Below are 261359 nucleotides of genomic sequence, written 5' to 3' on the forward strand. Positions count from 1 at the left end.
ACAGGGATTCTGCTGGGTAACAACAGTTAATTAACAAAGGTATGATATTAAACAAGTTAAAGGGACTGTTTGTAACTTTTTAAGCGTATAAATGTATACGGAGTCTCCTCTCCTCCGCTGCCTGCTTGCCTTCACTCACAGTGCGCGCGTTCTCGCTCCACCTCTAGACATGAACGCGCGCACACTCCACACTGCAGAAGAGTTAGTTTAGCTCTGAGAATATCTAGTGAATGTACAGTGGACGTTTGTGCAGAAATAACTGCTGCAGCTCCTCCAGACCAACAGAGGTTTCCCGTGTCTTGTGAAGTGACGGGGCTCTGCAGCGAGTTACGTTATCGTCTCCGACCGGGTGCCGGTGTCTCCCTGCGGGCGCGGGGGCACGCTCGGAGACGATAACATTTCTCTTCCTGCTTCAGCCTCAAAGCAGATGAAATATAGAGTGATATTGTGGTTTTAGCTGACGTGTGTCGCCTCACTGTTTTGAGCTATGATTTAGAAGCAATTGAAAGCTCACATCTATTTTTTTTTTTTTTACTTAAATTGGTAGTTAACTACTAAAAACTCTATTTCCAACAGAAAGAACTCACTTTTCTTGAACGTGCACCCTGGACTGCTGCACACCAACAACATCTGGCAACTGAAGTCCCAAAGCCAAACTATCTGAGGATTCTCCTCTCTACCTGCTGCTAACACTCTTTTAATTGACAATAATTAGAGCAGTGCCATGTGTGGCATCACCTTAGCTGCACATGATTGATGGAACAACCAATCAGAGACATAGAACATAAAACACTCCGGCCTTCTCATCCAGTGGCCTTTTATACATCTGAGTAATGTCCTATGGGTTTAATCTGGTGGTGCAGCCAGGTCTAGTATAAATCCTGTCCTTGACCTGCACATCTGCTGACCAAAATCTGTTGTGAGCACCTGGGAAGACCTGGGTCACCTCTCCTACAGGCCAATGTTGCCCACGGCAACTGATGGTACGTGTCCACAGGATGCGTCCTCTCCACGCTTCCCATTCATTGTCTATGTAAGCAGCCGTGCAATGCATTCTGGTAGCGTGGCGGCGCGATTCGAGAGACGGAGCGTCGCGACTGCCGCTCCTCATTTGCATAAAGTTGAGGACTAGTCTACTTTATGTAAATCACGGGCGTCCGACGCGACTCACCGCCTCTCGAAAACTCCCGAGAATCTTTTAGAATAAACGTTGATCCAAAATAAAGACAGATTCAGCGAACTGCATGGATTATTTCTCGCCTCAAATGTTTCAGAAACACATTTCTGTGAACTGTTTTCATGAAATAAGAGAAGAAAAAATTTCCAAACGAGCCTCCATGTTGTTTCCGGTTTGAAAGCTGGGAGCAGCAGCCCACGAGGGAAAGCGTTCGTCCAATCAGCAGCCGAGTGTGTTGTGTCTAGTGGTGGCCCACCAAGCGTCCAATGCTGGGAAGTGACGCATCCCCTCGCGATAAAAAAAACGCCCCGGTGGACATGTATCATGAGTGTCTTTGGCTTCAGTCCTCCATTTCTGCCTGGCTCCACATGTGCTTCTTGAACTAGGGTTACAATATTGTAACTTTTGTTTACAACAAACAGTTAAAAGATTTGACTGTTCCCCTTTGTTTTCTTTTCTAACCTGTTGGTTTGTTTCTAACCGCTGTGATCATCTGACTGAATGTGTACTAGTGATGTTCCAGATCTCAACCATGAACCCGGGGAGGTTAACAATATTAGAAATGATGGAGAAAATTATAAAAATAAGACCCACGTTGTAATAAACTGTAATTATCCTTAAACATATTTTTGAGGGTTGTAATTGTTGTGTACATGAACTCTTTTTATTATTATTTATATACTGATTTTTTTTTGTTCCTTAATATGTGTTTTGCTTCTTTTAATGTCAACTTTAAATGTCAACTCTTTGGTTTTATCCTCCTACTGTTTGCTTATTGTTCATCATTAGTATGCACTTTATTCCATCATCCCCCCAGGACACCGTGTTCTTACCTCCTTGGAAAAGCTCCTTCTGAATTCCTGTACATGCCTCACCACCATCCCATTATCCCTCAGGAGCCATGAGGGACGACAAGTCATGCTAAAAGACAAACCTATCTCTTCTATCTGATCCTGTTCCAGCTTTGATTATTATGGAAACAACATGCAGTCGTGTTTCAACAGGTGAATATCCCACCTCTAGCTTGCCTTACAACCTGCGTACCAACGCACCAAACAAACCTAGTCCACATTCCTGGGCAAGCTGAGGCACTATGCACCAACCCAGCCTGAGAAAGTGGAAATTCACTGCTGACATAGTTCGGTTTGGTGCTGCAGTATTTCACCCTACACCGTGTGTTTTTGACAGAATGTTGTACAGATTGCCAGTCAGTAAACCCGAGCTATTGTTTCTGAGGTATGTACCCAACGCTCAAATGGTTCTGAGCGAAAGAACAAATGCTGTGCTGGCCTTTGACCTCAGCACACAACACAGTACTGTACATAATGTAATCACCTCGAGGTGACGACTCTTCCAGTAATTCGTTAGTAGCATTTACTGAGTACAATTCATTTGGCAGGAGAATGGGACAGGATGGTTTCTCATGTATGTTTTTAGTACAGGGTGTTAGTACAGGGTGTTATTACAGGGTGTTATTACAGGAAGGGCTGTCAGCTTCAAACTCATTACTGGCTCTGGATTAGTGGTACCAGTAGTATCAGTGGTAGAAGAAAAATCCTCACATCTTTTACGTCAGTAAAATTACCACGGTGAGAAATTCCAAGTATAAATCCTGCATTTACAACTTTACTTCAGTAAAAGTACAAAAGTATTAGCATTAAAATATACTTAAGTACCAAAAGTAAAAGTACTATTATGCAGAATGGCCCATTTCAGAATAATATATATTATATTTTTGAATTATAATTATTAATGTGTAAGCATCACTAATGTTGCAGCTGGTAAAGGATCATTTTAACTACAAAAAACATAACAATACATCGGAACTTATTCATTGATTATATTTTGTATTTTGTAAAATAATATAAAATGCTCAAATAAAGTACAAGTACCTCAAATTTGTACATAAAGTGCAGTACTTGATGAAATATACTTTGTTACATCCCACCACTGAGTAGTGTACAACACACATGCTGAAGAGTAATAAAGACAGTAACACTGGAAATAGAAATAGTACCAGCAGTGGCTGTCCTTTGAGCCCTTTAACTCATGCGTTTCGGTCTGCTGTACTTACGTTTGTTGTTGTTACTTTTAAATTTGGAAGGATAAACATGAGTATGGAAGTTCTTCCTTGATTTTGGAAACAAGATTTTGACAAAAAAAAATCCTAACTACTTCAATGGTCAAAGGTCATAGGCAGGGTCTGAAATTAACTTTCTTCACTTCCTGCCACTGTGATGGACAAGTTTTTTTTTGTCTGCCACTCAGAAATTTTATCTGCCACTTTTTAAATCTCTGCGCTAAATGAAGGAATAACATTTTAGATCTGATGTCATTCAATGTTCGATATATTTTACATAATAAACATTATATACATGGTAAATTACAGTGTTGGAATTACACCGTAGCTTCTGGGGGAGCCCTGTTTTTGGGGGGAGGGAGGGTACTGTACACAGTACTGTACTGTACTTTGTTATTGTCATCTATAGTGGTTATTTGCATAAAAACACACAATTCAAATGATTATGAATATTTAAATATTTTCTTTGATTAAATAAAATCTTGGTAAGTTGTTATGAAGTTAAACAGGTAAAATTTCTTCTCTAATATCTATTTTATATTGATGCGAAAACATCTCCTTCAAACAACTGGATTTATTCAAGTTTCTTGCCAAAAACTTAATTTTACGAGATTACATTTGAACGCATCATGATAATGTTGTAGTCATTTTACTGAGCAGAACGTCTCATAATAATAACTGAATGGCACCTCCATTAGCGTTAGTAGCTCCGTTATTTATCCAGTCAGGACTGTGCTGCTAACGGCTGCTAACAGCTAACGTTACTAACTCTCCTCCTGCTGATTTAAACACAGATTTGTTGTTCACAGTGTCGCTTTATCGGGGAAAAAAAGGCTGCGTCCTTCAGGTTTAGTAGCGTCATGCTTTTGAGCACTTTTTTTTTCTCCCCGCCTTGTCTTTGGTCCAAAACAATCTGAAACATGATACAGCGTGCGTATACGTCATTGTGTCGGAAAGCCTCAATAAGAGGAATCGATGGTCACGGAGGCATGAGATGCCAAGAAAGCGGACAACTACGGTTCTCTTATCCTATCTCTAGTGTTTTCCCTGCCTACCAAAGTGGCGGATGTCCTGATGATTTCATGGTGCTAATTTCAGACCCTGGTCATAGGTCATAGGTCATAGGTCATTTCAAGTGTTTGGACAAACAACCTGCTGCTGTTTTTTCATTCTGGTAAAAAAAATAAACTTTTATGAACTAGTCTGTTATTGTGAAGCAAGTTCATTTTCCCTTGAATCATTGTGTTTTATTATGTACCATGTTCTTTTCTACATTATCAGTTGTCACCAAAATATTGAAAACCTTTCAACCTTGCACCTTCCCGCATGTTGGGGGTACTGGCGGGACGACGGTCGACACACCTGTACACCCAGTCGACACTGCACGCACAAGTTAGACGTTATTTCCTGCGTGGATTGAGTGGTACAGGAAATGACGTATTGCAATTTTTTCACCACTTCTAGTGTCCACTCTGTGGCGTTAAAGAACATGCACTAAACATGCATTATGTTACTCATTATCAAGTATAGACCACACAATGTAAATTTCATGTGAATCGGATTATGTTTATCACATAATGCTGACTTCCTGTTGCCAGTAGGTGGCGCTATGACTATGAGTCAATATTGCCATTTAGATGTCCTCAGGCCTGAACTCTTATGAAGTAGGTCAAGTTTGGACCAGATTGGACCTAGTACAGTCAAGTAACAACAGTTTGTCTTTCAATGGCGAATCATGTAAATTCTCCACTACGTCACGTCAACGCTGTTTAAAAAAAACTCACGATTTGAACAACTTTACATCACAAATGTCTTTAGAATGTAGTGACCAAATCTGAAGTTGATCGGGTTAAATCTGTAGTTGGAGTTTGTTAATGTACAGAGCCTGGAAATAGCCAAAAATACAATAAAAACAAATCACACAAAATTCTAAATGGCTGACTTCCCGTTGGGTTAAGAGACCCAATAGACTTTTTTTTAAGTCCATATGTGACACATGTGCCTAACAAATGTTGTACATCTAGGTGAAATGTACTGCAAGGGCTGCTTCGTTGAAATGTTGTAGGGGGCGCTATTTAGCTCCCTTGCCACACCAAAGCACAAAAAACATATCCGTTATCACATTTTAGCACTTTTAATGAGTGTGCTAAGTTTCGTTTGTTTGCAAGCATATCTAGCCCTTCAAAAACAACTTCCTGTTTCATGGCGAATGATGCATTGCCACGGCAAGTACGTTCAACGAAAGCTAAAAAGCTTTGCAGTCTGGCATCAGGAACTTCTTAACACCACGCTGACCAAATTTGAAGTGGATATGGTTAACCTGCTAAGAATAGTACGCCAAAATATTGTGACTCTAACTTCCTAATGTCAATAGGTGGCGCTATGGGTATGGTTCAAAATGGGCCTGGAGATGTCTTCAGGCCTGGACGCTCATCAAACGTTAGAAATTTGGAAAAGATCTGACCATCTGGAGTCGAGTTACAACAGTTTCTTTTGTAATGGCAAGTCATTAAAATTCGCCATTCCCATTCGACGAAACTTCACAATCTTGACTAGGAAGCTTCATCAAGATCTTAAAGCTTTCCAGACCTAATTTGAGGTGGATCTGATTAGTTTGTGAGGCAGAGTACATCAACATGCAAAACACGACATTTCCTGTTGCCAGTAGGTGATGCTATGACTGCGAGCCAAAATTTGTGGATGTCGTCAGGCAGGGACTCTTATAAGGCATGAGAAATTAGGAGCAGATTGGTTAATGTACGACAAAGTTACAGCAACTTTCTGTTTTTTGGTGAAAGCTGGAAAGCTGCCGGGACCCTTAAGTGTACCCTTAAGTGGTTTGGGGGTTTGAAAATATGGTCACCCTAACATAACCTAAAGGTTAACTGCTTAGCTTAGCAACTAAACTGATTAGCTGGCCACTTGAATTATAACACAACATGAGCATTAGCCTGAGACATCGTCATTGTAGGCTCTTCAATACTAATCACAGAAGAGAGTCATTCAGAGCAGCCTACACATCTGAGAGTATTAGTCTACTGTTAGCAACCGTTAGTGCATTATCATGTAACCATACCAATGAAGAAGGAACCTTCTGCTGAGTACAATGACACCTGCTGAGTGATATGACATCTCCCACATGAGTCTAGGACAAATGGTTCATGAGTTATGAAGGGCGTGGCTAACATCTTGGGGCGGGGCTATGAGTCTATATTGACATGAAAATGACCTCAGGCCTGGACCGCCATCATGGCTGAGAAATTTGGATTAGATTTGACGAAGTATGCAGAACAACTTCCTGTTTCATGGCGAATCACGCCAAATGGCCGCCATGCCACGGCAACGCCGTTCAACAAAAACTCACATTATTCACAATAATGCATCATCAAGGTCTTAAGACTTTTCTGACCACATTTGAGGAGGATCTGATCAACCTGCTAGGAGGAGTACATTAAAGTAGAAAACATGTCATTTCCTGTTTCCAGTACGAGGCGCTATGAGTGTGACTCACTATGGACATGTAAATGTTTTCAGGTCTTGACCCTTATTATGACTGAGAAATTTGGGGCAGATCGGATTACGTGCGGTGGAGTTACAACAACCTCCTGTTTCATGACGAATCGCTAGTTCAGAGGAAAGTTCTGGTGGTGATGAGGTCTCCCCATCTTGGTTTGAACTTCCTGAGAGCTAAACACCACAGACAGACACATTTATTAGCATTTCTGCAGAACATGAGGTTCACAAGAAGAGCACTACACTCCTACACACTTTAAAAGCTAAAACATAATGTGGAATAGGCCCCAGACAGGGCAGAGTATTTGTATAAAATCATTTATGGGTAGTGGATTACAGGTAAGAAGAGCGGCAGGATGAAAACAGAAATCATTACACGGAGCAATGCGTCCTCACATTTCAAATAACTGCAACCAAAGTCTGACTGAAACTTAAACTAACACAAAGCAGCCTGAATAACTCTTTTTCCAGCGCTGAACATTTAACTGTTTGTTACAATCAGCCACCATCCCCCCGCCCCCACATCTCAAGCATCGATCAGGCTCATAGGGAGTCAGCAAATCACAGATATATATATATATATATGTATGTATATATATATATATATATATATACATACATATATAGTAAGCATCCTCAGGTAGAGGTAGAGGCAGAGGTGTTGTATTGAACTGCTCTACACTGTACAGGTGCAAAGTGGTCACTTGTGTGACATTGTATGTATTAAATAATCAATCAGGTTGAGGTTCATAGTCATAGTTTTTTTTTCAAACCTGGGAAGAATAAATTGAGGAAAGGACAACACTGAATGAGCTGACACTGCTCTCAGAGCGCAGACTGAACAGAGGAAAACATGTGTGACTAAAACACGGCTGAACTGCCTCAGAACTGGATAAATTGGGAGAATTGCGTGGGGAAACATCAATACATGAGGCCTCCAACACGGTTCCTCTTGTTGGTGACCTCTCTGCCGACGGCGGCTACTCTTCATTCAGTCATTGTCTCTCTGCGGGGAATCTAACACCTCAGCAGTTCCAGCTTCACAGGAACCAGGCTGGATTTTGTCGAGCATTGCTGTCTGCAGCCACTCCCTGTGTGTTGGAGGTCCTGCTCTCTGTTGCACCACCAGACCTCCCTGTTGGAATTTAATAATGATACGAGCGCCAGGAAGGCGCTTTATTGGTCAGAACTCTGCCAACCTGTCAACACAAGTTCCAGTCTGTGTTACTGCACAGTAAGACACGCCATGGCCTCGGTGGCACCATTTAATAATGCCTATGCAGTGGTGCTTTTAAGCGGTAATAATACAATTTTACAGTTTGACATTAGGCCATAATTTCTCACACAGTTTAAAGGTCCCATATTATAAAAAAAGTGAGATTTTCATGTGTTTTTATTATAAAGCAGGCTTAAGTCCTATATAAATACTGTGAAAGTATCGGAACGCTCAGTCCACAGGGAAATACATACAGCCCGTATTCAGAAACTCTGCATTTGAAACAAACCGTCAGGATTTCTGTCCATTTGTGATGTCACAAATATACAATATTTAGACCCATTACACAGATTTAAACATAAACATTCTAAATGTGTCCCAGTTTATTCCTGGTTGCAGTGTATGTGAATGTCATCAGCTGACAGGAAGTACACATGGACCGAAGCTGTTGCCTAGCAGCGCAACTCTGTAGCAATTTCGTCGAAATGAGCTAAAACGGAGCGTTTCAGACAGAGGGTGAATACAGGTATATTCAGGCCGACAGTATGAGGAAAATAAAGTTTTTTTTTAACATTACAGCATGTAAACATGTTCTAGTAGAAACACAAAATACAAGTATGAACCTGAAAATGAGCATGATATGGGACCTTTAACACAGGTGATAATTTGACTGAGCACAAGTTCTCCTCAACTTGTTATTAAACTGCTCAAATCCCCGTTTGTATGTGATGTCAATATGTTTGCTATTCTATGTTTTACCCCGTTGTCCTGCTGCTTTCATGCTTGGTAATCTTCTCAATAAAATGCTTGAGATCCTGAAAGACTGATCTTGACTAACACACAAAAAAAATAACACCAGCGGTTCGGGGCTGGTGGGCACCGAGGTGTTTAATCTCAAGTTTTTATTTAGAAGGCAGACTTTAAAATTTGTAGGCGATAATCCACAGTGTTCATGGTGACATTTAAAAGAAATACTAACTTCTGCCAACAACAAGCAATACTTGGCAAATAGCCAATCAAATTGCAGCGGGGGTAACTTGATATGGTGGACGAGTCAGATGTTGCCAGATGTACAATGATTATCATATTTGTACGATCATTTTGCCCTTTGTGTGATGTACCAATAGTGCCATAATGTAGGATCATTTGACCATTTTGTGACGCTTACAGTTTGTAGTTTTCATTTTAATTCATTTCCAGAAAGCAAAACGCGGATCCTTTGTCTGTCTTTAGGCATCTCTTCTCTCGTGAACTTTCTCCAGCCCGTCATGCTCAGTGTAGGCTACGGTGTTAATGAACGTGACTTGCGTGCTTTCGTTTGCATGAGAGATAGCTAAACCGCTGCATCCACGTGTTCAGGTCGAGTTGTTTTGAAGCAAGATGGCAGCAGGCAAAGTTCAGTTATTTTAATAAAAAAATAAAACTTTCGACGAGGTAGAAAGGTGGCTAATCCAGGGAGGTAGGAACAAAAACAATCCACAAAGTAAAGTGACCAGCAGTAAACTATAGGAATACAAACTTACATGGAGGAAACAACAGGAGAAGCACATCACACCAGGAGCGCCGACGAACTGACAAAGACGTGTAACGTAAATGTAACGCGAATTTGTGAGCCTGGTCGATAGCTCAGGGTGTTTGCCCTTTTCTATCCATAAGCAGTCATCATTGGAGGGAGGAGAGAGGAGATGGAGGAGGAGCCCATGGCCTGTGCACGGCCGGTTGACAAGGTTTTTTTTTTTTTTCTTATAACAAATAGAATACGTGTGAATAAAAAAAAATGAAATAAAAACGGATAGAATAAATAAATAAATATATAAGGTAAAAAAAACAAAGAAAACTTTTTAAAAAAGCCAACAGAACTGGGCAAAGACTGAACTGTGTCATGGCAGGGTTATGGATGGCTCTCTGTATATATCTCTGGGTGAGGATGGTGTTTCTCTCGTGGATGGTTTTGAGTCCGGACATACTATGGATGTAGTGGGTACTGATGTATTGTGGGAGTCTGTATGCCAGTTTTATTGCCTTGTTCTAGATGATTTGTAGTCTGGTGAATTGATGTTGTGAGGCTGTGGTCCAGGCTGGTGCTGCATATTCAAAGATTGATCAGATGTGTGTTCGGTAAACCTCGAGGATGATTTCTAACAGAGACGCAGGAGAACACTCCGGCTTAAATACACGAGGACTGCAGGATGATTACACACAGGTAGTACTAACGCCTAGGAAACGCTAGAATGAATGAATATAAATGAAAATCCAAGAAACCAAAATCACAAATAACAGAACTAATAAACCACTAAAAAGAATAAACACAAGATCTTAACGAAAAGGAAAGAAGTCATATGTCCTCTGGCACAGTGCCAGACCGTGACAGTAAGCCCAGTTTTAATTAGCTTCATTTATGGCCTTCACTGTTTTCATGCGTAATATGAAAATGCTTCCAGTCGTGCTGTCTTGTAATTTCATTTTGCAATAGTAGGCTATAACAAAAATTACCACTTTATGGACACATAAAAAAAAATGTGTTGGTAGATTTGTTGATTCGGCATGTAAAAAAATAGTTTGCGTGTTTTGTAAAATTACACATTTACCTATTTGTTCTCGTGGTTATGACTCACAGACAATAATTTGAAGGCTCTGGGACGATAGTTTAACATTTCCCATCTGCAACGTGCTCGGCCTCTCGAGCCCAGCGCGTTTACAACACCAAGTTAAAACTATTCTATCGAGCCACTGACCTTAATCTGTAGAATAATGAGAATTAACAGCAGAAACAAAGATTTTTTTTATATCATTTTCTAAGTCACTCAGGCCCTGTTCAGACCTGGCATTAACATGTCTTCAGTGATCTGATCACAAGTGGAGACGTGAACACCACCTTTGCAAAGACCTAATATGTTGTTCTTTTTAACCGGCGGGAGAGAGCAGTAGTTATATCCATAATCCTGCAAATTTGTAAATTACATTACATTACCTCTGTACCACTGGCACAGAGCTTTAAAGAGGCGAGCAGGCGGGCAGGTGTCAGATCTGTGCAGAGCAATGGAACAAAAACACAGACACACCACCCACAAGCTATTTTGTTGAGTTGTCCCTTGATGCAGTGTATATGTCTAGGGCTTTTATCGTGAAGGGTAAAAGCAGAATGAAAGAATGAAGCTGTTATGCACCGCTGTTGGGAGTAATGTGGGAGTAATAAAGTGTAACCCTTGTCTGCACAAGCTATTGTGGATCACCTCACACAAACACACACACACATCAGTTGAGTAGGCGGTCCTTCAATGTGGCCCAGAACACATTCGTGTACACACTGTCTAAAGAATGTGGCCCTATACGGCCCAGACCACCTCTGAACACCCAACGCGTCCTCAATGTGTCTTGGGTCCATTCACACCTGTACTTAGAGCTGTCTACTTGTGATCCAATCACCCAGGACTCATGTTAATACCAGGTCTGAACAGGGCCTTTTCTCTTCTATCACAGGAATGCAAAGCCAGTATTTAGCTCTTATCAGCCGTTGAGGTGGCTGATAAGCAGGCTGACTGTAGACACTCTTTGTGGCTCAGCTCACACATGATCTCCTTCCACAGCTGACTAATCTCATGGCTGATCATTCAGTGATGCTTTTTAGCAGACATTTGAGGAGAGAAATAGCTTGGCAATTTAAAATTGGCATGTTTGTGCAGGATGTTTCGTGTCACGTTAGTGATCTGCAGTGTGACCGAGGTGGTGCTAAAAAAAGAGTACCAGGTACCAGGCACTATACACAGCTTTTGCAGATGGAAAACCGAAAAAATTAGTTGAATCGAGTTGAGTAGAGTCACAGTAGAGAAGCTAAAGACGCTCTTACTTCTGTTTCAGTCAGAACCAGCGCAGTAACTGACGGATTCATCTGCAGTGTTCGGATGTAGAGGTCAAGGATGCAGGCTCAGGCTCTCAGTAAATACTGTATACCATAACTATAACAAGCTAGCAAAACAGGAAGTGTTGGATGACGCCCAGTCTCACAGGCCTTTGTCTTTTGAAACGTTTCCCACGAATCCCAAGAATCAAGGAAGAATTTCCTTTTCCTTGGAATCTGTAAACAAACATGAGAAGTGAAGATGGTACACAGTTAGGAAAAACTCGAAATCTCAAGAGAACAACAATTCCTCACAGCTGTGTGTGGCAGACTTACAGCAACAGATGACATGTTATCATTGAGTAATGACATATTGTTTTCTGACGAATGTGCGTACCTCAATGACTGTTGACTTCTGTCGAGGACTGAGCTGTGGGGAAAGCCCTGATCTCTACTTCCCTTTTACAGTAATATGCTCAATTTATTTCATCTTCCATTTTCCATTTTACTGTGACCTGAATTGTTTTATTACATTTTTGGTTACCATATCAACAAATCTAGGATTCATGCACAATTACTGTCATTTCCTTAATTGTGTGGAGGTGATTTTCTTGGACACTTTAATTGGACAGTAGACTCTTTTTCTATTGTGAGTGACGGACTTAATTAAAACTTTGATACCTCGCTTCAGAGATGGGAAGACCAGACCATATGAGTGGTTTTAATCCCATGAACAAAAAGCTACAATCTGGTGATGATCTTACCTCCAACAAACAGTCTGCCAGATGAGAGGTGCATGTATGAATGGAAAATGTATTTGCTGAAGGCTGGGCTCACTCATGTCATAACTAGCAAAGAATCCGGAGACCAGTCACGACCTGAGTTTGGAGATTAGATACCTGAGCTCCAAACAGAATCATTGACAGACTTAGAAGTTGTTATTAAATACACAAGACGGTCATTTGGGAATGGGAATTCTAAAAGATATTAAGAAGAATGAGCTCCTATAATTTCCCTCTCCGTGAGTGCCAGGGAGATGTGAATTGGTGTAAGGACCAAAACTTTACTCAGTTAACACATTCTTATACATCTGCTGCCACAGCTTAAAGTCTTGTTATCCCTACACCTATCTGCTAAACCAAAGAAAGAAAGAAAAAATACCAAAACATCCTCTTTCAGTTTCATATGTCACTCTTCCACTGACTCATATTGTCGTACACTTCTTGTATTGTTCTCTCTCTTCCCTTTTACTAGGTGTAAAGGCAGTTTCATTCTTATTTTAAAGTAGAATAAATTTATATTGTCACGGCATCCGTCTTTCTGAAGGACATGTACAAACTCTGGCCTCGGTTCTGACAGTATTCCTGTAAAAAGAACACGGCCGGTGTAGTTCCTTTTGAAAGAGCCCTGTGACTGTGAGATTCAGAAACACTAATAAACCCAGAACTCAGAGACCAGCACGTACAGTTCAGCTTTAATCTGGGTCAGAAACACGCAAAGGTCGATACCAGACAGGCAAACTTATCCAGTCATGGATCAGGCAAAGGGGCAGAAGTCCAACAAGCAGGTCGAGATGATGACTGGAACACTAAGTTGGAGGACCGAGGAGGGCTGGAGCTCAAAGATCAGGAAGCATTCTCCGGAGTAGCAGGAACACTGTTGGCGGAGCTGCCAGAGCCGGAGGCTGGACCGGAGAGCTGTCGGACATATACTCATCGATGGATTCCAGTATGTGTTTGTGGTAGGCGGAGATTTTCTTGTCAGCTGGGTCCATACAGGCCAGATGGTACTGTGATGACTCAGTATTACCAGATTTTGGACCCAAAAGAACAACTCAGAGACCAGGCAGGTAAAGTTAAAAGCTCAAGTTTTTACTCATGGTCAGAAAAAGACAAAAATTAACAGTCACAGTGAGGCCTGTGTCCCAAATCACTCCCTATAGTGCACTACATTTACCGACTCTACCTGCTGAATCCTGAGTGGATCCACAGTAACAGTGCCCTCAAAAATGACTCAATTGGACAAAAAAAGTAGTGGTGTCAGAGCCTGATCCGTGTATAAGATCCTATCCAGTATGCCTAGCAGGAAGACCCGGCCCAACTCTTTAAATAATAATAATATAATAATAATTATAATAATCTTGTGACAAGACAATTAGTAGCATTGAATAAAAAAACAATAATAATTATTAGGGATGCACCGATTCAACTTTTTCAACTGGCCATCAATTTTCATAAAACTGCCAATATTCAAAATCTACTCAGTCGATTTATCGCCTCAAAAATTCTTAGAAATGAATTTAAAGATGAAATAGCATACAAAGTCCTTTGGACACTTCGGAGCTACCGTGGTCGCTCTCCTCCCGGACCTGTCTAGTTCGAAGCTCCGTGTCTTCCCGCAAGGCATACTGGGTAGGTGCGCCCGCACATGGGCAGAACGGATGGAGCAGCCGGGACGGAGCTGTCAGTAATCTGATGATGGTCAGTAAGTGTCCGAAATCTCAATTTACTGCTCAACAGTAACAGGGACTCTGATTCCAACAAGGACTCTGATTCTACAGCGAAATGTTGCGGTTGAGTTTGAATATCAATACTATGAGAACCACATCTATCGTCCTGAGGTAGGAGGGAGGACGGAGTGAGACAAGACAGTTTCTGTATAACTTAAATAACCACAGTGCAATGTAATGGGCCGCTGATGAGCCATGAGTTCACGGTATTAAAAGCTCAGATGGATTTGGGATCGAACCGTGACTAATAAAGAAGCCTTTGTGTTGTCTGAACTAGAGCCCGCGTCATGCCTGTCATCGGCCACTGATGTGTTGAATAACACAGTAAAGTAACGCTGCTCCTATTCTTCCTTCCAGGAATCGGCCTGGGAAAGTAATTGAGGCAGAAATGCAGCATGCAGAGCCAGTTAACCCTGATATAATAGACTGAGGGGCCCGATGATCTCACGCCATTGTATAGGAAGCACTGGACCACGGAGCCAATGAATGCAGCCTAATATTGTAGATCACTTTGTTGGGATTAGGCCTCCATCGCTTTAGGAAACACCCCAGATATGACGAGACAGAGAATTTATTGTGAGAGGTAAACATTCATATAGGGACACATATATCCCATGGGGGGGGGGACGTATTTGCATGTATTTACACAACTTCTTTTGATGTCTCCATTAGAATTTTACAACTAATCTACAAATACTTGCCTACTAAGAAAATGCATCCAACAATGTGACTTCTGTAGATTCTGTGAGGAGGAGGAAGACCAGTCAGACATTCATTTATTTTGGTATTGTAAGGAAGTTGCATTATTTCAGATTAAAGTTGAACAGTGGATCTCAGTTTACAAATCAAAATTCTATAGTTGTCCTTTATCCATTATGTTTAGTGATTTAAGGGATGATGAAGATGGAAAAGACCTGAACATCATCATCATCATTATGATGATGGGGAAAGCATGTATATATTTAAAACTACAAAAAGATTAAACACTGAAGGTTTCAAAATGTTTTTGAAACATCAGTGGGTTCTTGAGAAAGATGTTAATAGGAATAAAGAAGAGAATATAATTTTTGAGAGGGGGTGGGATACTTTGAGTCAGGGTGAAGATTTGAGTTAAACAAAACTTAATAAATAAATAATGTGGATAAAGGTCAACTAAAGGGATGTAAATAGGTCCTATTTTTTGGCTGTATAATAGAATAGATAATTGTGTAAGCGAATGTGCCTAGGTGGATATGAATGTGTGTGTAGATATAGATATATGTATCTATATATGAGGTTGGTTGTATGTATATGAATATGAACTTACCTCTTCACACTGCACTATTACCGCGGGGAGCACCTTTCTTTTCTTTTCTTTATTTATATGTTGTTGCTGCTGTCTTCATATCCCTTTACAAGTATGTTTATGTATTCCTTTAACCTTAAATAAAATAAAATATTAATAAAAACATTCATTGATTGAAAGAGCCAGCCATTATAAATGTTAGAGGAGTCATTCTTGTTATTAAAAATCTTATCAAATTAAAAAAATGAGCTCAAAGAAAAGCTCAAAGAGTTGTGTTAGATTTCATTGTGTCATCTGTTGACTAGTTGTTGCCTGGACTCAGAGACGGCTGTGTGTGTGTGTGTGTGTACTCAGAGGGCTCTGACTGTGTCTTTAGAAAGTGGAAAGAACTGCATTAGCATTCAGTCCGACCAGTCAGAGGTTCCTCAGTAGGCCGAGCTACAGCTGGGCCCCTCACTGCAGGGAGAGGGGGGTCAAGGTCTGGCTCAGTGCCACACAGATATTCCCAGGCACTTCCACATGAAGAAAAACAAGAACCACATTAAAGGACTGCGTCACATTCCTGTAAACAACCAGTGCTTTAGCTTGTCTCACCCCACTTACTACCAATAAATGATTCCTTTCTTATGTGTTTTTAATACCTCCTGGGGTTTCACTTAATCTAATCTCCATGTGAAAATCAACTTGCAGAGACTTTTGTTGTTGTTGCGTTCATGTACGGATTATTTCATATATCATGGTGATGCAGCTGTGACTGCAGACTCATTTACAAACTCTGCACTGCGTTGTCATACTACAATAACTCTGGCAATAATACAAAAAAAATTTTTTTTCAGTCATGTTGGATTTTCCTGTGGTTAATACAGTGGCAGCCTTCTATAAACACCGCATACCACAGTAGAGTTAGCATGCCTCTAAACAACTGAGAGTATAAATAGACCTCCAGTTCACCCACTGGAGAGGTCTGATGAGTGGACGTCCTGACTCACGCACAAAGCTGCAGCGTCTGTCAGATCCATTATGATGATGTCACAGTGGTCGGAGAGAGTATATATGGTGCTGTGATCAGCATACCACTGGAAAGCATGTCATCCATTCTTTAAACTATGACTACACCACTAGGTAGGTAGATAGATAGATAGATAGATTTTGTTATTTAACCTTTATTTAACCAGGTTAAGAACCTCACCACTAACATTTGCATTAAAAGAGAACTATCTAAAGACAAATGGGGGGACAAAAAGGAACTTTTCTGGGAGTCAGCTGTACAACAAGGGAAGCTAAAAACATTGGCATGCTTCTTAAGCCTTCATTTAAGATTTAAAAATGTTTAATGATACCAGCTCCTTGATTTTCAGGTCATTTTGGAGCAAATTCCAGGCTGAGGGTGCAGAATATGAAAAAGCCCTTTCCCAAGTTTTTGTCCGAGCTTTTGGGACAGAGAGCATAAATAAGTTCTGTGAACGCACTGAATACTGTCCACAATTTTTGCGTAGTAAAAACTCTTCAGTATTGTGGGAGCAGACTCAGAATCACCTTATATATAAGGATGTACCAATGGGAGAGCCTACAGGTCACCAGTGCAGGCCATCCCACCCGAGAGTACAACTCACAGTGGTGAGTCAGAGCTTAACAATTTTTGATGAACCTTAATGATGCACGGTGAGCTACATCAACCATATGAAGGCACTGAGCAGGGGCGTGCACGTACAAAACATCTCCATAATCTAAAACCGGTACAAAATGTTTTAGAAACAAGACGCTTTTTTACATTAAAAGAAAAACACAACTTGTTTCGAAAATAAAAACCCAGTTGTAGCCTCAGGTTTTTTTTTAACAAGGTACAGCAAATGTGGTTTAAAAGTAAAGGAGTCATCAATCAAGATGCCAAGGTATTTGTAGGACTTGACAGCCTCAATCTCCTTTCCATCCACAGTAAGCACAGGAACATTTTGTGACCTACACTTTGCGTTGGGAAACAACAGAAGTTTGGTCTTATCTGCATTTAAAACAAGTTTCAGCTCATGCAGTATTCTTTGCACAACAACAAAATCATTTTGCAGATATTCAACAGGCTCTATAAGAGATGCCGCCCAGCAGTATACAATGGTGTCGTCAGCATAAAAATGGAGAGAGGCATTGGACACATTTTGACCCAGATAGATAGATAGATAGATAGGTGGCATGTGTTGGTGCACAGTAGCTGAGAAATGTTGTAAGTGAACCAGTGAGGCTCAGGTGAGCTGTTGGCTCATAAACCTGAGCCTCACCTTCAGCGTTATCTCAGGTCTATTGTGTAGACGTAATAAAAGCTTTTATAGTTTGCAGAATGAATTGTAATATGAGTAACTGCTTCGCTGTAAAAGGTGTTACTTCAGAGGGCAAGGTGCATCAGAGGGACAGCAGAGAGAAACACTCAGTATAAACCCAGAGAATCATGACCTAAGGAGAAGTACTCATACCCTACATGTATATACTGTTCAGCATTAGTTTTTGCTCATGATTGCATAAATAAAGTGTTCTGAATATCTGGCTAGAGGCTTGTGTTGGTTGTTCTACATACCAAATTCCTTTGTTGGCCTTATTTGTAAGGAGGGAAAGTGAAAACATTCCAGTTTTCACTATTTAAATCTCCCGTTGTTTTTACAGGTTTTGTCGTTCACTTTGGCTCAGTTCTCCAATGAGAATTTATTTTGATTTTTTTTCAAAAGAATGAGCTCAAATCTCTGAACAATTAGTTTGTTGTTCTCGACAGATTAGAATTCCTCGTTCACTCAAGCAGATTACACGTCTTATTGATCAGAACTGATGAGTTGATTCTCAGTGAAACTGTCGTCTTCTTCACGACTTCTAGACATTATTTCATCGTCTGAGCCGTCACATGAAAAATGATCCATTCAATTATCAACATTTGTCTGACTTAACATGTATATTCTATAAATATCTATGACGAGGAGGAACAATTTGTTGTTTTTGAACTGGACTACAGCAGGTTTGTTCTTTGTTGCAGGGTTGTTGTTTTTTGGCAGAGATGTCATGTTGTGGTAACATTTCTGTTCACTGTGTGTGACTTCAAAAGTGAATTTTCTGTTTGTAATACATGTAACACGTTGCTACACAAATAAATGTAATGCATTCGTACGACTGTGCATATCCTTTTTCTGTGTAACTATTACAGTATTGTGGAATATTTGACCTGCTGTTAAAATGTGACTCAGTGATACACATTTCCACATTTGACTGTCATGCTGGAAAAAACAGCTATTGACACCATGACAAAACTACTTCTCATTGTGGTGGTCAGTTTACTGACACAATAACTGGTTATGAAGCCTGAATGAAGAGTTTCAGGTGAGTTATATTTGAATACTGAAAACTGGAATGTATGCGCTGTTTCATAAATCATTTATTGAGTCAGTTTACACGTTTGCTTTGATTTGCTGGAATGCATCCCTCAACCTCAAACAGAAAAACTCATTAACAAGGGTCAAAGAAGATCAGCAGCAAAATCATCGGCACTCAGCAGAAATGCCTGATCTTAACTGTACAACAAACAGCTGATAAAGAAAGCAGAATAACCCCCCCGCTGCATTCTGCCCTGTGGTTCCTGCCTCAGACAACCATCAGTCACAACTAACTGATATAAATTCTCTTTCATACCCTCGGCACATACCCATTTCACTGCTCAACTCTGTAAAGTACTTGTAGTATCAGCCCTTCCACCCATGCCTGTTCTTTCTTCTTTTCACTATCTTATATGATAATATTATAACTCTTTTAACATCTTTGTACTTCAAAGTTTCACCTTTTTTCTATGTGTGTTTTAGCATGTGGGGATGTATGAGTATATTGTCTTATTGTAATGAGATGCTGTTGTTGTTGCTACTGCGGCAAAACCAACTGCCCCTCGGGGACAAATAAAGGTCTTGAACTTGAACTTACTACCTTTAGCAGACATGCAGTAGAGTAGTTATGTCCCATCAAACAGTTATGACAACTGTACTTACAGTTCCCAGGTCCCATATTATGCTCATTTTCAGGTTCATACTTGTATTTTGTGTTTCTACTAGAACATGTGTTCATGCTGTAATGTTCAAAAAAACCTTTATTTTCCTCATACTGTCTGCTGAATATGCCTGTATTTACCCTCTGTCTGAAACGCTCCGTTTTAGCGCATTTCGACGGAATTGCGACGAAATTGCAGCAGTATTGAGTTGCTAGTCAACAGCTTGGGTCCATGTGTACTTCCTGTCAGCTGAAGTCATTCACATTACACTGCAACCAAGAATAAACTGGGACACATTTAGAATGTCTATGTTTAAATCTGTGTAAAGGGTCTAAATATTGTATATTTGTGACATCACAAATGGACAGAAATCCTGACGGCTTGTTTCAAACGCACAATTTCTGAATGCGGTCTGTGTGTATTTCTCCTTTGATACTTTCACAGTATTTATATAGGACTTAAGCCTGCTTTATAATAAAAAACATGAGAATCTCACTTTTCTAAATATGGGACCTTTAAGACTGTTTCTAAAAATGAGCCAAAGTCATTGAGAAAACCTGTAATCTTGCTAAAAGCATTGGTCCATATGAGTAACTGGATGGTCTGATAGGTACTACTGGTACATTGACTGTAAAGCGTCCAGCTTCTTGCTGCAGGTTCAATTCTACATGTGGTGGAAATTGTTGTAATTCAGGAGAATACCCGCAGCATCCGCTGGATGACCTCAGAGGGACAGACACATGCAGCCAGCCAATAGCAGCTGTCCCTGTCCGATGACGGCACAGCCGGACGTTCCTTATATGGTCATGTCTCTTTCTATAACAAGTGATCGTATTCTGTGAGACTGCAGCGAAACGAACGGACTGATCCTGTAGAGGACTAACAGTGATCACATTCACACACTGATACTAACTAACCCGGTACCTGGACTACATCAGCCCGGCTGACAGGATTTAACGCGACATGGTAACAGTAACACCACCAGCAGCCCTATGTGTCCTCCTCTTTGTCTTCACTGTCTCTGCCTCAGGTGAGTCCAGCTCCTCCTATTAGGGGGAATTAATAACATCTTTTTTGTTTTCACATTATTTTCAGCATCAATAGTAAATAATATTATTATCATTATTATTATTATTATTATTATTATTAGTAATAATAATAATAATATAAAGTATGTTGATTAGTCTACATTATGAGATGCTAGAATTAGAAATTTAAAACATGAAAACAGTAGAAGAAAATATAATAGAACATAAATAGGTATGTATGTATATACAGTATATGTATGTATGGATGTATATACAGTATATGAATGTATGGATGTATATACAGTATATGTATGTATGTATGTATTGATGTATGTATATTCAGTATATGTATGTATGTATGTATGTATGGAGTAGTTGTATTTTGTTGCAGTGAGAATAAGAATGTTTTATAGCACATTAAGGTCGTATTCACATGAACACATGTACAGGATAAAGGTCATCCTGTAGAGTCACTCTGACTGCTGATCACTTATTTTTTATATTTACATTTTTTTTTTCTTTACCACAAATGCTCGTATTTATTTATATTTAGTACTTCTCACCATCTAGAGTTTTAATGTAGAGTTATAGGTGATTGTTGAAGTGGTACAATGGATATGCTTCCAAGCCTCTGTTTTTAAGAAGAGACACGATAAATATATATATATATATATATATATATATATATATAATTATTTAAGAATGTATTAAAGTATTTGTTTGTAATATTGGCTCACTCATGTGTGATCCTACCATTTTAAAATCAAGATGACCTGAAACACTTTAATGTCCAGACTCCCTGTTAAAACCTTAAACAGGATCAAACAACGTGCACATACTTTACTGTGTTCGTTATCACATTTGCAACTAGAAAAATCAAGTTTTATATCTGCTGTCTGTGAGACTGTTGAGGTTCTGATTCATCACATGCCTTTTAGACGTTGATTACTAAACCTGCCCCGGGATTCGCCCTGAATGTGCTGAATATTTGCCTAACGGAAGAAATGATTTACAACTTGTTAAGTCAAAAAAAATTACAATGATTCAGACAAATTTGAGCCTTTTAAATCCTGCAGGGAACACTTGGAAACTGGACTTAGCCGCTGACTGTTGTTATCTAAACAGCTTCTCTCTTGCGTGTTCTTTGGGTGGAACACTAACACTAAAGGCTTAGAGGAGACATGGTGGTAAACTTTGGCCAGATCGTGATACACAGTCAGTGTTAGATAGTCCGTAAAACTATATGACCACGGATCTCTTGTTAACACGGATAGTTTTATTATCTCTGGTTCTTCAGTGTGTTTTCTCTCTATGACCACAGATTTTATTCCACAAAAAGTGTAGTTTAGTGTTTATAAAGTTAAGACTCAAGAATGTCTTATGGATCTAGTATAGTACTTATAGTATCTATAGTGATTCACACGACCTCTCTCATCTCCAGGCTCCTTTCCCCGGGCACAGAATGTCACTTGGAAATCCACCAACTTTAAAACCATCTTGACCTGGGAGCCCAAACCATCAGCTGATTACTCTTACACGGTGGAGTTCTCCTCGTAAGTAGCTGCGTCCGAACCCTCAGCTGTTAGCACGCTCGGGAAATAACATTTCTTGAAACAAAGACACATTCAGGTTGTCAGTGTGTCGACTGAAGGACACTCCCTTCCGACATGCTCACAGAGCGACCTTGAAGGAGAGATGAATGGAGGGCAGGGCCGATAAGAGCTCATTACTGATCCAGTCACAGATTGTACTGGAATGTTGATTTTAGACCAGAGATCTTAAAACAGAGCGATAAAGGAAGAGGCACTCAGGCATTGATTTCTCAGACTGTTTGCATCCATCAGTCATGTGTGTGTCAAACTGTTGCAGGGTTGGTGGAAACAAGCAGAGGAGTCCTCACTGTATCCAGTCCACAGGGACAGTCTGTGATCTGTCCAGCCAACTAACGGACCTGAACGCCTACTACACAGCTGACGTCATGTCTCAACCCCCGCTGGGGGTCAACTCGGACCTCATCGAGTTCCCTCACACCAGCTCACCGCGGTTCTGCCCCTACAAAGACAGTAAGTCCTTCTGCTGCTATCACTTGTTTTTAATGTGTTGGGAAATAACGTTTCACTTGTGCAGCACAGTCACAATATCAGACAGGATGTTCAGACCCATGTTCAGACTCATGTTCAGGCAGGTCAGCAGGAGGAAATAGCACGGAGATTGTGTGTGATTGGTCAGCTGGTTCTGCTTGTGTTTTCTCCTGCGTGTTTCTGATGCAAATTAAAGAAAGACTCGGTAATCTGTTCACATCTAACAAAGACATCTCTGGAAACCTGCTCACCAAAACGCTCTCAGTCACAGTGAATCGATGATCAGTAATGAGACATGGAGAAACAGAGAGTTACCTGGATAGAAATAACTCCTGTTCCATCATTTTAATTTAGTTTAGTTACATAATTCAATCATGATAATAATAACTTTATTTATATAGCATTTCTCCAAAACAATGTTTACAAGGTGCTTTACTTGGTGTTACGTTCCCCCATTTCGGGTCCAGGGGATGGAGGGAGTAACAAATAAATGTTTACCCAGGAAAGAGAGAGACTGTCCACGGATGGGTGTGAACAATAATTATACAATGTATTAACAATAATGAAAAGTGTACAAAGACCAACTTAAATCTACTTTCTCTAACATATATCACAACTTAAAGCACTACAGCTCAACACTGCAACAATAAACACACTTGATTCACTTAAAACATCGACGCCAACCACAAAACACACGCAGAGTATCTCAGACTCTGCCGTGTGGCCCACTGGCAACGTCTGCTCCTCTCTCCCGGCCTCTTATCCTCCCCGGCCCCGATTGGTGATTAGGCACAACACACTACGGCACGTAACACAGGGTAAAAACAACAGCAACAGAAACATGCAGATGTTAATCATAAAACAATAAGAAATAGCCCTATGCAAAACAATAATTGAAACAAGCTGTACGACATAAAACACGATAATTAACATTAAAACTTCAAAAGAAATGTAAAACAGAGGGATCACAGGAAGGCTAGACTATAGAAGTGTGTTCTAAGAAAAGTCTTAAATGAAGTGATAGAGTTATCCGTCCTAATCTCCTCTGGAAGGTTGTTCCACAGTCTAGGGGGCCCTGACGGCAAAGGTACCGCCAGGAGAGCAGCATTTGAGGACCTCAGGGTCTGTGATGGTACATGAGGAGTTAAAAGGTCAGAAATAGAGCTTTGGGCTAAAACTAACAGGCAGCCAGTGCACAGATGACAGGATCCAGAAGGTGTAATCTGTAGTAGGAGGAATCTGTAGTGTCAGTAGTGTAGGGAGTGGATGTGTGAAAATGTCAGCCACAGACTGCTGCGTGCTCTGGCTTTAAAGCAGGAAGCACACGGGGCCCAGGTGTGTCCCATGTTGCTGATTAGCCTCCTCATCAGGTCTGCAGCCCTGAAGAGAGACAGCATACCAGCAGAGGATCCAAACACAGACTGGCCGGCACAAATGTGTTCTCGTTTTCTGGTACCTGGTGGCTGCATTTTGGATTAATTGTAGCGATCAGAGAAACTTTTTGCTGCAGACGGAGAAAAAGGGAGCTGCAATAATCTAGCCGTGGTTGACAGAAATGGCTTTATTTTGGAAATTATGAAAAAAGCATGACTGGTCAAAGTGAGGCTGCTTGTCAAATAAATCACAAAGGTCTCTCCACTGCGGAGTAATAACATGGGAGTATGAACCCAGCATGTTTGTAATTTGAGTGTTGAAGGAGTCAGTGCGAAAAAAAAAATGTCAGTCTTTTTTTTAATTTACTTGAAGGACATTTGGAGCCACAAATTTATTTATGTCCTTAAAACAGATTAAAAGATCTCATTTAGGTTATTGGGGTCACTGCTGAGGTACAGCTGGGTATCGTCTGCGTAAAGTTGGAAACTGGTGCGTGAGATGAGGAATCCCACAATGCACCTTAGAGGTGGAAGACCCAGTCCCGTCTGAAGGATATGACAAGAGGAAGGTGTGATCAACGACGCACTGAGATCTAGGAGTACTAGAGCAGAGGAATGTCCAGCGTCAGCAGCTAAAAAGCAGCTCGATCATGACCATAAGAAGGACAGTTTCTGTATGTTTGTATGTTAAAAACTATCAAACATTGAGTTGTCATTCATAAAGGCTGAAAGTTAATTTGCCACAATCTTCTCCAGGATTTAGAGATCGGTCTGAAATTATTCAGATCATTAGAACTGAGTCTGGGTTTCTTTAACAGGGGTTGAACAAGAGCATTTTTAAAATAGAGGGGGACACTACCAGAGGAAAGGGAGCTATTTCAAATATTCAATATAAAATAATAATAACTAGAAGTGCACTCGGAGAGCGCAGACCTCCGCCAAGGCAGGTTTCATGTACGTTGCTGCCCCCCTGTGGTGACCTGTGGTGCTAATGCACAGGCTGAGTGGAGTTATTAAAAACAATTCCCGAAGCCGGATTATGATCCGGATCGCCACCAAAATCGAATGGATTGTTCATTGTGCCACACCCCACCCCTCCAAAAAATGTCATTCAAATCCATTGTGGACTTTTGGAGTTATCGTCCAAACGGACAAACCAACAAACAAACAATCAAACAAACCAACAAACAAACAATCAAACAAACCAACAAACAAACAAACAAACCAATAAACAAAGAAACAAACCAACACGGGTGAAAACATAACCTCCTTCCTAGCCCTTTGGCCTTGGCAGAGGTAATAAAAATATGAACCCAGCTTTCCTGTGTGTGTGAAGTGTTATAAAGTGATTTAGATAAGAGGCTACAACTAATGATTGAGTTCATAATGTATACATCTGCAAATGATTTTCTCAATTATTGATTTCTCAATTAAACTGAAAATTAGGCCCACGTTGTAAGAAAAATAAAATGATATTTTGAGTTAGTTGAAGGTGTAGAGAGGCTGGTCTGACTGGTCAGTTAGACCTCTGATCAGAGCTTTATAATCAGATCAACAGTCTCTGAACCCCTCGTTCTTCCTCCACAGCTGATATAGGCAGACCTGACTTCAAGCTGATGGTAAGCGAGGACAAAAAGAAGACCACCCTGTTTGTGACCGACCCAATCACCGCCCTGTTTAAAGATGACCGCCAGCTGAACATCAGGGACGTCTTTTCCAATCAGCTGCGGTATAAAGTCACCTATCGGAAAAATAAGAGCACCGGCAAGGTGAGTGACGGCAGACATCCCGATGTCCTCCTCAGACACACACGCAAATAAGACGATACAGACTACATGCTCTCCTTCTGTGTTTTCTGCAGAAAGAGCACATCTCTGAGACCAACGTGATAGAGCTGACCGGTCTGGACCGAGGGGAGAGCTACTGCTTCATGGTCCAGGCCTTCATTCCCAGCCGCACCGACAAGAAGCTGGGAGAGCTGAGCCACACCCAGTGCTCCAACGATGACAACCCGTCCATCCTTGAGGGTGAGGTGTCCTGATTCTTATGGAGTCATTCAGTTACGTACTCAAGTAAAAACCTGTGTAATGATCACAGTACTGACACACCAGCTGTCTGCCAACTACTTCAATGGCAAGACACCTACAAGACACAGTAATAACCAAGTGCTGAAAGTCCATAGTTTGGGTGGTGCTTATTTTTTGTTGATTTATTTGTAGACTAAAGGACCACTGTTAAAGCACCACACCAGTATTTATATTCTTTATGTTGAGTTATTTTATTTGGCTTTTGGACACAAAGCCTGATCTGAGTATCATGATTTTCAGCCCTGATTAACCATCCATCCTGATCTTCTCAGTTTTAGCATAACAACTTCCGGGTATCATACAATGCTACACATGTGTTGGACATGAAGGGATGACTCTAAATGGCAGCATGCTGTTGTAGTGCTCCACCTTGATGCATATGTCAGGCTGACTGAGGTCATGTAATGGATGGAAAAAACGCTGGTCGAGCATCAGATGAGATTAGATCTCCTCTCAGCACCCAGGAGGTGAAAGAGTTCCTCATCAGCTCCACTCTATCTATCTACTCTGTGTTCATAATGAACAGTTGTTGTGATTAGAAATCCACCAGCTCCCTCTTGTGGAAGCAATATGCCATTATATCTTTGTGGAAGGCAGATTCCTGAGAGTGGCTTCTGGGTGGTTATCACTGATCATTGATTCAGTAAAAGACAAGACTGGACACACACTTGTTAAGCTCCCAATCACCCCAACTTTTACCTCCCAATCACCCCAACCTTTACACACACACATACACACACACACACACACGAACACACACACACGCACACACACAAACACACAGTGACCATGATGGTTGCGATGAGAGCTATGACTCATGTCTCTTTGTTGGATTATAAGAAATGCAACTCAGCAACCCTCCCTCTGAGTGGGGAGTGTGTGTGTGTGTGTGTGTGTGTGTGTGTGTGTGCGTGTGCGTGTGCATCTCAAATAGGTTCAGATCAACACATCTCAGCAGCTACAGGACAGATTGCCTTGACATTGGATGTGGTTATTCATTGTCATTGATATTGTGACTATTATATATTACTATGTTATAAATCCTACACGAGAGAAATATGACAATCTAATGACATTTTCTGAGCGTAATCATTTTCCCAAAGAAGGAACTTGTTTGATTCTTTTGATAGGGACATTTAAAGGGTTGAATTTTGATATATATATATTTTTTTATAACCACCAAATCCCAAACCAACAATGAATGCATCTATTCTAAGTACTGTCTGTGTATCAAAGCCTGATGTCTCTCTTATCTGATATATCTCTTCCTCCATCAAAACACATCAGTGACTATGAACACACTGTAATTTAATTAATGCACTATTTTCTTCCGTTTGACTAATGTTAGATGAAAACTACACTTATGGGTTTCTTTTACTTTTATTTTTTATTACTTAGCTTTTTTGGAAAATGAAACTATACATTTGTGAGCTGTTATGATTTTGCATCTTCAGTGAGAAGCAATAGGTTTGGGGATGAGATGGGAGTTCAAGTTCAAGTTTCTTTATCCGTCATTGAGAGGTGGACTAATATATGTTGGTTTTGGTCTTTTCATGGGATTTTTGACGAAAAATAGAGAATGAAGAATTGACCCTTTCCTTTATCGCCACCCTCAGGACATACTGTATATTTATCCCCACTGGGGTCAAACTCAAGTGTTTCAAACTCTGTGAAAGACTTTAATATTGTGAGATGTATGTAGGAATATTGCAGCCTTTAGGGCTTGATAGTGGGGGATTTAGGCTTTCATTCTCTGCTGTCTTTTAATGTCAAGTTATCTGGTTTTGTCTTCCACAGTGTATTCAGTGGGTGTGATCGCTTCTGCCATCTTCCTCATCCTGCTGCTGATAGGCCTCATCATCACACTCACAGTGGTCTGCTGCAAGCGCAGGAAGAAAGCTCTGAAAGCAGAAAAGGAAGGAGTGCCTGTATAGAGAGTGTGTTCTTCCATCAAACACACACACTGAGGGGAAGATGCGGTACAGCTGAACTGGAGGAGAGCAGGAGGACAGATCTGGTCCACATTTCCACTGTCAAACACTGGAATCATTCCTTCCTTTAGTTTCTGTGAAACTGCCTCTGAATATGTCAGACATATTTGATTCTTTCTTTATCACTTCATGCTGCTGTTCGACCACTCTTACTGTACACACTAGTCATATTGCTGAAGCTGTAATATTTCATTCCTTGTCTTTAATATTTGGTGCGTGGTACCTCTGATGACTGTAGATAAACACTACCAACTGATCTTATTTATTTCTTTTACGGTGTATTTTCTAACTTGAAATGACATGGTGTCATGGTGATGATTTTTTTGGGAGACTGCTGAATGCAACACGTTATAGGAAATCTAGAATATATTATTTTTGTATCCGATGCTTAATTTATTGTGTTTAATTGAAATTAACATATTTGTATATAATGCAGTTTTTTAGCTTTTTTTATATTTCAGATTTTTGCAGATAATTTTATTATGTGGTGAAATGTTGTAATAAATGTTTTATTGAACACAAACAAGCTGTACATTTTTTTTTTAAATGTGTATTTCTATTTCACTATCAATACTGTTAAATTATGATGTTATAGAGGAAAGAAATCATATTAATGTTATAAACTACTCTTCTATCAGTAAAAACAGCACATTAAGGGCTGGGATGACGAAAGCAATCTTACCAAAGATATTACTTTAATATAACCTGAGTTGAAAATACTTGTATCATCGTGTAGTCTTCATTTGTGTAAACAGGAAGCAGTCATCACACGCAGTGGGTTGAAATTCCCTAAAATGGTATTCTCTATAGATAAAGTATGTGATACACATGAGGGAAACAGGGGAAAGACAGAGGTTACAGTTCAGGTGAAGAAGTTAATAATAATATATTAATGGCTGAATCCCCATGTTCAGAGTGTAATAATATGTAATACTGTACATGTCAGTGACAGAATAAATCCATCAGGGCAATCGTATCACATATATACATATGTAGGAGGATACTGCAAAATGATTCAAGTATGAAGGCAGAAGGGGTTGTACTATATATTATATATATAAATATGATATATAAAAATATATATTATATATACTGTATATTATAAAATATATATGCTGTATATATTACATATATTATATAAAATATATATTATATATACACTGTATATTATATAAATATATATAATAAAAAATACTGTATATAATATTATATATAGTTATTACATATATATAATATACATATATAAAATATATATATTCAAAATTTGGAACTGAGCCATGTTTGTTTTGAAAATATATATATAATATATATATATATATATATATATATTATATATATATTTTCTCATAGACAATTGGACTTCTTTTAGCAACCAGAGGAGTCGCCCCCTGCTGGCTATTTGAAAGAATGCAGGTTTAAGACACTTCCTCATTGGCTTCACTTCTCAGACTCGGAGGTAGCCCACTGCACACAGCACATAGCTCCATTCTCCAATTGACATCATGCTGTTATAGCTTCAAAGTTGTATTTATCATCTGAATTTGGTGATAAGAGTTTAATATTTCGAAAGCCAATAATTTGTTTAGTTTAAATCAAACAAAACGACCAAAAACGAGATGTTGACATAAATCATCGAAGGCTTTAGACCGAGTAAAATAACCAAAAGTTGTTTCTGAAATTGAACTGACAGCATTATCAGAATCATATCAGTATGCCATCCAGATTATGAAGGTCGGACGGGACAATAATGTTAACCTAGATATTTTGAATCATCTGCAACTCCCTGATTTGCGTGTATATTTTATTACATCACAACCAGGGGCGTGATCTTATTCAGCTTTATTCTTTAAGTTGGACATTTGACTCAGGAGTGATATAATCCTTCTTGTTTCTCAACTTGAACAATATGAGTTGATTAAATACAGTAACTACAGTCAGCTGGATATTCATTTAACAAGTGCAATAATTGTTTTATTCTACACGATGAATAAACAGCAGAATAGGAGACAAACTGTAAAATGTAAAACACCAAAACACTGATGAAGTGAAGTCAAACTGGAAGACTGAATATGAATTTGTTATTTCTTTACACCTCGGGTCACTTTTTTGTTTTAGCTCAGCAACAGTAACCATGGGAACCACTGGCGGAACACATCCACACAGGTAGTTCCAGGTTTAGGTTGTTATTTACTCAATAACACTGTAACCCGATGAAGCTCTAGGACAGGGGTCAGCAACCTGCGGCTCTGGAGCCAAATGTGGCTCTTTAGCCCCTCTCCAGGGGCTCCCCATAGATTTTTAAAAATGGAAATGAATAACTGTTTTTGTTTACATTTTCATTTTTATTCATCATTGTTGTAGGTCTATGGTACGACGGTACGACGGAGTATTAGGGTTCCACGTTGAGGAAAAAAAATAAATCTGAGATTTCGAGAAAAAAAGTCGTAATATTACGAGAATAAAGTCAGAAGTTTACGAGAAAAAAGTCGTAGTATTATAAAGTAGTAATTTTATGTGTTATTTTCTTTTTTTCTCGTAAAGTTATGACTTTATTCTCGTAATATTAAAACATTTTTTTCTTGTTAACTTATGACTTTATTCTCGTAATATTACGACTTTTTTTCCCATAAAGTTGTGAGTTTATTCTCGTAATATTACAACTATAAAAAGTCGTAATATGACTTTATTCTGGAAATCTCAAATTTGTTTTCCCTCAATGTGGCCCTGATAATCCATCGTACATTTGCACTTTGGCCCTCACTGCATTAGACTTATATACTATATACTTAGACTATAAACTGTTTCCTTCATCACAATGATCAAATGTTTTGCGGCTCCAGACAGATTTTATGTATTTATTTTTTGCCTAAAATGGCTCTTTTGATAGTAAAGGTTGCCGACCCCTGCTCTAGGAACAGCAACATCAGTTGTGTTTATTCTGTCCTACACTTCCATATTGTGGCTGCAATGAACATTAACTATTATAGGAATATAGTGGCTGCCAGCAGGGATTTAGACTGTTAGACTTGTGACAGAATAGTTATCCTTTAATCACTTTTGAAATCAGAGATAACGAGCGTTAAACTCTGAATCCCAGCTTGTGGTTAATGACATGCAGGTGGTAACATCATTTTAATATAATATCATATACACCCAACTAAATGTTAAAGGTCTAGTTCTAGCGGTGTTTGTGTGAAGTCACAGGAGAGTAAACCTTTGACATACTACGTTAGGAAAGCCTCATCTGGATTACAACACTTCCATGGATCATTGACACACTTGTTACCTCACACTCACTCAGACAAGTAAGAAAGAAATGTCTCTTTTGTTTTATTCCTCCTACGGCAAATTATTTTAATGCAGAGTGAGATCATAACAGCATTATTACACATTAAAACCAGCTGAGGCTGCTTCTTTACAGTTTCACATTTTCTAAATGCAGTTACAGTACAGACCGACAGAGAACAGAGGTGTTGAGTAACGGCAGAGGGGCTGGGGGGGGGGGGTCCTGTCTGCATATTCATGTACCAGTGATCAACTGACCGAAGCATCAGTGCACTTTAGACCCAGTCCCCAGCTTCATAGAGCTCACGTTAAATCAACAGAATTATCCAAAACAAAAAAACAAAAACTTTAATCCAACTTCCCAAGAAATATATATTACATTTGAACTGAATTACATAAATGAAAAGGTTAATAACGAGATTATAAGAAGAAGAAAATGTTTAATAATTAGAATTATTTATTCCGTTTGATCAATAATTTCAGGTAACAACCTACAATCCAGATGAAAAGAAGTCCAACAGTAGCTCAGCAACCAGGGAATATCATACATGGATGGACGTTTGAGTCAGTTTCATCAACTACGACTAAATGTCGACTTGGCAACAGCATAATGGAGTACATCCCAACTATTACACTCTTTCACAACTTTTATCTAATAGAACCTAGAGGGGCAAAAGGCAAAAACGGATGTTTGCTGATCCATTTCTTTAATTATTGGAATTGAAAGTGTTCTCTCTTTATTAAGACCTTTCTAGCCATGAGTATTGAATCATTAGTCATGCCAGGACTTCGTACCTTCACCAGTACTGTGAACAGAAAAGGTCACATTGTTTTTTCTTATGGGTCTCTTGTAGGGAAGTCACGAGAACCGATACTTCGGTACCAAGTCGATGCTAAAATTAAAAAAAAAGTGCCGGTACTCTTTTTCTACAGTACTGAAGGTACCGTACGATGCCTGTAATGATCGTTGGTAGTGATGTGACAGTGAGGAAAATTTTCCCACCGGTTAATAAACTTGTGACAACACCGGTGTTACCGATTACACCGGACGTTTTACAAGAAAAAATGACGGTCAACATGTGCAGAGCGCTGACTGTGATCTTTACCATCGGGTGCCGGTGTGTCTGGCCTCTCCGGTAGATCTTTTGCTGCGGGGCTCCGCTGCGGGGGTCTACCCGGCGCCGCTGCTCCGTGCACACTGTGCACGGCTGTGACAGCTCCATCCACCTCGTGGTGATTACCTCATTAACGTTATGGTTCCCTTATAGCGTTGGGATTAAACGTGAAATATTGCCAAATAGGTGCGTTTGCTTTTTGCTTCGACAATAAATCATCTGCCTTCTGCTTCTGCTACTCTGAGCTGACAGACCAGATGCGTTCACGGTCAGTATGTAGCGTCCGTCGTCTGACTATCGATTGATAACATGCAGCTGATTCACCAAAATGAACTAAATGGGTCAATTCGTTTTATTTATTACTTAAAGGCTACATGCCTCTGTTTTTTGTAATGTTCAAATGTTTTTAATAAAAGAGTGTGTGTTGAATTACATGGGATTTATTGTTGTTTTGGTTTTTTACCGTGGTATCAAATTTGATATCGAGAATCGTGGAAATTCACTGGTATTGGTATCGACTGCTAGATTTCTGGTACCGTGACATGCCTTGTCTCTTGGGAGACGGCCTTCCCTCTGGTCACTTCAAACTTCACACGGCTGAGTGCCCGATATCTTCCTGTCCTTCCACATCGCTCACACTTTACTCAAGAGGCTTTTTGTCATGTTAGGCACTTCAAAACCCTCGAGACCAGTTGGGTCTGGAGTTGCCTCAGTTTGTCCTGGAGCTCCTCCTTCATCATGTGGTCACAGCTTAATTATGACATTATCTCCAGATAACGAATGGTGCTCATATTTAGTGTTTTTTAGTTTTAATGTAAAGCCTGTTTTTAAGTAAAGACACTGATTTCGTTTTTTAATGGTTTTTATAATTGAACTGAACAAATGAATGATTAGACAGGACTAACGTGTTGATTTAAATAACAGGAAACAAATGATTATTAAAAACATTATTTTCTATAACTTTTATCTCGAGTGCAAAGAATTAGTGGACTGGTTTTATCAGAGCAGTGCATGTTGTGGCTGATATCAGCAACCGGTTACGAGCCAAACTCCACAGTTTCCTCTGTGATGGGCTTGAACTCGTAGTGCCCTCTCCCGTCCATGTGGAGATAATACTTCATGACAGAATAGAAAATACAAAGTCAGTAAAAAAAAAGACAGGAGACATCTGAAGGCAGCAGTACAAACTAGCTGAAACAGAAATCTGTTGATGCACATACACATCTGTTGGGTTGTCTCTGAAATTTGGGAACACTAGTCATAAGGAGATGGTTGACATTCAGTCCTTACCTCGTGGTGCTTCCACAGAGACTTTCTATGGGACACTGTGAACAAGGTGATGCCAACCTGTGGATCGAAGGACACACAGTTAGTACTAGGCTCCATACCAGTTCACCAGTTATACTGCACTAATCCTGAGACATTTGAATAATCATTAACAAAGACTTACAAACAGTGGCCGCCTTAACTGACCTCTAACATGACATTGTTGGTGTACTTAACACTTTATGGAACTTTATAGCACCAAACCCAAAAGCAAAGTCTGACAATTACAAATGGTGAAGAGCTGAAAGACTGGAAAGAGATACATGTTCTCCAGTGAGCACCACAAAGTAGAAGAGCCCACTAGGCTCATCCTTGACTTAGTGTGGTAGGCTACTCCCGACTGACCGGGATGATCCACGCTGCTACCGGGATGCCTCACACCACTGCTCCGCACTGCTAACGGGATGCTCCGCGCTGCTACCGGGATGCTCCACGCTACTGCTCCACACTACTACCGGGATGCACCGCACTGCTACCAGGATGCTCCACACTACTACTGGGATGCTCCGCACTGCTACCGGGATGCTCCACTCTACTGCTCCACATTGTTACCGGGATGCTCCGCGCTACTACTGGGATGCACCGCACTGCTACCGGGATGCTCCACGCTACTGCTTCGCAATGCTACCAGGATGCTCCGCACTGCTACCAGGATGCTCCACGCTACTGCTCCACACACAAGGCGCACCGCCTCGTATGCGGGACTCCTCAGCCCGTCGTGTGTCGCTCACACCCTCCAGCTGGCTGTTAACGAGGGTCTTTTGGCACAGAGAAGTACTCGTATCGGTACTCGGTATCGGCGAGTACCCAAATGTAAGTACTTGTACAAGTACTCGGTCTGAAAAAAAGTGGTATCGGTGCATCCCTAGTATGATTCATATTTAAAGGAATACAAAGACAGCCAAATGGTGTTGAACTCCTGGCAATCTTTATAGTGCGTAACCGTCACCAACTGGAATGGAGTTGATCAGGATGGTGCACGCATTGAACGCCAGAACGCTGCGGACCCTCAATTGTAGTATGAATGGAACCGTGTGCAAGTGACCGGTACAAGTCTGCAGCTAGTATGTTGGAGGCTTAAGGGTTTAAGAAGGGCAACAGCGTTTAAGAAAAACAGCCTTTTAATGAAGAGCATGTTAGCATCCCGTCATGTGTTACAACTCTGTAGAGTTATTCTCGTGCTTCCAACACAGTGTGGACTATCTACTAGTTCTACCACTAGAAGAGCTGGTTGTTTCACTGCATGAACTGTATCTGCCGGAAGCATTTGCCTTTGGTTTGTGTGACGGACTGAGCTGCTTTAGCCCGGACTAAGATGAGCTGAAAATGTACTGTATTGATGTGTATGTACGTGTTGTCGGGTCTTACCGTCCTGCAGTGGCTGTAGATGTAATCCTCCACATCTACACTCACTGCACTGGTGCACTCATCCAGAATGGCAAACTGGGGCTTGTGGTAGAACAGTCTGGCCATCTACATGCATGAAGAAAAACAGACACACTCGTCATTTGATAACATCAGAGTCCTTACCAAATAGAAAGTGAAAAAAAATGTCATGTATACAGCCTAAACCTAAAGTCCAGTATTTCTCTCTGCTGACAGATCAAAAGGATTTATTCTTCCTAATCGGATTTTAATAATTAACTTTATAAATCGGACAATAGGTCATAAGTATTGTGACTTTTGACCGTCAGATTAAACGAAAGCCCACAGTGTTCTTTCTATGTTCACAAGCTGCCCAACCACATACAGTACATGATGAACAGAACAAGAAGCAGTGGTCTCATAATGACTAATCCCTACAACCCATTCATTTAAGGTAGAGTATGGAACCGCTGTCGGCTGCTCTTTGTAAACACACCACATTCAAAGTTGGCCACTCCTCCCTCAGCTCGACTAGCCGAGAGAGACAGAGAGCAGCGATAGTGGAGCGAGCTATAGAGTGACTGAAGAGAGGGAGTGGCGTTAGTGACAACAAAGCAGCGAATCAGAGAAATAAAACATTATTTTCTGATTGTTACCCGGCCGTTACGTTCTAAAACACAAAAAAAACACAGAACTAACTCTGCATAACTCTGCATAACTCTACAGAAAGAATTTTGAATGAATGCAGGCTTCCTGTCTGCTGGCTGTGGCTCAGCGCTGCTCTCGTCAAACTACAGACACGCACTGATCATAGCTGCACTCACAGCACAGAGAGGAGCCGGGGATCACTGGAACCCGTTCTCATCCACGAAATATGGCCGCTTTGTGTCTAACAGAGTAAAAGGGGACTTGTGCCTCGGTATCAGAAGCCAAGGGGCGTGACACAGCGGCTGCATTTGACCACCTGAACGGGCTTCACACCCTGTTATTGCCGAGTAAAGCCAGCCTTTCAGCCGTCAGCCACCATCGGAGCCCAGCTCCACCGATAATGATAGTTTGTAAAATGTCCTATCGGCACAAATTAATCGGTTGATCTATAATATTTAGTACAATATTTAGTATTATCTGCTGCTGGGGGCAGAACAGTGACTCAGGGGTTAAACTGTATTGAATCATAAACTGAATCAGCAGCCCCGCTCTAGCTGTAGGTGTGAGTATGAGCTTGGATAGAACCTCAACAGCCTGACTGAGCAGGATAATCAGCTGTCTTGTGTTTCTAGTCATGTAAATCAATCACTGTGTCATGTTTCCTGTTCGGCCTGTTGACAGGGATTTAGTAGAGTCCTTACAGCCATCCTCTGCTTCTCTCCTCCACTGAGGACATCCATCCAGTCCTGGACTGAGTCCCAGCTGCCCTCCCTGTCCAGGATGTGACCCAGCTGAACGTTGTCCAGATACTCCTTCAATACCTGGACACACGGACAAGATGACTCATGTGATTAGAAACACACACAGACAACGGAGTGTGTGAGAGAGTGTGTTTTGTGTGTCCCACCTGATCAGAGATGCCTTTCTTTGTCTGTTGTTCGTGGGTGTCGGGGTAAATGACCTGGTCCCTCAGAGAACCCAGAGTCATGTAGGGTCTCTGGACAAACACAACAGGTTGAATCATGAATTCTTCCAATTTGAACATTGTAGTTGTTGTAGATTTAGTCTGAGTCGATGAACTGAGCATGTTTGAACAGAAGTGTGAGAGAAACTACTCCTAAACATCCAGTACAAGTATGCCATACAACTAGTTTTATTCTTGGCACCAGTGTTTGATTGTTGAAGTATACAGTTTGTCTGTTTTGTGGACTGCCATATGGAAGCCAGCAAAGGTTAAGCTAGAACACTTTCTTTTTCTGTGATCCCTTTTTCTAAGTCTGTTTTCTCTCCTGTGTTTATGAATCTAGAACAGGTGAAAAAAAATGTTTTGTTAGTATAATCATTTGAAGTCCTTTAATTTTTCGAAGTTACTTTTTCCCATCTGTGTCAATAAACGGGTAAAAAAAAATTCTTCCAGAGGTCTGTTCTGGGTTAGTTAACTCGGAGTTGAGGGAAACTGGGTTTTTCAGCTCCAATTTTCTTCAACAAACCCTGAGTTCCTCTCAGTTTCTCCTCCCTCTGACAGAGTCTCATTCATTCAGTCTGTGTCAAAGCGCGCAGCGAAGCACAATAATTAACGGAGGTTCACTGTACTTCATAATCTAAATCCTGGTTTGGTATTAGTTCGTTAATCAGGACAAGTTATTGCTTTTATGCGCTGTCAGTCATTTCTTTGACTGACAGTGTTTTTTTTGGGATATATATATATATATACTGTATATATAAAAAAATTTCACTTGTTCTTGAGTCATAAACACAGGAGAGAAAACAATTTAGATCAGACTTAGAAAATGAGCAAAAAAAAAAAAAAGAATTCTCATTGACCTTTCAGGGCTTCCGTACCTCAACATCACAATATGTTTATTAATATATGTATTTTCTAACAGATGAGTTAAGTAATTAAGTCTCATGGCAGAAACCATTGGCCAATATTGGCTTATCACAGATAAGATTTGTGTCAATGTAAATATTAGCTAATATGCAGTCCATAAATGAGTTATTGGCTGCAGTTCCATTCCTATTTGATATTTTTTTTAACAATTCAATTATATAGCATTTGTTTTTATTCATCATATAATTATATATGATATTATATGTAAATGATTTATAAAAACAGTGTATAACTTTCAGTGAAGTTTACTGTTCATAATGTATCTGCCTCTAAGAAACTGTGTTTTCTCTGGCTGAATTCCCCCCCGAGCGGAGACCACGTTGTTGCGAACTGCTAGAGCTGGTGGTGGAACAGGAAGTACAGAGTATTTTTACCTGTGGAACATAGAAGAGTTTCCCTCTCTCAGGTTTTGTCAGGTTTCCTCCAAACAGAGGCCACAGCTTTAAAAAAACAAAAACAAAACATATGTAATTGCTTTATATGCCAGATGTAGAAACATATGTTAAATTACTTTTCAGGCCAAATCCATTAACTGTGCTCTCCAAGTAGCCACCGTTAACTGGAAGGCTTCTCACCTCTCCGAGCACTCTGAACAGAGAGCTCTTTCCACAGCCGTTTGGTCCACACACGAGAACGTTGGTGCCTGAGCTCACCTTCCAGAGGACAGAGAAACAACATGTTGGAATACAATACTGCATAACAGTAATTCAGTTAATCATCATGAGCCCCCTTTTCACACAGAGGTTCTGCAATATGCCGTAAAGAGAATCTGCCGTTACGTTGGCTTTGTTTTTTTTTTTTTACACTGAACCAATCAACGGCAGCATAACACCGCCCCGGTGTGTGATTTTAGACAGCACACCAGCATCATAGGAGCAAAACAGGCGTGACGTTTGACACAACAGCGTCGGCGTCTAGTGTGTGTGTGTGTGTGTGTGCGTAGTCCCTTTCACACCAAGCTCAAAGGAAGTGCGCCGGTCGTTGATCCCAACTTTCGTTATGTGGTCAAACGGCGGTACTACAACTTCAGTGTCCGTCACGTGATGCATTGGGCCTAAAAATACTTTTTCCCATAGACTTACATTGGGAGAGAGACGTCTGTAACTCAGTGGATACTTTTTTTTTAGGTGACTCAACTACCCAGTATGAACACTCTAACAGTCCTTATTTAAAAAATTAAGTTGTTAAAGTTGTAAAATGCACTAATAGCTGTATCCAGAGTTATTTCCCTTTCTCCGTTCAAGTGAATCACACCCCGTGACCGAGTCATGTGACCGAGCGGATGCTACTAGATCTGGGTACTTTCACAGACGGAAGTCGAGCCATTTAGGTTTCATGCTCCACTGAGCAACTTTCACAGGAATGAACGGGGCCCCGCCTCCAACGCTGTACACGGTTCTCTCTATACGTCCATGTTTCACACAGGCATTGGCTCGGCTCTGTGACTGCCTCCGGTGCCGGCTCAGCGGCGGAACAACTCTGAACCTCCTTCCATCTCTGTACCTTTCATAGAGAACAGCGAGGTGGAATAACGGCGCAACAGTCCCGCCTTGAACAGGCTGTGTGAACTGAGGCTACGGTTAGCCTGTCTGGATGAGATGTGGCGATGAATGATGAGCTTTACCTCGAATGTGAGGTCTCTGATTAAAACGTCTCCATTGGGTGTTGCTAGTGGGGCATGGTCAAATCTGCAAAATAAAAAATACAAATGTTGCTTAAAAGCTGAGCTCATGAAAAGAACAAAAACAAAATGTATATTCCAGTGCAGAATAAAGAGACCTACTTGATGATGTTATCTCTGTTGATAATTCGACCACCTCCAGGCAGCAGTAGGAGTTTCTGTGATGGGTCTGATTCTAATGAATGGAATAAATCACAAATGAGTTAAGCTGCACAGCTCCAGTCGTAGAGGAGATGAGAATTCATTTCTGTCACATGTTTCTTTGTGATTAGGAGCCATGTGTACCTTTCTCCTGCTGGGAGACCATGGTGCGTTCATATTTGCCGGCATTCAGCTCCTTCAGGACTTTCATCAGTTCAGTGATACGAGATGTGAATCTGTGAGGGACATAGACATGAATAAAAAAAAATAAAAAAATCACATCAACATTTGAGTTCATCAGAACAGATTAGGGATGCACCGATACCGATACCAGTATCGGGTATCGGGTCCGATACTGTGCTCATGTACTCGTACTCGCAAAACGGCTCCGATACCACTTTACGGCAGTGTGATGTTACCCTCTCGTCACCATCTTTCGGGTCCTATCGAACGCGCTCACGCTCCACCTCCCCGACGGTGCGGGCGAGACGGGCCGGTGGAGAGCCCGACCCCGCGGGGCCGGGATCCCACCTCAGCCAGCGTGCGCCGGCCCTCACTTTCATTGCACCACCAGGTTTTGCTTGCAGCCTCTGACTTGCGCGTATGTTAGACTCCTTGGTCCGAGTTTCAAGACGGGTCAGTTGGGGCGCACTAAAGACAGTCCTCCCCGGTCGACAGTTGCACCGGGGCCCGTCCCTGGCCGGCGGGGTGAGAGGGCGCAGCTAGCACTTCGGCCACGGCCCCAGGAAGCACCTTCGCCTTGAGCCTTTCCAAGCCGACCTAGAGCCGGTCGCGGCGCACCGCCTCAACGAGGGTCTTTTGGCACAGAGAAGTACTCTTATCGGTACTCGGTATCGTCGAGTACCCAAATGTATGTACTTGTACTTGTACTTGGTCTGAAAAAAGTGGTATCGGTGCATTCATAGAACAGATCCCAGCTCTGTATTATTTCAGCCAGCTATGAATGGGACAACTTGCAAGATACAATGTATGTACAGTAGCAGTCCCAAGAGACAGGACTGATGAGGGAACCTCGTCTAGTTATGGATTATTCACTAATCTCCCGATTCGATACTATCACGATACTTTCGATATGTATTGCCGATTTATAGCAATTTTTGTTATCTTTTTAACACTAGACCATGGGGAAAAAGTTGAATCATACACTTCTAGGGACTTTTACTTTGGAAAATATCTAAATTAATATTTAAAAAATGTTGCATGTATGTAGTCAGAGATGTCCTGAAGTCATTGCCAGGAATTATTTATTACATTTTTTATCCAGCAACCCAAAAATCAAAGAATAAAGACATTTCCCTCACAGATTAGTGGTATTTTCTTTTTAATTTATAAGGGACATGTAATGTTTTATACTTCTGGTGAATATAATCCAATCAATCTTATTTCCATAGATGTATTTTGTATATACAGTTCCCTTTGTTAACACCTTATTTTGAAAAGCGGACGTAGTCCCACATGTCTACTTCCTCTAACTTCTCCAAGGTGGTCTCTAGCTCTCCCGTCAGCTCCGTTCTCTTTATACATCCATGGTCAGCTCCATCGGGGCCGTTTCAATGCATTTAACATAAATGTCAGTATATGGGTGCTCTACAGTTGTAGCGTCGGCCCATTTGACCACAGAGATGAGAGCGACGGCCGGCTCGACCGCCACGTTACCGCGATACGATAACGTTTCCTGTCCGTGACAGAGTTAGCATGCAGCTTTAGCCATGATGTCTAGCTCTGCTTTTCCTGTTAATGTGTGAAACCCAAAGTGTTTCCATCCTTTACTGGATGTGTAGTGTTTACACGCTGGATTTAACATGTGAGGGTGCAGGTCGTACCCACGCTGACCCTCCAACGTTTTATACTTTCTGAGGTTTGTTTTGGTTGACGGATACGGAACGGATATGACGTCACAGTAAAGACCAGTATTTTGCAGCAACTCTGTATTCTGCCAGTCAAGGCAGTAGAGGAAACCCCCTCTGGCTTGAGAGTCACGGAAGACTGTGTATTCAAGAGATGAGAACGCAAGCGTCGCACTGAAAACAAAAAAAAAATCAACTTAAAACTGAATGAAAACGCTCAACGGATCAAGAATGTGAATCAGATGTTTGCATCTCAGAGCTGGAAGAATTAACAGCAGTGAAATCTAAAGAGTGATCTGTTTTAGGAGGAAAGATTCAACATCAATCTCCACTAAAGGCAGTAACCTGCAAAAGCCTTTCAAAAGGCTTTACAGAGAGGTCAAAATAAGTGTGTTTATCCCACTGAACTGGCTACTCATAGTTTTCATAGGACATTCAGATGCTGGACTAACACATCTATGAGCCAAGAACAACACTCACCCTGAGAGGCGGGCCATCTCTCGGCCAGCCAGTACGATCCTGCCCAGGGCCTGGGACATCCTCAGGAGCATCCTCCCACTCTGGTAGTAGTCCTACAGGCCACACAGGTCACATCACACCAGTTTAAAACTCAGAACCCCAAAACGTTACCACAAAGACTTTTCAGAGCAGCTGCACTCTTGCACTGTGATGTGTTTCTCTACCAGGGAGCCACTTCCATTTCTTCATTTTGCGACGGCATCCTTTGAATATGTTTATTATCCTGAAAAACTACCTTATTGCTGTTTGGTTATGCAGTTGTATGTGTACGCACTGACTGGTTTGACAAGCATTGACATGCAAGGCCAGACTTCCATGTTTCCATCCAAAGTCAAACCTGATGTCTCGGCATAATTTAAAACTCCAAAAGGGGCAAAAACTGTAATTCAGGTTTTGTTATGCCACCAAAACCATGTGACAAAGCAGGTGAATCTCCATGACTATGAGGCTATGTGTGTGTGTGTGTGTGTGTGTGTGTGTGTGTGCGTGCAAAGTGTGCGTGATTTGTCTAACCTCCAGCAGCTCAGAGTGTGTGCTGTGCAGGTGTCGAGGGTGTCCCGGGGTGAGGAACGGCCGGCTAACCACCAAGTAGCCGACTACAGTGGCCACATCTTCTCAGGAACAACATGTGGACACAAAGAACAGAGAATAAAGACACATAACAATCATGTTTTTGAGTTCTATAAATAAGGTTCTCGCAAACATTCTACTGCTTATATTTACACAACGCCCCCCCCCCCGTCACATGGCCCCGAGACAAAGACGTTGTCTCTCACCCTTATTACTATGGAGCCCATTGCTATCTTGATTAAAGCACAGTCTTTGTACTAGTGCTGGTGCTGACTCATTCATAACCTTTATTTAACTAGGAAGTCACACTGAGATTAAAACCTCTTTTACAAGTGAGACGTAGCCGAGACGGGGTCAGATAGCAGCATCCAACACATAACGAGACAACACTGAATCATGACAGCAACAATAGGTACGACACAATACACATTTCATCATCATACAGGGCATTAAAAACAGGGCAGCAGGTTGATCATGTGTTTGCCATTTAATTGAAACAACTGAAGCTAGCAGTGACCACTTCCTTTATTCTATGTTTAAGATCATTTAAAGAGATCAGGGTCTCAAGTAGGGATGTCCATAATTAACCGTTTAACCGCTAACCGACATTAACCGCTTTAACCGATAGCGTTAATCGGTTAAAACGGTTAAAAGAAATGTTAATAATTAACTCAAAAGCTGAGCGGCTCGTCTCTTTAAGGAGAAAAACTGGTCCACCTTAACAGCACACCTTAAGAGGCGGAGCCGGAGTTGCAGGATACAGGAAGTTGGCTCCGGTCTCTCCACGGATGTATTAGAAGAAGAGCTCCAGCTCGCTTGAGCGGAGCGGAGGAGTTGTAGTTTCGTAGCATTTATTCACCGTCAAATAAACTGTACACACACTGCTACACCTACGCTCACAACTAGAACGCCACGAAAAACCTCACACTCACCGCCAACACACACACGGTCTGTTGGAAACTCACTAAAGTTACGCAGACTACGTGTGCGGCGGCGAGCACGAAGCCTCTGGCAATGCTAGAGCTGCTAACGTAGCACAAATACACACACTGTTTTTGGCCACTCGCTAAAGTTATACCGGGCAGACACACAGCTGACAACCTGCTAAACTAAACTAAATGTGCGGTGGAGACTTTTACTGGGAAAGTGGCTGCATGTCCGCGACACTACACGCAGCATCGTAGCCGCTAAGTTAACGCTCCCGGACGGTGAACTGGAGACTCCCGTCAACCAATATCTGTTGTGCTCCTGCAGCTGGTACACCGCTGCATGGGTGGCACAAATCTTGTCGGTTAACGGTTAATAATCGGTTAACGAGGGTCAGTTATCGGTTAAGTACATTTTTCAAAATGAGCATCCCTAGTCTCCAGTTTAAGCTTGGCCTGCAGATGGTTCAAGGACCAGGAGCGTAGTGGATCAGGCTGGTTTTACCAGCTTCTGTACTGAATGAAACCGACTCCTGTGTTCAATATGAAAATGTTATATAGAAATTAAAGGAGACATATGATGCCTATTTTCAGGTTGATACTTGTATTTTGTATGTTTGCATGCTTTATTTTTTTATGCTGTGAAATGTTGGTCAAAGCTGCAGTTTGATATCCTCTTAAAGTACCGTCCCACCGGCTCTGCAGCAGACATGCAGACTGGCGCTCGTCTCCCTCCACGCCGCTACCGGGGGAGCGAGCGAGGAGCCCGGGCAAAGGGGTGCCGTTCAGTCTTCATTGCACGGTCGCGCTGCAGAGCTGACCGAAAAACAGCAGCGCCTCACCCGTGGTGAGGGGAAAGACAGAAGAACTGGCGGGGACGTTTTCTTACCACTTACATTTGATACAGCAAGGCAAATTAATACATATCAGGGATATGACCTAAATATTGTAAATTAAAGAGATATATCTACTTACACTTGGCAATAATGCTGTCGACAAATCCCATGGAGAAGCGAAAGAAGATGAAGTGATGCAAGTGGTCCACCTGGAAGACAAAATAAATGTGTTTACATTCTGAAGTTCACAAAATACAATTATACGTAGTACGGAAGGACTCTACTTCCCCTTTATAGAATGAGTTTTAGAAAAAAAGGTATGTGATGTGTGTACACTGTATATACACAGTATAATATATACACAAATATATATGTGTATATATATTTTAGTGCTGAGACGATACACCTATCTCCCGATTCGATATGTATTGTAAATTTTAACTTTTTTACCACTAGACCATGGGGGAAAAGTTGAATCATACACTTCTAGGGACTTTTACTTTGGAAAATATCTAAAATAATCCAGTAAAAATGTTTGATTTTCAGCATGTATGTAGTCAGAGATGTCCTGAAGTCAAATATATCAGTCATTGTCAGGAATTATTTATTACAATCTACAAAAATCAAAGAATGAAGACATTTCCCTCACAGATTAGTTGTATTTTCTTTTTAATTTATAAGGGACATGTAATGTTTTATACTTCTGGTGAATATAATCCGATCAATCTTATTTCCATATATGTGTTTTGAATATACAGTTCCCTTTGTTAACACCTTATTTTGAAAAGCGGACGTAGTCCCACGTGTCTACTTCCTCTAACTTCTCCAAGGTGGTCTCTAGCTCTCCCGTCAGCTCCGTTCTCTTTATCCGTCCATGGTCAGCTCCATCGGGGCCGTTTGAATGCATTTAACATTAACATTTAACATTTAACAAATGTCAGTATCTGGGTGCTCTACAGTTGTAGCGTCGGCCCATTTGACCATGGAGACGAGAGCAACGGCCGGCTCGACCGCCACGTTCCTGCGATACGATAACGTTTCCTGTCTGTGACAGAGTTAGCATGCAGCTTTAGCCGTGATGTCTAGCTCTGCTTTTCCTGTCAATGTGTGAAACCCAAAGTGTTTCCATCCTTTACTGGATGTGTAGTGTTTACCACGCTGGATTTAACATGGGAGGGTGCCGGTCGTATCTGCAGTTTGTTTTGGATTAGATGGACACGGAACGGATATGACGTCACGTTACTCAACAACAAAACACCAATCAGATGTGCTGGCTGTGATCAGAGGTGACACCGAGTCATTCTGCTATAAATGATTAATGCCGTCCTCTTGGGGAAACACTGCTAAACTATTACCCACCAGTTTCTTGAATGTGGTGTAAATGGTCTGTTTTTCCCTCATGTTCCCATTGTAGAAGGCAATCTCCTCACTACAGAGAGAGAAAAACACATCAGTGTAGTGTAATAAACAGCTGTACAGTTAACAGCTGTACAGTAAACAGCTGTACAGTAAACAGCTGTACAGTAAACAGCGTTTGAGCGGTCGATGTTGTGTTTACCTGTTGGTGATGAGGCGAGAGTTGACGTAACGGTACTCTCCCTCGAACCGCTGCTCGCTGACCGTCATCTTGCCTATGGGCCTTCTCAGTCTGGTCAGGAACAGTCCTGAGATCAGTAGATAGGTCATCATGATGGTTGGGCCCTACGTAGGGGAGAGGAGGTGGACACAGCTTTCTGTTTAGCATGATGATTTACGTAATACATGATGTATTACATGTAATACTGTAAAATACCTCTACTGGACAAGACTGAAACACAACTCTACAGTTTTCTGATTACAATGAAAATGGTTTTCAAATTTTACATTTAGTGATGATGCAGTATATGTAAAAACCTTAAAATACATGAAAAAAAATGTGTGCCCTTATGTCTTTGTGCGGTGTAGTATATATTTATTGTATTTCCATAGACTGAGGAGAGCATGAGGGAGATTACCTGAGCACCGATGGCGTTTGCCAGCTTGAAGATGTACAGACCGATGTCCAACAGAGGCTGCAGGACAGACAAAGGACAGACAGATTTACACGTAATACTCCCAAGCTTTTCCTGAACAAATGTTGGGGAGGAAACTGTTCAAACTCAGCTGGTATATATTGCTCATAATATCGATTATGTGACACCTGTTATGATCAGAGGAGCACTTTGAAACTTGTCTAGCACTGATCCTGTATCAACAAAAACAGCTGGACTACACGAGCAGTTTTTGGCTTTTGCACCTTGCACTCATGATGGCTGCACTGCTTTTTCCAAGGTGGTAGGAGGCACGGACGCTCATATCATCATGATGTATGGGCTGTGTGGTCTATCGTTTCTGGGACTCAAAATCATTTGGGGAAATGTGGGTTCAGATCAGGGGTTGCTGGGCAGGGCTGCTACACTGCCCCCGCAGCAGGAAGGTGTGGGCAATGACCCCATGTAACCTCTTATTCATGCCAAATGAGGCTCTGTAAATATCCAATGCCCAAATATAATACACCTCTACTGCCCTGTGACAGTTAAAGTGGTCATTAATGGATACTTGGATAAAAGTCATTCAAACATTTTCAACACAAAAACATCTGCATGCCGAGGCCTGCAGCTGTGCAGTGGGCCTGCAGTGTTCACTGCTGAGGCACATCAGGCTGTCACGTTTCATGCAGGAGGAGTGTGTCATAAATAAAGCGGTGACGCCACTGAAGCTCATCTAATTCTGTGACAAAGACAGCACTCCGATCTATCAATCCTAAAATTCCTTCTAAATGTACGCGTGACGATTTCTGAACATTATTCAAGGCCAATAAAGTTCGGTACCTTGCTGAGGTTTGAGTAAAGGTCCACCACGCTGTTGCAGAATTTCTCCACATCCTGTGTCAGCAGCTGGTCTGCGTTTGCTATCCGGTTGTCCAGGTTTCCCATTTTGTAGTAGGTGAAACCTCTGAAGAGCAAGAACACAGTGTGAAGACTCAAAAGAAGGCAGGAAATGCACAAGAAAGAACATTGTCTGTAGGCGACTGAACGGCAGGAGAAGCACAGAATCTCCAGGTGTGCGTCACAGGTTCCAAACAGGTCAAAAACACGGAGGTCACGGTTTCTTAGTCTTTCTACAACATTAATATTATCACTGTGTTACACAAATCACAACCACACACATAACCCTTCTCCCACCATCAAAAACAACTAAAATTCTACATTTTGTTGCACCTATGTCTGTCTAATTTGTCACCTTTTTGTACTATGTCCCATTGCACGAATAAAGTATAAATACATAAAAAAACATCACTAGGGTCATCAAAATTCAGTGGTAAAATGTGATCAGGTGCAACCCAAGCACAACGAAGGTGCACTGATGACTTCGCGAGCCTGAATATATCAAACGCAACCAGAGAACGATGTGTGGTTTTGTCTGATCAATGACGTAAAAGATGAAACGATCATCAGAAGATCACATGTGATGGGGAAGCAGCTTCAGTACTTACTGCAGGTACTGGTCGTACAAGTTCTTTGTGAGCCTCTCACGGAACCTCAGCTTCAGCTCGTTCAGACCCAACTTCAGGAAGTTGTTCACCAAGGCTATCTGGAAAGACCCAGTCACACATAACACACACATGTGTGAGCTCTTTCCTTCAGTACAGCTGTACAAGTGACAACGCTTTAACGTAAAATCATGATAATATTCATGCTGATTGTTTGGTTTGTTTTTCAATTAGAAGCATAGGATAGGGAATGAAGAAAAAACATGCAAAAGCGGAATATTTAGTATGGTTTTACAAGAGCAATGCAGACAATTTAAAGAATTAGGCCGGAGATAATCTATGTTTTTCTTATTGTCAACAAACCAAGCGTGTATTGTGTGTGTATCAGAGCCTGATATCTCTTCTTCCTCTGAGCCACAGAGCTTAAAAACACATGACTGAGCCTCACTGTGTCACTGGATGACATGTTATCATCATCACCATGAACACACACTGTAGTTTAGTTTAGTTTTTTTTTATTTAACTATATTTATAAGCTGTTTTTTTAAGCTTCAGGCTGAGTGCCACAAATGGTTAGTTTTGGTCTATTCATGAGATTTGTTGACAATTAAAAATATATAGAATATAGCCAGTCTTATCATTTAACATTGAGGCACAAAAAGGTACATTTGCATAACAGTGATAGACATGTTAGATCAAAATAATGACCATGCTAAATGGAAAGGTTTGTTAAAGTGCATGAAATGATTCAATGAAAAGAATCCACCATCACCAGGGAGTTGGAGTTAGTAATTAATTACACAGTGGAAGACAGAAATGTCAGTGTTTTTTATATATCAAGTCTCCTCTGTACACTTTCCAGGAAATTAAACTGCCAAAAACTATGTGCAGGAGTATGAACGAACACTGAATTACAGATGTGTTACAGAATAATATAGAGCACATAGAGCAATTAAGATCACACTTAAAGTGTAACAAAAATTAAACGTTTAAAAAAAAAAAAAAAAAAAACACACTTACAAGTGGCATGAATTTGACAAAGCTGTACAAGTAGGTCTGGAAATCTTTTCTCGAGCGACCGATAATTGCACTGCAAACCACAACATGCACAGAGATGAGCAAACATTGTCAGGAGAGTCAGTGGGAAAAAATACTGAGGCTTGATAAACTTCCTTTTCCTTTGGAACCAACGCAGCTTTGCTAAACAGCTAAAAAAACAAAAAAAAAAACAGAGCAGTGACAGTGGAGTCCTGACATAGATGAACCATTCACTGTATGCATTTCCATGTTTTACCATTTTTAAAGTGCACACTGACTTTTTGGACAAATATTGGACAGTTGTGCAGCCATACACTAGTGTGCCTTCAAATTATTTCATTTTAAAAAGGTATAATATGCAGGAATAATCCCTCCTAATCGTCACTTCTGACCCACTGGAGGTGTGTGGTGGTGTCTGTGTCTGCAGTCGTCTGCCTGCATTTGATCTTTTCTTCTCATTTTGCTGTGTTAGGGACGTTTCTGTGTCGTCTTATTTCTCTGATTCACTGCTCGTTCCCACTAACGCCGCTCCCTCTCTTCATTCGCTCTATAGCTCACTCCACCATCGCTGTTCTCGCTACCTCCCTCCCTCGGAGCCGAGGAAGAGGGGCCAGCTATGGATGCCGACAACTGTTACCTATTTTACCTTTAAGCCTTAAAAAATACCATAAAATCTGACACAGTGGCCGTATGTTGGTATTCTCTTCCTAAACATCTTACTTATCTTATCGTGTCGTCGGACCAGCGCTGTACCATGACGTGAATAAAGACGGAATAGTTTGACATACCGTTAGACGGTAAAATAAAACAACATTTTTCTAAAGTAAAGCGTTCTAAAGTAAATATGAAACATACTCTCGGGCTTGTGACAGTCTCAGAGAAGTTAGACAGAATATTATATGAGAGGATGATCCTGGACAGCGACCTGAGAATGTTCCTAGTTAATACTGAACTGTAGAAGTTGATGTGCTGAAATGTGCCAATGTGTGACAGCAGTATAGATTCAAGTTTATGGCTTTCAATTGATGAACTCAACACTTCCAAGCTGATCATAGTTAGTGTATAACTTCTGCTAGAAAGGCGGTTGTAATGGAGAGTTTCTGCGAAACTGTATTTAACAATAGTCATGTTTGCATTGCCCTGAAGTGTTTCATTATCTAATAAACACACAGGAACAAGCTAATTCCTGAAATAGGTTGCTCACTAATGTCAGCAGAACTTTTGCAGAAATATAAATTTCAGTAAAATTATAAACATAAATTGAATGGAATTGGTAGGCTGATGTGGGCACGGGTTATTCATTTTACCACCTGATAAAACACACGGGTCAGTGTTACTGTTGGAAGGAAATGTAGACCACAGTCAGTAAGTGATGGGAAAGCACACATATTCTATTATTACGTTATACTATTACAAAGCCAGATGTTAGTGTTTTAAAGCTTGGTTTCCCACTTCTATGAGAAGCACGTGTCGGACAGTTACCCCTGGTATGACTGATATGTAGGAATAAAAGTGCGTCTTGAATAGACTGATGTCTCTGCTTATAATACCGCTGTGGAGAATCAAAACAAAGTCATCAGTTCCTGCAGAGAATCAAACAGCACCCCCATCCATTATCAGTACAATCTTACAGAAGAAAAAGAGAACATGTTTGTTGCGTTGGCTTTTTAAAAGGCTACTATATTATACTATGACTGACTTAAAGAAGACAATTATAGCATCATTTTAAAGCTAATCAAACAGCATCTAACTGGACAGATTATCTGGATTTTTGGTAATGACTGCTGTTATCTTTTTTAAACTAATATCATAAACTATGCCCGATGATATAATTCTGCATTGATTTTGCGCTGACAGCAAACATTGCTGGAAACATACGTTGTGCTCCGATCTACACAGAAATGTCAGATGATAACCTTCTGCAAAAACCCATTTACCCTTTATGAAATATAAGGACTTGGCTCTGCAGCAGCACTAAGCATCACAGTTACAGTGTAACGGCATGAACATGCAGAGGATCAGTTATTGGATATCAGACAATATTTCAATATTGTGCATTTCTACATTCTTTACAGCAAAAGACAACAGACAAAAGCAGCTGACAGATGGCCCCATTCTGCAGTTTCAAACTGTGGCCGTTGTACAATGGATGTGGCCTTGACTGAAATATGAACCGTGTAGATTAAGACGACTTGGCAGAGACAGCACTATAAAGCGGGCACAGTTGGTGATGGCTTTAGTTCTAACTACGCAAAACAGGTGAAATGTACAGAGCAGTCCCTGAGTTCTCATTGGAGCTACTTTACTGCTACGTGTCCACAGACACATCACCAATAGAACAAAAAACTGCCTTTTTTCATCTTAGAAATACACCGATCAGCCGTAACATTCAGACCACGGACAGGTGAAGTGAATAACATGGACAATCTGGTTACCATGGCGGGGGGGGATATATTAGACAGCAAGTGAACACTTTGAACTTTGTGTTGGAAGCAGAAAAAATGGGCCGGTGTAAGGATGTGAGCGACTTTGACGAGGGCCAAATAGTGCTGTCTAGACGACTGGGTCAGAGCATCTCCAGAACTGCAGCTCTTGTGGGATGTTCCCGGTCTGCAGTGGTCAGGACCTACCAAAAGTGGTCCAAGGAAGGAGAACCGGTGAACCGGCGACAGGGTCAGACTACGGATGCTCATTTTGAAAAATGTACTTAACCGATAACCGACCCTCATTAACCGATTATTAACCGTTAACCGACAAGATTTTGCCACCCATGCAGTGGTGTACCAGCTGCAGGAGCACAACAGATATTGGTTGACGGGAGTCTCCAGTTCACCGTCCGGGAGCGTTAACTTAGCGGCTACGATGCTGCATGTAGTGTCGCGGACATGCAGCCACTTTCCCAATAAAAGTCTCCACCGCACATTTAGTTTAGTTTAGCAGGTTATCAGCTGTGTGTCTGCCCGGCGTAACTTTAGCGAGTGGCCAACAAACAGTGTGTGTATTTGTGCTACGTTAGCAGCTCTAGCATTGCCGGAGGCTTCGTGCTCGCCGCCGCACACGTAGTCTGAGTAACTTTAGTGAGTTTCCAACAGACCGTGTGTGTGTGTTGGCGGTGAGTGTGAGGTTGTTGGTGGCGTTCTAGCTGTGAACGTAGGTGTAGCAGTGTGTGTACAGTTTATTTGTCGGTTAATAAATGCTACGAAACTACAACTACTCCGCTCCGCTCAAGAGAGCTGGAGCTGTTCTTTTAATACATCCATGGAGAGACCGGAGCCGAATTCCTGTATCCTGCAACTCCGGCTCCGCCTCTTAAGGTGGACCAGCTTTTCTCCATAAAGAGACGAGCCGCTCCTCTTTTGAATTCATTATTAAAATGTCTTTTAACCGTTTTAACCGATAGTGTTAATCGGTTTAAATGCTTAATGTCGGTTAACAGTTAAACGGTTAATTATTGACATCCCTAGGTCAGACCCGAGGCTCATTGATGCACGTGGGGAGTGAAGGCTGGCCCGTGTTGTCTGATCCAATAGAAGAGCTACTGGAGCTCAAACTGCTGAAAACGTTAATGCTGGTTCTGATAGAAAGGTGTCAGAACACACAGTGAGGAGCAGTTTGTAGCATATGGGAATGTGTAGCTGCAGACCGGTCAGGGTGCCCCGTGCTGACCCGTGTCCGCCGCCAAAAGCGCCTACAATGGGCACGTGAGCATTAGAACCGGACCATGGAGCGATGGAAGAAGGTGGCCCGGTCTGATGAATTTTCTTTTACATCATGTGGATGGCAACGAGTTGGAGGTGTTGACTCGGCCTCAAAACTCTCCAGATCTCAATCCGATCGAGCATCTGTGGGATGTGCTGGACAAACAGGTCCGATCCACGGAGGCCCCACCTCGCAAGGCCATGCCTCCACGGGTCAGGGCTGTTTTGGCGGCAAAAGAAGGACCTACTTAATATTAGGCAGGTGGTCCTAATGTTATGGCTGATCGGTGTATGTGAAGAGCAAGAGGTCGGTTGGACTATTGCGCTGCCCTCCTTATTGGTCTGTCTTAAAACATTAGGTTGACCACAGCTAACACTAAATGCTGCCGCCACAGTCCTCACAAGAAGGAACCAATTTAATCACATTACATCTGTTCTTAGATCTTTGCTTTGGCTTCCGCTGAGCTCCAGAATTGTCTGTAAAGCTCCATGCTCCTTGCTCCAGTGTCTCTCTGACCTGCTTGTCCGATATGAACCAGTCTCTAAGGTCATCTGGCGTGGGCCTTCTGGATGTTACAAGGTTACATTTCTGTTGGTTGAGGGGCTTTTTATGGGCCCGGAATGACCTGACAGACGGCATTATATGCTGAAGAACAAGGGCATTGTTTCCAGTAAAATTACTGTTGTTCATCTTTTGTCATTTCGTCATTTTTAAATGTTTTGAGTAGCACAGAAAAAGTTCTATTCACCTCCACAGTATTGGGGTGGAGGCACAACTATCAAGGGTGAAAAAAAAACTTTGCACACAAACACAGAAAACATTTGCATGGCTATATACCACAGTTTTTTGGTTTGTTTTTCATGGGTGAACTGACACTTTACAATCTAATGTGTTGGAGTACCGAGCCAAAATGAAAAAACATTGTGTCACTGTCCTAATACTCACAGACTGCTGCTACTGTATATAGTTAAAGGTTGTCATGGCTGCTACATGTTGACAACATAAACCCCCCCCAAATATACTTATTTTAAACTTTAAATAATAATCCAAGCACAAAGCCCGTCTGACCTTTCGATCATGGTGCCGTTCTGGATCATCCATACGTCACAGTAGGTCCTGGCCACCAACATGGCAGCGATAAAGAGGAGGTAGCCAGTCTGTAGTGAAGACAACAACCACAGAGAACAGTCAGCAGAGCTCGTAAAACGCTGCAGATCATTAAGTCCTTTATCGTCTTGCCCTCGACTCTGCTCGTATCTACTGATCGGATAAGACTGAATGGAACGAGATGAGCCATGTGGCTGTGACCTTGGCTTACGGAGCTGATCTGTGTCAAAGGGCTCTGCTGTCTCAACAGCTAGTCACAATGACATTTTGAATAATGTTCAACACTTGGTTGCCAAATTATTTTTTTTCCCCCCAACATCGAATGAAATGTTTTATAATCTGACCTGTAAAGTATCCTTTCAGAGTGGACATACTGGCCTCTGCAGGTAAATCAGATGCAGTATACAGTAGATGGCATTATAACATTATTCAGCAGTGCAAGAAAACCTCATCTGAAGTCACCTGCTGTAGTTTGTGATTCATCTGACATCCTTAGAAAAGTGTTATCCCAGCAGCAAACTAAAACTCCTGTACACTCAAAAACTAAAACGATGCATGATCAAGATTCACAAAGGACTTGTAACAAAAAAAGAGCTAGGGGTGTCACGATCCTCCGCGTCCACGTCTCGATTTGACTTTCGATTTTAAGATCACAATCGGTGTTGTCACGACACCAAAATTAAACTGATGAGATTAATTTGTGGAACTGCTTGAAACGTCTGGATGAATAAAATATATATAAAATATGATCTTGTTTGTATTAAAATAAATATGAACAACGTGGCAAAACAGCAGATCAATGTCATACCTCCATGCAGAAGAAACGAGGTACCATGATCCGCAGAATCTGACAGATTCGGAGGAAGAAAACCTTGTCCACTGCTGCACGGTCCTTTCTGCCATCTTTCTGAATGAAGAGATGTAACAAAGGGGGGCTGTGATACAGTTACAGGTTACTATTTGTGACCGATTTTGTGTAAAACTTGATACGCTTCACGTGACCCACACATGAAAATAAGATTGACATACCTCAGTGTTCGGCACTAGATCTGAGCCTCCTTTTTTACTGCAAAGAAAAAACAATAATTAAATCAGTCAATTAAATCATGAATGATGGGTTGCATTAAAAAAGTTTATACTTGGAACTGTAATACCTGTTAATTTTGAAGATTTTTTATCAAGTCATTGATGTACGATTTATTATTTTACTAATAAATAACAATTCAGTAAATGTATATCTACGTATTTGTTTGTTGCACTGTGTATTTTACGTCAGGTCTGATGTTTCCTTACACATGACAGAATGATCCCAGTCTCTTCCACACAGTGAGGCACACAGCTTATTAATTAAACACTGGTATCGGATCAGTACTCGGTATCAGCCGATACCCAAAGCACAGGTACTGTATCTGTATCGGGACTGAGAGAGTGGGATCGGTGCCTCCCTAACGATGAACATTTTAGCACTTTAATAACTCGGGTTGTATCGGAGTATTGTGGCCAATGTTTCAAATCAATGAACGTAATGGTAATATAGGATTTTTACACGATTCAAGTTCCTTGATTTATCAGATTTAAAAAACAGACATTCCTGTTTATTCTATCCATAAACAGTTTTAGTCTCCACTGCTTTTCCAGAGATCTTACGGTGTCGTGAATTATTAATATCAATATTGTGGCATGAAATTACATCTACATAATAGAGGATTTTATCCATATCTTTTCATAGCTTCTGTAATCCGTCAAACACATAATCCACCAAAGAGCATGTGTTAAAACATTATTTTACCATTTTTAATTAATAAAAAAATGTTTTCTATTATTCCAGGAGTTTTAGGAATGTACTCAGTTTCCGTGATAACATTACATAATTTTGGCATAAATAATAAGAGTGTGTAGCGTTTCACTACTGTAGTTCTGTCAAAGAGTAAAGTCTATCAACTTCTCTCCAAGTGGTGATTCAAACTTTTCTTCCTGTACCGTTTATTTTACATGAAACATGCATTACGCATTTACAGCAAAATATTGCAAAATGTTTTCTCCCTGTGTGTGTTGTAACCTGCTCCCATGCTCGCATTGAGCCCCTTTAAAATGTAAAAAATGTTCTTTCTAAATGCACGATGCTTCCAAAGTCAACGAGTAATCAGGTTGAATAATCGGGATCTCAATATCAACCAAAAGAGCTGCCCTAGTGTAGGCTGTATAGCTACTGAGGCACAGTGCAGGCGGGGCAGTACACACAGATTAGCACACGCATTAGCAGATACAGAAATACAGTAAAATCAAGTGTAAACTGAGTGACCTGTCTGAGCTGTAACTGATGACTCGACTGTATTTCCAGCTCTTGGAGCAAATCGCTTTGATTTTTCAGCCATTACTATCTAATGTACACATTTACAGTTTGTCTGAACATTTACAGATTCATGTATTGATTTACAGATTACAGATCGCTGTATGGATTTGTCTACACATTCAGAGTTTATTTTACACATTTACTAATCTGATCACACACACACACACACACACACAGATTGAGATACAGTTAGTACTACACAACTCTCCACACACATTTATAAATAGTCTACAACAATGGCCCCGTAGTGTATGCTCTTTGGTAGATGTCAGACAAAAATAGCAGTTAAGATTGTGTTGGTATAATTGTACAATATACATAAAAAATAGGAGCACACAACATAAATAGAATGGAATAATTACCAACTGCCCATTTTTCTATTTATGCTAAATTCTTCCATGTTAACAGGTAATGTTCCCCGTGCCTCTGACTGGTTCACCCTGCCATGTATATATGATTGGAATTAAACATGCTTTAGAAAGACTTGTCCCGGTAACGTTAGTTACTCATAGTATTTAGATACCAGGCTTCAGGGTCAGGGACAGATGGGTCATTTAAAACTTCTATTTTTCTCTGCGGAATTACAATTTAATCGTATTTGTATAGCATTTATATAACATATTCTATCATTATTTCATTATGTTATGGTCAATGTTATTAATGCTGGACTTACAAGTGGCTTATAACAGTTCTGAACAACTGAGGTAACATGATGTTTAGCTGTTAAGAAAGACACGTTCATTATTCTCTCACCGGTTAAAACCATGTCAGTAATCTGAATAACCACACAGAGACACAGAGAGACACACAGAGACACCCATAGAGACACACAGAGAGAGACACACAGAGAGAGACAGAGACACACAGAGAGAGACACAGAGACACACAGAGAGAGATACACAGAGAGACACACAGAGAGAGACACAGAGACAGAGACACACAGAGAGACACAGAGAGAGACACACAGAGAAAGACAGAGAGACACAGAGAGACGCACAGAGAGAGACAGAGACACACAGAGAGACACAGAGAGACGCACAGAGACACACAGAGACACAGAGAGACACAGAGAGACACAGAGAGAGAGACAGAGACACACAGAGACACAGAGACACGCAGAGAGAGACAGAGACACACAGAGAGACACGCAGAGAGAGACAGAGACACACAGAGACACAGAGACACACAGAGAGACAGAGAGAGAGACAGAGACACACAGAGACACAGAGACACACAGAGAGACAGAGACACGCAGAGAGAGACAGAGACACACAGAGAGACACGCAGAGAGAGACAGAGACACACAGAGACACAGAGACACAGAGACACACAGAGAGACAGAGAGAGAGACAGAGACACACAGAGACACAGAGACACGCAGAGAGAGACAGAGACACACAGAGAGACAGAGAGAGAGACAGAGACACACAGAGACACAGAGACACACAGAGAGACAGAGAGAGAGACAGAGACACACAGAGACACAGAGACACAGAGACACACAGAGAGACAGAGAGAGAGACAGAGACACACAGAGACACAGAGACACGCAGAGAGAGACAGAGACACACAGAGACACACAGAGAAAGACAGAGAGAGACACAGAGACACAGAGACACACAGAGACACAGAGACACACAGAGAGAGACAGAGAGACAGAGACACACAGAGACACACAGAGAAAGACAGAGAGACAGAGACACACAGAGACACACAGAGAAAGACAGAGAAAGACAGAGAGACACACAGAGACACACAGAGAGAGACAGAGACACACAGAGAGAGACAGAGACACACAGAGAGAGACAGAGACACACAGAGACACACACAGAGAGACAGAGACACACAGAGAGAGACAGAGACACACAGAGAGACAGAGCAGGACACAAATACATGATAAATAAGTTATTAGCATGTGAGTCAAAGTTACACATTGATGGTATGGAGCAGCAGTCTGTCATAATGAGTGTCTCTGTGGGACAGGTTGGTTATTAGGACGTTGTACCGGATCAGTGATGCTGACAGACACATGTCCTTACAGTGAGCGACAGGTCGTCGTCACCTGTCTGTCTGTCTCTCTGTCTCTCTGTCTGTCTCTCTGTCTGTCTCTCTGTCTCTCTGAGGACCCAGACTACCGTCACTAACTCCGTCTTCTGTGTCTCTAAAGCAGTGAACCTCCCGCCGCTCACTCACCCTTTACTGCCGCTCCGTCTCCGGTGTCTCAGCAGGTAGAGGACCAGCAGGACACCGCCTGCTATGGACGAGTTCTTCGCTGTCACGTATTTACTGAAGGCCGCCATGTTTCTGACACAACGACCGAGCAGCTTCTTCTCTGGTTTCCTTCATAACAGCCTGATAACAGCTCATAGCGCACATCCATGTGGAGACGGATCTGATTGGTCAGATTTCAACGGGAGGAGGCGTTACCACAGAGAGCGCTGCTCTGATTGGTTCGTTGAGGACAAGGACTATTATGATTGGCTAGTGGAATACAGGAACGCCTTCTTTTTTCTTCTTCTGTGCTTGGCATCCTTTTGGCTATCTAGTGAGACATCTAGTGGCTTGTAGATTGTTTTCATGCCACTTCTCTTTTTGGCTTCTTTCTAATCTAACAAAGGAAAATGTTATATTTGGTACAATTGTGAAAGATACCCGTTACATGACCTGGCAGGCAAAATAACATAATCATTCTTGGAAAGTTTTTTTTTTTTTACATAAAAGTAGATTCTGAAATCAAGACCAAATTTCTATGTTTTTCATAAGGAGCTGTGTCTTTACTTTTCATCTCTGAAACATATGAAGAAAAAGATTGCTATGAAGCTTTCAGTGTTAGTTGAGGACCTTAACCTTACAGAGAAGCCCTACAGCACTATTAGCACTATTACCATATTCCCTTACTTTTTTTGTTTTGTTTTTTGTTGGGTTTTTTCTCTTTTAGATGTGGACTGTTCTGTACGATGCCATATTGTAATGCATTTTCTCAATAAACAAACAAACAAACAAACAAAAAAAAAACAACTTTTTGGCTTTATTCACAGAAGAATCTCTCAAACATTTCATAAAAGATATCACACTAACAGAGATTGAGATATTACTCACTGTCAACAATGACAGTTTTTTTGGTAGATGAGATGGACATGGACATGGATTTAGTGTTCGGTGCGCCCTCTCTCCCTGCGGGGAGAGACGGGGCCTATGGCGTTCAATTACTCTCAAAACCTGCACACATAATAAAAACAGGCGTATGCACGTGATACCAGCGCACAGAACAGGATCCACGAGCCGAAAACCATCTTGGCGAGGAATCATTTCTGCTCTGCAAGCGCACACAATAGTATCCACGACAACTACTGTTGACCTGCTATCCCAAAAATGGGTCTATGAAAAAGAGGCGGGGAGTGAAGGGAGTGGAAAAGGTTAATCTCCCGACTCCACTGTTACCATCTGCAGAGAACCACTAGCGATAAACAGAGCAGGTGTAGATGTGTCTACCTGTGGCCTCCTCCCATCCCTCCTCCCTTCTTCCCTCCCCTCAGTCATTGTCTTCCAAACAGGCTCCACCTGAGCTGCTCTCAGCTGAATAGCAGCATTATATTACTCATGCTCTCCGTTGTCACAAGCTGTATTTATGAACAGAGTGAGTAACTGATCATTTCATAGCGATGGACCATGTTGTTTTGCTGCTGGTGTGTGTTGCTCCTCTGGTCCGTAGCTACAGCTCGGGTCAAGTTGAGGACAGCTGTGAAGACATGCGACCTCACCACGCTGGGCAGAGCCCGCAGACGGAACCGGCGTCCTTCACCGTCACAACGGACCACAGCAGCTACAGACTCGGAGAGGAGGTGAAAGGTAAGCATCAGGCTTATTTAAACCTGGGGTTAGTATAATGCAGCTATTAAACATATTAATGATGAGGTGATTGTGATCATGATGTGTTTACTGTGACAGATTACTTATCTAAGCAGAAATGATTGTTTAGTTGATCAGATGATTAAAGATAGGGTCGACGATGTTGGAAAGCTAATTTGAAAGTAGCAACCCCACCCCTCCCCTCGGGGCTCATTCCCAGGCAACGCCCCCCACACACACACACGTGCACGAGCACCGCCGCATCGTAACTACTTCACAGACACAGAGCGGAGAGAGGACCTCGAATCAACAACGCTACCTCATGACAAGTAACCGCGGCAGTGCTACTGCAGGGCTGAGTTTTCTCTTACATTGTCCAGGAAACGTGCGGCGGCGACGCGCTTTGAGTTCAGGCCGGTGCACGCCAAGGGTAGAGTACGAGCAGGGAGGCAGGGAGGCATCTGATTGGTTCTTTCCAAGCGGACCGCGAGGCAGTGATTGGTAGATGTTTTTACAGGATTACAGCAGCTACAGTTGACGGCTCTTTTCCGGTCCTTTTTCAGAGCTCATCATTAACGGATCGCTGTCGAGACGTAAAGACCATTTCAACCATTATAACAAATAGTGTAGACTGGAGAACATCCTCAACCCTGCCTTTAATCAACAACTATTTTGATAATCAATTCATCTTTAACATTATTTACCCACTACGAAAACAAGCATTCCCTAGTTACATCTTCTCCGATTTCAGGAGTCGCTGTTTTCTTTTGTTATATATCATTGTAAACTAAATACCTTTAATTTCTGCACTGATGGTAAGACAGATCATTTTTAGATGTCACCCTGGGTGCTCACATTTTTTACTGCATTTTGACATTTGTTTAAATAAACAATCTGATAAATGATTGATAATTGAAATAATCAGAATCAGCCCTAATCTAAAGGTGTATGGCAAACTGAAAAATGAATGTAAGTGTCCTGTAATATCCGGATTCATTGTCAGTAGGGCTTTCCTGGCTGTGAACACTGAGCTGTTGTGATTTTCTCCCAGTTCAGCTCCAGGCTCCAGCCTCCACCCCATTTATTGGTTTCCTGTTACAGGCTAGAGAGGAGGGGGGTCGGTCTCCTGTGGGTTCCTTCACCCTGAGAGCCGGGGCCGCTCAGCTCCTCACCTGCAGTCAAAGACCTGTAAGCTTACTCCCATTCAGCAGACTTTACTGGGAACAATATGAGGGGACCGCCCATTGTTCCGACCACCCATTGTTCCGAAAGCCCGTTGCTTCGAAAATACACACTCTCCGTGGACCAAACAGAGGCACACGGCTAATTATTATGCAGAATGACATCATCAGACCTTCCCATCACTTAGCCTTGAATGCCTTCCTTGGTAGGATTGGTCGATTAGGTTTAGGCATGTGGAGTGAGATGGAGGTTTACGGTAAGAATATCAGGGTAAGCCAACCAGAGGCAGAGTAGGGCGGGTCATGCCGTTGCCATGGTAGGAAGAAAAAATAGCGCAACCATAGAAGGTCAGATGATGTAATTTTACATAATAATTAGCCATGTGCTTCTGTTCAGGATAACGGGCTGTCGGGATATTTTTCAGATTATTGGGGTTTCAGAATAATGAACCGTCGTAGACAACAGCGTGGCACCCAATATGATGAAACTCCCACACACTGTTTCACTGACTGCTGGAAAATGTATTGGTTTACGACATTTTGATCTGTTTGACCAGCCAGGATCTGTCTGCTCTAAGGTATACTCGATTCTGATTGGTCAATCACAGCGTTCTGCGGTCTGTTATTTCGTTATAGCAGCAGACCGTTGCTATGTATAACACACTGTTGCTATGTATAACAGACCGTTGCTATGTATAGCAGACCGTTGCTATGTATAACAAACTGTTGCTATGTATAACAGACCCTTACTATGTATAACACACTGTTGCTATGTATAGCAGACCGTTGCTATGTATAGCAGACCGTTGCTATGTATAACAAACTGTTGCTATGTATAACAGACCCTTACTATGTATAGCAGACCCTTGCTATGTATAGCACACTGTTGCTATGTATAACAGACCGTTGCTATGTATAGCAGACTGTTGCTATGTATAACAGACCATTGCTATGTATAACAGACCGTTGCTTTGTATAGCAGACCGTTGCTATGTATAACAGATCGTTGCTATGTATAGCAGACCATTACTATGTATAACAGACCGTTGCTATGGGTGCAGTTCTGATGTCGGACTCTGGCGGACTGTTTTTGTGTCAAAATATTGATTTCTTCAGTAAGTAGCCGTGTAATAAGCGGGATAATGTACAGCTAAGGGGTCATTGTTGTGAAAGAATCCTCTTCAGGGCGATGAGAGACCCTTCTGCCCTGTCGGGTTTTCTTTCACAACAATGACCGGCTCGCTGAACATTATCCCTAACATAAAGATAGTTCAGTCAAGACCACTTTAGTCAAAGAAAAACTTTATTTCCATTTGCAGTAATATATGTATTTGGGGGTGTGGCTCTGTTCTGGGACCTCCCTGCCCATCCATGCACATACCACCGATGCATCAGCTGATTGGGCTGTGATATGAGCAGAGCTTGACTTCGTTGCCTGTTTGAACTAACGCTACGCTCAATATGTAGTCATCTCCATGTTTTTATCTCTGTCTAGCAGCAATCTAACACCATCATGATTTACATTTATTTTATTTTATTTATTTGTTTATTTGTTAGATCACATTATGTATCTGCTTGTATCACTTTTATATGTTGACAAAACTGACGAGTTGCATGTGTCTAGAACTCAGCTGTATCCCACAGATCAGAGTCTGTTAAGACCTCCATTCAGGTGACATGGAGATCGGAAGCATCTGGAAACGCGAAACCCATTCAGTTCCGGTGAGATTGAATTAAACAATTTTTTTTCTGTTCCATTCCGTTCTTTTCAATTCAGTAATTACTTTGCATAATCCTCCATGCATTCAACCTTGCTACATGAAAGCTGATTTGTGTGTATCTGCAGTGCATCCTTCGTACACAATTACACAACATTCTGGGTTGATGTTAGGAGTCATGCCATGATCTTTACTAATGACAGCACTGGTGGATCCACAAGTCTCCCCACTACTCCAACAACAACCAGTTCCACCAATACTCCAACAACAATACATCAACCTGCACCACCTGTTGTGAGTAATGATGATGATTAAACATGGTGTGAAGGCTGACAGACACACCAGCCAAATACGATTAACAAATTACACGGAGCAATCTTTACAGGGTAGAAAATAAGTAGATGAAATATAGTGAAAGCTGAATAGTTTAGACTGACTGACTGCTCTTTGGTTGGATTTGGGCGCTCTTTCCAGTCCCACAGCAACAGCAACCCTTTTAAGGAACAATGTGTCACATTTTGGGGGATCTATTAGCAGAAATGGAATATAATACTCATAACTTTGTTTTCACTAGTGTATAATCAGTTTTGTTAGCGCAGGGGTCAGCAACCTTTACTATCAAAAGAGCCATTTTAGGCAAAAAAATTAAAAATCTGTCTGGAGCCGCAAAACATTTGAGCATTGTGATGAAGGTAACAGTTTATAGTCTAAGTCTAATGCAGTAAGGGCCCAAGTGCAAATGTACTACAGAGTATTAGGGCCACATTCAGGGAAGATAATATTGCGAGAATAAAGTCATAACTTTACGAGAAAAAAAGTTGTAATATTACAAGAATAAAGTCATAACTTTACGAGAAAAAAAGGCATAATATTACGAGAATAGTCATAACTTTACGAGTAAAAAAGTTGTAATATTACAAGAATAAAGTCATAACTTTACGAGAAAAAAAGGCATAATATTACGAGAATAGTCATAACTTTACGAGTAAAAAAGTTGTAATATTACGAGAACAAAGTCATAACTTTACGAGTAAAAAAGTTGTAATATTACGAGAACAAAGTCATAACTTTACGAGTAAAAAAGTTGTAATATTACGAGAACAAAGTCATAACTTTACGAGAAACAAAGTCGGAATATTACGAGAATAAAGTCTTAACTTTACGAGAAAAAAAGGCATAATATTACGAGAATAGTCACAAACTTTACAAGAAAAAAGTTGTAATATTACGAGAATAAAGTCATATCTTTACGAGAAAAAAGAAAATAACATGTAAAATTACTACTTTATAATATTACGACTTTTTTTTCATAAACTTCTGACTGTATTCTCATAATATTACGACTTTATTCTCGAAATCTCAGATTTTTCTTCCCCCTCTATATGGCCCTAATACTCCGTCGTACCATCATATCATAATCCTACAACAATGATAAATAAAAATGAAAACAAAAAACAGTTAACAGTACAAAAATACATTAATCTCAAAAGAGATGCACCAGATTTAGCTATGAGCTATTAGCTATTAGTCCACCATGTTGCTCCTCCATGTTTCTACAGTAACACAGAACAGACAAACCAAACTCTGGCTCTAGAGAGAGACTTTCATATTATTACGTTACCTGAAGGTCACCGTAGTTCTGCGACACGCTTGTGAAACTGCGGTAACGTGAGCTGCTAAACCGTGGTACTGCCAGCGGCCTTCTGACCTCCGTTGCTCCTAAAGTAGTGTTATTATGGTATGGATGGCCTCTGAGTGAGGCGGCTCACGTTACCGCAGTCTTGGAAAGAGAGGAGTAAGAGGAGGGGTACTCAGTTGGTTGCAATCTGCAACCACACCACTAGATGCAGCCAGGTCCTACACACTTCTGTTTGGGATAACAGGCTGTTGGGACATTTTTGGACTATTGGTGTTTCGAATTACTGAGCCGGTGGAACAATGACATGGCACCAGTGTCTTGATACCTACGCACAAGACACCGTTTAGCATCTGTATGAAAGGCACCAGGGTTTAAACTATGCAAATGGGAGGGGCAGTGGATGGGTCAAACAAACACAGGACTTGAGTGATTTATACTGACGATATTATGCTACTAGCGTACTTATTTTAATGTTTCATATTAACAACGTCTTTCATATTAACGAGGTTAACCGTGACCGTTTCACAACATTAACCACGCGCGAACCTTCACCTTCAAGATACAAGGTAGAAGGGCTTCTGCCCAAGAGGCCAAATATGACGAGTCCAGATGAGATCACGTTGTCTGGTTAATTGAACATGATTTTATCTTTTTCCTGCAGAACAGTATCTCCAGTGCAGATTGCGGTGTCACCAAGCTGTGTTTCAGTCAGCCTTCAAACTGTGACCCTACTGCCAATGCTGACTGCTATTTCATGTCAGCCATGATGTTATCTCCTACTGATGCAGCCATCCGCTATGAGATGACAGGTCCTTCTGATGGATACATCTCTTTTGGATTTTCAGATGATCAGATGATGGTAATGTGAAGACAAAATGCCTGATTCTGTTAATTTTTTCCTGTTTTGTAACAATTCTAACGATAAGGCTCTTGAGCAGCATTGTTCGCATACTTGCCGTCATACTTTCTGTGTACCTTGAGGATTAAAACGTATCCATCACAGGGGCAGATCAGGCTGATCAACACTGGAGTATTTTCCTTGAGAATCTTTTCACAATCTTTCCACAATTATACATTGAAACTCTCAAGCAGATTACTATACAGTTATAAATGTTCAGCATTGTTCTCCCCACCCTACATGATTCCATATGGGACTGACCCCTGCGGGGGCAGCTGACGTGGATACTCTTCAAGATACATCACCTGTGGTGGTCAAACATTGATTAGCAACACATGGTAATATAACAATACATGCGTGGCCTCTCCGATTCCTTGCTTTCCACTGCCAAGCAGTCACACGTGTGTGTAATGGACATTTGTGTTGTGCATGTTTTAGCGTGTGTGTTTTGACATCAGCATTGTCCGTTCACCTAGTGAGTAAGAGAGCTGGTCTACAGGCCCCTCTCTGGATCGCTGATGGAAGCGCAGCAGCTTGCGGCCTTCACCATGGCCGAAGTGTGTGCATCAGCGGCAGCGCCGTCTAAAGCTGGGGACACACCATGACGACATCAAAGACCTAGTGGCGACGAAGGCCTCCCGTTGAATCGCCTTTGTCTTGGCCAACAAAAAAAAGACTACAACCAACGGTCATCTACCACGTACGTTCTGTGTGAGATGAAATAACTCTCCATACCAGCGAGTCGCGGTAGTCTGTACTTGTCATTCAAAAAGGGGAAAAGTACAGCGGATAAGCCATTGACATGATACGTACATGAAAAAACACAGTCTGCTGTGTGAATTGTTTTATCTTGCCAGCTAGAGTGAGGGAGGCTAGGGCTCTGGCATTTTCTCGCAACCGTCCCGCCACTCTCATTGGGCAGCTGCAGCAGGCACAGCAGCCAAGAGTGGTGGTTTGGAATGACCAGGTTTGGAAGGAGTCTCAATCACTTCATACCCTGGGTGTGGCTGTCAGGAAAGGGTCGGCAATGCCCTCTCCTGTAGCTATATGGACAGCCCCATCTATTCAACTTTATTTATTTTTAAAGTGTCAAATCATAACAGAAGTTATCTCAAGAAACTTTTCATATAGAGTGGCGGTGTTTCTTACAGTTTTACGCTCCGAAACGCATTCCAGTCAAGGTTACCCAGAGAGGCCACGCGTGTTCGGTGCTAATATATCCAGGTGTTGCTAATCAGTGTGTGACTACCACAGGTGACATGTCTTTAAACCAGGGGTCAGCAACCTTTACTAACAAAAGAGCCATTTTAGGCAAAAAAATCTGTCTGGAGCCACAAAACATTTGATCATTGTGATGAAGGTAACACAGTTTATAGACTAAGTATAGTAGTAGTAGTATCTAAGGGCCCAAGAGCAAATGTACGACGGAGTATTAGGGCCACATTGAGGGGAAAAACATCTGAGATTTACAGAATAAAGTTGTAACATTACAAGAAAAAAGTCATAACTTTACGAGAAAAAAAGTCGTAATATTATGAGAATAAAGTCATAACTTAACGAGAAAAAAAGTCGTAATATTACGAGGAAATAAAGTCATAACTTAACGAGAAAAAAAGTCATAATATTACGAGGAAATAAAGTCATAACTTAACGAGAAAAAAGTCGTAATATTACGAGAATAAAGTCATAACTTTACGAGAAAAAAAGAAAATAACGTAAAATTATTACCTATGACTTCATTCTCGAAATCTCAGATATATTCTTTTTTCCTCAATGTGGCCCTAATACTCCGTCGTACCGTCGTACCATAGACCTACAACAACGATAAATAAAAATGAAAATGTAAACAAAAAACAGTTATTCATTTCCATTTATAAAAAATCCAAAGGGAGCCACTGGAGAGGGGCTAAAGAGACGCAGATTGCAGACCCGTGCTTTAAGAGGATCCACGTCAGCTGCCCTTATGGGGGTCAGTCCCCTTACATATGAAATATGTGGGGTTGAGAGGTCTCTCTACTCAGAGAACCTGGATCAGACACCTGACACATCATGATATACTGCCCCCACAATTCATGTACTTGTGGACATGTAGCTCTAAAAGAACACATGATACACAGAAACACATGATTAAAAGCATATATATAAAGTATATCATGAACCTATCATGGTCAATGAGCTCTATAAGAGTGTTAAAGGCCCATTTAGTGTTGTTGGATGGTCTGTTAGTGGTTGTCAGTGTTTCAGTCTTTCCACCCATTACCTAACATTTTCATCAAAACCTATATATCTCAACAGCTAATGGACAAATTTAAATTTCTCTTGATTTTCACATCAGTGAGTCATTCTTTGTTTGACTAATTGACTTTTCTTGTAGTACCGATTTACTACCAAAAATGATTAAGCAACATCTCAACAGTTTTGGGTTGATTTTATTTTTTAAATAATGGACCAGTCACTCCTGGTAAAAGTGTTAATTTTAATGTTTCTGTCTTTCCGCAGGGAAACGATGACATTTACATTTGTGGCGTAGGCAGTGATGGCCTGGTGCGGCTGCAGCATGCTCTTTCAACAGGACGAACAGCTCCACAAGCTGTTCCTTTGGTATTAAAGTTCTTCTTATACAACTGATTCATATGCAGACAATGTCTGAGGTCACAATAGTGCTTGTCAGGCCGTGAAATATTTAATGATGATTTAATGATTTCTTACTGTCCACCAGGGGAATGTTTCTGATATAAGAGCGTCGGTACAGGACAGGGGGATCAGCTGCTCCTTCATCTCCATGAACATTATTTCTCCTCAGAGGACCAGTGGCATCAACAAAACCTACCATATCATGTTTGCCCATGGACCCAGCACCAATGGTAATAAAGACATTGTGTAATGGTGGAGGAGGAAGCTATTGATCTGTGATCAATGATGATGTTACTAGTTACTAGACCAAGGGCCTCCAAACTTTTCATATACAAACATGTATATAGTGAGTGAGACTATGAGGCTTTTCATTTAAGAAATGTATCTTAATCTTGAGCGAGTCCAAGAACTTTGTGATGTACCACTGAATCTGTTGTGAGATGATTTCATCACTATTAAATTTGACTCAGCAGTAAATATCACAGTGGCGCTGGGCCTTGGACTGAAGAACTGCTGTCGGATCAGTCTTGTGATGGAATTATCACCTCTCCAGCTACCAGTCCACAATCCGTACTTGGTCCATGCAGGGACTTAAACCACCAACACTAGGGTTCCCAAGCCATGTCCCTACGGACCGAGCTACTGCCGCTCCACCACGACCCATAGAGTCCAGTGTCAGAATCCTAGAACTACGGTTACACTATTGTAACCTTTGTTTTTGGACAACAATGGAGCTTTATGTCATAGAGGAATAAGATATATTACGCTTTGGATACACACACAATATGTTAGTAGGATCAATTCATTGCTGGTTTGGGTCCTTTCATGTGATTTTTTTCACAATAAGAAAAATATAGAATATCATTAGACCTTTAAGATTAGGGAACGATTGTGGTTATGGTTATAACATATCACACATTGAAACAATTGCAGGTCTATGATTGGACACAAACTCAGATGTCCTGCATGAAAGTCTGAAGCACTACATGCCCATGCACCACCCTGACCTCCACACCCTTTCTTTCCATCCTGCTAAATAAAGGACACATTACTTAAAGGGAAACTTTGCAGATTTTCAACCAGCTTTGTATCATAACAACGTGGGTATTATATGAAAATGACCAATGCTTAACTTCCCTCCATGTTGCCAGCACCCAGAACTCCCTGCTCATTTGTCAGCCGGATGACGCCGACATTTGCTCTTAGCTCTTACTGTAGTTGTGTGCACACAGTTTTCCTGTGCATGAGTGATTATTATTTTAGTTATGTTCACTTTCAGTTTGACGTCCAAATGAAATGATTTAGACAACAAACAACAGACTATCTGCTCGTCCCTCTTGTATGAAAGAAACACAAGCGTCTGACGTCACAGTGATCTCAGATCTCAGCTCATGCAATGATACCATGACTGATACACAAACTATCCCACTCAACTAGCTGGAGCATTTTCCAAGTTTTACAATGGCTGAAACTTCACCATCGTTCTGTGGCGTGTATCATTGCAAAGGGTAACAATGTGCAGAGAGTAGCGTGTTTAAGCTTTCAGAAGATGAGCAGCAGTAGTCTCCTAAGTGAAATACTAGCATCAATCCAAATAAAAGTTCTACAAAGAACTGGAAGAGTAATATTCAGCTTTGTCTGTTTTATGCGTTTCTCCTACAGGACGAATCTTGTTCCATACAGGAACCTTCATCAGCACTGACAAGGTAGACATTTCCAGACCTGGGCTCATCAGAAAAGCTGGTTGGCCTCATATCATCAAAGCACATGGTGAGATCCTGCCCAGAGGGGTGTCTGCAGTAGTACCACGGACCGTGGAACGCATCTTAACAAGGGGGTCCATAACTTCAAGGCACGCTGAGGCGGCATATGCATTGAAACAGAAATATCCATCCATCCATCCATCTTCAACCGCTTATCCGGGATCGGGTCGCGGGGGCAACAGCTCCAGCAGGGGACCCCAAACTTCCCTTTCCCGGGCCACATTAACCAGCTCTGACTGGGGGATCCCGAGGCGTTCCCAGGCCAGACTAGAGATATAATCTCTCCACCTAGTCCTGGGTCTTCCCCGTGGTCTCCTCCCAGCTGGTCGTGCCTGGAACACCTCCCAAGGGAGGCGCCCAGGAGGCATCCGTGCTAGATGCCCGAACCACCTCAACTGGCTCCTTTCGACGCAAAGGAGCAAGGACTCTACTCCGAGTCCCTCACGGATGACTGAGCTTCTTACCCTATCTCTAAGGGAGACGCCAGCCACCCTCCTGAGGAAACCCATTTCGGCCGCTTGCACCCGCGACCTCGTTCTTTCGGTCATGACCCAACCCTCATGACCATAGGTGAGAGTAGGAACGAAGATTGAACGGTAGATCGAGAGCTTTGCCTTCCGGCTCAGCTCTCTTTTCGTCACAACGGTGCGGTAAAGCGAATGCAATACCGCCCCTGCTGCTCCGATTCTCCGACCAATCTCACGTTCCATCGTCCCCTCACTCGCGAACAAGACCCCGAGATACTTAAACTCCTTCACTTGGGGTAAGGACTCATTCCCTACCCGGAGTAGGCAATCCACCGGTTTCCTGCTGAGAACCATGGCCTCAGATTTAGAGGTGCTGATTCTCATCCCGACACTGAAACAGAAATAGTATTTGCATAATTTTCTTTTCCTTTTGATCAAGTGTCAGATATGGCATGAGAACTGTTACTGTTTGGAGGTGGTGTAGTCACGTGCCTATAGGTCAATATTGATCCAATGTGTGCGGACAAGTGGTCTAGTGAGTGATGGTCGTGTGGGATTTGAGTGATGTCTATGGTTTGTCTGACAATCTACTTCCTGTAGGTTTCCCAGTTTGTTTTCTTCTTGTTGTTGTACCATGGTTGTTGTGGCATGTGCAAAGAGTATGAGGGAGAATGTGTCAAGGATGGGTAGGTGGTCGCTGACAATGTTGTGGCTGACATTGAAGCTCTGGAGTGTGGTAGAGAGGTCTGGTGATGAGAGAGAGCCTGGTTCAAAATGTCCACAACACTGTTGTTTGAATGGGGGTGGTTGGGATTTTTCAACTCTGTACTGGAAGAAGTTCAAGTAGAAACCTTCTTGAACAATGCTTATTAAGGTTAATAAATCCTTTATGATGCACTTATTACATTTCTTGGCTACCTTGGACACCATTATATTTTACGTTCTGGGTATTTTCCATTTACGCCCCCTTTAATACTGGATTCCATTGTTTCCAGGCTGTTAGGTAGTTGCCACTCTGAGTTACTGCTTATCCTCCATCTGTTGTGCTTAGATACAAAAGAATAAGTGTTTATTACAGAACAGGACAATTATTAAATCGTTCTTTGACTTGTCTACTAATGTTAGCATACATTACACAGAGAGAAGTAGCATTACAAGTAGTAGTAAAGAGGAAAAAAAGGGATGCTGAGTCATAAAAGTGTTTGGTGTGTGGTGACAACTTGTGTTGTGTGTTTCAGGAGCACTGATGCTGATAGCCTGGATGACCACCGGATCACTGGGAATGATGGTTGCCCGATATCTGAAAGGAGTGACCAAAAGACAGAACCGGGGCGGCAAAGATGTCTGGTTTCAGGTGAGAATTCATAGATATAACAATGTACCACAGAATAACTTTTAATGCATCTAAGCTGTCTTTCACCATGGTAGCATTCTACCAATAAAGGAAATGAATAAATACATATAATATATCAGAGAGCTCCGTGGTGTGTTACTGTCTGTCTAACTAACCTATGTCTGAGGAAGTTGGACTGTTCCTTTTAAATATGTTATAGTAGTAACACTCTTCAGAGATCCTGTTCCTCCAGGTCCACGTTGCAGTGATGAGTGTGACGGTAGCAGCCACTGTCATCGCCTTCATCCTCTCCTTCTCATACGTCCAAGCCTGGTCTGGGGTTAGTACACCAGCACTGCTGGAACTCAGTCATTTTGCAGCCTCCTGGTGTATCAGAATCACCTTTAATGGCCAAGTATGTGTGCACATACAAGGAATTTGAACATTTGCATCTCTCTCTCAATGTACTTACACATAAATAGAAATAACAGTTAGGAACAAGGACAACAAAGCTGGAAAAATAAAGGTAACAAATAGACAGGACTGTTATGTTCACAAGTCGTACAGTCGTACAGACGTACGGAGTACACACGTGTGTGTTCCTCCTTCATCGATCTCCACAAGGGGGACGAGTGGAATGAAAGTGACAAAATGCCTGCTGCTTCATTATAGCCAGGCCATTAGTGATGCATTCATGGACCTCATCACAGGCTTGGCTCTTTCCATGTTCTTCCTCCGGGAGGGATTGAACAAGGTGAAGAGATGCCCGCTGCATCTTTTTCAAGCTGGTTAGGAGGTGATGTGTTCAAGGACCTCCTCTCCAGCTCAGACCTTTCTATAGCGGTCCCCCATGGGTCAGCCTTCTGTTTTTTGGAAGGTCTAGCGGAGGTGATGGATGAGACAGGACATCACAGCTTTATTGCTGCCGCCCCACAGCTGGTCACTCGTCCTCTAACACAGTGTTGTGAAGAGTGGCAACAGAAGAGACCAAGTTATTTTTCCAGTTCTACAGCGATCCTCTGTTCATGGGTATTAAGGAGGTGTACCTATCCTCCCAGATGGAGATGGATTACCTCTCAGACCCAGGACCTGTTACAGAAACAGCTTGTGTCTGTCGTCCCCACTCACCACAGACAGAAAGGGTTTTACTCCACGTACTTCCTGGTTACCAAGAAGACAGGTGGTTTCTGACCCATTTTGTATGTCGTAACCTTCGTAACCGGCCACACAATCCCTGAAGCACACGAACAGCAGTTCAGTGGGCCTGATGGGACTGTGTGTTTCAATGAACAAACTGGGCAAAGCAGAAGTAACTTTGCCTCCCTGACCCCCACATGGGGTGAAGACAACAAACATCCAGCTGTATAAGGGAGGGATTGGGTCTGACAAGGCAGATGTGTCTTTTAGTCATTTGAAGTAAATGTAAACAGTTCTCACTACGATGGTTTTGTCAGTGTTCATGTCAATGTTGCTGCGTGCTATTTTCAGGGAGCCCATCCCGTGTTAGGCTGCCTGGTTATGATCCTTTCGTTCCTCCAGCTCATACTGGCTCTGCTGCGCTGTGGACCACAGCATCCACGGTAGGTACCCTGCTGTGTGTGTGTGTGTGTGTGTGTGTGTGTGTGTGTGTGTGTGTGTGTTTGATACAACAAATCCTCAAATCTCAATAAGTAATTGGCCAATAGTTATCAGTGCTCTGCTGACCAGAGGCCTGTACTACGAGACAGGATTTGGGGTAAGCGAGGTAACTTCAGGGTTAACCCTTCAGGGTTTTCAGTCCTACGACGGTGGTTCACTTCTTACCGGGGTAGATCATCATGGTAACTTATCATCTTTGGTCCAGCACAAACTGACACCTGTGCCCGGTTGCCTGATGTCACTGCTCCCTGTCCAGCTGCTGAAGCTGTTAAATTCACTGATGCTCCTCCGGTCAGCGTCCCTGATGACTCCTGGGTACGGCTCGGGGCGAGACCTAAAGCCCTGGTCCGTTCCACTCCTTCCCATCATTAGCCCTGGTCTCTGGTCGGTGCTCACGACAGGAAAGGGAGGTGCTCCTCTTGTGCACCTCCCCATTATAACATCCAGCAGGAAGATATCCATCCAGAAGGTAGATATGGCATATTCGACCTGCGTGACTTCCCTCCTCTGGCTGCAGACTCCCAGCCAACCCCTCCTCCATCTCCCCTGCTGTCCTGTGCGGCCCACGGACCCCCACCAGCCATTCCCCAGCACTCAGCTCGCATCAGGACTCCCCGCTCCATACCGCTCTTTACACCAGCGCCGCGGCGAGCTCCTGCGCTCCGCTCTCTCCATCCCTCTCCATCCCCTCATCTCCACGGGTGAAGTCTCCTCCGCCAACCGCTCCCCCTCCAACCACGCTCATCATCAGCACTTCCATCATGAGGAACGTGATGAGAAAACTTCTTGCTTCCCAGTCACTGAGATGAACGACATCCTGGCCAAACACCCACTCGCCAAGGGTGTTGTCATACATGTTGGTTGCAGTGACATTTCCAACCAGTTCTTGGTCTTGGTTCACGCACACTTGCTGATAATATTTTCTACACCATCTGGACCTCTCCCTCACACTGACCGTTCCGTAGTTCATGTCCTCACCTGGTCATCTCTGGTCATCACAAGCAAACCCCTCCCTCCTCAACAAACCACCATAGCTCCTCCTTGTGACTAGATGGTCTTCCACTATTTCCCCAGGCTCTTTTTCTGCTCCTACTCCCTAACGCCATTGTTATGATCGGGGTCGCTAGTCGATTTCTTTTACAAGTTATAACCCAAAACATTTAATAAACATAAAACCCAAACAAGCTCTAGGTTGCCATTACCCTCCTCCTGGGCAAGTCTTACTTAACCCACATGCAAATCCAGAAATGGCCTGTGGTTTATGCATTTAAATATCAGAAGTCTGTGTAATGAATTAAAAATAGACGACCTGAGAATTCTTATATTCATAATTCTGAAGTTTCCTTAGATAATTACAACTTGTACAAAACAGACAGGGTTGGAAGAGGGGTTGTGTGACTGTGTATGTGAAGTCATGTTTATCTGTTACTGTTTTAAATGCTGTCACTATACCACACTCTTTTGAATGTATTGCTTTGAACATTAACTTGTAATAATTCAATAAATGTTGCGGGTGTGTACAGACCACCCTCAGCTGTCTCTAGTGCGGTTAATACAGTAGCAGACGTACTCGCTCAGTAAAATAAATCAGCGATGCTTGTTCTAGGTGATGTTCACTTGGGTCTAAATCGTGACCTTAAAATCGAAAGTCGAATCGTATATTTGGAGAATCGTGAAACCGCTAATCCCTATCACCATTACCAGTGACCGTCTGTTCGACTTTCTAACACATTTAAATATCCATGACTTGCTTTCTAACAGTGTTTATGTTTTATAATCAGTCTGGATGTGTATGTAGACAAGCTAAATGCAATGCCATCTGTAATAAAAATCAGTTATCAATTTGGTGAACACCTTTTAATGCCTTTACAGCTTAGTCCTGAGTTCTAAACTAAGCTGTCCCGTGTTGTGTTTACTGTACTTGCTTGGTTTCAGCGGCCTGACTTGCATGAACAAGCGACCAGTGCCATTGTTCTTCTAGTGAGCACAGTCTTCTTTTAGCAGCTGATCATTTAATATCTTTCCTCTTTTCTTTGACAGAAGGTTTCTCTTCAACTGGTCACATGCTTTAAATGGAGTGTCTATAAAAGCTTTAGCCGGTAAGCTCTTGTATAACATTATGAACGGATAAATACCCTACTTTGCTACACTCTTTACTCTACTACTACTGTCAACCCTTTCTACAAGTCTTGACATGTTGTTTTTATGTGACATCACACAGTGGCAGCCATATTCACAGGCCTGAAGTTGATTGACAGCACTGCGGACCAATGGCTGATAAAAGTGATGGGTGGTTTGGTTGGCTGGGAAGCTTTGTTCCTCATCCTGTTGGAAGTCCATTTAAAATGGAAGGATAACAGTGCAGGTAAATAGACTTTTTTATCCCGTCTTTTAGTAATTAGCTCTCCAGCAAATTGGTTCGTAAAAGGGTTCAACTTCCTGAATTACTCGACACACGCTCCGAAGCCTCAGCACAGTACGTAGCATCACTAACCTGAGTACTGACCAGCGGTCGGCCAGCGGAGGCCCTAATGAAATTGCTAGGATTATTATTTTATCTGGAAATGAATCACATTTTTGAGGGGATAGGGGTGCTCGAACACTCATGAAACTTTGCACACATATCAGAAGTGGTGAAAATTAACATCTGATATGGGTCTCATGCTCAGGTGTAGTAGTACCTTTAAATTTGACGTAGCTGAACAAAATTTGTTAGGCACATGTAACATGTGGAGGTATACCATAAACCAAACAGGAAGTCACAGATTTTTTTATTTACTGTGCAAGTTTAGGCCATTTTTTGCCTTTTACAGGCACTGTACTTTAACAAACGTCTCCTATAGATTTAATCAGATCAAACGTCTCCTATAGATTTAATCAGATCAAACTTAAAAATTGGTCTGTACAATCTTAAGACCTTTGCGATGAGAAGTTATCAAAATCAAGAGTTTTCATGGAACGACCTTACCATGATGTGGCAGCCATTTTGTGTGATTCCCCATAAACATGAAGTTGTTGTAACTCAAATGTACATAGTCCAATCTGCCGCAAATTTCTCAGACAAGGGTACAGGCCTGAGGACATTTACATGCCAATATTGACTCATAGTCATAGCAACACCTATTGGGAACAGGAAATTAAATTTATACTTCGAAGTACTCCTCCTAGTGGTTTCACCAGATCTACCTCAGATGTGATCAGGAAGGCCTTAAGACCTTGATGATGCTTTCGTGAAGATTGAGTCTTCAGTGAACGGCGTTGCCGTTATTCTCCATGAAACAGTAAGCTTTGCCGTAACTCTCCATGAAACAGGAAGCGCTGCCATTACTCTCCATGAAACAGGAAGTGTTGCCATTACTCTCCATGAAACAGGAAGCTGCTTTTTGAAGGGCTTGGGAAGCTCAAAAAATCATGAAACTTTGCACTTGTAAATGAAATAGATATCTGATATGGGTCTTGGCCTTGGACCTCGCAAATTTGCAAATTGGCGCCCCCTAACACTAACACGTCCGTTTGTTATTTGGGTCCAGTTAGTGTACTTTTTTATTGGTGGGTCTGTGTCAAGTTCGAGTAAGATATTTAAGGGTCCTTTTATGACCACACACACAAAAATATTTACTGTGGAAATTATTTTGAACTGTTTAAGTATCCCGCATCAGCTTTAACTTTTCTCTTTTCTTTGGATTACAGATACTTTGGAATCAAAAATGGTAAGACAAAAAAGGCTAAAAGCACATAAAGAAACGATAACATGCAGCTGATTTCTAATGTAACTGCATTGTATTGTTAGATACCAGTTGATGGCCTCCTGATGGCTCTGTTCTTCCTGGGAAACTTTACCTTTTTGGTGACACTTTTGGTTGGAATCGGGATGTCGTAAGCAGACGACAACAGAGCAAAAACAACACTTGTCCTTTGTCAACTGGGGTACCTACATTAGACCCCAGAGGTATACTTTCTGGCATATCTCACATTTGCTTTACTCTATCATTTTAATTTTAATAATTTTTTTTCCTGATGACTTCATATCATTGTTTTCTGTTTCTGTTTTAATTAGTGCTTTTTTAAATAATGTTAAATACCAATGTATTGGGGTCTTAGGGACCCCAGTCAAAGCAACCTACTGCAGCCTATGCCGTTTTTTTAGATAAAATGTTTGCCATGGGTACTAATTTAAAGTAAGACCAACACAGATGCAGCCGACAGATTTTCTCATGTGATGTCTATTTTTATTTTAAAAAATATGCAAATTCTCTTGAGTGTCTTATTTGCACCTGGGTGAGAATAGTCACATGGCAGCTATCCGGCTTTTTACATGCTACGCAATTTAACAATGGTTAGCTAGCCGAAGGGTTTTCTGCCAGAAAGACCAGGGTTTGACTCCCATTAAAAGTCTCTTTCTACACTTAGTTGACTTATTATTATTATTATTATTATTATTGGTTAGGTTTAGGCAACAAAACTACTTGGTTAGGTTGAGGAAAAACATGTATACAGTACATATACACATATAGTATCTAGTTTGCCCGGGTCAGGTGCAAATAGCATTGTTGGCTACTGACACCTGGTTGCTAAAAGCATCTGCCTGTTTTTTTTCTTCAAATGACATTAATTAATAACTAATAATGCTTTGAGAAGAAAGAAGTTAACATTTTGTTATGATTGGTTCTTCCAGTAGCTTATTCCTAGGCTCCCCAGTGGTCTGTATGTTAAATATGTTGGTAGGATGAGGGTTAAGCATAATCATTTGTATTATTACTCCAGGCATTTGTAAAATTGATTTGAAATCCATTTTTTTTTAATCAAATGCTCGAACTTATTGTATTAACGTCTAATTTGTAGGCACAAAAATAAATTGAGATTTACAATGTTTCATGTTGCAAAGCCACATTTATTTTTAAATGTAGATGTAAATAGTTGTACCCTGTAAACATGAACATTTAACTCACAACTCATGCATATGTAACCATGAAGGTATGTTTGTACGATAATCTCAGAGATTTATTTGTAGTTATAGACTGTCCTGTCATTAATATTTAGTTATTCTACTCACCACTCAAGTAATCTGTTGTCTCTTGTATCAGTCCCTGGTGGACCAAGGTTTCTACCCGTTGCTTGCTCATGGGGGATTTCTTGTTGGGTCTCTTGTTGGTAAATTATAAAGTACGGTCTAGACCTGCTCTATATCAAAAGTGTCTTGAGATAACTTCTGTTATGATTTGACGCTAAATAAAAATAAATTGAATTGACCAAATCTTCTCTGTAACATGATTTTATATGGTCAAATGTCACTGATTTCACAGTCATGTATGATGGAGACGGACTGTAGAGAACATGTACTGTAGTTCTAACTCACACAGGCTTCGCCCTCTACTGGACTCTGTGTGTAATACTCTCCTCCAATCACGAGGACACATTCGCCCACTGAGCTTTGCATTAATGTAGCCGGCCAATCAGCACGTGCCTACCTAAATATGTGTGGACCCAGAGTATATAATGAAGCGTCCACCGCTGTCAGCCATTCCTTTCTCTTCAGCGAACAGCAATTTGCCCACTGACTGCTCATCTCCACGGATGGAGTTGCCACATCTAGAACTTGTGTTAGGGGGTTTCACACCGAAACAGGAAACACATCTTTGAATTCATCAGTCGTACAGGGCTGTCATTTAATGGAAGTTTTTATTGGACTTTAATAGTTGTAACCATAGACATATATACATAGACGCCACATTGACTCCTGGAGCGTACGTCAACGTGGGCGTCATATTTGACCGGGCAACTCTCAGAAGCTGTGAATGGAAAAATGCCTGAAACCTGTTCAGCTTGGGGATGTACAAACCGTCACACGATCCAAAACAAATCTCGGGAATCATCTTCCATAAGTAAGACTGAACTATGGTTTTTGGTTTTATTTGGCCATTATTACATGCTGTTGAGAGATAACTAACGTTAGTTAGTTGGCCACCAGAGTCAGACCAGAGAGCTATCGTTAGCTACTAGCTATCGTCAGCTGCTAGCTATCGTCAGCTGCTAGCAACATCAGGCCGTTCTGAACAGGCGTGTCCTAAACGGACACTGCACTAGTAAAGATCTAACAACCAGCAGTACATCAGGTCATCCTCATCACCACCAAAAAACTCATCGTGAGCATTTAATAGTTTGATGGCATGAGAGAAAAATGAAAACTAAACTTTTTAAAATCAGGTTTCATTTTAACTTGAGTTTAATTTCAAATCCAGTTCCATCATTTTAAATTAAGTTTAACTACATTATGATGACACTTAATCTTTACAAAACAGTCAGTCAGAAAGAAACATTTTACACCAAACATTATTGTAAGGTTTTGAGGTGGTGGACACTTGGAACCAGGACGAAGGTGTAGGGACCTGCCATTTCTGGTGGCAGAGACAGTCACTTCATGAACTCAGTAACACGATCCTTGACTCTGATCTCAGTCCTCATTGGCTACAGTAACATTTCACCCAGAGGTGTGAAAATCACACAGAACAAAACCAGAGGAATGTTCTTTGTTCCTTCTCTTTCGTCTCTTTCTTCTCATCTGCTCATCTCTCCTGACGTGTGAGAGGTGAGCTGCTGCGCTCTCTCTGCTCTTCATCTCCTCAACCCAGGCTGACCTGGTTGAGGTGAACGGCTCTCAAGTCCAGAACTTGCAAAACAGTTCTGGTTCTGATCAATGGCCTGTTAGGAAACAGCCATTGCAACCAAGGAACCAAACGGCAGACGACGCGAGTGCTCTGCCCTTTTCACCAGCTAACTTCAAGCTATCAAGCAAAGAAGTTAGCACCAAGCTAACAGCAAAGACGACATCTTTGACTTGGAACCACAACTTCAACACATGGAATCACAAACCCTTTTCTTCCATGGATTGGTAACGTACTGGGCCTTAGCATTAGCAATCGCACAGGGCTGAGCAAGACTGTCCAACTTTGATTTCTAGAAAGTACTTGTATTGATTTGGTTTAATGTTATTCATTGAGTTTGACTGTGTTGATTTATCTGTATTTGATTTTTGGGTAACTGGCTTCGCCACATCTGATGTGTTTAGTTTATGCTTCACATAGACAAGGTCTTGCATGCAACTAACCATCTTTTCTAACCCACTGCATATCTAACACACATTAAGATCACATACAGAAACTGTGAATTAGTTAAACATAAACATACAGCTTCAGATAATCTTAACCCCACATCACCCCCCTCTCTGTCCTAGAACAAAGAGGTCATGTGATGACATGCTGACGGCCATCTTTGATTCCGCCATCTTTGATTCAGCCATCTTTGTAGTTTTACAGTGCCCACCATTTTGTTTGTAGGCCATACAGACATTTTGAGACAAGAACCCATCTTGTTTCCCCCCCCCCCCTCTCTCTCTCTCTCTCTCTCTCACACACACACACTGTGTTTGGTTTGTTTAGTTTAGTTATTTAGTTAGATTAATATTGTGTTTTGAACCTTTATTAACTTGTAAATAAATGTTTGTGGAATATACATGCTGGTCTCTTTAATGTTGCACAAGAGTGAATAATGCCAACCTCTGCTATGTCAAGAACTCCGATATCCTTCAACCTTTACTATCTATTTTGGTTATAGTTATTAATTTAATTATTAATCAACGTTCCAAATTGATAGTTTAGCATATATAATGAGACTATATTAACGTTTTGGTCATTGGTCCCTGATTCCAGGGTGGTGCCCCGTTTATTATTGATGTTTATTGATAATCTTTATTAATATTAATAATTCTATTATTATTTATTAATTATTTTGCTAATAACCAAAACCTACTAAAGTAGAACCCCTACAAAGGCCAGCGGGATTGAGGTGCACAACGAGCGTGGTGGAAAAGTGAGCAGCAACAGACCAACCAGGATTTTTCCAGAGCTCAGGTTTTTACTTAGACTAGTTAAAATAGTTAGCAGGCAGCTGGACAACAAAACTGCGTAACACAGGTAGCAGATTCCAGGATAGAGGTGACACTTGACCTGAATAAAGTAGCTGTAATTAAACCTCTTCTTAAAAAGCCCACTCTCGATCCTGAGGTCCTAGCCAACTATAGACCTATATCTAACCTTCCCTTTACCTCCAAAATACTTGATAAAGCAGTTGCCAGTCAGCTTTGTGACTTTCTACAGAACAATCATTTATTCGAAGATTATCAGTCAGGATTTAGAGTGCACCATAGCACAGAGACAGCACTAGCGAAAACTACAAATGACCTTCTAATCGCATCGGACAAAGGACTTGTCTCTGTACTTGTCTTGCTAGATCTCAGTGCTGCTTTCAACACCATTGACCATCACATCCTATTACAGAGACTGGAACATTTAATTGGCATTAAAGGAACTGCACTAAGTTGGTTTAAGTCCTATTTATCAGATCGATCTCAGTTTGTACATGTCAACGATGAGTCCTCCATGCACGCCAAAGTTAGTCACGGAGTTCCACAGGGTTCTGTACTTGGACCAATTCTATTTACCTTATATATGCTTCCCTTAGGCAATGTTATTAGAAAACACTCCATAAACGTTCATTGTTATGCAGATGATACCCAATTATATCTATCGATCAAGCCAGACGAAACAAACCAGTTAACTAAACTTCAAGCATGTCTTAAGGACATAAAAACCTGGATGACCTGCAATTTCCTGATGTTAAACTCAGACAAAACTGAAGTTATTGTACTTGGCCCTGAGCGTCTCCGAAACAAATTATCTAATGATATAGTTACTCTAGATGGCACTGCCCTGGCCTCCAGCAACACGGTAAGGAATCTGGGAGTTATCTTTGATCAGGATATGTCCTTTAACTCCCACATAAAACAAACCTCACGGACTGCCTTCTTTCATCTACGTAACATTGCAAAGATCAGGCACATCCTGTGTCAAAATGATGCAGAAAAATTAGTCCGTGCATTTGTTACCTCTAGACTCGATTACTGCAATTCCTTATTATCAGGCTGCTCCAATAAGTCTCTTAAGACTCTCCAGTTGATCCAGAATGCTGCAGCACGTGTACTGACTAGAACTAGAAAAAGAGATCATATTACTCCTGTATTAGCTTCTCTGCACTGGCTGCCTGTAAAATACAGAATAGAATTTAAAATCGTCCTCCTCCCCTACAAAGCGCTAAACGGCCAGGCCCCATCATATCTTAAAGAGCTCATAGTACCCTATTACCCCACCAGAGCACTGCGCTCCCATAATGCAGCAGGGTTACTTGACGTTCCTAGAGTCTCCAAAAGTAGAATGGGAGCGAGAGCCTTCAGCTATCAAGCTCCTCTTCTCTGGAACCAGCTCCCAGTTCCAGTCCGGGAGGCAGACACCGTCTCTACATTTAAGAGTAGGCTAAAGACTTTCCTCTTTGATAACGCTTATAGTTAAGCTGCTATAGGCCTAGACTGCCGGGGGACTTCCTATGACACACTGAGCTCCCCTCTCCTTCTGTATATACTCATGTCCCACTCATTGTTACTAACTTCATTCCTTCCCGGGAGTCCTTGTGCCTCCTTGTCTCGCAGGTAACCGTGGAGCGGTCTCACACCTGGAGCGAGGTCATACCTGGAGCGGGGTCACACCTGGAGCGAGGTTATACCTGGAGCAAGGGTACACTTGGAGCGGGGTTTCACCTGGATCTGGATGTCTCCGGTATTGTGGCTGCATCTGCTACCGCGTCCGGTGCCTGCTTGACACCAACTGCTACCATCATTAATTAACTGCGTCTGTACAAGGGACTACCAACACTTAGTGACAAAGTGGCAGCCTGGAGAATAACACTTCTCGGTCACTGCCAAAGACATCAAGGACTCCCAGCAAGTATGCTGATGCTGCGGGAACCAACGCACGGGCATCGATCACAGGGACGTCCCACACCAACACACATGGACGTACTGAGAAGAGATACTGGACAGTGCTGGCGAGCTAGCCAGATGTATGGTGGACTGAGACAGCTGGAAGCTCCACTTGAAAGCCCGTCTGGGGACGACCCAATGACATCAATTCCGATAGTTGTATTATCACTCTTTCCATCCACCACTATTGGTTTTGTGTTATCAGTCCTACTTGTATTAGCTATTACAGCTGCTAGGCTATTATTGTGGCTGCTTCCCTCTCTCTCTCTCTCTCTCTCTCTCTCTCTCTCAATCTATCCCCCCAGCCGGTCTCGGCCCAGTAATCGGGGAGTTTTCCTGGCCACAGTGCGCTTGGTGGATACTGTTGGGTCTCTAAACTATAGTGTGCGGTTGTGACAGGGTCAAAAATGACTTATGCATGATTTATGTTTTATGGTTGTTTTTATTGTATTTTGCATGTTTTATGGTTTTTATTCTTGTATGTGTTTTATACCTGCATGTTGGTTGTTTGGATTGCTTTTAATACGTAAATTGAAGTGTTTTTAAGAAGTCATGAACTGGAATGAGACCCATGGACAGCCACACCCCCAATCAAAGACACTGATTAGGAGAGGAGCGGCAGGTGTGGCGGAGAGCCTGCAATTAGCAGGATGCAGCACAGGTGGAGAGGACACAAAAGGAGAGAACGGCTTGCAGCAGAAGAGGAGATCTTCAGTCAGAGACAGTCCAGAGACAGCAGTGCAGCAGAAAAGCCCTCCTGCTACTACCTACCAGCCCAGTGACCTGAGAGTCCTGTGAGACTACATGCAGCAGACCGTGTCCGCCAACGCAGATTCACTCAAAAAACGTAAGTACCCTTTGGTACATTTAAGTGGCGGACACACTGAAACAGACCAGGATAGCTTTTATCTGGAGTTGTGATAGCAAAGTAGTGGAGAACACACTACTGGTATTGGTCTCTTGTTATTTCACAGTTTCGGACGGTGCTGGAGAGACGGCCGAGACGGGCAGACGGCTGTTGGACTACGGGAGGAGCTAAGACGCGGACACGAGGAGGATCGCTGGATTGGATTGGACTAGATTGGACTGAACTGGATTAAAGAGCCGGATTGGACTTGATTGGACTGGACTTTTTATAGGGTTTTTAACCTTGTTGCTAGTAACATTTTATTCCTTTTAGATTAATCATTCATTTTTAGACCCATGCTATTTTAATTGCAATAAATCTGGTTTTAATTTGATTTAAACTTCTGCCTGTGTTTTTAACTCTGCTCACCTGATGTAAAAGAACCTGAATTTATCAGAGTCCTAGGCTCCAAGTATTTCCTAGGTGGCGTTGTCGGCTCTAAGCAAAAAACATTAATTGTAAAAATCTAACTGGTACTTTAAGTTGCGGCCTTGCCATTGGCTGTTGGGCCCGGGCCACACGGTCATAGACCTGCTCTATATATAAAGCGTCTTGAGATAACTTCTGTTGTGATTTGACGCTATACAAAAATAAATTAAATTATCATAAAGTGGGCATGTATGTAAAGGGGAGACTCGTGGGTACCCATAGAACCCATTTACATTCCCATATCTGGAGGTCAGAGGTCAGGGGACCCTTTTGGAAAATCCCAAAACATATAGAAATGTCCCTAGAGCATTAACAGAACTAAAAGTACAGATATGCAAAGTAACTAGACACATTTTACAACGTCAGTAAGGCACAGCATAGGCCCTATGGATAACCTTGAAATAAATCGGTAGGCCATAGACATTAGACCATATTGAAGTCCACTGTGGTCGACAACCGTAAGTCACAAGCTCTCTATCGCAGGTCTTCATCGCGACAACACATCGGTAGTTATCCCAAGTAAATGATTATAAAATCTTGAAACCAAACCACAAGAGCTTGAAAAATAATTCCCTTTTTTCCCCCAAACTTCAGTGAATCACTTTCAGAGTGAAAGTCCACACAGGCTTCAACAATGGAATTTCTCATTTAAAGATAACAATAGGTAATATAAGTCTCCAAAACAGCCAGCTATTATAGACATCCATCATCACACTCCACAGTTTCTTTCTTTTGCTTCAGCTTAAGTTCAGCTTTTCGGAAAGGTATGGATCCACCTCAGGGAGAGCATCGATCAGAACTTTGCTGGCTTTAGTTCCCTTTTTTTTTTACCGTGTCGATCAGTTTACGTGCTTTATCTGCCCTGTCTTTTGTACTGATGTACTGCATTTCATCATCGTTTATAACGTGATAGTGAAGGAGTATATCCAGAAGCTTGTTCAGATTAGGATCAGACAATCCCTCTACTAACTGCTTTCGAAGCGACATCAGCATCTCCTCTGCAGGGATGCTGTCCTTTGCTGCGACGCTGTCTTCTGGTGGGACGCTGCCCCCTGCTGGGACGCTGTCCTCTGCTGGGACATTCCTCTGAGGAATTTCCCTTCTTAGATCTGGGAGATAACCAAAAAAGACTTTTGTTTAAAAAACAACAATCACCTTTAAAGAGCAATTCAACTGAAATGAAACGTCATGTTTTTGTACAGCAACATGTCTGCTCTGTAAATCAGTTGTTCTGTGTTCAAAATCAGAAACCAAAAGGGAGACATTCATATTTTATATTTTTGGGTTTCATAATTCTTCTCTGTGGTGAGTGCATGTTCTCCCCGTGTTGGTGTGGGTTTTCTCCAGCTTCCTCCCTCAGTTCAGAGACATGTACTGGAGGTTAGGTTAAATGACGACTCTAAATTGCCTGTAGGTGTGAATGTGAGTGTGCATGGCTGTCTGTCTGTCTGTGTGTGTGTGTGTGTGTCTGTGTGTGTCAGTCCTCTGATTGACTGGCAACCTGTCCAGGTGTTCCCCGCAAATAACAGCTGGGATGGGGTCCAGCCCCGCCGCGGCCCTCTAAGGATAAGCCGTCACAGGTAATGGATGGATGGTTTCATGAAGGAGCCCTCTATTAATCCGTCGGTATACCGCTAGTTCTATTTACATAGATGAAGAACTTGTTTCCTTAAGCTGGGGACACACTGACCCGACATCAGAGAACTAGCGGTGATGAAGGCCGCCTGTTGCGTCGCCTCACGTCGCCTTTGTTTTGGCCGACAAGTCGCACTCGAACACACCGCAAAGACTACAGCCGACAGTCAGTTAGCACGTACGTTATGCTCCTGGTGAGAGGAGATAACTCTCCACACCAGCAGTCGGCGGTAGTCTGTATTCATCATTCTAAAAGGGAAACAGCCAATCACAGTAACTGGTCTTACATTGTTGCTACAACACTAGTTGACATATAACAATAGTTTTTATTGGTCTGAGGTTGCTAATATGGGCAGGGCATAGTGTTACATGAAGCATGTCAGAGAAATTGTATGGTAAGTGATACCTAACATAATGTCACTCATCACTATTAAGGATGATAAAGCAATTATAACTTAGCCTACAAACAAAGCAAAATGTTATGAGCAATGTTTTGACAGGTTCTTTCAAATAAAAAGTTTAAAAAAAAAAAAAGTAGTTTCAGGTACCGGCCCATTTTAGCTTAACCACGTCAGCTAAATTAGGCCCATTTTTACATGAACAGCTGGCCCATTTTACCTGAACAGCTGGCCCATTTTACCTGAACAGCTGGCCCATTTTACATGAACAGCTGGCTCATTTTACATGAACAGCTGGCCCATTTTACCTGAACAGCTGGCCCATTTTACCTGAACATTGTGTCGTAGCTCAAGAGGGAATTTGCTGAAACTGAAACGCTGATTTTGAAACTCTCATAATTCCAAAACAATTATAATTTTTCAAATTGTTTTAACAAATAAATATTTGCGAGCCCCTTGCCAATTTATAAAAATATCATTAGATCTCATGCATAGCTTATTTGATGGTCTTATGAATCATTTACTAAAAAGTGTCCCATTTTACCTGACTCCACCCTAGTCGATACCAATACCAGTAAAAAGGTATCAAATATTGATGAATATTCTTTAAATAGACGTGATCTTAACGGCTGGAACAAAAATGGAATTGAGTAACAGTTTTGTTGTACAATGAGGACATGCTCATTTTAAGCTCAGATGTGAATGTACAATAGTTTGATGAATGAGGGAAATTGTTTCAATACTCACATTTGTGACCGTGTCCGTCAGCTCTGATGGACTCATCTATGTCGGTCCTGTAGAGATCAACACAGTCCCAAAAGTTATAGAACAAGTTTAAAATAATTGTCAGTTCTTTGAATTAGCATCAATCTATCAGAATTAAATGCTTATCATCATATCTGCACCACAAAGACTACAACTGACTGCTAACAATCATGTTCTGTACCTACATTAAAGGCAATAACTAGTAATTATTCAAAAAAGAGTACTTTAAAACAGTACTTTTCTATAACCCCTGAGATTTAAATTGCATATTTTTTATCAGTATCTGCTGTATTAAGCTCCTGCAGTACTGGCATAATGTCAAAATCAGCAAAGTCTAGGAAGGGCGATGTCGAAGCTCCGAATATGTGTGGTAGCGTTAGTTCATGCTTGGCGGACATTGCTGGCCTGCTAGAGGAGCACAGAGCTAGCATCTCCGTTGATTTTAAAACAGTCTTCGCGGCCCTCGAGGTGAAGCTGAACAACACCCAGGCTGCGGTAATCGAGCACGGTCAAAGTATTGACTCTCTGGAGTCGACTGCTGATCTTCAAGATCAGCGAATCCAAGCGCTGGAGGAGTGATGCACGGCCCTAGCCGATAGCGGTGGCACCCATAAGTGTTGCATTACCGCCATCTGCTGGACTGTCCCTTGCTCCACCACATAGGATGTGCGGGGGCGGCAGTAGCTCAGTCCGACGGCTTGGGAGCCGGAGAGTAGCCAGTTCCTGTCGGGGTGCCCCGGAACCCCAAACTGCTCCCCGGGCACTGTATAGCAGCGGCCCACTGCCCCTAATGCTAGGATGGGGTAAATGCAGAAGGTAATTTCACTGTGTGCTGTGCTGTGTACAATGTACTGTGTGACAATAACAATAACACATTTACAGATGAAAAAGAGGAGAAACTGCACTCAGTGGGAAAAATCACTGATTTCTTGTGCTAGGTGAAGCTTCCTCTGCAGTCTCACCCAACAGTGCAGAAACGCTCGATTCCCAGTAGAAATACCTTGAATCCCAGTATAAGTACCTCTGGTAATTTGGCTGTGAGGGTTCTCATCCTTGTTACTGCACTAGCAACTCTTAAGCTTTGTTTGCACGCTACGAGCATACACAGAGGCGTTTACACTCAGCGCGTTGTTCGTTGTAGTATGCTCTGAAACGCCAGGAGGCGTACAAACAAAATATCAACTGGATGAGCAAGAAGTCAGCGAGTGGGACCGGAGAGGAAAAGTATGTTGCCTGGCAACGGTAGTAAACACTGACGTACGTACCGCCAAATATTGCGTTTGTGTACCGTAATTATTACTGTCGTTGACCTCCAGGTCTGAATGACTTCCTGTCTCTCGGTGCTTCCCCTCGGGTCGCCACTCTTTACATCAGACCTTTTTTAACTTTAACAAAACGATCTCTCAGATTGTTTCACAGCCTGCAGCGGAAAACCTCTTCTTTCCCCAGTGTGTTGAGTATTTATCTCCAAGTATTTTATGTCATGTGACTGTCCCTGTGGTCATGTGGCTGTCCCTGTGGTCTCTCAGTGAACAGTTGTAGAGATGTCTGTACAGGCGAAGCTGCTTGGCTAGTCTTCCCTCAAAGACTAGCCAAGCCCCATGCCCCATGTTAAAATGAAAAAGTGCAGCACGCGCAGTCGGCACATAGTTACAAAAATTCAGAGGTGCACCACAAACCCCCACGACAACTTGCTGAGCCTTTCGCCCGCCACGCGAAAGCCGTGATGACGTAATTTTCTGGCGAACGCACCTCGTGCCGGCTTCACTAGGGCAAACATAAACCAGGCTTTACTGGTTGGTTGGGGTGCCCACACAGTGGAGCTGAAGGGATAACCCACGGGAGTAACACATTGACTGTTGAGTTTTTAGTGCAATACTGCTGGAACCAGCATGGACCGACTCCGACCCTCTACTGACCTCAGAGTCTCCAGTCTACAGTTTGGACTCTTCTTAAGATCAGACAGCTGCTTCACTTCTGAATCCTTCAGCTTGTTGTCTCTCAGATCCAGCTCTGTCAGATGGGAGGGGTTGGACTTCAGAGCTGAAGCCAGAGAATCACAGCTGATCTTTGACAACCTGCAGTTCCTCAATCTGAATAAAGAATAAATGATGAAGATAAAAATCACTTTACAATCCAATCAGATGTGTTCAGATTTTAAATGTGTAGCTCAACATTACTATGTCCTAATCAATGAGCTTTTCCCTAAAATGAGTAGAGTGACTTTGTCATTGTATTATTGTGGATCATCATAATGTCAGCCTTCTACAGACATCATTCAGATGTCAACACAACATTCATACACCTATTTATGTCAACACACATCAATAACATGCTGCTGATCTCTGTGTTCATCAATGTGTGTGTGCTGAAGGATCAATATCAATGATCCGACATTATTTGTGGAACATGTTGAAACAATCAGAAACCAGAGAAATATTTCTACTTCTTTAACTAAACTTGATCAATTTAAAACCAATATTAGTTCAGAGGATCTTCTGTATCCAGATGTGACCATTTATCAACAATGATAAACATTCATTTACTTTAACAACTAACAGTGGACATTTTCTACACTTTCTTTAAGAAACACAAGTCTTATGTGACTGCAGACTAAATTTAGTTAAAAAAAACATGAAAATATGAAGAAAAGGACCTTAACAACTTTATGGATGTAAGTTATGTTTGTACATACATTAGGCTCAATTGTTAATTAAACAAATAAGATCTATAAAAGTAACAGAGAGTCAGTGAACTGACCTCAGAATCTTAAGTCTACAGTGTGGACTCTTCAGAAAACCACACAGGAGCTTCACTCCTGAATCCTGCAGCTTGTCGTTTCCACTCAGATCCAGCTCTCTCAGATGGGAGGGGTTGGACTTCAGAGCTGAGGCCAGAGAAGCACAGCTGATCTTTGACAACCAGCAGTTCCTCAATCTGAATAAAGAATGAATGATGAAGATAAACAATTTATAATCCAATGAGATGTGTTCAGGTTTTAAATGTGTAGCTTAACATTACTATGTCCTAATCAATGAGCTTTTCCCTAAAATGAGTAGAGTGACTTTGTCATTGTGTTATTGTGGATCATCATAATGTCAGCCTTCTACAGACATCATCCAAATGTCACCACAACATTCATACACCTATTCATGTCAACACACATCAATAACATGCTGCTGATCTCTGTGTTCATCTATGTGTGTGTGCTGAAGGATCAATATCAATGATCACATATTATGTGTGGAACATGTTGAAACAAACAGAAACCAGAAAAATAGTTCTACTTCATGAAGTAAACTTGATCAATTTAGAACAAATATTCAGGGTTCCTACACATTTTACATTTAAAAATTCCAGACTTTTACAGACTGCTCTGCAGACTTTTCAGACCACATTTGGGAGGACACTGTGACAAGACTACAGTGCTTTGTTTTGGGCAGTAATTTTACCACTAAAAGTGTCTTTGTGGTATAAAGAGAATTTGATGATGATGATGAAGACCTTCAACACTCTTCATCGTGGACAACACCTCCTTACTTTGTATCAGCACGTCACCACTGAATCAAAACAAGACCGGCCAGCTGGAGCACTGGTCAAAGTTCATCATGTTCATGATGTAAATGACTGAGCTAATCAGATTTCAGCCAAAACGAGGATCAGTCCAAATTAGGAGGGGCCGCTCGTACCCCCCCTCAATATGTAAAGTATTAGATTGTCCCAGTCTGACAGGCAGCGTTCTGTTCTGTGCCGTCTGCCTGCAGTTACCGTTTACTTTTTATTATTATATTATTATTGTTATGTTGCTCATGATGAATATTTGGCCCACATTTGGCTGACAAAGTGCCGCCCTAGGCAGTTGCCTAGTTGGCCTCTATGGAGGCGCCAGCCCTGGCTGTGAAGAACAGGCGTAGAGGGAGCTCTGTAGGAGTGTGCGTTCAGTCAGAGCCTACTTCTTGCGTTGCTTTCGACGACATCAAGCTCGTTCTGGCCCGCGCTCTCTCACACAGTAGTAAAGTAGTTGGTACAGTAGATGGCAAACCTGCACGGTCAGTTGGGCTCTGTGCTCGCTGTGTCTCTTACCAAATTTGTAAATTTCCCACTCTTAGCTAAAAATCTCTCAGCCAACTTTTTAACGACAAACCAGCAAAGGCTTCAGGTGCTAAAAAGCAAATAATATATGTGCATGAGGGCCAGAAACGATGCCAAGGCAGCACGCATCAAACAATCAACACCAGCGCTTTTACCTGCTGCTCACTTGCTTTGCACTGAACCAATCATGCCTGGATCTCTGGCACCCAGGATCTCTCCAGCGATGATTCAGCAGAATAAACAAACGTATCGTCTTATCCCGGACAATTTAATCTGAATTACTTTGGATATGGCAACAAAGGACTCCAACTGCACAAAATATGGACCATTTACAGGTGACAATATATTTTTCTCTTCTAGTCCTGCTAGCGGGTGACATATAGCTTAACCCAGGTCCACACACCACTGGCCTTTTGCACAGCCAAAACGGTATTTGCACAGGAAAGCTCTTCGACTGCGGGCCAGGGCTATCAGAGCTAGCTGGTGAAGCTGACAGAGGCGCCTGCTGCTGAGCTGACAAGCCGTCTTCGAGATAAACGGACTGGGCCGGAGTTTGCCTATCTGACTACGTTAAATGGCAGTAGGGTCCCGAAGACCGGCAGCCTGACAGGTACACTTGCTGATGAAGTGACGGACCACCCTTGACATCAACGGGCAGGACCAGGGCTTGCCGAGCCGACGGAATTGGGCATCGGCATGGTCCAGGTGGCCGGTACGAGGGCTGGATCGCCTGCTGCCAACCTGACGGTTCATCCCCGAGACGACCGGACCCAGCTCGTTCATTCAACCACACCGCCTTTCAGTGTGGAGGCGGTAGTGGAGGCCGGACTCGTGTGTGACTGCAAACCATGCTGCAAACCAGTGTTTGGAGTAAAAGCGGTGGATGCCAAGGCAGCCTGCCAAAACGCAACTGACAGCGCCTGCTGTAAGCTACCAAAGAAAGCCTCTGCTAACGTAAGAACACTTCAAGCACATGCACTGATTAAACAAAGACGGAACCTATTTTTTCAAACTGTTAACCACGCCAAAGTAGTTTGGGATTCAACTGTAAAACCTAAAGGCATTTTCGGGGAGCATTTAAACATCAGCAGTCTCGTTCCCAAATGTGACAAGATCAGAACTCTGCTAACCGGCTCCAACCTCAACTTTCTGTTTCTTAGGCCCTGTTCACACCTGGTATTAACATGCGTCCTCAGTGATCCGATCACAAGTGGACAGCTCTAAGTACAGGTGTGACCACACTCAAGGCGCATTGAGGACGCGTTGAGATCGGATCTTTCAGACCACATTCAGAGGTGGTCTGGGCCACATATGACCACATTCTTTAAGCAGTGTGTACGGAATGTGTCCTGGCCACATTAAGGACCGCCTACTCATCTGATGTCCAGCTGGGATCCGCAGGATCACTGCGCCCCTCAGGTGAATAAACAGGCAGACACGGGTGCTTGTCAGCATGGAAACGGCCTCTGTACTCTACTGTATGTAGACAAGGCACACAAAGTGCATTATTATCTTACTGTCGGAGATGTGTCGGTGTTTTTGTTCCGCTGCTTTGCGCGGAGCTGACGCCCGCCCGCCTGTTCTCTGTCCTCCCCGGCTCTCTGGAGCGCTGTACCCCGCTGTTGTCTGGCAAAAGCAGCGGTGCCGGCACTGGTGGTGCGGAGGTCCCCTGGGACCGCAGGTACAATAACCTTTTATTTTGATGTTAATACAATGTACCTGAATTAACGAATATGTAGGATATTACTACTGACATTCATGTAATATTCCGTCACAACGGCTGCTGTGTTAGCCGTGTGTTTACTACGTGTTTATTTGCATATAGAGCAGTGAAGTGAGATCAGATTACAAGTGGCCACTGAAGACGCATGTGGAGACGCATGTTAATACCAGGTGTGAACAGGGCCTTAGTGAAACATGGTTGCATGATAACATTTGAACCAGTATGATTGATGTTCCTGGATATAAGTGTTTTAGAAATGATAGAGCTGTAGGTAGAGGAGGGAGCGTGTTGATATATACCAAAGACTCATTCAAGTCTAAACAGGTGTCACTATGTGACAATATAACAATTGAATGTTTGTGTATAAATGTTTCACTGTCCCCACGTATGGAATTTAATATTCTGGTAGTGTATAACCCCCCTCAGGTTGTGCTATAAGGCTTTATGAGAGTATGGAAGAATTGTTTAAGAGCATTAACCGCAATTGTTAGGAACTTGTCCTTGGAGACTTTAATATAAATTGGTCGGACAAAAAACTTAAAGAACCGACATCAAAATTTTACTTCCATCAGATGATTGGTGGGCCTACTCGCCTAACCAGAAATACTCAAACACAAATAGATTTAATATTTGCCAACAAACCTGATCGAGTCACAAAAACATATAATACACACAAACTGCGAAAGAATCTTGCTGAGTTTGAAAATGAATTAATGAGAGTTAGCTGGGACCAGGTTATACAACATAAACAAGTAAATGAATGCTGTAATAAACTGATGTTCAGCATTGGTCGTATTGTTGACAAGTATATTAAACAACGCAAAGAGCCACAGAGAAAAATACAGCTCCCATGGCTAAGTGATACTGTGCGGCAGTTAACGAAGCGAAGAGATTATGCCCTAAAGACCTTCCTCAAAACTCTAAAGGACATTGACTTGCAACTATTTGGATGGCTGAGAAATCGGGTAGTTAAGGAACTGCGTATTTCAAAAGCAAATTATTACGTTCAAATCCTATCAGAGGCTAAAGGCAATGGTAAAACAATCTGGAAACAACTAAATAGTTGGATAAACCCGAAGGTCAATGTTACTCACAAATATGAACTCAAAATCAGGGAAGACATTATCTCTGATCCTGTACAAGTTGCTAAAACATTGAACAAATTCTTCATTCAGTCTGTTAAAAACCTTGCCACAGACTTCCCTCATATCAACACTAATAGTAATGGTATAGCTTCTGATGAAGATGATGTCAACTCATTTGAGATCAGGGAAGTCGACCAATCAATTGTCTTAAAAGCTATTAACGATCTAAACACCACTTTCTCTAAGGACATATATAACCTAGATGTCATGGTCTGGCTGTTCCAGAGGTCATTGGTCTTTTTCTTTTTGTTATAAAGTTAAGACTGTCTTATGTTCCTCTTCTGGGTTTATTAGTTCTGTTAATGTGATTTTGGTTTGTTTTTGGATATGGGTTCTTTTATATTCATTCATTCCAGTGTTTCCTGTTTTATTTTGAAATTCACTCCTCCTGTGTCTTGTCTGATTTTACTGCCTACCTTTGTTTGTTTTCCCGCCTTTTTTGATTGTCTGCCCCGCCCTGATTTGTTCCACCTGTGTCTAATCACCCTCTTGTATTTAAGCCTGTGTGTTCCCCTCTGTCTTTGTCAGTTTGTTTGTTGCTCCTGCCTGGTCTGTCTTGTCTCCCGTATTATCGCTGCCATCCTGCCTGTGATTCCTTGTGTCTTCTGGTTTGTTTTTTGTTCTCAGTTTAGTTTTTGGTGTTTTTCCTTTGTACTTTGTTTTATCTCAGCCTGCCCTCTGTTTTTGGTTTTCCTGCAAGATTTGATTTGTCCACCAGCTTTACAATTAAAGCTCGCTTTTTGTTGAAATCACCTGCCTGCTTGGTTTCTCTGCGTTTGGGTCCACCTCTAATACCATAACCTTGACACCTTGATACTGTATTCCTAAAAAAATACAGCAGTATTCTGGTTCAGTCCCTTAGTCATCTCATTAATATTTCCATCAAAACAGGGCAATTCCCAGATGGATAGAAAAAAGCCTTGATAACGCCTATTTTAAAACCTGGGGATACTGAAGAGATGAGCAACTATAGACCAATTAGTCTTCTTCTAGTCCTGTCTAAAGTGCTGCAGAAGGTTGTCTCAGAACAACATTACATTACTTGGAGACAAATCATTATTTGCACCCTCTTCAGTTTGGTTTCAGAGATAACCATTCCACAGAGTTAGTTACTTGTTTACTATTAGAAAACATTAAACAGTCACTTGATAAAGGAAATGTAGTAGGCGCGGTGTTCCTGGACTTAAAAAAGGCATTTGACACCGTAAGTCACAACATTTTAATGTCAAAACTCTTAATGTTCAATTTCTGAAAACAGTCACTGTCATGGTTTGACTCATATTTGAAGTATCCTGGACAGTGTGTTGTGATTAATAACATCAAGTCTTTCTTTTACAAAATTTAAACCAGAATCTCCCAAGTCTTGAGCTCCATCCTTTTCAGTTTGTATATTAATGAACTTCCAGATATATGCCCTGGTATATGTCTCAGAAAACAAAGTATATTTGCTTTTCTATTAAGAAGTTACCTTCAACAGAATCCTTGCATGTGAGAATTAAAGGTGAGCACATTGAACAAGTAACAAAGGTGATGTATTTTGGGATAATTTTAGATTCTCAGTTAAACTTTAAAAGTCATGCTAAAAAGATTTGTAAAATGATAAAGGCTGTTTTAGGATGATAAGAAATTGCTTGACATTTGACTGTGCCTTGCTGTTTCTATATTCAATGATTCTCACATCTGTCCTGTGGTTTGGCTGCCTGGTCCCAGGCCAACCAGTCTGTAGTAAAATCCATAGTGTCTTTACAACAGGGCCTTGGAAATCTTGGACAAAAGCAAATAAGGTATCATCATTGCTGTATTTTGAGTAAATACAAGATGTTAAGTTTTGCAAACTTTATTGATTTTCATTATGTAAAGCTTGTGTTTAAATGTTTGAATGGACTTGCTTCTCTGCCTCTCTGTAAATACACCATGAGACTACAAAGCTGTAGCAGATCCACCAGAGCAGCTTCAAGTGGTAATTGTAAAGTTCCATTCTGCAAAACATCTTTTGCTCAGACAGCTTTTTCTGTGAAAGGACAAAGTCTTGGAATTCGCTACCTGATCTCTTGAAATTTGCTGCAAACTTTCCCACTTTTAAGAGAGCAACCAAATCCTGTTTAATTAAGCAACAAACCTGTACTCATGTCTAGTTTTTAAATGTAATGTTTTTCAATGTGTGCTTTGTATTTATTTATTTTTCCTGTACTCGGCTCTGTTTTAATCTCTTATTTTCACAAAAAGCCCTTCTAAGGACAGGTGTTGCAAATTAGCATCCACTATAAGCACTATGATACTTGCATCAGATAGCCATTTTTAAGTTGTCTATGTACATTGTATTAATTGTATCAAATAAACCATGACATGAAATGAAATAAACATTTTGGCTGCACCGGCTGCTCCAAGCACCGTGAAAAACACTCTGCTTGTGTGATCTATTGATTTTTAGAAATTCTGAATCTTAGAAAGCAGAATAGGAGCAACAGTCTGGAAACAGAAATGCTTTCCATTCTCTTTTCTTTTTTCCATACTCATCCAGACCTGGAAATTACAAAAATCAAATTCCATACTTCTCCATACTGCGTAGGAACCCTGAAAATTAGTTCAGAGGATCTTCTGTATCCAGATGTGACCATTTACCAACAATGATAAACATTAATTTACTTTAACAACTAACAGTGGACATTTTCTACAGTTTCTTTAAGAAACACAAATCTTTTGTGACTGCAGACACAATTTAGTTAAAGAAACATGAAAATATGAAGAAAAGGACATTAACAACTTTATGGATGTAAGTTATGTTTGTACATAAATTAGGTTAAATTGTTAATAAACATAAGATCTATAACCGTAACAGAGTCTGTGAACTGACCTCAGAGTCTCCAGTCTACAGTGTGGACTCTTCAGAAAACCACACAGCTTCACTCCTGACTCCTGCAGGTCGTTTTTACTCAGATCCAGCTCTCTCAGATGGGAGGGGTTGGACTTCAAAGTTGAGGCCAGAGAAGCACAGCTGATCTTTGACAACCTGCAGTCACTCAATCTGAATAAAGAAGAAATGATGAAGATGAAAATCACTTTATAATCCAATCAGATGTGTTCAGGTTTTAAATGTGTAGCTCAACATTACTATGTCCTAATCAATGATCTTTTCCCTAAAATGAGTAGAGTGACTTTGTCATTGTGTTATTGTGGATCATCATAATGTCAGCCTTCTGCAGACGTCATCCAAATGTCACCACAACATTTATACACCTATTCATGTCAACACACATCAATAACATGCTGCTGATCTCTGTCAAGTCTGGAGTTAGAGGATCAATATTAAATCAGACTTGTTGGACTTCATTACTTCATTTATTACATGGCCTTCTTCTCACTGTATCTGGTAGCTTAGTAGGTGTATGTCATTTGCAGGAAAGGTCCACATTTGTTCAAGTGTGTCTATAAACAACAGCCACATGTCATATGTACATTAAAAGAGTTATTGGTGGCAGTAATCATTCCTCCTGTGAAGTGACCCTTTCATAACACAACTACACTGTAAAAAATGACTTCAGAAGTTCAACTGAAACTAATATGAAGATTCAGCAGTCTGAGTCAGACAAATCAAAGTTACAGACTGTTTAGTACCGAATTCCCTCTTTGAGTTACTAATCCTCCTGCAGCTCAACAAGGAAACTGTCAAACACAACATGACTGGATACATACTAAGGCTGGGCAATATATCCATATTATATCGATATCGTGATATGAGACGAGATATCATCTTAGATGTGGATATCGTAATATCTAGGGCTGTCAAAGTTAATGCCTTAATAATGCGTTAATGCGAAAATCTTTTTAACGCCAATATTTTCTTTAGTGCATTATCACAATCGATCATCCGGAGGTTGTAGCGGCTCAGTTTTAAAGCTAGAGTGAAGATGATGATGATGAAGATGGTATCATAGGAAACTAGAAAACCTGATGAATCCATCGGTACCAACCATGTCATACTAGCCTGTCATGAAGGAGGTTAAATAACGCTCCAATCTTGCGTTAAATTTTGGTGATTAAAAACTGTCATGTCCATTTTCAAAGGGGTCCCTTGACCTCTGACCTCCAGATATGTGAATGTAAATGGGTTCTATGGGTACCCACGAGTCTCCCCTTTACAGACATGCCCATTTTATGATAATCACATGCAGTTTGGGGGCAAGTCATAGTCAAGTCAGCACACTGACACACTGACAGCTGTTGTTGCCTGTTGGGCTGCAGTTTGCCATGTTATGATCTGAGCATATTTTTTATGCTAAATGCAGTACCTGTGAGGGTTTCTTGACAATATCTGTCATTGTTTGTGTTAATTGATTTCCAATAATACATATATACATACATTTGCATAAAGCAGCATATTCGTCCACTCCCATGTTGATAAGAGTATTAAATACTTGACAGATCTCCCTTTATGGTACATTTTGAACACATTAAAAATGTGTGATTGATTTGCGATTAATCATACGATTAATCGTGATTAAATATTTTAATCGATTGACAGCCCTAGTAATATCGTGATATTGAATAAGTGTTGTCTCTTCCTGGTTTTAAAGGCTGTATTACAGTAAAGTGAAGTCATTTTCTGAACTTACCAGACTGCTCTAGCTGTTTTATTATTTGTGATTTACACTTCACGGTCATGAGATCCACACTATTGATGATTATTTATCAAAAAGCACCAATGGTCAACCCTACAATATCGTCGCAATATCGACATCGACATATTTGGTCAAAAGTATTGTGATATTTGATTTATTCCAAGTCACCCAGCCCTAATACATCTAACTCAGACTGCTGAAGCCTCTGATTAGTTTAAGATCACCTTTACAGGTCATTTTACACAGAACAAGACTGTGGATTTAGTCCTCATCTCGTAACACTCGTTATACGGGGATTGCTTCACAGACAGACAGAATGATGACAGACATCAATAACTCTTTGAATGTACATATGAACATGTGAGTATTGTATTCAGATAGACTTGAACAAAATATGAACCTGCAAAGATGTTTCTGATGCAGAATATTTATTTGATTTTTGCTTCAAATAATTAGATAATGCTGACATGAAAACAGAGCACAGTTCGATCTGCTGTCAAAAAGAACGTGGGAATAACTTAGAACCATAGAAACCTCTGATTAGATGGTGTCGTTCATAATCATCACTAACGTATGTACCTTTAAGTTGGTGCAATATGTGTTTGTTGAGTGCTGCACCTTTAGACATGTTCAGGTAGAGTGCTATAGGAATGAGTCCTAAAACCCAGAAATGAGTTAGCAATTTACTACTTCCTGTTCCCTCGTCTGGAAGTCAATGGGTTGTTTGAGTGTGTTTTTAGTTAGATATCTGAAATAAGGTCTGTGGTTAAAGGTCCAGTGTGTAGGATCTGGCGGTATCTAGCGGTGACGTAAGGAGATTGCAACCGACTGAAGCCTCTCCTGTGTGCCAAGCATGTTGGAGAGCTACGGTGGCCGACGTGAAAACGTGAATGTCCCTCTCTAGAGCCATCTGGAGCAGAGCCAGTGTGTAGAGAGTGTGTGTACAAACTACATAAGCTACAGTCAGTGAACTGACCTCAGAGACTCCAGTCTACAGTTTGGACTCTCCAGTCCAGCTGACAGCAGATTCACTTTTGAATCATACAGGTAGTTGTCACTCAGGTCCAGCTCTCTCAGATGGGACGGGTTGGACTTCAGAGCTGAAGCCACAACTTCACAGTGAGTATCGTAGAGTCCACAGTCAGGAAGTCTGTCATGACATAAAAATTACAAAATATGTTATTATGAAAGAGGACAGTTTATATTTACTTCATGCATTTGATGACTTAACAGTTTGACATATACTTCTTTGATTAACATTTGCACCTCACATCAGTGGTTCAGCTAATCTTATCTCACTGTTTGACATGAAACAATAATTCTCATCACTCTCTCTCAAACCTGCAGACTTTTAATCTTTGTTTTTCTTCAATCTTGCAGATGAAGAAAGAGAACATGTATCAGCATTAAAAACATAACATTGATCTTTAGTGTGTAAGATCTCTTAAAAAGTCTATATTCTACCATTCTGCTGTTCTATATTCATCAGACCACTGTTATTGGTGGAAGCTGTGTATTTCTTGTTACTACTCTTCTCTACAGCAACAAGAGAGAGAAACACCGGAGTTTCCTTCTGTGAGTAACAGAATAAAAGGAAAGACTTAAAAACAAGATGATGGAACACAATTTGAATTCATTAGCAATAAAATGGATCATTGCTCGATTCAACATACTCAGGGGTTTTACAACGACAATCTTTGTCTCATATGACCAGTAGTTTAAGGCGGCTAATGCTAGAGTTAGGTTGATTTTCGGTTTTGCCGGTCCAGTCCGGTTTGGTGTACGAACTTAAACTGGTTTGATTTTATGCTAACCGGAACCGGAACCTACACTGACTAGTAGTTTAAGGCAGCTAATGCATGAGTTGGGTCGATTTTTGGTTTTGCCGGTCCGGCCCGGTCCGGTCCGGTCCGGTGTACGAACTTAAAACGGTTTGATTTGATACTAACCGGAACCAGAACCGACATTTGTTATTATGACACGTTCTGGCAAATTAAAAAGTATCCTACATCAACAACCTGTGCCAACAGAGTCACAGTGCTAAATCCAGCCTGTATTGCATTACTAATAAGCAATATGACAACGTGATTAACGTAATATCATGATATTATGTTGGTTTATAAACAAGAAGATGTTTGTTTACTAGAAGATCAGAATCATGGCAGAGCTGAGGCCTGTACTACGAAGCGAGTTCAACATACCCAGGGTGTCTTCTCGTTATCTGGCTTCACTAACCCTAACAAACGAGATCTCGCTAAACGGTCCTACGAAGCTGGTTATCAACTCGGTAAGTCAACTCAGGGTTTCTCCATCTGGCTGTGAGCGCGTTCACATGAACGGGGAGGTGTTTGCAGCATCTGACCAATCACAGACATGGAAAAGTCTACAGACAGACAGGCAGAGCGGCACATTTAACTAAGGAAGAGCGAACTATGTTATATTAGACAAATACGAAGAGGTTAAACACATAATCCAGACTAACAGTAACACAGTTGAAGCTGCTAAATGCAGGAAGGACAGCTGGTGAAAGAAAAAACTCCCGATGTGTGAATGCGTAAATTAACAGATTGATTAATTTAACGGAACACTCAAAAGTCAGATTTACTTCTCTAAATATAAATAGCGTTTAAGAGTGTAATAGATGATTAGATTACTCATCATTTTACCCTGTGTATCATGTGGCGTCTATGACTATTTAAACCTTCTTTCACCTGCGTCCCCACTCTCTGACGGTGTGAAACAGACTCAAGAGGAAGTTAAAAAATATAAATAAAAAAATAATAAGCGGTAAACGCCCACAGCATAAATCCAGCTGTCCTTCCTGCATTTGTCAGTTTAAACTCTGTTAATTTAAGCCTGGATTATGACTTAAACTTCTTCATATGTGTGTAATATTATCATACGATCACCGCACTGAGCTCTGATTAGTCAGTAGGAGGTGCTTTCATACGAGTTGATCTCTTATCTGGAACATAACCTGCTCCGGAGCAGGTTAGCTGTTCAGCATCAGTTACCATGGTGATCTACCGCTTATTACCGCTTATTCTATTAAGGGTCAGCCATTCACACCTGTGGGCAAATTAGAGTCATCAATTAACCAAACCTGTTTTTGGACTGTGGGATGAAACCGGACAACCCGGAGATAACCCACACTAACACGGGGCACAGAAGGGCCACAAGCTGGACTTGAACCTGCGACCCTCTTGCTGTGAGGCGAAAGTGCTAACCACTGCACCACCGTGCAGCCCACAGCTAGTCTCAAGAAAACTAAAACAATATGGCAATATTTTGGATTGGAGCCAACGAAAGAGATGAGCCAAAAAACACACAAAGTTACGTGTAATGTGGTGCCGCTTCTTCTTCTTTAGTGTTTATTCGTGGTTGGCAAACCAGCTTAGAGGTGCATTACTGCCCCCAGGTAGACTGGAGTCGCTCCTCTCTCATTCATGGGCTCTCTGCTGCTGCTGAGTCAAGTGTGACACCTAGTGGTAAAATTCGGTACACCAGTCCGGTCCGGTGTTTGGCTTAATATCAAACCGATTTTAAATATTTTACCCCGGCACAACCCAAGCTAATACTAAAGTTAAAACTTTAGATTAATGTTGTTGTGCAACTGACATTACTGAATCAGTTCACTGACTTGATGAATATTCTCCACTTGTTCTACCAAATCACTGTTAGCATAGCATTCAACATTACCCCATAATTGTCACTCGTGGCCACAGTGGCTGCTTTAGCTAAAATTACATACTCAATCAATAATAATAAGAAGAACTATATTAATAAGAAGAATCCATCTATACAGCACTTTTCAAAAACAAGTTTACAAAGTGCTTCAAAGACATAAAAACAGAATATGTACAGAGCAGTTACAAAATAGAATTAAAGCTGAAAGCAGCGATGAACGGGCCCTCGCACCTTCCCACGAGTTGGGGGTACTGGCGGGACGCCGATCGACGCGGCCAGGCACAATGAAACCGAAACTCTAATGAGTGCAATGACGCCTCTAGGACTCTACGACAAACGGTTCATGAGTTATGAAAGGGGTTGGGGCTAATGTGTAGTGGGCGGGGAAAACCTTCACCAATGAAACAGGAACTTGGCTGAGCGATATGACACCTCCCACAAGACTCTACAACAAGTAGTTAATGAGTTATGAAAGGGGGCGTGGTTAATGTATAGGGGGCGGGGATAACCATACCAATGAAACAGGAACTCTCTGCTGAGTGCAATGACACCTCCCACAAGACTCTACGACAAACGGTTCAAGAGTTATGAAAGGGGGCGTGGCTAACGTCTTGGAGCGGGGCTCTGAATCTGTATCGACATGTAAATGACCTCAGGCCTGGACTACCATCATGGCTGAGAAATTTGGAGCAGATTTGACAAAGTATGCTGAAGTTACAACAACTTCCTGTTTCATGGCGAATCACGCCAAATGGCCGCCATGCTACAGCAACTCCGTTCAACGAGGAGGAGTTCGTTGAAGTACATGCTAAAAATGGGCAAAAATCGCACATTAAATTCAAAATGGCTGACTTCCTGTTGAGTTTTGGGCATACCTCCAAGAGGCTTTTTTGTGCGTCTCCACATTACATCTGTCTGCCAAATTTCATACATGTAGGTGAAGGGGGGCTCAATTTTTCCAACTTTCTAGGGGGCGCAAGCGAGCCATTTTGCAACACCCAAACCCGAGACCCTTAAAATATCAAATTTTTTACCGCGTCTGATAAGTGTGCCAAGTTTAACAACTTTTTGAGCATGTGAAGGCCCTCAAAAAGGCTATTTATTTGGGAGAAAAAGAAATAAAAGTAATTCCTACAGTTTCAATAGGGCCTTCGCTGGCCCGACGTTGTCGGTGCTCGGGCCCTAAAAAGTACAATTACAGCCGCAAGCAGCAGTTCACAGGTTCAAACCTTTTTTCGCTCAAGGTACTCTTGTGGACATGTCTTGCAAGTTTGGAGATGATGGGCCAAATGGTTGTTGACTTAAGTCTGTTTATGTGTTGAGCTACAACCTTTTGACATTCATTGGTCAACATCTTCAAATGCAATGATATATCAACAAGCTTTCTGCAACTTTTGAAAAGCTTGGTCCAATAATGGTCCACAGAAATTTGGTAGAAATCAGATTTGTGGTTTAGGAGAAGATGTCAAAATGGTGGAAAATCCAGTTGGCGGACTTTAGCGGGCCAAGAGGTTTTTTTGTAGAGCACATTCAGCTGGACAAGTGTATTAAATTTCAAGTCAATTGGACTTTAAATGTGAGGGGGCCGACTTTTAAAATTGTCAGTGATAGCGCCTCCATGTGGCCAATTGAGATCATATTTTAAGTGAAGCATTAGGACATAATTTATGGTACCAAGTTTCATGACTCTAGATCGTTCCAGCTCATAGCAAATTGAGCAAAGGCATAACTTAGCATAAAATGCTCAATAGGCCACGCCTACATGTACCTATCAATATGACACTTCAGATCTTGATTAATACTTGTCCCCAGAGCATGGGCACCAATTTTGGTGAAATTCTGTCAACAAGGTTTTGAGGTTTTGAGAGAGTTTTTTGGTATTTGTGGCGCCTCCTATAGGTTGAGCTGAAACAGCTTTGTTACGCCTATTCCCAAACACGTAGTGAAGATATCTACCAAGATTTAGATGATCGGACTGATGGTCAATGAATTACAGCGATTTCCCTCTAAGCCCCGCCCTCTCAAAGTTTATTGGTGAATTTCTGGAAAAGGAAGTAAGATTTCAACAAGCTTTATGCAACTTTTGATGAGCTTAGTCCAATAATGATCCACAGAAAATTTGGTAGCAACCGTCAATACGGTAAATTGAGCTCACTTTCCCTTTAATCTAGTTTAGAGATAGTTTAGTACTGACAATCCCCCAAATTGGATGTGTAGCTTAGGTTGTGTTTACACCGGTCTGTTAGTTACTATCTTATTTCACACTAATGTGCGTGAATGTGCGTGTGCGTGTGCGTGAACGTGCGGTACACTTAAGGGTCCCGGTTTGGGGATTTGTAAATATGGTCACCCTAACATAACCTAAAGGTAAACTGCTATTTAGTTGGTCACTTGAATTATAACACAACATGAGCATTAGCCTGAGACATCGTCATTGTAGACACTTCTATACTAATACTACTATACTAATACTACTGTAATATATTACTATATTAATACTACTATACAAATACTACTAAACTAATACTACTACTACTACTACTATACTATACTAATACTACTAAACTAATACTACTATACTACTATACTAATACTACTATACTATACTAATACTACTATACTAATACTACTATACTATACTAATACTACTATACTATACTAATACTACTATACTATACTAATAATACTATACTAATACTACTCTACTATACTACTATACTTATACTACTATACTAACACTACTATACTATACTACTATACTAATACTACTATACTATACTAATACTACTATACTATACTAATAATACTATACTAATACTACTCTACTATACTACTATACTTATACTACTAAACTAACACTACTATACTATACTACTATACTAATACTACTATACTATACTACTATACTAACACTACTATACTATACTACTATACTAATACTACTATACTATACTACTATACTAACACTACTATACTAATACTACTACACTACTATACTAATACTACTATACTATTCTAATACTACTATACTAATACTACTATACTTTACTACTATACTAATACTACTATACTATACTAATACTACTATACTATACTAATAATACTATACTAATACTACTCTACTATACTACTATACTTATACTACTATACTAACACTACTATACTATACTACTATACTACTATACTAATACTACTATACTATACTAATAATACTATACTAATACTACTCTACTATACTACTATACTTATACTACTATACTAACACTACTATACTATACTACTATACTAATACTACTATACTATACTACTATACTAACACTACTATACTATACTACTATACTAATACTACTATACTATACTACTATACTAATACTACTATACTATACTACTATACTAACACTACTATACTAATACTACTACACTACTATACTAATACTACTATACTATTCTAATACTACTATACTAATACTACTATACTTTACTACTATACTAATACTACTATACTATACTAATACTACTATACTATACTACTATACTAACACTACTATACTATACTACTATACTAATACTACTATACTATACTACTATACTAACACTACTATACTAATACTACTACACTACTATACTAATACTACTATACTATTCTAATACTACTATACTAATACTACTATACTTTACTACTATACTAATACTACTATACTATACTAATACTACTATACTATACTAATAATACTATACTAATACTACTCTACTATACTACTATACTTATACTACTATACTAACACTACTATACTATACTACTATACTACTATACTAATACTACTATACTATACTAATAATACTATACTAATACTACTCTACTATACTACTATACTTATACTACTATACTAACACTACTATACTATACTACTATACTATACTACTATACTAACACTACTATACTATACTACTATACTAATACTACTATACTATACTAATACTACTATACTATACTACTATACTAACACTACTATACTAATACTACTACACTACTATACTAATACTACTATACTATTCTAATACTACTATACTAATACTACTATACTTTACTACTATACTAATACTACTATACTATACTAATACTACTATACTAATCACAACAGAGTGTCATTCAGAGCAGCCTACACATATTAGCCTACTGACAGCAACCGTTAGCGCGTTAGCAATGTGGCTAGCGGACTTTATGCTAACAAACAGAACACATAACAACATCAATATAAACTCAAGGCACCAAATGTAACACATAACTCACTTATTGGTGAACGCACACATGCCTGGATGGCTGATAGATGATAACTCTGTATGAACAGCCTCAAAGTCCTGTGTTGTCTTCTCTCTCCATTTCCACCGCAAACTAAAAATGAAAGTCAGAATGCTACGTCCTCCACGCAGCGATGGGCTCATTAACGTTATAACGTCCATAACAACATAACGTTCCCTTACAGCATTGGGTTTAAATCTGAAATACTGCCAAATAAGCGCTTTTCCTTTTCGCTTCACATCATCTTGTCTGTCAACACTCTCTGGTCCTTTGTGTGAAATCTGTCACTTTCTGCTTGGAGTTGTGACGAATGGAACAGATGCGTTCTTGGTCACCTTCTAAAGTCCGTCATCCGACTATCTATTGATAACATGGCACTGATCCGCCAAAATGAACTAAATGGGTTTTATTTCTGTAAAAAAAAAAAGCAAAACGACGGTGTTTTAATCGGTGTGTGCCCGACCATCGTATAACACCGGTAACACCAACTACTGCAACAAGCCTAGATTAATTGATTTTACAATTTCTGAAGTATAGTGTGACTGGTATTACCCACTAGAGGTCGATTTGAATGAAACTTTCAGGATATGTTTCAGGGAAACTTGTGAACATATCCTGTAAATTTTGAGATGATGGGCCAAACGCTTGTGGAGTTAGGTCTATTGATAGGCTGAGCCACACCCTCTTAAAGTTCATTGGTCAATATCTTGAAAACAAAATCAGATATCAACAAGGTTTATGCAATTTGTGATGAAGTTGGTCCAATAATGAGCCACAGAACATTTTTCAGTATTTGGAGCTTTGGTTTAGGAGGAAATGTCAAAAATGTGTTTTTCAAACTATTAAAAAAGGAGGAAAATCTAGTGGGCGGATTTTAGTGGGCCAAGAGGCTTTTTTGTAGAGCACATAAAGCTGGACATGGGTGTTGAATTTCAAGTAAATCAGACTTACGGTGTGAGGGGTGTGGCCTTTCCAAAATCACGCGTTTGGCCGTTAATTACAGCGCCATCATGTGGCCGATTAGGGTCATATTTCTGGAGAAGCATTTGCACATCATTTCCAGTTATTGGGCCAAGTTTCATATTTCTAGCTCATGGCAATTTGAGCAGCGGTATAAGACAACACCATCATGGCTGAGAAATTTGGAGCAGATTTGACAAAGTATGCTGAAGTTACAGCAACTTCCTGTTTCATGGCGAATCACGCCAAATGGCCGCCATGCTACTGACTTCCTGTTGAGTTTTGAGCATACCTCCAAGAGGCTTTTTTGTGCGTCTTCACATGTTACATCTGTCTGCCAAATTTCATACATGTAGGTGAATCTGTAGCGAGAGGCTCAATTTGTTTTCAACTTTCTAGGGGGCGCTAGCGAGCCATTTTGCAACACCCAAGCCTGAGACCCTTAAAATCTAAACATTTTTAAGTGTGCAAAGTTTAACAACTTTTTGAGCATGTTAAGGCCCTCAAAAAGGCAATTCATTTTAATAATAATAATAATCCTTACAGTTTCAATAGGGCCTTCGCTGGCCCGACGTTGTTGATGCTCGGGCCCTAATAAATACAGTGGAAATCAGTGTGGAGGCAACAGAAATTAGTTTTTTTATTTTTGTTCCAGGTTCTTTAAAAGGTGCAACATGTAAGATCTGGCCATAATTTTAGTTCAAAACAGTAAAAGAATTAACTAACATTATCAAAGGAATGTGAAGAAGTACCAGTTTTGACGTTATGCCAAATACATCAATGTATTGTGCTGCAGAGATATCTACTGCCAACCAGCAAGGTCAGGCCTCGACTTTCTTGTAGCCATGACTTGGGTTTGTGATGCAACTATGTCATGGCAGGTGTATTGTTCAAGACTCAAGGAGGTGCAATGTCGAGTGTAAAGTTGTTTGTATGAGCTGTTCTCGAGAAAGCTGCAAGCAGCAACAACACAAGCCAAGCATTCGGCCCGTTCTGAACAGACATGCTCTGAGCGGTCGCTGCACTGTCTGGATTAAATTGGAAGTGACAGAAACGAGAAAACGAAACCCCAGCACCAGGGCTCTAATCCCAGGACCGCCCCAACTCCCCGCCGGATCAGCAAACGTTCTGTTGCTGCCGTTACACCGGTTAGACCCAGAGCTCCACCAGCCGGCTGATCTTTTGTTTTTTTCATTTGTTTTATCAGGTTCACATGTCGTCTCCATCACCCCAAAAGATAAATAAGAAAAAACTGTAAAATGTAACAATTATTAGAAATAAATAGAATAAGTGTTCATTAACTTAACAGCTAGAAACACAACCTACTGAAACATTTTTTAACTCTGCATTTGAAACAGCTCAAGAACATCTGTGACAAAATAAAACTGATATATTTATGTAATAAACACATGGAACACTTATAAGAATATTATATTTTAAGAATAATTTATAGTGTGTATATTGGAAGAACAAAACTACTAATCTATACTGATCTATAAAGTTTATCACATCTGGACTTACAGAGCTTTTCTGCAGTTCCTCACAGCTGGAATCAGTCTCCGTTGTCCCTCCTCTGATGTGTTGTACTTCTTCAGGTCCAACTCATCCAGAACCTCCTCTGACATCTGCAGCATGTAGGCCAGAGCTGAGCAGTGGATCACAGAGAGTTCCTTCTCTGATCTGTTCTCTGACTTCAGGAACTCTTGGATCTCCTGATGTACCGAGTGGTCGTTCATCTCCGTCAGACAGTGGAAGATGTTGATGCTTCTTTCAGGAGAGGTATCATCTCCGTTTATCTCCTTCAGGTTCTTGATGATTCTCTGGATGATTTCTGGACTGTTGTCTGTCCGACCCAGCAGACCTCCTAAGAGCCTCTGGTTGGACTCCAGAGAGAGGCCATGAAGGAAGCGAACAAACAGGTCCAGGTGGCCATTTTTACTTTCAAGGGATTTCTCCATGGCTCTCTTCAGGAAGACATCCAAAGATGAGCAATAGTCATTCTCCCTTTCATAACCCCACTCCTCATCATCATCCGTCTCCTCATCATATTCTTCTCCCAGGAAGGTCTCCAGTACCTCTGTGTTGCTGTCTGTGTAACAGTGGAACATGTAGACTGCAGCCAGAAATTCATGAATGCTCAGGTGAACAAAGCAGTAGACTGTTTTCTTGAAGATCACACGCTCTCTTTTGAAGATCTCTGTACAAACTCCTGAGTACACCGAGGCCTCAGTGACATCAAGACCACACCGCTCCAGGTCTTCTTGGTAGAACATGATGTTTCCTTTCTCCAGCTGTTCAAACGCCAGCCTCCCCAGCTTCAGAAGAACTTCCCTGTCAGCCTTCGTCAGCTTCTGTGGACTCATCTCATGTCCCTCACCATACTTCTGCTTCTTCCTCTTTGTCTGAACCAACAGGAAGTGTGAGTACATGTCAGTCAGGGTCTTGGGCAGCTCTCCTCTCTGGTCTGTAGTCAACATGTGGTCCAGAACTGTAGCAGTGATCCAGCAGAAGACTGGGATTAGACACATGATGTGGAGGCTCCTGGATGTCTTGATGTGTGAGATGATTCTGCTGGACAGCTCTTCATCACTGACTCTCCTCCTGAAGTACTCCTCCTTCTGGGCGTCAGTGAAGCCTCGTACTTCTGTTACCCTGTCAACACATGCAGGAGGGATCTGATTGGCTGCTGCAGGTCGGGAAGTTATCCAGACGAGAGCTGAGGGAAGCAGATTCCCCTGGATGAGGTTTGTCAACAGCACGTTGACTGATGACTTCTGGGTGACATCAGACACCTTCTTGTTCTTGAAATCCAGTGAAAGTCTGCTTCCATCCAGGCCGTCGAAAATGAACAGAACTTTACAGTCAGCGAGCTTCTCTGCTGTGACCTTCTGTAATGTTGGATGGAAAACATGGAGCAGCATGAGAAGACTGTACTGCTCATCTCTGAACAAGTTCAGCTCCCTGAATGAAAGCGGAACCACCAGACTGACATCTTGGTTTTCCAAGCCCTCTGCCCAGTCCAGAGTGAACTTCAGCACTGAGATGGTTTTTCCAACGCCAGCGACGCCGTTCGTCAGAACGACTCTGATGTGTCTCTGTTGGTCAGGTAAGGCTTTAAAGATGTCCTGGCACTTGATTGGAGCGTTAAGGAGGTTGTTCTTCTTGGAAGCTGTGTCAAGCTGCCTCACCTCATGTTGGGTATTAACGTCTTCACTCTGTCCCTCTGTGATGTAGAGCTCAGTGTAGATCCTGTTGAGGAGGGTTACACTTCCTGTTTCATCACTTCCTTCAGTCACACATTCACATCTCCTCCTCAGACTGATCTTATGTTCATCTAAAACCTCCTGCAGAAACCTATCTGCTGAAAGAGAGAGACAAGTTTAAGACAAAACAAAGACACATTATTTTCATTGCCAATATGAAAATAATCCATATAAGAACATATAAAGAAGTAAAGGTTATAAAATCATCATCCCTTCTTGAAGTCAAAACAAACGTCAACGTGATTTTTATATTTATTTTTAATAGTTTTTCAACTAGTCTGTGGCTCCTGTTCAGTTCAGTTCAATTTATTTTCATATTGAGTCAAATCATAACAGAAGTTATCTTAAGACACTTTTCATATAAAGCAGGTTTAGACTCTGGACTTTAGACTCTCGGTTTAGACCGTACTCTATACTTTAGAGACCCAACAAGAGATGCCCCATGAACATGCATTGTTATGCAACAATGGCAAGAAAATAACTCCCCTTTCATCAGTATGACTGTCTGTCTGTGATAGAACAGTGATGTTGATGCAGATAGAAAACAAACAGTATTCTGATTGTTAAGGCAAAGACAGAGTGCTATCATAAAAACAAAACATACAAATATTAAATAATTTCTTTTGAGTTCAGATTCAGAAGGGAAGTGATGCAGAGCAGATATGTATGGTGGAGCAGATATTAAACAGTTGTCATAACAATAGTCAGTGTATTAAAACAACAAGTCCTGTTTCCAGACATGAAGACATCATCAGACCGATCTACAGTCTTACTTTGTACAGTGCTGGTCTGACTGGCTGTCTGAGGTCCACATCTTGTTCTGGATCTGGACATCAGCTCCTCCACAGAAGCATGACTCATCTTCTTCTCTCTGTGGAGACATTACTTTATTACTAAAATCATTTGTTGATTGTTGGTGAAGAATATCAAGACTTGGTCGATGCTGAAGCTCAGATGGTCACAGAGAAGAGTTAAAGTGTTGTTACTTTTCTATTTGAATTCAGCATTCAGTCTGTGATGAAAATGTTCCTTTATTTTAACTCTCCTGATTTAATAAACAAGAATTAGCTGCTTTTCCTGTCTGACTGTCTTATTGAACATTTAGTGATCTGACTGAAGTTTGTTTATTAAAGAGGAACAACGGCCATTTTTAAAACATTGATATTATTCTATTCTAACAAGGAACACAAGGAACACCAGTGTTACATGCTGTGTCTTAGACTGCTGTTCTACCTCAATATTTAGACCACTTCTAACCTCAGTTCAAACCTAACTAACTCAAACTAAACTACCCAAAGTGACATCAGCTCTCTTTGGCCACTAAAACATTGATATTATTCTGGAGGCTATATAACATGATGGGGAAAAAAAGAACTGCAACTTGCTCATGGACGCGCATATTCCATTGGAGCGCTGGGAAACCACAAGGTGGCAGCGGCTTATTTCTCTCCTCTACAGTCCACAGGGAGAAAACGGACTCAGACACTTTGGCAGTAAAGTAATAAAATGTTGGATTAACACTCATCCTGCCTCAGTCTACAGTCTTCATCCTTCTGCTCTGTTATTCATTTACAGGAAACCTTTGACCTTTGAGTTTATCTATGAGGGGCGTGTGTATCACACAAATCAGCTTTCTAACACGGTGTGTTCATGAGAATCTCTTTTGTCTTGAACAGGTTGAATTTGAATGAGTTTTGGTCAAATCTCATTTTCATGTTTAAATCAATGTGGTTAAAAACAAATATGCTTTTTCTGTTTGTTTTTTCAGACTTATATGACTAAGATTCTTCTCAATATCTGAAAGAAAAATCTATTGTCTGTTGCATAATAAAATATAATTTAAGCCATTTTCCTGAGTTGCAACTCTTTTTCATAATCCAGACATAGATGGTAGCCAGAAATTACACTTCTTCTTGCTCAATTAGTACAACATGAAGCTGTATTTTGAGGAATATAAATCTTTTAGCAGAACGTTTTGTCTTCATCCTCAATGCATCATCGTCCACCAGGTCAGCTTACAGTAAAAACAGTCTCTTACTTTGACTCTGAGGGTCCAGGTTCATTACTGAAGACTGGAGGAAGACGTTTGGACCGGTCACTCTTCATAGACAGACAGCTGGGTACTGGAGACTCTGCTCTCGGTCTGTACTGAACTCTGCAAACACCAAGATGATGTTATTCATATCACATGAATCTCTTTTTAGGTCATTAAGGTCGCTCTAAACACACAAACTACTGCTACTGTCGACAATAAGGAGGTTTAAAAGCTTGTAGCCGTTTTCTTAGATTAGATTACATCTTTTCTAGGTGACTGACAGCTGTCACAGATACTAAGAGCAAGAGATTATTTGACGAAGTTTGTTAAATTTTAATTGGCAAATCCATTTGTGTAGATATCTGAATATAGCAGCTCTCTTACTTTGTGTCTAAGGGTGCAGGTTCATTACTGAAGTCTAAAGGAATATCTTTAGATATTGCTAAATCAAGCCCCCGGGAAGAGCGCCAGGATTTGAAGCAAATTTTTCGTAGTGTATAAAAGGAGCGTTTCAGACAGAGGGTGAATACAGGTATATTCAGGCAGATGGTATGAAACAGAATGTAGCATTGTCAGGATAAACATAGGGTGGTTTTCCTGAACGTTTAAATACAGATCGATAAGATCACTTCCTGAACAGATTTCACCATCAGCAGATGGGTTTATTAGTAGTTTAGCTTTTGAAATCATGTTAAAATCACATATCTGCTGGTGGTTGGTTTGCCTGCTTTCACACCAGAAACGAAACGCTCCCAGAGTTCGCTTGGAAGCGGACCGAGACCAAACGTTTAAGGTGGACCAGAGTTTGGTTGTTTGGTCTTCACCAGAGTTTGAATGAGCTTTCACACCAGCCCAAACAAACTGTACTAACCGGGCAAACAGACCTGAGTTTGTTTTAACTCAACAGAACGGGTCATGAGTGAAAGCAACCTGTTTCACTAGCAAGGGAGTAAATAGAGAGAGAGGAAAAAAAGCATAACAAACCATAACCCGCTCACGGGAGCAATCAGTGATTATCTCCTTTAGTTGGTCATATATCACAGCTAGTTAGCAACCCAAAGTTCTACCAAAGTTCAGCATCGCTTTAACTGTGATTAGAAGTTACTGGTGACCCAGACCTTTGTCCAGCAATATCTCTGTCAATTCTACTGCTAATGAAAATATTCTGCAACATTTTGGAATATTTTGTGCCAAAATTTGCAGCGCCCCTATGTCTACATCTTTTCATAACATATAAACCTACATCTGTGCCAAATCTGTTGCTTCTATCGCAAAATGCACAATTGCTAGAAATATTTCAGGTTCGCTGCCCTGCTACCACCCTGCCTCAGTCTACAGTCTTCATCCTTCTGCTCTGATATTCATTTACAGGAAACCTTTGACCTCAGAGTTTATCTATGAGGGCGTGTGTATCACACAAATCACGGTTTTAACACGGTGTGTTCATGAGAATCTCTTTTGTCTTGAACAGGTTGAATTAAAATTAGTTTTAGTCAAATGTTATCTCATTTTTATGTTTAAATCAATGTGATTAAAAACTAATGTGTTGTTTCTGTTTGTTTGTTTTCAGACTTATATGACTAAGATTCTTCTAAACATCTGAAAGAAAAAACTATTGTCTGTTGCATTATAAAAAATAATTTAAGCCATTTTCCTGAGTTGCAACTCTTTTTCATAATCCAGACATAGATGGTAGCCAGAAATGACACTTCTTCTTGCTCAATCAGTACAACATGAAGCTGCATTTTGAGGAATATAAATCTTTTAGCAGAATGTTTTGTCTTCATCCTCAATGCATCATCGTCCACCAGGTCAACTTACAGTAAAAACAGTCTCTTACTTTGACTCTGAGGGTCCAGGTTCATTACTGAAGACTGCAGGAAGACGTTTGGACCAGTCACTCTACTCTTCATAGACAGACAGCCAGAGACTGGAGACTCTGCTCTGTCCTCCTCTTCCTCCACACAATCACTGATCTTCTGATCTGAAGTCAGTCTGAGAGATAAAACCGGAACACTGACTGTGAACATTTAAAGAAAACAAGTTTGTTCAAGAGTCACAGAGAAGACTGAGAGAACAGGAAGTAACCCACAACCTCTCTCTCTCTATCACACACACACACGCACACACACATGCACGCGCACGCACACACACAGTATACAGTATATTAAAACCACCCAGCATTCCACCTGGTCACTTTTCTTTAAATCTCTGCTTGTTTTCTTGGGTTACAGCAGGTTTAATGAGGATTATTCAGCCAATCACAACATTGTGTTCACAGATGAATCAAACTGTTGAGTTCATTCTAACATTTCTCTCCTCTACAGTCCACAGGGAGGAAACTGACTCAGAGAGTTTAACAGTGAAATAATAAAATGTTGGATTAACACTCACCCTGCCTCAGTCTTTAGTTTTCATCCTTCTGCTCCGTCGACTCGTCTGAACTGACTGAACACTTTCAGTTTCCTTCCTGTTCTCATGAGCCTGGATCACATGGTCAGTGTGGCTCCTCCTCTCTCCATTTACAGGAAATCAGCTGAGTTCATCTGTGACTGTGTGTGTGTGTGTTCACAGCCATTTAACATGATGTGTTCATAAGAATCTCTCTCGGCTTGAACAGGCTGAATTAACCCTCTGAGACCCACAATAGACCCATTTTAGTCTTATTTAGGGGGGTCCAGGGGGTCTTTAGGGGGAGAAGTTAACAGTAGATGTCACATAGAAGTGGTGTACATCATCTGAAAGCTGGAAACCTGAAGATTAATTTGAGATGCAGCTCAGCACTGTGTGTCAAGTTGTTCTAGTCATACATCAGAAATAAACATGAATTCATTAATTAAAGTAAAGAGTGAAAGTGTATAAGGGTTATATAATGATAGAAGTATATGATGCTCATCCCCATGCTCTATTATGTCTCATAAGTTGTTGCAGCTCCGTTCTCTTCAATGAGGCTTCGATTCACGGTCTTTGTAAAAATGAAACGAAATGCAAAAATTCAATTAAATGCATACAACTTCTTTTATTTTAGTTGACAAGAAAGTCAACTGAACTAAAGTTACTAAAGCTAAAAATAAAATACAAAAATGAAATAAAATGTTGTTCTTCTTTAAGAAGTTGAAAAACCATAGTGAGGTGATGAGGTGTGTGAGTCAGTGTGATTAGTTTGTCAGGAGATGGATGAGTGGTCGTGTGGTGAATGAAGGGTGTAAAACTTGATCTAGTAACACTCCCGAAGCCAACCAAACAAGAACCTGGTGGTGTAGGAATGGAGAGATCTCAGCTTTATCTTTAAATCATGTTAATACATCTATTTAGTATACAGCGGGTAAAATAAGTATTGAACACGTCACCATTTTTCTCAGTAAATATATTTCCAAAGGTGCTATTGACATGAAATTTTCACCAGATCACCAGGTCTTTCTGAAGCCCTCCACAAGTGGTCCTTGGTTCTTGGACAACTCTTCTGATAATTATTTTCACTCCTCTGTCAGAAATCTTGCGAGGAGCACCCGGTTTTGGCCAGTTTATGGTGAAATGATGTTCTTTCCACTTCTGGATTATGGCCCAACAGTGCTCACTGGAACATTCAGAAGTTTAGAAATGCATCTGTAACCAATGTCATCACTATGTTTTGCAACAATAAGGTTGCGGAGGTCTTGAGAGAGCTCTTTGCTTTTACCCATCATGAGATGTTTCTTGTGTGACACCTTGGTAATAAGACACCTTTTTATAGGCCATCAGTTGGGACTGAACCAGCTGATATTAATTTGCACTGACAAGGGGTCGGATTGCTTTCTAATTACTGATAGATTTCAGCTGTTGTCTTGGCTTTCCATGCCTTTTTGCACCTCCCTTTCTTCATGTGTTCAATACTTTTTCCCTGTGTCATTTCACATTATTACACATAACTCAATTTCTGAACTTATTTGTTTTGGTTTCTTTGTATGTATGGATTACTTGGGTTGTTGCCAACATCTGGTGAAAATTTCATGTCAATAGCACCTTTGGAAATATATTTACTGAGAAAAATGGTGACGTGTTCAATACTTATTTTACCCGCTGTATAACTCAAGTATTTGTTTCTGTTTTGTTTTCTTTTACAGAATTATACAAATAAAATTCTTCTGAATATCTGGATGAAAAATGATTCTGTCTGTTACACAATAAAAAATAATTTCAGCCATTTTCCTGAGTTGCAACTGTGCAACTCTTCTTCATCATCCAAACACAGATGGTGGCCAGAAATGACATCTTATTGCTCAATTAGTACAATGTGAAGCACAATTTTAAAATATGTTATATTATCATATGAGTTACATTTCTTTATATTGATGTTTCTTCCAATATCATACAAAAAGGTGTGAACATTTTGCTTGTGTTTTACAAAAAAAGAGTAAGGACGTGCCTTTTCCAGTTATTAAAAATGTGTTTTTATTTTGCAGCAGATGTTCAGAAGAGTCTTTGTGGAGTCTTTAAAACAGCTCTAAGTGTTGCTGATGAAGGACTTTATCAGAAAATAGTCTGACCTTTAAACTCAAGTCACAGAGCTAAGCAGACATGAGAGGCTCAAACTGTAGCTACTGGGACTGTAACGTATACTAGAATAAACTCCTGCACTTATTATAACATGTCAACATGCAGTTTTCTCTCCCTGTTGAGGAACACTGTCAACTTTGATTTATTGTGTGAGATGTTAAAGAGGTTCTGTCAAACACAGTTGTTGAATACTAATATGACAAAATACCTGCAGTCTCATCTTTACTACAACGATGAGTTCACTGTCCAGTGCAGTAACAGATATTAGTTCATCTTAAAATGTGGACAGAAAACCACAGAAACATGTTGAAGTTTTAAAAAATGAAAGTGACCGTTAACATTAACGTTAGCTACGTTTCTTTGTTAATATCGCAAAGTTAGCTAACTTATTTCAAAATTAAATAACTCAAAATACTTAATCAACGAATGAAATAAATAAACCAGTTTCTCTTCATAAAGAAAATAAACTAGATGTACCACCTCACAGTTGTCTGCCTCCCCCAACCAGTCAAGTTACAGTTCACATCCACGTCTGTCCAAAATGTCGTCACTTCATAATTTTATCATAATAAACACCTGTGTGAAATTGTCATAATTAGCATATGAATTCTTGAGTTATGGCCAAAAATGTGTTTTGTGAGGTCACAGTGACCTTTGAGCTTTGACCACCAAACTCTAATCAGTTCATACTTGAGTCCACGTGAATGTTTGTGCAACTTGTGTGCCGAGTTTGATTTCAAATCCAGTTTCCATCATCTTAAAGGGACTATTTTTGTAACTTTCAGAAATGCTTGTTAACAGCGACACCTGTGGCCTTGAAATCAACGAAAGTCAGCGTCGAGCTCGCGCTTGCTCGCTCTAAATAGACATGAACGAGCATCGCTCAAAACAGTGAGGCGACACACGTCAGCTAAAAGCACAATATCACTCTATATTTCAGCTGCTTGGCAGTAATGTTAGCTGACCAGACAAAGGTCTCTCCATGAATCACTGCTGATACTGTGTTTGCTTCTCCTCCCTTTGCTCCTTCCTTTAACTCCTCCTCCCATCCCTCGCTCCTTTAACTCCTCCTCCCGGCCCTCGCTCCTTTAACTCCTCCTCCCATCCCTCGCTCCTTTAACTCCTCCTCCCGGCCCTCGCTCCTTTAACTCCTCCTCCCAGCCCTCGTTCCTTTAACTTTAACGAGAGAGCACGTATCACTACGAGAGCGAGAGCAAAGCAGAGCGTTTCTCTATCGAGCGATCACCTGAGTTTTTCAGTGTTTGTTTCCTGCTAAACTCAAATTGAAAATTGAGCTGAACAGGAGAGAGGAATGCAGCAGGAGCCCAACGCCACCATAACGGAGAGGATAAGCCTTTTTACTTGATCTTTTATCTTTTTATTCATTTATTTTAAGCCAACATAGGCATGGCCTTTTAACGAAATTACAGTTTTTCTCGATTGTTTACACACATTTTCTGAAAGCATGCCTCATACTCTCAGAACTCTACACACAAATCAAAAAACACACACACATTGGGCAAAACCCCTCAATTCTCCTGCAAAATGAAACTTTACATTCAAAACAATGTTATTTCTTCTCAAAATGGTATTTTGTTTTCAAATGACACACACAAACCATCATATGAATAGACATTTATAAGAACCAGTTGAACACTGATGTGCTCAATGTAAAACACTATGATGAATGGAAAACACTTCTTCTCCATTCATCATGATGACTTAGGCCTTTTTTTTGTTCAGTGTTACACTTACTACAGACAGTACATACATAAGTGTGTTGTAAAATATTTTAGAATATTGTTTTTATACTCAGAATACACAAATACACGGTAACAAATATATTTTCTTTTCCCCACAAAAACAATGTACACAGTGAACATCCCAACCAACACAAAGTTGCACATACAGTGGTCTACATACAAAACAACAGAAGAATTTACTGTATACAGTTACAGTAAAAAAAAAAGAAAAAAAAAACTATGCTGCATCCTCTCTTCTGTTTCGGTCTGGCCACAGCACCTCATCCACATCACAAGCAATGTTTTCCCTGGCCAAGCAGCGGGGGAAATATCGCTTAGCATGTCGAATCCAGCTATGAAAAGCATCAACTGCTATATCTCCACATGCGTCTTCCATAGCTTGGAGAAGGGGTATACGCGTTTGTGGATTTCGGTCATACACTTTCCATGATTGCTAATTGTTACACTGTGTGACAGGTGTTTGCCCATGTGATGAGTCAGTGTGCATAGTAGGGCAATTGACTTTAGAATTTTGAATAACAGTGTGTTCCTTGTGAAAACGAGATTTTCTTCATGAAAATTGTGCCAAATGCAGAGAATTGTGTGTAGTGTTTTGAAAAAAGTGTGTTTTAGAACTGCAATTTGAGTGTAAAGCAGGAATTGTGCTTGTAGTTTAGCAGAATTGGTTCAGGGGGTTGGTGCATGAGTTACATGTTGTGGTCATTGTGTGTCAAGTCCCAGTATTTGTGTGTAAACAATTGAGAAAAACTGTAAGTCACATTCACTCACCTCACTCAGTAGCACTCTGCACATTCTACACTTACCTGTTCTCGTTGCGAACGAGCCAGTTCAAAGAGCCGGCTCTTTTAAGTGAACAATAAGAGCCGGCTCCCATCCGAGAGCCGTTTTAAAAAAAATATTTTTTTTTATTAATTCAAGGCAGAATGATAGGACGATCTTCTCTGCGCCACGGGCACTCCATGCACTGACTGTGACTGAATGTAGTGTTAATGATGTCCGTGCGACCAATCAGGTGATGACAGAGAAGGATCATACCATCAAGCAGGGAGGGCCGGGGGTGCGCAGCATGCTGACGGTCTACAGGTACAGAGCAAGAGAAAGAGAGAGGAGTGCGGTGCGCGAATAGCAGACAAGATGAGTGACAGTCGGAAACGAAGCAGCATGTAAAATTACGGTATTCTGTAAATTATAAGGTTTAGTATAAATATATTGAATAATTTAAGTGATATAAGTGCACACATACTAATCAAAGGTCAAAACAGCGTTAAATTTGGCTGAACTATAAAAGGCAGAAGTGGTAAAACTAAGAGCCGTTTGGGAGCCGAAAGAGCCGGCTCTTCTTGGTAAGCTGAGCCAAATGATCTGGCTCACTAAAAAGAGCCGGAGTTCCCATCACTACACATCACTAAATCATTCTCCAGACACGGATTCTAACTTCCGCATCATGTTCACCCCTCACTCAACACCACCAGTCAGTTCACCAAGCACATCCCACCCCAACAATCACCAACAATCACTTGTTTTACATCAGAAGCCAGTATTTTATTTCCCCCTTCTAAGTCTTTTTTTTGTGTGTATTTATTTTTTAATTGCCACTATAACGCTTGTTAGTTTTATCCTCATTTTATTTTATGTATTCAGTCCAGTACTGCAGCCTAGCCAACTGTTTCAATGCTGTTTCCTTGTCCTTCTCCACAACACTGCACTCTGGCATATTAGCCCCATTTAAACACTGTCGCAACCTTCTGTTCTGCTTATTATTTTATATATTTATACATTTATTTATTTAATTATTCATTTATATATTTTCGCACACACACACACACACTCACACACACACACACACACACACTAAACACTCATACATCACCCAGTAACCATGGCAACCGGACCCCGATCCAAGGAAGAGATGCAGAACATTTGGACGTCAGCATTTGCACCAGAAAAACAAAAAAATAAACTCTCAATAGAAGGAAAAAGTCTACACCCATCACAAAAACCCCTCTATCCCCCCAAAACCGAAAAACACCAACAAAAAGACCCCAACAGGACCAAACCACCACAGGAACAAGACAACCAGCAGAAACCCAGACAGCCCCAACCTTTACCTGCAAAACCCCCCAAAGACCCACGCCTGTACCGCCGCGAGCAGCTTGCCAACAAATCCAAAACCATCCAAAACCGATCACCCTCAGTAGACAGCTTCATCAAAGAAACCCTCAAGTAACTGGATTCACTACAGCCCATCACACCACCAGGGGGAGCTACTGCACCACAAACTACCAGTCACAAACCACAAGACACCAAAGCACCAAGGGAAACACCAGGGGCCTCATGTATAAACGGTGCGCACGTACTAAAATGTTGTGTACGCTGTGTTTCACACTCACGACGGGATGTATAAAAATCAACGTGACGTGAGAATGTGCGGACCGTGCCGCAAACTCTAGACCAGTCGAGAAAATGTGCGGGCCATCCCGCAAACTGTCAAACTACAAAGTACTGAAACTCGCCAAATGTGTAAAAATATTTTTCCACTCAATTTACTGAGCTTTGTTTATGAAGTGGGATTAAAAAAAACACATATTTCTTCACTAGTTTGAGCATAATGTTTAACATCAGAATGGCACAACAAAAGCACATTTAAACTAATTTCCCTGAGATGACATGCCTTAACCACCATGCCAAAACCAACATCGCAAGTAAACTGGAAAGTTGTCTCTGTTTCTGTTACACAGAGATGTTAAAACACATCAAGGACTGCACACTTGCCGAGGCGCACAGACATCCATGACGCACGGGAAGCGAGGCGCACAGACCCATCTCCCCTGGGAAGAAAAGGAATAAGTCACGTGTGATGCGTTATGAAGTTGACAAGATGTAGACAATTAGATGTAGCCTATAAAAGGCTGCGTAAACATGATGGCAAGTACTTGCTAAACAATGGCTGCTTTGGCACTGCTGGAGGACATCGCCAATGGCAGAGTTCGGAGGGAGCGTGTGTTTAGGGATCACACTGACCTGTTGGCCCAAGATGAGGAGTGGCTTATGAGCCAATTCAGATTGCCAAGATCGATCATTTTACAGCTCTGTGCTGAACTGGGTCCAGCTTTAGAGAGGCAGACTGCGAGAAATCACGCCTTGACAGTGCCGATCCAAGTCCTCACCACACTCGGGTTCCTTGCAACAGGAGCTTTTCAAAGGGAGCTGTGTAATCGGTCGGGAATCTCCCAGTCATCGCTGAGCTGCGCCATGCCAGCCGTATTGGATGGCCTCATCCGCAAGTCGCCAAGATACATACGATTTCCCTCCACTGTGGCTGAACAGGCAAACATTAAAGTGCAATTTGCAGCGATGAGCCAATTTCCAAATGTAATCGGAGCGATCGACTGCACTCACAATGCTATAAGGGCACAATCAGAGAATGAATTTGCTTATGTTAACGGGAAGCATTTTCACTCCCTAAACGTGCAAGTTATTTGTGATTCGCAAATGTGTCTCACAAATGTTGTGGCACGGTGGCCTGGTTCAACTCATGATTCATTCATCCTGCGGAGTAGTAGTGTTGGGAACAGACTTCAAGCAGGGGCTGTGCAGGATGGTTGGCTTCTAGGTTATGAATACTGTTTGTTTCTCTTGAATATAAACTTGATTCTTAACTGATTTAAACTACTTTAGGGCCGTGCGTAAAACGGCACAGGGATACCTTCAAATGTGTATATGACATGAGATTATGACAATTCTCTCATAGAAATGGTAATCTACAAGACTATTCACTAAATAAATCTCATATTACAGCACATGGCATTAATAACATTCATGATGGTGAGTTTGTAGTATCATTTGAGCATGTGGTTATTATGACTTTAGGTGACCGTGGTTACCCGCTCAAAACTTGGCTCCTCACCCCACTCACCAACCCCCAGACAGCACAAGAGCGGCGATACAATGACGTCCACAGGGACCATAGGGCAGCTGAAAGGTCGTTGGCGCTGCTTGGATAGCACTGGCGGTGTCCTACTATACACACCACAGAAGGTCTGTCGCATTGTGCAAGCATGTAGCGTGCTGCACAATGTGGCAAACCACCGTGGTGTGCCTGTGCCTCGGGGGCTACAGATGGATGAACTGGACCCTGGCCCACCTAACAATGAGCCAAATGCAGCAGCTATACAGCGCTGTTTAGATGTGATACACAGAATGTAAAGCAACGAGGTAAGTTGAGACAAACATTTATTTTTTAACAAGGTCTTTTAATGTGTGGCTTATCTCACCAAGAACGTCATTCATTTGTTTTAATCGGTTGCATATATCCTTCATTGTATTTACAATTTCTTTCTGTGACTCCAGCACAGCATTGGTGAGGACGCAGCCAGACTGACACCCCTCAACAGTCGGGGCCAGCAGATCCGTGCGCCTCTGGGAGCGCACGGTCAGCTGCTGTGGAGACGCTGGCCTAAGATCCATGGCTTCCCTCTCCTCCTCCGGACTCTGCCTGGCTCAGGTTGGCAGATGGAGATGCACACCTGACGCTGCACTCCCCAGTTTCCAGAGGCGCTACACTTCCAATATCATACAAAAGGTGCGAACGTTTTGCTTGTGTTTACAAAAAAAAGAGCAAGGACGTGCCGTTTCCAGCAACCTGGATTTAGAAATACAATCACAACTTGGTAAAGTGATTAAAATCTGTTTTTATTTTGCAACAGATGTTCAGAAGAGTCTTTGTGGAGTCTTTAAAACAGCTCTAAGTGTTGCTGGTGAAGGACTTTATCAGAAAATAGTCTACTTGGCTCTGTGGCTCGAGTTTAAAGTTCAGACATGAGAGGGACAAACTGTAGCTACTGGGACTGTAACGTATACTAGAATATACTCCTGCACTTATATAACATGTGAACATGCAGTTTTCTCTCCCTGCTGAGGAACACTGTCAACTTGTATTTATTGTGTGAGATTTTAAAGAGATTCTGTCAAACACAGTTGTTGAATACTAATATGACAAAATACCTGCAGTCTCATCTTTACTACAATGATGCGTTCAATGTCCAGTGCAGTAACAGATATTAGTTCATCTTATAATGTGGACAGAAAACCACAGAAACATGTTGGAAGTTTTAAAAAATGAAAGTGACCGTTAACATTAACATTGGCTACGTTTCTTTGTTAATATCGCAAAGTCAGCTAACTTATTTTAAAATTAGATAACTCAAAATACTTAATCACAGATGAATAAATAAACGTGTTTTCTCTTCGAAAAGAAAAGAAACTAGAATTACCACCTCACGGTTGTCTGCTTCCCCCAACCAGTCAAGTTACAGTTTACATCCACGTCTGTCCAACATGACATCACTTCATCATTTTATCACAATAAACATCTGTGTGAAATTGTCATAATTAGCAGCTGAATTCTTGAGTTATGGCCAAAAATGTGTTCTGTCAAGTCAGAGTGACCTTTGACCACCAAACTCTAATCTAATCTAAATGTTAACGGTCACTTTCATTCTGCTCCAGGTTTCTTCCCAGTAATCGGGGAGTTTTTCCTGGCCACAGCGCGCCTGGTGGATCCTGTTGGGTCTCTAAACTATGGTGTACGGTCATAGACCTGCTCTATATATAAAACGTCTTGAGATATCTTCTGTTGTGATTTGACGCTATACAAAAATAAATTGAATTGAATTGAATTGAATTAATCAGTTCATTCTGAGTCCAAGTGGACGTTTGTGCAACTTGTGTGCCGAGTTTAATTTCAAATCCAGTTCCATCATTTTAAATCAAGTTTAACTACATTATGATGACACTTAACCTTTACAAAACCAAGTCAGTCAGAAAGAAAGCATTCACACCATCAGTTCAGTGTTCACTGCATCCATTCAGATAAACCTCCTTTATGGTAAAACAGAGGGAACGGTGACATCTGCTGGCAGAAAGCAGCTCCAGCAGGAACAACAGAACATGAACGGCGGTGAGAACGACTGCTTCAACACGGATTTCTGAGGGGAAGAAGCTCCACGGGGGACTTTATGTGTCTGTGTTCAGTCATGTAACGTGAAAACTAGCAGAGTCACACCTGAAGCTAGAATTCTCCTGTATGTACATGATTAGTGAATATAAAATCTAGAGTACGCATGTTAATCAGTTCTGTTTGTTTATTTTACATCAAACATTATATAAAATATGAAGGTGCTGACTTTACACCAAAATCCAGACGTAATCTGTATGTAGTCAGTTGAGAAACTGAAGTGAAGCCTCGACTGAATTCAGATTTGATCTAATTTTTTCTGTTTGTTATAAGCAAATATTTATCTTCTATAATATGAAAAATAGCTGGTATTGGTTTTAATCACAGATGTATAAAGAGAACTGAATCCAGCGTCGGAGGCTCCCGTTCATTCCTCTGAGAGCGTCTCAGTGGAGCATGAAGACAACATGGATTGACTGCCAAGTGATGAAGAACCCGGATCATCTGGTGATCTTCCTCATCCATCGGCCCATAGAGCAGGAGCAGTAGTGTTTCCTTTAACTCCTCCTCCTTCTCCCATCCCTCGCTCCCTTATCTCCTCCTCCTCCTCCCATCCCTCGCTCCTTTAACTCCTCCTCCTCATCCTCCTCCTCCTCCCCGTGCTCGGTCCTTTAACTCCTCCTCCTCCTCCCATCCCTCGCTCCTTTAACTCCTACTCCCATCCCTCGCTCCTTTAACTCCTCCTCCTCCCAGCCCTCGCTCCTTTAACTCCTCCTCCTCCTCCCATCCCTTGGTCCTTTATCTCCTCCTCCTCCTCCCATCCCTCGCTCCTTTAACTCCTCCTCCTCCTCCCATCCCTCACTCCTTTAACTCCTCCTCTTCCTCCCATCCCTCACTCCTTTAACTCCTCCTCTCGGCCCTCGCTCCTTTAACTCCTCCTCCTGTCTTCTGACACTTACCTGTTCTCGTTGCGAACGAACCGGTTCAAAGAGCCGGCTCTTTTAAATTAACGATAAGAGCCGGCTCCCATCCGAGAGATGTTTTTTTTCTTTTCTTTAATTAATTCAAGGCAGAATGATAGGACGATTTTCTATATTGAATAATTTAAGTGATATATGTGCACACATACTAATCAAAGGTCAAAACAGCGTTAAATTTGGCTGAACTATAAAAGGCAGAAGTGGTAAAACTAAGAGCCGGTTGGGAGCCTTAAGAGCCGGCTCTTCTTGGTAAGCTGAGTCAAATGATCTGGCTCACTAAAAAGAGCCGGAGTTCCCATCACTACACATCACTAAATCATTCTCCAGACACGGATTCTCACTTCCGCATCACGTTCACCCCTCACTCGACACCACTAGTCAGTTCACCAAGCACATCCCACCCCAACAATCACCAACAATCACTTGTTTCACATCAGAAGCCAGTATTTTATTTCCCCCTTCTAAGTCTTTTTTTTTAATGTATTTATTTTTTAACTGCCACTACTACTACTGCTACTCTTGTTTTATTTTATGTATTCAGTCCAGTACTGCAGCCTAGCCAACTGTTTTAATGCTGTTTCCTTGTCCATCTCCACAACACTGCACTCTGGCACATTAGCCCCATTTAAACACTGTCGCAACCTTCTGTTCTGCTTATTATTTTATATATTTATACATTTATTTATTTAATTATTCATTTATATATTTTCACACACACACACACACACACACACACACACACACACACATACATACACACACATACACATACACACACACTAAACACTCATACATCACCCATTAACCATGGCAACCGAACATTTGGACCTCATTATTTGCACCAGAAAAATCAAAAAAATAAACTCTCAATAGAAGGAAAAAGTCTACACCCATCACAAAAACCCCTCCATCCCCCCAAAACCAAAAAACACCAACAAAAAGACCCTAACAGGACCAAACCATCACGGGAACAAGACAACCAGCAGAAACCCAGACCGCCCCAACCTTTACCTGCAAAACCCCCCAAAGACCCACGCCTGTACCGCCGCGAGCAGCTTGCCAACAAATCCAAAACCATCCAAAACCGATTACCCTCAGAAGACAGCTTCATCAAAGAAACCCTCAAGGAACTGGATTCACTACAGCCCATCACACCACCAGGGGGAGCTACTGCACCACAAACTACCAGTCACAAATCACAAGACACCAAAGCACCAAAGGAAACACCAGGGGCCTCATGTATAAACGGTGCGCACGTACTAAAATGTTGCGTACGCTGTGTTTCACGCTCACGCCGGGATGTATAAAAATCAATGTGACATGAAAATGTGTGGGCTGTCCTGCAGACTCTGTCATTTGGCAGCGTCAAACTACAATGTACTGAAACTCGCCAAATGTGTAAAAATATTTTTTCCACTGAACTTACTGAGCTTTGTTTATGAAGTGAGATTAAAAAAACACACATTTCTTCACTTGTTTGAGCATAATGTTTAACATCAGAAAGGCACAACAAAAACACATTTAAATTAATTTCCCAGAGATGACATGCCTTAACCACTGTGCCAAAACCAAAATTGCAAGTAAACTGGAAAGTTGTCTCTGTTTCTGTTACACGGAGATGTTAACACACGTCAGGGACTGCACACTTGCCAAGGCGCACAGACATCCGTGACGCACGGGAAGCGAGGCGCACAGACATCCATGACGCACTCTAAGCGAGGCGCACAGACCCATCTCCCCTGGGAAGAAAAGGAATAAGTCACGTGTGATGCGTTATGAAGTTGACAAGGTGTAGACAATTAGATGTAGCCTATAAAAGGCTGCGTAAACATGGTGGCGCGTACTTTCTAAACAATGGCTGCTTTGGCACTGCTGGAGGACATCGCCAATGGCAGAGTTTGGAGGGAGCGTGTTTTTAGGGATCACACTGACCTGTTGGCCCAAGATGAGGAGTGGCTTATGAGCCGATTCAGATTGCCAAGAGCCATCATTTTACAGCTCTGTGCTGAACTGGGTCCAGCTTTGGAGAGGGAGACTGCGAGAAATCACGCCTTGCCAGTGCTGATCAAAATCCTCACCACACTCGGGTTCCTTGCAACAGGAGCTTTTCAAAGGGAGCTGTGTAATCGGTCGGGTATCTCCCAGTCATCGCTGAGCTGCCATGCCAGGCATGCCAGCCGTATGGGACGGCCTCATCCGCATGTCGCCAAGATACATAAGATTTCCCTCTACTTTGGCTGAACAGGCAAACATTAAAGTGCAATTTGCTGCGATGAGCCGATTTCCAAATGTAATCGGAGCGATCGACTGCACTCACAATGCTACAAGGGCACCATCAGAGAATGAATTTGCTTATGTTAACGGGAAGCATTTTCACTCCCTAAACGTGCAAGTTATTTGTGATTCGCAAATGTGTCTCACAAATGTTGTGGCACGGTGGCCTGGTTCAACTCATGATTCATTCATCCTGCGGAGTAGTAGTGTTGGGAACAGACTTCAAGCAGGGGCTGTGCAGGATGGTTGGCTTCTAGGTAATGTATACTGCTTGTTGCTCTTAAATATAAACTTGATTCTTAACTGATTTAAATTAATTCGGGCCGTGCGTAAAATGGCACAGGGACACCTTCAAATGTGTATATGACATGAGATTATGACAATTCTCTCATAGAAATGGTAATCTACAAGGATTATTCACTAAATACATCTCATATTACAGGACATAGCATTAATAACATTCATGATAGTGAGTTTGTAGTATCATTTGAGCATGTGGTTATTATGACTTTAGGTGACTGTGGTTACCCGCTCAAAACTTGGCTCCTCACCCCGCTCACCAACCCCCAGACAGCGCAAGAGCCGTGATACAATGAAGTCCATGCTCCGGCACGGTCACTTATTGAATGGACCATAGGGCAGCTGAAAGGCCGTTGGCACTGCTTGGATAGCACTGGCGGTGTCCTGCTATACACACCACAGAAGGTCTGTCGCATTGTGCAAGCATGTAGCGTGCTGCACAATGTGGCAAACCACCGTGGTGTGCCTGTGCCCCAGGAGCTACAGATGGATGAACTGGACCCTGGCCCACCTAACAATGAGCCAAATGCAGCAGCTATACAGCGACGTTTGGATGTGATACACAGAATGTGAAGCAACGAGGTAAGTTGAGACAAACATTTATTTTTTAACAAGGTCTTTTAATGTGTGGCTTATCTCACCAAGAACGTCATTCATTGTTTTTAATTCCTTGCATATATCCTTCATTGTATTTACAATTTCTCTCTGTGACTCAAGCACAGCGTTGGTGAGGACGCGGCCAGACTGACACCCTTCAGCAGTCGAGGCCAGCGGATCCGTGCGCCTCTGGGAGCGCACAGTCAGCTGCTGTGCAGACGCTGGCCTCAGATCCATGGCTTCCCTCTCCTCCTCCGGACTCTGTCTGGCTCAGGTTGGCGGATGGAGATGCGCTCCTGAAGCTGCACTCCCCAGTTTCCACATTATCTATGACAATAAAGGACATTACTCTCTGTAACTCGATGTCTCCAGCCTGCTTATTAAAGTGGAATGTAACATGTGACTAACAGATGTGATGTTGTACGTGGCGTTTGAATTCAGCAGCAAGGTTTGAGTCATGCTGTATTTTATGTACTTACCAGGAGTAACACACATATCAGAATCGCCCTCATTTGCCGGCAGGATGCCAGAAAGTGTGGTTTCTCCAATGATGGCAGCCACTCATTCCTCGTGTAACGTCAGCTCCGGCATTCCTGGGCCCCCCACCTGTGGCTGTAACACTCTGCCGATGCGCAGCTACCCTTCGCTTGACATCGACTTTGATGTCACACGTCTCAGATGTTCAGGAAACCACCACCGCAAACAATGCAACAAGGACAGAACAGACCGTAAATGTGCCAACTGCGGCGGCAAGCACCCCTCCATCTCCAAACACTGCCCCACCTACCTAGCCCTCACCACCACAGCACCAAGAAGCTCCCGGCCACAAAATCCTTCAAGGTTCCAGTCCCCCCCCAACTCCCACCAACCCCCCAGGACCGCACACCGACCCCCAAGGACACCAGCACAAACCTCAACAAAATTCACGAAGACCTCAAACTCCTATGCAAAGACAGAAAAAACACAAACTATCCCATCTTTTAAACCACTCATAATTTATTTTTTTGTCTTTTTATCCAATCCTTTTAACGTTTTATGGCTACCACCTTTTTACATAAACATCAGAGGAATAAGGAAAAACAAGTGAACTGAAACAAATTTTAACTGAAAAACAAGTCACAGTAGCCTCCATTAAAGGTCACCTATTATGCAAAATGCATTTTTCCATGTCTTTTAAACATCAATATCTGTCCCCAGTGTGTCCCCAGTGTGTCCCCAGTGTGTCTACAGCCCCCCTCCCCAGTATCACAAAAGACCATCCTCTCTTTTTCTCCTGCTCCATCTCTCAGAAAATGGGTCTGAAAAAACGCTGATCAGCACTGTAACGACGGCTCGCCGTTACTGGAGTAATATAGTATGTTTAACTATAATTACTATACATATGGGTTATTGAATACACTTAATGATACATGTGGTTAAATGAACACACGGAGGTATTAATTAATTAATGAATTTATTGTTGATATATTTCAGTGAGGTGAGTCTGGTGTACAGGTGTTTTGCAGCGGGGACGCGGGGCACTTCCTCCTCCTCGTTCCCCTGGAAAACACCAAAATAGATATTAAAATACACTTCTAATTATACCCTATTAATAGTTCCGGGAGGGCGAAACCAGTGGGAAGTGGGTAGAGGGGAGTTCGGCGGGACTGTTTTATATGTATTTATTCAAGGGTAATATTTATTGATATTTAATGAAGATATTTAGGTGGGTGTATATATTTATTAAGAGGCTTTATATTTGGGAAATGGTTTTATGTACATAGATGTGTATATTTTTGTATATTTGTGTGTGGTATTATATATGGGAAATGGTATGAGCCAATTGAGGGGAGTATAAAGGCTGGTGAATTTAAGTCCATTTGGGGAATACCAAAGTGGAGGCAACATGTGTGACGGGTGTTGTAAAAGAGAAATAAATTGCTTCTGAAAAGCTATCCAGTTGTGGACTGATCCTCATTTCCTCCTTGACCTCTCGGGGATTCTAAAAAGCACTTAGTTAAACCGGTGACGTCAGTGATATTTTTCAGGCCATATAAGGGTTTCCTGGTGGAACGTAGAAGAAGCTCCAGCCAGGTGACCCCGCGCACAGAGTTGCTGTTGAATTTGCCTGCTATAATCACAGACAAGCAAAGCATGCTCCTACTTCTGTTAGTCTGCAAGAACCAGCAGAAAAGTCTTCATGTACTCCCATCATCTGAGGACGTGAAGACCCAGTGGATTCACTTTATCTTTTAGGGGTTTTAGGTGAATTTTGACTGAAATGTCCTCACAGCAACAGTAAAACACACGGGTCAGTAGGCTACAGGATTCACTTCAAACTGAAGCTCAGGATGGATCAGTACCGGATGTCTGGGACCCACCTTCAATCCTGGAAGCTGGAAGTTTGTCATGTTTAAGTTGTTTTAGTTTCTGTTTATTTAGCAGACTGTTTGGTGACTGGTGTGTCTGTCTGCGTTACAGCTATGATGAGTGTGTGTAGATTTGATTACTGGAGTTAGTGAGTGGGCGAGCGAGCAGGGAGAGAGAGAGAGAGATGCTGTGAGCTCAGAGCAGACAGCTGTTGATCAGAGGAGCAATTAACATCTTCTCCTTAACGTTAAGTCCCGACCTCGTAGAGCGATTAAAAGACATTACAACGTGAATACTGGCAGCTTCTGGCTAAATAATACGTAAAAGTTTACTAAAGTCTAAGCTGCTAGGTCTAGCTTTTGATACAGACAACACAAGTTACACTCCAAGTCAAAAGTTCTGTGTAATCCATTTCTTCCTCCATACTTGATAAAGATTATTTATCATTTTACACTGTTTGTAGCTGTTGCCATAACTACACGTTAGAAGATGATGTTACTGTTATACACCTTGATATTATTACATGACAGTATATTCTAACACTGAATCTGTCATGTTTTACAGGTCATCTGAGTGACCTGATGCTCGGCCCTGAACCCACCAGACTCTCCTCAGTCTCTGTATCCATGGAGACCAGGATGACCACTGTGACCTGAGAACTCTATTACTAGCTGACACAACTTCACTCTACAAGAAACCCTTTACGCTGAAGGAGGACATGATCAGGACAGTTTACATACAAGTCATGGCTTTGCTACTTTTGGAATTATGTGTACCCAATTTATAATTCAGTGTTATTATTGTGAATAAAGATGTGTATTTTTAAGGAGGGTTTTTGTCATTTTAAAATTTACTATTAATGATCTTGTGTTGTTAGATAAATATAACATGTTCTTTCACAAAAGCTTTATGTAATTACACTGTTTAAACAGGTGATATGAACAATTAATTTAATTAATGTCATGCAGGTACAGGTAGTAAATAGTGACTGTAAGCAACACAACACATTTCTGTTTCACAGTCAAACTTTATTTGAGTAGACAGAAGACAATATTTATTATACACAGCATTTTGAACGTGAACAATTAACCTGCAGCTTTGACAAACATTTCACAGCATAAATATGGCAATAACTGTCTGACAAGTAAAACCGTTACTCTGAAACATGGACACACTACCCTATAAGTCCTCCCAGTACCTGCTGATACTGTGGTTACTGAGCAGTTTTTACATAAGATCAGTAATTCAACCTTCAGTTATGTTGACAGAGACAGGATAAAGTCTATTTCAGCTACGGTGAGTGTAACGTTATCCGGTTTGTAGTCATGGTAACACAGAGACAGCTTCTACAGTAAATAATATACCATTACTCTGAATACTTTCATACGTTTATCAGGTGTCTTTTACCAGAAATAATGAACTGACTACTGTTTCACATCTTCTATTTTTCACAGCTAATGTTTTCTCCTCCTCTGGGATGATTCTGTCGGTCATTTCTCACAGATGGACCTGTAAAGACAGACGTAAAACAGAGTGTATGTTTACGGTTTACAGAGTTTATGCAGAATGTAAATACTGAGCTAACGTGACAGAGCTAAAAAATAGCATATTTACCGGTGTTACGGTTTATCAGGCGACCCTGTTAACTGGCGACTTTCAGCCGAATGAGTCTGTGGTTGTCGTAGTTACGGCAGCTGTTAAAATCAGGAAGAGAAAAAAATGTCCCTTTCAAGTGGTCCACTGCTGGTTTCACGTACCTAGGTCTAAAAATATCGCCAGATACCCACGACTTATGGAAACTTAACTTTGCCCCTGTACTTACTACAGTGAAACAAGATCTGATTCGGTGGCATGATCTTCTGCTTTCACTTATTGGTCGTGTTAGTCTGATAAAGATGAATGTACTCCCTCGACTTCTATACCCTCTACAAATGTTGCCACTGCGCATCTCCAAAAAAGTTAACAAAGAGATCCTTTTCAAAATGTATCTGGCATGGTAAAAGACCGAGACAAAGGTTAAGTTCTCTGCAGTAGCCTAAAGAAAAAGGTGGTTTAGCGGTACCCAACATGCTCTTTTACAACTGGGCCTGTCACATTCGTACTCTTTGGACTTGGTTACACTCATATCTTAGGCTTGAAACTTGTGTAGACTCTTGGGCTTGCTCTCCTGAGTCCCTGTGGAGCTTGGTGACATGTAGACCTGAAGAAATTAAAATGACCATTAAGAGTAACCCACTGATTATCAACTCTATTAAAGTGTGGCGGGAGATCTCTGAATACATGGATAGACGAGGTGTCAAATCCATGCTTTCTCCAACCTGTAATAATCAGGAATTTCTACCTGGCTTGAGGCTTTCTTTATTTCACTCATGGCGTGACAAAGGGATTCATGAGTTTATCCATGAGCAGAAGGGTTTAAATCACGGATTATCGCTTTTCTATTCTGTACTTTACTCTCATGATAAATATGGCACGACACAATTGTCACGAAAATGGGAGGGTGACCTGGGTAATGAATACAATGAAGAAGACTGGCAGGAGGCAGTGCACCTGGTGCAATCAACCTTCACTTGCAACAGGCTTGCGGAGATTATATAATATACAGTAATATAAAAGGCATTGTTCCAGTAGAGATGGTTCCTGGTCCTCTAAGCAGGACTCAGTCCACAGTAGAAATACAGACTGCAGCTGTTATTCATGTGCAGGTGTTTGTTAAACAGGTAACAGGCTACAGAGAGAAAACACTGCTACTCTGCCACTGAGAATAACTGTGTGTCATGTGGTGTGTGAATTTACCGGGGAACCCAAACGCAGAGTTACAGGCAGAAAGGTAATTTAAAATAAAAGCGAGCTTTAATATATCCATCTGAATAATCCAAACAACAAAAAGGCAGGGTGGGGAACAAAGTACAAAAGAACAAATCCAGCAAACAACAAAAAACCAAACTGAGAACAAAACCAAAAATCACCAACCAGGGAAACACGAGGAACACCAGGATCAGGACAGGAGGTAACAAGTAAAACGGAGGACAAGGAAGACGGGGCTGGAGAGACAACCGAACCGACAAAGACAGAGGGGAACACACAGGCTTAAATACAAGATGGTGATTAAACACAGGTGAAACAAATCAGGGCGGGGCAGACAATCAACAAAGGCGGGAAAACAAACAAAGGTAGGAAGTAAAATCAGACAAGACACAGGAGGAGTGAATTACAAAATAAAACAGGAAACACTGGAATGAGATAATTAAAAGAAACCAAACCCAACACAAAATCACATTAACCAGAGACAATCTTAACTTATAACAAAAGGAAAAAAGTTCATTGCTCTGGCACAGCCAGAACATGACACTGTGTGTCTTTATTAGTATTAGATCAGTTCAGACATAAACAGCTTTAAAAGCCGACTGACAGCTGATCCAGCTGTGATCAGCTGCTGCTGTCATCAGAAACGGACCATGCTTCACGTGACGCTTCACGTGACGCTTCACGTGACACTTCAGAGGAAAGGACGTCTCATGTCTCTAAAAACATATTTCCTCTCTTCCTCTCTCCTCGTGTGTCTTACTCGCCTCCTCCGCTCGCATCTCCCGTGGGCGGGACTAAGTTGCGAGGAGAGGAGTCGAGGAGAGGAATCGAGCAGTATAAATTCAGAAATGGGAAAGGCTTTATATTTCCTTGTTTCCTCCAAGGCCTATTGAAGGAGGCTGGGTCATGCGTCATCAACGCGTCATATCTTTGGGGTACAACACATGAATAGTAAGTTGAACCCCGTTCCAAGACCCATGTCCCAGCCTCCTTCAATAGGCCTTGGTTTCCTCTCTCCTCGCATGGTTTCCTTGCGTCTCTCCATGCTTCCCTGGTGGGAGGGACTAAGACGCAAGGAAAAGATGCAAGTGAGGGAAACGTGGATGCAATTAAGAGAATTGGGATTTACCCTTGATCACAGCTTTTTGTCGACCCCCCAACCCCCCGCTACTGCCGCCTCATCTTATCTACTTTCCAGGTGAGGCGCAGTTCATCTCCAACAAGCCTCATATTTCCTTGTTTCCTCTATCCTCACATCTCTTCCTCACCTCCACCACCTTGGCGGTTTGACCTGATTGGTTTTGGTTGTGACGTTTATTATATCCGACTACTTCCTTTCAAAATAAACTTCGCAGTATATACAAAATAAAAGCAATATGTACGATGTAGAGTAAAGAACAAGACATTACACGACAGCACACGTTGAAGGAATGGCTCCTTTAAAAATGTAAAATAAGTCATTGTGGGTGTTCCTTTTACATAATTGAGGAATGAAGCAGCTATTCAGTATTTTCTTCTTCTTCTTTGGTTTTAAATGGTGGTTGGCATCCAAAAAGTTGCATTACTGCCAACCAGCAGTGGAAGAAAGTACGCAGATCTTTTACTTCAGTAAAAGTACTAATACCACAGTGTAAAAATACTGGTTACAAGTAAAACCCCTGCATTCAACATTTTACTTCAGTATACTTAATAATATACTTATTATTAATATACTTCAAGTACCAAAAGTAAGTACACATTATGCAGAATGTCCCAATTCAGAATAATATATAATATATCACTGGATTATAATGAATGATTTAGATGCATTGATGTGTAAGCATCACTAATGTTACAGCTGGTAAAGGTCGAGCTCATTTCAACTATACTGCTGGGTAGCTTAATCTATGATAATACATCATAATTATTAGTTAATTGTATATTAATAATCTAAATCCGTAAAGAAAATGGTATCTAATATTGTCAAATAAATGTAGTGAAATTAAAAGTACAATATTGAACTAACTTCCATTGAATACTAAATTACAGTCTTGTAAAATAAAATTACCAAAGTAGTTTATTATCTAAAAATTAGGGCAATCGAATATAATATTGAATTGCAATTAATTGCATGATTGTCCATGATTATCACGATTAATCGCAAATTAATCACACATGTTGTATCTGTTCAAAATGTAACTTAAAGGGAGATTTGTCAAGTATTTAATACTCTTATCAACATGAAAGTGGACAAATATGCTGCTTTATGTGAATGTATGTATATATTTATTATTGTAAATCAATTAACAACACAAAACAATGACAGATATTGTCCAGAAACCCTCACAGGTACTGCATTTAGCATAAAACAATATGCTCAGATCATAACATAGAAAAACTACAGCCCAACAGACAACAACAGCTGTCAGTGTGTCAGTGTGCTGACTTGACTATGACTTGCCCCAAACTGCATGTGATTATCATAAAGTGGGCATGTCTGTAAAGGGGAGACTCGTGGGTACCCATACAACCCATTTACATTCCCATATCTGGAGGTCAGAGGTCAAGGGACCCTTTTTGAAAATCCCAAAACATATAGAAATGTCCCTAGAGCATTAACAGAACTAAAAGTACAGATATGCAAAGTAACTAGACACATTTTACAACGTCAGTAAGGCACAGCATAGGCCCTATGGATAACCTTGAAATAAATCAGTAGGCGATAGATATTAGACCATATTGTAGTCCACTCTGGTCGACAACCGTAGGTCACAAGCTCTCTATCGCAGGTCTTCATCGCGACAACACATCGGTAGTTATCCCAAGTAAATGATTATAAAATCTTGAAACCAAACCACAAGAGCTTGAAAAATAATTCACTTTTTTCCCCCAAACTTCAGTGAATCACCTTCAGAGTGAAATTCCACACAGGCTTCAGCAATGGAATTTCTCATTTAAAGATAACAACAAGTAATATAAGTCTCTAAAACAGCCAGCTTTTATAGACATCCATCATCACACTCCACAGTTTCTTTCTTTTGCTTCAGCTTAAATTCAGATCTTCGGAAAGGAATCGATCCACCTTACGCAGAGCATCGATCAGAACTGAGCTGGCTTTTTTTCCCTTAAATCGTACCATGTCGAGCAGTTTTCGTTTTTTATCTGCCTTGTCTTTTGTACTGATTGACTGCATTTCACCATCGTTTATAACGTCAGCTTGAAGGAGTATATCCAGAAGCCTGTCCACATTAGGATCAGACAACCTCTCTACTAACTGCAATCGACGCGAAAACAGCCTCTCTGCAGGGTCCTGTGGTGGGACGCTGCCCTCTGCTGGGGCGTTGTCCTTTGCTGCAACGTTGTCTTCTGGTGGGACGCTGCCCCCTGCTGGGACGCTGTCCTCTGCTCGGACGCTGTCCTCTGCTGGGAAATTCCTCTGAGGAATTTCCATTCTTGGATCTGGGAGATAACCAGGGAAAAGACTTTTGTTTAAAAACCAACAATCAGCTTTAAAGAGCAATTCAACTGAAATGAAACGTCATGTTTTTGTACGGCAACATGTCTGCTCTGTAAATCAGTTGTTCTGTGTTCAAAATCAGAAACCAAAAGGGAGACATTAATATTTAATATTTTTGGGTTTCATGATTCTTCTCTGTGGTGAGTGCATGTTCTCCCCGTGTTGGTGTGGGTTTTCTCCGGCTTCCTCCCTCAGTTCAGAGACATGTACTGGAGGTTAGGTTAAATGACGACTCTAAATTGCCTGTAGGTGTGAATGTGAGTGTGCATGGCTGTCTGTCTGTGTGTGTGTGTCCTGTGATTGACTGGCAACCTGTCCAGGTGTTCCCCGCAAATAACAGCTGGGATGGGGTCCAACCCTGCCGCGGCCCTCTAAGGATAAGCCGTCACAGGTAATGGATGGATGGTTTCATGAAGGAGCTCTCTATTAATCAGTCGGTATACCGCAAGTTCTATTTACATAGATGAAGAACTTGTTTCCTTAAGCTGGGGACACACCGACCCGACATCAGAGAACTAGCGGTGATGAAGGCCGCCTGTTGCGTCGCCTCATGTCGCCTTTGTTTTGGCCGACAAGTCGCACTCGAACACACCGCAAAGACTACAGCCGACAGTCAGTTAGCACGTACGTTATGCTCCTGGTGAGAGGAGATAACTCTCCACACCAGCAGTCGGCAGTAGTCTGTATTCATCATTCTAAAAGGGAAACAGCCAATCACAGTAACTGGTCTTACATTGTTGCTACAACACTAGTTCATATATAACAATAGTTTTTATTGGTCTGAGGTTGCTAATATGGGCAGGGCATAGTGTTACATGAAGCATGTCAGAGAAATTGTATGGTAAGTGATGCCTAACATAATGTCACTCATCACTAATAAGGATGATAAAGCAATTATAACTTAGCCTACAAACAAAGCAAAATGTTATGAGCAATGTTTTGACAGGTTCTTTCAATTAAAAAGTTGAAATAAAAAGAAAAAGAAGATTTTTGTGGGAAAAAAAAGTAGTTTCAGGTACCGGCCCATTTTAGCTTAACCATGTCAGCTAATTTGGGCCCATTTTACCTGAACAGCTGGCCCATTTTACCTGAACAGCTGGCCCATTTTACATGAACAGCTGGCCCATTTTACATGAACAGCTAGCCCATTTTACCTGAACAGCTGGCCCATTTTACATGAACAGCTAGCCCATTTTACATGAACAGCTGGCTCATTTTACATGACAGCTGGCCCATTTTACATGAACTGCTGGCCCATTTTACCTGAACATTGTGTCGTAGCTCAAGAAGGAATTTGCTGATACTGAAACGCTGATGTTGAAACCCTCATAATTCCAAAACAATTTTAATTTTTCGCATTTTTTTAACAAATAAATATTTGCGAGACGAATGCCAATTTATAAAAATATCATTAGATCTCATGCATAGCTTATTTGATGGTCTTATGAATCATTTACTAAAAAGTGTCCCATTTTACCTGACTCCACCCTGGTCGATACCAATACCAGTAAAAAGGTATCAAATATTGATGAATATTTTTCAAATAGACGTGATCTTAACGGCTGGAACAAAAATGGAATTGAGTAACAGTTTTGTTGTACAATGAGGACATGCTCATTTTAAGCTCAGATGTGAATGTACAATAGTTTGATGAATGGGGGAAATTGTTTCAATACTCACATTTGTGACTGTGTCCGTCAGCTCTGATGGACTCATCTATGTCGGTCCTGTAGAGATCAACACAGTCCCAAAAGTTATAGAACAAGTTTAGAATAATTGTCAGTTCTTTGAATTAGCATCAATCTATCAGAATTAAATGCTTATCATCATATCTGCACCATGAAGACTACAACTGACTGCTGACAATCATGTTCTGTACTTACATTAAAGGCAATAACTAGTAATTAGTCAAAAAACAGTACTTTAAAACAGTACTTTTCTATAACCTCTGAGATTTAAATAGCATATTTTTTATCAGTATCTGCTATATTAAGCTCCTGCAGTACTGGCATAATGTCAAAATCAGCAAAGTCTAGGAGGGGCGATGTCGAAGCTCCGAATATGTGTGGTAGCGTTAGTTCATGCTTGGCGGACATTGCTGGCCTGCTAGAGGAGCACAGAGCTAGCATCTCCGCTGATTTTAAAACAGTCTTCGTGGCCCTCGAGGTGAAGCTGAACAACACCCAGGCTGCGGTAATCGAGCACGGTCAAAGTATTGACTCTCTGGAGTCGACTGCTGATCTTCAAGATCAGCGAATCCAAGCGCTGGAGGAGCGATGCACGACCCTAGCCGATAGCAACAACAAGCTAATTGCTAAGACCACAGACCTGGAAGGTCGGAGCCGTAGAAATAGTCCACATTGTTGGTCTCCCGGAGTCTATCGAGTGGCCCCGACCTACGAACTTCTTCTCAGAACTCCTAGTTGAATTGCTTGGCAACCAGGTTCTTCAATCTCCTCCCGAGTTGGAGCGTGCGCACAGGTCACTTGTAGCCAAGCCTCAGACGGGGTCGAGGCCTCGGCCTGTAATTATTCGGCTTCACCGTTAACAAACCAAGGACCTAATTGTCCGCGAAGCAGGTAAGAGGCAAGGCCACCTGCAGTACCGTGGGACACCCGTTCAGATTTTCAAAGACTACACCCTGGAGGTTCTGGAGCAGCGTTCAAAGTACTGAGATGTCATGGCTAAGTTGTACAACTTATGCCTCAGACCGGCACTTCTGTTTCCAGCTCGCCTGCAGATCACGCTGGAAAGCGAAGCTAAGAAGAGTTTCCCTTCAGCTGGGGAGGCTGCGGCCTTCGCGGCTAATTACCGACAGGAGCCGGTGGTCGGCTAGCATAGCCGCTGTGCTGGGCTGGCTGTTTGTGCACTGCCTTGTTTTCGTGCTCTCTGAAGTACTCATGGATCCAACAAGAGCTCAATGAACCACCGTATTGTGAGTACACATGTCTGGGTGTTCTACTAGGGTCGACACGACAGGACACAAGTTTTTCATATGAGAACCTTGTTTTTCTATTAGAGCTACTGCTCCATTGGATATATATACTGGAAAAACAAAGTTTGGAAACTTGTGTTTGGTGGATTATTTCTCTGTTGTTACATTGCTAATTGGCATTGTATTCTACATTGTTGGAAAGCCTGTTTATTTACCTTCGCAATGATGTCCAACTTGTAAGGATCATGCATTTGTGGGATGAGCAGCACAGCTGATTATGTGGGGAGCGCCCAAGAAAAATTTGCCAAAATGCTCCGCCAATGGTAAACAGTGTATTCTCATAAGGCTACCAGGAAGCCTGCAATGACTGCCCTTCACCGTCAGGCCCATTTGCGCTGGTGTCGACAACACAGACAATGGAACCTGAACATGTGTGGGAATGTCATGTTCAGTGATGAGACCAGGTTCTGTCTGCTAAAGCTGGATGGCAGAGTCAAAGTATGGAGACGACGTGGAGAACGCTATGCTGATTGCTGCACCGATGGAGTAACAGCTTTTGGTGGGGGCAGTGTCATGGTGTGGGGCGGCATCTCCCTCACTGGCAAAACAAGGCTTGTCATCATTGAAGGCCATCTCAATGCAGTGAGATATCGGGATGAGATTCTGCAGCCAGTGGCGATCCCATATCTCCACAATCTGGGACCTAACTTCATCCTCCAAGAAACAACGCTCACCCCCACAGAGCCAGGGTTATCACAGACTACCTCCACAATGTGTGAGTAGAGAGAATGGAACGGCCTGCCAAGAGTCCACACCTCAACCCAATTCAACACTTGTGGGATCAGCTTGGGCGTGCTGTACGTGTTAGAGTGACCAACACAACCACGCTGGCTGACCTGCTACGAATCCTGGTTGAGGAATGGAACGCCATCCCACAGCAACGTGTGACCAGGTTGGTGACCAGCATGAGGAGGAGGTGCCAGGCTGTTGTGGCTGCGTATGAATCTTCCACCGCTACTGAGGCTCATGACGGTGTATTAAATTAATAAAGTGTAAAACTGCCAATATGTCTTGTTTGTTCCTTGTTACTGATAGAGAGTTCAATCATCCAATCCACCAAACAACTCACAACAAGAGACAATACTAACAGGAGAATACTATGTTTACCATTGACGGAGCATTTTGGCAAATTTTTCTTTGGCGTTACCCACATAATCAGCTGTGCTCCTTACAAGTTGGACATCATTGCGAAGGTAAATAAACAGGCTTTCCAACGATGTAAAATACAATGCCAATTAGCCTTGTAACAACAGAGAAATAATCCACCAAACACAAGTTTCCGAACTTTGTTTTTCCAGTTTATATATATATATATATATATATATATGTGTATATATGTATATGTTTTTTTGTATGTTGCCCTTTTTTATTTTTTGTTGCTGGCACTCTAGGACCGACCTGGCATCCCTGAAAACATCCGTTGTGTCATGGCTAATGTGGCTGGTGTAGGAGATGGTGGTGGACAGGCAGTGAGGATCATTTCATTAAGTATTGGTGGGTTGAACGCATCCGTGAAACACGCAAAGATTTTTACACATATCAAAAGTTTGAATGCGGACATAATGTTCATCCTGTCGTGCCCTCAATCATATCAGAGGACCAGACGGGATTCATAAGAGGAAGGCACTCTTTCACAAATGTACGAAGGCTTCTCAGCGTCATTCACACTCCACCTTCCCCTACTGAACCAGAGGTGATCATATCTCTCGTCGCTGAGAAAGCCTTCGGCAGGGTGGAGTGGGACTATTTGTTTTCTACACTGCGGCAGTTCAGCTTCAGTGAAGGCCTTGTAGCATTGATCCAGTTACCTTACTCTTCCCCTAAAGCATCGGTATGTACAAACAACCAACGTTCCGAACCCTTCCCCCCATTCCGTGGTACGCGCCAGGGGTGCCTATTTTTGCCGCTCCTGTTCGCAATCACTATTGAACCATTCTCGATTGCTCTAAAGGCAAAAAGTGAGTTTAAAGGCATCCAGAGATAGGGTACAGAACATAAAGTCTCACTATATGCCGACGACCTGCTTCTGTATGTGCGTGACCCCTTGTCTAGTATTCCTCATATCCTTCCACTCCTTGAATCTTTTGGCGTGCCTTCGGGTTATATATTAAACATAAAAAAACAAATGTTTTCCTATTAACCAATTGGCTGCTTATTTACCATCGCCTTCAATACCTTTTAAACTATCTAAGACAGGATTTAAATATCTAGGCATCGCTATCACTGGATCTATCCGCTCGCTACAGGAACAAAACTTTACAGCACTCACAGCGACAGTCAAATTTGATTTACAGAGGTGGAGCTGTCTACCAAAGCAGTAGACGGCTCCACCTCTGTAAATCAAATTTGACTTTAGTGGGAAGGGTACAGATTATCAATATGAACATCTTACCAAGGTATTTGTATATATTTCAGTGTCTTCCTGTCTGTCTACCTAGATCGTTCTTTAACTCTGTTGACAGTATTATATCTTCATTCATCTGGGCCGGTAGGCACGCGAGAATTGGTAGAATCCTGCTACAAAGGAGCAGGTCGCTGGGCGGGCTCGGTTTACCTAACCTCCTTTGTTATTACTGGGCCACCAACTCGCACAAGATCATGCTTTGGTTCATTCTATCTCATGGCAGTTGGTATCAGATTGAGGCTGACTCTTGCACTTCCTCCTCACTTCAAACCTTGGCATGCAGCACCCTGCCCCTCTCCACTTCGCAATACACATCTGACCCAATCGTTATCGGCACAAAATTTGGGCACAGATTAGGCAGCACTTTAGATGGCTTACTCTTCCTCAGGCGACCCCTATTTGCAATAATCATCTGTTTTTGCCAGCCGGAATTGATGCTAGTTTTACCTCACTGGAGAGGAAAGGCATCCACCGCCTGGAAAACTTGTATATAGACAACCTGTTTACCAGCTTCGATCAACTGCGTGTTGCTTTCAGTTTAGGTAGCTCAGATTTTTTCAGATATTTTCAGCTACGTAATTTTGCTAGAATTCACTCTACCAAGTTCCCCCAGATCCCCCCCCCCCCCCCACAGGCGTAGACTTAGTGCTTAAAGCCAGAACCTTACCCAAGGGCCACATCTCCTACTTCTATGACCTCTTATCACAAGCAGATGAGTCTATCATTAACAGGATCAGAACCGACTGGGAGAAGGAACTGCAAATTACCTTTTCAGATAATTCCTCAGAGCTGTCAACTCATCCTCCAGCTGTGCTAGGCTTAGCCTTATACAGTTTAAGGTACTACATAGACTCCATTATAGTAAGGCTAAACTTTCCAAGTTTTACCCAGACAGATTAGATGATAGATGTGATAGGTGCTCACAATCCCCCTGTGATCTGACTCATATGTTCTGGTCGTGCCCTAAATTGGCTCAATTCTGGCAATTGTTTTATGATTTGGTCTCAGAAATCGTAGGGATTAAAATCCCCCCATCCCCTCATGTAGCTATTTTTGGTAGACCTCCAGATGGAATCACTACAACTACTATCCAAACTAACATAATTGCGTTCATCTCCTTAATTGCTTGTAGGAAAATTTTACTTCTTTGGAAATCCAACCTATCACCTTGATTTAAATCTTGGTTACTTAAAGTGGCAGTAGGCAACAATATTTTGGCATAATTTGGCAAAAATTCCATAATAACCTTTCAGCATATTGTAATTCAAGTGATCTGAGAGAAAACTACACCTCTGCACCTCCTCATGGCTCTGTTTACAGGCTTTAGAAAATCTTGCCCGTGACGGCAGACTTTGACCAATCACAGGGCATTTCAGAGAGAGCGTTCCTATTGGCTGTTCCACAAAAGGAGATGCGCGTTCACGTCTGGTCTCTGCAGATAGTGAAAGCCTCGGTCAATGGCGGAACAACCTACTGGAAAGCTTGCTATTCCAGCATTGGCAGCAACTGCCTACACCTCAAAACAACCCAAAAAAAGAAAGACAGACTTTCAAAAAGACAGTCCAAACTGTTGATGTCGTTAGAAGGTAATGTGTAGCTCGCTGCGGTAGCCTCCTCAGATGTAGCGAGCACGTATGAAGCGCGTGCATATGCCCGTTCTCGTGTGGGGGGAGGGGCTTCGGACAGAGAGGGGAGAGCGGAGAGAGGAGAGAGAGGAGAGAGCAGCTCGAGGGGATGCAGGATTTTGCGTTTTCCGGATTTCTACGCACTGCAGCTTTAATGTTCTGTCTCTCCTAAAACTGGAGAAAATTAAATTCACATTGTGAGGTTCCTCCAATAGATTTTACTCTCATTGGAGACCATTGCTTAATTATGTTGATCGGCATCCCCATAGTAGGGTGTCACGATAAAGATGCGTTTAGTACCTACCTTCGGGTTTTGCTGCCTGTCTGCCACTGAGCCCCCCGTATAAGATCCTTGTGCCAGTCTACAGATTTCAATAGTCCTACATGGCGGCCTGAGTGTCAGCAACTACCCCCTTTTTTTCTTTTCTTTTCTTTCCTTTAATACATATTTCGGTCTATGTATTATGGTTTTATTATTATTTTATGTGTATGTATACATATGTACAGTATATGTGTATATATAGGTGTGTGTAGGTACATATATTTCTTTTCTATTTATTTACCATTACTATTATTATTGTTATTTCTTTTATCCATTTATTTATTAATTCTTTGTTTTCCCTTCTCTGGGAGTATTTAATGTAATTCCATGTGTACATTGCCAAATCTTCCATGTGTAACACATTATCTCCATCACTACAAAGAGGAACAGCGGTGGTTAGGAAATATGGGTCTAGAATAACACTGTTTCAAATATGTAAAACACTGATTCCTTTATAGTTGTACTGCTGTACTATACTTTTTGTGCCAATAAAAAATTTGAATATTAGTCTAGATCCAAAACAAAGAAAACACAACTAACTACACTTTTCAATCTACTGTAAATTCACATGTCTGCAAAAACATTGCAACTGACTAAAAAATGTTGCTTTGCATTATAAACTTGCTTTTTGTTGTTTGTGGAAGAATGAAAGAATGCAGAGGAGAAAAGAAACATAGGATGTGCGGGGGCTGCAGTAGCTCAGTCCGACGGCTTGGGAGCCGGAGAGTAGCCGGTTCCTGTCGGGGTGCCCCGGAACCCCAAACTGCTCCCCGGGCACTGTATAGCAGCTGCCCACTGCCCCTAATACTAAGATGGGGTAAATGCAGAAGGTAATTTCACTGTGTGCTGTGCTGTGTACAATGTACTGTGTGACAATAACAATAACACATTTACAGATGAAAAAGAGGAGAAACTGCACTCAGTGGGAAAAATCACTGATTTCTTGTGCTAGGTGAAGCTTCCTCTGCAGTCTCACCCAACAGTGCAGAAACGCTCGATTCCCAGTAGAAATACCTTGAATCCCAGTCTAAGTACCTCTGGTAATTTGGCTGTGAGGGTTCTCATCGTTGTTGCTGCACTAGCAACTCTTAAGCTTTGTTTGCACGCTACGAGCATACACAGAGGCGTTTACGCTCAGCGCGTTGTTCGTTGTAGTATGCTCTGAAACGCCAGGAGGCTTACAAACAAAATATCAACTGGATGAGCAAGAAGTCATCGAGTGGGACCGAAGAGGAAAGGTATGTTGACTGGCAACGGTAGTAAACACTGACGTACGTACCACCAAATATTTCATTTGTGTACTGTAATTATTACTGTCGCTGACTTCCAGGTCTAAATTACTTCCTGTCTCTCGGTGCTTCCCCTCGGGTCGCCACACTTTACATCAGACCTTTTTTAGCTTTAACAAAACGATCTCTCAGATTCTTTCACAGCCTGCAGCAGAAAACCTCTTCTTTCCCCAGTGTGTTGAATATTTCTCTCCAAGTATTTTATGTCATGTGACTGTCCCTGTGGTCATGTGACTGTCCCTGTGGTCTATTAGTGAACAGTTGTAGAGATGTCTGTACAGGCGAAGCTGCTTGGCTAGTCTTCCCTCAAAGGCGTCCATGTTAAAATGAAAAAGTGCAGCACGCGCAGTCGGCACGTAGTTAAAAAAATTCGGAGGTGCACCACAAACCCCCACGACAACTTGCTGAGCCTTTCGCCCGCCACGCGAAAGCCGTGATGACGTAATTTTCTGGCGAACGCACCTCATGCCGGCTTCACTAGGGCAAACATAAAACAGGCTTTACTGGTTGGTTGGGGTGCCCACACAGTGGAGCTGAAGGGATAACCCACGGGAGTAACACATTGACTGTTGAGTTTTTAGTGCAATACTGCTGGAACCAGCATGGACCGACTCCGACCCTCTACTGACCTCAGAGTCTCCAGTCTACAGTTTGGACTCTTCATAAGATCAGACAGCTGCTTCACTTCTGAATCCTTCAGCTTGTTGTCTCTCAGATCCAGCTCTCTCAGATGGGAGGGGTTGGACTTCAGAGCTGAGGCCAGATAATCACAGCTGATCTTTGACAACCTGCAGCCCCTCAATCTGAATTAAAGAATAAATGATGGAGATAAAAATCACTTTACAATCCAATCAGATGTGTTCAGATTTTAAATGTGTAGCTCAACATTACTATGTCCTAATCAATGAGCTTTTCCCTAAAATGAGTAGAGTGACTTTGTCATTGTATTATTGTGGATCATCATAATGTCGGCCTTCTACAGACATCATTCAGATGTCAACACAACATTCATACACCTATTCATGTCAACACACATCAATAACATGCTGCTGATCTCGGTGTTCATCAATGTGTGTGTGCTGAAGGATCAATATCAATGATCAGACATTATTTGTGGAACATGTTGAAACAATCAGAAACCAGAGAAATATTTCTACTTCTTTAACTAAACTTGATCAATTTAAAATCAATATTAGTTCAGAGGATCTTCTGTATCCAGATGTGACCATTTACCAACAATGATAAACATTCATTTACTTTAACAACTAACAGTGGACATTTTCTACACTTTCTTTAAGAAACACAAGTCTTTTGTGACTGCAGACTAAATTTAGTTAAGAAAAACATGAAAATATGAAGAAAAGGACATTAACAACTTTATGGATGTAAGTTATGTTTGTGCATAAATTAGGTTAAATTGTTAATTAAACATATAAGATCTATAAAAGTAACAGAGAGTCAGTGAACTGACCTCAGAGTCTTCAGTATACAGTGTGGACTCTCCAGAAAACCACACAGGGGCTTCACTCTTGTATCCTGCAGCATGTCGTTTCCACTCAGATCCAGCTCTGTCAGTTGGGAGGGGTTGGACTTCAGAGTTTTGGCCAGAGAAGCACAGCTTTTCTTTGACAACCAGCAGTTCCTCAATCTGAATAAAGAATGAATGATGAAAATAAACATCAATTTATAATCCAATGAGATGTGTTCAGGTTTTAAATGTGTAGCTTAACATTACTATGTCCTAATCAACGAGCTTTTCCCTAAAATGAGTAGAGTGACTTTGTCATTGTGTTATTGTGGATCATCATAATGTCAGCCTTCTACAGACATCATCCAAATGTCACCACAACATTCATACACCTATTCATGTCAACACACATCAATAACATGCTGCTGATCTCTGTCTTCATCTATGTGTGTGTGCTGAAGGATCAATATCAATGATCACATATTATTTGTGGAACATGTTGAAACAAACAGAAACCAGAAAAATAGTTCTACTTCATGAAGTAAACTTGATCAATTTAGAAAAAATATTCAGGGTTCCTACACATTTTACATTTAAAAATTCCAGACTTTTACAGACTGCTCTGCAGACTTTTCAGACCACATTTGGGAGGACACTGTGACAAGACTGCAGTGCTTCGTTTTGGGCAGTAATTTTACCACTAATAGAGTCTTTGTGGTATAAAGAGAATTTGATGATGATGATGAAGACCTTCAACACTCTTCATCGTGGACAACACCTCCTCAGTTTGTATCAGCACGTCACCACTGAATCAAAACAAGACCGGCCAGCTGGAGCACTGGTCAAAGTTCATCACGTTCATGATGTAAATGACTGAGCCAATCAGATTTCAGCCAAAACGAGGATCAGTCCAAATTATGAGGGGCCGCTCGTACCCCCCCTCAATATGTAAAATATTAGATTGTCCCAGTCTGACAGGCAGCGTTCTGATCTGTGCCGTCTGCCTGCAGTTACCGGTTACTTTTTATTATTATATTATAATTGTTATGTTGCTCATGATGAATATTTGGCCCACATTTGGCTGACAAAGTGCCGCCCTACGCAGTTGACTAGTTGGCCTCTATGGAGGCGCCAGCCCTGGCTGTGAAGTACAGGCGTAGAGGGACCTCTGTAGGAGTGTGCGTTCAGTCAGAGCCTACTTCTTGTGTTGCTTTCGACGACATCAAACTCGCTCTGGCCCGCGCCCTCTCACACAGTAGTAAAGTAGTTGGTACAGTAAATGGCACACCTGCACGGTCAGTTGGGCTCTGTGCTCGCTGTGTCGCTTACCAAATTTGTCAATTTCCCGCTCTCAGCTTAAAATCTGTCAGCCAACTTGTTAACGACAAACCAGCAAAGGCTTTTAGGTGCTAAAAAGCAAATAATCAATGTGCATGATGGCCAGAAACGATGCCAAGAACGGCAGCACGCATCAAACAATCAACACCAGCGCTTTTACCTGCTGCTCACCTACTTTGCACTGAACCAATCATGCCTTGATCTCTGGCACCCAGGATCTCTCCAGCGATGATTCAGCGGAATAAACAAACGTATCGTCTAATCCCGGACAATTTAATCTGAATTACTTTGGATATGGCCATTTTACCATCTACTGTTCAATTCTGAAATTTTGCTCTGCACGTACTATTTTGCGCACCAAAACAAAGGACTCCAACTGCACAAAATGCACAATTTACAGGTGACAATATATTTTTCTCTTCTAGTCCTGCTAGCGGGTGACATATAGCTTAACCCAGGTCCACACGCCACTGACCTTTTGCACAGCCAAAATGGTATTTGCATATATACCAAAGACTCATTCAGGTCTAAACAGGTGTCACTATGTGACAATATAACAATTGAATGTTTGTGTATAAATGTTTCACTGTCCCCACGTATGGAATTTAATATTCTGGTAGTGTATAACCCCCCCTCAGGTTGTGCTATAAGGCTTTATGAGAATATGGAAGAATTGTTTAAAAGCTTAAAATGCAATTGTGACGAACTTGTCCTTGGAGACTTTAATATAAATTGGTCGGACAAACACTGTAGAAAAAAACTTAAAGAACTGACATCAAAATTTTACTTCCATCAGATGATTGGTGGGCCTACTCACCTAACCAGAAATACTCAAACACAAATAGATTTAATATTTGCCAACAAACGTGATCGAGTCACAAAAATATATAATCTAGTTAGTGGTTTGTCTGATCATAACATCATACTAATTGCAAGAAAACTTACAAAGAATAGTCTCGCTGGGTATTTTAACAACATTCATAAAGCAGTAAAACTTGAGATTCCGCGTAAGAATCTTGCTGAGTTTGAAAATGAATCAATGAGAGTTAGCTGGGACCAGGTTCTACAACATAAACAAGTAAATGAATGCTGTAATAAACTGATGCTCAGCATTGGTCGTATTGTTGACAAGTATACTAAACAACGCAAAAAGCCATAGAGAAAAATACAGCTCCCATGGCTAAGTGATACTGTGCGGCAGTTAACGAAGCGAAGAGATTATGCCCTAAAGACCTTCCTCAAAACTCTAAAGGACATTGACTTGCAACTATTTGGAGGGCTGAGAAATCGGGTAGTTAAGGAACTGCGTATTTCAAAAGCAAATTATTACATTCAAGTCCTAGTCAGAGGCTAAAGGCAATGGTAAAACAATCTGGAAACAACTAAATAGTTGGATACACCCGAAGGTCAATGTCACTCACAAATATGAACTCAAAATCAGGGAAGACATTATCTCTGATCCTGTACAAGTTGCTAAAACATTGAACAAATTCTTCATTCAGTCTATAAAAAACCTTGCCACAGACTTCCCTCATATCAATACTAATAGTTATGGTATAGCTTCTGATGAAGATGATGTCAACTCATTTGAGATCAGGGAAGTTGACCAATCAGTTGTCTTAAAAGCTATTAACGATCTAAACACCACTTTCTCTAAGGACATATATAACCTAGATGTCATGGTCTGGCTGTGCCAGAGGTCATTGGTCTTTTTCTTTTTGTTATAAAGTTAAGACTGTCTTATATTCCTCTTTTGGGTTTATTAGTTCTGTTAATGTGATTTTGGTTTGTTTTTGAATATGGGTTCTTTTATATTCATTCATTCCAGTGTTTCCTGTTTTATTTTGAAATTCACTCCTCCTGTGTCTTGTCCGGTTTTATTGCCTACCTTTGTTTGTTTTCCCGCCTTTTTTGATTGTCTGCCCCGCCCTGATTTGTTCCACCTGTGTCTAATCACCCTCTTGTATTTAAGCCTGTGTGTTCCCCTCTGTCTCTGTCTTTGTCAGTTTGTTTGTTGCTCCCGCCTGGTCTGTCTTGTCTCCCGTATTATCGCTGCCATTTGACACCGTAAGTCACAACATTTTAATGTCAAAACTCTTAATGTTCAATTTCTCAAAACAGTCACTGTCATGGTTTGACTCATATTTAAAGGATCGTGAACAGTGTGTTGTGATTAATAACATCAATTCTGTCTTTTACAAAATTTAAACTGGAATCCTCCAGTCTTGGGCTCCATCCTTTTCAGTTTGGATATTAATGACCTTCCAGATATATGCCCTGGTATATGTCTCAGAAAACAAAGTATATTTGTTTTTCTATTAACACGCTACCTGCAACAGAATCCTTTAGAATTAAAGGTGAGCACATTGAACAAGTAACAGAGGTGACGTATTTAGGGATAATTTTAGATTCTCAGTTAAACTTTAAAAGTCATGCTAAAAAGATTTGTAAAATGATAAAGGCTAACCTTAGCTGTTTTAGACTGATAAGAAATTGCTTCACATTTGACTGTGCCTTGCTGTTTCTAAATTCAATGATTTTCTCACATCTGTCCTGTGGTTTGGCTGCCTGGTCCCAGGCCAACTAGTCTGTAGTAAAATCCATAGAGTGTCTTTACAACAGGGCCTTGGAAATCTTGGACAAAAAGCAAATAAGGTACCATCATTGCTGCATTTTGAGTAAATACAAGATGTTAAGTTTTGCAAACTTTATTGGTTTTCATTATGTAAAGCTTGTGTTTGAATGTTTGAACGGACTTGCTCCTCTGCCTCTCTGTAAATACACCATGAGACTACAGAGCTGTAGCAGATCCACCAGAGCAGCTTCAAATGGTAATTGTAAAGTTCCATTCTGCAAAACATCTTTTGCTCAGACAGTTTTTTTCTGTGAAAGGACAAAGTCTTGGAATTCGCTACCTGATCTCTTGAAATTTGCTGCAAACTTTCCCACTTTTAAGAGAGCAACCAAATCCTGTTTAATTCAGCAACAAACCTGTACTCATGTCTAGTTTTTAAATGTAATGTTTTTCAATGTGTGCTTTGTATTTATTTTTTCCTGTACTCAGCTCTGTTTTAATCTCTTATTTTCACAAAAAGCCCTTTTAGGGAGAGGTGTTGCAAATTAGCATCCACTAAGCACTATGATACTTGCATCAGATAGCCATTTTTAAGTTGTCTATGTACATTGTATTAATTGTATCAAATAAACCATGAAATGAAATAAACATTTTGGCTGCTCCAAACACTGTGAAAAACACTCTGCTTGTGTGATCTATTGATTTTAAGAAATTCTGAATCTTAGAAAGCAGAATAGGAGCAACAGTCTGGAAACAGAAATGCTTTCCATTCTCTTTTCTTTTTTCCATACTCATCCAGACCTGGAAATTACGAAAATCAAATTCCATACTTCTACACACTTCTCCATACTGCGTAGGAACCCTGAATATTAGTTCAGAGGATCTTCTGTATCCAGATGTGACCATTTACCAACAATGATAAACATTAATTTGCTTTAACAAATGGAACAGTGGACATTTTCTACATTTTCTTTAGGAAACACAAATCTTTTGTGACTGCAGACTAAATTTAGTTAAAGAAACAAGAAATATGAAGAAAAGGACATTAACAACTTTATGGATGTAAGTTAAGTTTGTACATAAATTAAGTTAAATTGTTAATTAAACATAAGATCTATAACAGTAACAGAGTCTGTGAACTGACCTCAGAGTCTCCAGTCTACAGTGTGGACTCTCCAGAAAACCACACAGCTTCACTCCTGACTCCTGCAGCTCGTTTTTACTCAGATCAAGCTCTATCAGATGGGAGGGGTTGGACTCCAAAGCTGAGGCCAGAGAAGCACAGCTGATCTCTGACAACTTGCAGTCACTCAATCTGAATAAAGAAGAAATGATGAAGATGAAAATCACTTTATAATCCAATCAGATGTGTTCAGGTTTTAAATGTGTAGCTCAACATTACTGTGTCCTAATCAATGATCTTTTCCCTAAAATGAGTAGAGTGACTTTGTCATTGTGTTATTGTGGATCATCATGTCAGCCTTCTACAGACATCATCCAAATGTCACCACAACATTCATACACCTATTCATGTCAACAAACATCAATAACATGCTGCTGATCTCTGTCAAGTCTGGAGTTAAAGGATCAATATTAAATCAGACTTGTTGGACTTCATTACATGGCCTTCTTCTCACTATATCTGGTAGCTTAGTAGGTTTATGTCATTTGCGGGAAAGGTCCACATTTGTTCAAGTGTGTCTATAAACAACAGCCACATGTCATATGTACATTTAAAGAGTTATTGGTGGCAGTAATCATTCCTCCTGTGAAGTGGCCCTTTCATAACACAACTACACTGTAAGAAAATACTTCATAAGGTCAACTGAAACTAATATGAAGATTCAGCAGTCTGAGTCCGATAAATCAAAGTTACAGACTGTTTAGTACCGAATTCCCTCTTTGAGTTACTAATCCTCCTGCAGCTCAACAAGGAAACTGTCAAACACAACATGACTGGATGAGATACATACTAAGGCTGGGCAATATATCCATATTATATCGATATCGTGATATGAGACGAGATATCGTCTTAGATGTGGATATCGTAATATCTAGGGCTGTCAAAGTTAATGCCTTAATAATGCGTTAATGCGAAAATCTTTTTAACGCCAATATTTTCTTTAGCACATTAACACAATCGATCATCCGGAGGTTGTAGCGGCTCAGTTTTAAAGCTAGAGTGAAGATGATGATGATGAAGATGGTATCATAGGAAACTAGAAAACCTGATGAATCCATCGGTACCAACCATGTCATACTAGCCTGTCATGAAGGAGGTTAAATAACGCTCCAATCTTGCGCTAAATTTTGGTGAAAAATTGTCATGTTCATTTTCAAAGGGGTCCTTGACCTCTGACCTCCAGATATGTGAATGTAAATGGGTTCTATGGGTATCCATGAGTCTCCCCTTTACAGACATGCCCACTTTATGATAATCACATGCAGTTTGGGGGCAAGTCATAGTCAAGTCAGCACACTGACAGCTGTTGTTGCCTGTTGGGCTGCAGTTTGCCATGTTATGATCTGAGCATATTTTTCATGCTAAATGCAGTATAAAGGGTTTCTTGACAATATCTGTCATTGTTTGTGTTAATTGATTTCCAATAATACATATATACATACATTTGCATTAAGCAGCATATTCGTCCACTCCCATGTTGATAAGAGTATTAAATACTTGACAGATCTCCCTTTAAGGTACATTTTGAACACATTAAAAATGTGTGATTGATTTGCGATTAATCATACGATTAATTGTGATTAAATATTTTAATCGATTGACAGCCCTAGTAATATCGTGATATTGAATAAGTGTTGTCTCTTCCTGGTTTTAAAGGCTGTATTACAGTAAAGTGAAGTCATTTTCTGAACTTAGACTGTTCTAGCTGTTTTATTATTTGTGATTTACACTTCACGGTCATGAGATCCACATTACTGATGATTATTTATCAAAAAGCACCAATGGTCAACCCTACAATATCGTCGCAATATCGACATCGAGATATTTGGTCAAAAGTATTGTGATATTTGATTTATTCCAAGTCACCCAGCCCTAATACATCTAACTCAGACTGCTGAAGCCTCTGATTAGTTTAAGATCACCTTTACAGGTCATTTTACACAGAACAAGACTGTGGATTTAGTCCTCATCTCGTAACACTCAGGTTATACGGGGATTGCTTCACAGACAGACGGAATGATGACAGACATCAATAACTCTTTGAATGTACATATGAACATGTGAGTATTGTATTCAGATAGACTTGAAAAAAATATGAACCTGCAAAGATGTTTCTGATGCAGAATATTTATTTGATTTTTGCTTCAAATAATTAGACAATGCTGACATGAAAACAGAGCACAGTTAGATCTGCTGTCAAAAAGAACGTGGGAATAACTTAGAGCCATAGAAACCTCTGATTAGATGGTGTCGTTCATAATCATCACTAACGTATGTACCTTTAAGTTGGTGCAATATGTGTTTGTTGAGTGCTGCACCTTTAGACATGTTCAAATAGAGTGCTACAGGAATGAGTCCTAAAACCCAGAAATGAGTTAGCAATTTATTACTTCCTGTTCCCTCGTCTGGAAGTCAATGGGTTGTTTGAGTGTGTTTTTAGTTAGATATCTGAAATAAGGTCTGTGGTTAAAGGTCCAGTGTGTAGGATCTGGCGGTGACGTAAGGAGATTGCAACCGACTGAAGCCTCTCCTGTGTGCCAAGCATGTTGGAGAGCTACGGTGGCCGACGTGAAAACGTGAATGTCCCTCTCTAGAGCCATCTGGAGCAGAGCCAGTGTGTAGAGAGTGTGTGTACAAACTACATAAGTTACAGTCAGTGAACTGACCTCAGAGACTCCAGTCTACAGTTTGGACTCTTCAGTCCAGCTGACAGCAGATTCACTCCTGAATCCTGCAGGTTGTAGTCTCCACTCAGCTCCAGCTCTCTCAGATGGGAGGGGTTGGACTTCAGAGCTGAGGCCACAACTTCACAGTGAGTATCTGAGAGTCCACAGCCAGAAAGTCTGTCATGACATAAAATTTACAAAATATGTTATTATGAAAGAGGACAGTTTATATTTACTTCATGCATTTGATGACTTAACAGTTTGACATATACTTCTTTGAATAACATTTGCACCTCACATCAGTGGTTCAGCTAATCTTATCTCACTGTTTGACATGAAACAACAATTCTCATCACTCTCTCTCAAACCTGCTGACTTTTAGTCTTTGTTTTTCTTTAATCTTGCAGATAGAGAGAGAGAACATGTAGTTACACTGAGGCTTCCATAATGTCCAGTCTGTCAGTGTGATCTGTTCTCAGGTCTGTCTGCACAAAGTTAGCATCAGGCCTTCTTGATGATAAAAGAATTTTTAAAACTCAGTGAATAAGTAATAATAATACAGTTGATAAAGATGACCTCTTTTTTAGCTACCTGCTGCTGTCAGGTTCACGTCCATAAATGGGAAAATTCAGTGACTGCTGCCAAACATTGGAGAAATGAAACAAATCGCGTAATAATATTAGATCTGAACATAATTAAACATTCATATGATTAAATATTTTGATGACTGCATGGCGTTTTGTCATTAACACTCTTTTCTGAGCATCAAACGTATTCAGCTCACAAACACAATTAACGAACCAATAAGGTTGCATTATTTTCAACATAATGTCATCATAAAGATATTATCAGTGTATCAGCATTAAAAACATAACATTGATCTTTGGTGTGTATAAGGTCTCTTAAAAAGTTTGAATTCTACCATTCTGCTGTTATATATTCATCAGACCACTGTTATTGGTGGAAGCTGTGTATTTCCTGCTACTACTCTTCTGGCAAATTAAAAAGTATCCTACATCGACAACCTGTGCCAACAGAGTCACAGTGCTAAATCCTGCCTGTATTGCATTACTAATAAGCAATATGACAACGTGATTAACGTAATATCATGATATTATGTTGGTTTATAAACAAGAAGATGTTTGTTTACTAGAAGATCAGAATCATGGCAGACCTGAGGCATGTACTACGAAGCGAGTTCAACATACCCAGGGTATCTTCTCGTTATCTGGCTTCACTAACCCTAACAAACGAGATCCCGCTAAACGGTCCTACGAAGCTGGTTATCAACTTGGTAAATCAACTCAGGGTTTCTCAGTCTGGCTGTGAGCGCGTTCACATGAACGGAGAGGTGTTTGCAGCATCTGACCAATCACAGACATGGACAAGTCCACAGACGGACAGGCAGAGCGGCACATTTAACAAAGGAAAAGCGAACTATGTTATATTAGACAAATACGAAGAGGTTAAACACATAATCCAGACTACCAGTAACACAGTTGAAGCTGCTAAATGCAGGAAGGACAGCTGGTGAAAGCAAAAACTCCCGATGTGTGAATGCGTAAATTAACAGATTTATTAATTTAACGGAACACTCAAAAGTCAGATTTACTCGTCTAAATATAAATAGCGTTTAAGAGTGAAATAGATGAATAGATCACTCATCTTTTTACCCTGTGTATCATGTGGCGTCTATGACTATTTAAACCTTCTTTCACCTGCGTCCCTCCTCTCTGACGGTATGAAACGGACTCAAGAGGAAGTTAAAAAATATAAATCAAAAAATATAAATCAAAGCGGTAAACACCCACAGCATAAATCCAGCTGTCCTTCCTGCATTTGTCAGTTTAAACTGTGTTAATTTAAGCCTGGATTATGATTTAAACTTCTTCATATGTGTGTAATATTATCATACGATCACCGCACTTAGCTCTGATTAGTCAGTAGGAGGTGCTTTCATACGAGTTGATATTTTATGAAACGGAGGACCCGGAGATAACCCACACTAACACGGGGCACAGAAGAGCCACAAGCCGGATTTGAACCTGCGACCCTCTTGCTGTGAGGTGACAGTGCTAACCACTGCACCAACATGCTCTGCCCAACAAGCCCAGAGATAGTCTCAAAGAAAACTAAACCAATATGGCAATATTTTGGATTTCAAGCCAACAAAAGAGATGAGCCAAAAAACACACAAAGTAACGTGTAATGTGGTGCCGCTTCTTCTTCTTTAGTGTTTATTTGCGGTTGGCAAACCAGCTTAGAGGTGCATTACTGCCCCCAGGTAGACTAGAGTCGCTCCTCTCTCATTCATGGGCTCTCTGCTGCTGAGTCAAGTGTGACACCTATTGGTAAAATTCGGTATACCAGTCCGGTCCGGTGTTTAGCTTAATATCAAACCGATTTCAAATATTTTACACCGGCACAACCCAAGCTAATGCTAATGTTAAAACTTTAGATTGATGTTGTTGTGCAGCTGACATTACTGAATCAGTTCACTGACTTGATGAATATTCTCCACTTGTGCTACCTAATCACTGTTAGCATAGCATTCAACATTACCCCATAATTGTCACTCGTGGCCACAGTGGCTGCTTTAGCTAAAATGACATACTCAATCAATAATAATAAGAAGAACCATATTAATAAGAAGAATTCATCTATACAGCACTTTTCTAAAACAAGTTTACAAAGTGCTTCAAAGACACAAAAACAGAATATATACAGAGCAATTACGAAATAGAATTAAAGCTGAAAGCAGCGATTAACGGGCCCTCGCACCTTCCCGCGTGTTGGGGGTACTGGCGGGACGCCGATTGATGCTGCCAGGAAAAATGAAACCGGAACTCTGATGAGTGCAATGATGCCTCTAGGACTCCACGACAAACGGTTCATGAGTTATGAAAGGGGTTGGGGCTAATGTGTAGGGGGCGTGGATAACCATACCAATGAAACAGGAACTCTCTGCTGAGTGCAATGACACTTCCCACAAGACTCTACGACAAACGGTTCATGAGTTATGAAAGGGGGCGGGGCTCTGAATCTGTATCGACATGTAAATGACCTCAGGCCTGGACCACCATCATGGCTGAGAAATTTGGAGCAGATTTGACAAAGTATGCTGAAGTTACAACAACTTCCTGTTTCATGGCAAATCACGCCAAATGGCCGCCATGCCACGGCAACTCCGTTCAATGAAAACTCACAGTCTTCACAATAATGCATCACCAAGGTCTTAAGGCTTTTCTAACCACATTTGAGGTGGATCTGGTCAACCTGGTAGGAGGAGCACATTCAAATAGAAAACATGTAATTTCCTGTTGCCAGTAGGGGGCGCTGTGAGTGTGACTCAATATGGACATGTAAATGTCCTCAGGACTGGACCCTTATCATGCCTGAGAAATTTGGGGCAGATCGGACTATGTACAGTGGAGTTACAACAACTTCCTGTTTCATGGCTCAAAATGGCCGCCATGCCATGGTCAGGTCATTCAGTGAAAATCACCATTTGAATAACTTTTCATCCTGAAGGTCTTAAGATGGTCCTGACCAAATTTCAAATCAATCTGGTTAAATCTGTAGGAAAATGGCTGACTTCCTGTTGAGTTTTGGGCATATCTCCAAGAGGCTTTTCTGTGCATCTCCACGTTACATCTGTCTGCCAAATTTCATACATGTAGGTGAAACCGGAGCGAGGGGCTCAATTTTTCCAACTTTCTAGGGGGCGCTAGCGAGCCATTTTGCAACACCCAAACCCGAGACCCTTAAAATATCACATTTTTCACCTTATCTGATAAGTGTGCCAAGTTTAACAACTTTTTGAGCATGTGAAGGCCCTCAAAAAGGCTATTCATTTGGGAGAAAAAGAAAAAAAAGTAATTCCTACAGTTTCAATAGGGCCTTCGCTGGCCCGACGTTGTCAGTGCTCGGGCCCTAAAAAGTATAATTACAGCCGCAAGCAGCAGTTCACGGGTTCAAACCTTTTTTCGCTCAAGGTACTCTTGTGGACATATCTTGCAAGTTTGGAGATGATGGGCCAAATGGTTGTTGACTTAAGTCTGTTTATGTGTTGAGCTATGCCCTTTTGACATTCATTGGTCAACATCTTCAAATGCAATGATATATCAACAAACTTTCTGCAACTTTTGAAAAGCTTGGTCCAATAATGGTCCACAGAAATTTGATAGAAATCAGATACGTGGTTTAGGAGAAGATGTCAAAAATGTGTTTTTCAAAAAATTCTAAATGGCGGAAAATCTAGTTGGCGGACTTTAGCGGGCCAAGAGGCTTTTTTATAGAGCACATTCAGCTGGACAAGGGTCTCACATTTCAAGTCAATTGGACTTTAAGTGTGAGGGGGCCGGCCTTTCAAATTTTGTCAGTGATAGCGCCTCCATTTGGCCAATTGAGATCATATTTTAAGTGAAGCATTAGGACATCATTTATGGTACCATGTTTCATGACTCTAGATCACATATGTCAAACTCGAGGCCCGCGGGCCAAACCCGGCCTTCAGTGGTATTATCTTTGGCCAGCAGGATAATATCTAATTACTATTAGAGCTGGCCCGTCGGTATATTGCACGCACCACTAATACTACAAATCCCACAATGCACTGCCAGTGCGTTGCCTAGTGAGGACCTGCAAGCGCGAGCCTGCAAGCACGAGCCCTTGCACTACTCGCTCATCAGCAGCTTTATGGAGCTAGTCACCTGTGGCTAACTTTCAGCTATCCCACTCCCCAAAAAATGGCTAAATGGAAGGTGGACTTTGAAAACAGAGGTTTTCAAGGCAGGTGAGAGGCAGAGTATATGTTCGTGGATATAATGGGCAAAGCTGTTTGTCTTGTGTGCGGAGACGGTGTGGCTGTAATGAAAGAATACAACGTAAGAAGACACTATGAAGCGAAACACCACGACAGGTACAAGCATCTGGACATGAAACAGAGGCTCCAGAAGGTAGAAGAGTTGAAAAGAAGTCTGGTGTCACAGCAGGCTATGTTCACAAATGCCAAATCACAAAGTGAGGCTGCTGTAAAGGCTAGTTTTATTGTGGCAACAGAGGTCGCTAAATCAGCCCGGCCCTTTACCGAGGGAGAATTTGTCAAAAACTGCATGATGAAAGTTTGCGACGTCGTGTGCCCAGATAAAAGGCAAGCATTTTCAAATGTGAGCCTGAGCAGAAACACCTTTGCTGATCGTGTACGTGAGCTTGCCACCAATCTACAACAACAGCTGGTGGGAAAGGGAAAAGATTTCATCGCATACTCCCTTGCTGTGGATGAGAGCAGCGACACTTCTGATACTGCCCAGCTGTCAATTTTCATCCGTGGAGTGGACTCAAGTCTGTGCGTAACAGAGGAACTTCTGGGACTAAGATCAATGCATGGCACAACTACGGGAAAAGATCTCTTTGAAGAGGTATCCAGATGTGTAAATGAAATGGGGCTGCCTTGGGATAAACTTGTGGGACTGACGACAGATGGAGCGCCCACGATGTGCGGTCAAAAGAATGGATTGGTGGGCAGGATCCGGGAGAAGATGCGGGAGGAAAACGGCGCAGGTGAGCTGACAGCTTATCACTGCATCATACACCAGGAATCGTTGTGTGGCAAAGCCTTGAAAATGGAACATGTAATGAGCACCATAACACGAGCAGTTAACTTCATAAGAGCCAAAGGTTTAAATCACCGCCAGTTCAAGTCTTTTCTGGAGGAGTTGGGTTCAGAATATGGTGACTTGCCCTATCACACAGAGGTGCGATGGCTAAGCCAAGGAAAAGTGCTGAAAAGATGTTTCGAGTTGCATGAGGAGATCTGTCAGTTCATGGAAAGCAAAGGGAGAGACACAACAGAGCTCCGGGATAAAAAGTTGCGGTGTGAAGTGGCGTTTCTGTGTGACATCACAAGCCATCTCAATGCGCTCAACCTGCAGCTTCAGGGGCAAGGCCATGTGATCACAGAGATGTACGCTACAGTGAGAGCTTTTAAAACCAAGCTGCGCCTGTGGGAGACGCAGATGCTGCAAGAAAACTTGAGCCATTTTCCGTGCTGCCAAACTATGAAAGAGCAGGTCTCTACCGCCGTGTTCCCAAGTGCACAGTTTGCTGAAAAACTCAGCATACTTGGTGCCGACTTCACACGGCGATTTGCCGACTTTGAAGCCCAAAAAAGCAGGTTTGAATTGCTCAGCAATCCATTTGCAGCTGACGTGGAAAGCGCACCAACCAACCTCCAAATGGAGCTGATTGAACTCCAATGTAGTGACACACTCAAGGCAAAGTATGACTCTGTGGGTGCTGCACAGTTTCCACGTTTCATCCCCGACACAATGCCCCAGCTGCGTACCCAAGCTGCTCAAATGCTCTCTATGTTTGGCAGCACATACCTGTGTGAACAACTGTTCTCCTTGATGAAGATAAACAAAACATCACACAGGAGTCGTCTTACTGATGAACACCTTCACTCAATCCTGAGGATTTCCTCAGCTCAGAGCCTGACCCCAAACATTGATGAACTTGCATCCAAGATGAGATGCCAAGTATCTGGCTTAGACTAGTGTGCATCACAGAGCAGCAAACTGAGCTTTAATGTATGTTTCCTTTTTGCACTTTTTTTCTTGTACCAGAGGGCATGTTTGGTTTTTCTTTGGAGGAAATTATTTTTTGGCTGTTGTTGGCCTGTGGAAAAATGTCTTCATTAGAAATTACTCTGGAAAAGTTGCAGATAGAGCCATAAGAAATGAATGCAACAGATTGTTCATTTATTTAATGTTTAATGTTGTTTTTATAGGCAATAACTTAAGCTTTGTTAGTTCCAGGTTCAATATGTGCAATAAGTTAATTTCAATAAGTTTTGCAATAAACATTGAACCAGTTCGGCCCTCGACTTGTACCAATTTTTTTAATTTGGCCCACTGTATTTGAGTTTGACACCCCTGCTCTAGATCGTTCAGCTCATAGCAAATTGAGCAAAGGCATAATTTAGCATAAAATGCTCAATAGGCCACGCCCACATGCACCTATCAATATAACACTTCAGATCTTGATTAATACTTGTCCCCAGAGCATGGGCACCAATTTTGGTGAAATTCTGTCGACAAGGTTTTGAGAGAGTTTTTTGGTATTTGTGGCGCCTCCTATAGGTTGAGCTGAAACAGCTTTGTTACGCCTATTCCCAAACACGTAGTGAAGATATCTACCAAGATTTAGATGATTGGACTGATGGTCAATGAATTACGGCGATTTCCCTCTAAGCCCCGCCCTCTCAAAGTTCATTGGTGAATTTCTGGAAAAGGAAGTAAGATATTGTGATGGAATTTTCCATCAATTCCTCTCTTATTGGTAGAAAGGTCAGAGTGTTTGTCAGAGTGTCCCTCTGTTGACATTCTTGGGTTGGAGTCCTGTCTAGAGGAGCCACCGTTATCTGTACAGCTGTGCCTGTAGTGGAGACCGTAGAGCCAGTCGCTAGGGCAACCAGGGTCAGAGATGCCAGAGGAACGGAGTAAGTCAAAACATGATAAGGGGTAAGACACTGAGCACCGGGGAGGAAGGGCAGAGTTGTGAGGCCTTCACGCAGAGAGCATCTATTGTGGAGACCTGACAATTCTCCTTGATCAAGCTTCAATAAACCTTCTTTTGTAAGACATCATCAGCTCCGGACCTCTTCCTTCCAAAGATAACTTGTGTATCAATTATTCCATCACAGATATCAACAAGCTTTATGCAACTTTTGATGAGCTTGGTCCAATAATGATCCACAGAAAATTTGGTAGCAACCGTCAATACGGTAAATTGAGCTCACTTTCCCTTTAATCTAGTTTAGAGATAGATTAGTACTGATAATCCCCCAAGTTGGATGTGTCGCTTAGGTTGTGTTTACACCGGTCTGTTAGTTACTATCTTATTTCACACTAATGTGCGTGAATGTACGTGTGCGTGAGCGTGCGGTACACTTAAGGGTCCCGGTTTGGGGATTTGTAAATATGGTCACCCTAACATAACCTAAAGGTAAACTGCTAATTAGTTGGTCACTTGAATTATAACACAACATGAGCATTAGCCTGAGACATCGTCATTGTAGAAACTTCTATACTATACTAATACTACTAAACTAATACTACTATACTACTACTACTATACTATACTAATACTACCATACAAATACTACTAAACTAATACTAATACTACTATACTACTACTACTATACTATACTAATACTACTATAATACACTACTATACTAATACTACTATTCTATACTAATACTACTATACTAATACTACTATACAAATACTACTAAACTAATACTAATACTACTATACTACTACTACTATACTATACTAATACTACTATACTAACACTACTATACTAATACTACTATAATACACTACTATACTAATACTACTATTCTATACTAATACTACTATACTAATACTACTATACTAATACCACTATACTAATACTAATACTACTATACTAATACTACTATAATACACTACTATACTAATACTACTATTCTATACTAATACTACTATACTAATACTAATACTACTATACTAACACTACTATACTAATACTACTATAATACACTACTATACTAATACTACTATTCTATACTAATACTACTATACTCATACTACTATACTAACACTACTATACTAATACTACTATAGGCTACTATTACTAGTATACTAGTATACTACTATACTAATACTACTATGCTAATCACAACAGAGTGTCATTCAGAGCAGCCTACACATATTAGCCTACTGACAGCAACCGTTAGCGCGTTAGCAATGTGGCTAGCGGACTTTATGCTAACAAACAGAACACATAATATAAACTCAAGGCACCAAGTGTAACGCCGTACTCACTTATTGGTGAACGCACACATGCCTGGATGGCTGATAGATGATAACTCTGTATGAACAGCCTCAAAGTCCTGTGTTGTCTTCTCTCTCCATTTCCACCGCAAACTAAAAATGAAAGTCAGAATGCTACGTCCACCGCGCAGCGATGGGCTCATAAACGTTACATTAGTGGTCCACATGGAGCTGGACATGTGTGTCAAATTTCAAGTAAATCAGACTTACGGTGTGAGGGGTGTGGCCTTTCCAAAATCACGCGTTTGGCCGTGAATTACAGCGCCATCATGTGGCCGATTAGGGTCATATTTCTTGAGAAGCATTTGCACATCATTTCCAGTTATTGGGCCAAGTTTCATATTTCTAGCTCATGGCAATTTGAGCCGCGGCATAAGACAACAAATAATAAGAAATCAGCACAAACTTACCCCTTCGGGGCTTGAACCCTAATAATAATTTTTACAGTTTGAAGAGGGCCTTTGCTGGCCCGACGTTGTCGGTGCTCGGGCCCTAATAATAATTCCTACAGTTTCAATACGGCCTTCGCTGGCCGGACGTTGTCAGTGTTCGGGCCCTAATTAAAGCTGCAAGCAGTGATGAACGGCCCCTCGCACCTTCCCGCGCGTTGGGGGTACCGGCGGGACGCCGATTGATGCTGTTAGGAAAAATGAAACCGGAACTCTGATGAGTGCAATGACGCAATGCTACAAGACTCTACGACAAACGGTTCATGAGTTATAAAAGGGGGTGTAGCTGATGTGTAGGGGGTGGGATAACAATACCAACTTAACAGGAATTCTCTGCTGAGTGATATGACACCTCCCACAAGAGTCTAGGTAAAATGGTTCATGATTTATGAAAGGGGGCGTGGCTAATGTATTGGGGCGGGGCTATGAATCTACATTGACATGAAAATTACCTTAGGCCTGGACCACCATCATGGCTGAGAAATTTGGAGCAGATTTGACAAAGTATGCTGAAGTTACAGCAACTTCCTGTTTCATGGCGAATCACACCAAATGGCCTCCTGCCACTGACTTCCTGTTGAGTTTTGAGCATACCTCCAAGTGCGTCTCCACGTTACATCTGTCTGCCAAATTTCATACATGTAGGTGAATCTGGAGCGAGAGGCTCAATTTTTTCAACTTTCTAGGGGGCGCTAGCGAGCCATTTTGCAACACCCAAGTCTGAGACCCTCAAAATATAATTTTTTTTAAGTGCACAAAGTTTAACAACTTTTTGAGCCTGTTAAGGCCCTCAAAAAGGCAATTCATTTTAAGAATAATATTAATTCTTACAGTTTCAATAGGGCCTTCGCTGGCTCGACGTTGTCGATGCTCGGGCCCTAATAAATACAGTGGAAATCTGTGTGGAGGCAACAGAAATTAGTTTTTCTAATTTTTGGTCCAGGTTCTTTAAAGGTGCAACATGTAAGATCTGGCCATAATTTTAGTTCAAAACAGTAAAAGAATTAACTAACATTATCAAAGGAATGTGAAGAAGTACCAGTTTTGACGTTATGCCAAAAACATCAATGTATTGTGCTGCAGAGATATCTACTGCCAACCAGCAAAGTCCGACCCCGACTTTCTTGTAGCCGTGACTTGGGTGTGTGATGCAACTATGTCATGGCAGGTGTATTTTTCAAGACTCAAGGAGGTGCAATGTCGAGTGTGAAGTTTTTTGTATGAGCGGTTCTCGAGAAAGCTGCAAGCAGCAACACCACAAGCCAAGCATTCGGCCCGTTCTGAACAGACATGCTCTGAGCGGTCGCTGCAGTGTCTGGATTAAATTGGAAGTGACAGAAACGAGAAAACAAAACCCCAGCACCAGGGCTCTGATCCCAGGACCGCCCCGACTCCCCGCCGGATCAGCAAACGTTCTGTTGCTGCCGTTACACCGGTTAGACCCAGAGCTCCACCAGCCAGCTGATCTTTTGTTTTTTTTATTTGTTTTACCAGGTTCACATGTCGTCTCCATCACCCAAAAAGATAAATAAGAAAAAACTATAAAATATAACAGTTATTAGAAATAAATAGAATAAGTGTTCATTAACTTGACAGCTAGAAACACAACCTACTGAAACATTTTTTAACTCAACATTTGAAACAGCTCAAGAACATGTGTGAAAAAATACAACTGATATATTTATGTAATAAACACGTGGAACACTTATAAGAATATTATATTTTAAGAATAATTTATAGTATGTATATTGGAAGAACAAAACTACTAATCTACACTGATCTATAAAGTTAATCACATCTGGACTTACAGAGCTTTTCTGCAGTTCGTCACAGCTGGAATCAGTCTCCGTTGTCCCTCCTCTGTTGTGTTGTACTTCTTCAGGTCCAACTCATCCAGAACCTCCTCTGTTATCTGCAGCATGTAGGCCAGAGCTGAGCAGTGGATCACAGAGAGTTCCTTCTCTGATCTGTTCTCTGACTTCAGGAACTCTTGGATCTCCTGATGTACCGAGTGGTCGTTCATCTCCGTCAGACAGTGGAAGATGTTGATGCTTCTTTCAGGACAGGTTTTATACATGTCCATCCCCTTCAGGTTCTTGATGATTCTCTGGATGATTTCTGGACTGTTGTCTGTCCGACCCAACAGACCTCCTAAGGGCTTCTGGTTGAACTCCAGAGAGAGGCCATGAAGGAAGCGAACAAACAGGTCCAGGTGGCCATTTTTACTTTCAAGGGATTTCTCCATGGCTCTCTTCAGGAAGACATCCAAAGATGAGCAATGGTCATCATCATCATCCGTCTCATCATATTCTTCTCTCAGGAAGGCCTCCAGCACCTCTGTGTTCCTGACTGTGTAACAGTGGAACATGTAGACTGCAGCCAGAAATTCATGAATGCTCAGATGAACAAAGCAGTAGACTGTTTTCTGGAAGATCACATGCTCTCTTTTGAAAATCTCTGTACAAACTCCTGAGTACACCAAGGCCTCTGTGACATCCAGACCACACCGCTCCAGGTCTTCTTGGTAGAACATGTTTCCTTTCTCCAGATGTTCAAACGCCAGCCTCCCCAGCTTCAGAAGAACTTCCCTGTCAGCCTGAGTCAGCTTCTGTGGACTCGTCTCATGTCCCTCACCGTACTTCTGCTTCTTCCTCTTTGTCTGAACCAACAGGAAGTGTGAGTACATGTCAGTCAGGGTCTTGGGCAGCTCTCCTCTCTGGTCTGTAGTCAACATGTCGTCCAGAACTTTAGCAGTGATCCAGCAGAAGACTGGGATTTGACACATGATGTGGAGGCTCCTGGATGTCTTGATGTGTGAGATGATTCTACTGGACTGCTCTTCATCACTGGCTCTCCTCCTGAAGTACTCCTCCTTCTGGGCGTCAGTGAAGCCTCGTACTTCTGTTATCCTGTCAACACATTCATCAGGGATCTGATTGGCTGCTGCAGGTCGGGAAGTTATCCAGACGAGAGCTGAGGAAAGCAGATTCCCCTGGATGAGGTTTGTCAACAGCACGTTGACTGATGACTTCTGGGTGACATCAGACACCTTTTTGTTCTTGAAATCCAGTGAAAGTCTGCTTTCATCCAGGCCGTCAAAGATGAACAGAACTTTATAGACAGCAAGCTTCTCTGCTGTGACCTTCTGTAATGTTGGATGGAAAATATGGAGCAGCATGAGAAGACTGTACTGCTCATCTCTGATCAAGTTCAGCTCCCTGAACGAAAGTGGAACCACCAGACTGACATCTTGGTTTTCCAAGCCCTCTGCCCAGTCCAGAGTGAACTTCTGCACTGAGAAAGATTTTCCAACGCCAGCGACGCCGTTCGTCAGAACGACTCTGATGTGTCCCTGTTGGTCAGGTAAGGCTTTAAAGATGTCGTGGCACTTGATTGGAGCGTCATGGAGGGTCTTCTTCTTGGAAGCTGTCTCAAGCTGCCTCACCTCATGTTGGGTATTAACCTCTTCACTCTGTCCCTCTGTGATGTAGAGCTCAGTGTAGATCTTATTGAGGAGGGTTCTACTTCCTGTTTTATCCCTTTTAATTCCATCCTCTGTCACACATTCACATATTTTCTTCAGACTGATCTTATGTTCATCTACAACCTCCTGCAGACCTCTATCTGCTGAAAGAGAAGGAAAAAAGTTTGAGACAAAACAGAGAAACTTATTTTAATTACCAACATGGAAATAATCAATATAAGAACATATAAAGAAGTAAAGGTTATAAAGTCTACATCCCTTCTTGAAGTCAAAACTAACGTCAACGTGATTTCTACATTTCTTGTTAATAGTTTATATTTGTAAAGAGAAGCATCAGAAATGTTCCTTTTCCTCTCAGCCTCTGACTGTGTGTTGGTGTACATGTTTGATTGACAGCAGAGGAGGCGGAGCCTCAGCTGCTCGCCAGCAGCTCTTCATCTAAACAGCTCACTGTGGCTGTTCCTACCTCCCTGTAATATTTAAACCTCATCAAATAATGCAGAATATGTTCTTGTCTTGTTGACCAATACACTGCGTTAGCTAAAGCTGCTTCAAAATAAAAGCCCCCCGCTGGTGGAGGACTATTATGTGAAGCAGAAGGAGATGTTGAATTTTCATCAGTAAATAAATTAACCGCTGATGTGACTACAGCTCAGCTCAGTTTGTCCTGCAGTAGAAGTGCATGTATTCATAATTTGGCACAACGCAGAACAGAAAACAGCAAAAGACAAAGTAAACAAATGTACTGAAATCTGAAACTTACCAGCTGAGTGCAGACAGTGTTTTGTTAGCAGAGGAACTGAAGTGACCCTGTTAAACATTTAAACTAACCAATGTTGATATTAGATATTATATCATAACACTCTTTAAGATGTTTAATGTGCTGCAACTGACGAGCTAATTAGCCCTCTGCTGTAGCCTGAAAACTGATGTTAGCAGTGCAGCTTTCCTCAGTGGGTGTTTGTTTGGTCGCTTGTTCAACGTGTCGCTCTGCAGGACCAGACGTGTGTTTGTAAGTTAGAGAAGGAGACTTTAGCAGGAAAGCTAATGTGGGCTGTTGTTCAAAGTCTGTGTCTCTTGTTGTGTCTCAGGCTGCTGTCTGGCTGTTAGTCAGTGTGACTGTCTGTCTGTGATAGAACAGTGATGTTGTTGCTTCACACACAGTTTAATAGTTCCCCATCTTCATCTATGCAGATGGAGAACAAACAGCATTCTGATTGTTAATGCAAAGACGGAGTGCTATCATAAAAACAAAACATAAAAATATAAAATTATTTCTTTTGGGTTCAGATTTTCTCTCAAAGGAGAACACAGGACGAGTGATGCAGAGCAGATATGTATGATGGAGAAGATCTTAACGGTCCTGTTTCCAGACATGAAGACATCAGCAGACCGATCTACAGTCTTACTTCGTACAGTGCTGGTCTGACTGGCTGTCTGAGGTCCAGGTCTTGTTCTGGTCTGACTGGCTGTCTGAGGTCCAGGTCTTGTTCTGGATCTGGACATCAGCTCCTCCCCAGAAGCATGACTCCTCTTCATCTTTCTGTGGAGACATTACTTTATTACTAAAATGATTTGTTGATTGTTGGTGAAAAATATCAAGACTTGGCCGATAACGTCTAGAAGCTCAGATGGTCACAGAGAAGAGTTAAAGTGTTGTTACTCTTCTGTTTGAATTCAGCATTCAGTCTGTGATGAAAATGTTCCTTTATTTTAACTCTCCTGCTTTAATAAACAAGAATTAGCTGCTTTTCCTGTCTGACTGTCTTATTGAACATTTAGTGATCTTTTAGTGATTTTTAAAACATTAATATCATTTTGGAGGCTAAATAACTTTATGAACTATATAACTATATAAAAATACTGCAACTTGCTCATGTACACACATATTCAGAGGATGCTCCGGGAAACCACAAGGTGGCAGCGTCATCACGGTAAACAGTGACTGTCTGTCAGTGGTGATATGAATGGAGTATAGAATTTCAACAACATTTGCAATATAAATAAACATGCTGTTACTTTCTGAATTTATTTTATGTGTTAACAATAAACACTTATAAAACAAGGAAACTGTGTCAGACCTCTCTGACTTCTTTAGTTTTCCAGTAGTTATAGTTTATGGAAGTGTTGTCCGGTGGAACGGAGAGATCATGACAGGATTTGGGCAGCAGCTAGCTTGTAGTTTCCACAGTGATGAACACACCAGTAAGGTATCTCGGACTATTCCCATCTGTGCTATACGTGGTCAACAAAAGTCTAGTAAAGTATTTATGGAATAAGTTATAGCTAACGTTATTTTACTAGCTAGCTACCAATATGGTAGCTTTAATGGACAACACTTCCATAAACTATAACTACTGGAAGACTAAAGAAGTCAGAGAGGTCTGACACAGTGTCCCTGTTTTATAAGTGTTTATTGTTAACATATAAAATAATTTAGATTCAGAAAGTGACAGCATGTTTATTTATATTGAAAATGTTGTTGAAATTCTATACTCCATTCATATCACCACTGAGGTGACTGAACTGAGGTTAGAAGTGGTCTAAATATTGAGGAAGACCAGCAGTCTAAGACACACAGCATGTAACACTGGTGTCCTTGATCTTCCTCTTTTTAATATCAATGTGTTTTCTGCCACTTTCTACTGTCAACTATCAAATGAAGGCATGAATTCAAATATTCTAAAAAACAGAAGTGGTACAAATCTACATTTGACCATTTCATGCACTTTGTTTTGTCAGCAGATAGTTTTACACCAGAGATGTTTGTTCTTGACCTTCAGAAACAATATGTGGTGCAGAGAATCTAAGCTCAAAGGTCCACATAATAATGATCCAAAGTTTTCAACTGAAAGCTCTGAATCATTAGTAAGTGGACCTTTGAGCAGATTTTTCCTTCACCATATTTTACATATGTAGTGAAAGAACAAACTCAAACTGTTAACACATAGAATCAAGGTGAGCAAATATTTTCTACAGATGCTTTTTCACCACATGTTGCACAATTATGATGTGCACTGATTCAAGATGACACCCAGTAGCTCATAACAGCTGATTCTAGGAGGAGTCAAACCAACTAAATATTTTGAGGACAAATATGAGAAACTGAATTACACATTTGAAGCACATTCTTACAGAATATTCGCAGATCTTTAGACCATTTCACAGATTGTAAATGTAAACATTCCAAAACTTAAAGTTAACTTCAGTAAAAACTTTAACATACAAACAAAATCACATAAAACTTTGGTGGAGGTAGCTGAAAATGAGTTAGTAGTAGCTCTTACTTTGTGTCTGAGGGTCCAGGTTCATTACTGAAGTTTAGAGGATCACGTTTGGACCGGTCACTCTTCATAGGAAGACAGCTGGGTACTGGAGACTCTGCTCTCTGTCTGAACTGAACTCTGCAAACACCAAGGTGATTTTATTCATATCACATGAATCCTTGATAATATCTCTTTTTTAGGGCATTAAGGTAGCTCTAAACCAGGGGTCAGCAACCTTTAATATCAAAAGAGCCATTTTGGGCAAATAAAAAAAACAAATCTGTCTGGAACCGCAAAACATTTGAGCATTGTGATGAAGGTAACTAAGTTTATAGTCTAAGTATATAGTATATAAGTCTAATGCAGTGAGGGCCCAAGTGCAAATGTACTACGGAGTATTAGGGCCACAATGAGGGAAAAACATCTGAGATTTGGAGAATAAAGTCATAATATTACAAGAAAAAAAGCCGTAATGTTACGAGAATAAAGTCATAACTTTACGAGAAAAAAAGTTGTAATATTACGAGAATAAAGTCATAACTTTACGAGAAAAAAGTCAGAAGTTTACAAGAAAAAAGTTGTAATATTACGAGAATAAAGTCATAATTGTACGAGATAAAAAGAAAATAACACGTAAAATTACTACTTTATAATTTTATGACTTTATTCTCATAATACTAGGACTTTTTTTCTCGTAAACCTATGACTCTACTCTAGTAATATTATGACTTTATTCTCAGAATATTACAAAAAAAAATTCTCTTTAACTTCTGACTTTATTTTCGAAATCTGAGATTTATTTATTTTCCTCAATATGGCCCTAATACTCCGTCGTACCGTCGTACCATAGATCTACAACAATGATAAATAAAATTAAAAATGTAAACAAAAAAACAGTTATTCATTTCCACTAATTTCTTAAAAAATCAACAGGGAGCCACTGGGGAGGAGCTAAAGAGCCTCATGTGGCTCCGGAGCAGCAGGTTGCAGACCTCTGTTCTAAACACACAAACTACTGCTACTGTCAACAACAATAAGGTTTAAATGATTGTAACCGTCCTATTTGATTAGATTACATATTTTCCTTTATGACTGACAGCTGTCACAGATACTAAGAGGAAGAGTTTATTCGACTAAGTCTGTTAAATTTTAGTTAGCAAATAAATTTGTGTAGAAATTTGAATATACAAACACAACATCAACAGAAAACATGGTATTGTTAGAGGTAACTAAAAATGAGTCCTATAAATGAGTTAGTAGCAGCTCTCTTACTTTGACTCTGAGGGTCCAGGTTCATTACTGAAGGTCAGAAGATCATCTGTAGACTGATCACTCTTCATAAACAGACAGCCAGAGACTGGAGACTCTGCTCTGTCCTCCTCTTCCTCCACACAATCACTCATCTTCTGATCTGAAGTCAGCCTGAGAGATAAAAACGGAACACTGACTGTGAACTCAGAACATTTAAGAGAAACAAGTTTGTTCGAGAGCCACAGGCAAGACTGAGAGAACAGGAAGTAACAGACACACACACACACACACACACACACACACACACACACACAGTATACAGTTTAATAAAACCACCCAGCATTCACCTGGTCAGTTCTCTTTAAATCTCTGCTTGTTTTCTTGGGTTACAGCAGGTTTAATGAGGATTATTCAGCCAGTCACAACGTTGTGTTCACAGATGAATCAAACTGTTGAGTTCATTCTAACATTTCTCTCCTCTACAGTCATCAAAATGAAAACTGACTCAGAGAGTTTAACAGTTAAGTAATACAATGTTGGATTAACACTCACCCTGCTTCAGTCTTTAGTTTTCATCCTTCTGCTCCGTTGGATCAAAATACAGTCTGAACTGACTGAACACTTTCAGTTTCACGGTTTCCTTACTGTTCTCATGTTCTTGGATCACATGGTCAGTGTGGCTCCTCCTCTTTCCATTTACAGGAAATCTTTGACCTCAGAGTTTATCTACCAGAGTTTGTGTGTGTTGCTCAAACAAACCAGCTTTTTAACACAACGTGTTTATGAGAATCTCTTTTGTTTTGAACAGGTTGAATTAAAATGAGTTTTGGTCAAATGTTATCTCATTTTCATGTTTAAATCATGTCCATAAATCAGTTTAGTTAAATATTAATGTGCTTTTATAGTTGTTGTTTTTTTCAGAATTATATGAGTGAGATTTTTCTGAACATCTGGAAGAAAAATTATTCTTTCTGTTGGACAGTAAAAACATTTCTGAATTGCAAGTCTTTTTCATGATCTAAACATAGTAGCCAGAAATGACTTATATTCTTGCTCAATTAGTACAACATGAAGCTACATTTTGAAATGTGTTATATTATTATCTTATTAGTTATATTTGAATGTTTCTTCCACTATTTCATGTTCTCATAAAGAAGCATGTCTGAATGTTCAGATTTTCTATTTTTACAAAAAGAGAAAGTAAATGTAGTAAGTGTAGTTAGCTGACAGGTAATGTAGCTAACAACTAACTAAACCTAGTTATATTAGTAAGTGTAGTTAGCTGACATGTAATGTCAAGTCAATCTGAAGGTCCCAGGAAATTAAGCTTTATAAATACGAATAATTACCAATTAAGAAAATAATATAAATAGAAAAACAGGAAATAAATAAATCAGAAAGTAATTTGTAAATTAATAAGTCCACTAGCCAAACTGAGTGCTCAGGAAGTAAAACCGGATGGAACTAATTAACCTAATTATGCCCGCAGCATTAGAAAAGCTACACTCTCAGTGTCACAGTGAAAAGGGTCTGGAGAAGTTAGCTCCATGCTAGACTCTGCTGGAAAGTGGACTCGGACTCAGCATCCAGGGAATAAAGAGGCGGAAGAGCGGCAAACTTCAAATTGTTTGTATTAGCATAAACTGATTGTTTTGATCTCTTTTTTTGGCTACGATTTTCTGGACATCGGACTTGGCGGTTGGCATAAACTGGTTTGTGACTGGATCAGGATGAGGTAGAGGATGATGATATAGGCTTAGATTTGGATGATTGGACTCCAGTTTATAGTGGGAGAGGGCGAGGAGGAGGGGGAAGAACCAGGATGGAGGAAATGCACTCGTTTGCGAATCAAAACAATAAACGAAGCTTAGATGAGAATAGTTCAGATGAAGGAAGGAAAGTTGTGCGGAAAAAGACCGTGAGAGAGGAATTTAAAATCATCGTTAAATTCAGAAAGGAAGACGAGGATATTAATCTAAGTCCGATTGCACTATCGAGGGAGCTAAAAAAGAAGATAGGAGATGTGGAAATTGCCATGGTCTTGAGAGATGGGAGCTTGTTGATAATAAACTCGGAAAAAAAAGTTTGGAAATTTGTGATTGGTCGATTATTTCTCTGTTGTTACAATGCTAATTGGCATTGTATTATACATCATTGGAAAGCCTGTTTATTTACCTTCACAATGATGTCCAACTTGTAAGGATCATGCATTTGTGGGATGAGCAGCACAGCTGATTATGTGGGTAGCGCCCAAGAAAAATTTGTGAAAATGCTCTGCCAATGGTAAAAAGTGTATTCTCCTGTTAGTATTGACTCTTGTTTTGAGTTGTTTGGTGGATTGGATGATTGAACTCTCTTTCAGTAACAAGGAACAAACAAGACATATTGGCTATTTTACACTTTATTCATTTAATACAAAGCCTGGCACCTCCTCCTCATGCTGGTCACCAACCTGGTCACACGTTGCTGTGGGATGGCGTTCCAATCCTCAACCAGGATTCAACTTGCCTTATCACACGGGCCTTATCCAGCTTAGATCAACGTGGCATGTCGATGCTTGTAGCAGACACCAAATGATCACTTTAGTAGGGCGCAGCACCCAACAGGCCAGACCTGATTGGCAGCACCTGGAGCTCAAAACAAGAGTCAATACCAACAGGATAATACACTGTTTAGAATTTTGCCAATGCAAGCATCGGCATGCCACGTTGGCCCACGCGATAGGGCAAGTTGAAGCCTGTGTTCCGCAAAACCAAGTTGCATCCTGGCCTTCTGTGGGTAACGTCACAGAAGGCCCACTCATAAAATATACTGACTTCCCCGATACCGAATCTCCCTCCAAACTGAAGTGAAAAGCTGACGGCCCCTCAGTATGATCTGATCAATACCACGCTGGCAGATTGATTTGTTGACTATGTAATGTCACAGGACTGATAAATTCCATAGGTTGTGTAGGCTACGTAATGTAGTCAACAATGAACAGCTATAAAACTGAACATTAGCTTGATGATGTTGTAGAATGTGAAGTTATTAGTAACCTACTCTGAAACGGTGAACAATCATTTGGTAGCGTGAGGTGGGGACCTCTGCTGGAAAGGAACACTAAGGTGATTTCCACATATAATTAATTAGGCTTTTAATTCACGCTGCACAACTAAACAGTACATCACACACTTAAAATAAAGTACAATAGATTACCTTAATGGGAATTTACCAGACTCTGTATTGCCCATGCCTGGAGACCTAACAAAAAGGATGGTGTACCTTTGTGTCTTTTCAGAGCTAGATCATAGAGCATTGTGAACATATTCACTGCTTATTAATTGTGAAATAATCTTATTCAGATAAGCTACAATAGCCATCTATCATCCTTTCTATGTATCTGGCTCCAACTGGACTCCAGTCCTGTGGTGCACTCTACTGGGTGAAAACAGAACTACATCACATTAACTGTGTTACAGCAATGCATTACATTAGCTAAATACTGGTACAGGTTACATAGTAAAAGCAACATATACTTGCAATAATGACAGGAAGGGTGCAGAATGAAGGGTTATTCTCTTTTATCTCTGTGGATAGGCTACAACCTTCCTAGAGGAGTGCTAGGGACTAGGTGGAGGTGTCAGGTGTCTCTCCAGGAGGAGCCACATAATGCTTCACTCTAGTGATGGGAACTCCGGCTCTTTTTAGTGAACCAGATCATTTGGCTCAGCTCACCAAGAAGAGCCGGCTCTTTCGGCTCCCAAACGGCTCTTAGTTTTACCACTTCTGCCTTTTATAGTTCAGACAAATTTAGCGCTGTTTTGACCTTTGATTAGTATGTGTGCAAATATATCACTTAAATTATTCAATATAATTATACTAAACCTTATAATTTCCAGAATACCATAATTTTTCATGCTGCTTCGTTTCCGACTGTCACTCATCTTTTCTGCTATTCACGCACCGCAACCGCACCGCACTCTCTCTTTCTCTCCTCCTATTATCAAAAAAATAATACATCCACATAGCTTTTAGAAAGGTGCTGAATAAAAGTATGGCTTTTCCTAAAAAAATAATATTATGATTGTGATTTAATCATTTTAAAAATAACAAGGCTTGTGAGCCAACAGTAAAACAACGTTGGTATCACGAGGTGTCTCTGGGTCGTCAGTTAGTGTGGAAAAGACAGATAATGGCTGGTAAGTGCCTGGCAACGACTTGTTATGAAGTGAATGCAGTGGAACGGGGGACGGAGAATGTGACATCTAGTAGCTGAATGTTATCAATGTTATCAATAGCTCTTTTAAAGGCTGTGTAAAGGAAATTCAGAGATTTGTTTCTAAACACATTATAAATGTTGGAAAATAATGACTGAAAACATGTGAACAGACTGTGAACATTGTAGTTCTGGATTGTGGAGTTAGACCGTTAAACTGTTTTTCACCAGTTTTGTGTTCAGGATTTTTTAGGCGGGGCTGAAATCATGGCTCGATGACGCAGTGGAGCCATCCTTAACATAACTCCACCCGTCTTCACAATCCTGGTTTTTGAAAGGAAAAACAGAAACACAGAGAATTGTCAGAAGGTTATCTTGGCTAGCTCAGTCAGTAGAGCATGAGACACAAACACTCTGGTTGGTGGGTTTGAGACCCATGTTGGGCATTGACATATACACCTTTGTATTGTATTGTATTTTTATGATTGTAATCCATCCCATGTTCTATGTATATTTATTATTATCTGTAAAAAAATTAATAGTCTTTAAAAAAAAAGAAAATGACAAAGTGTCAGAGTATGGAGTACTAGGGCCACGAATGTCTTCGAGACTACCAGGACCACAAAAGCAAGCACTTTGTCCGGATGGGGGTGGGGGGCGCTGTAAAGCATGTGGCCACGAAGCCGCGAGCCACCCTCGCCCCGAGCCTTTCCAAGCCGACCGGTGTGTAGACAGAGCGTCCGATGTTATTAGGCTATAAGTAAATAAAAAGACAACAAATCCATCTTCTTCTCTTGTTGGTTTCTTATTCTGTCAATATGAAGACACAACAAGGTCGATATTATTCAACATTACATTATTAGTTCTACGTTATAAAAAGTATAGATGCATTTCTATAGGGTTCAGTGAGCCCCCTGAACCAACGCAGACTGCGCCTGTGTCTGTCACCCTCCAGGATTAATTACTTTGTGTTTTAATGTACTGTCAAATTAAGTGTACAAATAGGTTGTATTTAAATACTCACTGGAATGGGCTTTATGGAATACATGTGAAAATGTACTTAATACACTTTTACAAAGCTTTCTTTAAATACTCTTGACAGACAAAACCAGTGTGTGTAATATAAATATCTATTTTACTAAGTATAATGTAAATAAACACAATAGTAGCGCACTTTGAATGTGATACACTATTAAGTACACTGTTTGAATAAACTTAAGGAGAATTTTAAATCAAGTAGTATTTATTTTCACTCATAAAAAGTAATTCAATATGCAGTAGGCTAGTATTTGAGTTGCAATTTAATGTATTCATTACAAGTGTATTCATTTAATTAATACATAACTACTATGCTTTACATACATTTTTAAAAAGCTTTCTATAACAACTCTGACAGGAAAGTGGAACATACATTAAAAATAAATGTATACTGTACAACTTAAGCAGTAATTAATGATAAGTTGATTATACTTCATGTATTGTTCATACAATACTACACTACAAACACAATTCTCAAAAGTAGTCTCATATCTATGTAAATATAACCTTAATATAAGTACATTGTGATAAATGATTCAAAAGTAAACAACATCCTTTAACAGAAAGGTTTCGATGGAGATGAAAATGAGAGAAGAAGCCAGCCAGCTGTTGATGGAAGCTTGGAGTCCACAGTCCAGTGATGCCAGCTGGGACAGGAGAGGTGAGGCCACGCTGCTGCTGAGAAGACCGGGAGAAAGAAAGGGTTGAAAGGCTCAGTGATATCTCAGAGAAAATCCACAGATCACATCATTCCCATAATCATGTAGCAGAAACACATCAGTGACATCATGGCTTATTAAACATTCAGCCTTTAAATGGCATCTACTGCTGCTATTCATTCATTCCTCACACTAAATCTCTCTGAACCTGAACTAAATGATGAGCCCAGATAGGCTGCATGTCCACTGACCTGCTGTCAGTGACTTCACCTGCTGTTTCCTGATCAGTGAAGAATCAGTGTGTGACGACATATGCTACGTAGCCTATAGATGGGAGGATGTGATTGTGATTGTATAATCAGCCTGATCAATACACTCAAGTGACCGCGCCGACTCTTGTTTTTACATTGGGCCCGCTCACAGAAATCACATGCTCGCCCACGGATTTATGTTTACTGCTGAGTCCTAATGCGAGCTAGCTTGGACACAGCTAGCTAACGTTACCACTGCTAACACTAAGCTAGCTAACTGTAGGTAACGGCAGTAAAGGCTCAGCAAGCACAGCACAGCACACTCACCTGGAGATGAGGAAGTTATGCGTATTTGCAAATCGCCCTTTATTTTTGTGGATATGAGTTTACACAACACAAATACATGTTTGTGGATAATGAAATATTTGGAAATCATGGTACACATTTGTGGATTGTTGATGTCTTCTGGGCCTAACACCCCCGCCCCGCTGCCTCAGACAGCAGACATCTCACCATGTATTGCTGGATATGATCTCCTAGGAGCCCCCATCGCCACTGAAGGGCTCTTCAGATCGGAGGTGGTTTGCTAGCCTTCGCTTGGATGCCAGGAAGCACAAGCAGCGCTTGGTTACCATTCTCCGTGGGGGACTGAGGGTCCCCACAACACCCAGGGAACACCGCTGGGACGTCTCTCGTCCCAGCGGTGTTCACGGTTGCATCCCTGATGGGGTGGGAAGGGACCTGCCTGGGGAGAGCGGTATATTCCTCCACATTCAGCACCAAAAGGGGCTATGATGTCACTATTCTGACGTCAGAAATATATATTATACATATTCTGAAATGTACAGCAGAGTGATCACAGACTGTAATGACAGCAACGCTGCAGATTGTATTCTGGCAATGCAGGGTCAGAGTCAAAGAAGTGAACTCCACTGTGAATCCACCACGAGATCACACCAAAACAGGAAACACATCTTTGAATTCATCAGTCGTACAGGGCTGTCAGTTAATGGAAGTTTTTATTGGACTTTAATAGTTGTAACCATAGACATATATACGTAGACGCCGCATTGACTCCTGGAGCGTACGTCAACGTGGGCGCCATATTGGACCGGGCAACTCTCAGAAGCCGTGAATGGAAAAATGCCTGAAACCTGTTCAGCTTGGGGATGTACAAACCGTCACACGATCCAAAACAGATCTCGGGAATCATCTTTCATAAGTAAGACTGAACTATGGTTTTTGGTTTTATTTGGCCATTATTACATTCTGTTGAGAGATAACTAACGTTAGTTAGTTGGCCACCAGAGTCAGACCAGAGAGCTATCGTTAGCTACTAGCTATCGTTAGCTACTAGCTATCGTTAGCTGCTAGCTATAGTTAGCTGCTAGCTATCGTTAGCTACTAGCTATAGTTAGCTGCTAGCTATCGTTAGCTGCTAGCTATAGTTAGCTGCTAGCTATCGTTAGCTGCTAGCAACATCAGGCCGTTCTGAACAGGCGTGTTCTAAACGGACACTGCACTAGTAAAGATCTAACAACCAGCAGTACATCAGGTCATCCTCATCACCACCAAAAAACTCATCGTGAGCATTTTATATTTAGTTTGATGGCATGAGAGAAAATAATTTGTCACCCTGCTGGACCTGAAATGAAAACTAAACTTTTTAAAATCAGGTTTCATTTTAACTTGAGTTTAATTTCAAATCCAGTTCCATCATTTTAAATCAAGTTTAACTACATTATGATGACACTTAATCTTTACAAAACAAAGTCAGTCAGAGAGAAACATTTTACACCAAACATTATTGTAAGGTTTTGAGGTGGTGGACACTTAGAACCAGGACGAAGGCCAGCGGGATCGAGGTGCACAACGAGCGTGGTGGAAAAGTGAGCAGCAACAGACCAACCAGGATTTTTCCAGAGCAGGTTTTTACTTAGACTATAGAAACGTTACAAAAATCACAAAACTCTCCCCAATAGTTAGCAGGCAGCTGGACAACAAAACTAGGTAACACAGGTAACAGATTCCAGGATTGTGGTGACACTTAACCTGATTCCCCCTCTCTCACACACCACACTGCTTTTCCCACCTGGTAGATCTACCTGAGGTCCATACCAACAATGAAGGGCACATACTCTACTCTACCGTTATGTTGTCATAAACTGAACTATATGACTATATGAATGAATAAAAAAGACAAAATTAGATTCAGGTCCAGGTGGTGAACCTCTGTGGATCATCAGGACACGGCTGATCCTCTCAACACATCCACTTTTCTGATCACTCACTCTGACAGAGATCACCTCTTCCATCTGATGAGAGAAGAAGAGAACAGAAGTCATGAATCAGTGTTTACAGAGACTCCCTTCATCAGCTGTCAGTCACTGATGCAGCACACAGTTCATTTATAAAAATATCATCGGCAGAACCAACCTCCATATCTCCGCTCATTACTCAATATCTCCAACAGTAACTGCAATTTATCTTCTAGCAAATTCATCAGTCTGGTCGTTCCTAAAGTCTGCACCTCCTCTGGTCGTCACTTATTCCAGTTTGCTGCTCCTAGTGACTGGAACGAGTTACAAAAGACATACCTCCACACCCTCATCCCGTTACCCTCCTTTAATAGCTCTTTGGGCAGACCACATCATGGTTACTAAATGTAATCATGGTTCTATGAAATAAGAGCCAGTGATTTGAGGCGTCAGTCATACTGATCTCAGAGCTGTGACAGAGATGAACTGATCAATGAGAGAACAAAGAACTTTCTGATCAGATTTGATGGTACGACAGTTTGATGGATGAGGACCACTGTCTCTATACATGATGTGATGCTGTCAGCTGTAATCCAGCTTTATTTCCTAGAGACATGAACACACAACAACATCTTCTTCACATCAACTCTAACACATGATCACAACAAGCTTCTGGCTGATCTGATTGGCTGACTGTTCTCTCTCTCTGTGTGTCACCGTTCTCCTCTCACAGCTTAACTGAGGAAACACATCACAACAATACTGCTGAAACCAGCATGGACCGACTCCGACCCTCTACTGACCTCAGAGTCTCCAGTCTACAGTGTGGACTCTCCACAAGATCAGACAGCTGCTTCAGTCCTGAATCCTGCAGGTTGTTGTATCTCAGATCCAGCTCTCTCAGATGGGAGGGGTTGGACTTCAGCGCTGAGGCCAGAGAAGCACAGCTGATCTCTGACAACCTGCAGCTCAATAATCTGAATAAAGAATAAATGATGAAGATAAAAATCACTTAATAATTCAATCAGATGTGTTCAGGTTTAAATGTGTGGCTCAATCAGAATCAGAATCAGAATCTCTTTATTGCCATGTGTATGAGCTATACACTAGGAATTTGCTTTGGTTTTGTTGGTGCAAATAAGCAGTAAAATAACAAAATAATAGATAAAAATGTTAAGTAGAATAAAAAAATTGAAATTCTACCAATATACATTATACAATAACTATAAACAAGAAATAAACATAATATAAACAGATAGTGCAAATATTGCCGGTGTGCAAACAATCAGGTACCAGAGAGAGAGGGAGACAGTGGGGGGTGGTGGTAATGTGTGTATGAGAGAGGGGGAGAGTCAGTGTCGGGGGGGCAGTGGTGTGTGTGTTTGTGTGTGTGTGTGTGTGTGTGTGTGTGTGTGTGTGTGTGTGTGTGTGCGTGTGTGTGTGTGTGTGTGTGTGTGTGTGTGCGTGTGTGTATGAGTGTGTGTGTATGAGGGAGTGAGAGGGGGGTGGAGGGTCTGTTGGAGAGCCCCACTGCAATGGGGAAAAAACTGTTTTTATGGAGTGAGGAACCTCTTGCCAGATGGCAGAGTCTGCAAGAGATGGTGTCCGGGATGGGAGGGGTCAGCCACAATCTTTCCTGCCCTCCTCAAGGTCCTGGAGGTGTACAGCTCCTGGAGGGAGGGAAGGTTGCAGCCGATCGCCCTCTCTGCAGCACGAATGACCCGCTGCAGCCTGACCTTGTCCCTGGCGGTGGCAGCGGCGAACCAGACGGTGATGGAGGAGGTGAGGATGGACTCGATGATGGCCGAGTAGAAGTGCACTATCATGGTCTGTGGCAGGTTGAATTTCTTCAGCTGCCGCAGGAAGTACATCCTCTGCTGGGCCTTACTGATGAGGGAGCTGATGCTTAGCTCCCACTTCAGGTCCTGGGCGATGGTCGTGCCCAGGAAACGGAACGACTCCGCCGTGTTGACTGGGGAGCCGTGCAGGATGAGGGGGGGGGGAGAGGGGCTGAGTTCCTCCTGAAGTCCACCGCCATCTCCACTGTCTTCAGGGCGTTCAGCTCCATGTGGTTCTGGCTGCACCAGGATGCCAGGTGGTCAACCTCCCATCTGTAGGCAGACTCATCACCCTCGGAGATGAGGCCGATGAGGGTGGTGTTAAGGAGCTTGAGAGATTGGTGTCTGGAGGTGCAGCCGTTGGTGTACAGGGAGAAGAGCAGAGGGGAGAGAACGCAGCCTTGGGGGGCACCGGTGCTGGTGGTGTGGGTGTCGGAGACTTTCTTCCCCAGCCTTACGTGCTGACTCCTGTCAGTTAGAAAGTCTGTGATCCACCTGCAGGTGGAGTCAGGAATGCACAGCAGGGAAAGCTTGTCCTGTAGCACAGCTGGGCTGATGGTGTTGAATGCGGAGCTGAAGTCCACAAACAGGATCCTGGCATAGGAGCCAGGGGAGTCCAAGTGCTGGAGAATGTAATGAAGGGCTATGTTTACTGCGTCGTCTAAAGACTTGTTGGCTCTGTAGGCGAACTGCAGTGGGTCCAGCAGGGGGTTGGTGATTGTTTTTAGGTGGTGGAGCACAAGGCATTCAAAAGTCTTCATTATCACAGAGGTCAGAGGTCAACATTACTATGTCCTAATCAATGATCTTTTCCCTAAAATGGGTAGAGTGACTTTGTCATTGTGTTATTGTGGATCATCATAATGTCAGCCTTCTACAGACATCATCCAAATGTCAACACAACATTCATACACCTATTCATGTCAACACACATCAATAACATGCTGCTGATCTCTGTCTTCATCTATGTGTGTGTGCTGAAGGATCAATATCAATGATCAGACATTATCTATGGAATACGTTGAAACAAACAGAAACCAGAGAAATATTTCTACTTCATGAAGTAAACTTGATCAATGTAAAACAGATATTAGTTCAGAGGATCTTCTGTATCCAGATGTGACCATTTACCAACAATAATAAACATTAATTTACTTTAACGACTAACAGTGGACATTTTCTACAGTTTCTTTAAGAAACACAAGCCTTTTGTGACTGCAGACTAAATTTAGTTCAACATGAAAATATGAAGAAAAGGACATTAACAACTTTATGGATGTAAGTTATGTTTGTACATAAATAAGGTTCAATTGTTAGTTAAACATATAAGATCTATAACAGTAACAGAGAGTCAGTGAACTGACCTCAGAGTCTCCAGTCTACAGTGTGGACTCTCCAGAAAACCACACAGGAGCTTCACTCCTGAATCCTTCAGCTTGTTGTCACCCAGCTGCAGCTCTCTCAGATGGGAGGGGTTGGACTTCAGAGCTGAGGCCAGAGAAGCACAGCTGATCTCTGACAACCTGCAGCTCCACAATCTGAATAAAGAATAAATGATGTAAGTTTAGAAGACAACGTTCCTGCTTGAAATCATTCAATGTTTAATAATGTGTTCAGAGCTGAAGAAGGTTTAGAACGTAGAAGTTTAGAAAATGTAAACTCCAAACACCTGAAGCCAACAGGATGCAGGTTAAAAACTGTAAAATACAAAAAGTGAAAAAGAGCTCTCATTAATATTTATGACAACATGCTGCTACTTCACTAAAGACGTAGTGACTTCACCTTTTAAACTCTGACAGTTCCACCAGTGCATCCATCGATACAAACTCATGTTGAGCAGCCAAACACAAATAAAAAACACAGAAACTGATTCAGGATTCAAGTTCTTTTCAGCACTGTAGCCAGGCTGACAGAGAGCCACAGCTCTATTGAGCCATGTATTCCTACAACCCTCAGTAGTAGTGACTTCATGAGCTTCTTTAATGATAAAATCCTAACTATTAGAGACAAAATTAATCACCTCCTACCCTCAACTGGTACCGATTTATCCTCAAACTTAGGAACCCTAGAAACAGCTGTACAACCTGATATATATTTTCGACTGACCTCCTCCCATTGACCTCCACAAATTGACTTCAGTGATCTATTCATCTAAATCATCTACCTGTCTCTTAGACTCCATCCCAACTAGGCTGTTTAAATACGTTTTACCCTTAGTTAGCACTTCTTAACTGGATATGATAAATGTGTCTTTACTAACAGGCTATGTACCACAATCCTTTAAAGTAGCTGTAATTAAACCTCTTCTTAAAAAGCCCACTCTTGATCCAGAGATCTTAGCCAACTATAGACCTATATCTAACCTTCCCTTTCTCTCTAAAATCCTCGAGAAAGCAGTCGCCAGTCAGCTGTGTGACTTTCTACAGAACAATTGTTTGTTTGAAGATTATCAGTCAGGATTTAGAGTGCACCATAGCACAGAGACAGCAGTAGTGAAAATTACAAATGACCTTCTAATTGCATCGGACAGAGGACTTGTCTCTGTAATTGTCTTGTTAGATCTTAGTGCTGCTTTCGACACCATTGACCATCACATCCTATTACAGAGACTGGAACATTTAATTGGCATTAAAGGAACTGCACTAAGTTGTTTAAAGTCCTATTTATCAGATCGATCTCAGTTTGTACATGTTAACGATGAGTCCTCCATGCACGCCAAAGTTAGTCGCAGAGTTACACAGGGTTCTGTACTTGGACCAATTCTATTCACCTTATATATGCTTCCCTTAGGCAATGTTAGTAGAAAACACTCCAAAAACTTTCAGTTTTATGCAGATGATACCCAATTATATCTATCTGTCACGGGTTAGCCCGTGCCCTATAAAGTAAGATGCAACACACACACACACACACACACTGTAACGCCACCTCCATCATATATTAAATCAAGCCGGCTTGGAGGTGTCGGTGTTTAGCATTACCGTAGCATCAGTATTTCTTAAATGTCAGGAGGCCTGCCTACAAAGTAATACATTTCTTAATGGGGGTAATAGTTAGTGATGTTACGTGCTGTGCCGAGGCTTTGGAGCGCGTTTTGAGTAATCCAGGAAGTTTCCTGCGATGTGCGTATCGAGGCTTGTATCGTTTTAGACCAATGACGTCATTGATGACATCCGAAGCCTCGCTGCCCGGCCATACCGCTGACTGGTTCATGAAGTGGTTCAGATCTTCACTGGTTCAACCAACGCCACTTTCCAGAAGTGACACAGAACACTAATATTACCCCTCCTGCAATTATTATATTATATTACACTACAATTATTGACCAAAGGATTGGTTTACACACATAAGATGCATTACTCACAAAACAATTACAGTTTATTATACATGTATCTTATATACTCATAATATACTTACTAAATAGACATTTTATTATATATGATATATATATATATAAATTGATTACATGGTAATAGATTTCTTTTTCATTGTTTATAGTCATTCCCTACAGCCTTTACTGGCGCAAAATATAGTATATCAGAGATCTGTGGTCCCAGTAGACCACAACCAGCACTGCTCCCAGTAGAGCACTTACACACCAAAAACTGACAAACTGACAATAACCTGATATTTTCAGGTGGATTTTCATTTAATTCTCACTGTGCAATATCATTTTCCACTTGTGCAATTTTGTTAATAGTCTGTTTATTGTCAATACTGTATATACTGCTCTTATTTTTATACTTCCTATCTTTATACTTGGTTCATATTTTGTTACACTTTGTTTAGCTCTTTTTTTACTGTGTTAGCTGATGCATCTTGTTTTTGGCACTATCCCCTTTGCTGCTGTACGCTGCAAATGTCCCCACTGCTGGACTAATGAAGGAATATCTTATCTTATCTTATCACATGGTTAAGATCATATCTGCCTGTTTTACACTCTTTGACCACCAGGTGGTTTCGTGAGCACATGAAGCCTCGAGCTATGAAGCCTTTTCCGAACCAATTTGCTGGAAAGCTTCAAAGCTTCATGAGGCTTCATCTTGCCATCACTAGTAATAGTGTTACAAAGCATGAACGTATTTATGAATTACACACAGGTATAAGTATTGATATTGAAAATTTCCATTTATTGCAAAATGTATATTCAGTAAATTGTTTGTCACCCTTTCTTCTCTGCTGTAGATGCTCTCCTTGGTTTAGACCTGGACTGCCGAAACTGCATAGGAGCGTACCAATAGCTTATGTAAGGGGGGTTCCCTGAAAAGGTACCAAGTACGGTAGAGTTGGAGGGGTGTTTTTTAGGGGGTTGACAATAGGCAATGTAATTTTAATTAGTTTGAATAATTACTTGCCTCAAAATGTTATATTAAATGTTTTATAATTTAACTATAAATTATGTCCTACTTTTTGGACTTAATATTGTTATGCTGTTGTTTGATTGATTATTAATTATTATCAATATTACTTAGTAGGATCCAGCTTCATAAAAGAGGAGGCTGGAACACCTGGAGGTGGTTCAGTGGAGAGTGAACCTCAATGAGAGACAAGCCAGATTGGAGAGCTGCAAGGGCCCAAAAATTAAAGGGGCATTGCCTATGCTGTATCTTTATATATTTTTGTCATTTTGCTTATTATTTTTCATTATTTTTGAAAAACCTGTTTCTTGGATGCCAGGCCTGCACTGTACATATTTTTGCACTGGCTTGTTGGTTTCCACTATTGTTAATAAATACACCTGGACTGCTTAACTGGAATTTTTCTCAGTTTTTAAGCTTTAGCCACTCGGCCAACCTTGCACTATCGATCAAGCCAGACAAAACCAACCAGTTAACTGAACTTCAAGCATGCATTAAAGAAATAAAAACCTGGATGACCTGCAATTTCCTGATGTTAAACTCAGACAAAACTGAAGTTATTTTACTTGGTCCTGAATGCCTCCGAAACAAATTATCTAATGATATAGTTACTCTAGATGGCATTGCCCTGGCCTCCAGCACCACCGTAAGGAATCTGGGAGTTATCTTTGATCAGGATATGTCCTTTAATTCCCACATAAAACAAACTTCAAGGACTGCCTTCTTTCATCTACGTAACATTGCAAAAATCAGGCACATCCTGTCTCAAAATGATGCAAAAAAATTAGTCCATGCTGTTGTTACTTCTAGACTAGATTACTGCAACTCCTTATTATCAGGCTGCTCCAATAAGTCTCTTAAGGCTCTCCAGTTGATCCAGAATGCTGCAGCACGTGTACTGACAACTAGAAAAAGAGATCATATTACTCCTGAACTAGCTTCTCTGCACTGGCTCCCTTTAAAATCCAGAATAGAATTTAAAATCGTCCTCCTCACCCACAAAGCGCTAAACGGTCAGGCCCCATCATATCTTAAAGAGCTCATAGTACCCTATTACCCCACTAGAGCACGGAATGTTTTGCTTGCTTTTACAAAAAAAGAGTAAGGACGTGCCTTTTCCAGTTATTAAAATGTGTTTTTATTTTGCAGCAGATGTTCAGAAGAATTTTTGTGGAGTCTTTAAAACAGCTCTAAATGTTGCTGTTGAAGGACTTTATCAGAAAATAGTCTGACCTTTAAACTCAAGTCACAGAGCTAAGCAGACATGAGAGGCTCAAACTGTAGCTACTGCGACTGTAAAGTATACTAGAATAAACTCCTGCACTTATTATAACATGTCAACATGCAATTTTCTCTCCCTGTTGAGGAACACTGTCAACTTTGATTTATTGTGTGAGATGTTAAAGAGGTTCTGTCAAACACAGTTGTTGAATACTAATATGACAAAATACCTGCAGTCTCATCTTTACTACAACGATGAGTTCACTGTCCAGTGCAGTAACAGATATTAGTTCATCTTAAAATGTGGACAGAAAACCACAGAAACATGTTGAAGTTTTAAAAAATGAAAGTGACCGTTAACATTAACGTTAGCTACGTTTCTTTGTTAATATCGCAAAGTTAGCTAACTTATTTCAAAATTAAATAACTCAAAATACTTAATCAACAATGAAATAAATAAACCAGTTTCTCTTCATAAAGAAAATCAACTAGAATTACCACCTGACAGTTGTCTGCCTCCCCAACCAGTCAAGTTACAGTTCACATCCACGTCTGTCCAAAATGTCGTCACTTCATCATTTTATCATAATAAACATCTGTGTGAAATTGTCATAATTAGCATATGGATTCTTGAGTTATGGCCAAAAATGTGTTTTGTGAGGTCACAGTGACCTTTGACCTTTGACAACCAAACTCTAATCAGTTCATACTTGAGTCCAAGTGAACGTTTGTGCAACTTGTGTGCCGAGTTTGACTTCAAATCCAGTTTCCATAATCTTAAATCAAGTTTAACTACATCATGATGACACTTAACCTTTACAACACCAAGTCAGTCAGAAAGAAAGCATTCACACCATCAGTTCAGTGTTCACTGCATCCATTCAGATAAACCTCCTGTGAGGTAAAACAGAGGGAACGGTGACATCTGCTGGCAGAAAGCAGCTCCAGCAGGAACAACAGAACATGAACGGTGGTGAGAACGACCGCTTCAACACGGATTTCTGAGGGGAAGAAGCTCCACGGGCGACTTTATGTGTCTGTGTTCAGTCATAAAACGTGAAAACTAGCAGAGTCACACATGAAGCTGGAATTTTCCTGTACCTACATGATTAGTGAATATAAAATCTAGAGTACGCATGTTAATCAGTTCTGTTTGTTTATTTTACATCAATTTACTCCGGGCCCTCGCTCCTTTAACTCCTCCTCCCAGCCCTCGCTCCTTTAACTCCTCCTCCCTGCCCTCGCTCCTTTATCTCCTCCTCCCATCCCTCGCTCCTTTAACATCCCTCCCTCCTTTAACTCCTCCTCCCATCCCTCGCTCCTTTAACTCCTCCTCCCATTCCTCCCTCCTTTAACTCCTCCTCCCTGCCCTCGCTCCTTTAACTCCTCCTCCCGGCCCTCGCTCCTCTAACTCCTCCTCCCATCCCTCGCTCCTTTAACTCCTCTTCCCTGCCCTCGCTCCTTTAACATCCCTCCCTCCTTTAACTCCTCCTCCCATCCCTCGCTCCTTTAACTCCTCCTCCCATTCCTCCCTCCTTTAACTTCTCCTCCCATTCCTCCCTCTTTTAACTCCTCCTCCCTGCCCTCACTCCTTTAACTCCTCCTCCCATCCCTTGCTCCTTTAACTCCTCGTCCCATCCCTCGCTCCTTTAACTGCTCCTCCCGGCCCTCGCTCCTTTAACTCCTCCTCACAGCCCTCACTCCTTTAACTCCTCCTCCCAGCCCTCACTCCTTTAACTCCTCCTCCCGGCCCTCGCTCCTTTAACTTTAACGAGAGAGCATGTATCACTACGAGAGCGAGAGCAAAGCAGAGTGCTTCTCTATCGAGCGATCACCTGAGTTTTTTACTGTTTGTTTCCTGCGAAACTCAAATTAAAAATTGAGATGAGCAGGAGAGAGGAATGCAGCAGGAGCCCAACGCCACCATAACGGAGAGGATAAGCCTTTTTACTTCATCTTTTATCTGTTTATTTATTTATTTTAAGCCAACATGGGCATGGTCTTTTAACGAAATTAAGTCACATTCACTCACCTCACTCAGTAGCACTCTGCACATTCTACACTTACCTGTTACTCTTGTTTTATTTTATGTATTCAGTCCAGTACTGCAGCCTAGCCAACTGTTTTAATGCTGTTTCCTTGTCCCTCTCCACAACACTGCACTCTGGCATATTAGCCCCATTTAAACACTGTCGCAACCTTCTGTTCTACTTTTTATTTTATATATTTATATATTTATTTTTCTAATTATTCATTTATATATTTTCACACACACTAAACACTCATATATCACCCAGTAACCATGGCAACCGGACCCCGATCAAAGGAAGAGATGCAGAACATTTGGACCTCAGCATTTGCACCAGAAAAACAAAAAAAGAAACTCTCAATAGAAGGAAAAAGTCTGCACCCATCACAAAAACCCCTCCATCCCCCCAAAACCGAAAACACCAACAAAAAGACACCAACAGGACCAAACCACCACAGGAACAAGACAACCAGCAGAAACCCAGACAGCCTCAACCAGCACCTGCATAACCTCCCAAAGACCCACGTCTGTACCGCCGCGAGCAGCTTGCCAACAAATCCAAAACCATCCAAAACCGATCACCCTCAGTAGACAGCTTCATCAAAGAAACCCTCAAGGAACTGGACTCACTACAGCCCATCACACCACCGGGGGGGCCACTGCACCACAAACTACCAGTCACAAACCACAAGACACCAAAGCACCAAAGGAAACACCAGAGGCCTCATGTATAAACGGTGCGCACGTACTAAAATGTTGCGTACGCTCGCTGTGTTTCACGCTCACACCGGGATGTATAAAAATCAACGTGACGTGAGAATGTACGGACCGTGCCGCAAACTCTAGACCAGTCGTGAAAATGTGCGGGCCGTCCTGCAGACTCTGTCATTTGGCAGCGTCAAACTACAAAGTACTGAAACTCGCCAAATGTGTAAAAATATTTTTCCACTCAATTTACTGAGCTTTGTTTATGAAGTGAGATTAAAAAGAACACATATTTCTTCACTAGTTTGAGCATAATGTTTAACATCAGAAAGGCACAACAAAAACACATTTAAACTAATTTCCCTGAGATGACATGCCTCAACCACCATGCCAAAACCAACATCGCAAGTAAACTGGAAAGTTGTCTCTGTTTCTGTTACACGGAGATGTTAAAACACGTCAGGGACTGCACACTTGCCGAGGCGCACAGACATCCATGACGCACAGGAAGTGAGGCGCACAGACCCATCTCCCCTGGGAAGAAAAGGAATAAGTCACGTGCGATGCGTTATGAAGTTGACAAGATGTAGACAATTAGATGTAGCCTATAAAAGGCTGCGTAAACATGATGACCCGTACTTGCTAAACAATGGCTGCTTTGGCACTGCTGGAGGACATTGCTGGAGGACACTGCTGGAGGACACTGCAGGAGGACACTGCTTGAGGACATCGCCGATGGCAGAGTTCGGAGGGAGCGTGTGTTTAGGGATCACACTGACCTGTTGGCCCAAGATGACGACTGGCTTATGAGCCGATTCAGATTGCCAAGAGCGATCATTTTACAGCTCTGTGCTGAACTGGGTCCAGCTTTGGAGAGGGAGACTGCGAGAAATCACGCCTTGCCAGTGCCGATCTAAGTCCTCACCACACTCGGGTTACTTGCAACAGGAGATATTTTCAAAGGGAGCTGGCTGATCGGTCGGGAATCTCCCAGTCATCGCTGAGCCGCACCATGCCAGCCGTATGGGACGGCCTCATCCGTATGTCACCAAGATACATAAGATTTCCCTCCACTGTGGCTGAACAGGCAAACATTAAAGTGCAATTTGCAGCGATGAGCCAATTATCAAACGTAATCGGAGCGATCGACTGCACTCACATTGCTATAAGGGCACCATCAGAGAATGAATTTGCTTATATTAACGGGAAGCATTTTCACTCCATAAACGTGCAAGTGATTTGTGATTCGCAAATGTGTCTCACAAATGTTGTGGCATGGTGGCCTGGTTCAACTCATGATTCATTCATCCTGCGGAGTAGTAGTGTTGGGAACAGACTTCAAGCAGGGGCTGTGCAGGATGGTTGGCTTCTAGGTTATGAATACTGTTTGTTGCTCTTGAATATAAACTTGATTCTTAACTGATTTAAACTACTTTAGGGCCGTGCGTAAAACGGCACAGGGACACCTTCAAATGTGTATATGACATGAGATTATGACAATTCTCTCATAGAAATGGTAATCTACAAGACTATTCACTAAATAAATCTCATATTACAGGACATTAACATTATGCACAAAATAACATTCATGATGATGCGTTTGCAGTATCATTTGAGCATGTGGTTATTATGACTTTAGGTGACCGTGGTTACCCGCTCAAAACTTGGCTCGTCACCCCGCGCACCAACCCCCAGACAGCACAAGAGCGGCGATACAATGACATCCACAGGGACCATAGGGCAGCTGAAAGGCCGTTGGCGCTGCTTGGATAGCACTGGCAGTGTCCTGCTATACACACCACAGAAGGTCTGTCACATTGTGCAAGCATGTAGCGTGCTGCATAATGTGGCAAACCACCGTGGTGTGCCTGTGCCCCAGGAGCTACAAATGTATGAACCGGACCCTGGCCCACCTAACAATGAGCCAAATGCAGCAGCTATACAGCGCCGTTTGGATGTGATACACAGAATGTAAAGCAACGAGGTAAGTTGAGACAAACAGGTCTTTTAATGTGTGGCTTATCTCACCAAGGATGTCATTCATTTGTTTTAATCGGTTGCATATATCCTTCATTGTATTTACAATTTCTCTCTGTGACTCCAGCACAGCGTTGTTGAGGACGCGGCCAGACTGGCGCCCCTCAACAGTCGAGGCCAGCGGATCCGTGCTCCTCCGGGAGCGCACGGTCAGCTGCTGTGGAGACGCTGGTCTCAGATCCATGGCTTCCCTCTCCTCCTCCGGACTCTGTCTGGATCGCGTTGGCGGATGGAGATGCACACCTGACGCTGCACTCCCCAGTTTCCACATTATTAATGACAATAAAGGACATTACTCTCTGTAACTCGATGTCTCCAGCCTGCTTATTAAAGTGGAATATAACATGTGACTAACAGATGTGATGTTGTACATGGCGTGTGAATTCAGCAGCAAGGTTTGAGTCATGCTGTATTTTATGTACTTACCAGGAGTAACACACATATCAGAATCGCCCTCATTTGCCGGTAGGATGCCAGAAAGTGTGGTTTCTCCAACAATGGCAGCCACTCATTCCTCGTGTAACGTCAGCTCCGGCATTCCTGGGCTACCCTTCGCTTGGCATCGACTTTGATGTCAGACCATTTTTTTTTTTATTTCAGCGGTTGTCCGTGTCTCCGATCCTGCTGCATTAACTGCTATTGTGACACACTGCCACTCATTTTACGTTTGTTGCTGATTCCCGAGGAAAGACCACCAAATAAAATATTTTTTCGAGCCTCCACCTCAGTATCAAGCACTTCAATTTCACACTCAGTGAAATTGTTCTTTTTGGTTCCTTTTTCAGCACGATTTGTCATTGTTATTTGGACAATAGGTGACAGCATGGTGCATATTTATAGTGATTTGCATAGTTATTAATGGGAGGAGACAAGGCGGGACAAGCAGCACATACGGCTGCGCAAAATTTCACGTCAATTGGGATGTATAAAGGAAAGGTGCGCAGGAACAGGCGTACGCACGGTTTTATACATGTGGACATTTTTGTGCTTACGTGCTTTTCCAATATTGTGAGTACGCCATCTTCCAGTGTGAAAGCTGCGCAGTCTTTTATACATGAGGCCCCGGCACTGCACTCCCCCCATACCATTCCCACCACCATCAATAATGAAACAGTAACCCCCCAACCCAACACCCCATGGAAACCCAGGTCCTGGCAACACTACTGGACAAAATCCAACAACTATTCACCGAACTCAATAAAAACATCATATCAACTCCACTTGCCCACTTCATCCCTCAACTCCAAAACACACATGAGCAGAATCCTGATGCACAGCAAACCTACACCCACAGCCCCCAACCCTGCACCCCCCCCATCCAGCCACCTTTGCAGAGACCGCCATCCAAAACAAGGACAAATTCAGTGAACATTTCAGCACCAACCCCAAGAAGAGAGCACGGAAAGAACAAGAAGACATAGATTCACCCCAAAGCCCTTCACTCATACCAGTAGTCTTTGATAACATCAACCCCGACATCTTCACCACCAACAAATCCATCTACGAAGAACTCATGTGCTGCAAACCTGACATCCAAATCCAAAAGTTAATCCGCATGAGGAAAGGAGGCATTCTCATATTCACAGACGACATACACTCCATAAACTCCCTTCTCTCCCCCTGGCACCAAGACTCATTTCAACACTCAAAGATCACATAGCGCCCAGCAAGAAAAGCCACACCAGCCACCACTCTGCAACCAACCAAACAGCTGATTATCAAGGGTATCCACACTGACATAAACACAGAAGAAATAAAAGAAAAACTGGAAAAACAAGGCATCTCCACAATCAAAGCACACCGCATCATCAGCCGAGCCACTCAACAGCCCACCACCTTCATAAGAATCCACCTCACCAACCCAGCAGATGCACCTTGTCACCTACAAGAAGGCTTCTACATGAACCTCTTCCACTACAGAGTTGAAAAATCTCACCCACCTCCATCCACCCAACAATGTTTCAACTGCCAACAATTCAACCCGGTCACACGTCTCAGATGTTCCACAACATCACCACAAACAATGCAACAAGGACAGAACAGACTTTAAATGTGCCAACTGCGGCCGCAAGCACCCCTCCATCTCCAAACACTGCCCCACCTACCTAGCCTTCACCACCATAGGACCAAGAAGCTCCCGACCAAAAAAATCCTTCAAGGTTCCAGTTCCCCCCCCCTCAACTCCCACATCCCACCAACCCCCCAGGACACCCCCCAGGACACCCCCCAGGACACCACATCGACCCCCCAGGACACCACACCGACCCCCCAGGACACCACACCGACCCCCCAAAACACCAGCACAAACCTCAACAAGATTCACGAAGACCTCAAACTCCTATGCACAGACAGAAAAAACACAAACTGTCCCATCTTTTAAACCACTCATAATTTATTTTTTAGTCTTTTTATCCAATCCTTTTAACCCGTTTTATGGCTACCACCTTTTTACACATAAACATCAGAGGAATAAGGAAAAACAAGTGAACTGAAACAAATTTTAACTGAAAAACAAGTCACAGTAGCCTCCATTAAAGGTCACCTATTATGCAAAATGCACTTTTCCATGTCTTTTAAACATCAATATCTGTCCCCAGTGTGTCTACAGCCCCCCCCCCCCTAGTATCACAAAAGACCATCCTCTCTCTTTTTCTCCTGCTCCATCTCTCAGAAAATGGGTCTGAAAAAACGCTGATCAGCACTTAGTTAAACCGGTGACGTCTGTGATATTTTTCAGGCCATATAAGGGTTTCCTGGTGGAACGGTAGAACAACCTCCAGCTAGGTGACCCTACCCACAGAGTTGCTGTTGAATTTGCCTGCTATAATCACAGACAAGCAAAGCATGCTCCTACTTCTGTTAGTTTGCAAGAACCAGCAGAAAAGTGTTCATGTACTCCCATCATCTGAGGACGTGAAGACCCAGTGGATTCACTTTGTTTTTTAGGTGTTTTAGGTGAATTTTGACTGAAATGTCCTCACAGCAACAGTAAAACACACGGGTCAGTAGGCTACAGGATTCACTTCAAACTGAAGCTCAGGATGGATCGATACCGGATGGGACCCACCTTCAATCCTGGAAGCTGGAAGTTTGTCATGTTTAAGTTGTTTTAGTTTCTGTTTATTTAGCAGACTGTTTGCTGACTGGTGTGTCTGTATGCGTTACAGCTATGATGAGTGTGTGTAGATTTACTCGACAGACTCATGAGAGAAGCTCATGTGAAAAACAAACAGTCAAACTGTATGAATGTGTGTAGGTTTGATTACTGGAGTTAGTGAGTGGGCGAGCGAGCTGGGAGAGAGAGAGAGAGAGATGCTGTGAGCTCAGAGCAGACAGCTGTTGATCAGAGGAGCAATTAACATCTTCTCTGTAACGTTAAGTCCCGACCTCGTAGAGCGATTAAAAGACATTACAACGTGAATACTGGCAGCTTCTGGCTAAATAATAAGTAAAAGTTTACTAAAGTCTAAGCTGCTAGGTCTAGCTTGTCCAACTTGTCCAACATTTTGGCAAATTTTCTTGGGCACTACCCACATAATCAGCTGTGCTACTCATCCCACAAATGCATGATCCTTACAAGTTGGACATCATTGTGAAGGTAAATAAACAGGCTTTCCAACGATGTAAAATACAATGCCAATTAGCATTGTAACAACAGAGAAATAATCGACCAAACACAAGTTTCCGAACTTTGTTTTTCCAGTATATAAGGTTGTGGAGAAGTTGGAACTTTGTTGGAAGTAGGGAGAAAGAAAAGAAAGAGACAACACAGTATATATATATATACACTGGAAAAAAAAGTTCGGAAACTTGTGTTTGGTGGATTATTTCTCTGTTGTTACAATGACCATTAGCATTGTAACAACAGAGAAATAATCCCCAAACACAAGTTTCTGAACTTTTTTCCCCCAGTTTATATATATATATAGCCTACTGTGTAGGCTGAATGTCCCCAAAGGGCTGGGTCCCTGGGTCCCACATTGCAGGCCTGTGTGGGCTTTTTGTGGGCAAGCCCACAGTGGGCTGCCCCAAGAAAACCATCATGTCGGCCTCAAAGGGCAAAACTACTGTGGGGCCCGCACGGGCTAACCCATGTTGGGGCCCATGAGGTTTTTCTGTGAGCTAGCCCACAGTGGGCTGCCCACAGAAAAACCTCATGGGGGCCCCAAAGGGCAAAACTACTGTGGGGCCCATATGGGCCAACCCACGGGGGGCCCACATGGGATTAGTGTGGGTTTGCCCCTGCCCACACTGCCCACAGTAAACCCACACTCTCCTACAGTGGGCCCGCACGGGCATGTTTGCTGGGAACTAGGTTGAGATAAGTGTTAGCTTTATTACCTGTCAGCTAACTAAACTTAATAAGATAACTAAGTTTAGTTAGTTGTTGGCTACATTACCTGTCAGCTAACTACACTTACTAATAAAACTTGGTTCAGTTAGCTGTGTTAGCTAAGGAGAGATTTTATAAGTGTCGTTGATGGTCACTAAACAAGCAAACAGTCGCATAATTATTTGGTTACTGTTGTTGTAGCCACAGAAACAACCAGATCAGGGGACATTTCCTCAACAGTTTGGCAAACAACAAAGCAGCTGCAGCGCAGGTCAGCAGATTAAAAGGAATTCATGACAAAATGTGTTTTTCGCAAAAAAGTTCAACAGGAAAGTGACAAAGTTCTTCTGGTGTTACAAAGACAACTGCAGCAGCAACATGTCCGTGAAGGTGTTCCAGGACAATGTTCATATCGAAAAGTTGAACATAACCAAATACTTCCTCAGCTGACCTACAACCAGAACTACTGTTCATGGTAGGTAAACTTAGCTAAAAAAAAAAAAAGAAGAAGAGGTAAACCCAGCTAACTAGGTTAAGTTCAGCAAACTTAGTCTCGTTAGCTTGGTTATCTATTTTAGTTTTCACTATTAAGGCAGAGGGAGATGATCATGAAGAAACCTGGATAAAAAAGTACACACTCTTGTTTTCCAGTATATGGTGAAAGGAGGAACAACACTGACCAGATAGGTGGTACAGGTAGTGTACTATATATGAAACCAGGACAGTATAATGAAATGTGTTCAGTTAGTCAGAGTTCAGACTCCATTTTGAGTCGATAGAGAACAAATAACAGAAAAAAAGAAAGGCTGAGGCAGGGTGATTATTAATACAACATTATTAATGTTTTACTGTTAAAGTTTCAGATTCAGCTGTGGATACAGCCTGATTGGCTACATTACCAGTCAGCTACCTACACTTACTAAGATAACTAGTTCAAATAGTTAATTGAATTAACAATTACCAAATACTGTTAACTCCATAAAAACAGTTGTCCCTAACATACAGCTACTTTTTGAATGAGATATATAAACATTTAAACATTATAGTGCATGGTCATCTTCTCAGTCAGGCTAGTCTTTATCAGCTGAGACTGTTTCTTTAGTCAATCTGAAACTTGATAGTGTTACACGTATTTTTGTTAGTCACTCATTAACGATCGGCTTTTACTAATTCTGAAATACTGATGTATGGAATTCAATAAACACCTCTTTAAGAAATAATTAACTCGTAACTTAAACATTTGACGGATTTGGGATTATATTTCCAAATCCAGGTTACTGGAAATTACTCATGTCTTTCTCTTTTTGTAAAAAATAAAAAATCTGAATATTCATACATTATAAAACATGAAATAGTGGAAGAAACATTCAAATATAACTAATAAGATAATAATATAACACATTTCAAAATGTAGCTTCATGTTGTAGTAATTGAGCAAGGAAGATGTGTCATTTCTGGCTACTATGTTTAGATCATGAAAAGACTTGCAACTCAGAAATGTTTTTATTGTCCAACAGAAAGAATAATTTTTCTTCCAGATGTTCAGAAAAATCCCACTCATATAATTCTGAAAAAACAACAACAATAAAAGCACATTACTATTTAATTAAACTGATTTATTGACATTATCTAAACATAAAAATTAGATAACATTTGACCAAAACTCATTTTAATTCAACCTGTTGAAAAACACACCATGTTAAAAAGCTGATTTGTGTGAGTAACAAACACAAACTCTCGTAGATAAACTCTGAGGTCAAAGATTTCCTGTAAATGGAAAGAGGAGGAGCCACGCTGACTATGTGATCCAAGAACATGAGAACAGGAAGGAAACTGTGAAATTGAAAGTGTTCAGTCAGTTCAGACTGTATTTTGATCCAACGGAGCAGAAGGATGAAAACTAAAGACTGAAGCAGGGTGAGTGTTAATCCAACATTTTATTACGTAACTGTTAAACTCTCTGAGTCAGTTTTCAGTTTGATGACTGCAGAGGAGAGAAATGTTAGAATGAGCTCAACAGTTTGATTCATCTGTGAACACAACGTTGTGATTGGCTGAATAATCCTCATTAAACCTGCTGTAACCCAAGAAAACAAGCAGAGATTAAAAGAGAACTGACCAGGAGGAGTTCTTGGCGGTTTTGTTATACTGTATACTGTGTGTGCGTGTGTGTGTGTGTGCGTGCGTGTGTGTGTGCGTGTGTGTGTGTGTTACTTCCTGTTCACAGATACAAAATAATAACAAACAAAACAAGAGTAATAGTGTCCGAAAAGGAGTAGGTAGAAGAAAAACTTATATTTCCCTACCCCTTTCTCACTTCTCTTCTTGCCTGTGTCTCTTGAACAAACTTGTTTGTCTTGATTTTTGTGTTTTGAGTTCACAGTCAGTGTTCCGTTTTTATCTCTCAGACTGACTTCAGATCAGAAGATGAGTGATTGTGTGGAGGAAGAGGAGGACAGAGCAGAGTCTCTAGTCTCTGGCTGTCTGTCTATGAAGAGTGATCAGTCTATAGATGATCCTCCTCTCTTCAGTAATGAACCTGGACCCTCAGAGTCAAAGTAAGAGAGCTGCTACTAACTCATTTATAGGACTTGTTTTTAGTTACCTCTGACAATACCATGTTTTTTGTTGATTTTATGTTTGTATATTCAAATTTCTACACAAATTTATTTGCCAACTAAAGTCCAACAGATTTCGTCGAAATAAACTCTTCCTCTTAGTATCTGTGACAGCTGTCAGTCACAAGGAAAAGATGTAATCTAATCAAATAGGACGGCTACAATCATTTAAACCTCATTATTGTTGACAGTAGCAGTAGTTTGTGTGTTTAGAACAGGGATCAGCAACCTGCTGCTCCGGAGCCACATGTGTCTCTTTAGCCCCTCTCCAGTGGCTCCCTGTGGATTTTTTAAAAAATGAGTGGAAATGAATAACTGTTTTTTTTGTTTACATTTTCAATTTTATTTATCATTGTTGTAGGTCTATGGTACGACGGAGTATTAGGGCAACATTGAGGAAAAAAAATAAATCTGAGATTTCGAGAATAAAGTCCTAATATTACGAGAATAAAGTCATAGGTTTACAAGAAAAAAAAAGTCGTGGTATTATGAGAATAAAGTCATAATATTGTAAATTAGTAATTTTACGCGTTTTTTTTTCTTTTTTTCTTGTAAAGTTATGACTTTATCCTCATAATATTACACATTTTGTTCTCGTAAATCTATGACTTTCTTTTCGTGACATTACGACTTTTTTCTCGTAATATTATGACTTTATTCTGGAAATCTCAGATTTCTTTTCCCTCAATGGACCCTAATACTCCGTTGTACATTTGCACTTGAGCCCTCACTGCATTAGACTTATATACTATATACTTAGACTATAAACTGTGTTACCTTCATCACAATGCTCAAATGTTTTGCGGCTCCAGACAGATTATTTTTGTTTTTTTTGCCTGAAATGGCTCTTTTGATAGTAAAGGTTGCTGACGCCTGGTTTAGAGCTACCTTAATGCCCTAAAAAGAGAAATTATCAAGGATTCAAGCAATATAGAGTAATACTCATTAAACCTGCTGTAACGCAAGAAAACAAGCAGAGATTTAAAGAAAAGTGACCAGGTGGAGTGCTTGGTGGTTTTATTAAACTGTATACTGTGTGTGTGTGTGTGTGTGTGTGTGTGTGTGTGTGCGCGCGTGTTTGCGTGTGTGTGTGTGTGTGTGTGTCACTTCCTGTTCTCTCAGTCTTGCCTGTGTCTCTTGAACAAACTTGTTTGTCTTGATTCTTGTGTTCTGAGTTCACAGTCAGTGTTCCGGTTTTATCTCTTTTATCTCTCAGACTGACTTCAGATCAGAAGATGAGTGATTGTGTGGAGGAAGAGGAGGACAGAGCAGAGTCTCTAGTCTCTGGCTATGTGTCTCTGAAGAGTGATCAGTCTATAGATGATCCTCCTCTCTTCAGTAATGAACCTGGACCCTCAGAGTCAAAGTAAGAGAGCTGCTACTAACTCATTTATAGGACTCGTTTTTAGTTACCTCTGACAATACCATGTTTTCTGTTGATGTTGTGTTTGTATATTCAAAATTTCTACACAAATGTATTTGCCAACTAAAGTCCAACAGACTTCGTCGAATAAACTCTTCCTCTTGGTATCTGTGACAGCTGTCAGTCACAAGGAAAAGATGTAATCTAATCAAATAGGATGGCTACAAACCTTTAAACTTCTTTATTGTTGTCAGTAGCAGTAGTTTGTGGGTGTAGACCAGGGGTCAGCAACCTGCTGCTCCGGAGCCACATGAGGCTCTTTAGCTCCTCTCCAGTGGCTCCCTGTGGATTTTTAAAAAAATGAGTGGAAATGAATAACTTTTTTTTTGTTTACATTTTCAATTTGATCTATCATTGTTGTAGGTCTATGGTAAAAAAATATATATGAGATTTCGAGAATAAAGTCCTAATATTAAGAGAATAAAGTCATAGGTTTACAAGAAAAAAAGTCATAGTATCATGAGAATAAAGTCATAATATTATAAAGTATTAATTTTACGTGTTTTTTTTCTTTTTTCTCGTAAAGTTATGACTTTCTTTTCGTGACATTATGACTTTTTTCTCGTAATATTATGACTTTATTCTGTAAATCTCCGATTTTTTTTCCCTCAAAGTGGCCCTAATACTCCGTCGTACATTTGCACTTTAAACCTCACTGCATTAGACTTATATACTATATACTTAGACTATAAACTGTGTTACCTTCATCACAATGCTCAAATGTTTTGCGGCTCCGGACAGATTTTTTTTATTTTTTTTGCCTGAAATGGCTCTTTTGATAGTAAAGGTTGCTGACCCCTGGTTTAGAGCTACCTTAATGCCCTAAAAAAAGAGAAATTATCAAGTATTCATGTGATGTGAATAACATCATCTTGGTGTTTGCAGAGTTCAGTACAGACCGAGAGCAGAGTCTCCAGTACCCAGCTGTCTGTCTATGAAGAGTGACCGGTCCAAAGGTCTTCCTCCACTCTTCAGTAATGAACCTGGACCCTCAGACACAAAGTAAGAGCTGATACTAACTCATCTACATGACTCAGTTTCAGCTATCTCCTCCAGTGTTTTATGTGATTTTGTTTGTATGTTAAAGTTTTTACTGAAGTTTATTTGCAAACTAAAATGTTAACTTTTTGTGACCCTGACAAAGCTAAATCATTTGTGCCATCTTCCTCTTAGTGTCTGTGACAGCTGTCAGTCACCTAGAAAAGATATAATGTAATCTAACAGGACGGCTACAAACCTTTAAACCTCATTATTGTTGACAGTAGTTTGTGTGCTTAGAGCTACCTTAATGACCTAAAAAAGAGAAATTATCAAGGATTCAAGCAATATGAATAAAATCATCTTGGTGTTTGCAGAGTTCAGTTCAGACAGAGAGCAGAGTCTCCAGTACCCAGCTGTCTGTCTATGAAGAGTGACCAGTCCAAAGATCTTCCTCCAGTCTTCAGTAATGAACCTGGACCCTCAGACACAAAGTAAGAGACTGTTTTTACTGTAAGCTGACCTGATGGATGATGATGCATTGAGGCTAAAATATTTATATTCCTGATGCAGAACTATTAGTGCAGATACTGTTTCAACCTAAGATGGATCACACACAAACACACAAACTACTGATGGTATTTCTGTAGCAAAACACCAGAGAACCTCCATTTCACAATTTCATCAATTTAAATCATGTTTTCATTCAGATCCACTGCAACAAGAAATAAACGGGGAATATCTGGAATATTTACGTTAACAACTGTGAAATGGTCTAAAGATCTGTGACTATTCAAAAATCTGGAAGAATGTGCTTCAAATGTGTAATTCAGTTTCTCATATTTGTCCTCAAAATATTTTGTGGGTTTGACTTCTCCTAAAATCAGCTGTTATGACCTACTGGGTGTCATCTTGAATCAGTGCACATCATAATTGTGCAACATGTGGTGAAAAAGCATCTGTAGGAAATACTTGCTCACCTTGATTATATGTGTTGATGGTTTGAGTTTTTCTTTCACTACATATGTAAAATATGGTGAAGGAAAAATCTGCTCAAAGGTCCACTTACTAATGATCAAGAGCTTTCAGTTGAAAGCTTTGGATCATCATTATGATGACCTTTGAGCTTAGGTTCTCAGCACCACATATTGTTTCTGAAGGTCAAGTACAAACATCTCTGGTGTAAAAGTATCTGCTGACAAAACAAAGTGCATGAAATGGTCAAATGTTGATTTGTACCACTTCTGTTTTTTAGAATATTTGAATTCATGCCTTCATTTGATAGTTGACAGTAGAAAGTGGCAGAAAACATATTGATATTAAAAACACCAAGGACTCCAGTGTTACATGCTATGTAGGGGTGTAACGATACGCTCTTACAACGATACAATACGATACGATACAATATGATACGTTACGATTCAAGGACGATATTTGGCTCATCTAGAGCGATACGATACGATTCAATGATTTGAACTCGTTGTGACTGTGAAATAAATATCTGACACTAGACAGAGCAGGTCAGGATTCCTCAAATTTTTTCTTGTAAGGAAATCAGGGATAAATGAATTATGGATATAAACAAGTAAAAAACAATTAATGGCAAATACATACACCTTTTATTAGAAAATAATAAAAAGTAATAAAAAGGACCCGCTGATTCAGTTCTCAAGATACAAGGCAGTACAATATTTAACACAAAATATAATAAACCAACTTCTATTCAAGTTAAATGAACAGTGGTATAACCTGCTGCTTCTGTCCTCATTTTCAATATTACTGGTAGATCAATAATACAGAGATCAACCGCTGATAGCAGATTATTTAACCAGCGTTTGTAGGAATGATTCTGTCCCAAGCTGTTTGATCAATGATAGTAATCAAGTAGTCCACCTACAGTGTTCATTTGGGGTCTTTTCATACATGGAACCATTTTAAAACTACGTCAGACTAACGTTAGTTGAATTTCTGTTTTGTTTTTTTACTTTACTCACGCCGTGATAATTTGCCTCGCAGACCGTCTGCCCTCCAGCTGGAAACGTGAGGCTGATGCTGCGTTCACATAGAAATCATGACGGGGAAAGGAAAGTCATTTTCTCTGAGTAAGAACCAACAGCACACGGGGAAAGCACCTACGGGTGAAGCCCCCCCATCAAGTGGATTGATACCACCTGAAACTCTCCTCTGCATCGCAGCGACGGCAGCTCATGCAGACCGGTGTCTGTCTCCCTCCATGCCGCTAACGGGTGATAGAGCGAGGAGTCCAGTGTGCCGTTCGTCTGCATGCACGCCATGAATGTGTGCTTGCGCTGCAGAGGGCAGAGCTGTGTCTGGAGAGTGAACCGGAGTAACGTTTAACATTTCTTTACTAATAAAAGTGCTAAAAAACACTTTCATATAACGTTTGTTGTCCTTAAATACAAGGTGCAAATCTTTAATATCGATACAATCGATTCTATATCGATATACGTCTCCCGTGAAGGACAACTTGCCGAGTACCTATCGATGTAGTTGGATCGTAGGAATATAAATTGATACATCGATGTAGTAGATGAATCGTTACACCCCTAATGATGTGTGTCTTAGACTGCTGATCTACCTCAATATTTAGACCACTTCTAACCTCAGTTCAGTCACCTCAGTGGTGATATGAATGGAGTATAGAATTTCAACAACATTTGCAATATAAATAAACATGCTGTCACTTTCTGAATTTATTTTATGTGTCAACAATAAATACTTGTGTCAGACCTCTCTGACTTCTTTCGTCTTCCCGTAGTTATAGTTAATGCAATTGTTTTCCATTAAAGCTACCATATTGGTAGCTAGTTAGTAAATAACGTTAGCTATAACTAATTCCATTAATACTTAACTGGACTTTTGTTGACCACGTATAGCACAGATGGGAATAGTCCAGATACCTTACCGGTGTGTTCATCACTGTGGAAACTACAAGCTAGCTGCTGCCCAAATCCTGTCATGATCTCTCCGTTCCAGTGGACAACACTTCCATAAACTATAACTACTGGAAGACTAAAGAAGTCAGAGAGGTCTGACACAGTTTCCCTGTTTTATAAGTGTTTATTGTTAACACATAAAATAAACTCTGAAAGTAACAGCATGTTTATTTATATTGCAAATGTTGTTGAAATTCTGAACTCCATTCATATCACCACTGACAGGAAGTCACTGTTTACCGTGATGACGCTGCCACCTTGTGGTTTACCAGGGCGTCCACTGAATATGTGTGTACATGAGCAAGTTGCAGTATTTTGATATAGTTATATAGTTTATAAAGTTATTTAGCCTCCAAAATAATATTAATGTTTTAAAAATGGCTGTTATTCCTCTTTAATAAACAAACTTCAGCCAGATCACTAAATCTTTTAAACCTCATTATTGTGGACAGTAGCAGTAGTTTGTGGGTTTGGAACAGGGGTCAGCAACCTGCTGCTCCGGAGCCACATGTGGCTCTTTAGTCCCTCTCCAGTGGCTCCCTGTGGATTCTTTAAAAAATGAGTGGAAATTAATAACTGTTTTTTTCTTTACATTTTCAATTTTATCTATCATTGTTGTAGGTCTATGGTACGACGGAGTATTAGGGCTAAAATGGGGAAAAAATATATATATGAGATTTCGAGAATAAAGTCATAATATTATAAAGTATTAATTTCACTTTTTTTTTTCTTTTTTTTCTCGTAAATTTATGACTTTCTTTTCGTGACATTACGACTTTTTTCTCGTAATATTATGACTTTATTCTGTAAATCTCCGATTTTTTTTTCCCTCAAAGTGGCCCTAATACTCCGTCGTACATTTGCACTTGGGCCCTCACTGCATTAGACTTATATACTATAACCTTAGACTATAAACTGTGTTACCTTCATCACAATGCTCAAATGTTTTGCGGCTCCAGACCGATTTATTTTTTTTTTTTTTGCCTGAAATGGCTCTTTTGATAGTAAAGGTTGCTGACCCCTGGGTTAGAGCTACCTTAATGCCCTAAAAAAGAGAAATTATCAAGGATTCAAGCAATATGAATAACATCATCTTGGTTTTTGCAGAGTTCAGTACAGACAGAGAGCAGAGTCTCCAGTACCCAGCTGTCTGTCTATGAAGAGTGACCAGTCCAAAGATCTTCCTCATGTCTTCAGTAATGAACCTGGACCCTCAGACACAAAGTAAGAGACTGTTTTTACTGTAAGCTGACCTGATGGACGATGATGCATTGAGACTAAAATATTTATATTCCTGATGCAGAACTATTAGTGCAGATACTGTTTCAACCTAAGATGGATCACACACAAACACACAAACTACTGATGGTATTTCTGTAGCAAAACACCCGAGAACCTCCATTTCACAATTTCATCAATTTAAATCATGTTTTCATTCAGATCCACTGCAACAAGAAATAAACGGGGACACATCTGGAATATTTACGTTTAGAACTGTGAAATGGTCGAAAGATCTGCGACTATTCAAAATCTGGAAGAATGTGCTTCAAATGTGTAATTCAGTTTCTCATATTTGTCCTCAAAATATTTAGTGGGTTTGACTTCTCCTAGAATCAGCTGTTATGACCTACTGGGTGTCATCTTGAATCAGTGCACATCATAATTGTGCAACATGTGGTGAAAAAACATCTGTAGAAACTATTTGCTCACCTTGATTATATGTGTTGACAGTTTGAGTTTGTTCTTTCACTACATATGTCAAATATGGTGAAGGAAAAATCGGCTCAAAGTTCCAGTTACTAATGATCCAGAGCTTTCAGTTGGAAGCTCTGGATCATCATTATGATGACCTTTGAGCTTAGGTTCTCAGCACCACATATTGTTTCTGAAGGTCAAGTACAAACATCTTTGGTGTAAAAGTATCTGCTGACAAAACAAAGTGCCTGAAACGGGCAAATGTCAAATTGTACCACTTCTGTTTTTTAGAATATTTGAATTCATGCCTTCATTTGATAGTTGACAGTAGAAAGTGGCAGAAAACATATTGATATTATGAAAAGGAACACCAACGACTCCGGTGTTACATGCTGTGTAGGGGTATAACGATACGCTTTTACAACGATACAATACGATATGATATGATACATTACGATTCAAGGAGGATATTTGGCTCATCTAGAGCGATACGATACGATTCAATGATTTGAAATCGATGTGACTGTGAAATAAATATCTGACACTAGACACAGCAGGTCAGGATTCCTCAAAGTTTTTCTTGTAAAGGAATCAGGTATAAATTAATTATGGATATAAACAAGTAGACAACAATTAATGGCAAATACATACACCTTTTATTAGAAAATAATAAAAAGTGCAACTGCAAGACCCGCTGATTCAGTTCTCAAGATACAAGGCAGTACAATATTTAACACAAAATATAATAAACCAACTTCTATTCAAGTTAAATGATCAGTGGTTTAACCTGCTGCTTCTGTCCTCATTTTCAATATAAACGGTAGATCAATAATACAGAGATCAACCGCTGATAGCAGATTATTTAACCAGCGTTTGTAGGAATGATTCTGTCCAAAGCTGTTTGATCACTGATAGTAATCAAGTAGTCCACCTACAGTGTTCATTTGGGGTCTTTTCATACATGAAAACATGTTAAAACTACGTCAGAGTAACGTTAGTTGAATTTCTTTTTTTTTTTTTACTTTACTCCCGTCGTGATAATTTGCCTCGCAGACCGTCTGCCCTCCAGCTGGAAACGTGAGGCTGATGCTGCGTTCACATAGAAATCATGACGGGGAAAGGGAAGTAATTTTCTCTGAGTAAGAACCGACAGCACACGGGGAAAGCACCTACGGGTGAAGCCCCCCCATCAAGTGGATTGATAGCACCTGAAACTCTCCTCTGCACCGCAGCGCCGGCAGCTCATGCAGCTCATGCAGACCGATGTCTGTCTCCCTCCACGCCGCTAACGGGTGATAGAGCGAGGAGTCCAGTGTGCCGTTCGTCTGCATGCACGCCATGGATGTGTGCTCGCGCTGCAGAGGGCAGAGCTGTGTCTGGAGAGTGAACCGGAGTAACGTTTAACATTTCTTTACTAATAAAAGTGCTAAAAAACACTTTCATATAACGTTTGTCGTCCTTAAATACAAGGTGCAAATCCTTAGTATCGATACAATAGATTCTATATCGATATACGTCTCCCGTGAAGGACAACTTGCCGAGTACCTATCGATGTAGTTGGATCGTAGGAATATAAATCGATACATCGATGTAGTAGATGAATCGTTACACCCCTAATGCTGTGTTTCTTAGACTGCTGGTCACCACAATATTTAGACCACTTCTAACCTCAGTTCAGTCACCTCAGTGGTGATATGAATGGAGTATAGAATTTCAACATTTGCAATATAAATAAACATGCTGTCACTTTCTGAATTTATTTTATGTGTCAACAAGAAATACTTGTGTCAGACCTCTCTGACTTCTTTCGTCTTCCAGTAGTTATAGTTTATACAAGTGTTGTTCATTAAAGCTACCATATTGGTAGTTAGCTGTAAAATAACGTTAGCTATAACTAATTCCATAAATACTTTACTAGACTTTTGTTGACCACGTATAGCACAGATGGGAATAGTCCAGATACCTAACTGGTGTGTTCATCACTGTGGAAACTACAAGCTAGCTGCTCCCCAAATCCTGTCATGATCTCTCCGTTCCAGTGGACAACACTTCCATAAACTATAACTACTGGAAGACTAAAGAAGTCAGAGAGGTCTGACACAGTTTCCTTGTTTTATAAGTTTTTATTGTGAACACATAAAATAAACTGAAAGTAACAGCATGTTTATTTATATTTCAAATGTTGTTGAAATTTTGAACTCCATTCATATCACCACTGACAGGAAGTCACCGTTTACCGTGATGACGCTGCCACCTTGTGGTTTACCAGGACGCCCTCTCAATATGTGTGTACATGAGCAAGTTGCAGTATATTTATATAGTTATATAGTTTATAAAGTTATTTAGCCTCCAAAATAATATTAATGTTTTAAAAATGGCTGTTGTTCCTCTTTAATAAAAAAACTTCAGCCAGATCACTAAATCTTTTAAACCTCATTATTGTTGTCAGTAGCAGTAGTTTGTGTGTTTAGACCAGGGGTCAGCAACCTGCTGCTCCGGTGCCACATGTGGCTCTTTAGTCCCTCTCCAGTGGCTCCCTGTGGATTTTTAAAAAAATTAGTGGAAATGAATAACTGTTTTTTTGTTTACATTTTCAATTTTATCTATCATTTTTGTAGGTCTATGGTACGTCGGCGTATTAGGACCACATTGAGGAAAAAAAATATATATGAGATTTCGAGAATAAAGTCCTAATATTACGAGAATAAAGTCATAGGTTTATGAGAAAAAAAGTCATAGTATTATGAGAATAAAGTCATAATATTATAAAGTATTAATTTAACGTGTTTTTTTGTTTTTTCTCGTAAAGTTATGACTTTCTTTTCGTGACATTACGACTTTTTTCTCGTAATATTTTGACTTTATTCTGGAAATCTCAGATTTCTTTTCCCTCAATGGACCCTAATACTCCGTTGTACATTTGCACTTGGGCCCTCACTGCATTAGACTTATATACTAAATACTTAGACTATAAACTGTGTTACCTTCATCACAATGCTCAAATATTTTGCGGCTCCAGACATATATTTTTTTTTTTTTGCCTGAAATGGCTCTTTTGATAGTAAAGGTTGCTGACCCCTCGTTTAGAGCTACCTTAATGCCCTAAAAAATAGAAATTATCAACTATTCAAGCAATATGAATAAAATCATCTTGGTGTTTGCAGAGTTCAGTTCAGACAGAGAGCAGAGTCTCCAGTACCCAGCTGTCTGTCTATGAAGAGTGACCGGTCCATATGTCTTCCTCCAGTCTTCAGTAATGAACCTGGACCCTCAGACACAAAGTAAGAGCTGCTACTAACTCATTTACATGACTCATTTTCAGCTATCTCCTCCAAAGTTTTATGTGATTTTGTTTGTATGTTAAAGTTTTTACTGAAGTTTATTTGCAAACTAAAATGTAAACTTTTTGTGACCCAGACAAAGCTAAATCATTTGTGCCATCTTCCTCTTAGTGTCTGTGACAGCTGTCAGTCACCTAGAAAAGATGTAATGTAATCTAACAGGACGGCTACAAACCTTTAAACTTCATTATTGTCGTTAGTAGTTTGTGTGTTTAGAGCTACCTTAATGACCTAAAAAAGAGAAATTAACAAGGATTCAAGCAATATGAATAAAATCATCTTGGTTTTTGCAGAGTTCAGTTCAGACAGAGAGCAGAGTCTCCAGTACCCAGCTGTCTGTCTATGAAGAGTGACCAGTCCAAAGATCTTCCTCCAGTCTTCAGTAATGAACCTGGACCCTCAGACACAAAGTAAGAGACTGTTTTTACTGTAAGCTGACCTGATGGACGATGATGCATTGAGACTAAAAGATTTATATTCCTGATGCAGAACTATTAGTGCAGATACTGTTTCAACCTAAGATGGACCACACACAAACACACAAACTACTGATGGTATTTCTGTAGCAAAACACCAGAGAACCTCCATTTCACAATTTCATCAATTTAAATCATGTTTTCATTCAGATCCACTGCAGCAGGAAATAAACAGGGACACATCTGGAATGTTTACGTTTACAGCTGTGAAATGGTTTAAAGATCTGTGACTATTCAAAAATCTGGAAGAATGTGCTTCAAATGTGTAATTCAGTTTCTCATATTTGTCCTCAAAATATTTAGTGGGTTTGACTCCTCCTAGAATCAGCTGTTATGACCTACTGGGTGTCATCTTGAATCAGTGCACATCATAATTGCACAACATGTGGTGAAAAAGCATCTGTAGAAACTATTTGCTCACCTTGATTATATGTGTTGACGGTTTGAGTTTGTTCTTTCACTACATATGTAAAATATGGTGAAGGAAAAATCTGCTCAAAGGTTACTAATGATCCAGAGCTTTCAGTTGAAAGCTCTGGATCATCATTATGTGGACCTTTGAGCTTAGATTCTCTGTACCACATATTGTTTCTGAAGGTCAAGAACAAACATCTCTGGTGTAAAACTATCTGCTGACAAAACAAAGTGCATGAAATGTTCCAATGTAGATTTGTACCACTTCTGTTTTTTAGAATATTTGAATTCATGCCTTCATTTGATAGTTGACAATAGCAAGTGGCAGAAAACATATTGACATTAAAGAAGTAACACCAAGGACTCCAGTGTTACATGCTATGTAGGGGTGTAACGATACACTTTTACAACGATACAATACGATACGATACGATATGATACGTTACGATTCAAGGACGATATTTGGCTCATCTAGAGCGATACGATACGATTCAATGATTTGAAATCGATGCGACTGTGAAATAAATATCTGATACTGGACAGTGCAGGTCAGGATTCCTCAAAGTTTTTCTTGTAAGGGAATCAGGGATAAATTAATTATGTATATAAACAAGTAGACAACAATTAATGGCAAATACATACACCTTTTATTAGAAAATAATAAAAAGTGCAACTGCAGGACCCGCTGATTCAGTTCTCAAGATACAAGGCAGTGCAATAATTAACACAAAAATATAATAAACCAACTTCTATTCAAGTCAAATGAACAGTGGTATAACCTGCTGTTTCTGTCCTCATTGTCAATATAAACGGTAGATCAATAATACAGAGATCAAATGCTGATAGCAGATTATTTAACCAGCGTTTTTAGGAATGATTCTGTCCAAAGCTGTTTGATCACTGATAGTAATCAAGTAGTCCACCTACAGTGTTCATTTGGGGTCTTTTCATACATGAAAACATTTTAAAACTACGTCAGAGTAACGTTAGTTGAATTTCTGTTTTGTTTTTTTACTTTACTCCCGTCGTGATAATTTGCCTCGCAGACCGTCTGCCCTCCAGCTGGAAACGTGAGGCTGATGCTGCGTTCACATAGAAATCATGACGGGGAAAGGAAAGTCATTTTCTCTGAGTAAGAACCAACAGCACACGGGGAAAGCACCTATGGGTGAAGCCCCCCCATCAAGTGGATTGATAGCACCTGAAACTCTCCTCTGCATCGCAGCGCCGGCAGCTCATGCAGACCGATGTCTGTCTCCCTCCACTCCGCTACCGGGTGATAGAGCGATGAGTCCAGTGCGCCGTTCGTCTGCATGCGCGCCATGGATGTGTGCTCGCGCTGCAGAGGGCAGAGCTGTGTCTGGAGAGTGAACCGGAGTAATGTTTAACATTTCTTTACTGATAAAAGTGCTAAAAAACACTTTCATATAACGTTTGTTGTCCTTAAATACAAGGTGCAAATCCTTAATATCGATACAATAGATTCTATATCGATATACGTCTCCCGTGAAGGACAACTTGCAGAGTACCTATCGATGTAGTTGGATCGTAGGAATATAAATCGATACATCGATGTAGTATTTGAATCGTTACACCCCTAATGATGTGTGTCTTAGACTGCTGGTCACCACAATATTTAGACCACTTCAAACCTCAGTTCAGTCACCTCAGTGGTGATATGAATGGAGTATAGAATTTCAACAACATTTGCAATATAAATAAACATGCTGTCACTTTCTGAATTTATTTTATGTGTCAACAATAAATACTTGTGTCAGACCTCTCTGACTTCTTTCGTCTTCCCGTAGTTATAGTTAATGCAATTGTTTTCCATTAAAGCTACCATATTGGTAGCTAGTTAGTAAATAACGTTAGCTATAACTAACCCATAAATACTTTACTAGACTTTTGTTGACCACGTATAGCACAGATGGGAATAGTCCAGATACTTTACTGGTGTGTTCATCACTGTGGAAACTACAAGCTAGCTGCAGCCCAAATCCTGTCATGATCTCTCCGTTCCACCGGACAACACTTCCATAAACTATAACTACTGGAAAACTAAAGAAGTCAGAGAGGTCTGACACAGTTTCCCTGTTTTATAAGTGTTTATTGTTAACACATAAAATAAACTCTGAAAGTAACAGCATGTTTATTTATATTGCAAATGTTGTTGAAATTCTGAACTCCATTCATATCACCACTGACAGGAAGTCACTGTTTACCGTGATGACGCTGCCACCTTGTGGTTTACCAGGGCGTCCACTGAATATGTGTGTACATGAGCAAGTTGCAGTATTTTGATATAGTTATATAGTTTATAAAGTTATTTAGCCTCCAAAATAATATTAATGTTTTAAAAATGGCTGTTATTCCTCTTTAATAAACAAACTTCAGCCAGATCACTAAATCTTTTAAACCTCATTATTGTGGACAGTAGCAGTAGTTTGTGGGTTTGGAACAGGGGTCAGCAACCTGCTGCTCCGGAGCCACATGTGGCTCTTTAGTCCCTCTCCAGTGGCTCCCTGTGGATTCTTTAAAAAATGAGTGGAAATTAATAACTGTTTTTTTCTTTACATTTTCAATTTTATCTATCATTGTTGTAGGTCTATGGTACGACGGAGTATTAGGGCTAAAATGGGGAAAAAATATATATATGAGATTTCGAGAATAAAGTCATAATATTATAAAGTATTAATTTCACCTTTTTTTTTTTCTTTTTTTTCTCGTAAATTTATGACTTTCTTTTCGTGACATTACGACTTTTTTCTCGTAATATTATGACTTTATTCTGTAAATCTCCGATTTTTTTTCCCTCAAAGTGGCCCTAATACTCCGTCGTACATTTGCACTTGGGCCCTCACTGCATTAGACTTATATACTATAACCTTAAACTATAAACTGTGTTACCTTCATCACAATGCTCAAATGTTTTGCGGCTCCAGACCGATTTATTTTTTTTTTTTTTGCCTGAAATGGCTCTTTTGATAGTAAAGGTTGCTGACCCCTGGGTTAGAGCTACCTTAATGCCCTAAAAAAGAGAAATTATCAAGGATTCAAGCAATATGAATAACATCATCTTGGTGTTTGCAGAGTTCAGTACAGACAGAGAGCAGAGTCTCCAGTACCCAGCTGTCTGTCTATGAAGAGTGACCAGTCCAAAGATCTTCCTCATGTCTTCAGTAATGAACCTGGACCCTCAGACACAAAGTAAGAGACTGTTTTTACTGTAAGCTGACCTGATGGACGATGATGCATTGAGACTAAAATATTTATATTCCTGATGCAGAACTATTAGTGCAGATACTGTTTCAACCTAAGATGGATCACACACAAACACACAAACTACTGATGGTATTTCTGTAGCAAAACACCCGAGAACCTCCATTTCACAATTTCATCAATTTAAATCATGTTTTCATTCAGATCCACTGCAACAAGAAATAAACGGGGACACATCTGGAATATTTACGTTTAGAACTGTGAAATGGTCTAAAGATCTGTGACTATTCAAAATCTGGAAGAATGTGCTTCAAATGTGTAATTCAGTTTCTCATATTTGTCCTCAAAATATTTAGTGGGTTTGACTTCTCCTAGAATCAGCTGTTATGACCTACTGGGTGTCATCTTGAATCAGTGCACATCATAATTGTGCAACATGTGGTGAAAAAGCATCTGTAGAAACTATTTGCTCACCTTGATTATATGTGTTGATGGTTTGAGTTTGTTCTTTCACTACATATGTAAAATATGGTGAAGGAAAAATCGGCTCAAAGTTCCAGTTACTAATGATCCAGAGCTTTCAGTTGAAAGCTCTGGATCATCATTATGATGACCTTTGAGCTTAGGTTCTCAGCACCACATATTGTTTCTGAAGGTCAAGTACAAACATCTTTGGTGTAAAACTATCTGCTGACAAAACAAAGTGCATGAAACGGGCAAATGTCAATTTGTACCACTTCTGTTTTTTAGAATATTTGAATTCATGCCTTCATTTGATAGTTGACAGTAGAAAGTGGCAGAAAACATATTGATATTATGAAAAGGAACACCAAGGACTCCGGTGTTACATGCTGTGTAGGGGTGTAACGATACGCTTTTACAACGATACAATACGATATGATATGATACATTACGATTCAAAGAGGATATTTGGCTCATCTAGAGCGATACGATACGATTCAATGATTTGAAATCGATGTGACTGTGAAATAAATATCTGACACTAGACACAGCAGGTCAGGATTCCTCAAAGTTTTTCTTGTAAAGGAATCAGGTATAAATTAATTATGGATATAAACAAGTAGACAACAATTAATGGCAAATACATACACCTTTTATTAGAAAATAATAAAAAGTGTAACTGCAAGACCCGCTGATTCAGTTCTCAAGATACAAGGCAGTACAATATTTAACACAAAATATAATAAACCAACTTCTATTCAAGTTAAATGAACAGTGGTATAACCTGCTGCTTCTGTCCTCATTTTCAATATAAACGGTAGATCAATAATACAGAGATCAACCGCTGATAGCAGATTATTTAACCAGCGTTTGTAGGAATGATTCTGTCCAAAGCTGTTTGATCACTGATAGTAATCAAGTAGTCCACCTACAGTGTTCATTTGGGGTCTTTTCATACATGAAAACATTTTAAAACTATGTCAGACTAACGTTAGTTGAATTTCTGTTTTGTTTTTTTACTTTACTACCGTCGTGATAATTTGCCTCGCAGACCGTCTGCTCTCCAGCTGGAAACGTGAGGCTGATGCTGCGTTCACATAGAAATCATGACGGGGAAAGGAAAGTCATTTTTTTCTGAGTAAGAACCGACAGCACACGGGGAAAGCACCTGTGGGTGAAGCCCCCCCCCCCCCATTAAGTGTATTTATAGCACCTGAAGCCCTCCTCTGCATCGCAGCGCCAGCAGCTCGTGCTGACCGATGTCTGTCTCCCTCCACGCCGCTACCGGGTGATAGAGCGAGGAGTCCAGTGTGCCGTTCGTCTGCATGCACGCCATAGATGCGTGCTCGCGCTGCAGAGGGCAGAGCTGTGTCTGGAGAGTGAACCGGAGTAACGTTTAACATTTCTTTACTAATAAAAGTGCTAAAAAACACTTTCATATAACGTTTGTTGTCCTTAAATACAAGGTGCAAATCCTTAATATCGATACAATCGATTCTATATCGATATACGTCTCCCGTGAAGGACAACTTGAAGAGTACCTATCGATGTAGTTGGATCGTAGGAATATAAATCGATACATCGATGTAGTAGATGAATCGTTACACCCCTAATGATGTGTGTCTTAGACTGCTGGTCACCACAATATTTAGACCACTTCTAACCTCAGTTCAGTCACCTCAGTGGTGATATGAATGGAGTATAGAATTTCAACAATATTTGCAATATAAATTAACATGCTGTCACTTTCTGAATTTATTTTATGTGTCAACAATAAATACTTGTGTCAGACCTCTCTGACTTCTTTCGTCTTCCAGTAGTTATAGTTAATGCAATTGTTTTCCATGAAAGCCACCATATTGGTAGCTAGTTAGTAAATAACGTTAGCTATAACTAATTCCATAAATACTTAACTAGACTGTTGTTGACCACGTATAGCACAGATGGGAATAGTCCAGATACCTTACTGGTGTGTTCATCACTGTGGAAACTACAAGCTAGTTGTTGCCCAAATCCTGTCATGATCTCTCCGTTCCAGTGGACAGCACTTCCATAAACTATAACTACTGGAAAACTAAAGTCAGAGAGGTCTGACACAGTTTCCCTGTTTTATAAGTGTTTATTGTTAACACATCAAATAAATTCAGAAAGTAACAGCATGTTTATTTATATTGCAAATGTTGTTGAAATTCTGAACTCCATTCATATCACCACTGACAGGAAGTCACTGTTTACAGTGATGACGCTGCCACTTTGTGGTTTACCAGGGCGTCCTCTCAATATGTGTGTACATGAGCAAGTTGCAGTATTTTTATATAGTTACATAGTTTTTGAAGTTATTTAGCCTCCAAAATGATATTAATGTTTTAAAAATGGCCGTTGTTCCTCTTTAATAGACAAACTTCAGTCAGATCACTAAATGTTCAATAAGACAGTCAGACAGGAAAAACAGCTAATTCTTGTTTATTAAAGCAGGAGAGTTAAAATAAAGGAACATTTTCATCACAGACTGAATGCTGAATCCAAACAGAAAAGTAACAACACTTGAACTCTTCTCTGTGACCATCTGAGCTTCTAGACGTTATCGGCCAGGTCTTGATATTCTTCACCAACAATCAGCAAATCATTTTAGTAATAAAGTAATGTCTCCACAGAGAGAAGAAGGAGGAGCTGATGTCCAGATCCAGAACAATACCTGGACCTCAGACAGCCAGTCAGACCAGAACAAGACCTGGACCTCAGACAGCCAGTGAGACCAGAACAAGACCTGGACCTCAGACAGCCAGTCAGACCAGCACTGTACAAAGTAAGACTGTAGATCGGTCTGCTGATGTATTCATGTCTGGAAACAGGACCGTTAAGATCTTCTCCATCATACATATCTGCTCTGCATCACTTGTACTTTGTTCTCCTTTGAGAAACTTGTCTCTCTCTTTCAGCAGATAGGGTTCTGCAGGAGGTTGTAGATGAACATAAGATCAGTCTGAAAAAGAGATGTGAATGTGTGACTGAAGGAACTGATGCAACAGGAAGTAAAACCCTCCTCAACAGGATCTACACTGAGCTCTACATCACAGAGGTACAGAGTGAAGAGGTTAATACCCAACATGAGGTGAGGCAGCTTGAGACAGCTTCCAAGAAGAAGACCCTCCATGACGCTCCAATCAAGTGCCAGGACATCTTTAAAGCCTTACCTGACCAACAGGAACACATCAGAGTCGTTCTGACCTATGGCGTCGCTGGCATTGGAAAAACCTTCTCAGTACAGAAGTTCACTCTGGACTGGGCAGAGGGCTTGGAGAACCAAGATGTCAGTCTGGTGGTTCTGCTTTCGTTCAGGGAGCTGAACTTGATCAGAGATGAGCAGTACAGTCTTCTCATGCTGCTCCATGTTTTCCATCCAACATTACAGAAGGTCACAGCAGAGAAGCTCGCTGTCTGTAAAGTTCTGTTCATCTTTGATGGCCTGGATGAAAGGAGACTTTCACTGGATTTCAAGAACAACGAGGTTGTGTCTGATGTCACCCAGAAGTCATCAGTCAACGTGCTGTTGACAAACCTCATCCAGGGGAATCTGCTTCCCTCAGCTCTCGTCTGGATAACTTCCCGCCCTGCAGCAGCCAATCAGATCCCTCCTGCATGTGTTGACAGGGTTACAGAAGTACAAGGCTTCACTGATGCCCAGAAGGAGGAGTACTTCAGGAGGAGAGTCAGTGATGAAGAGCAGTCCAGCAGAATCATCTCACACATCAAGACATCCAGGAGTCTCCACATCATGTGTCCAATTCCAGTCTTCTGCTGGATCACTGCTACAGTTCTGGACCACATGTTGACTACAGACCAGAGAGGAGAGCTGCCCAAGACCCTGACTGACCTGTACTCACACTTCCTATTGGTTCATACAAAGAGCAAGAAGCAGAAGTATGGTGAGGGACATGAGACGAGTCCACAGGAGCTGACTAAGGCTGACAGGGAAGTTCTTCTGAAGCTGGGGAGGCTGGCGTTTGAACAGCTGGAGAAAGGAAACATCATGTTCTACCAAGAAGACCTGGAGCGGTGTGGTCTTGATGTCACAGAGGCCTCGGTGTACTCAGGAGTTTGTACAGAGATCTTCAAAAGAGAGTGTGTGATCTTCCAGAAAACAGTCTACTGCTTTGTTCACCTGAGCATTCAGGAGTTTCTGGCTGCAGTCTACATGTTCCACTGTTACACAAATAGCAACACAAAGGTACTGAAGGACTTCCTGGGAGAAGACTACAAGCACAGAGAGTCAATCCCAAAGTCTCCTCTCAAGAACATCTCTAAGTGTTTTGGAAACAATGATAGTCGTGGCCCATCTATGGATGTCTTCCTGAAGAGAGCCATGGAGAAATCCCTTGAAAGTAAAAGTGGCCACCTGGACCTGTTTGTTCGCTTCCTTCATGGCCTCTCTCTGGAGTCCAACCAGAGACTCTTAGGAGGTCTGCTGGGTCAGACAAAGAGCAGTTCAGGAAGCATCCAGAGAGCCATCAACAACCTGAAGGAGATGAACAGAGATAATATCTCTCCTGAAAGAAGCATCAACATCTTCCACTGTCTGACAGAGATGAACGACCACTCGGTACATCAGGAGATCCAAGAGTTCCTGAAGTCAGAGAACAGATCAGAGAAGAAACTCTCTGAGATCCACTGCTCAGCTCTGGCCTACATGCTGCAGATGTCAGAGGAGGTTCTGGATGAGTTGGACCTGAAGAAGTACAACACAACAAACAAGGGACGACGGAGACTGATTCCAGCTGTGAGGAACTGCAGAAAAGCTCAGTAAGTCCAGATGTGATTAACTTTATAGATCAGTGTAGATTAGTAGTTTAGTTCTTTAAATATACATGCTATAAAATTATTCCCAAGTGTTCCAGGTGTTTATTACATAAATATATCAGTTTTTTTGTCACAGATGTTCTTGAGCTGTTTCGAATGTTGAGTGTAAAAAAGGTTTCAGTTGGTTGTGTTTCTAGTTGTCGAGTGAATGAACGCTTATTCTATTTATTTAAGATAAATTCATTTTGTAATAATTACAACATTTTAAAGTTTTTTCTTATTTATCTTTTGGGGTGATGGAGACGACATGTGAACCTGGTAAAACAAATGAAAAAAACAAAAGATCAGCTGGCTGGTGGAGCGCTGGGTCTAACCGGTGTAAAGGCAGCAAAGGAACGTTTGCTGATCCGATAGGGAGTTGGGGGAGGTCCTGGGATCACTGGCTGAATTTGAGATAACTGCTAATTGGGGGTACGTCTCCTGGAGCTGCTGAACACTCTACTCCCGGCGAAGCAGCCTCCCGGCGGTGAGGAGGATGAGGCGGGGGTGCGAGTTGTTTTCTCGTTTCTGCTTCTTCTAATTTAATCCAGACAGTGCAGAGTCCGTTCAGAGCATGTCTGTTCAGAACGGGCCGAATGCTTGCAGCTTTCTCGGGAACCACTTGTACAAACAACCTTCACACTCGAAATTGTGCTTCCTTGGGTCCTGAGCAATACACCTTCCATAACATAGTTGCGTCACGGCTACTCACGGTTAGGAACACCGGTGAAATACACTTAGCGGAGGTAATTTCCAAATAGGTGTATTAGTTGCTTGCTTTGACATAACCACCGCGGATATAAAGTAGAGCATGGATTTCATTATCGCAGGTATTTTCCTGGAGGTAACGTCATTAGTGTTATTTGTTAGTATCAAGTCTGACACCGGGGAAATACAATAGAAGAGCTTGGTTTGTAAAGTGAACTTCAGTCAATGAGCCGCGGTCTGCCCGCTGTGGACGACATGCTGGACTCAGTCTGCAGAGCTCTGAAGCCCCTGCACAGAGCGCTGGTCGCTCGTTTATTCAAAGTTTAATAATATTGAACGTGTTGAGCGTCAAAATTGCACCAAATTCGACAATGCACGTTCTTGGGAGAAGTGCATGTCTTTCCGTGAAGTTGAGTGGATGATAGTGTCATCACGACACCAAAATTTGGACTTCGATAAGATACCCTGCCTATATACTGAAACAAACGCCTCCGTCGGTGCATCAGTAACAGTTTAGGTGGACAGTGGTACTGCAGCACAGATGACGATGACATGCTTCCAAAACAAAAACCCAGAAAACAATAATAAATTCAAATGAAGTTCTGTAAGAAGTTGATGAAAGAAAAGCTGCTAAAATCAGGTAGACACCACAGTAACTGTAGAAAGAGCTGAAGTGGTGTGAAGAGAGAGAAGAGTCACTCTCACTGGACTGCTTTTCCTCTCCGTCTATTCACGTTACAGAGACACACGGTAAAATAACACTTAAACATGTTACAGAGACACACAGTAAAATAACACTTTAACACCTTACAGAGACACACGGTAAAATAATACTTTAACACCTTACAGCGACGCACGGTAAATTAATACTTTAACACCTTACAGAGACACACGGTAAAGTAATACTTTAACATGTTACAGAGACGCACGGTAAAATAATACTTTAACACCTTACAGAGACACAAGGTAAAATAATACTTTAACACCTTACAGAGACACACGGTAAAGTACTACTTTAACACGTTACAGAGACGCACGGTAAAATAATACTTTAACACCTTACAGAGACACAAGGTAAAATAATACTTTAACATGTTACAGAGACACACGGTAAAATAATACTTTAACATGTGCTCTTTGGTGGATTATGTGTTTGCCGAATTACAGGAGATGCTTGGGCAGATTCAGAAAAGATGGTGAATCTAATGCTATTGGCTTTAATCTTCTTTTCTACTTCACTTGTTGACTCCATCCTTCTGGTTATCACTACAGTTTTTTTGACCGCTTGCTCCACCGACATCAAAGTTATAACTTCCTGCTCCTGCGGGATCCCAATCCTAATGCTTCCTCAAAGCAGAGCGCTGCACACACGCACACACACACTGTGGCCACAAGTGACGATTGTGGGGTAATGTTGATGCTATGCTAACAGTGATTTGGTAGCACAAGTGGAGAATATTCATCAAGTCAGTGAACTGATTAAGTAATGTCAGTTGCACAACAACATCAATCTAAAGTTTTATTTTTTATTTTTTTTAAACTTTTATTTTTATTTTTATTTTACAGCTCTGGTTTGAACCTCATGAGCATCCATACAGAGTTCAACAAACAGTACAACATTTAACAAAAACAGTTGTCAGGGGCAGCCAAACATGTATATATTCTCCAACAACACGTCTCATGTTTCATGTTCCATGTAAATGATCCATTTTTCCCAGTTTTTGTCAAAGATATTGCTTTTCAATTTTAGTTGGTACGTCAGTTTTTCCATTGAAAAAATATCACGGACAATCTCAAACCAGCGATCTTTCCCTGGAGGTTCCGCTTTACACCAGTTTCTTGTTATAGCTTTTTTGCTGGCTATAAGCAGAATTTTTGCCAGATATCTATCTGCTCCATGCGCAACCTCTTCAATGTTCCCTAGGTACATTACAACGCAATTGTTTGGAATAGCATATCCCATAATGTCATTAATAATTACATTTACATTATTCCAGAAAGGCTTTAGTTTAGTGCAGCCCCAGAAAACATGGGTATGGTTGGCCTCCAGATTGCCACAGAGCCTCCAACATGGTTGCTGGGTCTTTAGATGTCTGCTTTTGATTTGTGGTGTTATGAAGAACCTAGTAAGATTCTTCCATCCAAATTCTCTCCTTACTCGTGAACTAGTAGTGGTACACTGTGTCATACACATTTTATTCTTCGTCTGAAATTTCTATATTTAGCTCTGATTCCCATTTGTTTTTTATATATAGTGTTGAGCTTCCTCTGTTCTCCCCTAAGGCTTTGTAGAAGACTGAGATGACACGAGATCTGCCCTGGTGATATGAATCCACTATAATTTTAATAATACCATTCAGATCGATTTTAGGATCGATTTTCACCTCTTTCATAAAATAGTCTCGTATTTGTAAGTATCTAAATAAATCTTGTCTTTCCAGACCAAATTTCACCTTTAAATCTTGAAAACTCATACATGTCCTATCTTTGAGAATGGTACATAGAGCAGTGATATCTTTCTCTGTCCATTGTTTGAACCTTAGGTCATATACCCCTGGTTTAAATTTTGGATCATATGCAACCCAGTTCAGTATATTTCTTTCCCTTTCAAGTTTATATTTTTTAATTATTTTATCCCAGATTTCTAGTATAAATTTTGTAATTGGATCCATTAAATGTGTTATAGTTCTGGTTCGTTCTTTGTTTCCTACTAAAACTGGAATTTGTAGATCCTGAACTTTCATCTCTATATCCTTCCATCTCGCTTCATAATCTGAGTTGCACCAACAGGCTAGAGGCCTTAGCTGTGCTGCATAGAAGTATTCTTGTAGGTTTGGTAAGGACATTCCTCCTTTATCTTTAGGGAGTTGGAGTGTTGTATATCTTGTTCTGGGTTTTTTACCATTCCAAATGAACCTTGATATTTGTTTATCCCAGGAGATGAATTTGTTTTCTGGTATCGTTGTTGGTAAAGACTGAAATAGATACAGCAATCTTGGTACAATATTCATCTTAACCACCTGGATTCTAGAGCTGAGGTCTAGGGGAAAAGTTGACCATCTCTGTATATCTTTTTGAATATTTTGTTCTACAACACTGTAGTTGGCTTCATGCAGTTTGCTAAGTCTCTTGGTTATAATCACTCCTAGATATTTTATAGTTTTATAGTCCCATTTTAAGTTGTATGTATCCCTAATTGGTTGAGATGGAGAGTAATTAAATGTAAGGATTTGAGTTTTTGCCACATTGATTTTATATCCTGAGTAGTGACCATAGACCTTGAGAACATTCATCAGCAGGGGTAATCCTCTCATGGGATTCTCTAAAAAAATTATTATATCGTACGCGAAAAGGCCAATAATGTGTTCTTTGTCTCCTATCTCTATCCCCTTCAGATCTTTATTTTGCCTGATTGCTTGCGCTACAGGTTCAATATAGAAGGCAAAGAGCGTAGGGCTCACACAACAGCCTTGTCTGGTGGCCCTTTCTAATTTTATTCTATTAGATAAATATCCATTTACCTTGATTCTGGCAGTCGGATCTTGATATATGGTTCTAATGCTCTGGATTGATTGTTTATTTAACCCGAATCTTTCAAGTACCAAATATAAGAATGCCCAGCTGACACTATCAAAAGCCTTTTCTGCGGCTGATCAAGGTCGCGCTAATGCCTTTACTTTGCATTTGTTCTACAATGTGGAGAGTTCTTCTAATATTATCCTGGGTCTGGCGCCCTTTAATGAACCTGGTTTGGTCCTCATTAACTAAATCCGGTATAAAGGTCTCAAATCTTTTACATAGTATTGAGGTATAGAGTTTATAATCAACATTTAGAACTGAAATTGGTCTAAAGTTGCTGCATTGTTCTATATCCTTGCCTTCTTTGGGTATGGGGGATATAATCGCTTCTCGCCATGACGGGGGGGCCTTTCCCTCTCTCAGAGTCCAGTTAAAGGAAGACACAAGCAGAGGAGTTAGTTCATTTTTAAATATTCTGTACCACTCAGATGGGAACCCATTACTACCAGGAGATTTATTGGCCTTCAGTCTACTAATTGCATCTTGTATTTCTTCACTTTTTATTTCTGAAGTAAGAGTGTTATTCTGCATTTCGCCAATAGATGGCAAATCGAGTGAGTTGAGGAAATTTCTGATAGTGTTTTCAGCAGCTAGGGGAGGTTTCGAGTATAACTTTTTATAGTATTCCTCAAACACATTTAATATCTCCTCTGGTTCATGTAATATTTGGTTGGTCTGAGGTTCTCTTATCTTGTTAATTGTGTTAGAGGCCTGCTGTTTACGCAGACACCTTGCCAATAATCTAGTTACCTTGGGACCTGATTCATAATAAGTCTGCTTTATAAATCTAGCTCTCTTTTCTATCTCAACTTTCAGGATGTAATCTGATGTAATCTCCCCTTACCTTCTTAATTTGTTGAAAAACTACTGGATCATGTGATGCTTTATGTTGTTTTTCCAATTCCTTCAAGATTTCCAGCTGCTGTTGAAATCTGTCTTTTTGAGCCTTCTTCTGTACTGTCATTAGAGCAATCAATTTTCCACATATAACTGCTTTTAAAGCATCCCACACTATGACAGGATCCACCTCACCATTATTATTTTCTTCTATATATCTTTTGATCTCTGTCCTTATCTGTTCCACTACTGTCTTATTATTCAAAATACCAACATTAAGCCTCCATAAAGGGTTTTGTTTTCTTTTGTTTAGGCGAATTGTCACAGAAATTAGACTATGGTCTGAGACATCCACCACCCCAATCACACTCCTCTCCACTCTATACCTTTCATTAATGTTCATAAAAAAATAATCAATTCTGGAGTAGATAGAATGAGGAACTGAGTGGTGGGTGTAGTCTCTTTCCAGGGGATGAAATTCCCTCCAAACATCAAACATTCCCATTTCCTGCAATGTTGTGTTGATAAACCTTGTTAAATGCATTTTGTCTTTACGAGAACTTGTTGTGTCTAAACTATGACACAAAATCACATTAAAATCACCTCCACATATCAAGATACCTTCAGCTTCTAGTGCTATAAGATTAAACAAGGCTCTGAAAAACATGTCCCACACATTAACTAAAGTTACCACCTCATTTTGTAATTTCCCTTTAACCAAAACGTATCTCCCGTCTTTATCTCTTACTTCTTTATAGCTTTCAAATTGTACAGAATTTGGTATGAGTATTGCTACCCCCCTTTTGTGCTTAGGTTCATAGGAGCTGTAAAAAATATTTCTGTAACCCATTTTTTTTAGTTTCTCATGTTCTTGTTGATTCAGCCTTGTTTCTTGTAAAAACAGTACTTGAGCACTTTCTTTTTTAACTTGGAAAAAAACGTATTTCTCTTAATGACATTATTCAGACCATTTACATTGAGTGATACCACTTTCACACTGTTGTGCATTGTCCCTGTTCATAGTCCATTCATGTGCGCCCTGACAACTGAAAACAATACAGACCTCAACATTTGGCCTATTAACACTAAAGAAAAAAGAAACAGAAGGTCTTGACTTCCAAATGAGGATGATGACGTCGCACCACCCTGAGTCCCCGTTGGTGGGAAGAGGGGAATTCCTCTCACATGAAGAGGGCCCCTCACTAGTGGTGAAAAGGAGTATTTCACACATTCTAGCAGTCCAACTGTTTATGGTTCAATTGTTCCCCGATAGAGAAGACTGTATAATCCAGGCGAGGTAACTGGTGCAGGTTAATTAGTAGGACTATTTATCCCCCGAGAGATCTAAAAGTCTGATAATACCTGCATTGTCATGGATTGGTTACTGTGGGGGGATCCGCTCAAATCCTTGCAGGCTCTCCTTTGCTCGTCGGGCTGCGCTGCCGCCCGCTCTCCCTCCTCCGACTCGTTGCCATGGTTGCGCCTGATGCAGCCGCTCCATCGTTGCATCTGTATCCATGGTGATGGATCCCGGTAGCTCCACTGTATATCCCCGTTTCCTCAGGTCGTAGGCTGCGTCTTGCGCGGTCTCATACAGTTTCGCTCCGGAGTCCCAGTGAATTCTCATTTTGGAGAGGGGGGTTTGAAAGCGGATCCCTTTGTCCTTTAATAATTTCTTGATCCCGCTGTATGCCTTACGTTTCTGAACCACTTCTGTTGCATAGTCGTGATCAAACATCAGCTGTCGTCCTTCCATGACAATTTTCTTCTGCCAAGCTTTTTTCAGGACCATGTCCTTAACGGTAAATTCCAGAAAGTTAACAACCATGGACCTTGGTGGTGAGTTGCGGTTGGGTTTCTGAGCTAGCGCTCTGTGGGTCTGCTGGATGTGTAGGTTAACGTCAGGTGGCAGTGAGACCTTGGTTACGAGCAGCTGCTCAACAAACTTTATGGTCGAGTCCCCCTCTTTGTCCTCCGGTATACCAAAAATACCTACAGGTACCTAAGGTAACTACATTTTATCTCTCTTCATCTGCAACATTAAAGAAAAACAAAGATTAAAAATCTGCAGGCGTTTCGTGTCAAACAGCAAGATAAGATTAGCTGAACCACTGATGTGAAGAGTAAATGTTAATCAAATAAGTATATATCAAACCGTTTAGTCATCAAATGCATGAAGTAAATATAAACTGTCCTCTTTCATAATAACATATTGTGTCATTTTTGTGTCATGACAGACTTTCTTGCTGTGGACTCTCAGATACTCACTGTGAAGTTGTGGCCTCAGCTCTGAAGTCCAACCCCTCCTATCTGAGAGAGCTGGACCTGAGTGACAACGACCTGCAGGATTCAGGAGTGAAGCTGCTGTCTGCTGGACTGGAGAGTCAAAACTGTAGACTGGAGACTCTGAGGTCAGTTCAGTGACTGTAGCTTATGTAGTTTGTACACACACTCTCTACACACTGGCTCTGCTCCAGATGGCTGTAGAGAGGGACTTTCACGTTTTCACGTAAGCCAAGGTAGCTCTCCAACATGCTTGGCATCCAGGAGAGGCTTCAGTTGGTTGCAATCTCCTCACCCAATCGCTAGATACCGCCAGATCCTACACACTGGACCTTTAACTACAGACCTTATTTCAGGCATGTAACTAAAAACCCATTCAAAAAACCCATTGACCTCCAGACGACGGAACAGGAAGTGCTAAAATGCTAACTCATTTCTGGGTTTTAGGACTCAATCCTGTAGCACTCGATTTGAACATGTCTAAAGGGGCAGCACTCTTCAACAAACACGTATTGCACCAACTTAAAGGCACATAAATGATGATTATGAATGACACCATCTAATTAGAGGTTTCTATGGGTCTAAGTTATTCCCACGTTCTTTTTGACAGCAGATCTAACTGTGCTCTGTTTTCATGTCAGTATTGTCTAATTATTTGAAGCCACAGACATTTAGATCAAAAACCAAATAAATATTCTGCATCAGAAACATCTTTGCAGGTTCACTTTTTTTTTCAAGTCTATCTGAATACAATACTTCCATGTCCATGTACATTCAAAGAGTTATTGATGTCTGTCATGATTCCTTCTGTCTGTGAAACAATCCTAACCTGAGTGTTACGAGATGAGGACTTAATCCAGTCTTGTTCTGTGTAAAATTACCTGTTAAGTTGATCTTAAAATAATCGGAGGCTTCAGCAGTCTGAGTTAAATGTATTAGGGCTAGGTGACTTGGAGAAAATCAAATATCACTATATTTTTTACAAATACTTCGATATCGATATTGCGACGATATTGTAGGGTTGACCATTGGTGCTTTCACAAAATATTTACACAATGAGATTTTTGATAAATCATTATAAGTAATGTGGATCTCACGACTAAGTGTAAATAACAAATAATAGAACAGCTAGAACAGTCTGGTAAGTTCAGAAAATGACATCACTTTACTGTAAGGTAGCCTTTAAAACCAGGAAAAGACGACATCACGATATTACGATATCAAAAATCTAAGATGATATCTCGTCTCATATCACAATATCGATATAATATGTATATATTGCCAAGCAATATATGCAGTAAGAATGTTGTGTTTGACAGTTTCCTTGTTGAGCTTCAGGAGGATTAGTAACTCAAAGAGGGAAGTTGGTAATAAACCATCTGTAACTTTGGTAAACACTAGGGGTGGATAAAATCTATCCACCTATATATCGCAATTTTTTGTTAACGATTTTGAAATAGATGTTTTAATGACAGAATCGATATATTTGCTCCATTTGAGTCTATGTGGAGGTAGAAGGAAGTTACAGCTTTTATTGTTGTAGTGTGAGTAACGTGACGTCATATCCGTTCCGTATCCGTCAACCAAATCAAACCTCAGAAAGTATAAAACGTTGGAGGGTCTGCGTGGATACGACCTGCACCCTCCCATGTTAAATCCAGTGTGGTAAACACTACAAATCCAGTAAAGGATGGAAACACTTTGGGTTTCACACATTGCAGGATATGCAGAGCTAGACATCACGGCTAAAGCTGCATGCTAACTCTGTCACGGACAGGAAACGTTATCGTATCGCGGTAACGTGCGGTCGTCACTCTCATCTCCGTGGTCAAATGGGCCAACGCTACAACTGTAGAGCACCCATATACTGACATTTATGTTAAATGCATTCAAACAGCCCCGATGGAGCTGGCCATGGATGTATATAGAGAACGGAGCTGACGGGAGAGCTAGAGACCGCTTTGGAGAAATTTGAGGAAGTAGACACGTGGGACTACATCTGCTTTTCAAAATAAGGTGTTAACAAAGGGAACTGTATACATATATGGAAAAAAGATTGATTGGATTATATTCACCAGAAGTATAAAACATTACATGTCCCTTATAAATTAAAAAGAAAATACCACTAATTTGTGAGGGATATGTCTTTATGCTTTGATTTTTGGGTTGCTGGATAAAAAAATTAATAAATAATTCCTTACAATGATCCTGATATATTTGACTTCAGGACATCTCTGACTACATACATGCTGAAAATCAAAATTTTTACTGGATTCATTTAGTTATTTTCCAAAGTAAAAGTCCCTAGAAGTGTATGATTCAACTTTATCCCATGGTCTAGTGTTAAAAAAGTGAACAAAAAACACATAAATTGCAATATCGAATCACAATACTTAAAAATCAAACAATAAATCAAACAATAAATCAGAATACATATAAAATCGTAATAGTATTGAAGCAGGAGATAGTTGAATCGTCCCAGCCCTAGTAAACATCCACTTGATTTGTCGGACTCAGACTGCTGAATCTTCATATTAGTTTCAATTGACCTTATGAAGTATTTTCTTACAGTGTAGTTGTGTTATGAAGGGACCACTTCACAGGAGGAATGATTACTGCCACCAATAACTCTTTTAATGTACACATGACATGTGGCTGTTGTTTATAGACACACTTTAACAAATGTGGACCTTTCCTGTAAATGACATAAACCTACTAAGCTACAAGATACACTGAGAAGAAGGCCATGTAATAAATTAAATAATGAAGTCCAACAAGTCTGATTTGATATTGAGCCTCTAATTCCAGACTTGACAGAGATCAGCAGCATGTTGTTGATGTGTGTTGACATGAATAGGTGTGTGAATGTTGTGGTGACATTTGGATGATGTCTGTAGAAGGCTAACATTATGATGATCCACAATAACACAATGACAAAGTCACTCTACTCATTTTATGGAAAAGATCATTGATTAGGACATAGTAATGTTGAGCTACAAATTTAAAACCTGAACACATCTGATTGGATTATAAAGTGATTTTTATCTTCATCATTTATTCTTTATTCAGCTTGAGGGGCTGCAGTTTGTCAGAGATCAGCTGTGCTTCTCTGGCCTCAGCTCTGAAGTCCAACCCCTCCCATCTGAGAGAGCTGGAGCTGAGTGCAAACAACCTGAAGGATTCAGATGTGAAGCTCCTGTGTGGTTTTCTGGAGAGTCCACATTGTAGACTGGAGACTCTGGGGTCAGACACCATTTTTACTTCTATACTTAGATTAATATGATGTGAAAGTTTTGGTGACACTAAACTGCACACATAAAGCTGATATTATACTGATCCACACTGAAGGCCCTATCAGCGTTTCAGACCAACACAGTTGTCATTTTCATGCCCTGCGCCCACGTTGTGTAAGACGCAGATGTACTTTTGCTGATTTTTTTGTTGCCTGATTTTCTTTCCTTTCCCCGAAAATCCATCCTGACATATGTGGCATCTTTAGAAACTTTGAGATCTTCAGTTGAATCTTCAATCAATTTCTGTGGTTTTTATTTGTGTTTGGCTGCTCAACATTAGTTTGTATAGATGGATCCACTGGTGGAGCTGTCAGAGTTTAAGAGGTGAAGTCACTACGTCTTTATTGAAGTAGCAGCACGTTGTCATTAATATTAATGAGAGCTCTGTTTCACTTTTTGTATTTTACAGTTTTTAACCTGCATCCTGTTGGCTTCAGGTGTTTGGAGTTTACATTTTCTAAACTTCTACATTCTAAACCTTCTTCAGCTCTGAACACATTATTAAACATTGAATGATTTCAAGCAGGAACGTTGTCTTCTAAACTCACATAATTTGTTCTTTATTCAGATTGATGTACATCAGTTTGTCAGAGATCAGCTGTGCTTCTCTGGCCTCAGCTCTGAAGTCCAACCCCTCCCATCTGAGAGAGCTGGAGCTGAGTACCAACAACCTGTATGATTCAGGAGTGAAGCTCCTGTGTGGTTTTCTGGAGAGTCCACACTGTAGACTGGAGACTCTGAGGTCAGTTCACTGACTCTCTGTTGCTGTTATAGATCTTATATGTTTACGTAACAATTGAACCTGATTTATGTACAAACATACTCATTCGGGACTACTACGGCAGTTTCAGTTTGAGATTCACCTCTGGGACAATAACATCTGCATGGCTTCGCCTACAGAAAGGCATCACTACTGGTTTCACTATATCAGTGGTGTTGTTCGCCCTGGCGATGAACATGCTCGTCAAGACAGCAGAAGGGGAATGTAGGGGGCCCCTGTCCAGATTTGGCATTCGCCAACCTCAGATTCGAGCCTTCATGGACGATCTGACGGTCACAGAAACATCAGTGACAAGATGCCGCTGGCTACTTCGCGGACTGGAGAGGCTCATTACGTGGTAGAGAATGGCCTTCAAGCCAGCCAAATCCAGAGAGACATGGCGGCGGTCCAGTCAACACAGATGGAACTGAAGACATGGCTGTCAGCAGTGGACAAGTCAGGACTCCCAGGGAAGTTCAAGGCATGGATCTATCAACACGGTATCCAGCCAAGACTCCTTTGGCCACTGCTGATATACGAAGTCCCAATAACCACTGTGGAGGGCTTCGAGCGAAACATCAGCCAGTTCCTTTGTAGGTGGCTGGGCCAGCCAAAGAGCCTTAGCAGAATTGCACTTTATGGGCACACCAACAAGCTGCAGCTTCCCTTCACCGGCCTGACAGAGGAGTTTAAGGTCACCAGAGCGAGGGAGGTGATACTTTACAGAGACTCATCTGACACCAGAGTCTCCTCGGCAGGCATTACAGTGAAAACTGGAAGGAAGTGGCGGGCCCAGGAGGCAGTCGAGCAGGCAGAAGCGAGGCTGAGACATGGCATCTTGGTAGGCTCTCTGGCAGTCGGACGAGCAGGGCTTGGTAGTCATACAAGACTTTGCTACGATAAAGCTCAGGGCAGAGAGAGAGACGGCGGCTGATTCAGGTAGATATCGGGACAGAGGTGGAGGCCGCAGTAGGACGGTGGCCATGCGTCAGCAAGGAGCTTGGACTAACTGGGACCATGCATCTGCCTGGAAGATCATCTGGACAGAACTTTGGAAGTCAGAACCAGCGAGACTCAAATTTCTGATTCGGTCGGTGTATGATGTCCTCCCAAGCCCATCCAACCTGCATTGTTGGGGTCTTGTAGATATGCCAGCATGCCCGCTGTGCCTGGCAAGAGGTTCCCTGGAGCACATCCTAAGCTGCTGCCCGAAAGCCCTGGGAGAGGGGAGGTACACATGGCACCATGACCAGGCGTTGAAGGCAGTAGTCGACACCATCTGCACTGGAATCCGACAGAGCAAACATCAGCTCCCAGCAAGGCACAACATCGCCTTCATCAGGGCAGAGGAGAAACCTCCGGCAGAGCGAAAGACCTTAACTGGGCTGCTATCCTCAGCTTGTGACTAGCAGCTGAAAGTGGACCTTGGGAGACAGCTGAAGTTTCTGGAGCACATTGCGAGAACGACACCCAGGCCAGACTTGGTCTTAACATCCGACTGTTCAAAGCAAGTGGTGCTCTTGGAACTTTGCACGCATGCACACACACCAAATGCAGCTGTTTAAAGGATCATATAATATCGATCCTCTAGTTCCAGACTTTACAGAGATCAGCAGCATGTTATTGATGTGTTGACATGAATAGGGGTATGAATGTTGTGGTGACATTTGGATGATGTCTGTAGAAGGCTGACATTTGATGATCCACAATAACACAATGACAAAGTCACTCTACTCATTTTAGGGAAAAGCTCATTGATTAGGACATAGTAATCTTGAGCAGCAAATTTAAAACCTGAACACATCTGATATGATTATGAAGTGATTTTTATCTTCATCATTTATTCTTTATTCAGATTGAGAGGCTGCAGTTTGTCAGAGATCAGCTGTGCTTCTCTGGTCTCAGCTCTGAGGTCCAACCCCTCCCATCTAAGAGAGCTGAAGCTGAGTGGAAACTACCTGAAGGATTCAGGAGTGAAGCTACTGTGTGGTTTTCTGGAGAGTCCACACTGTAGACTGGAGACTCTGAGGTCAGACACCATTTTTTCAGTTTTTCAGTTCACTGACTCTCTGTTACTATTATAGATCTTATGTGTTTAATTACCAATTAAACCTGATTTATGTACAAACATTACTTGCATCCATAAAGTTGTTAATGTCCTTTCTTCATATTTTCATGTTTCTTGAACTAAATTTAGTCTGAAGTCACAAAAGACTTGTGTTTCTTAAAAAACTGTAGAAAATGTCCACTGTTAGTTGTTAAAGTAAATTAATGTTTATCATTGTTGGTAAATGGTCACATCTGGATACAGAAGATCCTCTGAACTAACATCTGTTTTACATTGATCAAGTTTACTTCATGAAATAGAAATATTTTTCTGGTTTGTTTCAACATATTACACAAATGATATCTAAGTAAGGGATACTCATTTCAGGGAAAAGATCATTGACTAGGACATAGTAATGTTGAGCTACACATTTAAAACCTGAACACATCTGATTGTATAGTTAGATAGATAAAGTGGTATAGTGCTGGATAATAAAATATAGGAGATATAGATATTAAGAAATGTCAAATATGGAATATAATGCGGGATAAGAACTGAGGTAGAGAAGTTTTTTAAAAATAGACTAAAGTGCAGAATAAAGCTGTACATTATTTGTAGGATACAGTAAAACCAGTCTATAAAGGGTGCAGAGTAGAGCTGTTTGTAGTGTGCAAATTAAAAAGTAGCTCAGTCTAATAAAAGTGCACTGTGTGCATTAACTGAATGGAAGTTTTTATTGGACTTTATTAGTTGTAATCCACAGAAGACAATCCACAAATGTGTACCATGATTTCTAAATATTTTACTATGTATTTTTGTATTTGTGTTGTGTAAAGTCACATCCACAAAAATAAAAGGTGATTTGCAAATACACATAACTTACTCTGTAAATACGTATTTTAATTCCACATAAAAACATTATAGATTTACATGTAAAGTGATATATACGCATTTATGCATCCATTTCTACACGTGGAGTGATAGTTGTGCATTTGCAGATTGCTTCAAGTGCAATTGTGGGCCACATGACATTTGCAACTTCCCTCCTGTGGGGTTACGTAATTTTGTCAAATTCGTAGCGCATCAGATCTGTAGAAACAATCTGTAAGTATGAGGTGCATTTCCTTGCTCCACCAGAAAGTGGCGACATTCCCTCACATGAGCTGACAGAACTACAGTCTAATGCTGCTGGCAGAAGGCTAGAAGAAGAGTCAGTCTGACCACCTAACCCAGACCTAACCAACAGCCTGGCTTCTGGAGGTGCAACGGTCGTGATCTAGGATTGGGTTAGCCTTCTGCCAGCAGCGTTAGACTGTAGTTCCGTCAGCTAATATGAATGAATGTTGCCACTTTCTGGTGGAGCTAGTAAATGCACCTCTTACTTACAGATTGTTTCTATAGATCTGATGCGCTACGAATTGGACAAAATGACGTAACCTCACAGGAAGGAAGTTGCAAATGTCACGTGGCCCATAAATGCACAGGAAGCGATCTGCAAATGCACAAATATCATTTCACGTGTAGAAATGGATGCTTAAATGCATATATATCACTTTAGATGTAAACCTATAACATTTTTATGTGGAATTAAAATACGTATTTACAGAGTAAGTTATGCGTATTTGCAAATCACCCTTTATTTTTGTGGATGTGACTTTACACAACACAAATACAAAAATACATGTTTGTGGATAGTAAAATATTTGGAAATCATGGTACATATTTGTGGATTGTCTTCTGTGGATTACAACTAATAAAGTCCAATAAAAACTTCCATTCAGTTAATGCACACAGTGCACTTTAATAGACTGAGCTACTTTTTAATTCTGCACACTACAAATGTATACATCTACATGTAAACCTATAACATTTTTATGTGGAATTAAAATATGTATTTACAAGGTAAGTTATGCTTATTTGAAAATCGCCCTGTATTTTTGCGGATGTGACTTTACACAACACAAATACGAAAATACGTTTGTGGGTAGTGAAATATTTGTAGATCATGGTACATATTTGTGAATTTTCTTCTGTGGATTACAACTATTATCTACAGATCTGCTGCGGTACCGATCGGACAAAATTCCGTAAACAAAAAGGAGGAAAGTTACAAATGTTACGTGTTCCATAAATCCACAGGAAGCGATCTGCAAATGCGCAAATATCATTCCACGTGTAGAAATGGATGCTTAAATGCATATATATCACTTTACATGTAAACCTATAACATTTTTATGTGGAATTAAAATACGTATTTACAGAGTTAGTTATGCGTATTTGCAAATCACCCTTTATTTTTGTGGATGTGACTTTACACAACAAAAATACAAAAATACATGTTTGTGGATAGTAAAATATTTGGAAATCATGGTACACTTTTGTGGATTGTCTTCTGTGGATTTCAACTAATAACGTCCAATAAAAACTTCCATATGATTGGATTATAAAGTGATTTTTATCTTCATCATTTATTCTTTATTCAGATTGAGTGGCTGCAGGTTGTCAGAGATCAACTGTGCTTCTCTGGCCTCAGCTCTGAAGTCCAACCCCTCCCATCTGAGAGAGCTGCAGCTGAGAGACAACCACCTGAAGGATTCAGATGTGAAGCAGCTGTCTGATCTTGTGGAGAGTCCACAATGTAGACTGGAGACTCTGAGGTCAGTAGAGGGTCGGAGTCGGTATTGTTGTGATGTGTTTCCTCAGTTAAGCTGTGAGAGGAGAACGGTGACACACACAGAGAGAGAGAACAGTCAGCCAATCAGATCAGCCAGAAGCTTGTTGTGATCATGTGTTAGAGTTGATGTGAAGAAGATGTTGTTGTTGTGTTCATGGCTCCAGGAAATAAAGCTGGATTACAGCTGACAGCATCACAACATGTAAAGAGACAGTGGTCCTCATCCATCAAACTGTCGTACCATCAAATCTGATCAGAAAGTCTTAGTTCTCTCATTGATCAGTTTATCTCTGCACAGCTCTGAGATCAGTCTGACTGAAGCCTCAAATCACTGGCTCTTATTTCATAGAACCATGGTTACATTTAGTAACCCTGATGTGGTCTTTCTACAGACCTGGGGTCTCATTTATAACCATTGCGTACGCACAAAACGGGGCCTGAAATGTGCGTACGCCACTTCCCACGCAATAGTTGTGATCTATAAAAACAAACTTGACGGGAGAATGTGCACACCGGTACGGAAACTTTGACCCGTGCGTACGCACATTATGGAGGCACCGAGGTAGAGGAAACTGGAGACGCAGACGGTGAGGTGGTGAATTGAAGCCGGACTGTAGACATTAAATGTCATTATACGTATAAAGATGCCTCTCACACATTTAACTTCACTTCATACTTATATCCACTGTATCATAAACATTTAAAACAGCAGTGTTCTTTGTGCTAGTGAGCCATAACTATTCCATAAGCACCTTACAAATGTAAAATATATCAGCCAACTCAAATCTCAAATCAAATTCCGCTCAATATCTCATCAGCGCTCTGTCACCATCACGTTCCCTCCACCTCCAGAGGCAGAGGAGAGGACCGGACTACCGAGAGTCGCAGTCAGCTGTGGAGCAGCTGATGAAATCATCATCATCGGTTGTAGAAATCCAAGATTATATCAATTAGCATTAAAGAATGGCAGAACAGAGCGCCAATAGTTTTAATAAGATCTTCTAATAGTGTGCAGATATCACCAAGTACCATATTAGTTTTCATAAAGTTGTTGTGTAAAATCGCTGCAGTGATGACATGACTTATTAATTTATTTATGGTTTATTAGATAGGGACAGATACAGTATAAATAGACAAAATGAAAACAGCTATCCGATGCAACTATCAGACTGTCTCCAGTGCGCCACCGCGGTGCGCCACTCTGCCTCCTCCAGTCACCTCCACCCGGCACATCTTCACCAGTATGGATTGTGTAAATTAACAAAGTGTGTAAATGAAGCCAGTGACAGCTGTCACACAATCGTTCCATATCTTCATTATCATTATCAGTCCTAATCATAATGCAGGACATGTTCGCCATAACAACTTAAATAAATAAATAAATAAATATAAATAGTGTACACCTGTCAAACTTCCTTTTAACTTCCTTCTAATGATATTCAGGTGGGGGATATTACTGATTGTCTTGATCATTTTAAGTGAATGGATCAGTCTGATTGCTGTAAACATATAAACAAAGCGGTGAGACTCGGAACATGCTGCATGGTGCTGGTGGATATACCGTCACTGTGAGGACTACGTGAGGTGAATGACAGAATCAGGAGGGAACGAGTGTTCAGAGTCCTCTTCACCTACAAGCACCTCCATCTCTGTGTCAGAAAAACTCCTTTTCTCTGTCTTCCTCTCGGGAGTCGCCGTGATTCACCGTAAAGATCCCACTGATCAACAGGCTCATTCACATGCAGAAACATTCATGAGGTGCTTTGCATTGACCATTTATGGTTGAAAGTGGGCGTGTAGTGGGCGGAATATGAGGCGGATTCACGTGCGCACATTTCCAGTTGGAGTGTGATTTATAAAGGGAACATTGCGTGCAGGTGTGCGTACGCACGGTTTATAAATCCGATTTTTTTTTGGCGTACGCCATTTTCGGCTTTTGTGCGCACGTACAGTTTTTAGTATGGATCCTACGCACTGTTTTATAAATGAGACCCCAGAACCTCTGCCGAAGTCCAGTAATCATTTGTCACTGTTTTTTAACATTTTTTTAACCCTAACAGCAGTAAATCCATCATTAAAGTGAGCAGTGAATATTTCTCTGATTCTGCAGTAATGATGCGTTCAGGACTCTAAGCAGTTTATTTCCACTGTGTACTTCAGTGAAATCTACAGACTTGATGTCTAAAGTCTCTGCAGGTCTATGAGTGCTGAGCTCAGTGTGTTCACTCCAATACGTTAACATAAGAGCTGAAAGGAAGCTGGCTACGCTACACAGACTGAAGTCCCTGTTGCTCTTTGTACTGATGTTTTATTTCTATCTTTATTTTACCTTTATTTAACCAGATAAGTCAACTGAGAACCAATTCTCATTTACAATGACGACCTGGCCAAGAGGCAGCGACAGAAGGCAAGGCCATACACGATATTAGATCATAGAACATAAGTACGATAAGGGCAATAAAACATTAGACAACATTAAAACATCACAATATATACAGTATATATAACAATATATATATGTGTTGCAGAGAGGCAAATTTAGAATCAGGACAGTGATCAGAAACTATCTCTTGTAATGAGTTCTTAAAGGAGGGTAACGGGATGAGGGTGTGGAGGTTTAGTGTCTTTTGTAACTCGTACCCATACTGATGAATTTGCTACAAGATAAATTGCGGTTACTGTTGGAGATATTGAGTAGTGAGTGGAGATATGGAGGTTGGTTCTGCCGATGATAGTTTTATAAATGAACTGTGTGCTGCATCAGTAAGTGACAGCTGATGAAGGGAGTCTCTGTAAACACTGATTCATGACTTCTGTTCTCTTCTTCTATCATCAGATGGAAGCCGTAGTGGAGGTCTAAGTCAGAGTGAGTGATCAAAAAAGTGGATGTGTTGAGAGGATCAGCCATGTCCTGATGATCCACAGAGGTTCACCACCTGGACCTGCATCTTATTTTGTCTTCTTTATTCATTCATATATTCTGAACCCAAAGTGCCTCTGCAGAATAGTTCAGTTTATGACAACATAACTGTAGGTTAACACATTTAAATAGATCTCTGTGCTCTGCTTTGTGTCGCAGCTCCACCCTGTGGAACGATGGAGTTTCGCTGTTTATTTCCACATATTTCTAAATAACAGTGGAAGTTGATAAAGTTACCTTTCTAAACCCAATACCAGCCGTTTCTCATATTATAAAAATAAATATTTGCTTGTAACAAACAGAAAGAATTAGATAAAACCTGAATTCAATCAAGGCTTCAGTGAAGTTTCTCAACTGACTACAAACAGATTATGTCTGGATTTTGGTGGAAAGTCAACCCCTTCATATTTTATTTAGTATATAATTGTGAGGGAGCTGCAACCCCCCCCCCCCCCCCCCCCCCCTCACTAAGATGGAAAAATTCACACGTGTGAATAGACTGTGTTAAGTTCACGAAAAAACAGACTAATACATGAAGTTCAGGTAATTATGTTATGCTTTTATTTTTTGGAAGTCCTCTAAGAACTCTCTCTTTGAGGCCGACTTCAGGGAAGTGTTTTCAGGGAGCACACCTGAAACTTCAGCCACAAGTCTCCAGCTGGTTTCAGTCAAGGCCTATGGAAAGGAGGCTGGGTCACGCGTCATATCTCCAGGGGTATAACACATGCGCAGTAAAATCTCACCTGCACTCGCCAAAATTGAGCCAATTGCAACGTACGACCGCAGCTTCAGTTACACTGCGCATGAGTTATACCCCATAACCCAAGACCCAAATCCGCCCGTGACCCAGCCTCCTTTCCATAGGCCTTGGTTCATTTAGCTTGTTGGGCTGAACCAAGTGCCAGGGAAGATAGGGGGGAGTGGGCTAGAGTGGTTGTTTAAATTGGCTTTCTTTTGATACTTCTTCCATTTATCATGCATATTATTCAATCTGTATTATGTAATCATTTGTTTGTTGTTTATGTAAATATTACGGTTATATTGTACAAGTTAAATTGATTGTGGGAGTGGGTATTTGCCCTTCATTGTTGGTATGGACCTCAGCTAGATCAACCAGGTGGGAAAAGCAGTGTGGTGTGTGAGAGAGGGGGAATCAGGTTAAGTGTCACCTCAATCCTGGAATCTGCTACCTGTGTTACCCAGTTTTGTTGTCCAGCTGCCTGCTAACTATTGAGGAGAGTTTTGTGATTTTTGTAACGTTTCTGTAGTCTAAGTAAAAACCTGAGCTCTGGAAACATCCTGGTTGGTCTGTTGCTGCTCATTTTTCCACCACGCTGTGGACCTCAGTCCTGCTGGCCTTCATCTTGGTTCTAAATGTCCACCACCTCAAAACCTTACAATAATGTTTGTAGTAAAATGTTTCTCTCTGACTGACTTTGTTTTGTAGATTAAGTGTCATCATATGTAGTTGAACTTGATTTAAAATGATGGAACTGGATTTGAAATTAAACTCCAGTTAAAATGAAACCTGATTTTAAAAATTTTAGTTTTCATTTCAGGTCCAGCAGGGTGACAAATTATTTTCTCTCATGCCATCAAACTATAAAATGCTCACGATGAGTTTTTTGGTGGTGATGAGGATGACCTGATGTACTGCTGGTTGTTAAATCTTTACTAGTGCAGTTGTCATGGTCTGGCACTATGCCAGAGAACATTGGACTTTTTCCTTTTTGTAAGATCTTATGTTCATCCTTTTAGTGGTTTATTAGTCCTGTTATTGTGATTTGGGTTTTCTTTTATATTCATTCATTCCAGTGTTTCCTGTTTTATTTTGAAATCCACTCCTCCTGTGTCTTGTGTGGTTTTACTTCCTGCCTTTGTTTGTTTCCTGCCTTCTGTTCCGACTGGGTCGACGCCGCCATCTTCTGTTCCAGCTGGGTCGCCGTCTCCGCAGCCATCACCTGTTCCGGATGGGTCGTCTCCGCAGCCACATCTAGTCCTGCCTGAGCTTCAGTCGCGTCCTGTTCTGCATGGGCATCAGTCACGTCTTGTTCCCTGGAATAAGGAAAAACAAAAGTGAACTGAAACAAAGTTTAACTGAAAAACAAGTCACAGTAGCCTCCATTAATGAAACTCTCCTCGTGAAAGAAACACCTTTTAAACAGGATGGTTTTAATATTTTAAGAAAAGAGCGACAAACAGGCCACGGGGGCAGAGTGGCACTTTTAATCAAACAGGTAATCGAATACAGGGAAACCATTTTTAATCTGACACAAGAAGAACTTGCACATAATGAATACATGGTCACCACACTGTTTTTAAATACATCCACCACTCTCCTCATCTCATCAATATATTGTCCAACTGGAAAACAGCCTTCAGGAAAACTCATCAAGACCATCACCAACAATAACAGAAATTTGCTCATAATGGGAGATTTTAATGACAAACAAGGATTTTAACTGCAACACTACAAACAAATCAGGAATAACACTCAGAGAAATACTGGACACCACCCACCTCACTATCCTCAATAATGATGAACTGACACACATCCACTCTGCCAACTCCACCATGGACATACTGGACCTCGCCCTCTCATCACCAGACCTCTCAGCCACACTCCACAACTTCCAAGTGAGTCACGACATCGGCAGCGACCACCTCCCCATCCTCGCCACTTTCTCCCTCACACTCCAGCACCTGCCACAACAACAAAAAAGCAAACTGAGAAAACTACAGGAAACACATCATCAAAGACACCACGGACATCACTCAGATCCCCCTCGACCACCATTCACTAGACCACCTGGCCACACATATCGGATCACTACTCACCCAGGCTCGTGACACATGCATCCCACTTCACTCCGCCACCAAACCACAGCAACAGCTCTCACCCCACATCCTACACCTGATCAAAAGGAAAAGAAAACTACGGAGGCACTACATCAAATACAGATCACCGGATGCCAAAACCGAAAAGAAAATAAACCGTCTCCAGAATCAAATCAGACAACAACTCACTCTGCACTCACAGGAAAAATGGAAATCATTCTACAATAAACTGGACAGCGACTACAGATCCAACCCACGCAGCTTTTGGCAGAAAATAAAAAACATGAACGGTGCACAAAACAAAAACAACATACCAACTCTCCTACATCAAGGAAAATCCATTGAAAATAACCAAGAAAAAGCAACCCTGTTCAGAAACCACCTCCAGAACACGTACTCCTGTCCCTCAGATCCACACTTTGATCACAACTGGAAAGAAACTGTCGACATGGCCACAACCAATCCCCCGCCGTCACTCACCTCAGCAGATGACCACCCATTGATACAACCAATCACCCCCCTAGAAATCAAAACTCACCTGAAAACAATGAAAAATAAAGCACCTGGAGAAGACAACATAGTCACCACCCTGATCAAACAAGCTCCAGACACCTACCTCAACCTGCTCTCCCTCCTCTTCACCACCGGTCACTTCCCCTTACCCTGGAAAACAGCCTTAGTCACAATGATTCATAAACCAGGCAAAGATCCAAAACATCCCACCAGCTATAGACCCATCAGCCTCCTCAGTCACGGTAAACTGTTTTGAACGCATCATCACTGCACGCCACACACAACACACAGACAACATGGGACTCCTGGGCATTCACCAAGCTGGCTTCCACAAAAACAGATCCACCACCGACAACATTCTCAGGCTATCAGAAGCAATCTACAACAGTTTTGCCAAAAAATAATTCAACCTGGCAATATTCATCGACATCGAAAAAGCCTTCGACAAAATGTGGCACAACGGACTAATATACAGACCACAAGACCCAAAACTCCAAATACCACTTCCAATATACAACATCATTTCAAGCTTCCTCCACAACCGACAAATAAAAGTCAGTCTCCACTTTCCTCTCCACCCCTTTCACTCCCGAAGCCGGTGTCCCACAAGGTGCAGCCCTCAGTCCCCTCCTCTTTCTCATCTACATCTCCGACGTCTACTACCTTCCACCCACCATAGGACACATCTCACAATTTGCCGATGACCTACGATACGATATGATACGATACGATACGATACAACTTTATTGTCAGTTTGCACTGAAATTCATTTTGCATCCATAGGCTGCTCAATTTGAGAAAAAGTACACATACAATAGACATAGTGTTACCATAAACAAACAGACAAGTAGGCCATCAGACAAAAACCAAAACACATCACAATTAACCATAAATAACCCATTAAAAAATTACCACCTGTCCTCTGGATTTGTATCTCCTTAGCAGCACATTAATTATTATTTAGCAACAAGATGGACTGATGAACAAAAGTAGGACTCAAACAGAGCTAGCCCAGGACGCGGTTTGCAGCCGAGCAGCGCACCGGAAAACCTAGAGAATTCTGAATTTCTCCAAAAGCTGTTACTGGACTCATTCCAAATCAATTCCACTGGCTGCTAAAAAACTCCAAACATGCATCACAACAATAGAAACGTGAGGCTACTGTTGTAGATTGCTTCTGGCAGCCTGAGGATGTTGTCGGTGGTGGATCTGTTTTTGCGGAAGCCAGCTCGGTGAATGCCCAGAGGTCTGAACTACGAAGCGAGTTCAACATACCCAGGGTATCTTCTAGTTATCTGACTTCACTAAACCTAACAACCGAGATCACGCTAAGCGGTCCTACGACGCTGGTTGTCAACTCGGGAAATCAACCCAGGGTTTCTCCATCTGGCTGTGAGCGCGTTCACATGAAAGGGGCGGTGTTTGCAGCATGTGACCAATCACAGACATGGACAAGCCTACAGACTTGCAGACAGACAGGCAGAGTGGCACATTTTACAAAGGAAGAGCAAACTATATTGGACAAATACGAAAAAGTTAAACACTTAATCCAGGCTAAAAGTAACACAGTTGAAGCTGCCAAATTAACAGATTTATTAATTTAACGGAATACACAAAAGTCAGATATAGTCGTCTAGATATAAATATATTTTAAGAGTGCAATCGATGAATGGATTACATGTCTTTATACGTTAAGGTGTGGTGTTCGACTATGTCAACCTTCTTTCAGCTGCGCCCTCGTCTCAGGCGGTATGAAATGGACTCATGAGCAAGAAAAAAAACCCCACAGCATAAATCCAGCTGTCCTTCCTACATTTGTCAGTTTAAACTGTGTTGTTTTTAGCCTGGATTATGACTTAAACTTCTTCGTATGTGTGTAATATTGTCATACAATCACCGCACTGAGCGGTGATTGTATGACAATGGTCAGTAGGAGGTGCTTTTATAGGAGTTGACCTCTTATCTGGAACATAACCTGCTCCGGAGCAGGTTAGCTGTTCAGCATAAGTTACCATGGCGATCTACCCCGGTAAGAAGTGAACCACCTTCGTAGGACGGAAAACCCTGAAGGGTTAACCTTGAAGTTACCTCACTAACACCAAATCCTGCTTCGTAGTACAGGCCTCTGGTCCAACAAATGGAGAATCAAACTCAACCCCACCAAGACTCAGCTCATCGTGTTCACCAGAAACACCCAACTCAAACCAACAATCCACCTCACCCTCCACAACACCCCCCTCACCCTGGCCAAAGAGGCAAAGTTTTTAGGAGTCACCTTTCAAAAGAACATGACATTGATCACCCACATCAATAACCTGGAAAAACAAGGCAACCAACGACTGAACCACCTCAAAGCACTCACCGGACACAAACACGAAGCATCACCAGACATCATCCTTAAAGTTTATCAAACATCCATCTGATCAATCTTTGAATATGCAGCACCAGCCTGGAACACAGCCTCACAACATCAATTCATCAGACTACAAATAATCCAGAACAAGGTAATAAAACACAGCACCCACTACATCCACAGTATGTCTGGACTCAAAACCATCCACGAGAGAAACACCATCCTCACCCAGAGATATACAGAGAGCCATCCATAACCCTGCCATGACACAGTTAATCCATGAACGACAATGGGCCACCAGAACACCCCTCTCCATAATCCTCTAAAACAAACCACCATAACTATCTCCGACCGGGTGCCGGTGTCTCCCTGCGGGCGCAGTCGGGAGGCGATAACGTTTCTCTTCCTGCTTCAGCCCCGGCACCGACCCGCTTAAAAGCCCACACTAGGATCAGCAGTGATTCATGGAGAGACCTTCGTCTGGTCAGCTAACATTACTGCCAAGCAGCTGAAATATAGAGTGATATTGTGGTTTTAGCTGACGTGTGTCTCCTCACTGTTTTGAGCGATGCTCGTTCATGTCTATGTAGAGCGAGCACAAGCTCGAGCAACAGGACGCTGACTTTCGTTGTCTTAACGGCCACAGGTGTCGCTGTTAACAAGTATTTCTGATTCTTACAAACAGTCCCTTTAATTTGATTTGCACCCTGAATGACTGCCAGTCAAGCACACACCTCTCAAGCACACACACTGTACACAGTCACATGATATGGATCTTTGCCCAGTTCTGTTGGCTTTTTAAAGTTTTCTTTATTTTTATTTAGTTCTGTTGGCTTTATTTATCTAGCGAGCCATTTTGCAACACCCAAGTCCGAGACCCTTAAAATATAAAATTTTTCACCGCGTCTGATAAGTGTGCCAAGTTTAACAACTTTTTGACCATGGCAAAGGCCTCAAAAAGGCGAATCATTTGGGAGAAAAAGAAGAAAAATAATTAAAGCTGTGAGCAGCGATGAACAGGCCCTCGCACCTTCTCGCGCGTGGGGGTACTGGCGGGACACCGACTGAAGCGGCCAGGCACGATGAAACCGGACCTCAGATGAGCGCAATGACGCCTGCCACTGGATTCTACGACAAACGGTTCACGAGTTATGAAAGGGGGTCTGGCTAATTCTTAGGGGTCGGTGATAACCATACTAATGAAACAGGAGCTCTCTGCTGAGTGCAATGACACCTCCCACAAGACTCTACGGCAAACGGTTCATGAGTTATGAAAGGGGGCTAATTTCTAGGGGGTGGGGATAACCATACTGATGAAACAGGAACTCTCTCTTGAATATAATTCAGTTGAAGTGAGGACGGGTATGGGCTGGCCAGCAGACAGTAAGGTGCTGGGTCATCCTCTAAATCTATTGATTTAATGCTGGAGTCTGTTGGAGACGACACCAGAACATGAGGTCAGTGAGGGTTGAAGATGAGACACACAACACCCCTCTCATTCTAACAGTGTTGTAAGCTTTCTGAATCTGTTGATGCTGACTGGCTGTTCAGTAGTGTCCTCTTTGTTCTACAGCTCTTCCAAAACTTTATGTTCATTTATTTTTTTCCCTCCACAGGTTTTGCGGTGGAGCGTCTGTCCAAGGTTAAACTGAGTGTGACGACAAGGCTGACGGGTCCTGTGATGCGTTCTACCTGGGATTTCCTGTACGTACCAAAAACATTAATTTCTTGTATATGAACTGCAAATACAGTGTAGCCTATAATCTCAAGCTTAGTGCAGAATTTACCTTTGATTGTTAGTTTATTTTATGGAACTGGGACACACTTCCACAGAGGCTATCAGACATATCTAATATCCTATCGCAGATGTATTCAATGAATTCAATGTCTATGGTAAACACAGAGGTTGTTGTCTTTTGCATCAAACCACTGACTTTAGTTTCAACAAGAGCTAAAGAAAACAGTTTTCTAATCATAATGCTTTGTTTATATGTGATGAACAAACATCTAACTCTCAGACAATCATCTCTTTTTCTGTCTTTTGTTACAGATGGTGCTGCTTGTTATTCGTTTTTTAAGAACTGCTGTTAATTGTTTGTTAGATCACCACAGGTCTGCCATGGGTAAATGTGACATCACTATTTTGGTGTGAGTGCCATCTTTTGGCCAACTTGGAGTACTTCAGTTTTTCCTTCAGTCCATGAGGAGAAACCACAGAGACATGGAAACGTGATGCATGTGACTTGTGGAAAAACAACAACATTATTTTGATACAGGACATTTTGTACAGTCTAATAACCTTTCTATAATTATGTGTCTTCTGCTGATATCTACTGTACATATTTACTACACAATCCAGCATTTCTAGAGAATCAGATAGGCTCAACTTTGGAAGTGGTTAGTAACCCTGAGGTTTACAACTGTAGATTGCTGGTAGTTGTAGGATGTGTGATATATGCAAGTTAAACTAAATATAAATGTAGTATAACCTCCGTTATAGATGGTTATGGTACCTGATGAAAACTGATACAACAGCCAGAAATGATGCATCATCCAGGAAGAAATACAGTTGATTTCAGGATATAAAGATGCCAGTTAGCTATGCAGTTACACTGCCCTGACACTAATGAGATTATGATACAAAACAAAAATGACAGTTCAGATTTTTTTTATAATGAAATACAGACTTATCACTCATTTTTTTATTAATATTGTATCACTTGTTAAACTAAATGGTGTTTTTTAACCCAGCTAAATTTATGTGCTCAGTAAAGTGAAGATCTGGTTGATGGATAATCTAAACTCATTTTGACTGTTGGGGGGGTTATTGTTGCAATGAACAGTGGTGACAGCTGCCTCTGTGTTTAGAGTGTGATGTGTGGAACCAGTGATTAACAATTACGGTATTAGATTTTTTTTTTTTTATAATTGCTGTATTATCAGCATTATTTCAATAAATTTAAATCAGCATCAGTATCTAATTTATGACCTTGGCCCACTTTAGGCTGCTATCATAATTTTATAAAAAAGTCCCCCTCTCTCTCTCTCTCTTTACCCTGCGGTAGACTACAGCACCGTAAAACGTAGCGTCGAGTTACATTAGGCAGTGATAGGACTGATAACGTTACCTTCACATTCGTTTCTGTTATCGGTCAGTATCAATACTTCTGCCAGTACTATATTGAATTTATTACCAATCTTAGATGAGTTATAGCTTCATATAGCAGACTTTACAATGAGATGAAGTTACTTGCGTTAACTCGTTAGTTTATCCGGTCACTCATGGAAACAGATGTTCAGCTGGTTCTCACACAACTCAATTTCTCATATCCATTATTTCTCCGGATTCTTTGCTGTCCCTGGTCTCTTGGACACATAACAGGCTCATAATTAAGACTGTGCTCCATCATATGCATACAAAAATAAATGATCAAACCTCTTCTGTGTCAACACTAGCATTGTGATCCATGATTATTACTTTTTTTCTTTAATACATTCACTGGAAACTTTAAACCGCAAGCTGTATTTTAAGAAGGAGAAAAAATATTATACATCAATAAAATCAATGCTTGGGTTTCAGAGGGTTAATCAAATAGTTGTCCAAAACAGCAATATCAGTCATATCGCCTGCAATCCACAAGGGGCGCTGCAGGTGATGTTAGTGAAGGTTGGGTGTGGTGAGTTGGTCCAGACAGAGCAGAGCATGAGCCCAGCAGAGTACAGCAAAGTACAGCGGAGCGGAGTAAAATTAGTGAATATATTGCTTTTATACTAGTTTATATTTGTGTTATGTGTTTTTTTTTCCACCGTGTAGGAATGCATTTATTAGGGATGCACAATACAGATAATGGGAAATTTGGTCAAATGACATTGCACTTTTAGGATTAGCTAGCTAGTGTTTCAACGGTGTTTCTTACCACCAGTGGCTTTCGCGGGACCGTGTGTTTTATCCCGCGAACCAGACTATATTTCACCGTGTGTCGGACATCTATTCATCCACTATAATATCATTATGACAAAGGATGACAGTGCACTTTTAGGATTAGCTGGCTAAAGTGCTAAAGTAAAGTTGGCGGGATAAAACACACGGTCCCGCCAAGAAACACCGTTGAAACACTTTAGCTAGCTAATCCTAAAAGTGCACTGTCATCATTTTCATTTCATTGGAAGTAATGTCGACGCAGGTTTGGTGAAGAATTTGGATGCAGTGTTTGGTTTTGCGTGTAATCTGTGTTGAGTATTAGCTAAATGCAGGCCGCCCTTGGGGGGGAGGCAAAGGTTACAGCTGTCAGGGGAGGGGGAGGGTGGGGTTATGCAAAGGTCCGTGGTTGAACCTTAATAACACTTAACTTACTGGCCTATATCACTGACAGTATTATAAATATGATGTCATGGAACTTCCTGCTGTAGGCCACTATATGATAAAGTATGATGATAGTGAAGATGACAGAAGTTGAGTAGATTCACATGATTTGAGTCAAGTGATTCACATATTTTGTTATTTCAGAGTTCTTTTTGCCATATGTTTATTTTATCAATAGTTTAATTTAAAATCAATACACGGGCTAGATAAGACCTGGGACCATTAAAGTAACCGTGTTTATGTCCATTGAATAAGAGAGCATTTATACATCAACCATCATTGTGGCATGTCTTGATAAACCACAGTGAAGGTGTCAATAAATAGATGATAAATAAGGTCTATGATTCTAAATTAGAAAAGTTCTGATCAGTCAGGAATAGATTTGGTTTTAAATATTAATAACTATTACAGACTGTGGGCTGAAACACACTAGAAGCCTGATTCTCCTTTACAGTAATTCACTAGCTACATGTTTACAATCAGGCAGGCAAATTCATTAAAATACACAATAATTAAGATCAGTGTATGATGGAATAGTAGCATTAGCCCAATTTGGAAAGTCTGTCTCCCTGCCCATAATTCCTAATGGCTGGCCTGGCTGAAGGTTGTGTTTAGTTGATTGACTGTGTACTGTGTTATTTTGTTCTTCAGAAAATGGATAGCCCAACAAATTTATCACTCTAAATGATGCTGAGGTGGAGGCCGTCAGGCAGGCATGCCAACTTTTAAGATGTAAGTATTATATGTAGTGGTATTTGTGTTGTTAGTACTCGTCTTTCATCGATCATGTCACATGTATAAGAATGTTAGCTAATGTACGACTGTAATGATGATTTGTTATGACCTTTTTAAGCAGGAAAGCCTAACCAGATACAAGGGTCACAAATTAGCCTTGGCTAGAAATCGTTCAGTATATGCAACACATCTGCATCATGCTATTGTAACCTGTTAAAATTATTGTTGCTTTGAATGTATATTAGTGAGAAGTTGATAACTGTCATAGATTTGATATGTTGATGATTAAATAAAATTGAAGGGAATAATTATGTTAAATACATACTATTATTAATCCCATAACGTATACAATTGAACATATTTGCATTTTAAACCTAATAGTTGTTCATGTGATTGATATGTACATTTGTTGTTTTGTCTACAGTACAAATGCTCGAATCCTGGTGTGCCGTGCCAGGACTTCTACCAAGAGAGCGTTAAAGTTAACACTCAGAATATGGAGGTCCTGGTACGGCAGGTCCGACTGAAGAGGCCGGCCGAGCAGAAAGTGGCCATGCTGCGGAGGGAGCTGGAGGCCACAAAGGCCAAACTCAACAGCTCCCTCCAGCAGTTTGAGGTGGAGCAGGCCTCCGACTGCTTTTTAAAAGATAAAATGTTAAATTAAGTAAATAGATGTTTACTAAGTAGATGTTTAGTTTTAGTTTGCATGTTGTTAAAGATATGACTGTGATGTTACGGTTGTGTAATAATATTATAGTGTTAATCTGATTTGTTTTTGAGCTGGACCCCAGAAAAGCAGAGGCCAGCCCTATAAACACAAAAGTGTCACTGAGTGAGTGACTGATGAAGTTTCCCCAATTGCCATGTTTGTCAAAATGAATGTGATATTAAATTAAAGCAGTCTTCAATTATTTGACTCAAAGGTAGCTTACCATGTCATATGATATGCTACTTCAGCACACCTCAAGAACAAATCAGTATGGAAGCAGTACAGAAAAGTGAAGATTCAATTCAATGTATTTTTATATAGCGTCAAATAATAATAGAAGTTATCTCGAGACGCTTTTTATATAGAGCAGGTCTAGACTGTACTCTATAGTTTAGAGACCCAACAAGAGATCCCACCAGAAGATGAACATTTAATATCCAGAAATTCACATTATAGACACACCTCACTATCTGTTAGCAATTTTGTGTCAATTTGGCACATTGAGTGTGGGAACTGGGAGGGTAACATCGATAGTGTAAATATATTTTTGTGTTTGATTGTGTTATCAAAGAATTTGAAAAAGAGGCAATGTCACATTGAATGTGTTTGTATTTTTGTCTATATTTGTGCAGATGTGGTAGATGCTGTCATGCAGACGGAGGAAAGAATGGATGTGGTGGAGGAGGAGGAGATGTAATTTTTTTTTTTATATTTTCTTAGTTCATTTTAGTTAATTGTTTATTAGTTTGTTTTTGTTTGTTTGTTTTAAATAAATCTTATCTTGTTAATTTGTTTCATGTGTTTTTTTTTGTTGTCTTTTTTTTGTTTCTGAATACAGGCTGGGTGTATTTCTCCCTGGATTAAAGGGACTATTTGTAACTTTCAGAAATGCTTGTTAACAGCGACACTTGTGGCTGTTAAGTCAACGAAAGTCAGCGTCCTGTTGCTCGCGCTTGCTCGCTCTAAATAGACATGCACGAGCATCGCTCAAAACAGTGAGGCGACACACGTCAGCTAAAAGCACAATATCACTCTATATTTCAGCTGCTTGGCAGTAATGTTAGCTGATCAGACGAAGGTCTCTCCATGAATCACTGCTGATCCTAGTGTTGGCTTTTAAGCAGGTCGGTGCCGGGGCTGAAGCAGGAAGAGAAACGTTATCGCCTCCCGACTGCGCCCGCAGGGAGACACCGGCACCCGGTCGGAGGCGATAACGTTTCTCGCTGCGGAGCCCCGTCACTTTACAAGACACGGAAAACCTCTGTTGGTCTGGAGGAGCTGCAGCAGTTATTTCTGCACAAACGTCCACTGAACATTCACTAGATATTCTCAGAGCTAAACTAACTCTCCTGCAGTGTGGAGTGAGCGCGTGTTCATGTCTAGAGGTGGAGCGAGACAGCGAGAACGCGCGCGGTGTGAGTGAAGGGGAGCAGGCAGAGTTGGAGACTCCGGCCAAACGCGAGCGCGCATGGGATCCCGTCCCGGTACATTTATACGCTTAAAAAGTTACAAACAGTCCCTTTAAGCGTTTCCATACTTTCGCAGTATTTATACAGCAATTAAACCTGCTTTATAATAAAAGGGGGGAGGAAGATACAGAGAGAAGTAATAGTTACTGAACATTATGTACATTTTATATTGTAAATAAGAGATGGATTTCTTCCCAAAGCTAGCATCATGCAGTATGTTCAGAAATCGTCTAACACACAATTGAGATGCTATTTCTCTACATCTTGAGAAATACCAGCAAATAGTGATTTTGGCTGCAACAGTCAGACAGTTGCACAGTAAACAGCATACATGCAGACAAAAAGTATGATTTCATGTCATGTATTGATGTTCTTCATCTTGAGTTAATACAACATGATCGCTGGCTTAGGTACACCAAAGGGAATAAACTTATATCATTTCAGTGATGATTTTATCCACAGTAGTGTGACAGCCACAAAAAATAGATTTTATGAGTTAAATATCACCTCAGTGGCAGGGTTCAGGCTGTAAAATATTACATAGGCTCCATATAGCCCGTTACCCTCCACAAAATATCTCGAACCATCTCTCCCATTTGCTGTAAGTGTGAAACAGACCTTCGGTCTCATTTCCATTACTTTTGGGGGTGCAATCAGATTGCTAGATACTGGAATCACATAGCCCGTGAACTGAGTGGGATCTTTAAGACTACAATAAGAAAGGATCCAGGGCTATTTTTACTGGGTTTGCCCTCTAAAGAAGTTTCTCTCTCGAGCAATCATTACAAATTGCTGGACAAACTTCTGCTCCTTGCTCGTAAATGCATCCTGCTAAAATGGGTTAAAGACACTCCGCCAGCAGTAACATTCTGGTACAGGGAGATTTTCAACGTACTGCCACATGAAAGGATGAGTGCAGTCCTCAGGAGTAACGAGGGCTCATTTATTAAGATCTGGAACCCCGTCCTAGACTATTTACCATCAGAGCTCAAATACACTCTGCTGAAAGACCAGTACTCTTCAGGTTGGAAGCAAATTATGCCTAGTGCCACGTAAAAACATAAAATATATTTCTATGATCACCCTTTAGCTTTCATGAGAGTCTGAGGACAATAAACTTTACTCTATGAGATATTATCTGCTATTCCTATTGTTGTCTTTTCTTTTATATTTATTTTTACAGTCACATTTAACCACTATGTTATTTTATGGCAAATGTCCTTTTTCATCTGTTTTTATAATTAATTAATTTTTATTTATTGGTTTTGGGGGGTGTCTGACTGTATCTAATAACTGTTGAACATAACATTGCTGTGAGCCTTCTGTTCTGAAAATTAAAAAAATATGTTGGAAAAAAAAGAAGTAAATTGTATTGCTGCAAATCAATGGAGCAAATGTTTATGTATCTGTATTCACGTGGAAATATTGAAGTTTGAAGATCTCGCATCAGCTGCACGATAAAAAAAATTTCAGACCAAAAATGCACTGGATTGAGAATTGACCCAGACAACAACACAGAAGTCAAACACTCAAGTTCATTTTATTCAGGAGAGGCCAACAAATTTCACTTGTAGCCAATCAATCTGCACAACATATGACCCTCTCAAGGGTAAAAACATACTATTTACACAAAGCAGCCATTTAACACAGGTTCTTTCTTTTTTTTTAAATCAAGACCTTTTTATTGGGTTTTTTTGCAGTATATAGCAAAAGTACAGTGCTATTCGGTAACCAAAAAAGAATGACAGGTATGAGTATACATTATTAGCAACTGGCACCAATGCCAACAAATAAACAAGTCAAAACAAAGGATGTATATAAACAATAAAACAATCCATCCCCAGTCACTGCCAGCACGCCATATGGAAAGCTAACTGTCACGCCAATGACTTGCGATGAATGATTGAATACTTTGTGATGTAGTAAAGCTGCACTTAGTAATCAAGTATTTACAGTGTCTGGAATGTATCTAAAAAAGGGCCCCATGCTTTCAGGAATTTCCCATGTGAATATTGAAGCGAGTATCTGATTTTCTCAAGCTTTAAGCAAGACATGATGTCCGCCAACCATTGTGTGTGAGTGGGAAGGGCAGCGCCCTTCCACCTGAGCAGGATTGCTCGCCGAGCCAGAAGGGAAACAAAGGATAAGGTGCGTCGTTTTTCTACAGTTAATTGCGTCTCACTTCCGGTGACCCCGAACAGAGCAACTACAGGGTTTGGTTCTAATTTGACGTTTAACACCTGAGATAAAGTTTGAAAGATCTCCGTCCAATAGTTTGTAAGACTAGGGCATGACCAGTACATGTGAATAAGGGAGGCTTCAGCGCTTTTGCACTTGTCACAGTTGGGACTAATCTCAGGATACATGCAAGACAGTTTGGCTTTTGAGATATGAGCCCTATGCACCACTTTAAACTGAAGTAAGCAGTGACGAGCACATAGAGAGGATGAGTTAACCTGCTTCAGTATGGAATTCCACGTATCCGGTGATAGAGAGAGGCCTAAGTCCTCCTCCCATGCTGCTCTGAGCTTGTCCATGGAGGCACGCTTCAAGTCTGATATCATGCCATAGACAACGGAGATAAGCCTTTTGTGTGATGGATTTAAAGAAAGGATCGTATTGACAATTGTCGCGTCTGTCGATGCAGAGGAGCTGGACAACTGAGAGAGCACAAAGCGCCTTGCTTGTAGATATCTAAAAAAGTTGGACTTAGGAAAACTGAATTTTTTGCTTAACTGCTCGAATGATGCCAAAGTATTATCTACAAATAAATCTTTGAAACGCACAATACCTTTCCTGTGCCATTCTTGAAAAACAGGGTCCTGAATAGATGGTTTGAAAAGATGATTTGACGCAATGGGGCTTAGAGTAGAGAAGCTGTTCAAGTCAAAGTATTTCCTAAATTGAGCCCATATTCTTAAAGAATGTTTAACTACCGGGTTCCTAATAGATTTCATTGAGGGGAGCGGAAGCGAGGATCCAAGCAATGCAAGAACAGACAGGTTATCGTCCGAGTGGAGTTCCATCGCTACCCAGTAAGGACAGTCGGGCTGATTGTAAAAGAAGGACCAAAACGCAAGACATCGCAAGTTAGCAGCCCAATAATAGAAACAGAAATTTGGAAGTGCCAGACCACCAGTAGCCTTGGGTTTTTGGAGATGTACCTTGCTAAGATGGGGACGCTTACCCTGCCATATATAGGCGGATATAATTGAATCAAGTTGATTGAAAAAAGATCTGGGGATAAAAAGTGGTAGGGCCTGAAAGAGGTAAGAGAAATTTGGGTAGGATGGTCATTTTGATGGAATTGATACGCCCCACGAGAGACATGGAAAGAGGTGACCACTGTTTCAGTGTTTGTTTAATCTGGTTTAACAGAGCAATAAAATTCTCCTTAAACAAATCTTTGTACTTTTTAGTAATTGAGATGCCCAAATAGGAAAACTTATTTTTTTAAATTTTGAAAGGCAGGTTGGTGAGGTCTAAGGCTCGTGCTTCATCATTGATGGGAAAAAGCTCGCTTTTGTTGAGATTTAATTTGTATCCCGAAAATTGACCAAACTGATTGAGCAACGACAGAGCGGGGGGTAGTGAGGTACCCGGGTTTGAGACAAAGAGCAAGAGGTCATCAGCATAAAGTGAGACCCTATGCTCTGTGTTGCCCCTCCAAATACCAGATATGTCCCCACAACTGCGGAAGGCTGTGGCAAGCGGTTCGATGGCCAGATCAAAAAGTATGGGGCTCAGAGGGCACCCTTGACGGGTTCCACGATGTAAGTTGAATGGTTTAGACTGCTGGGAGTTAGTACGAATTGAGGCTGAGGGAAGCAAATATAGTAGCTTAATCCACGAGGTAAATTTCGGGCCGAAACCAAATTTGTCCAGAACAGCAAATAAGTAGTTCCATTCAACGCGGTCAAATGCTTTCTCCGCATCGAGAGACACAACACACTCAGGGACTTTCTCAGATGCAGAGTAGATGATATTGAATAGTCGTCGTATGTTAAAATACGATTGTCTGCCCTTGACAAAGCCAGTTTGGTCTTTGGATATAATTGTAGGAATGACATTCTCCAGTCTACGGGCTAGGACCTTAGCCAAAATTTTTGCATCTGTGTTTAAGAGGGAGATAGGCCTATAGGAGGCACATTCGGTTGGGTCTTTACCTTTTTTAGCAATGAGAGTGATACAAGCCTCGGTAAATGATTGAGGAAGGGAACCTTGCCTACAGGATTCAGATAGGACTGAACATAACTGTGGGGAAAGTAGCGAGGAGAACTTTGACTGCATTGAGGAAATTGCTAAAGTTATTTCTGCCTGAGATATGGGCTCTTCCAGTCTCTTCCTGAAGTCCAAAGAAAGTTTGGGAATATTTAGACTGCGCAGGAAGTCAAGAATTACATTACAATCGGCCTGAGACTCTGAGGTGTAAAGCTGGGAATAAAAATCCCTGAATGTCTCATTAATTTGTGAATGATCTGAAGTTATGTGACCATTTGACATTCGGATTTTGGAGATATTTTGTTTTGCTTTAAAGCCTTTGAGTTGGTTGGCTAGCATTTTGTCAGATTTGTCTCCATATATGTAAAACCTGGCCTTGTTTTTTAAAAGCAAGTGTTCAGTTGAGTGAGTTGTAAGCAGGTCAAATTTGGTTTTGAGTTCTAATCGTTTTTTATAAAGGTCTGGACTTTGAGTTTGAGCATATTGTTTGTCAATCTCTCCAATTTGGTGGGCCAGATCCAAGCGCTCTTTATAGGATTTTCTCTTCACTTGAGCGGTGTATGCTATGATCTGCCCCCTAAGATAAGCTTTAAGAGCATCCCATACAATTAGGCTAGAGGTTTCAGGGGATATATTAGTAGTAAGAAAAAAGGCTATCTCTTTCTCCATATGTTTCACAAAATTATCGTCAGACAGTAAGGTTGAGTTAAACCGCCAGTGCCTGCTCCTCTGTGGGACGCCAGGGAGGGACATGGTCAAACCAATAGGAGCGTGGTCTGAAATGACAATACTCTGATAGGCGCAGGACTGAACCAGCGGGACTAGTTGGTTGTCGATAAAAAAATAATCGATCCTGGAGTATGTATGATGGACGTGCGAGAAGAACGAGTATTCCCTATCGTTTGGATGTAGAGAGCGCCACACATCACAGACACCGTAGTCAGAGAGAAAGGCTTGAATGAAAGAGGCTGATTTACTTATTGTGCTGGGGTTAGTGGAAGATCGGTCTAAAACTGGGTCTAGCCAACAATTGAAATCACCACCAAGTATGAGAGAGTATGTGTTGAGGTCTGGCAGCAGAGAAAACAAATGTTCGAAAAAACCTACATCATCTGAGTTAGGGGCATACACGTTCACAAGCACTACCAGTGTGTCATATAATTTCCCAGATACAATAACATATCGACCGAACTTGTCAGCAATCACATTGTGTGGTTCGAAGGAAATACCTTGACTGATAAGGATTGAAACCCCTCTGGCTTTGGCTTGAAAAGCAGAGTGAAATTTCTGCCCCATCCAGCATGACAGAAGACGACCACTGTCTGAACTGCGAATATGGGTTTCTTGCAGGAAGGCTATTTCTGTTTTAAGTTGTTTGAGGTGTGAGAAAACCTTCTTTCTTTTAATGGGGTGGTTCAAACCCTTGACATTCCAGCTCTGTAGTTTTAAGTGCCTATCCATGCAGCTTGACTAAAAAGGTTAGGACGTGAGCACAGTATTCAAGTGGTTGCTTTAAGCTACAGCTGTAGCAGGTCAGTGGAGACCAGGAGTGACTAGTGTACAGTAATAGGTTTGTGTAAGTTACTAAGGTGTTACTGGCAGTGACATATGCCTTCCCCCCACCCCCCTCCCCAACCAAGAAAACTGCTAAAAAAGAAAGCAGCAAGCTCTTCAGAACAAACATTGCACAACAACTCTTCCTGTCTTAAACTAAATTAACTGCTGCTCCGGTATCATATACAAAAGTAGATTTCAAGCACCTCTAAAACAATATTTTGGCTTAAACAATCAACTTTATGAACTGTGGAAGCTGGGAAGCTCTAGCACAAGTTTCAGAAATCAGAAATCAAAATTAAAAACAAAATTTCACCAAAACCATAGAAGCAGGAATCAGACAGTCATATGGAATTGTGATTTCAAAGTAGACAGAAAAAAGAGAGAGGAGAAAAAAAAAATGGATTCACTTGTGCCATACCAGATAGCTAAATAGTTGAATTAACGGTACAGGACAAGACCCACTTAAGTACTAACAAACGTAGAATAACCAGTCTTTAAAATGATAATTCTAGCTTGAAATGTGAACTAACTGTTCAACTGGCCCTTTAAAATCCAGCGCAGATTCTAATTGAAACGGCATCACACTCAGAGAGGGCAAAGCTGTCATATGTGATAACAGCTCCAGAGAGCCAGTATAGAACCAAGCTAAATAAAGTAATGTTTGCTTGTAAATGTTTGCAACTGTCTGTATATGTAGCCTAACAAGAGAGCAGCGCAAAAACACGTGTATAGTCTGGATAAATGAACATGTTCACCGATGTAAACAAACCCACGTGACAGTTAACATACGCCGCACTACGTGTAAAATGGTAGGGCTATAGACAGTGATACCTCTCGTCCAGTGGGTCCATAGTTACTAAAGAGTCCCTTTATGAATGTTCCGGTGACCTGTGGAGGGTGCTGATGTACTTGTGTGCCTCGTCCACTGAGCTGATCCACTTTCTGGCTCCGCTGGACAGCATCAGCCGGAGCCGGGCTGGGTAGAGCAGAGCAGGCTTCTGTCCAAGTTGATAAAGTTCTGCCATCACGTCTCTGTATTCCCCCCGCTGGTTCACAACTTCAGGGCAGTAGTCCTCCAGAACACAGATGGGCTGGCCACGGAACTCAAGTTTACCTCTCCGCCGTGCCTCTTTGATGAGCAGATCCTTCGCCTGATACCGGTGCAGGCGGAGAATAACCGGGCGCGGTCGCTGTCCGGGGGCCGGTTTAGCAGCTAGGGAGCAGTGGGCCTGGTCCAGTTCTGGGAGGGATGGCAGTGTCTCGGTACCGAACACCTCGCGCAGCAAATTTGCGAAGAATTCAGTGGGGTGTCCGCTTTCAATGGATTCCGGGAGTCCCAGGATACGGATGTTCTGGCGCCTGCTTCGGCTCTCCAGGTCGGTAACTTTAGCCTTTAGCCTAGCATTATCCTCGCTCAGGGTGGTGCACACGTTCTCCAGATCCACGACTCGTTGGCTGAGGTCTTCTGCAGCTAGTTCCAAGGAGGAGACACGTTGGCCGTGGTCCTCCACTGTGAGCCGTGTTTGGTCTAGTTTTGAGTCCAGCTGGCTGAATGATGTTCTGAACTCGGTGGCTAGCGCATCACGGTGTTGCTCAAGCAGCGTGGTGATAGCCTCCAGTGTTAAGCTAACGTTAGCATCTTCTTTTTTGCTCCCCTTGGCTCCTTTCGAAGTCATTGTGAAAAATAAAAGGGTCGGTCAGGAGAAAAATTAGATAAATAAAAAAAAGGTTTTGTTTTGGCGTGGAAGTTAGAGGGCTGGATGGTATAAAAATGAAAAGTTTACCGGAGCACCGGCTAGTGCGTCTACTCCATCTGCCTATTGACCGGAAGTCTCACACAGGTTCTTTCTAGGATAAATTATATATTTATGTTAGTAGCTATTCAATTTAAAAGTTAAGAATATCAGTTATAGAAAACATACAGTAGGCTATAATATATGACCAGAAGTATATGAATACCCAAATATACACCCATATGTGATTGTTGACCATACATGGGCATTAACCACATGAAGTTGCCAGGTTCAAAATGGCTGAGCCCACCAGACAAAGCCTTTGGCCAATCAGCCCATTACCACCAATTTAAGGAAACATATATAAGGTTGTGGAGAATCTGGAACTGTGTTGGAAGTAGGGAGAAAAAAAAGAAAGAGACAACACAGTAAGAAAACTGAAAAGAAATGGAAGAAAAACTTGTCAAGGAAATTATGGACTTCAAAATCCATAATGGCTTACCTGATGGCCTCACTAAGCAACAGAGGTACACAATAAAAAGAAGAGCTTCAACATTTTTGCTCAAGGGTAAGTATTAATGTTATATACCATCAATCACAATAAGTAATTTTGTTCTGTTAGATTAAGATTAAATGGAGCATTTTTTGTTGACCGGATGGAGTTCTGCACTACATATGCAGACGCCGTAAGGAAAAGGAAGGAGCATTTGGCCAAGGTGGTATTATCAGCCGCCGAGGCCAACCAGATTTGAAGAGCTACACTGCAGCACAATTGGATCGCATTGTGGTGTAGAAAAAACACACCATGCAGTGATCAGCCGTTATTATTGGCCTGGAATGGAAGCTGACATCCGCAAAAGGGTAAGTTATAAGGGTCACCCAAATTTACTTCAGTTTTTTTTTTTACATGAAGATGTGATTTAGAAAACAATTTTGTCAAATGCAAAAGCAATAACTAAATTAATTCTATTAAAACATTAATTTGTGATATTCCCTCCATTTAGGCGTACTGTTTGTGCTTGACCTAAGGCCTAGGTGCATTTAATTTTAATATTATTTGGATTCAGGTTGCTCAATATCCAGATTGCCAGGCAAAGCGTGCCAGTCTTAAGGAAAAGACCCAGTACACCCCAATAGAGGTGAGGTTATTTGTGCGA

The 261359-nt window shown here is 41.0% G+C and overlaps 6 protein-coding genes and 2 long non-coding RNA genes across 11 annotated transcripts; 4 read left to right on the forward strand and 4 right to left on the reverse strand.

The window, feature by feature from the left end:
* The first annotated feature begins 20454 nt into the window (after positions 1-20454).
* On the forward strand, positions 20455-28707 carry f3a (coagulation factor IIIa). Its single transcript, XM_037756508.1, has 6 exons — positions 20455-20654; positions 22094-22205; positions 22522-22715; positions 25694-25875; positions 25968-26133; positions 27991-28707. The coding sequence occupies exons 1-6, from the start codon at positions 20588-20590 to the stop codon at positions 28125-28127; spliced, it is 858 nt and encodes a 285-aa protein (XP_037612436.1). The 5' UTR covers positions 20455-20587; the 3' UTR covers positions 28128-28707.
* A 4725-nt stretch (positions 28708-33432) lies between these two features.
* On the reverse strand, positions 33433-58419 carry abcd3a (ATP-binding cassette, sub-family D (ALD), member 3a). 2 transcript variants are annotated; one of them, XM_037756481.1, is made up of 23 exons: positions 58257-58419; positions 54740-54776; positions 54519-54617; positions 53672-53760; positions 50387-50456; positions 47870-47967; positions 47205-47328; positions 46350-46406; positions 45914-46056; positions 45715-45784; positions 44495-44564; positions 42537-42634; positions 41985-42076; positions 39781-39872; positions 39598-39670; positions 39439-39502; positions 38390-38467; positions 38189-38254; positions 36831-36920; positions 36625-36744; positions 35279-35383; positions 33875-33931; positions 33433-33699 (listed from the first exon to the last, which is right to left on the reverse strand). In XM_037756481.1, exons 1-23 carry the CDS (start codon positions 58361-58363, stop codon positions 33622-33624), a joined length of 1977 nt encoding a protein of 658 aa, XP_037612409.1. In that variant the 5' UTR covers positions 58364-58419; the 3' UTR covers positions 33433-33621. The 2 variants fall into 2 exon arrangements, with proteins under 2 accessions (XP_037612409.1, XP_037612408.1); XM_037756480.1 differs by lacking the exon at positions 50387-50456 and adding an exon at positions 48887-48956 and having other exon boundaries at positions 58257-58418.
* A 1174-nt stretch (positions 58420-59593) lies between these two features.
* Positions 59594-77636, forward strand: LOC119480327 (putative ferric-chelate reductase 1). 3 transcript variants are annotated; one of them, XM_037756491.1, is made up of 15 exons: positions 59595-59912; positions 60964-61100; positions 62718-62815; positions 62940-63105; positions 65112-65309; positions 67848-67949; positions 68068-68212; positions 69645-69752; positions 71451-71566; positions 71799-71885; positions 73034-73125; positions 75224-75282; positions 75405-75548; positions 76874-76893; positions 76974-77636. In XM_037756491.1, exons 1-15 carry the CDS (start codon positions 59726-59728, stop codon positions 77061-77063), a joined length of 1749 nt encoding a protein of 582 aa, XP_037612419.1. In that variant the 5' UTR covers positions 59595-59725; the 3' UTR covers positions 77064-77636. The 3 variants fall into 3 exon arrangements, with proteins under 3 accessions (XP_037612421.1, XP_037612419.1, XP_037612420.1); XM_037756492.1 differs by lacking the exon at positions 59595-59912 and adding an exon at positions 60359-60727 and having other exon boundaries at positions 60969-61100; XM_037756493.1 differs by lacking the exons at positions 75224-75282; positions 75405-75548 and having other exon boundaries at positions 59594-59912.
* A 5879-nt stretch (positions 77637-83515) lies between these two features.
* LOC119480356 lies at positions 83516-84292 on the forward strand. Its single transcript, XR_005204890.1, has 2 exons — positions 83516-83898; positions 84026-84292. It is a non-coding gene; the product is annotated as an uncharacterized LOC119480356 (long non-coding RNA).
* A 271-nt stretch (positions 84293-84563) lies between these two features.
* Positions 84564-113095, reverse strand: LOC119480320 (protein NLRC3-like). The gene is made up of 10 exons (XM_037756466.1): positions 113013-113095; positions 111740-111845; positions 109233-111052; positions 99741-99914; positions 97000-97170; positions 95493-95498; positions 89946-90116; positions 89105-89278; positions 87168-87214; positions 84564-85496 (listed from the first exon to the last, which is right to left on the reverse strand). Exons 1-10 carry the CDS (start codon positions 113078-113080, stop codon positions 85198-85200), a joined length of 3036 nt encoding a protein of 1011 aa, XP_037612394.1. The 5' UTR covers positions 113081-113095; the 3' UTR covers positions 84564-85197.
* A 23907-nt stretch (positions 113096-137002) lies between these two features.
* On the reverse strand, positions 137003-173415 carry LOC119480345 (protein NLRC3-like). The gene is made up of 10 exons (XM_037756517.1): positions 173361-173415; positions 172034-172118; positions 170156-170289; positions 167071-168889; positions 155934-156110; positions 153229-153399; positions 148175-148351; positions 147333-147506; positions 139749-139795; positions 137003-138010 (listed from the first exon to the last, which is right to left on the reverse strand). The coding sequence occupies exons 1-10, from the start codon at positions 173413-173415 to the stop codon at positions 137595-137597; spliced, it is 3255 nt and encodes a 1084-aa protein (XP_037612445.1). The 3' UTR covers positions 137003-137594.
* Positions 173416-200016: 26601 nt separating this feature from the next.
* LOC119480962 (protein NLRC3-like) lies at positions 200017-240697 on the forward strand. Its single transcript, XM_037757621.1, has 12 exons — positions 200017-200105; positions 200597-200746; positions 203585-203701; positions 207272-207388; positions 211494-211610; positions 215184-215301; positions 218749-220574; positions 227972-228145; positions 231087-231260; positions 231879-232052; positions 236601-236774; positions 239635-240697. The coding sequence occupies exons 2-12, from the start codon at positions 200616-200618 to the stop codon at positions 239663-239665; spliced, it is 3153 nt and encodes a 1050-aa protein (XP_037613549.1). The 5' UTR covers positions 200017-200105; positions 200597-200615; the 3' UTR covers positions 239666-240697.
* On the reverse strand, positions 218111-218629 carry LOC119480364. The gene is made up of 2 exons (XR_005204897.1): positions 218548-218629; positions 218111-218511 (listed from the first exon to the last, which is right to left on the reverse strand). It is a non-coding gene; the product is annotated as an uncharacterized LOC119480364 (long non-coding RNA).
* Positions 240698-261359: the final 20662 nt, after the last annotated feature.

Source organism: Sebastes umbrosus, chromosome 21, assembly GCF_015220745.1.
Source record: "Sebastes umbrosus isolate fSebUmb1 chromosome 21, fSebUmb1.pri, whole genome shotgun sequence".
NCBI classification, from domain to species: Eukaryota; Metazoa; Chordata; class Actinopteri; order Perciformes; family Sebastidae; genus Sebastes; species Sebastes umbrosus.

Excerpts from the sequence above, each read along its gene's own strand:
- LOC119480962 (XM_037757621.1), top strand. The coding sequence starts at position 200,616 with ATGAGTGATTGTGTGGAGGAAGAGGAGGACAGAGCAGAGTCTCTAGTC. Across the intron at positions 232,053-236,600 it reads TGTAGACTGGAGACTCTGAG|ATTGAGTGGCTGCAGGTTGT; the intron begins GTCAGTTCACTG and ends TTCTTTATTCAG. Across the intron at positions 236,775-239,634 it reads TGTAGACTGGAGACTCTGAG|CCGTAGTGGAGGTCTAAGTC; the intron begins GTCAGTAGAGGG and ends ATCAGATGGAAG.
- LOC119480327 (XM_037756491.1), top strand. The coding sequence starts at position 59,726 with ATGGACCATGTTGTTTTGCTGCTGGTGTGTGTTGCTCCTCTGGTCCGT. Across the intron at positions 65,310-67,847 it reads TTTCAGATGATCAGATGATG|GGAAACGATGACATTTACAT; the intron begins GTAATGTGAAGA and ends GTCTTTCCGCAG. Across the intron at positions 69,753-71,450 it reads TCATATCATCAAAGCACATG|GAGCACTGATGCTGATAGCC; the intron begins GTGAGATCCTGC and ends TGTGTGTTTCAG.
- abcd3a (XM_037756481.1), bottom strand. The coding sequence starts at position 58,363 with ATGGCGGCCTTCAGTAAATACGTGACAGCGAAGAACTCGTCCATAGCA. Across the intron at positions 39,873-41,984 it reads GAGATGGCCCGCCTCTCAGG|ATTCACATCTCGTATCACTG; the intron begins GTGAGTGTTGTT and ends TGTCCCTCACAG. Across the intron at positions 36,921-38,188 it reads AACTCTTCTATGTTCCACAG|AGACCCTACATGACTCTGGG; the intron begins GTAAAAATACTC and ends GTGTTTGTCCAG.
- LOC119480320 (XM_037756466.1), bottom strand. The coding sequence starts at position 113,080 with ATGAAGAGTGACCGGTCCAAACGTCTTCCTCCAGTCTTCAGTAATGAA. Across the intron at positions 111,053-111,739 it reads GCACTGTACAAAGTAAGACT|GTTTTAGATGAACATAAGAT; the intron begins GTAGATCGGTCT and ends TTTCTGCAGGAG. Across the intron at positions 85,497-87,167 it reads TGACGGACACGGTCACAAAT|ATCTAAGAAGGGAAATTCCT; the intron begins GTGAGTATTGAA and ends GTTATCTCCCAG.
- f3a (XM_037756508.1), top strand. The coding sequence starts at position 20,588 with ATGGTAACAGTAACACCACCAGCAGCCCTATGTGTCCTCCTCTTTGTC. Across the intron at positions 20,655-22,093 it reads CTTCACTGTCTCTGCCTCAG|GCTCCTTTCCCCGGGCACAG; the intron begins GTGAGTCCAGCT and ends TCTCATCTCCAG. Across the intron at positions 26,134-27,990 it reads CAACCCGTCCATCCTTGAGG|TGTATTCAGTGGGTGTGATC; the intron begins GTGAGGTGTCCT and ends TGTCTTCCACAG.
- LOC119480345 (XM_037756517.1), bottom strand. The coding sequence starts at position 173,415 with ATGAGTGATTGTGTGGAGGAAGAGGAGGACAGAGCAGAGTCTCCAGTC. Across the intron at positions 168,890-170,155 it reads TCAGACCAGCACTGTACGAA|CAGATAGAGGTCTGCAGGAG; the intron begins GTAAGACTGTAG and ends CTTCTCTTTCAG. Across the intron at positions 156,111-167,070 it reads ACGAACTGCAGAAAAGCTCT|ACTTTCTGGCTGTGGACTCT; the intron begins GTAAGTCCAGAT and ends ATGTCATGACAG.